A 288,358-nucleotide genomic window follows, 5' to 3' on the forward strand; every position below is an offset into this window, starting at 1 on the left:
ACCATGCAAATCTTCACCCTCAGTACCTGGCCACACTGGCTTCTCTTTTTCCTGTGACCTCTTTATATTCCTTTCCTCCACTAGGAAGGTCTTCACTCAACCCCAGAGGAGAAAAGGTTTCCCTGTTTTGTTTTCTTTGCACGAGGGCCTCTCCTTTGCACAGCCATAATTTGCATTCATTTATGTGATGCTTTAAGTCACTGTCTCCCCATCCCCCTGAGATCGTATACTTCATAATGTGGAAAGAACTCTGCTTTTTTTGCATCATTAGAACATCAGCATGGTTTAAGAACTATGCCCCACACAGAGCAGAGCTTAAAAATATTTGTTGAATACTGTAATCAAGCCATTACATTAATAATATAGTGAGAAAAAGGTTTTATATTCTGCTGGTCTCTCAAACTCAGTTTTAAAAAATTGTATCTATTCACTGATTTATTTTTGCTGAGAAGGAAAGTTACATTATATATTGCTTTCTTGAAATACAGATATCTTATGCTAGATTGCCAAATTGAATTATTAAACTTGGAAATGCTCACATACCTTTTCTTTACCAGGTTTTAATGGGGTTTCTATACTGCTCATTTTTCAAGAGAGATTATTTTGGTTTACTTCAATGAGAAAGCTCTTTTCCACCATGACAAGCCTATCCCAAGTACGACAGAATTATACCACTTTCCCAAAATTGGGACCATGACATGGGGGAAGACTCAGCAAGCATTAATTAATTTAAAATTAGAAAAGAACTTTTATCTGAGGAATGTGAGTCCTTTTAAATTATCAGGCCTAGAAAGACATTAAAATGAGACAGCAAGTCCATCTTAACCCCCACCTTTTGAGCTATGTAGTCATCTCTTGAAACAGCTTGTTATTGTCCCTAGCAGCTATAAATTAACTAATAATGCTGCACTGGAAACCATAACTCACAGCCTATAGCTTAACAACGTCTAGCCAACCACTAATCAATGTTTTTCTGTAAACCAATGAGAATTCTTTACAGAGAACTTTGTGTCAGCCTACTCCCTGTCTCCCATATTTGGCTTTAAAAATTTGCTTGTAACAAAGGCCAAAGGAAGCTTATATCCAATGTTACCTGGGTGTGAATCTTCCAGGCAGTTGTCCTCACACTTTGGCTCACATAAACTCTTTAAATTATATTTTGTGCCATAGGCTATTCCTTTTAGGTCAACACAGAGATCATGGACGTCTGCTAGAATGGTTACTAACACTAAGAACACAGGAATCCAGACTCAGTATCATGTTCAGACTTTTAAAATTAATTATTGCATAAATAATTTTCATCTGATTTCTTGATACATGCTAGATATTGGCTAGTAAGTATGTTAAGAATTCGTGAGTGTTTTGCTAAATTTTAAGATTCTTCCCCAATGCTTGCTACTTAAGCTGCAGGCAAAGCTGAATTAAATTTAGCCTTTCTAAGATGATAATGAGCATAACATTTATTTTATGAAATGAAATTTGATCAGTTCTAGTGTTTCCTGATTCCTTTTTTTTTTGACCCATAAACATTTTTACTGGTTAACCAAAGAAAATTTTAAACACAAGTTACCACCCTTGAAAAAAAATCATGTATTTATTTTGAGGACTTCAAAAATGATCAATCAAGGAATTAGATTAATCATATAAGTTTCTTTTGAGAATGGCTTGATACGTTTCTGTACATTTTAAGGAACAAGTTTTACTCAGAATTCTTTTTATTGTGGCATCTTGCTGTATTTAAAAAGAGGGCTGCCTTTAAATGGACATGATACATAACAAGCTTGTCTCTCTATAAGAAAATTAATTTGTAAAACAGTCTTAGGATTATTTCATATTTCTAAAGACATTAGCAAGACCTTTTAAAGGTGCTATTTTAACTCCTTGGGAAGTCCTTAGCTCTTATCCTACAACACTGCCTCATGACATCACTTCCTCTCCCGCAGATCTGGTGTGGATTTTTCTTCATTGTGTATTTGCCTCATTCACTGATGTGTTCTCTTCTTTACTTTCTTATTTATTGACCTATACAGCCATTTGACAACTATTCCCAACATAAAGATAAAGAATTCAAAGAAATATAGGACATTGTTATTCAACTTGGAGTATGAATATTATTTTATTCATAATAAAAGCATTTGAATGAAACAAGTCAAAAAAACATAAGAACTGTGAGAATTCAGAAAAATAAAATAGTTTATTGATTCAGTTTTATTTTCTAATTACATCATAGTGGTAGTTCTATTAAGAGGCTCTGATTTCTGATAATATACATCTTAGCCTTTGCTGTAAAATGATAGAAATGCTTACAACTCAAAGAAAAAAAGAAATAAAATAGTTGCTGTTTGTTCCTACAGTTAGACTGATATATATCATTTCAATGAAATTATTCAATAACATGCAGTAATTTCAATGGATTGCTTTTTAGAAGAAGAATCACAGTATTGAACCAAGTTTTAAGCCATACACATCTCTGAAGTCCAGGAAAACCTGTTCTCATAGGGAAGATGAAAGCCAACTCCAAATAAAGTATTGAGCTTTCAAGGGAAGCATCATTTTCTTTCCAAGCTTCCACCCAAAGTTCTCCCACGCTCCTCTTTCTCATTTTCTTTCCTAAATGCATTCTGAAAAGATAATTTAAAAGGTATTGCAGTGGGCTATCAGGAAGCATATTTACCAGTTCCTTCAATGAAATCACTGGGGAAAGGGTCCAGCTTTGAATTCTATTAAAAGAAAAAAATTGTAATATTTCCTTGAAGCCAATCATAAACTTAGTATTTGATTTTCTTCCTTCTTTTCTTTTCCATTATACACAATAAAAGTTAAATTTAACAACAACAAAAATGGAACTTATAGACTCACTTATCTTAAAAAAAAAAAGCTGCAGCTGATAGGATTTAAAATTTGATATAATGAGGTAACATTCCAAAGCTTATATGGGAGATGGGATAGACATGGTTCACATCCAATAATTTTAAATTAAGCTTTTAGTGTAGGTAGCTGTATTTGTGGACAATATGATTTGACAAAATGAAATATGTTCAAATCCACGTAAAGATAATTATTTGAAAAGTGAGTGTCTTTTTGTTCCTGGTTTATTATTTAAATTCATTTTCATATCTCCAGCTTGTTAGTAGCCTAATGAAAATAAAATTTCATAATCCAAATATACCTTGGTCACTACTGGATAATTGATCTATCAGCAGGTTGACTTCTTCCAGCACTACAAATTACAATTTTAAGCCTTTTTACCTCAATTTTCCCCACTCAGTAAAATGGTATACAAATTTTCATCAACTTTGTAATGGATAACCCACTTGATTTTTTATGGCATTAAGTATCCTGTAAAATGTACCACTAAAGTAGAAAGCATTATTATTTACTGTCTGGGTGCACATATTTAGATTCAGAATCATGTTCAAACTAGTTTGTCTGCTTTGTTTGACTGCAATTTTTTTTTTTTAAAGAAGGAAACCACAGATATTATTTGGCTGGTGATGCTTTTTTTTGAACTGATTAAATCAGCCCAAATCAGTCTAAAAATTCAAACATTAAGATACGAGGAATGTAGTACTCAGTCACAGAGTAAGGGAAACAAAACCAAGTTTATCTTCAAAAACGTGATTCTAGTCAGTGTTCACTGCTGGGCTAGAAAACAAAAGAAAACAAAATTTAAAGGTGCCGCTATGCCCCCATCTTTGGCATCCTTTAATGTCAATGTCACTTGTTCTGATTTGTGCTGGGCAAGGAAAGACACTGTCCTTTCCACTCCAGCACATTTGACAAGCACTGACACTCTGGGCATGCTGTAAAATAAAATAAATACATTAGTAAGACCATTTTCCTTTTCATTTCAGCCTAGGCATAAGAGATGGGTTACTTAAAATTCAAGTGCCAGGAAAGCCCATTGTAAAAGGGAAATATTTTCAAGTGAATTCCGTTTGATCTTTTTTTATAGGGGCTCCTACAAGCCTCTCTCCCTTCCTCCCCAGACCCTGGAAACCAATTAGTCTCAGCACAGAGGCCACAGACCAGGTTGCAATGGCTCCTTTTTATTTTTAGGGGGTATAATTTCAACCAGGATGTCTAGTCAGTTGTCACATAGTATACTTAGCACACTTCTCTCTCTCACACATATATACATTGGATTTCTCTTCGGAGAATGCACAGATCTTTCAGTCTGACTCCTAGAAAGGAATTAGATCTGGTTGCTGTCCCAATCTTTCAGCAATGACAATGGCATAACATCACAGGGCCACCTCATCTTTCACAGACAACCCTGCCAACCAAGTTTTCTAAAAGCCTTTTCTCCCTTGTTTTCTGTCTTCCAGCATTTCAGCGGCATTTCCTTTCCTTGTGTTGTTTGTATACAATTCTGAAAACCTTTTCTTCCATTTTCCAAAGTAGCAGACAAAACTGGACTAACTTTGATTTTTAAAATGCTTTTGACATGCTTATCTTTTGGGGAAAATTTTATCCAAAAGACGAAAATGGAAACAATTAGTCTTTGCCTCTCCTCACCTTCCTGTCCTGAATCTGCCTTAATTCATGGAGGTGAAAAAAATGATCAGCTGGGTTGGCCTTTTCTTTCTCAGCAACATTGCAGAGAGAAAGAGGTGAGTGTGTGAGTGTGCGTGCGTGCGTGTGTGTGTGTGTGTGTGTGTGTGTCTGGCGTGTTGAAAGGCTTGGGGGAAAAGGAGCACAGCTCTCCCCCCAGAAAGCCTCAGATCAGCATATGGGAGGGAACCTAGGGTCGCCTTCTTAGGTCTGAGCGAAGTGTCCCAGCCGTTCCCCTTACCCCCGCGGTGAGCCCTGCGTCCTGGAACGGTGCCAGGACTCCTGACAGAGCCTGGCAGGTCGGTGGGTGGGGGGGAGCTGGGTGTTCTGTTTGCAGAAGAACACCATTTGGGAGAAAGCTCCCTTCTTTTCCTGGGGCACCGTAGCCCGCCTTCCTTCCCCTATCATTTTTTACGCAGATCACACTCATCATGATGAACTTGCAGCTCAGCTTCCTGCCGCCTGCTTGACCCGGGAGCACCAGCAGGCTGCCGGGCCTCGCCCTCGGCTCCCTCCTCCTCTCGAAACCCTGGGGCTTCGGGGCACCGGCGGGGGTCCGAGTGGGCAGGGACTGCAGGAGGGGCGTGCAGGGGCGCGGGGTCCCGCCGGGGAGCGCGCACGGAGCGGCGCCTCGGCCGCCCTGCTTCCTGGAGCTGTGCTCCTTTGACCCCAGTGGCAGTCCCTGTCACTGCACCGCTCGCGCTCCCTCCGGCTCGCCGCGCCCTCGCTCCCTCTCCTCGCCCCCTCGCTCGCTCTCTCCCCAGATCGAGGCTGCTCAGGTCCTTTCTCCCCCCGCCTCCCTCTAGCGCCGCGCCCCCTGGCCCCCAGCCCCAGCCTGCGGCGGGACCTCCGGGGTCGAAGGTTCTGGCCCTCCCGCGCCCCTCGCCACCCCCGCGCGCCCCCAGCGCTCCTCCAGCCGGCTCGGGCCGCTCGGCTATGGATCGCCTGCTCGCCGGGCGCTGAAGGCATCCCCGGGACCCGGAGCGCAGCCCGGGAAAGGTAATCCGCCCCGGGAAGGGAGGCGGAGGGCGGGGGAGGGGGAGGAGGCGGCCGGGAGCCCGGTGCCGAGCACGAGAGGAAGGGAAAAAAATGCACACACAAAGCGGAGCCCGGGTGAGAGGTGCCTTGTCAGAGGCGCGTGCGAGGGGCTCGGAGGCTGCGGACCCGGTCTGCCCCGGTGCCCCTGACATCCGCACGAGCGGGCGCCTCCCGGGCAATTCGGCGCCCGGGGAGGGCTGATTTTCAACCCCTGAGCGAAAGCAAATTCTTTTTTAGGAGGTGTCTTCCCTCCCACTCCCCATCCTGCGCCTCTTCTCTTCTCCTCCACCCCCTCCAGCCATCAGTCCCCCGACCTCTGGGGGTCCCCACCTCTTCGCCCCCTCCTCCGCCGGGATTTCTTAGGAGGAGAGGAGGGGGTATCGGGGAGAAGCTGAGGCGAAAGCCGGGCGGCGGGGATGGGGGTGGGGACGAGGGCTCAGCGAGCTGTTTACTAGAAAGTCCCGGGGTGATGTGTTCGAGCCGCCCCGGCCTAGGCCCGGGTGCATTGTGTTGGCCCCATCTCCGGGCTCCCGCGGCGGCCCGAGGCCAGGTGCAGTGACGGGGGGAAGGCGCCGCGCAGCTTTGTGCTCCGGCTGCGCCCCGCGGCCGCCCCCGGGGCCGCCCGCGCGCGCCGCTCTCGCTCGGGGCTCTTTCTCACCCCGTCCCCGCGCCCCAGCCTCACCCTCCGCCGCTGCCTGGGTCTCCGCCCTCGCAGCCTGCGGAGCGACCCGGCGACCCAAGCTGGGGTCGGGGCTAGGCGACGGGGGACGAGTACCGAGGAAAAGTAACCGTTGCCGCCGGATTTCTTCTCTACAGAGGCAGGAGTTTCTTTGCTATTTACGTATAACAAGGTTATCTTTGTAAAGCCTTTGAATTCCGGGGTTTTGCGGCCTAGGAGGTGAAGGGGGCATTTTTCTAGAGGCTCAGGAGCCGGTTGGAATCCGTCAGCAAGAAAATAAATTAAGGATGCCCCAGTGAAGTTGATTTATAATAGTACATCGCCACCCCCCCTCACAGACACACACCAAATTAAGTGCAAATGCAGGTCATGAAAAATGTATAATTGATTTGAGATGCTGCAAACAAACACAAACAGGTCGAGGGGGGAAACAAGCAAAAGTTTAAGTGAAAAAAGATTTCAAAAGAGGAGGAGATCCCGTGGCCTCCACACCCCCTTCCAACGCTCGCTGGCTCCCTCCCTTCCTTTCTCCGCCGTTCCGGGGAAGGAACCTGGCAGCGCCCAGGCGTAGAGCAGGGAGGAGGCGGCGGCCCCGGGCTCGGGCTCAGCGCTGTGGGTTCGGGGATGCCAACGCGCCCGGGAGGCTGACGTCGGGGACGTGGGGCTGTGATGCCCGACCGAGGATGGCGTGGTGTCAGAGCCATTGGCCGCCGGTGGTCATCAATCAATCCAGAGCTAGGGAAGAGGGAGAGAAAAAAGATAGGCGTCCAGCGGAGCCCGGGGCCGCCAGCGCTAGCGCCAGCAGTGCCAGCAGGAGCGGCGGCCGAGGAGGTGACGGAGGTGGCAACGGGGGACTGAACGAGTAAGAGGCTGGTGTTCCAGGAAGGAAGGGGAAGTTGTAGCCGGGAAGAGCCAGCCGTGAGCCTAGAAGGGCAGGGCGAGTGTGTGTGTGTGTGTGTGTGTGTGTGTGTGTGTGTGTGTGTGTGTGTGTAGTTGATAAAGCACTCCCCCCCCCGCCCCGCGCAACTGCCCACCACCCTAGATTTAAAACAAACAAACCAATCCAAAGTAGAGAATTCCGCGCCCCCCACCGCCCACCTTATATAGACTCCACGAGTTGCCAGAGGCTCCGGATAAAAGTCTTGCCTTCCCTCTCCGAAAGAATATGTCACCTGGGTGTCCGCAGTGCTGGAGACAAGTTCAGGTGTAAGTGCGGTGGGAGGGAGGGCGCTCGGTGGACAGAAGCACGTGGAACTTTATGTCAGCCTCCCCCAAAATAACCCTGGCGGAGAAGCCCGCCGGGAAGGCGTGTGGGCATCGCTCCCAGATACAGGGATGAGTAACTGGAAGTGGGCATAAAAGAGTAGGGGCGTGAGTTAAGAACGCACTGGATCGGCGCGGCAGAGGGAGGAGAGAGCGAAATTTGGCGGATTTGGAGCAGGCAAGTTCCAAAGTCCCGCCAGGCTCGGTCTGGAGATCTTGGGGCAAGTGATTAAAATGAGCATCCTTGTTGAAACGAGAAAACCGCGGGCTCTTTTCTCATAGGCTGTGCTGGGCAGTGCAGGGGTAGAGAGGTCATGAGTTGTTGCTTTGAAAGTTTTGGTAAATTGGACTTCTGGTGTCTAGGAGGTGGAGACAGTTATTTAATTCCTCAGCTTTTAATCCCTTCATTGCCAGCCAACTTTAAAAGGTTTTCCAACTAGATTCCTGGAAAAGAATATTGCTAGTCGTGCAGCTTAAAGGACAGAAGTGATTGCTGTCTAGGAAATGCAAAATGTACTCACATGATTTTCTTTTTGAAGAGAAAAATCAAACTAGCACCAGCATGAATGTTTGGCAGTGTCAGTCCCTTTTGGATTTTTCTTTCGGCTTCTTGATATTTCGTCCTGGTTTTCTTTGTTTTGTGGAGCAAGTGTGTTGAAGTATAAAATGAAAATTTATGAAAAGAATAGTGCTGTCTTTAAATATTGTGTGTAAAAAGTTAAAGTAAGTGTGAAGAGGGTGAGATGCACCAAAATCTGATCATTTGGAAGGTTTTACTGCCTAAATATACATCTTCTTGATAGTTGTAAGCAGTGTATCCTTCTGCCTTGTTTCAAGCTCTCTCCAAATTTCTCAGGTTATAGGAAGTGGTTTTGTCCATTGTCCCTTGTGTCTCAGAGTTTACCAAAAAAAAAAAAAAAGTCTTTTCCAGGTGTTTGTGTTTAAAATTCTTAGGGTGTGTTCATTTTGAGATATGGGTGGGGATGAACATAGCATTTTAAAAAATAAGCCTTTTCTTGACTTGTCTGTAAAGGTGCTGTGAAAGTTTTGAAGCTCTCTGCCTCAGTCTGACATTTTCTTCAAAGGACTCCAGATTAAAGAAGATAGACACTGCAGGTGCACTGTTTCGATAAAACATTTGAAAGGGAACATGGCAAAGATGAATTCAAATGAGGTGCCAGCCACCCATTTAGCCTTTCAGAGTTACAGGGGCCTGTGCTTGCTGATGAAAAGATGTTCTATTTGTCTTACTGGGGCAAAGGTGCAAAGAGGCGTAGATGTTCAGTGATAGAGAAGGATGACATTAGGATCAAGCGGACCATGTAGAAGTGCAAATTGATCAGCTGCTAAGTTCTGTCTCTTCTTAGCTTCAAATAGTAGAACTTGGGTGGGTATCATGCTAACTGCTACAAGTCATTGCATAGATGTTTAAATATTAGATATGTATATTTTATTTCTAGGCCACATTTGCTTGGTTTAATTAGTGTGTTTACTCCAGAAACATTTAAAATCTTTCTAGTACTGGGTGCAGAGGTTGTTACTCAGAGGTCACAGCGGTCTAGACATAAATTTGATTTCCTTTGCTTCTTAATGTTCAGTATTTCACACAATAGACGTTGATGGAAGAATGAACATAAGAATTGTCAAGTAATTTTTACACCACTCTCTAATTTATGCAAACACTAAGTTCTCACAGTCTGAAAATGTGAATTTTTCTCCCTCTGTGCTTTGATGGCTAACATTCTTTTTAATGACAGTCATTTCTATAACAGGAAGATGTTTTCATTTGTATTTACTTTTCAGCGCGACGCAATTATGCAGTTTTGCGCTTCAGTAGTGTCTCGGTACTTTGTGTCTCAAAAGAGAATTACAGTACTTAGAACAGGACTGCAATTTGAAGCAGGTGTTGTGTTTTACTGTTATGCAAAATAACAGTAAAATATAATTGTGGGGGAAATTAAGGAAACAGCTGCAAACTTGGTATGAAAACTGCTACATTATGATTTGTAAGCAGTTCTTATAGATATCTTACATCAGAGGAGCAGGGAAAGATTTTAATTTAGTTAATCCTACTGGCCTGGTTGTCTATCATCTGGCGCTTAAAAGACTCATACCTCCCATGAAGTCAGGAAAAAGAAAGAGAACCCAAAGTGACACTTTGTTTAAAATGCCAGAGCACAGGGATTCATCTCTTGGCAGTGCACTTGACATTAGGAAGGCAGGCAAGGTGGGTGTTATTTAGCTTGCTTTGCTAATATGAAGAAGGCAATGATTTGAGTAGAACACTCTGGAATTTCTTAGCCCAGCTAGCATATGGAGGACTACACAAGCCCCGGGTTGTAAAATAATAAAATAAATGGCCTATGGCAGGCCATCTGCCTTTTGCTCCATATTTAAGGTGTTTCATGCCAATTTTAAATCTAATCTTATTATTCTAAATATTTTTATTTGAAATAGCAGATAAGATTCTCAGAGCTTAATGGTGCACATGGCAAACCTATTCTGATGTGGTGCACTTAAAGTAAGAGCATGGGTTACCTAAGGGTTACCCAAGGAGTGTACTATGGCCTCTTCTCTGCCGCACTGATCAATTGCAACAACTTGGACATGAGAATTTGCTTCCCTCAGCCTTTGCACACCTACCATAAAAATAGACATCTTCATTTCTCAACCCAGTGCAGCAAATAATATATTGACATTTATTTAAAAATCAGAACTAATGGAAATTTTAAAAAATGAAACCAACTACTGAGAATTATGTTGCACCAAGAATGAGGTGGCAGATGTAATGGCTGCCCTTCTTTACCGCTCCATCGGGGCTTGAAGAAGGGAGGTAATGAATGCATTCAAAGTGGTGGTCCAGACCTGGAGGTGTTTGGCTTTCCCCTGAGTGACTGGAGTGTTGAAAGAAATGACACTACATTTAACAAGAAGGATTTGCCTTACCATAAGGTTCTGGGCCGGCGAGGAATGCCAAACATTGCCTACCTATGTATTTTGGGAGCTGCTTGTGAAAGAAAAGAATATGTGTAATGTATGGTTATTATGTGCATGTTGTAGTAATACACATGTGTTTGTTATAAGCACAACATTTTAAATTCTTATCTGTCATTGTGTTTATATAGCTGTTTTAAACATGGAGCTTTCAAATGATTATGTGACACCAACTTTGTAAAGACCAAACATTCCAATTAGCAGGGAAGGTTTGGAAGATTCTTCACTTCGAGCACAAACCATGTATAGCCAGATGCCATAGCAACTGTGGATATGCCCCTTCCGTAATACACGCTAAGTGCCATAATTATAATTAAAGAGGAAATCTTAGTTTGAACTCCATTGAGACGATTTGCTAGCACCCAGCAATGATGTATAGAGTGTAATATCCGCTTTGAAGTGCATGAAGGGAAGAGAGGTGGGAACAGTTGTATCCACGAGCCAACAACACATATTCAGATTTTCGTTGAACTAGTTTCATGTCTAGATGTTAAATTTATGTCTCTTAGAACACTCTTTTTCTCTTTGTTCTCATTTTATATACATTTTTTTTTCTTTCAGAAATGCACAGCGGTATTGATGAGTAGATCCTTGGATTCAGAGGTTGGCTGAAACGCACCATGCCTGCTTCCATCTTTTGCTCTGTAAAGTTGTGAATTGCTCATGCCTATAGGGAGGAAGGATGGCACATGGGATTCCTTCTCAAGGCAAAGTTACCATAACGGTGGATGAGTACAGCTCAAACCCCACCCAGGCATTCACGCACTACAACATCAACCAGAGCAGATTCCAGCCTCCACATGTACATATGTAAGTATCGCTCATGAACTTAACAAAATTAGCAATCAAGAAAATAGAAAGAAAAAAAAGAAAAGCATTCACTATTAACTTCTGCTAGGGAGACTAAAAGGTAAATGATTTACAAATCAGATGGATATCTGTGGATTCAAATACAGCTCAGGAGGAATCCCATACATCTGTGTAACATTTCAAACTTTCAGAGCACTTTCAACCACAATTTGACATGAGATTTTCAGAGCCTCAGAGGGCTGGTGGTTGGTTGCCCCTATTTATAGATAAGAACAGAAAAGAACAGAGAGGTTAAAGTATTTGCAATGCCACACAGCGAATTTGCCTGAGACTCCTGACCCCTAGTTCAATTTGCTTTACATTGTATTGCTTGCCTCCATTCTGAAATATTTCTTTAAAATTTCTGTAGTTTTTTTTTTTTTTTTCCCACACCTCACCCCACTAGCCCTTTACATTCAGCTGGGAAATAGGCCTAATTGGGACTAATTGTCCAGCTACTGCTAGATCCATTGTCTTGCCTGTTGCTAGTGAAACGTGTGCTGCATGCTACAGGACTCAAACAATATGGGGAACAAAGGAATAAGGGACAGTGGAACAGTTGGTTCCAGGAATTGTACTTTTCTCTCACTCCCTAATACTATTTAAGTCATGTTGAGGTTTAAACTGTTTAAGGAACAAAGTGTGGCAGAAACCCAGAGGCAAGGATTTCACAGCACCTGGTTGCATATCAACTTTTTTCTGGTCCTGTGCTACAGGATATGCTGGGCTTTCAGCAGAAGGGAGCAAAAGGTCACCATCTCTCTTGTTTATTTAAGGCCTGGTGGTCACTCTCTATGAGACCCTTCCAATGTCTAACATGAGTCTTTCATAGTAGGACTAAACCTCTTTGAAAACTATTGTATAGTCAAGATAGAAAGGAGGTTAGGGCTCTGTTGACTGTTTTTACCACTCCTGGAAGAATTGAACTCGGGGCATGTCCAAGTCACAAGCTCTGTTTTTAGTAATTGTTTTACGTGAGAATTTAAAAAAAAATAGTAGGACACCCCAAATACACACACCCTCCCACCCCGGAATTTACAAACATAACCAAACAAAAGGGTCTTTCCATTGACTGCCTGGGTATTAGTGTAAATGCTAAGATGTTGCTTTGCAAGTATGTTCTGGAGAGTGAGTCAGTTACCTATGATGAGATTTCTGCAAAGCAGCCATTTTAAAGGAGCATACTTGAGTGACCAAAAAAAAAAAAAGGAAAAGACAATCCTTGTAAGTGGTTACTGCTAAACGATTTGAAAGAACTTTGTACGTTCTTTAAATGAGAATATATTCATGATTATGAAGGATCGCTAACACGATTTTAAGGAAAAATGTATAAAGTTTTTCTTTGTTAAAATAGCTTTTCTGAACAATAAATGTATGTTTAATTCAAATATTCTTTTTATTCTACTGTTTCTATTTACTTGTTTTTCTTGAAATATGCTACAATATTTGTGTAAGTCATACTTTAGAATAGCTTCTGTTTTGCTGGTGTTATGTTTTTGTATTAAAGAACTACAAGGAACTTTATAGATGCTGTTTCCATTCAAGCAAAACAAAGTGTGTTTTGCCCAGATTCCTTGGAAAATGACTGCTGGGGAACCTCAGCTTAGTTCTCAAGTCTGCAGACATCTGCTCACTTGTTCTTGGCCTCAAGATTCCACTGGCGAACTGTGAATGCACAGAGATATTTTAAAAATCACGTAACTTTAAAGTTGATCTGCTTTTATCTAGCCATAACAAATTTGAAGGATCAAATTATACCTCTTTTGAAAAAAATGGCTTGAAAATGGGGCAACCTAGACAGCTGTTTAGTGCTTTCACCAGACTCCTGATCTTGGAATAGAGGATTCTTCCACAGGCTAGTTCCAGTGTGCCTTTTCACTTTTATCACCAATGCGGGCCTCCCATCTGAACCCTCTGCTTCAGCCACACAGTTTGCCTCCCTGTCATCTGAACACATCTTAGCCCCTTCCATCTTGGTGCCATTGCCATCACTGTTTCTCACAGTTGTAACACATTTACGCTCTGCTCATCAAATGCCTCAAAGCCAGTTTAGGTCTCTCCACTTAAGCCTTTTCTACCTATCCCTTTCCAATCCAAAATGATCGTGCCTGACCAAGTTACTTGGCAACACTTTAATTACTGTAGACTACTAATGGTACTCCAACTGCCTAGCTCTTTTTTTTTTTTTTTTTTTTTTTTTCTGTCGCCCAGGCTGGAGTGCAGTGGCACAATCTCGGCTCACTGCAAGCTCTGCCTCCCGGGTTCACGCCATTCTCCTGCCTCAGCCTCTCCCAGTAGCTGGGACTACAGGCGCCCGCCACCACGCCCGGCTAATTTTTTTTTGTATTTTTAGTAGAGACGGGGTTTCACTGTGGTCTCGATCTCCTGACCTCGTGATCCGCCCACCTCGGCCTCCCAAAGTGCTGGGATTACAAGCGTGAGCCACCGCGCCCAGCCGTTATTCTCTTATCTTAATTTCTTACTTCTTAAAGAAAGGCCTGTCCTTCTGAGCAGGTGACAGATGCTCAGAAACACTGGTCGATTGATCCATTGATTTGATTATGCATTGAATAGAGAGAATAGATTGACGCTTGGAGATTTTCTCTGGAATTTTTCTGTCAGTTGTTGACATTTTGAATGTTTTCATGATGGTACGTGTTGTCAGGAGGCTGGCTTACCTTTTCCCTGGCTTTACTCTTTCTTGCTTGAGAACATGCCATTGTTTTGTAGGCCTGATGGCCTCACACAGTGACTGGCCTATGTTAGGTGGCCAGGGATCTTGGTTGGATTTAATCATGTCATAGTTCTGTTATGTTAAGAAACAAAAATTGACCTTAATCTAATTAGAAACTTTAATTGGCTAGAAAATATCTATAAAATATTTAGTCTAAAATATCTTCAGTTTTTCTGAAAATTTCAACATGTCATGGCAGAACTTTGCTCCTCTCCCCAAGGTAAAGATATTTTGTCTTTTCCTCTTGCGTAGTTGCTCATTTATTTTGCATGGGATTGTTAAATTATTTGCTTCCTTTTTTCACTTAACACTTGAGATTTCTGAAGACCCCTGACAGATCACCTGGGTTATAGTTAAAAACCCTATCCCTTTAGTGATGTCTTACTTTCTTTTCTACAGCCTTGTGATGGTAGTTGGGGTTTTTCACCTTAATTAGGAAGAGCTCACTTCCTATTTAATTCAATTAGTCTCAGCTCAGCTTTTGACTAACAAATTTTCTTTTCCAAGTCTCAGTTTACTCATCTGTAAACATTTGCACCAAATGATGGTTAAGGATCTTTTTAGCTCTGACTTACTAAGATTAAGATTGCAGTTAAGACAATGTTTATTTGCAAGGCGATGCTATTAAGGAAACAAAAATAAATAAGACAGTCCCCATCTTCATGAAGCTCATCGCTGATTTCAGAGCTGATGTTTCAAACAGCTTTAAGAAGCATTGGTTTAGTTCTCATCTCTGAGTTCTGACAAGATTACTACCAAGCTCTCTAAGAATGACTGGATTGAATCTCTGCTTGTTATGTAGGGAAGTTTTTTTTTTTTTTTTTTTTTTTATTAGAAAGCAATCCTGTGTGACCTTGGGAAAGAAAATTAAAGCACAGCTGGGGTTGGCAGAGCAAAATTTAACCTAGAATTTGTGTGCCTCACTTACCCAGACTCTTGAACATACTAATAGATGTGATGATTGAAACCCAGCAATTAACAGGGCTTCATTTTTCCACAACCCCTTCATCTTTCTCAAGCAGAATGATAAGAAAAATTATTTAGTATTTTTAATGATGGTGGGAGGAGGTGCTGAAGGACCCAATATAGGTCTGAAAGCACCATAAAGATTTTGTATGTGTTTCATGATCTGAGGCCTAATCAAATGTTACAAAACTTTATTAGTAGGGTATCCAGCCATTTCAGTTTTAGCATTGAAATCCCCGTGTTATTGGAAAGCCACAGGACAATAGGATACCCTACTCAGGTTAATTCTTCACGTTTTTCTTTAAGGACTGATGACTAGGGAGCTCAAATCAAGCTTTGTTTTCAGTTTTAGCCACTTTCCTTGTCTGCGCCTTCTGTTGTTAACACCCCTCAAATCTTACGCTGTGCTTGTTCTTTTACCCTGGTTCTGTGGAGGCAGGGTCGCATAGTGGTCAACATCACCTGTGGAATCAGATTATCAGGTTTAAAATTTGCTTGCAGCACTGACTAGCTGTATAACCAACTGTGGAGACACACTCTAACTTCCTTATGTTTTATTTTTCTGTCTGTAAGATCTGGACCATAAAAGTAATGCCTATCTCAAAAGGCTGTGGAGGATAGAAGGATGAAACAGTATTACATGTTAATGCTTATACATACGTAGTCTGTGCTCAATAAATGTTAGCTGTTATCATTAATAACTGTTTCATTGATTCTGGGTTTTTAATTTTAAACTGCCAATTCATTTTGAAAAGCAGTGGAGTCTATACAAATGAATAAATAAAGTCATTGCTATGTCTTGTCCTTTCTTCCTCATGGAGCTATGAGCAGCAAAGAGTCATGGAAACTTTTCTAGGTGGGATTTTGGTTTGTCAGGGTTGGCAAGTGTCCTGGTTTAGTGCCTGTCAAGATTATAAACAGCCTAGAGTGTCTCATCCACCTCCAGTTTACTCCACGGGAGTGGCAATCCCAAGGGGGGATGGAATCTTGTGAGCTGAGTGCTGACTGGTTGCTGTCTGTGGAATCACAGTGGCCTTCCTCCACATGAGCTGGACCTAGGTTCTCTGTAGCCCAGTCAATTTCTTAGACTTCCCATCTCTATCTGTGGTTAAAACAGAAACATCAAGCGCTAACTGTAATTAACCAGGATTGAGTGCAAAAGGCACAGCTTGGGCTGGGGAATGAGGACGATATACACATGGCAGCTGAGAATGTGGTCTGAAATCAGCGATCTGTATACAAATACTGATCCTGCCAGTTACTGGCGTGGCTGGGTGATGATGGAAAAATTGTTGAACCTGTCTTCTTGTCTGTAAAATAGGTTTAATGACCCTTTAATGTGGTCATGAGCATTAAATGAAATGATATATAATGACATATAGTGCCCAAAAGATACCACTTGATAAATAGATTCTATGATAATATTTATGGTATTGTCTACCAGCTGATGAGTATGAGATAAGTTGTTAACATTTTCCTTTCTAAACTACTTGGCTATATGAAACCTGACAAGTCCAACTTGTTTTATTTTGTGTTGTGTAGTATCTGTCAGTGTTGCTTGGCCATCGCTAATTAAAAAAAAAAATCTGTAGCTTTTAGGGTATCTGGGTGATTATTTCATGCCAAAGTATTACAAGATTTTGTTTGTCTGATCTGAGATTTCATTCTTATTCAGTTCAAGAATGTGGTAGGAAGTAAATGTTTGTTTTAGTTCTATATTAGATATGCTTACATACAAAAACAACGTTAAAGAAGAGTGTTACAGAAAAGGTGTCATTTGGCTAAATAACTATATAAAAGTGTGTGGATGGGCCGGGCGCGGTGGCTCAAGCCTGTAATCCCAGCACTTTGGGAGGCCGAGGCGGGCGGATCACGAGGTCAGGAGATCGAGACCATCCTGGCTAACACGGTGAAACCCCGTCTCTACTAAAAATACAAAAAAATTAGCTGGGCATGTTGGCGGGCGCCTGTAGTCCCAGCTACTCGGGAGGCTGAGGCAGGAGAATGGCGTGAACCCGGGAGGCGGAGCTTGCAGTGAGCCGAGATGCGCCACTGCACTCCAGCCTGGGGGACAGAGCAAGACTCCGTCTCAAAAAAAAAAAAAAGTGTGTGGAAGGATAAATAACATTACTGGTGATTTTTGGGGAATACATTTGGAACTGAATTTGCAGGAGGGAGTGTTGGATGAGGACCTTTTACTTTTTATTTCTTATACTTTCATATAATTTGAATTATTATAACAAGTATGTAACACTTTTATGATTAAAACTTTTTTTAAATTGATAAAAAATGTAATTTGTCTCCAAGTCCTTATGCTTTGCCTATAATATTTGCTTTAAAGTCTTGATCTGATGCAAATCTTCTATTTTCTTTTGTCCTCACTTTCTTGGGTAGCACCTTCTTCTATTTTATATTGCAATCAAGGAATAGGCCAAAGGCTGTTCATTGGTTCAGTATAACTCAACTTGCTCAAGTGTGGGAAGATGAGAACAGTGTTGCCTACTTCGTCATCTTATAACTGATTGGAAATTTTTAAAGAAGTATGGTGTCACTTAATGACAGGGATACATTCTGAGAAATGCATCTTCTAGGCGATTTTGTCTTTGTGCAAACATCATAGAGTATATTTACACAAATGTATATGGTATAACCTACCATACACCTAGGCTATATGGTATAGCCTATTGCTCCTAGTCTACAAACCTATACAGCATCCTACTGTACTGAATACTGTAGGCCATTGTAACACAGTAATAACTATTGTGTATCTAAATATATCTAACCATAGAAAAGGTATAAGAAAGGTAGAATATAAAAGATTAAAAATCATCCACCTCTATAGGGCACTTACATGAATGGGGCATATAGGACTGCAAGTTGCTCTGGGTGAGTCAGTGAGTCAGCAGTGGGTAAATGTGAAGGCCTAGGACATTACTAAACACTACTGTAGGCTTTATAAACAGTCTACACTAAATTTATAAACAATATTTTTGTTTCTTCAACAATAAAGTAAGAAACTTAGCTTACTGTAGCTTTTTTACTTTATACACTTTTTAATTTTTTAAAACTTGTTGACTCTTTTGTAAGCCAGATTAAAACACAAATACATTGTACAGCTGTACAAAAATATTTTCTTTCTTTATATTCTTATTCTATAAGCTGCTTTTGTACTAAACTTTTTTATTTTTTTTTTTTGCTTTTTAAGCTTTTTGTTAAAAATTAAGACATGGTGGAAGGGAATGAAGGATTTAAAAACTACATATTGGATACAATGTACACTACTCAGGTGATGGGTGCACTAAAATCTCAGATTTCATCACTATACAATTTATCCATGTAACCAAAAACTACGTGTATCCCAAAAGCTATTGAAATAAAAAATGTGTGTGTGTGTGTAAAACTAAGACATGAACACACATTAGCCTAGGCCTAGGCCTACATAGGATCATTCATATTACTGCCTTCCACCTGCACATCTTGTCCCACTGGAAGGTCTTCAGGAGCAGTAACAGGCATGGAGCTGTTATCTCCTGTGATGACAATGCCTTCTTCTGGAATACCTCCTGAAGGACCTGCCTGAGGCAGCCAGGGTTTTAGTTAACTTTGTTTTTGTTTTTGTTTTTTTAATAAGTAGAAGGAGTACACTCTAAAATAACAACTAAAAGTATAGTACAGCAAATAAGCAAACCAGTGATAGAGTCATTTATTTCATTGTCAAATATGATGTACTATCCATAATTGTATTTGGTATACTTTATACCACTGGCAGGGCAGGTTTGTTTACACCAGCATCACCATAAACACATGAGTAATAAGTTACACCACAATGACATTATGACAGCTGGTCATTAGGTGATAGAAAATTTTCAACTCCATTGTAATCTTATGGTGCCACTTTCATATATGTGGTCTGTCATTGACCAAAATGTCATTATGCAGCTCATGACTGTAATTTTCAAATCCATTTGGGGAAGCTAAAAGAGTATACAGTAATAGACTTCTTGGCAGTGTTTCAGGGAATCTGCATTCTAGTCCTGTCATGATCACTAATCAGCTCTGTGATATTTAGCAAGTAGGGCCTCTCTGAATTTCAGGTTCCTTACCAACCATTAGACTTGATGGTCTTAGCATCATCTCTTCCTACTTTAACAGTCTGGGATTTCTCCTATTCCTTACCTTTACAGTTGTACATGTAAAATTAAGGACACAAATCCCACATCATTAGTCATATTCTGTAGGGAAAGAATATGATAGAGACATCATTGGGATATGGTGGTGAGAGAAGAGAAATGACCCCTAACGCTCACACAGAGGAAAAGTCTTATCAGTGGATGAATGAATGAATGTCTGGGACTGTAAAATGGCGCTTACTAACAAGGTAGAAATTTATTTTATTACAGAGTTAGGCTGCATTTGCTATTTTAAAAAAATTCTAAACATACACTTCTTTCTTGGTAAGCCACTTTCTTATTTTCATTATAGATTCATCACTGTCCTGCACATTAGCATGGCCATAATTTGTAAAATGTTCTCAATCTGAAATTCATCATGGAAATGCTGAATTGCCATTTTAGTTTGCACTTTATATATAAACACTGGATATTTTTATTTTCTTCTCTCATTTATTCTTAAAAATAAGTTCTTTTTCCTATACACTCCCTGAGGGCACCCGTCTTGTGGTCTGTGACAGTTGGACTTCATTTTAGAGCTGACTTTTTTCCTATTCTGTACATTTCTTTGTTTGCACTCAAGCATTAAAGAAGCAATCTAAAATTAGATTTGTTTTTTGTCTATAGGAATTTGTTCCTAGAAACCTAGCTGTGTGTTGCATAATTGGACAGCGTTTTTTGTTTATTCGTTTTTTGGCTACTTGACTTTCTGGGAGGGTAAAGAATTTTGATGAGATAAAACAAATCTTATCTTCTACGTTATACCTGGATTTTGGGTTCGGAAAGTTACCTACATTTGTAGGGATAAAGAACGACTCATAGAGAAAGCATAGTCGTAGTCAACTCATAGACATATCCTGCAACTGGGAGCCATCAGATCACCTCTCCTTACAGACTGAATCTATCTATCTCCTGCTCTAAATACAATTTTTGTTTTCTAAATTTCTTTCATGGGGATATTTTGGTAAAAATTATGCAAGTGGCAAGACAAGCCAAACAGCCTGTAATGAAACAGGTAGTTTGTGTTTGCAACATACTCGATTTTAATTCTGAGCTTTCAAAGCTTATGAAGATGAGATTTTAAGATGTAGAAACAAAGCTAATGCTGCTAAATCTACTGCATCCTGTATAGCAAACTCTAGATAATTCTGAACTGTTTCCAAAAAGGAGAAGCTTACTGAGTCTTGGAAGATCTATTCATCAGTTTGTTTTTCTTCTTTTTCAGTATTTCCTTAGCTCTTTCCTTCCCATGTCTTTTTCCCTTTCAGACTTTCATAGCTTACTGGAAACTAGATGTTTAAGTAGCTATCCTAGCATGGTTAGACTATTATTTCAATATCAGTATGGACAAAACTGCTACACTTTTGCAGACCACCATGTTAGTCTTCTTTTTTTTTTCTTTTTTCTTTTTTAATGTAAAAAGTACACTTAGAGGCTTTGTCTGTGTGGAAACACTAACTCTGCAAAGAGGAAATTCTGTTGGATTTATTGGCTCTTGCAGTATTTGGGTATGCATATTTTTGTTCTATTTTGCTTTGAAGATTGGTTTTATTCAATTTCTGTCCCTGTAGAAGGGACAAAATATATGCAAATAAGAAAATGCATTTTTGCGGATTTTTAAATTTTCTTCTTCTTTACCACAAATCAAGAATATAAGCTTCTCTAGTTGATTTACATTTTTGTGCAAGTTTTTGTTAAGCCTCAGAGCTGTTGAAACTAGTTTAAAAAAAAAAAAAAGAAAGCTAACATCACAATGGAATATAGGGAACAGATAACTTTTTCACATTTGATAGTATTGAGCTTTAAAATCCTAAGTCAGAACTAGACCATTACCGAAGTTCCTCTGTTGGTAGTGGCTTCCTTAAAAGACTGCAGGACTCTACATCAAAACATGGACTCTACTGAAACTCACTTATTTCTTTGTACAGACTGTCTCTGAAACCTTCCAGCTCAAAGATTTGATAATTCTTGGATTGGAAAAATATCCTTTCCTGTCTTGCTGTGGGCTTTTTTGGCATTTATACTGATTGGCTAAGAAAAGTGGCTTACTTGTGGTATTTGGCTTTAGGTATTTGGGCCAAGGACCAAGTTTCAAACCTTGTACATATTTGTACACTTAGTTTAAAATATGTTTTGAACAAAGACTTTAAACTGAAATCAAGAAAAAAATTAAGTCTCTCACCAGCTAAGCAAGCTCAGCCTGTTTCCCTAATTTACTGAAAGAGTTAGCCTTCTGCTATGACACAGGCATTTTACTAGCTCTGTTTAACTCCTGAGTTTTGGAAAATTTTTCTCCAGTTTGTTTTATTTTGCTTTGCCTGGAGACTTCAAAGATAACCACTGAAGCCTATCAAACTGTATTTGATTTTTTAATCATAAAATCTTACTTACTGCTCTTAGCACCTTTTATTTAATACATTCTATGTGGAAGAATGATACGACTTTTATGTACCGGTTCTGCTTGGATAGTGCTGTGGTTTGAATATTTGTGCCCCTCCAGAATGCATATATTGAAGTCCTAACTCCCAAGGTGATAGTATTAGGAGGTGGGGCCTTTCAGAGGTGATTTTCTCATGAGGATGGAGCCCTTATAAAAGAAGCCCCAGAGTAACCCCTTGTTCTTCTTTCATGTGAGGTTACGGTGAAAAGATGCCTGCCTATGACCTGGGAATTGGGCCATCAGCAGACACTGAATCTGCCTTGATCATGGACTTTCCAGTCTCCAGAATTGTGAGAGATAAATGCATGTCGTTTATAAGCTACCCAATCAATGCTATTTTGTTATAGCATCTCGAACAGCCCAAGGCAGGTAGGCAGGGAATATACTGGGAAGATGAATTTTATAGAGGGAAGAAGAGAAATGGGCGTATTTGTGAAGGAGAGAGGGAAAAAGTAGGAGGGAATATATAGCAGATGTATTTGTGAGATCATAACTCTTCCTTGTCAGTTATGATGTCCTGACCTTGGGCTTGACTTTAGCACCAGCAGCAGGTCAGCATCCCTAGACTTCAGTCAACAGGGAGATGAGACAAAATTGCACCTTGGCTTTCTAGGGTACACATGCCGACTCAATATACCAATGAATCTAGCGTATGAAAAGATCAGGATAGCAATTTTTGATGCTTTGACCTATGTTGATCTCTGAGAACGATTTTTGGGGTAATTCAAAACTTTTAGGCTTGTATTTCAATATTTTTTAAAAAATCATTTGACAAATAGTGAACTCTGAACTGGCTTTCGAAAAATGTAAGAATATCTGAAGTTGTGATTTCCCAAGGTTCACCATCTGTTAGTATCTAGGAGACTTACCATATGTTGTGCTCAAATTCTGACTTTTACAGGTTAAGTTGTTTTCACTTTGTTCTTCACCCGTACATTTTGGGTACAGCTGGTAGCATTGAAACCTATCTTGACCCAATAAACTTAGAGAGAAGAATGGGGAGGGGTGAGTCTTTGGGAAGAACAAACAGGCTAGGAGGTGTTGACTCCTAAAGGATATTAATTCTTAATTCTTCCATAATGCAATTCAAAGAGTCTAATGCTTTCTTCATGTAAAATACATGTAAAGGCTTGGGTATCCTGTCTGATACAGTGGTGTGAGTCCTGCCCTAACCCCTCTTGCAACTGACCCTCCTGAGAATTCGGAAGGGAAATAATAATCCCGTGGGAGTGTGTTTGCTCCGCGTTGTGCCCCCTGGTGGTGGTGGACGGCTCCCCTGTTTTGCATCTCTCCATCTCGACGCCACCACGATGTTAATGGCTGTCGGCACGCTCCACTGTTTATCTTGGAAATTTGATCCCATCATCTTGGCAACCAAACTGGGACCTTTACTGCTCAGATTGTTTGTCATTTGTTGTTAATTATCTGTTACCATAAATTCTGCACTTTGAGAAAAAAGGGAATGTTTTGAAATATTTCCTCCAACATGTAAGTGGAGCTTCATTTTCTGTGGACAAAAGAGAACAAAAAACATGAGCCCTTTTGGGAGCTGGTTTTAGGGAAATCAAGTGCCCTGGTTTTTCAGACGGGCTCAGTGAGATCCCACTAATGCAGCCAGGATTTGCACTGAAAGAACCTTTGCAATTCAGCAGTGGTCTAATACAGACCACTAGTGACAGGTACCCCCCATTGGAGGGAAAAAATAATTTAACTTTAAATAAGGGGTTTTGCTTTTTATCCCAATCTCTTTATGCCATAATTGCATTTTTTTGTATGCTAGGGCCTGTTCTCTTCAGCCTCTTCCTCCTTTTTAAAGATTATTAAGACAAAGCAGTCCAGAGTGAGAAGTAGCTTCTGCCTGCCTGTCTTTATGAGGTGTTTATTTTGTCAAGTGTAGAATTAAAATGAGCTTTCTAGTCATTAGTGGATTTTAGTCCTGGTCTCACACTCTGCAGGAAGGGTCGTGCCATGTTATAAACAGATAGCACTGTTTTGCAGGGTGCTGTACCGCAGGCTGCAGGAACCATGGTTGAGCTTAATATCTTCATAAAGCAGTAAACAAAAGAACGCGAAAGAGAGAGAGAGGGAAAGAATGAAGGTGTGTATTTTAGAGGGGATCATTTGAGAATAGAGTGACTGTTGCTAAGCGAAATCTCAGCACAATTAAAGTATTTAAAAATGAAGTCATTTGAGAAGTTCCAAAAAGAAAAAAAAAGTATACCCAGAACTACTACTAGTGTCTTATCTTTATAGCAGGGATCATAATCATATATGCTTCAAAAAGTAATGGTGAGGGTTATGGAAGATAATGCTTAGTGCCCAGTAAAGCGCTTAGTGCCCGGTAAAGCACTTAGTGCAGTACTTAAATGCTCCATGTATGGTGGCTATTACTGTTAATAATATTGTGTATATTTATTGCCTCTAAAACATTAACACGAGCTTCTGCAGTTTTAATAGTGATATATAGTCCATCACCACTATAACTTTTTTCGCGCCTGTAAGTTTGGTGTGTCTGTTTTTTCCCTGTGAAGAAGTTTTTAGGGTTTTGCTGTCTCCCAAGGGAGACACAGAGAGGGAGGGATTGAGTCTCTGTTAACCTGATAGCCAGGGGCAGAGACTTAATAAACACTTAGCGCCTTGCCTGCTGCCTGAGACAGTGTAACTCTCAGTGATGTGTCTTTTACTGGAGTTGTGGAATTTGCTTGGGTGAAAATGTTCTCAGGTTTATAGGGGTTCATGATAATAGTGTCAGCCCTGAAATAAAGCACCATTTCTAAATATTCCACTTTAACTCTCCTTGTATGTCTTCTCTCTCAGTGTTTTTCAAAGGGGACAGGATAAGTGCTTGGGCACTACTTTAGAATACAGATTATAATCAGACTTTGGGATTAAGATGTGTAGTAAATGTATTAAATTAGTGACTTAGTAACTGTTTGAGTATGAGAATAAGAAACTGGAGGGAGGAGATTGGGAGCTGGAAAAAAGCACCCCCGATTGCTCTCGGGGAGGCTGGGAAAAAGGATTTAACACTTTGAATTTTTTAGGAGCCATTAAAACTCTGATGGGATCAGATTACTTGACTGCACATCTGAAACATGAAACTCTTGCCCTAAACCGTGCAATTGAGTTAAGCTCAAAATTCTGGGCCTCCCCCTAAGACTGGCCTCTGGGTAAGCCTCATTGTTGATTGCAAAATGATTTCCTTTGAGAGGAACAAGACTACAGTGAGGTTTTTATGGCCAATTTGGTCTGTGCATTGGTGCCAGCCAGACTTTTGGCAAGAGTTAGTGCCAACTTTGGTGATCTATCCACCGAATTTTTCCCAAGGTCTTCAAAACTGTCTGGATTTACTGCTGACATTGAAGGAAAGATGCATTATAAGTCCAGCTTTCTAGGCACACCTCCTGTATTTTTTGTTTTTTCAAGTAGAGAGATACTGAGAGGTGCCAGAGAGCAACAGGCTGATCCGTGGCCGTAAACTTTGAGTCACAAAAGAATGTTGACAATCTTCTTCCCTAAACACTATTTTCTCTCTCTAGCTTTGTCACTTTTTTAGGGAGCCCCTGTCCTTCTCTCTGTATTAGGTGTCCCCTTATACATACTCCCAGAACCTGTGAGTGATACTGTCCTTTGGCTGCACTTATCATAAATATATTCTCGAATTGTTCGTGAAATGTCTGTCTTCCACTAGGATATAAGCTCTATGAGGGCAGTGACCTTATCTTTTTCTTTTTATTTATTTTTTGCTGTCTGTAGTCACAACACCTATCACAATGCTAGGCATGTGCTGGAGACTCTGTAAACACCTGTTGAATGAATGAATGAATGAATGAATGAATGAAAGCTGAGTTTGCAAGGATTCGAGGAATTAACATGTGCTTCCCCAGGAAGTGAGTGCTGCCTTGTAATCCCTCATTCATTTTGAGAGCATGTATGTAGACTTGAGGGTGTACTTGGCTTTAAAAAGGGTAACTTATGTAAGTCTCCCGTGTTTTTTTCAGGATGGAGCTGGATGAAGCTCAGAGTGAGTATTTCTGATACTCGTACACTAATGGTATCATCTCTGCCTTGAGTTGACTTTTACTTTGACAGTAGTAAACTCTCATTTCTAACATAGGAAAAAATATCAAAGCTTCCACTTTCAAGTTGACCCTAGAGATTTGGGTTTTCTATATTGTTCTTTAATTTAAAAATTGAGGCATTGGAAAGTGTATTGTTTTAACTCCTTATAAAGTGCTCACTTATTGATCATATTTGGAGTCAACAATTATCGGTCAGAAGCATGAAATTAAGATATATTTCAGCCCACTTACTTGGAACGTGACAACTGCTCCTAATATGTGGAGTTTACTTGAAATGAAGACCATGAAAACGGGTGGGTCATCTGTCATCATGGGAATCATGCATTTTGAATAAGGCGAACCAGTTTTTATTCTGTACTCTGATGTTTAACGACTTTACTTTTTTTTAATAGTAAACTCTTAAAATTTTTACAGAACAACTTTTTTGACAAAAATCTGTGATTTGGGTTAGATACAGATAACACCATTATAACAGTATTGGTATGACAGTGATTGAAAACCATTCTTAAAAACATTGATTTAAAGGTAAAACAAAGGAAATTCAAAGTAAGTATGCAATGGAGTTCTAATTGTGGATGACTAAATTGTAAACACCTTGAAAAACAAATGATCAGGAAAAGATCCTGCTGTAAAGTGCCAGGCTTAAGAAAATTTTACATGGCACAGAAATTAAAAGAAGGGAGATACTAAGAAAGAGAAGTCTGTATCACAAGCACTTTTGGGGCAGGAAGTTTTTAATTTAGATGACTGACTTCAGATTTTCTCTCTAACTTTCCTTGTGGCTGTGTCTACTAAGGAAGGTGTTGTATAATTAGACTTTCTGGAGATGCCCTTTGGCTGAAGACCTAATTGAGTCTCTGGACTTGAGTGCAGGGTTGGAGCTGGAGGAGCTTTTTGCCCTGCAGGTAAAGGGGCTTTGATGGACCTACCTCTTTGATAAGTACCTGTAGGGCTGGCAGTGACATTGTTTAGGTAAAGTATGGTTTAGTAATTGAGGAGTCAGTGCTCCTTAGTACACGAAAATCTTTCTTTAAAATAGGGAAGACACCAAAATCCACATGCGCAATTTAAGTGAGCCTGTATTCTGCATTATAAATATGCACCGGATGCCAAGTAGAAAACCGGAACACTCTCTCAGGATGCTGTTAGGGCCAAGCGGAATCTCATTAGGGACAGCTTCAAAGATCAGTTCCTCGTGTCCATAAAAACAAGTGTAAATTATCTGGTGCGCGCCTGCTGTTAGCAGTTGCGGTGTTGCATTATGCATGATTCAAGACTGCACAGGGGAGACACAGGCTGCACGGAGTTCCACAATATATGTGGGGATTTCTCTACCCATTTTTTTCTTTTTGGTGCTGAGTCCTACATTTTGGAAATTTATTGGTGTGTTTCAGTTAATGGAGGATGTCATATATAACCCACTCCTACATTTTTTATGAATTGGAGTCAGTTCAGAGAGGAATGATAAGATTCTGAATTGTTTACATGAACAGCCACGCTACTCAGATTTATGTATCTTGTTTGCTCACACATGGAGTCAGACTGGGGGGCATGAATGCATTCCATGCACATAGAATTGAGTGTATTTGTTTCAAGGACTCTCTCCCTCATTTTGGTCTCTTGGTTAGATTTTTGAAAATAAGTGTGAATGCTCAGTAAATTAAGAACATGTAGTCGAGTTTAACATATAAGGCTTCAATAAATAGTTTTGGAATAAATGCCTAAGGGTCTGAAAATATATTTCTGAGCTTTATTGCCTGAGGAGACAGGGAAGCAATATAGTGTTTAAGAACATGGATTCCAGAAGCAGACTGCCAAGTTTGAATCTTGGTCTCCCTCTTACTATCTGTGCGACTTTGAGTGAGTTACTTGACTTCTCTGTGTTCTTATCCATAAATGTGACCTCTCTGTGTTCTCATCCATAAATGAGGGAAGCAAATAGTACCTTTCTTAAAGGGCCATTGCAAAGGTTAAATCAACTGCTTTAAGTATAGTACCTACCAAATTTTCTGGGGACATAGTAAGTTCTATAGAAGTGTTTCATTTTGGTGTTATCGTCATGATCAGAGGTAGAAGACCTTCCAGTGCAGCTGGGCATGACTAGGTACAGAACACCCAGAGCCTGAATTTATAAGCCTATGTGTGCTTGAATGGATAGATATACATGAAAGCTGAGGGCAGACAAAGTCAGGGAATGATTACCTTGGGGTCAATTAGAAGAAGCCACTAAAAATACAAAATGCTTAGTAGATGTGTATCTTGCCAGCCCAGGTGACTCAGGGAGATAAACATGAGATCTTAAGAAAAGGTTAAGACATAGTAGCAAGAGGGAGTTAGCTTTCCTCTAGCCAGAGTAGAAGAAAGAGCTTGTCAATTTCCTTTTCCCAGTTGTTTCTCAAGGCTTGTTCCCAGAACAAAGAAGCATGTGGGAGAAAGATCAAACCATCAGCCTTACACAGTGTCTCATGACTTAAATCCATCAATTTCCCAGCACAAGTTACCTCCATTTTGACATGTACATTCGCTGCTATAAGGGGATACCCACACATAGCAATATTGCCCTTTCTAGACTGGAAGCCCTATAAGGGCAGGATTGATGCTGGCTGATCTTGAATCCTCTGCCTTGTCCGTGATTCAGTAACAAATTCATCTTTGACAAATCAATAAACAGTCTTCAATATGTATTTCTCCTGTCATTTTGTCCTCACAGTAAATTCTCTCTGAACTCAGAATCTCCCCACCCTCTTTAGAGTCGCCGCTGCTACTAACATGCTTACCCAAGCACTAGTTAATGGCCTATCATGCTTGCTTCAGCGTCCCTCCTTACAGTTTGCTGAAATTGCCCCTACTATCTCCTGTCACTTACTCATCAATACCTTAAGAATGGTGTGTTGGGAGCTCTCATATTTTGGCACTAAGCGATTGAGGCTACCTTGGGTATTGTGTAGCGGTGAGCTGCACCAGCATTACTGCCTGAGCTCCGCCTCCTGTCAGATCAGCTGCGGCATTAGATTCTGATAGGAGCCCAAACCCTATTGTGAACTGTGCATGCGAGGGATCTAGGTTGCTTACTCCTTATGGGAATCTAATGCCTGATGATCTGAGGTGGACCAGTTTCATCCTGAAACCTACCCCTTCGTACCCCCATCTGTGGAAAAATTGTCTTTCACCACACCTGTCCCTGGTGCCAAAAGGATTGGGGACTGCTGATCTATACGATAGGGAGGGTGGGAGGAAATGAGCAAGGAGAGTGGGATGTCTGGGGGAAGCTGGGTGTCATTGAAAATGTTACAGTAAATCAATAAGTATTTATTGGAAGTAGCATGGGATGCAGGGATCCTGGTTGTTTTGCTTCTCGTTTTATCCCTAATGCATAGTACAGTGCCTGACACATAAATAATTATTGATGAACAAATTAATGAAGGAATGTTTTATTGGGTTTAGCAGTCAGGATAATATAGAACCATAAACCTCCAATCCTTGTCTGCTAGCATGTCTAGCCTGTTTACAGAGACAATCAAATGCATCTGAAATCAATAATATTTAATAAAATAATCATGTGTGCATTATTGTTAATAGAATATCAAGGTTCTTAAAGTACTTTTGTGCTGCACTCACTGTGAAGGAAACAGAAGTAGAGAATTTTACGTATAGCCTACTGGCAGCCCAGAGAGGTTGAGTGACGTGCTCAAGGTCAAGCAGAACTGCTGGTTTCTAGTACAGAATGTGACTGTTTATGACCCTTAATAAGCTGTAGATGCCTAAGGAACTTACAGTTTGGGGCAGACAATAAATGCTAACTGAGTAGGAGAAGCAAGGAAGAATTCAATAACATGTCTAAAATAAGACTTTTTGGGCATCTGCCTTAGTTCTACCAAAATGCTTTACAATGTTATTTCCTAGTTTTTCCCTGTAGGCATGCGTGAGGTTTGATTCTTCTCCCAAATGTGAAAGAAGGTAGGCTTCCTGTAGGAGGCATCCTGTGATGGAAAGCAGTTTAAAATAAACAGGAGCAGCTATTTTCTGCCCTGGAGGATCACACTTTACTTTCATTTCAGAATATGCCCTCCTGTTTCCACCACTCTTTTGTCCTTTGGTTCTTCTCAAGTCTGCCAGCATCTTCTGGCCTTATGGGCTCCAGAAACTACTGCCATTTCCAATTCAGAGCCTTTGCACACTTGGACAGCAATTGCATTTTTGCTTGGTTGTGGGAGTTGAGAAGTATGTGGCCATATGCTGTGGCTTGGATAATGGCTTACATTTCAAACAAGTTAGGTGGTTTCTGGCCCACTGCTTGCTGTGTGTGGAAATGAGCAAACCTATATGCTTCTAGGTCTTTTCCATTTGGAGACATGAAGATGAAAGGTGGGATGCTTCAACCCAGTACATTTTACAAAGCTCAGTTTGAGTGTGGTTTTCAGATCTGACTATGGTTGAGTATCAAAGATCAAGGGTAACTTCAAAGGCACCACCATTTTTGAGAAGTTCACAGAGGTTACTGTTTGTAAATGATGTCTCTGACCAAAAGGAAGTGGTGTTACTGCACAGAAAATTGCTTCTGTTCTCTGTCATTGGTGTTGGCATCACTTGGTAGGATGCTGAAGTGCATCTTCTTCATTAGGGTTGAGAAACCCTGTGGTCACAGGTTGCTCCACAAGGAGCACTTTTAGCCACAGGCAATTTTCCTTTTGGAAGATGTGGGGTGGCAGGTGTAAGGTATCACATTAAACTTCTTTATGTTGGACTGCAGCTGGGCCCAAGTTGGCTTTGACAATAACCCTCTTTGCCTAGGTTGCTACGATCTAGCTGTCAGTAAGGCTGCAGCCAGACTCCTAGGATGTTGGTACAGTGGCTGGTGGCTGGGCATTGTTTTATTTGCCAGCATTGAGTCAGTATTACCTGTTAGACCTTTAAAAACTGAGCATCACAGGACATACTAGAATTCTTCCAGCTCTGTTGCTTTTCTGGGAAGTTCAGAGATGGCATTTGGCAGTAAATTCACATTCACTGGAGACTGTTGAACTTCACATTAAGTTGAACTATTGAACTTCATAATGGGGAAATTATCTAATAAAAGCTCTAGTTTTTGGTGATGATTAAAAACAGTGGCTCTGGAATGCTCAAGACCCCAACTTAGTAGGCAGAGAAGTTCATAAAATACGCATTGTGCATAGTCCAACTGGTGAATATACTGGCTGTAGCAGTATTTATTTCACTGTAGAAATTATATATCTGTGCAGTCCATATTGAAATAAGTGTGTGTGTGTGTATGTGCACACCCACGTGAAGGTTTAAAATTAAACATAGATGAAAATGCTTGCAGAACACTTCTTTTGGCTATTTAAAAACAAATTAAAACATTGGACATGTTTGCATGTGGGTTGAACACCTCAGCTAACGGTTACTCACACAGTTGACCTTGTTTTCTATTCAGGGCACCAAGAAGCCACGTTGTTAAGCATATTGGGTCAACCCAGGGTTCACGTTAACATCATTTTTCTTTCTGTGGAGATGTAAAGGTCTTCAGCCTGATTGTTTTCTTTTTCTTCCACACCAGGTGGGGGGTAGCATGATTTTTGCATGACTATGGGCCTGCTCTATAAATAAGCAGATTCAGTCCTTTGTTTTAAATGTAATCAGCAAGATTGCATTTGCATCGCCTGTAAGTGAATCACATAAGTGAAATTACATTGCCTGCATCTCATTTGATATCATAAAATGTTATGGGATGCAGGCTGTTTTTCTCCAAGTAAAGTGTCTTGAGTTAGTATTAGGGTGCTTGCTTTCATTTTCCTTTGTGACCAAATTTGTGGCATTGTACGGAGCTAGGGCTTGTATTTTCACTTATGTTAGTTGCTAGAGAAATACTTGTTCATGTCCTCTAGAATGAGCTAAGATATTGGTTCAGTAGGGGGTAAATGGGAGTTTTAAGACTATCTCATGTCGTGTAGCAAGTGATTGCTAATCACTTTCTGTCGTTTGTGACAACTGCTGCTTACTAAGAGTAAATGCCAGTCAGTGTTGGTTGGGAATATAAAGCAATCTGAAGCTTTTCAGGCAGTTGGCCACAGAAAAAGGTTAACGTATTTAAAAAAACAAAAAAACAAAAAAACTTGTTAGTCATCTTTTTTAGTAACTACTATGAAATACATATCTTAATCGACCCTTTAAGAGGTATCCTTAAGACAGAGGACTCAGAAGTCATTGTAAGATTCCCCCACTTATTTTCTTGAAAATAAGTAGTTAAACACAATAAAAATAATTACTGACTTCAAAAGTCAGTAATTTTGGTGACAAATAAGAATGCTCTATTTCACACAACACCTCCCCTCTCCCCTGAGGTTTTCTTAATTCATGAATGCTGGTGGAAGTCAAAGCAAAGTTATGAGTTCTTAGATAACCTATAACACAGTGTGGTTATCCACAAAACATCTGTTTATTAACTACATTATTGATAAAACTCTACAAGGCAAGAGGCAGCTATAGTGCCCATTATGCCCTTTGCTTACATGTGAAGACTATTTTCAAAAAGAAAAGGCATGCCAGTCATAATGATATACCCACACAGTGTAGGTGCTTGACACAAAATGCCCTTTGGTTATTTGGAGAGGTATTAAATTTAGTATGCCTCACATGGAATAAAAATAATTTATTTTTGAAATTATATTTAAAAACTAAAATTAAAAAAATAACTTTCAAACATAGCTTATAATTTTTTCTATAAGACTTTGAAGGAGATTTGCAATTTTGTGTTCCCATATTATTTAAAAGAATGTATCTAGGAAAAACATTTCATATGGAAGGAGAAGATTGAGTACAGTTTCTTTTTAATTAGTAAGCTTTTAATTGACACATCATGCAAGTGAAAATGTATACAAATTAAGCATGTTCATGCAATAAATTTCCACAAAGCAAAATACTCACGTGATCACAATTAACTATGGTTTTAAAGATCTTTTTTTGTTTTAGTTTGCAAAATAATATTATGAAGTCATAAGAATTTAAATGATTGCAATTTACAATAAATTTTTATTAATAAAAATTGTAAAGACCTTTGTTACTATTGCTCTGTGGTTTGCAAAGAAGATAATTGTGAACACTGGGCTCCCATTGGGCTCCTATAGATTCCCCTGCAGCTGGGTGTTTTAGGGCATAGAGTTACATATGTGACTATTGTGACTTTTATTTCAACTGGACTCTAAGGAATACTTTTCATTAGTAGTCATTTAAGATTTCCTGGAAGCTCTTCTCTGTGATTTGAAAAATTCTCTGGATAATATTTCCAAATTGATGACCTTCTGGAGTTAAAACAACTTTTTCTTTGGTTTAGCTTTAAAGATATATTTATTTTCTATTCCATTCATCACCATTTTCTCATTGAAAAAATTAACCATGCTTATCCCACTTCAAATGAGCAGCTGCACTTTGAAACTAGATCCTTCTTTTGGCTGTAATTGTCCAAATGAGGAGGACCAGGTTTGCGGACTATTTGAAAAGAATTGGTTGTGACTCAAAGCATTTTTCTGCTTTCAATTTTTCTCTTCAAATTTTAGTGTATTCCCAAGCCAGGAAAAAAAAAAAAAAAAAAGCAGAAAGAAGGAAAGAGGGAGGGAGAAAAGGAAGAAGGAAGAAAAGAAGAAAGGGCTGGGCAAGGTGGCTTCTGCCTGTAATCCCAACACTTTGGGAGGCCAAGGCAGGGTTATTACTTGAGGCCAGCAGTTTGAGACTACCCTGGGCAACATAGCAAGACCCTGTCTCTATCAAAAATTTAAAAAAAAAAAAAAAGCTGAGTGTGGTGGCACGTACTTGTACTCAAGTACTTCTAGCTACTTGAGAGGCTGAGGTGGGAGGATTGCTTGAGTCTGGGAGGCCAAGGCTGCAGTGAGCTGTGATCAGTCCACTGCACTGCAGCCTGGGTGGCAGACCAAGACCTTGTCTCAAAAAAAAAAAGAAGGAAACAAAGAGAAAGAAAAAGGGGAAAAAAGTTTACAAAGTACATGTAAGTAAGGCAGTTCTTATGTGGGAATAGCTGAACTATAGCTTTTGAGGAAAGAGAAAGATACAGGATGATCCCAGAATTTCAGCTTGAGAACAACTATTGGGTTTGAAGTGTGACTATAAACTACTCAGCCAGACTTTTCTTTTCTTTTTAATAAATTTACCAGAATAAGTAAAATAATAATAATAAAATACATACAAAATATATACATGTGTGTGTATATGTGTGTGTGCGTGTTCTGTTGGTTGACCAATTCCTGCAATACCAATATCACTGAAAACAATTGTGAAACCACCTTTTTGAGGATTGTCCTTGGAACCAGGTCATGGGCACATAAAGAAAGACTTCTTCATATTTTCCAGCCACAGACATTATCTTTACTCGTATTTATTTATATCTTCCTAGGAAGACCCTTATGGTTCCAGTTCAACATGCCCAAGGAATAAAATTCATTAGTGAGTTCTCACATTTGACTTTCTCCCTCTGACCATGAGGCTCTTCAGACTTACCAGGCTAAATGTTTCTTTGATTGGATCCCTCATGGTCATTGCCATGAAGAGTTCTCATATACATATTACTATAGCAACTTTTCACTTCTCTTCAAATATGTTGGACTGACTGTCAGAAAGTTGACCCAGCAGTTGATCCAGATCATTCTATATAAATGGGAATATGGGAGACTGAAATAATTGCACATTCCATTGTTAACAGCTCCAAGATAGCTGATTAGAGATGTTTATTGATTGGTTATTTAGCAAGTAGCCTTTCCTTAAAAGAAAACAAAAGGAAACTAACAATCATAATAGATGGACATGTGCTAAATCTCATAGTAACTAGAAAGAATATTTGTAAATAAACATGAATTATAGCTCTGTTTATTATGCAATAGTGAGAGCTAATAATTTGCCTTGACATAATGGCTGCTTTCGAGCTATCATGAGTCATGAATAAATGAAAATACCTATAAATTTCCAAAAGTATATTTGAATTCTTGTATTTTGCATTATAGGAAATTATACATTTTCTCCAACAAAACGTTTTAATTGATATCTCCAGTTAAGATAGAAATATTCTAAAACTTACTTTAACCTTGTAAATGAAATAGCAAATACAGCTGTTTCAGAGTTTTGATATATATATATATAAAATATATATAATATGTATATATAATATATAATATATATAATATATAATATGTATATATAATATATAATATATATATTATATATTATATGTATATATAATATATAATATATATATATATATAATTTACTTATTTGGCACAGTCATTCTTTTATTCATTCACTCATTGAATTCCTGCTACGTGCCAGGCGCACAAACTAACTGAATCTAGCACTGTTTAACAAATTGAAATGATAATTTCATAAATGCATTATGGGGGAAAATGTTCCGATTTAATGCCCAATGTATCAGTCTTGATACAAAATTTGTGATAGCCTAGAGTGCAAAACTAACCCCCTTATGATTTTGATTTTTTTTATTCTGATGATCTTTTCCTCATCTTATTGCCCTAACTTGGTTCAACACTGCTTTTGGGGAATCCCTTCTCTCTCTTCTTACATTTTCTGGACTATAGGGTCATATGGCTTAAGTTAGAACAAGGAGACCAGTCAAAAAGAGCCAAGGCAGACAAGGCAAAATCTACAGAAATGATAATAGTAATGATAATAAATAATATGGCTACCATTTATTGAATGTTTGTTGTGTACCAAGCCAAGTGTTAATTGTTGTAATATATTATATCATAACCCTAGGAAGTGAGTGGTGTTATTCCCATTTTGCAGATAAGAAAACCAAGGCTAAAAGAGGCTGCCAAGGGTGACCTGGGTTTTACAGCTTGTCAATGATACACAACTTTGCCTGAATCTATAGGCCATGCTAATCTGTCAAGGAAGCAGTGACAGACTTGTGGATTAAAGGTTTGGATTTGACTATTTTGTTTTCTTTTCCAAACAATGTTCATGATAAAACCATGTGGAACTGAAGTCATGAAGAAGCATGAGGTAAATGCAATCCAGACCCACAAACATATTTTTGGGATAGTTCCACTAATTGAGGTCCTGTAGAGAAGCATGACCTAGGATGACATCTTCACTCAGAAACAAATATGGAGGAATTCATTATTTGGAGGTTGGGGAATGGCATGGAGAAGAGCATATTGGGTTAAGAGTCAAATGGTGTAGGCCTCCATTCCCTACTCTGTAAAATGAGACTAATACTGGTTAGAGCAGATGGTCTCCAAGGATCCTTACATTTCAAGCATTCTAAGCTTTTAGTCTGAAGTTACTTAGAATTCTTTGTATTATTAGTTCCCGGACTTTCCACTGAAAGGCTACAGGGATTGATGATAATGCAGGAGAGAGTGGCAAATGGAAACCTCACTCTCGTAAGTCATGGAATTACAGAAGGAACACTCAAGGCTATTAACTTTTTCGGCTGAACATCTAAAACTGAGTGGAAAAATTTAAGAAGGAAAAGATTTTCTCTACCTTGAGGAATCTTTGGCTTATGGAAGAAAGAGATTTCCTAAAATAACATGTCAGTATGGGAGTATTAAATATGTGGAGATTGGGCTGGAATGAAGAATTTGAGATTCCAGGGGAATGTGCAGAGAATTTGTTTTTTTCATTGGTTCATAGACATACTCACTGTATTAGTCCATTTCATACTGCTATGAAGAGATACCTGAGACTGAGTAATTTATCAAGAAAAAGAGATTTAATGGACTCACAGTTCCACATGGCTGGGAAGGCCTCACAATCATGACAGAAGGTGAAGAAGGAGCAAAGTCATGTCTTACATGGTGGCAGGAAAGAGAACATGTGCAGGGGGTCTGCCCTTTATAAAACCATCAGATCTTGTGAGACTTATTCACTATCATGAGAAGGGCACGGGAAAAACCTGCCCCCATGATTGAATTACCTCCCACTGGGTCCATCCCATGACACGTAGGGATTATGGGAGCTACGATTCAAGATGAGATTTGGGTGGGGAGACAGCCAAACCATGTCACTCTTCTAAGAACCATGTGAACAGTAGCCTGAAGTACTCTGGGTCTGAAAATTCCAAGTTTCAGCCTTGCCACTGACTCACACTTTGATATTAATATCTGGGTCTCATTTTCTTATCTGTAAGATATAAAGTAAGTTTCTAAAACTGCTTTCACAGTGCCACAAATCAGTGAATCGGGGTATCTTGATATCACTATAGCAAGAGAGTCACAGTGTTGAGGTGGTGTTTGGGGTGCCTGGACTGTCAAGTGGACTGAGTCCTGGCTGAGTGACCAGTTCAGAGGACATGGACTAAAATGGTTTCCATGAGGAGGAAGAAAAAAAGTCCAACATTAGGAAAATAATTTGTAGTTGAGTGAGAATAGTTTGTCCTGTGGGGTGAGTTAAGTAGATGATGGTAATTCTGCTTTCATATACCATGGCATCTGGGAAATGGTGGAGGAGGCAGAATAGTCTAAACCAGCAGTGCCGTGGAATCTGGGAGACTATCTGCATTTGGGGCTGGTGTGAATTGTGGGTTTGGAGAGGACAAGAAATCACAATGAGCAATGTATTTAGAGAACTGATGTCAGAGAAGCCAGCATGTGATGTCAGGCCTAAGGACAGACACACTTGGGGATCTTCTAACCCAAAGAAAATGTGGTGCAGCCTGGGCATGGTGACTCATGCCTGTAATCCCAGCAGTTTGGGAGGCCAAGGTAGGCCTTTGAGGTCAGGAGTTCAAGACCAGCCCGGCCAACACAGTGAAACCCCATCTGTACTAAAAATGCAAAAATTAGCTGGGCGTGGTGGCAGGCCCCTGTAATCCCAGCTACTTGGGAGGCTGAGGCAAGAGAATCTCTTGAACCTGAGAGGCAGAGGTTGCAGCTGAGATGGTGCCACTGCACTCCACCCTGGGTAACAGAGTGAGACTCTATCTCAGAACAAAACAAAACAACCTCTAAAATGAGGAGCAAGTGGCAAACATCTAATGGATATTTTGGAGTTTCAGAGCAAAAATTTTAAAATGGGAGACTACCCTTCAAGGAACAGGACAAGGACATACTGCAGTCCCTGGAGTTGTGGTAGGATAGCAAAGCTTAACAACAGGAAAGAGGCAGAAGCCCACTTACTAGAATTCGAGTGAAACACAAGCAGCAGCAGACAAGCAGAATGACTTGTGCCTGAGCAGTGTGAAGCCTGCATTAGGATTTTTCTGAGTGCCGCCTATAATCAGGGTGGGTTTAGGAGCCTGGCCTTGGACTGAACTGAGTGATGGGCATAAAGCTGCCATGGCTCTGTGTAGGGGATTGACATGAGGGCGGAGAACCAGTCTCTGCAGTTGCTGAGAAATTCACAAAGTACCCAAGGACTCTAAATTGGGCAGGCTGCCTCAAGGCAAACCAAGAAGTCTAGGAAGAGTGTACTTTTTGTTCTCAGTTCTTGGTTTGCTTCATGAAGTTAACAGAAAGAAGCAATAGTCCTACGTTCTTAATCTCCAGGTCCTTGACCTTATGCTTACGATTATTTACACTCATAAATTGTCAGTGCAATATGACTCCCTGACAGCTTCCTCCTCCTTGGAGTATAGGCTTTTCTTCGTGTTGACAATAATTCTGCAGTCCTTACACTCTCTGTGCCAGAGATGGTGCTTGGCATTGTAGGTACCAGGTTTAACACTCAAAGAACCCTTTGAAGTGGCTACTTATCCCTCCCGCATGTGGCTTGAATCAGAATTCAGGCCCAGCTCTTATCCTGACAAAGCCCATTGTTTTCCATTAAGCCATCCTGACTTTCAACTTGAAGCAGTTTCTTTCCTGTTTCTCAATCTTGTTTTAACAGGAACGGTGAAGATTTTCAAAATTCCAGCTACTGTGCCTAGAAGTGCAAAAATGCTCTTTTCTCTTTGTTTGACCTTTAACTGCTTAAAACAAAAATTTGTGTTTGTTGTTTATTTGTTTGAACCATAAGAAATGCAAATGCAACTTAGAAGTTGTTTTGTAAGACCACACAACCATTTTTAAATTCAAAGACTTAGCTTTGAATCTTGGATTTTAAGATGATGATCATACATGTGCATGAGGGTGTTAAAAGAGCCTTGGTAATTGTGATTTCTGATTTCAGTGTTACAGTCTATGACTATCGCAAGTTCTACATTGTTTTTTCTACCTAATCCTTGCCCTTCTGCCTTCTTTTTTAAAAAAGAAAATATAATGAACATGATCTATTATTTAAAAAGTGTGTTTTATGGTGCAGTTCCTGGCAAATGGTGTTGAGTGGTGATGGAACAGTGATTTTTGGAAATAAACTGAGTAGGGCAAAAGGAGAAGAGAAGGAATTCACATCTGCACCCTTGGTTTGCGTTGGAACACAGGCAGCAGAGGTGGGTGGGAGGTGTTTGTGCTCTTCCCTGTGCTCACCGTGGGTGGCCGGGCCTGTCGAGAACATTATTTTATTTATCTTAGAGGAGTTGCTGTAATTGTTGACCAGAACTACTGGCATTTGGGGTTCACACATCACTGGACTCAGGGTCTGTTGGCATTTGAAGAGTAGGACTCACGGTGATTCTTACCTATGGTGAAAAGTGATGTAGCTAGTTCCCAAAATGGCCTGGTTCATGACCACAGGCAGGCCCCATCCTTAGGGCTGTGTGTCTAGAAATCTTGTCTGGGCTTGGTAGCTTAAAAGCCTTTGAGGGGTGTAGCAAAGGGAAATGGTTAAGAAAATTGTGACAAAACTAACCTGTGAAATATCCCACAGCCAGTGAAAACATTTATAAAGAGTCTGCAGTAACATGGAAAATGCTGACGTTACAATGGTCTAAACGGAGAGAGAGAGAAAAAAAAAAAAAACAGAAAGAAAGAAAACCCAGAATATAACATTTTGCATGCAGAATGATTCCAATTATATTTTTAAAATGCATAGCAGAAAGATGAAATGGAAAGATACCAAAATGTTACTAGTAGCTATCTCTGGGAGGCAGAATTATGGGTTCATCTTTCTTTGCTTTTTATATACATATTCTTAATTTTACTAACGTTAATTATCCCTAACTTTAGTAAGCATATATTATATAACTAGGGTAAAAAAAGCATTTTCACAGTAAAAATAAAACTTCTTATATTTTGGGGAGACTCCTCTTTGTGGATCGGGGAAATTTGTTTGTCGCTTGCCATTCTGGCTTCCCAGATGGCTCCTGTTTGACCAGATTAACACAGGACACTGTGTTCAAGAACACCTACCTATCTGACAGGAGTACTGAGGTGCTATAGAAGATGACAGTTTTAATGGTACCGGATGAATAATAATTTTAAGAGATGGAGTTGACTTATGAAGTATAAGATGACATGATTTTTTTCCCAGTTAAGGTGTAGGATGCTTTATTATCTGTTTATGAGAGACCTGTATTTGGAACACTTCATCAAGGAGCATATTCAGGTTTCTTCAACCTAGTGAAATTAGGTCAATCCTGAGAAATTTTTCAGAGGCAGAAATAACAACAAAACAATTCCAATAGTTACTGGTCATTTATACCATGCTCAGTGCATTCTCATTACTTCTTCTTCATAACATCCTTATGAAGTATTTTTACCCCTAACGCAGACGTGAGAAAACTGAAGTATGAGGCTGAGTAACTTGCCCATATTCCAGAGGTTGTCCGTTTGTGTATTTGGGATTTAAATCCATGCTGTTTGTCTCTAGAACTTACTATGCTCATAAAGTTTGCTGGGGAGTCTAGAAAACTTCATGCAGGAATTTATATTAAACCATCTGTTTTTCTTTTAAACGAAATAAGAGATAGAAGCAAATAATACTTGGATCAGTAAAAACACCTGACGAAAGACAGCACTTTTCAGTTTGTAGTGTGTTTTCTTTTTGACAGTATCAAAGTGGACCAAACTAGAATTTCTTAAATTTATTAGATATTTTAAAAGGAATTTATTTGAAATCAGGAGAAAACTTACAATTTTTCAACTTAGCATTGAGTTTGCATAGACAAAAGCATTGGACAGAGAAGGACTATAGGTAAGCTGAGGAATTCTATTCCTCTTATAACAGAGGCCTCATGATTTATAGCATCTCTGACCTTGGGGAAATTATGTAACCTCATAAGTCCAGTATTTCTCATCTGTAAAATGGGATTAACAATACCTACCTTATAGGGTTCTCACAAGGAATTGATGAGGTAACATTCATAAACGTGGGAATAGTGTTCATTGATGGTAGTGATTATTTTTATTACTGGGGATTAGGAAGTATAGAGTGTGGATCCAGTTCTGCTGCTGACATTGGCCATGAACAAGTCACTCAACCCTTCTGGTTCTTAGACTCCAATGGGAATAATTACAGTGTCCTTTTTACTGATAAGATGAGAACGAATTGAAATTATGTATGAGTTAACTTTTTGAAAAAGTATGAAGGATTCTACCAATATACATGATAAAGATGGAAGGGAATAGCAGGCAGGTCAGTGGGGCAAAGTAGTTAACTTTCTTTGGGTTTAAGTCCTAACTGGGACTTAAACACAAGTCCAGTTTGCATAGAACAAGTTGAGTGAATTATACTCAATCACTTGTGGGAAAACACTTTAACTCAGAAACCTAGCATGGCCGCTACCAAATTTTCCTGATGTTTGGCCTCTCATCATGAAGGGGCCTGAATTGGGCCTGGCGGGAGATCTTACTGCATTTTTTCCCCAGGCTGTGCTTTCTGGTTAGTAAAGTGTCCCGGACAGGCCTGGTTGAGGTTTTACTCTTTCACTCCGGAGTGAGAGGAGAATGGAAATAGCTCGTTTCTTCAGCCATTCAAGCCGTGGAAACATCAAATGTGTGTGTGAACTTGTCCATACCCTTCAGGCCAAGTGCTTTTAAAAATTATCTGCTTCCTAAATTGCCACCAGTGCTCTGTGAAGTTTTGCTTTGGTAAACTCCCATCAAAATTCCTGACTATTCTCACATCCCCTCTGCAGGGCCATAATGGGAGTACTGACGGGCTTTGGCTCTGGAAGCAAACATTTAAGAGTCAGGGCAAACAAAGAAAAATTATATTCTAGTCCTGCTGCACTCATTGAAATGGGTTCAAGATACTCAGTGTGTTTCCTAGTATAGATGACTTGCTATAGCAGGGGTGGGAAAGACACGATGATTTCTTTGGAACCAGGGGCTGATTTGTTGTTGGGGATTATAAATCTTTTCACTGACTGTTTCTCAGGCCACCATTCACCCTAAATTCCTACAGGAATCACGTTGCCTCCACGGAACAGCGCCAGCCCCAGCGCTAATCAAATTTAATCTATCAGCGAGGACTGCTTTCCTATAATGGACATTGGGGGGCATTGCCCATTAAGATGTTGAGTCATTAGCACTGTCTTGAAAGCAAATCTGAAGGCTTGATAGGTGCTACTATCTTATTATTATTTTTAAAAAGCAATTGATATGGGAGTGGGAAGAGGGGCTGATTTGAACTTAACATGCCCCCTTGGCCACCCCTCCCCAAAAGATGATTTAAAAACAGGCAGTGAGCCAGAGAATTTTCAAGGCTAACTTTCTCACGTGGAAGAGAAAAATTATTGCAATGCCCTTTAGCTAAGTACACTCACTTCAGCCTTTATCGATGGTGGCAGTCACGTGTGCACCTCTTCATGAGGCAGAGAGCTTGAAACAATCACAGGGCAGAACCTCCAGAGACTAGAGCTGGGATGAGCTCTAATAGTAGGGCACAGGGAGTACCTGTGAGGTTTTTGTTTTTGTTTTTAGGAGAAGGCTTTTTGAGGAAGTAATCTTCCTGCCCAAAATTGAAAGTTAAATCTTTTCCATGTTATCCATCATTGCTCTAACAGAGACAGTTGATATTCCTGAGTTATAGGAGACCTGCAAGTCTCTGCAGTAGGCAACTTTGTAGAACTCATATGTATAGATAGTGGGCCTTTTACAATTAAGCATTCACTTGAGCGTATGAAGGAATAAAAAGGAGCAAACAGATGGGATTATGCAAACATGGTGCATTAAGAGTTTCTAGTAAACTTTTAGCAAATGTTGACACAGAATTGAGAATTATCTGAAGTTGATTCTCCTGTCCAAAGTACCCAAGAAAGCAATTGATTGGAAATAGAACAGGGGAAATTTTGATGTGAACCATAACAAGACTAATAAAATGTAGAAATGACATATAACCAGGTACAGAAAGAAAGCAGTTACGTCCAGGATAAGAGCAAGGATGTAATTGGCTTTGTGGGTTATTTTCATGTGTGTATAGGGATGCATATGTGTGCACACTGAATGCAAGCTAACTGTTAAAGTATGTTGTATAAAGTTCGATCTATATAAAATGTGGTTTGTACTTTGAACTCACACTTTTTTGTTGCTTATAAAGTTTAGATAAAATAGCCACTTATTCCTGAAGGATATTTGAACTGGTGAGTAGTCACAACTGTAGTCATGATGATTTGGTGTCTAGATTTTTATGTAAATTGGTACTTGTATAATGCATTCCTATTTGGCTTTAGTAATCTTTATACAACTGTGAAGTAGAGAGGTACAAGCTTTAACAAATTTAGAAAAATTCAGGTCACCTGACAAACGCAGTGTCCCCCTGGGAATTACCTTCTTTGTAAATGTGGCACTATGACTCACCTTTGTTGACCCTTTCATGACTCTCTCTCTCTCTCTTTAATTTAAATTCTGTTTCTTTTATGTCAAATGACATTACTCCACTTCTTTGCTTGGTGACCTAGCCTTTCAAGTCCCAGGTAAAATGCACCTTCTTTTGTCAAGATCTACCCCTTTTTAAATAGAACTAATTTCTTTCATCAATATTTCTCACAGAAGAATCTCAATAATGATGGCTAACACTTACTGAGCATTTGATATGCACTGAGCCCTTTACAAGCAATAGTCACTTAAGCTGGGCATGGTGGCTAACACCTGTAATCCCAGTGCTTTGGGAGACCAAGGCTGGAGAATCACTTGAGGCCAAGAATTGGGAGACCAGCCTGGGCAACATAGCAAGTCCCTGTCTGTACAAAAAATAAGAAAATAAAAATAAGCCGGGTGTAGTGGCACATGCCTGTAGTCCCAGCTACTTGGGAGACTGAGGTGGGAGAATCCCTGGAACCCAGGAGTTTAAGGCTGCAGTGAACTATGATCGCACCTCTACACTCCAGGCTGGGAGAGAGAGAGACCCCGTCACTTAAGAAAAAAAAAAAAAAGATAGTTACTTAATTTTTGTGTTGATAGTCAATCTCATGAGGCAAGTACTATTATTATCCCTAGTTTATAGATGAGGGAAATGAGGCTTTGAGAGGTTTAGTAAACTTGTCCAGAGTCTCATACCTAGGCAGTGAGAGAGCCATGGTCCAAAGCCAGGTCTTGTGGATTCTGTAAGTGACCTCACTGTTTGCTGAAGTGACCTCTTAATCACTTTATTCTTTCTCCGCTCTCCCTCCCCAGTATGTACATAGGTATATATAATTTGTGGCCACACTGATTACAGTTTGGTATGTATGCCCTCCCAAATGAAAATGTGAGGTTCAAGATGGTAAAAATGGCATCTTGGTAACCTCTGCAAAAGAATAAGTTTTTAAAAATTGACTCATATACAGATATACGAACACCTGTCAGAAAGTTTACTTCGTTGTTAATGAATGAGGGAACCAAGAAAGTTGTTGTAACAGATTTGTAGAACCATGAATTTATATGGAATAAAAAAATGCTGAAATTAATTTGCAAATGGATCAAAAGTGGAGGGGAAGTCGATTGAATCTCCACTGGACATAATTTATTTGCATCTGTAGACAAAAAGTATTTGCATTGCTTTTCGTTATCTATAAGTTACAAAGTTATACAATACAAAGAACATAGCCTTATGGTGTAGATAGGCCAGGATCCAGATTCTAACTTCCAAGCTTAATGTTTGACCTTAAGCGAAGTTTGGAGAATTCAGAAAATCACACACACATACCCATACACAAACATCACACGGAGATTTTGAGAAGATTAAAGGTAATAATTTAGAAAAAGCCCCTGGCACATAGTAAATACTGCTAAATATTAGGCGTGATTGTTAGTAGTAATAAAGCTGCTATCAGAGCTCTAACATACAGTTGTTGCTTAGTAAATGTTTGTTGAGTGACTAAATCAGGAGTGAACAAACTTTTTCCTGTTGAACGAGTTCTGGACATGCCACTCCAGTTGTAGCACAACACAGTAGATGGTAGTTCTCTTTGTTAGTGTTTGAAGTTACTTAACACTGGAATTGCAGTCAGACCTAGATTTGATTCTCTTCTCAACCACGTACTATAGCTGGGCAATCTTGGGCAAGTCAACCTATCACGTCTACAACTTGGATATACCAACCCTGTGAAAATCATAAGGAAACTATGAAATACTCTGCCAAGGTAGTAAGTATGCATTTCCAGAGAGGGAAGAAAGTAGTCTTTCATGAGTTCTTTGGTTGAGTGGGAACTATGTGATTTTTGTGGCTAAAAAAATGAACCAGCCATTTCTGCAAGGCATAAAGAGGTAGGGTAAAATACTTCTTTATTGTTACAAAACCACCTCCAGGGAAACAAATATTAAGTCTAATAATTACTGTATTGGATTAATTTTGAAAGGTGGTTAACTGTTGACATCATGTTGTCTTACAAATAAGCATTTGTCTTCAAACTCACATAAATGATGTCCCCTATGTAGTTAAAAAAAATGGTCTTTTTGTTTTAGGCTTGGATGGTTCTTAGGAAGTAAGTTTATCAGTTCAACTCAAAGTTGGGAAAAAACAATGCAGACCATTAAAAGCCAACTAAAATGGCCACACACTTTAAAGAAGGCCCATTGGCCATGCAAATATGAAGTTACCTGCACTTCTGATAAGCACAATTAACTAAACAATGAAGCCCATTAACAACTACTTGTGGGACATTAAGCTTTGGGGAACTGGGCTTTGATGAGTTGGAAAGGAAGGAAAGACAGAATTTGTTCTCAATTTGGGCTGAATTTTAATACAAAAGAAATCTTGTAGAGTCAGGTAGGGTCAGTTAATGCTGTTTGTAAACCCCACTCCCAACCCTCTCCCCTACAACATTAAAAAAACAAGTTCGTGTGTTTGATGGCTCTTAATGTTCTTTCTACTGGAGTGAGCTAGGTGAAGACATGTTTGAGGCTGGGCAGTGTTTGGAAATAATCCACATTTTGTTCATGATGTTGTAATGATTGATTTTAAAACTATGATTTTAAAATAATAGTTTTAGGCATGTCTCTATTGTTTTTTCCAAACTTTGAGTAGAATTGATAAACTTACTTTTTAAGAATCAGTTGTGGCCGGGCACGGTGGCTCATGCCTGTAATCCCAGCACTTTGGGAGGCCAAGGCAGGCAGATAACTGGAGGTCAGGAGTTCGAGACCAGCCTGGCCAACATGGCGTGGTGGTAGTCCCAGCTACTCGGGAGGCTGAGGCAAGAGAATAGCTTGAACCTGGGAGGTGGAGGTTGCAGTGAGCCGAGATCGTGCCACTGCACTCTAGCCTGGGCGACAAGAGGGAGACTCTGTCTAAAAAAAAAAAAAAAAAAAAAAATCAGTCATGCCTAAAACTATGTGTCCCGTTTTAGAACAGAATCTGCTCTTAGATCTCTGTGTGCTGTTTTGTGTAAGAAGAGATTGTAGAAGCTGGAGTAAAGCAGACATTGAGCAGTCATACTGGGGCAGAGCCACCGCCTATCCTTGTACCTTTGCCCTATTGCTTAATCTGAGTCTCAGTGTCTTTGTGTGCCAAATGGGAAAAAGGCCTATCGCTGTAAGGGTTAAATGAGAATGATCCCTGTAAAGTGCCCTGCACAGTGACTGGCTTCTAAATGAAAACTGCTGCCATTACTCATCATCGTCGTCATCACTATTACTCTATTCAGTCAAAAAATGACGTTCGTGTCCTGATCAGTGGTATAGATGGCTATAAGATAGAGCTACAGGAGACTCGGTGTAGGATGTTGTAGTTCATTTTTGACTACTTCTCCACTTCTCCCTTACAGTAGACATTTATGTGATTATCATGATGGTTTCTGTTTACGATAACCATCAATTTCCTGTTGCCTTCACATTTTCTCCTTTGTATTTTCTTCTCAAATGGATTTGGTTTTGTCACTATATGCCTAGATTCTTAGCAATAAATTACAAACCAACCTTTCCTCAAGAATCCCCCCACCTCCCATCCTGTAGGGAGCAACCCCACTTTTCCTAAAATTCAGCTTTCCCTGTGGCCCTCTGTTCCTCTTACTGGGTAGAGGGAGAAAGATGTTTTCCATGCCCTCCAGGTTCAAGCCCCATAGTCTGGCTCCCTGAGGTTCAGACCCTAATCCCATTGGCCTTTCAAATCTTCTTCTGCTCACCATCATAGTGACTCTGCTTCTGCCATGCTTGTTTACTCACAAGTCCCTGAACATGCTAAGTGCTTTCACACCACTCTTAATAGTTCTCTAGATGCCCTTCTTCCTGAGTTTCCAAGTCTTGTGCTTATTTTAATTCCAAGTGAGGTCCCAGCTTCAGGCCGCTCTCATACGTCTTTTCTCTGAGCTCCTAATAGTGCCAACCCTTTGTCTCCTGCATTTGAAATCGACATACTACCTTGTGTTCTGTGCCCACTGCAATGTTACCTGTCCTTCCTAGCCCATAGGCAGTACTGGATATTTTTTCCTTTACTCCAGAGCACCTCAAACATTCTTAATTATATCACTTTGTGCATTATTTCATAAATCACCTATTTACATATTACATGGACCATCTCAGACTGGGTGGTAGCTGTCTCTCCAGCAACTAGCACAGTCTGTGGCCCGTAAAAGGTGCTCAGTAAATGCTTGTGAAATGACTAGATGACAGAGCCGCTACCAGGCATGTTCGTAAGCATTTGTTGAATAGTAAATTAGCAGAATCTTTGAGGGAACCATCTTTATTGCTTCTTTGTCTTCCTTATACATACCAGGGTACCTAGTACACAGGTAGGTGCTTAAGACATGGTTATTGACCTACTGCCTGACCAACTGACAGACCAACATACTGTGTGGAATAATGGGCACTCAGTACAGTATCACATGCCTTTTTTTCTCAAACGCAAGGCCATTACCCAGAGTTTTAAGCTGATTAACGTGATTGCCATGTTAGAAGGGAGGGAAACGTTTAACCCTGGACAATACATCTCCAGTGGGATATTTATGACCCAGCGATATGTCATCTGAGAGGTTTCAGTGGCTGACACGGTAGTTAGCCTGATGCACATAAAAACACCTCAGATGGCACTAGGAGAAGGACCATGAATTCATATTGCATGCAGTGCTCAAAGAATTAAATTGTTACCACTTAACATTCATTGAATGTCGGCACTGTACTTTTGTAAGAGGAAAAAATAGAGGAGAGACACTCCGTGCAGTGGGCTTTGTTAGCTATAATTAGTTGGTAATAGAACAGTGTTGATACAGCAGTTCAGCAGTTAAAGAAAAGCAGTGCCTGTGGTACAAATGTGAATATATTTATACATCTGGTTCTGTTCTGCTTACTGTGTTTCAGCACCATTACTGTTCTGGGGCATGACGGCTAAACTAAGAATTTTACCAGCTCCCCTTTTAAAAAAAAAAAAAAAAAAAAAAAAGAACAACGCCATTTCTGGAATGCCTTAGTCCAATCACATATCCTGTCGTTTCTGTTTTGTTGTTATAACTGGAATTCTGGCTTCTTTGTTCTCTTTTGGAGTAGATATACCTAGAAGCTCAGTCTACAGTCGTAAATTGCAGTTTCACTTCTCTTTATGTAAAGTCTTGCTAATTCTGATTATATGTGGATGGATCTGGATGGCATTTATCTTTGCATTGTCTGGGAAAGTATAAAATAAAATAGTGCAAAGAGAAAGAACAGGTTTGAAGTGACTTCAGAACCTGAATTGTTTCTGGTCTTTCATCGGTAAATAGTGGTGTACAAACTGTGTGGCTAATCATGGAACTTTGGGGTCATTTGGTCTTGCCCCTCTTTTCACACTCGAGGGACAGAGGCTAGAAGAGGGGAAGTGACTTGCCCAGGGTCACACAGCTGATTGATGATACATGTAGTAAGAGCACAAAAGCCACTGGATTCCACAGCCAGGGCTCTTTCTAATGAGACTCATCAGTCAACTGAACTAGTCCCTCTGAAGAGACCTGTATGTGGAAGCAAAATCCATATGTACATGTGAGGTGAGATCCTTGAGAATGAGGAACCTTTATATCTTTATCAGCATTTTAAAAATCAAACTTCTGTATTGTTCACTCCCTGTAATATGCATTTTTTTTTCATTTAGGAGACTTTTTTTTTTATTTTTGGTAAACTTAGTTAGACTTATTTAGTTTAGGAGAAGTCATTACTTCACTTCTCATGTAAATTATCCATGACTGGATAGAGAGCACTGAAACTTGGATATTTTTGACAACTAATTCCAATAATTTTGGACTGTCTCTCTAGATGTTAATGGTTGCCAGAGTTAGGTGACTGATTTGCCAGTATTTTGTCATTTTTAAAATTATTTTTATTCTCCATGTGCAGGTATAGTGTAGCTTGCAAAATTAAGTGTGCGGAAAGATAAGTGAATTGAAAGTTAGAAAATATGAGTTCTACTTATGGCTCAGATTCTTCATGGTAAAATGAGTCAATTTAAACCAGATCAGTGTTTTCCAAAGCATGGACTATGTATCATTAGTATTAGTAAGCAAGACACTTTAGAGAAGACATACCTTAAACAAAAATTGAACACTTACATGTTCATTTTATTTTTATTTTTATTTTTTTAAGATGGTCTTGCTCTGTTACCCAGGCTGGAGTGCCATGGCGCAATCTCAGCTCGCTGCAGCCTTGACCTCCTGGGCTCAAGTGATCCTCTTACCTCAGCCTTCTGAGTAGCTGGAACTACAGGCATGTACCACCATGCCTGGCTATTTTTTTTTTTTTGTATTTTTGGTAGAGATGGGGTCTCGCCATGTTGCCCAGGCTGATTTCGAACTCCTGAGCTCAAGCAATCCACCCATCTCAGCCTCCCAAAGTGCTGGGATTACAGACATGAGCCACCGAACCTGGCTCATGCTTATTTTAATGTGTAGTAGAAAAGTAAAACCATCATATTTGATGACTTCAAAGATGCTGTTTTTCAGGGCAAAACTAAAAAATATTTGTGTAAAAACTATTAAGCATCTAACAAAAATTAAGGACTAGTACAAGTGAGTAAGGCAAAGGGAATGAAGATGATCCTCAAAGAAGTGGAACACAGGATCAGATCATCTCTAAGATCCTTTAAACATAAAAATTCTGTAATTCTGGTAACTTAAACCTGTTATTTATTTGTTCATTGTTGTGCTGGCAGGTTTTACCTGTCTTTATCAAACAGTATGTCCAGGTTGGATGATAGAATGTCACAAATATAAGTTTAGCATTCATGCTATCTAAATTATCTGGGTAAAAAGGAAAGCCTTGATATCACATTGGAAACTTTTTAGAGATAAAGTCAGTGGGCCGGGCACCGTGGCTCACTCCTATAATCCTAACACTTTGGGAAGCCAAGGCTGGATCACCTGAGGTCAGGAGTTTGAGACCACCCTGGCCAACATGGTGAAACCTTGTCTCTATAAAAATATCAAAATTAGCCAGGCGTGGTGGCACATGCCTGTAGTCCTAGTTACTTGAGAGGCTGAGGCAGGAGAATTGCTTGAACCCAGGAGGCAGAGGTTGCAGTGAGGTGAGATTATGCCACTGTACTTGAGTTTAGGCTGTCTAAAAAAGTAAATAAATAAATAAAAATAAAAATAAATCAGTGGAATCCATAAGCACAGCCTCAGGGTTTTAAAGTGGAATGGGGGTTGCCAAACGCATTGAAATCCCTTTAAAATACTTTGTTAAGGATACAGTTCTATTCTCTCACTGAGTTATAGGTTGATTGTATACACAAAGGTTATACTGCACACATGGTCTAAAGAAGAAATCCATGTCACAACAAACCACATGACAGCTTTTCTGAAGATCTACCAGTGAGGTTTGCAATACTGTGTTCATTTGTTATTGGAAAAACAATAATAAATATGGCCGGAAGAGGAATCAGAATGGAAGCCATAATATTATCGTATTTTTTTGTGAGTAAAAATACCCTAATATGTCAAGACTGAATAAACAAGAATGGTTTATTTGTTTGAATATGCAGTGAGATATGTAAGCATTTGATGATCAAGCTTCAAGAACAAGATTTGAGGTTTGGCACAAAACTTGGAAAGTTCACTGGAAAATGGTTTAAGATGATAGCTCAGGCCTTCTCTAGAAAAATCTGCCAATTTGTTCAGCAGTGCCACCTCCCCATGGCCTGGGCTAGCATCTGTCTTTGATGAACAGCTCATTGGTCCATGAATTCACACAGACCAGGAATTCTGACACTACAAAGGGAGGGATTCTCCCCAATGAAATTGTATGTGGGAGGAAATCACCTTCTGAGCGCATGTCTAGACATCCTATCACACAAGGAAAAAATGGAAGAAACTGTAGGTACTCAACTAGAGTGGAGATGATTTCAGGGGATTATAATAGATTGTTTTCAAATAGAAGAACTGTCCAATGGAAAAGGGACTGGGTTCTTATTTTCCTGTTACTTCAGAGTGCAGAACTAGGATTAAGAAGGAGGGACAGGCAGGAAACAAATATATTAAAGACCATGGATTCTGCTCCCAGTATATGCTGGGTGTTGTGTATGTGATTTCTTTTAATTCTCACAAAGTCCCTGAGTGAGTGGTAGATGTTATAATCTCCCTACAACAGAAAAAGAGATGGAGGTCAGGGAAGTTAAATGATACTACTACTAATAGTAGTAAAAATACTATTAGTTACTAGTAAAGAAAAAAATACTAACATTTATTGGGTATCTACTTCATGTCAGACACTTCTAAATGCTTTGAGTACCTTATCATTTTTTATTCTCATAACAATCTTAGGAGATAGGTACTATATTTATATCTGTTTTACTGATGAGGGAACCAAGGCACAAGGGTTAAGCCACTTGCTTGGTGTTGCATGTTAATAAGTTGTGGAGTGGATTTCAGAGCCAGGCAGTCTGGCTCTGCAGCCAAACATCCTTCACCCTTACGCTACTCTGCTGCTCTATTTTTGGAGCATTTGTTGTGTGTCAGATGCTGTACTTGATAGTTTGCATCCTCATAGCAACATAGAAAATTAGGCATTATTATTCCCATTTTACAGATGAGAAAAAGTGAAGCTTAAAGAAATCAAGGAAGTTGCCCAAAGCCAATGACTGAGCTAAAATTGTTACTCAGTCTTCAGGTTCCAGGCCAAAGTCTTTGGACCATGCTCAGCTTTCTCAGAGGTACAGAATCTGAAACAGAAACTTTCTAACAAGTAAAGCTATGAAAAACTAGGATGGGTTGCACAGGGGGAGGAAGGAGTTCTCCTTCTCTGGAAACCTCAGAATGAAAATTGAGGCCAGGTTGGGGTGGCTCACGCCTATAATCTCAGCACTTTGGGAGGCTGAGGTGGGAAGATTACTTGAGCCCGGGAGTTCAAGACTAGCTCAGGAAACATAACAAGACCTCATCTGTACTACTGCTAATAACAAGAAAAATAAGCTGGGTGTGGTTACCTGTGCCCATAATCCCAGCTACTCTGGAAGCTGCAGTGGGAGGATTGCTTGAGCCTGGGAGTTCGAGGCTGCAGTAGGCTATGATTGCACCACTGCACACCAGCCTGGGTGATAGAGCAAGATCCTGTCTCAAACAAACAAACAACACAGAAAAAACAACCAACAAACCAAACAAACATAAAACATTATGTCATCTAGAGGGAAGGGATAGAGGAGATTCAGACGTCATGTAAAACATTGAACCAGACGCCCCATAAAGTTTAGTCCTGCTCTGGGATTTTATGCTGCTGTGTTTTTTTCTCGTCTTCCCATGTCACCTTGTTGTCCTCCAGGTGTACTCAAACATATGTGCAAATATCACTCTAATATTTGAATCTGGCTCTGGGGTTTAGATTGCCTTGGTAAGATACTCACTTGCTAGGATATTTGACATGATGCCTTAGGGGAAATGTTAGGTCATTTGAGAACTCAGCAGCATAAACAGTAAGTGGTAAAGTTGTAAACTAAGGATGAAAATATAGTGTGAGGGCCTTCACACAACGTGAACAGATAGGATCTTCCAATAGCAGTCGGGGTCTCCCTTAGATGTACTTTTATAGTGAAAATGTTGGCTGTCTTGACTTTTCGAGGTGTTTATCAAATGCCCAATTTGGGAGGAGTAGTTTCCTGAGGGTGGTCTCAGTTTTAATTATCTCCACTGGAATTTGCCCACTCTCCTAGAGGTCTTATTTTCAACTCTGAATGCCTGTGGGTGGAAATGTCTTCTTCCTATGAGCTCCAGGTGATATTTGTCGTACCATGTCACAGAGTGGCTTTGGCATGTTGCACTGCCTTGTCTTCTGAAACCATCTCTTGCTTTGTACTTAGTCCTATGGATAACAAAGATTCTCAGTGCCTCTGGGTCAGGATATCTATATAAAGTCTGCATCTGTATATGCCTCACTTCCCCCATCCCTGCCTCGAATCAATCTTCTGTGCATTCTCCCTAATGCACAATGTCTACAGATTGTTTCTCTTTGATGGCATCATGGTGGTGGTGTAGATGTGCGAGCCTTCTTTGCTTGTCTTGCTGTCTACTTTGGACTCAAAGCTGAGAAAACACACTTACTTTTTCAGCTCAAAGCTGAGAAGAAACACTTTTCCCATTTTTACTGTCCCCTCTACTCTGCTGTTCCTTGGACTTTGATATTTAAATGTTTCTCTGAAGGAGGTGGGAGGTGGAGAAAGAGGTTGAAGTGATTCAGAAATTGCCTAGTATTCCCCATAATGTCAGAAAATTTATTGCCCAGTATGAAGTCAAGATGAGGAAACAATTATGTACCATGTGATGATTGGCTACCTTAAAGTGGGTAGATTCATAAAACAGGGACTTGTTTACAACAAGAGGTTTACATCTGTGCTACTTTCAGTCTAATTCAAAATAATGACAATGATTTCTCTCTGATAAGCTGAGATGGCCTCCCAAAGGATTTTGATGCAGTAGCTGGGTCTGTAGCTTAGCTGAGTTACAGAAAAGGAGAAATGGAACTGTGTCTATATATTAGTATTACAATGAAAGCTAGAAAACAAACACTAGAATAGGTAGATATTACACTTATTCATATATTTAGAGATGTAGTGGCTGATTTATTAAATTTTCATTCAAATGTTGGTGCATTAAGTATACATGCAAACAGTCCTATTCTAGTGAGCATTTAACTATTGGTATAGGGATATTACTTATCACTTTTAGAGAGTGACACAGTCAGCCCCAGCAGGGAACAGTCATCCATTCTCTGGGAAACTTTTCGCAGACAGGAAACGTTGCTAAGATTGTAAGCACCGAGACTGAGTGTAACCAAGTCTCAGTGATGGAAAGGAAGACATCAAACATTTTTACGTCTAAAAAAGCAACACTGGCTACAATGAGGAGGGTTTCTAGGTTACTAATGAGATCACAGTGGATTAGTGAATTTTCTATGTGGTAACAGCATATTAATTTCTAACCTTTCTAACAGGAAAAATCCATTAATTTTTTGCAGAAGTTAAACTTTCTTTTTGGGCTTCCAATTAGACCCACTGTGATAACCAGTTCACAGTTCCTTCCTTCCTACTCTCCTCCTTTCCGCCCTTCCTTCTTGCCCCTCTTACTTTCCTTCTCTGACATGGATAAGAGGAAATGAAAAGATTAGTCATTGAAGAAATGTGGGACTATCCAGGTTGCACACTGGTCTCTTCTATTTCCCTCACTGAAATTGTCAGTGTTAAAACAGATTGTTTCTTTAAAAAAATAAATAAAGGAAAAGAGAAAACAAATTAAACAAAGCCCGTAGAGGCAGTATGTTTAGGGAGTCTTGTGTGGAGCTTTCAGTGTGTTCTCTGCTGCATGTTAACTATCAAAGGTTGGGGCTGGGATATGAAATATTGTTCCTTATTTAATGTTTCACACTCTAATCTCTGCACTGCATATTTGCTTCTCTTGTGATCTTCTCTTTGCATTTATAACTGCTTCTTTTCACCTATAATCCAAAAATAAGTGTACATTCCTACAGAGAAATTAAAGGAAGCTGTCAGTGTAGAGTTAATATAGTTAAAGCATCCTTAACTCTGCGACAAACCCCTTAAATAATTAAAACTGTATGCTTGAAGAGTCAGATTTGCATTCCTTTACCAAGTTTATTTAGTACACTTTGTTACACTCAATTAAAGGAGAATGTTCTGTTTCATTTTCTTTGCTTTGGGTTGATCATTTTGCCTTTTGATTCTTATGCCCTGGTGTAATTTCACAGTGCTTAGGTCTCTAAAACTATACATAGATTAATGTGTATGTAGATATATACATCCCATTAAAAGGCTTAATATTTGTACTGAATAGAATCTTTGCCCAAGGCATTTGAGCATTCCTGGTAACCTCAGGTGTAACTGGGACTGCAGATAATTCATCGCAGTAAAAACGAGTTTGACAAAGTTCTTTTAACATCCAGTGTCTTTTTTTTGTTTTTATTTTTTAAAGCCCTGTTATTTTGGCATCACCTTCTCTCCCTACAGTTTGATTTGTGAATAGCAAAAACCAGAAGATACAGGTGTTGAATGGTTGTAGAAAGGAAATTAAATATAAGTGCTATCTCTCCACATCTCAGTTGGCAGAGCATGTGCAGACTGCTCTCTGTAAATTAGTTCATTGCTTAAGTTATGCATGTTTAAGAAGGAATAAATTAGTTATCCATTTCCTAATGAGTAGTGGGATCAATTGGAGCATGATGAGAGAGAAATAGCATAATTTTGCTTCCCCAGTTGAGATTCAATATCCCTAAACTTCACCATTAATCACTCTATCAGTTTCCTGGGTTATTTCAAATCTATATGTAAGATATTCTTTCCTTTTAATTTTCCTACCAGGTAAGTAAGTCTTTTTGAATTTGTCCAGTGGGTTTGTAGATGGGTGATGCTGTCTCCTTTACACCCAGAAGTGTCCTTAATTACAATGGGCCCTTCTGCCTTTGCATCAGTTTGTCTGGGTGCATTTACGAATAATAATAAATATGTATGTGCGATGACAATTTCAAGGGTTCTAATATGTTTAACTGTTATGGGATCTGTTATGTCTACTTTAGGGTCGACCCCATCCCATATGACACTCCAAAACCAGCGGGCCACACGCGGTTTGTCTGCATCTCAGACACACACTCCAGAACAGATGGTATCCAGATGCCTTATGGGGACATCCTTCTCCACACAGGCGATTTCACCGAGCTGGGACTGCCCTCAGAGGTTAAGAAGTTTAATGACTGGTTAGGTAAGGAATGATTGCGTTCTGGCGGCCCCAATTAACCTTTCCCGTCCGAGTGTCACTCACTGCGTCCTAATTGAATTAGAGCACTTGGAAGCCAGCTCAGCCATTTCTCGTATGATATGCGGTGGTGTCTAGCTTTAATCCAATTCTGTTAATTAAAGATGAATTTTTAGATATTTAATTTTACTGTGCATCCTTTCAGTGCCTGGCCTTGGCCGCTCTGGGGCAAAGGGATGGAAAGCTTTGAAACCGATCTCATCTCACTCATTCTGCTTTAATGAGGGCATTCATTGGCACACAGGAGACCTAGAATCATATTTTTAATTCATTGGCTCTGCAATCTTTTTTTTCCCCAGATATTATAAGCAAAGATATACAAATGACCTACTAGTAAGAGAACATTTCTAAGAAATGAAGGGGGATATAAAAGTCCTTATATGAAACAAAGTTCCTATAGCACAGTGCTGCTTGGGAGCAGATTTCCTAAGTGAGCTGGAGGGTATTCTAAGACCCCTGAAAACATGAGACATATTACTGTAAAGTAAAAACTTGGGATGTGAAATTGCCCTGTGTCCTGTAAAAAGGATAATAGCAATTTTCCGGGTGTTATGGAGGCACCCACCGGTCAGTTACTGCAAAATATTGGATCCTGGTTCCTCTTAGCGGAGGGAAAGAAGTGCAAATCTTCTGAGGTTTTGGAATCTCTAAAGACGAAAGAATTATATAGTAAAGAGCAGACATCACTCTGGGAGCATAACATCGTCAATAATATGTCAGCCAACAAAAATAACTCGGGAGATTTAGGCAAAAACTTTACAATTTTGTTTTCCATCAAACTAAAGCATGGTTTGAAAAATTTTTAAGTTTTTGATTAAATGATAAGACATATGTGTTAATGGAAAGACAATATTTTAGAATTGTAAGCAGTAAACTTAACTAATAACATGATTATTTTGGTTTTTCATGTGACTTTGCTCATCTATTCACATTTTATATGGTATTTTATATGGTTGACATCTGAGTACATATCTGCTCTTTGACTTTTGGCTGTTTTCATTTAATAGTATTTATTGGTAAGATTTAAAATGTTTTTGCATAATTTTCATATTTATTCTTTTTAATAGCAGCATGGCAATCTTATGGTTGGCTATGCCTTTCTTTAATAAGACATCTCTCTAAAAATGAGCATTTAAATTGATAATAATTTTTCCTCTGGTAGCTAGCACTGAAATGTGCATTCTTGTTTGTGTATGTCATTTTGTTTCTATTGATTTATTTCTTAGGGAAAAATACTATACTTAATTTGCTAAGTCAAAGGATATGAAATTCTTTATGGTTTTTGCTACATGTTGGCATCTTGCTTTCCAAGGGCACTGTAGCTGTGTGTTTCACTAGCAGTGAATGAATATATAGGTACCAGTTTTACCATGGTCTTGGCAGCATTGGATGTTGGAGCATTTATATTTTGTGCTGTTTTAGTAGGTACTTAATCATGTTATTTAAAATGGCAAGATATTTTAAATATTATTTAGCATAATCTTATTTTTACAGATGACACAGAGATGTAGAGAAGTTAAGTGATTTTTTCAGTTTCATAGTGGCAGAGTTGGTTCTAAATCCAGATCTTTTCACTTGTGTTTATTTTTCCTCTACAATAATCTCTTTATTTTAGCAACTTTTATCCATGAACTATTAGCAGTTAAAATTATTGTTGTGTAAATCTTGAGAGTTTTAAACTAGTCTGTGTCAGTGGAATTTCAACACAGAAATTGTCAAGCTGCGTTGACAATGTTGATATTTAAAGGAAGACAACAGCACTGTGGGAAGTGTTTACAGAAATGGAGGACAGGTTAGGGCTGGTTATAATCTTGTTTAGCCACTGACCTTGGGCAACTGAGCTAACCTCTCTTTTCCCCTTGGTTTCCCTCTGCAGGACGAAGGATTAATACTACCCGTCTTTCTGGATTGTTGTGTAGATTAATCAGTAAATGATTGCTGCTAGTAAGTTTTTGTGGGCCATTAATAACTGAATGGGGAATGTGCCGAATGAACCATCAACATATATTTAAAGGGTAAAAACAAGAAGAGGCCAGAGGAATTATTTAGTAGATTAGAAGTAAACACTGGGAGATTTTATAAGGGAAAGTACTCCATAAATGGAAATGTGCCATAACTGAGGAAATACAATGATAAGGAAATAAAATGCCAAGGCACAGCTGCATGGTCAGTGCCTTCTCTTCTCATTTCCCCTATGATCTGGTGAGACAGGAGGAAGAGGTTTCAGCATGGGGTGCAGAATGTGAGATCGATGGGAGCCCTGGGATATGGTTAAAGTTGGGATCCCATGGAGAAGGCCAAGAATAGCTCACTGTTACCCAGGCAACCTCATGGTGCTCAGAGGGTAAGAGATGGTGTGTGATAACACTCTACCACTTGGCTCAATCAGGACCCTTTCTGAAAGGGTGCTTCTAGCAGCAGCTGCCAGGTGGCCTGGCAGAGTGGAGTCAGAGGTCAGATCAATCTAGGGCTTTAGGGCTTTTTCCATAATAGGGCATCCAACTGTCAGTGGGGCATGGGTCTCACAGATTTGGTAGGCATTTAGAGTCCACTGAATCTCTGATTTCTAGCTTTCTACTCTAGTGTAGACTACCCTGATTATTGAAAACAACCTGACTGTCCCCCAAGCTCCTTTATCCTGTCTCTGAGCTAATTTGTTTCTACTATAGGCCAGGCACTCCCTCTATACCTGTAACATCCTTCTGAAGTTGCTAATGTTATCCCCATTTTACCCAAGGTCATTTAGTATGTAAGAAGCTCATAGTGGCTGAGTATCCACCCAAGTACACTCAGCTAGTAGACGTGGGGCTGTCTGACTCCAAAGTGTGAGCCCTTTTCCTTTGTCATTCTGTGATATTATGACAGGGCTTGTGGCATCTAGAAGCATGCAGATTTGAGGCTTGTACTAGAAAGTGCTGTAGTTTCTGGCAGCTTCATGTGGAAGTTGAGTAGCTGTTTGACTATGTGCTAATATTGCACATATTTGAAAGATGTGTTTAAGCCCTGCCCATCTTAAATCTCACCCTTGACTTAGCAGCTGTAAGGCCTGGGAATCCCATCATGAGTTCTTTGTTGGTTCAGAGATGATGGTCCCTGGTTAATCTGTACATATGTCACCTAGCAGGAGTAACGGTCAAAGTTATTAATACACATAATTTATCAGATAATCGAGCACAGCTTCATCTTAGGTCATAAGAAGATTGAACTCAAACCAGATATCACTACAGGATGGAAGGGGAGTATAACATGTAATGATTATGAGCAACTGGGGAGACCCAGCCAGTTTTGAATTCACTACCTTTGTTAAGTTGTGTAAACTCTCAAGCCTTGATTTGCTCATTTCTAAAATGGGCATCATAATGATAATACACCTTACGGTGGTTGTGAGGATATGCTCTGTGATAAAGCTCATACTGTTCTTAGAACAACCTCTGGCCTATACACAACTTTCAACTAATAGAGTAGAGGAAACCAACAGAGCCAGTGGCATAGAATCCCAAAAGCAGAAGTTAAAAGGAGCCGGCCCTGGGCATTTAAAGAGGGATCCAGAGTGTAAAGAGGGAGCACCAAAATGTATAAAAATGAGCCTCCCTTATAACAGTGACACTAACCAGACAGAATGTTAGGACAGGAAGAGACCTTGAAGGCCATGGAGTCCCACCTCCTAATCTGGTAGAAGTGGAAACTGAGACTGGAGAGATTTAATGAATTGTCCACGGTTTCTCAGATAATTAATAGCCAAGTTGGGATAGAATTTGGATGGGGCAGGATGGGGTGGGTGAACTAACATGTATTAACATGTATTGTCTATGGGAGGTAACGTCCAGATTCTATACCCGTGCATTACATGTGTTATTTCATACAAACCCCACAGTAACTTGTGAAGTAGGTATTATTAGCTTCCTTTTAACTTGTGAGGAAACTGAGCCTTGGTAAACTTAACAGTTCAGCAGTGACCTCAGGATTTGGACTTACATCCATCAGACTCCAGTTTCCAAGTGTATTTCCTTATCTCTATTCCCAGAGTGGGGCTTGAAATCTGTTGGAGGAACTACATCCTGGGTAAAACCATGGTTCTTTGAATAACTGCCTCCTTTTAACACAAGTACTTACACATACATATGTTCAGGGCCTAAGGTGGTTTACTTCCTGAGAAAGTTGTTTTGTGGCACAGCCTCTCTACGTAAGCTGGCCGATGGAAGAGCATTATGAGGTAGAGAAATATTCACACCATTTGGTGTAGACAGTTTTGGTGAGTTACAACAAAGCAAATACCCGTAAAGAATTCTACAGATGCAGCCAGTCACGTAAGCTCCAAAGAATAGTCTAAATTATGTTATGACATTAGCATTTCATTGACTAGTCCTGGAAATGAGTAGCTACTGATGGTAGCCTGGAAATATCGTCTATTTGGGCAAGTATTTCCCACTTATGAACAACTTGAAATGATCAAGATATTCTAAAAACTGCAGCTACCACCCCATTGACCCCTTTCCTCCCAAATCTCTACCATGGATTGGGGAATGAAACTTTGAATCCCTATATCAGACAGCTGGAGGGAGTGACAGAGCCCCTGTTTTCCATCTCTCCCCAGTCTGGCTAATCAGACGTCCCAGTCCTCCATTTGCCCAGACAACCTGTGCCTCTCTCCACCTGGCTGCTGCCCGTATTGCTGTCTTCAGGGGATCCAGTCCAGAGTCAGAGGGACAGGTGGCTTCTTATTGCCAAAGATTTGTTGCCAGAGTGTATGGAAAGAGGTACAGATGAATCCTTCTTAAAGAAATACTTTTTAAAGGGATAGTCAGCTCCTATTGTCTCATTAACATTTTAGCTGTGTTCTAGGTAAGCCATGAATAGGCTTTGGTGAGTTGAACTGGGACCCTGCCACCTAATAGTTAATAACATTTTCCTTCTTATCTTGGCAAAAATGCATACCAATCCCAGACTTGACTTAAAAATAAACTTGTGAACTAGATAAAACACCTGTCAGTTAAAATGCGATTATTTTTATTGCCTTGAACATCAGTGGCTTTTAATACCACATTCTCTAAAGGTACATTTTGCAAGGCCTCTTACCATGTGTGGCCTTCCTGCACGTTGGCCCTGTGTTCCTTCCACCTGTGCTTCTTTGAGATTACTTACTGTTCATCGATTTTGTCCCTGTTGTGCTTTCATCTTCAGAATACTTTTGGTAGCCTTCTTGAATATTGCAGTTATGCTCATGGATGCTACACAAATGGGCGTTAGAAGATCTCATCATTTGATTGCACATCTACCTTCTTATTTCTGATTTTCCCTTATGCCCATACCCAGTTTCTTCCCATTCTTCGAATGCAACATGTACCTTCACACCTCTTTCCCTTTGCAAACCCTGTTCCCACTTCCTGGAATAACCGTCTCTAGGAGAACTCATCCTTTGTGACAGGTTCTCTTTCACAGTAAGCTACTTTCCTTAACACATCAGTCACCCATCTGTGCATCCCTTCCCATGGCTATGCCATTGTTTGTTTCTCTGCCCTACCAGACAGCAGTGTGCATAATGAGTGCTCTTGGTATGCCTTGTTCTGAGTATAGGGCCTGGAACATTGTTGATGTACACAAATGTTTGTTGAATCATTGAGTGAGTGGATGAACATAAAGGTACAAGATGTTTTTTTCCTGCCTCCGCTTTTGGCCAAACTTTAAAATTATGTATGTATAGTGCCTAATCCTTCCCTCCCCTTCCTTCTTCTTTTATTCTCAAAGAACTTACAATATCCCATTGGCTGTTGTTGGTGATTCCTATATACTGTGCAGAAATAAGAAGGGTATATTGTTGCTGTTGAGTTTCCCACTTTATAATTAGAAAGATAGAGTTTTTGGGTGGTCTATTCTTTCAGTCAACAGTTTATATATAACAATCCAGTCAGTCAAAAGTTCCTTTTAACACAGCATCATTGCCATGAACTTTTAATTATGGCCTTTCAATTATGGCCTTTCTTTGGTCTGGATTGTCATTTAATAGTTCCGAGCTTCAGTTTCTCCAGCCCTAAAAGGGAGAACAAAAATGCTTCAAGGAAAATCTCAAGAAGAGGGTTATTCATATTTGTAAGAGCATTTTGTTAGACGTGGCTGTAACAGAGTGTGACTGTAACCAACATCCCAGATTGCAGACATACAAATCAATTTTTGCCCCTCTCAGAAGACTATATTTCCTTTCTAGTCATCCTGCTATAGGCCCAAAGTTTTGGAGCTGGTCTTTAGGAAAAACCTTCACCGCCTAAGCTGTTTATTTTATTCTTATAATATATGTTATACATGTGCATTCCTTTTAACTTAGAGATAAGTGAAAACAAGAAAACAAAATTACCTATGAACAGACGTAGCTACTGTTAACATTAGTGTGAATTCACGTAGAATGTCTTCAATAAATACACACACACAGACAAATATCTTTTACCAAAATATAAGTCTTACAGTTGTATTGCTTTGTAGTCTGTTTTTCATCTTAATAATATATTATGAACCACTTTTCACATCACTGAATGTGGTTAAAATACATTTTCCCAAGAAGAATACTTTCATTGTAAGATACACATAATGAAAGGGGCCGGGCGGAGACCAAACTACACCGGTCACGGTCAAGAGATCTTCATTGGAGGTATCGAGCGGAGAAGGAAGAGAAGAGAGAGAGGGCTGCTGGTGTGCTGGGTTTTATATCCCTTGGGCCTACGTGGATTGGGCTAGGGGCGGGCCCAAGGGAAGGCGGGAGATGCTTCTTTCTGATTGGCCCTCCTTTGGCGGGTTCAGACAATGCTCAGTCAAGGAGGGGAGAAGAACCCGGAACCGGCCCCATCTTAAGGTACGGCACCATTTTAAGGTACCCCATGCTACCTAACATTCCTCCCTTTTTGTTTTCTTAAATGGGGGAAAATGGGCATCGTGGTTCTTCTGGCTGCTTCCTGCTGAGTGGGGGCGCTGTGGGGAGGGGGCACAGGGAGACCTGTCAGGGTTGTGCATGGCGCTATACATGAAGACTTCGTTAGACGTGAAGTCCATGAATGTTCCTTGTCCTCCAGTGCCGTGAGCCAGTTGAGGGGCAGGGATGGGTTGGCGATGAGCCAGCTGTCTGAGCGAAGGGTGTTTTAGAATTGGTAGAATCGGCTTGCTGTAGCCATCTGGGGTACTAGGGGTAGAGTTTGGTCTGCCCAAACAGAAAAGAAGATGGTAGTTAATTTAGGGTGCAAGGGCAGGCCTACCCCCTCCCCCCCCCAATCCTGGGTATCTGTTGCCGGTCGTTGGCCATTTAAGAGGTCAGCAGGGTGTGAGACTGTCTCTGGAGTCTGCCGTGTCTTCACAAGTCGCTAGGAGCTGGTAGTTTCTGAGGAGAAGCTGGTTAAAGGTTTGGTTAGAGATGGACTCTTTGAGGGAACGGGAAAGAGTTATGGTTTGAGTTGGATATGCCCAGGCATTGCTGGGTTATATGCCTCCGGTAACTGACTGGCCCCAGACCGGGTCAGCGGGGTTGTCGATATGTATGGCTCGGGAGGAGGCGTTGTTTTTAGTGGTATAGTATAGGAAGGGGGTGTGTTTGTTGATGTGGGAGCCAGACGGCGAAGTGGAACATGTGGAAGAGAGGGTCCCAGCCGTTTTCTATCATAGTGAGAATAGGGCTGGGAAGAGGGCCCGCTGGCGGAGGAAAGTGTAAAGATGTGAGAGGCGAAAAGCCAGAGAAGAGGACTTAGGAGATGCATGAGAGCGGGGCGTAAGCAGTTTGGTTCTTCGTGTGGTCCGGGTTGGTAGCCGGTTTCAGCCGGTTGAGCGGCGACTGGAAGATGAGGTGGAGGGTGGTGGTGTGGGCGGGGGGGCGGTTCGTCGGCCGGATAAAGGTCGGGAGTGGAAGGAGAGGTTGGTAGCTTGAGAGCAGCGATAAGATGTTGCGGCTTGCAAGGGAGGCAGAGGTTGGGTTTGTCCCGTAGAAGAAAGACGCCATGAACGTAGGGGATCTCTGCCCGTTTTCCTGTTCACTGACAATAGTTGTAGAGATCCCGGAGAAGGTTGGGATCAAAGGACCCATAAGTGGGCCATCTGTTTTGGTTGTCTAGGGGGTAGGTGGGCCAGTTTTGAGTGCACAATTTAATGAGGCGTGTAGGTTTGAGATCAGCAGCCAAACCAAGGGCTGATAAGTTATTTAAAAGGCATTGTAAGGGAGAGTCGGCCGGCAGGGATGCAGAGGCTCCCATTATGAGAAGAGGGGGTTTATGGAAATATATGGCAAAGGGCTGGGCAGGGCGTCCCCTACCAGCCGATGACCATGCTGTGAGTCAGACCCTTCCAGTCGGTCGTCACCGAAACGAAAGGACTGAGGGCCTCTAGGAGGCCGAGGGCCGTGGGCCACCTGCTACCAGGATTTTCAGAGCGAGAAAGGGGAAGGGGCCCAGGCCTGGCGAGTGAGGAGGAAAAGGAGGGAACCCTGCTCCCTGGAGGCCGAGTCTAAAATAGGATTCATGGCAGCCATGTGGGCGGCCGAGGCGGGAGCCGGTCAACTGGTGTCGGACACCGGAAGGGGAGACTTACCGAGATGAGGCCGGTGTTGGGCGTAGAGCTCGGCGAACAGGAAAATGAGCGAAGACCGGCCGGGGTCTGGACTGAGCCCGAAAGGGATCGGGGTCCCAACGAGGAGGGTGAGGAGTCCCGATCCGAGTCACGGCACCAATGAAAGGGGCCGGGCGGAGACCAAACTACACCGGTCGCGGTCAAGAGATCTTTATTGGAGGTATCGAGCGGAGTAGGAAGAGGAGAGAGAGGGCTGCTGGTGTGCTGGGTTTTATATCCCTTGGGCCTAAGTGGATTGGGCTAGGGGCGGGCCCAAGGGAAGGCGAGAGATGCTTCTTTCTGACTGGCCCTCCTTTGGCTGGTTCAGACAGTGCCGGGTCAAGGAGGGGAGAAGAACCCGGAACCGGCCCCATCTTAAGGTACGGCGCCATTTTAAGGTACCCCATGTTACCTAACACATAACATTATAAAAATCCAAATATTTGATGTGTGTAAAGTATAAAATATACATTCCTCCATAATTGTATTTCCAAAGTAATTACTTACTATTTGGTGTATAGCATTTCAAAATTTTTTCTACTTTGTTTCTATTTTTAATATCCTCAATAGCAGGAAATCTTCACCCATTAAGGGTCTTTGTTAAGGACTATTTTTTAAAATTGATAAAACTATGCGTGTAATCTTGTAACTTAAAAAAATGAACACATCATGCTCTGTGTCAGCATAGCATTCTGTTGCACTGATGCACTCTAATTTATTTAGCTAGATCTCTGTTGCTAGATACATAAGGTATTTCCATTCTTTTATTATTCTACTTGCACTGAAGTGATGAACATCCTTCTTGCTCTCTCTTTGCAAACATCCTTAATTATATTCATAGGATATATTCCTAGAAGTAGAATTGTTTCTTCAGATGATGTGTATTTTTAAAAATTTATGTATTGTCAAATTTCTTTTCATAAAGATTGCAATTTCTCCATGATACTCTCAGTAGTATTTGAGAGTCCCTGTCACATATTTTTGAGTAGCCTCAGTGGCAGCAAATCTTCACCCTTTTAAGGGTTTTACAAGATGATGATAGCTGGATGCAGTGGCACACACTGTAGTTTGAGCTACTTTGAGGTTGAAGCCTAAGGATCACTTGAGCCCAGGAGTTCGAGACCAACCTGGGCAGCATAGTGAGACCCTGTCTCAATTATAAATAAATAAATAAAAGACTATAGACGATTTTCTAATTATGAAAGCTCACATGTTCATTGTAAAAACATGTGAACAATGAGGCCAGGCATGGTGGCTCACGCTTGTAATCCCAGCACTTTGGGAGCCAAAGAGGGTGGATCACTTGAGGTCAGGAGTTTGAGACCAGCCTGGGCAACATGGCAAAACCCCGTCTCTACTAAAAAAAACACAAAAATTAGCCAGGTGTGGTGGTGTGTGCCTATAGTCCCAGCTACTCAAAAGGCTGAAGCAGGAGAATCACTTGAACCCAGGAGGCAGAGGTTGCAGTGAGCCAAGATTGTGCCACTGCACTCTAGCCTGGGCCACTGCACTCTAGCCTGGGCGACAGAGGGAGACTCCATCTCAAAAAAATACAAAATAAAAAAAAATAAAATAGAAAATGGACATTGATACCTGGCAACTTTTCTCTAGTAAAGTACCTGGCACTTCCCAAAGAATCACTTCAGAAAGGATTTGAGCAGAGCAGCCTCACTGGAATGTTTATAGTCACGCGAGTTTATGATTACCTAACAGTCATATCTAATAAAGAGGTAAAGGTAGGAGCCTTTTTTTTTTTTTTTTTTTTTTTTTTTGAGATTTAGTCTTGCTCTGTATCCCAGGGTGGAGTGCAGTGGCACGATCTCGGCTCACTGCAACCTCCGCCAGGTAGGAGGCTTTAGAAAGGGCAGATAAGATAACTCTTCCTATGATTTACAAAGGAGAATATACCAGAGAGTTCCCTAGAGTCAAGATCTCTGATTCTTACTGTTGAGAGTTTAATACTCAAGTAGTTTCTTAATCTTTAGCTTGTTCACAAAAACAGTATCTAATATGCTATACTTTTAAGTTTTTGATTCATAATTTGGTTTTCCTAGCAACCATCCTAGAGTTGTGATTTATTGAAAGCTTCTCTTTTTAGTTCAAGAAATCCACTTAGGGTCCTTTTTTCTATTTTTTTTCTTTCCTCTTTCTCATCATCATTGTTGTCCTTGTCGCGGTGTGTAATTCTAGGATTTTAGTAGGTGTCTATGAGTTGCCTGTGTGTTCTATCAGGTAGCTATAACACAGCTTGTTTTGTCTGTAATAGTATAGGATAAGAGTATTTGCTTAATACAAGTAACAGTTGATTCATGCTTATTATCTGTGTGTCTTTCTTTACATTGAATAATTTTTTTCCTATATGAATTACTTCATGGTCTAATTTGTATAAAAGTGCATCTTTCCAATAAAGACAAAATTAAAGTGAAGTTCAATTTTGATAACAGAATTAAGTAAAGTACTTGGGGGAAAATAATGAACCCAAACACAGCATAGTTGAATATGCTCAAATAAGTAAGATTGGATTTTGTTCCATTAGAAAGGATCATTAGTGACCTGAGGACAAGATGACTACGTCTTTTGTGATCCATGTGAACCCAATCCGCTGTGTTATAGGCAGCCGTTTTCTTAAATTACATTAATTATTATGCCTTTAATTTATATGACATCTTTCCTCCAAAGGACTCAAAGTGCCTTTTGAGTATATTAGATCATTAATGCTTATATTGTTTCAGGGGAGTTGATATGGGCAGATAGTGTTATCTTTGTCTTACCGATGGATGGGTGGAGATCCGGAAAGGTGGAAGGACAGGCTGGGTCACCTTGGAGCCACCACGAGAGCTGAAGTCACTGACTGGACTCTGTGTTCCAGCCTTCAATTCTTAAGCTTCCTACTTTCTCCTTTCCTGAAATCTTCCCATCTCCTAAAGAGAACAAAACATAGGCAAGACATACATAATTATTACTTCATCAGCTTAGCAGAAAAGCCAGGAAAACACTTTCCTGAAAAGGGTGACTTTTTAGGAATTTTACTGTATGAAAATTGTATCACTGTTAAACAAAATAAAAAAGCAGCTCTTTGAAAACAAAAAAGTCCTCAACTTTTCCAAGCTATCTGGTCCAAGAGGAAACACTGAAGCCCCCTAAATCCTAGAGCAGGACTCTTGTGTCCTAGCACATGAAGGGACTTCATCCTCAGAAGATTATTTGTGTATATTCTAAGTATCTCCTGAGGGCCAGGTTATTGCTTTATGGGAGGCACTGAGAATGCGGAAGCGAAGTCACCGTGTTTAGCATCCAGCCTCTGATTATCATTATTTTTTCCCCATTTTGTAATGAGGCAGCTCGAACTCAGAGAGTTCAAAGATCTTGCCCAATTTTGCACAGATTTGTCAGTGGGAGGCCTAGGACTGGGGGCTTTGTCTTTCCTTCAGATATGATGACATTTCTCATCATAGGCTAAGTCTGCCTATCAAAACCTAGGAGATTATTCTAATTATTTGAGGTTTTATTGTTAGAATGGAGTGCTGGTTTTATCTTAATCACTCCCTCTCTTTCCAAACACTTGCATCTAACTGGAGACCAGATATTTTGACATAGATGGTAGAAGGTACACAGACACCTCAAAACCAATAATACCTCAAACTGAAATGTATCTCCTCCAAATATCGCTTGTTCTTTTAAATTCCCCTTTTGACTCATAGTACCGTTAATCCAGGTACCTGAACCTCCTGACTATGACTACATTTTATTCGTTTCACTTCCTGAGTGTCTTTCTGACCTCTATGGTGCCTAAAAAGACTGCCAAGCCCCAACCTGCCATTCATCTCTCCTGGAATCCCCCAATAATAATAACTAACACTCGTTGATCACCCACTATTGCCTGACCCTGTACCTGCATTAACTCATTTAATCCTCACAACACTCTGAGACTGATTGATGCTGTTATCACCATTTTTACTGATGAAGACTTGGTATCTCTTTGTTATGGGCCCTCCCAACATACTGATATTTTTGTGGAATGCATTTTAGGAACCGTGAACAGATGGAATAGAGTCTACTGTGGCATTCAGAGCTCTTCATGAACTGGTTCAACCTATCTGTCCACCTTAATTTCCCACCACACTTCTGTCTGGCCTCTCCCTCACTCTTTGGACTTGTGTGTTACTGTTTTCTCCCCTGTTCTCGGTCTCTTTTTTTTTTTTTTTCCTTTTTTGAGACAGAGTCTCACTCTTGTTGCCCAGGCTGGAGTGCAATGGCGCGATCTCGGCTCACTGCAACCTCCGCCTCCCAGACTCAAGCGATTCTCCTGCCTCAGCCTCCCACTGAGTAGCTGGGATTACAGGCACTGGTCATCATGCCGAGCTAATTTTTGTATTTTTAGTAGAGACAGGTTTCACCATGTTGGCCAGGCTGGTCATGAACTCCTGACCTCAGGTGATCCACCTGCCTCAGCCTCCCAAAGTGCTGGGATTACAGGCATGAGCCACCGCGCCCAGCCCCTTATTCTCTCTTCTTGACCACAGCAACTTTCTGGTCCAAGTTTGTTCCCACCTCGAACGTTTGTACTTAACCATCTTCTCAGTCTGTCAGTTTCTGCTCAAATGCCACCTCTTTGGTGAGGTCTTCTTATTTTACCACTTTCTGCATATCCTTCTTTATTGTTAGTTTTCCTCTGCTGAATGCTAGCTCTGCCAGGGTCTGGACTCGTTTTGTTTACCATTGCATCCTCTACCTACAACAGTGCCTGACACAGGAGGTGCTCAAAAAATGTATATTAAGTGAATGAATAAGTGAAAGCATGCATCGTAGAATGGGACTCGTGTCTCTCTTGCTCCTTATTGTTGATGAGATCGCAAACACAGTGCCCTGTGTGTAGTAAACACTGAACTCATTTTTGCTGAATAATGAATATTTGCTCATGTTGGTGCCACTGCCTGCTTGCCGATCTTGTTCCATTTCTTCTGTGAACTTCTGTTCATTCTTTAAGGCCCCATTCAGAGATTGTAATCTCAGTTGTGAAAGTGGCCCTGGCTTTCCCTGCACAGTATGTTCAGACCATTAGCACACAGTACTTTTAGAGCTTTTGGTTTCTTCTTTTGATTATGAGCCACTTGAGAGGATGTACTCAGTGGAATCTGTAGCAAATAGCAACCCTCCAGTAAGTGTTTGGTTTTCCTCACTTTGCAGTTGTACTTCTAAAGGCTGGGCGCGGTGGCTCACGCCTGTAATCCCAGCACTTTGGGAGGCCAAGGCGGGCGGATCACCTGAGGTCAGGCATTCAAGACCAGCGTCAACATGGAGAAACCCATCTCTACTAAAAATACAAAATTAGCCGGGTGTGGTGGTGCATGCCTGTAATCCCAACTACTTGGGAGACTGAGGCAGGAGAATTGCTTGAACCTGGGAGGTGGAGGTTGCGGTGAGCCGAGATCATGCCACTGCACTCCAGCCCTGGGCAACAAGAGCGAAACTCCATCTCAAAAAAAAAAAAAAAAAAAAAAAAAAAGATGTATTGCTTCCCTGGGCTTCAGCCTCCTCTTTTCTACAACAAGGGGAAGTTGTCACAGAGTCCTGAGGATGAAATTGAAGGCGCCTCATTGGAAGATGTCAAATGTCATGTAAATGTTAGACATGATCATTTTGTTTTTAATACCCTGTCCTATCCCTCATTGCCCTAGGTAGGAGGCCTCCCAATGCATTTCCAGTCCCTGCAACAGGTTTCTGGATAAGGATAGTCATCCTTATACCAACGTGGCATTTGGTTTGGCTTTGAACTTCCCAGTACTCCATAGATCACTTTCATCTTAATTCCCCACCTTCCCCCAGCCTGCCTGTATATTGTTTCCAGGAATCTTGATTCCATCTGTCCCCTGGGTTTTTGAATGCCATTTTCCTGGCCCTTCAAGCTGTATGGAGAGTCAGTTCTGCTTCCAGTCTATCACTGGACTCACTAATTCTTGACGTTCGACACCCGCCCCCACCTTTGACTGATAAATTTTCATTATTGGTTTTGCATGAAAGTCTTCAGGGTTCTACTCTGCCTGACCCCTGTGGTCACTTAGTGATTACATGCGCCAGCTGAGGTAATTTATTCACTTTGTTTTGGTGTGAACATGTCCCATGGGGCTTGTAACTGCTGTAATCACTTGACCCTAGTGACTGTTAAATGCTTTAAACACAGTTATTTTAAATTTATAATTGTTTTCATTAAAAATCCCTTATAGTAACTTAACTGACCTTGCTGTCAATGTGGCGTTATGTGCAGGGGGAGGAAATGAAAATATTATGATGCAAATAATATAGTACTCATCAGAGATAGGTGGCAAATCATTAGCTCACTCCACACATTCTCACTTGGAGTCCTGCAAGGAAGATGAAAGGGAAGACGACATAATTACAGCACTGTCCACGTAATTCAATGCAGCCATTCCCACACACAGGGCAGGCCACTAGCCTAGAGAGGTGAAAGTGGAGCGGAGTCCAAGGTTAAGTCCCAGAAGGGCCTCCCATCAGGCCCGTTAAATGTGTAGACAGCACTTCTCACACTGGTGGGCGGCCTCCATTGATTAATTATTTTTTAATTAATATTTCTTCAAGTTTCAGGAAAGTTGCAAGAATAATACAATGAACACTCATACACCCTTCACACAGATTTCTCCAATTGTTAATGTTTTGCTACATTGGCTTTATTATTCTCTTTCTAGGTGTGCGTGTGTTTGGGGTGGGGTGTGTGTGCGTGTGTGTCTGTGTGTGTGTGTGTGTGTATGTTTTCCTGAAGCATTTGAGTTTAAGTCACAGACATCATGCCCCTTTACCCTAAATATTTCAGTGTATCTTTCCTAAGAACATGGATATTCATTTACATGAGCTCACTACAGTTATCAAAATCAAGAAATATAAATTAATACAACTCTGTTATGTAATCTATAGACCTTTTTCAAATTTTTCCAGTTGTCTTAATCATGCCATTTTTGACTTTTTTTTTTTCTAGTCCAGGCTTCTATACAGAATCATGCATTGCAGTCAGTTTTAAAAAATCAAACCAAATGAAAACACTGTTTCTTACTTTGTTGCCTTAAGGAATAAGGATTTCTTAATGGAAACTTGGTCCTATGAAATTAGGATTTGGACCTACATTTCTAATAATCATGATAATTGCTGTGTATTAAGTGACAAGACACCACACTAGGTGTATATTTTGCAAACACATTTATCTCATTCAGTCCTCCCAGCAAACATACAAGAAAGTTATTCTTGATCTGCAGCTCCAGATGCTGCAACTCAGAGAGGTCACCATGCTGTGGGTCACAGAGCTCCAAGGGCAGTATCTATGTCCCACATCCTGCATTCTTCTGCGGCATACAAGAAGGGTGGGACTCCAGGATCCTGGAGACTAGTAGCCATGTGAAAACAACTGATGTTATATTTGTTTCATTTCTAGTTTCTACATTTTACTGGCAAAGGTCAGAAGATATATTTACATTAGAAAGTTACCTAATGTATATTTTGGCTTCAAAAGATACTGCCTGGTGTCCTAATTAATTTTAACAATTAATGAAATTTGTAACAAATGTCAAATAAACTAGGTTTGTTTAATGGAATGCTGCTAGACTGCTGACCAGAAAGTGCTAAATAATGAAATCCAAAAAGCCTTGATAACCTGGCTTGTGGTACTGGACACTCGGATGCTAAGATACTCTGTGTGTTTCTGGCCTGGCTGTTAGTCCTTGTGGAAACTTGAAGGCATGTTCCAGAGTTGTGAATTGAATGGCCCTTACAAAGGCGTTTGATTAGCAAGCTTTCATAATTTAGCCTAAATGGGGCTGGTGGGGATGATTCAGTTCCAGACTTATGGTTACATCCTTACATTTGGTTTTGATTTTGTTTATTCATGTTTTTTTTTTCTTTCCTTTCTATTTTATTCCTAAATCCAGGATTTCTATGAATACTAGATTCACAAAATGAAGAATATACAATGAAAATACTAAAATATCGGTTAAGCTTCCTATACCTCCCTCCAAATTCATAAATTACAGCTAACTATTCTAGCATTCCTCCTAGTAGCCCCAGTACTATTATTACTATTACTAGCACTACCACCACCATCGGGTAGTTGTGCATTTTCATTTAAAATTTTTCAGTATTTTTCCAATATGTTATTTCTGGCTGGGGCTGCTGCTTATCTGTAAGGTGCTTTTCTACAAAGTGTAAAGAGGTGTCCCTTGGGCCTGGTGGGTACATACTCAGTGAATGGCAGATAGCTCCCACTTACCCCCTTGGCTGCTACTCTTCTTGTACAGTGAACAACCTTTGCAACCAAAATTAAAAGTCATTTCTTCCAACATAATTATTTTCTGGAACATCATAAAAATCTCCCCTATTTTTTAACATAAGAAGTGACATTTTGACTAAGGAAATTTATAATTATTTTAAAAAATGATGTATGTTTTATAGGTTATTTATTATAAATGCTAAAATCAAATGCTCTAAATACTCCTCTCATTTCCAAATACTTACTGTACATGAAAATGACATATAAGACAATATCAAAAAGTCATAGGTGACAAATAAAAATAAATGCTAGCACAAAACATTAACCAAACATAGGTAATAAAAAGTGAAAAAAAAGGCAAACAAAAAAGTCTTCTGTTTTGATTTGTCCCCCAAATGAACATTCTTTTTGGTTGCCTTATTTTAGCATTTATGTAGGGAAAAAATGACTTTTAATTTTGGTTACATTGCCTGAATTTCCCAGCTTTTTTCACATCTGGGATTTGTGTTAATGCCATATTTATAGTACACCCTAAATGAATAATTAAGCAGCTAACTATAACATGCATTATTGATCTATCATAGATGTTATTGCAGCAAGTTTTATGTACATTATGAAATTGAAGTAAACTTTTTTTACATTTTTAACTTTTTTTTAGCTGTTCAAATTTTAAGAGCAGGAGAGAAGCAGCATTCTTTTTTTTCTAATTTCGGGGTAAATGTGTACAATTAAACTGTGTTGTCTCCCTCCTCGCTGCTGTTTTTATGAATCTCACTTATCCTTCTTTGTTTGGAAATTAGGAGGTAAAGCTCCTTTTGGTTTTGAAGAGACTGTACTTGCCTGTGAGGGCAGACATCTAACTATAAAATATACAACCTCTGAGCTTTGATTTGTTGTAAAATGTTGAGAACAATGTTAGGAAGTTCTTCGCTTGCTGACTCTAAATTAATCATATTCCCTAGTCATTTGAGAGTCAGTGCCCACCAAGTCCTGTATAGTTCTTCTCTTTATTACCTCAATTTGGAATTGTTAATCAACCAAGAGCATATAATAATGTTAGTGGTGGTGATGGTGATGGTAGTGGTAGTAATAGTGATAACAGTACTGGGGTTACTAGTAGGAATACCAGAATAGTTAGCTGTAATTTAGGAATTTAGGAAACCTAACTGATATTTTAGTATTTTCATGGTATATTCTTCATTTTGTGAATCCATTATTCATAGAAATCCTGGATTTAGGAAGCAATGTAACCACAGAGCCTGAAAATGTTTGTGTATATATATATACACATGTATATATCTCCTTAAAATCATTTTTATGATTTTATACTCATATATATGTGTATTCTAGCATTCCTACTAGTAGCTCCAGTACTATTATTACTATTACTACCACTACCACCACCACCATCAGTACTATTATATGTGTATATTTTATAGGCGATTACAAATGCTGAAATCACACCCACACATATATATGTGTATATATATGAATGTGTCTATATATATATGCACATACATATTCATGTATACACACCCACACACACACACTTTTTTGTGTGTGTATGTATATATTTTGTTTGTTTGTTTGCTTCTGAGACAGTATCTTGCTCTGTTGCCCAGGCTGGAGTGCAGTGGTATGATCATCACTTACTGTAACCTCTGCCTCTTGGGCTCAAGCAATTCTCCCAAGTAGCTGGGACCATAATTTTACACCACCATGCCCAGCTAATATTTTAATTTTTTGTAGAGATGGGGATCTCCTTATGTTCCTTAGGCTGGTCTCGAACTCCTGGCCTCAAATGGTCCTCCCGCCCCGGCCTTTCAAAGTGCTAGAATTAAAGGTGTGAGCCACTGTGCCTGGCCCTGAATGTGATCTTATATATGAATTCCAAAATGAATCTTTAAGCATACACATTTAATACTATGAAAGTGAGTAAACTGGCCGGGCGCGGTGGCTCACGCTTGTAATCCCAGCACTTTGGGAGGCCAAGGCGGGCGGATCACGAGGTCAGGAGATCGAGACCACGGTGAAACCCCGTCTCTACTAAAAATACAAAAAATTAGCCGGGCGTGGTGGCGGGCGCCTGTAGTCCCAGCTACTCGGAGAGGCTGAGGCAGGAGAATGGTGTGAACCCGGGAGGCGGAGCTTGCAGTGAGCCGAGATTGCGCCACTGCACTCCAGCGTGGGCGACAGAGCGAGACTCCGTCTCAAAAAAAAAAAAAGAAAGTGAGTAAACTAATCATTCGCCTATAAAAATAGATAGAACCAAAAAATGCAAAACCAAAATGTATGTCTTGTCTTTTGTAACGCATCTGGAGATTTTTGTCCTTTGAAAAGGCCACGCAAGAGTTAAGGGTGGTGGGAAGGCGGGGAAGACTTCTGTCTTCACAGTCCTGTGCATATGCAGCTCCTAGTCCAGTTAAAGACTTCTTATCCAACCTGACAAGGAAGGAAAAGTGTTCAGTTCATCAAAAAAGTTAGCTAACGTAGGAACCCATACAAATGATAATCCTATAGCTAAATAGTTTTATTTTAATGTGAAGCATAGGATGTGCATGCTTTGGTCAGTGTTCTGAGGTTAAAAATTTTGTGCTTGTGATTATTAGGGAAATATGCCCAGTGTTCATAAAAGTGTTTGTGTATGCCCTGGCACGGAATATAGATATACACCAACTAACAATAGCTATAAAAATGAAATCTTGCACAGAGCTGTGCCCTGCCTTCCCAGTCAGCAGGAACAATGCTTTTGGGGTTGAAGGGAAGCTTTCCCACTGGGGAGTTGTATGGGGAGTATGGGGGGGAGGGTAGCAGCTTAAGAAGTGGGGAGGGAGAAGTGCTGCAAATTTTAGTATAATGCATAATGTTGAAAGAAATTCTATCCCATCATAAAGATTAGCAGGCTGTGTAATTCAATTTAAAATTGTTTGGCGTGTCCTGACTATTATAAAGCCTTTCCTTTTTTTGTTGTTGTTTTATTGCCATTCCATTATTTGATGTCATATACCAATACAGAATGGAGCATACAGCCAACCCATATAGAGTCTCTTTCCACATTTGCATCCATTGGAGAAATTGTTGGGGAATTGGGGAATGTAAGAGTTTATCTTAAAATGAGTTAAGAAAATGCTTGCTCAATTGAATGCCTCCTTGTTTTCTTTCTTTCTTCTTTCTTTTTTTAACGCAAAATGAATTTCTTCTGGGCAAGCAACCATTAAGAGTGAAATTCTTTTAAAAGCATTTGCTGGACACAGGGCTTGGTTCTCAAAATTCCAGCGTTAGCACTTATCTACAGTATCATGGGCATTACAGTGCCATTGAAAATCAAGATGCAGTAGCTTATGTTAATGCAAGACTGACAGACCCACATCTGATGGCAATTACCCATACTGGGGGGTTAATAAATGTTCTTAGAATTACTGTTTTTATTTTCTTTATTGCAAGACAAATGGGCAGCTTCCTAAGCAGTGCCTCCTGCTTCTTGCTACCAGCCTTGGTGACTTGCTAATTAACTGTTTTGGTTCCAGTGCTTCATGGGCTCTTCTGAGTTTAACATTCATGTTAGGGAAATGCTACATCCTTTAGCCAAAGTAGTAGAAAATATTAAATTAAATTCAGCAAACATTATCTGAGTACCCTTTAAGAACAAGAAATGAAGACCTGTAGAAATAATAATAATGAGACTTGGATGCATCAGAAGAGTGTCTGGAAAATGAATGCACACTGTTTTTTCCTTCTAGAAGGGAGCGAGCTTAATTTTTATTCCTGTTCTGAAGGGGTTTCAGCACAGGTGTGGCAGGGAGAGTTCATCACATTTGCCAGCTCTGATCAATCTAAAGTGGCTCCCTGAAGCACTTTGTTAAGAAGGATCCTCATGCTGTATCTAAACTCAGTGGGAAAGATGTTATGATTTATCAGCAGTGTCTCTCATGCTATAGGGTAGGGGTGTGGTTACTCATACCATGCATTTGCTGTGCCTGCTATAGTGTCGTTCATCTTTGTTCATATTCATTCTCTATGACTGTGGTAGGCAGAAAATTGCTGTGGTGGAAATGTATGCCTACTTTATTTTAACTCTTTAGAGTCAATCCAGACTTTGGAATATCTCCAATACAAAGTTCCTGAAATGATTGTGATCTTGGCTTGATGGGATTTTAAAGTTTTCTTCACATTAAAGGCTATTCTATGTCTGTTCCAAGAGGTTCTTAGCTGTCTGTGAGGCAAATTGGGGGTAGTGCATTAGTAAGGTTGTCAAGAAGACAAGAAAACACATACAACTTTTGGGGTCCTTTAGGATTTAGGAAGCAAATTAACTTTGGTTTATGATGCTAAATCTATAGTAAGAATTAAGGTTGTACAACCACTCTGATGGTGGTTAACTTTTGAAGCTTTTTTGCATACCTACTTGGAAAGGAATTCAGGGATCAGGAGAGACAATTCAGTTTATCCTGTTATATCCCCCAAATCGTGGGCAGTTCAGTTTTCTCTAGCCCCTAGTTTCTATCTCCTAAGCCTGACTGCCCATCAGAATCTCTCAGGCAGATGGTTAAACATTCAGATTCCTGGAATCTAGTTCAGACTTATTAAATCAAATTCCCTACTGATGAGTCCTCATAATTGGAGCTTTAATGGGCTCTTCCCTGGTTCTCTCACAGCCAGTGCACTACCACCTTCTTCCTTATGGATAAAATGGATTGCCAGGATTAGGGATATATTCTGCATACTCCTATTATCCTAAACCAAGCCATTCTTTTCCATTCTCTTTTCATGATGACCTCTGTAGATTTCATTTAGCTCATCTGTAAAAGAGGATGATAGATCTTGCCTCATAAGGTTACTGTAAAGATGAAGTAGGTTAACGTATAAAGGTTTTTTGTTTGTTTGTTTTGAGACAGAGTCTCACTCTTTTGCCCAGGCTGGAGTGCAATGGTGCAATCTTAGCTCACTGCAACCCCTGCCTCCCAAATTCAAAGGATTCTCCTGCCTCAGCCCCCTGAGTAGCTGGAGTTACAGGTGTGTGCCACCATGCCTAACTAATTTTTGTATTTTTAGTAGAGATGAGTTTCACCATATTGGCCAGGCTGGTCTTGAACTCCTAACCTCAGGTGACCTGCCTGCCACGGCCTCCTAAAGTGTTGGGATACAGGCATGAGTCACTGCGCCAGACCTAAAGTTTTTTAGGATGGTGCCTGACAGAGGTAAATATTGAATGTGTTGGTTCCGAATCTCATAATTGTCATCATCATTTGATTTCATTTACAGGGACACTGAGTATCCTTGCCAGAGGCAGCAAATCAAATTATAACCTCTTACCAGGCTGTTGTAAGAAGCGGAAGGTATACAAAAAGCTTTGCTTAGTTGAAACACTATTTTTTGAATTTATGAACATGTAAACATAGAACAGTTAGGAGACTTTTGACTGTAAGAAACAAAATGCTGTAAGCAACAAGGAATTTAGTCTTTCATTAAAAAAAAAAAAAAATGTCCAGGCACAAAGCAGTTTTCAGCATCTGGTAATTCAGGGGCTCAGTGATGATACCAGGAACTTGAGTTCTTTCAGTATTCTTCTCACATGGTGGCCTTGTCCCAAAGGTTTGAGAGTGACTGCTGTCGAAGTTCCAGGTATAGCATGAAGTAATGACAGTGTTCACTGGAAAAACAAAGTCATTCCTTCCAGTATGTCTCTTTGTATAGGTGATGACCATTTCCTTGAAGCCCATCCACAGACTTTTCTTCATGTTTTGCTGGCCAGGATTGGGTGACTGCATCTCCTTAAACCAGTCATTGGCAAGGGAAATAGACGTACTAACTAATCAAGATACGCTCGCTTGGGTCTATGAATAAGTTTACCTTTCTAGAGCACAGGCTTCCCAGGCAAAGATGAACACATGAATAAAACTGGGGGCTGTGCTATTGAGGAAAGGTGGGGTGAGGATTTGAATGTGCCATCAATAGCATCTGCTTAATGAGTCTCGTAATGAAGAATCTTTGCATGGCATCTTGAGGAAAGTAGCCTATGGTCTTCCTAGAATGGAGTCCCTTGGGCATGGCAGGGGACAGCACTGTAGTGAGGCTTGGCCAGTGACTGAGATAGGCTTGGGTAACATTTTAAAATATCATGCCTGTCATCTTGTTTCCTGTTTTCATCCTGAAATCTTTACTTTTCTTGTTTCCTTTTTTTGTATTCCTTGTTCTCTTTTCTTTCATTCTTCTGTTTCCTCTTTTGTCCATGTTATACCAGGATCCCTGTATAGGAGAGATTTCTAGCCACCTGTGTCCATTTCCCATAGAAATGATCTCAGAAGAGAAGATTACAGGTTCCTGTTATGTGGTCAGATTCCAAAGTTCTGAAAGACTTAACCTATCATCACCTGTTGTGTTTCATGGCTGTTTGGAGCAGTTTAACCTTCTGTCTTATCCATCTAGAGTTGAATATTTTACTTCCTGAAGATCACGTATTTGGCATATTGAGATTCTGAAGATATCATAGGAACTAAACTTTTAACAATTCAAGCTAATTATCTGTCACCATCAATTGGCCATGAAGAGGTGGAAAGACACTTGGTTGATATCTGAGCCCACTGGTAGAGTGTAGCAAGAATCCCTGGCTAGACCTCTTGAAAGAGAGATGTGCACAGAAGACAAGGCCTGACCAAAAAAGAGAAAGAAAAACAGTCATCTGTATTGTTTTAATGGTTTTGAGCTAATTTCCCTTTATAGAGGAACTAGGCTTAACCATGGGTGGACTGAGGACTCCTGTCTCTGGACTAGAATTAAAGTAGGGCAGGAGGCCCCCATTATCCCTCCTTGCTAGGGTAATGCTGATCACTGAGATCTTGTCTCTCATTAGAGATGCAAAGAAAAAATGGAAGAATATGTTTTTTTTAAAGTCATGGCCCACTCAGACCCAGAGAACAGAATCTTTCAGGATAAAGCCTGGAAACTGATTTACTTTTTTTTTTTTCTTTTGAGACAGAGTCTCCCTCTGTTGTCCCAAACTAGAGTGCAGTAGAGTGCAGTGGCGTAATCTTGGGTCAGCACAACTCTGCCTCCTCGATTCAAGCCATTCTTCCACCTCAGCCTCCCGAGTAGCTGTGATCACAGGCGTACACCACCACATTTGGCTAATTTTTGTATTTTTAGTAGAGACAAGTTTTCACCATATTGACCAGGCTGGTCTTGAACTCCTGAGCTTGTGTGATCAGCGTGCCTCCACCTTCCAAAGTGCTGGGATTATAGGCGTGAGCCGCTGCACCCGGCCATGATTTACTTTTTAACTTGTATGTAATTTGGAAGATAAAATGGGTTTGGGAACTACTGGCCTAAAGTGACTATCTCAGGCTTTATAATCGTTAAAGGGTTTGTACAATCCAGGTTCTAGGGCAGTGATTTTTCCAAGGGCCCTGAGGGGCTGGAAATATGGTGCTGTGGGATAAAACTTTATCCCTCCCTCCTTCCCTCCACAACAACAGCAGACCTAATTTCAGTTTTTTTGTTTGTTTGTTTTGTAAATTCAAACTTCTTCATAAACTTTTCTTTGAACAAAGTTTTTCCTTGACCCTACTTGCCCCAGCATGCAAAGAGAAATGATCTGTTTCTGGGCCAAGTCACAGGGTGCCATGGCTTCCTAATGTCATTATCCGGGCCATCCTGGCAGAGCCGAGAGAAAAATCCCATCAAAGCCACTGAATGTCTGAGGTCACATGAACAAGATATGGAAAGTCAGTGGTGGCCAAGTAGAATGTCCATGGAAGGGGACACTGGAACCAAGGCGCATGGCCCTAGTCATGAGGACATCTTCCCCCTCAGAACTTCTGGAAGCCCAATGACAATGGAGTCCTCATAGGACACTGTTACTACTGCCTATTTGGTGTCTCCTCAGTGAAGTCGTTGTGTTGTGGCGCATCTCAACTCCCCAGAGTCCAATTCCCTATAATAATGAGAATTTTTAAGGAGACAAAAATAGAGCCTAAGAAAATAAACAAATATGCTAGCTTTGTTGAACTATTCCAAACCACACCCAGACAATAACCACAAGGGCAACAACAGTAATTGACATTCAGAGTATACACACATTTAGCCCAATCTTGCTAATGGATTGCATTTTAATCTCCTCAAAGTTGCTTCAGCATTAGACCATTAGTAGCTTGCCTTCCGAAGGTAGAAAATTGAATAGTTTAGAAAAAATTTTCATCACAAGGGTAGATTTTAAAAAAATATTGTCTACTTAATTGTCGGCTAATCAACTATAGATGATTGCACTGAGTGTTCTAATGCAAATTGAGATTTACAAGGAACTATGTGCTTGCTATACTGTTCTAAACATCTCTGGGGTGTGTGTGTGTGTGTGCACGTGCACGTGTGGTGTGCATGCATGCATGTATTTCCTGCCTTCTTACATTGTGCTGTACATAGTCAAGGAAGTTTATTTCTTAGCTATCTTTACTGCTCATTGAAAAAGGGCTAGGCAGACAGAAAATATTGACTGATCCCCCTCAAAGACACCTTCCTGGATTGCCGTATCTTGGTAATTTTCTCTGTTACTCTCTTTCATAGGACCTGCTAATTCTCTTCCTTGCAGTTATAATCTGAGTTATGTTAGTAGGTTATTTACTTCTTTATTATCTGTTGCTCCCATCTGAATATAAGTTCCATAAGGCCAGAGACCCTGTTCTGTTTGCTGCATTATTATGTTCCCAGCCAGCCCCATCATACTGCCAGTCACATCCTAGGACCCCAGGGAATACTTCTTGGAGGCTGTAGAAAGACTGTGATCATTCCATGGCATTCTGGGGCCCTATTTCCTTATCAAATCTCATCCTGACTTTTGAGAGAGTCAGAAGCTTAGTGGGATTTAATGGAATCTAATGGGGTTTCTTTTATCCAGTGCTACTGGATTAGAAAATTAGGTTGAGACCTGACTTTGCAAGACCCTTGAAATGAGCCAAAACGTAAAGAAAAGTGAGAGAAGAGAGAGTTAAACCACAAAGTGGGTGAATCTGAGAATGTGGGGTTGAAAATGAAATGCCACATGACGGAGTTAAAAAGTAAAAACAGTTTAACCTGAAGAGCTGAAATCTCGCCACACTTTCCTAGTAAGGGATCAACTTTACAAGCTTTGGATGGGTTTGAATAGAAGAGGTTGGAGTTCTCAGTTTTAGAGAATTAAGTTAAACCCTGCAAAAATACCTTCTTTTAAAACCAGTGTATCTAATCTGCAGTTTCTGGTCAGAACACTCCAAAGTAATTCAATTTTAAATATAAATAAAAGTAGCCATTTTCAGAGAAAGTCAGCCTTCATTTTCACCATTTAAGAGTCAATGATCTGAGCCTTAGCTTCCACTCTGAGGAAAATAATCTTAGTGAAAAACGAAAGCTGGCATTTTAGAGACATGTAGAAATAAAATACTAAGCTAGAGATGAGCCTACATATTATAAAAAGATACCAATCTAGAAAATCTTTTGCTCCCAACCTTGAGAAACCACCTTGGTGGTATTGATATGAAAAAGAGGTGCTGTACTGGCTGAGGATAAGCAAATGTAGCCCCTTAGTTATTGATGAAAATAAAAGTAAAAGCTGTGATGTTAGTATCATGGAAGAACTTTGCCATTGAGTTTCATTAAAGGCACCTCAGTGATAGTGTCAGAGACAGAAGAAAAGCTTGGAAGAACAGTAGCTAGACCCAGAAAGATAATTTCTATCATCTTAAATTACTCCCTGATTTAAGCTCATATTTAAGATGGCTAAATAGATGCCTTCCATGAATCAAATGAAAAAAAAAAAATGGCCTTAAACCATGACAGTACAGGTTAAAAACAAAAGAGTATCCTAACAATGAAATGTGATTAGTCCTCTGTGTCTATGAAATAAGAAGAAATGAGTGACTGTATGTCTTGGGTGTTACTGCATGATACTTGCTGGTCGTGGCAGATGAATGTTAGTACCCAGGATTCATGATTGTAGGCACAGTCTTTAGAAAAGCTTCTTAGCTTCTCTGAACCTAAATATTCTGATCTGCAAAGTGTATCATTTAAATCTCTGACCCGGTGATTATGTGATATGGTGGAGAAGGAGAGGATTGGTCTGCAAAATCAGAAGTTCTGAATTGCAACTAACTCATTGGGTGACCCTGGAGGAGTCATTTTAGCCTTGCTAGGTTTTAGTTTCCCATTCCATGGAAGGAATGATTCAAATCTCTGAGGACTCTGCTAGGTTGGAATTTCGGTAAGTCTGGAATTAAAGGATAAAAGGTCAGGAGCACCCTGCTGTCCCTTGATTTTCTGTTGGAAGCAAAAGGATAGAACTGGCCTTGCACATAAATTAGCGTGGATTCTTTCATCTGACCCAGTGACTTGGGGGCCTGAGAAGATGCACACACGTGTCCTGTTTGGGCCTAGGCAGTAGGCTCATTTATAAAGAGTGGCCTCTGCAAAGCCAGCTGTCAAAACAGCAGTGATTTTCCTGAGAGGCCTAGGGGTGAAAACTTTCAGATGAAGGGATACAATGAAGAAATACAGGCACCTTCCTCAGATAATGAATGACTATTCCATTAACTCCATCTATTGATTACTCCTCTGAGCTACCGGGAACAAAGGCTGGAAAAATCTTTAAGTGCATAGTGTCAACCATGCAGCAATTATTCCCTTCTCTTTTGAAATTGTAACATTATTTGTGTGATGTATATAGTTCATTTATTCATTTATTCAACCATTTATTTGTTCACTCATTTATTTGTTCACTCATTCAACAAAATTGAGCCCTTACTACAGGTGGGCCAATTTCTTTGCCCTCTTTTGCCTTTCCCAGTAAAAAAAGCCCCTGTATAATAGGTTTTAAAAATCAGATTTAGTTTATTAATAGCAAATTAACAGTATACTTTGTGATGTAAATAATTGGTGTCATCCTTGAATAAAATAAAAATAGTATTTATAACACTTAAAGGCCATTTTGCATCCAAAATTGAAGTCTTTGCTAATCATATCCACATGATTCTCAGGCAATATAGAATTATTTCTTCATTCATTCATCTATTTGATAAATAATGATTGAGGCCTTCTGGGAATACAAAGATGAATAGAATACAGTTCGAACCCTCCTGAGGTCCATAGTCAAGTGGGAGAAAGAGAACTCATTAGACAAATCCTCATTCTGTGAACTGCAAGCACTTGGCCAGCTCAGAGCTCCAGATATGAGTGGGGAAGTGGCTGGCAAGGCACAGAGAGTTCTACACAGCATACCACGGAGCGTTTGGCCCTTTGTCTGTGGGCAATAATAGAGAATCTGGGAGGATGTTAAGTTGGGTGAGTGTTTAAGTGTGTGGAGGGAGTGTATATGATCAGATTTGTATTTTGATGAGATCACCCAGCTTTAGTGTAGGAAGGATTAAGCCAAGGCAGCCTTCTAGGAAGCAGATTACTTTGCTAGGGCTGTCAACCATGGAACCACAGACTACGTGGTTTAAACAACAGACATTTATTTTCTCACAGTTGTGGAGGCTACTGGCAGGTTTGGTCTCACCTTGGGCCTCTCTTACGGAGCCTGTAGATGTCTGTGTTCTTCCTGTGTCCTCACGCGGCCTTTCAGCCATGCATGCGCATCCTGGTGTCTGTGTGGCCAAGTGTCTTCTAATAAGGACACCAGTCATATTGTATTAGGGCTCACCCTGATGGCCTCATTTTAACTTAATCACCTCTTTAAAGGACCTATCTCCAAACATGGTCAATTTCTGAGATACTGGGGATGAAAGCTTCAAAATATGCATTTTGGGGGAACACAATCAACCCATAACAGAAGCAAACCAAAAAGTAGGGGAAATCTGCTCTTTGACAGAGTGTATGCATATGTATGAGGAGGGAGAGAAATTTACATGTTTTTTAATGAACAATTTAAGGCGAACGTAGTATGCATTTACCTGACTTCACATGTCTAGGAACAAAGACCCTCACAGAACAAACACTTTTTTTTTTTTTTTTTTTCATTTTACTGTCATGCCAAACACCTTTTTATTTGTTTATTTTTGCTGTCTTGCTTTGGAACAATGTTCAGCAGACAGAGTATGCTCTCCAACTGTGTTCTGATTACCTGAATTCCTTAAATACTTAATTCAAATTATTTAAGGAAGAACTTTATGGAATACCTTATGCCTTAATTATACTAATTAGGAGAAAACATAGATTTAGGAAGACAGTGTAAATTTATCTCTTGATAAATTTTAAGATGCTGGGGCCTAGATCTCTAGAAATTGGAAAACCCATGAGTAAGGAATGAAAATGTAGAAAGTAAAATAGACCTCCAACTCTGCTTCTTGGAACCTTGGGCACCAAGGGCCATGATGGAATTTCCAGAAATCCTTTCTTCCTGAGGAATTATACTACATACTTTTTACTGCTTCATACCAGAGGGAGGCTTGTGGGATAAAGCCACAAAAGCATTGCCAAAGAAATATTGGAGACTATTGGAACTGGTGTTCCAGTGGAACCAGAACATTATCCAAAGGAGACTTCATGACTTCACACCCCCCAGGAAGTCTTAGTGGCTCTGATTCAGGGGAGCTCTTATAGTAGTAAATGTTGCCCATTGAGGGGTGGAGAAAGCAAAATGGAAGAGGAAATGAATATGGTCTCCATTCCCTCTATCTTGTCACTGTCACTTTTGATCAAAATAACCTTCTCTGAGGGGTTTCTTTGTAAATATTATACTTGAAATGCTTCATTCAAATTTTGAGTTATAAAATGGGAAGAATCAATTTTATTGGATCCTAAATTTTGCTCTATGCAGCCTCCTGTCCAGAGTGAATATTACGAAAATTGACATAGGATGTGTGTGCAAGGTAATATCCCCTTTCGTAGGCACTTCCCTAAATTTCAGGATATTCTGTAGAGTGGATTAGATTATACAGTGAGTGGGGATTCAGAAAGGAGAATAGATCTGTGTATTGATGCCTTCAGAAATATTATTTGATGGCAATAAAATATTCCCCGAAATTCCCTTCAGAGGGAAGAAAATGGAGTTTGTTTGCAGTAATTGCATTTTCTTGCATTTGCTCTTACACTTTCCAATATAAGCCAATTGGAACCCGTGATTTGGTTTTGCTTATTGGCAAAAGTACCATGTAAATTGATCTGTGATGCATTTAAAGAAGATGCTTTGAAAGTTTGGAAATTGAGATGGCTTTTTCTTATTAGATTTTGAGAGTATTAGGGTTCATTTCTATATTTTAGTCTAATGTAATATTAGCGAAATATGTTCTTTTTCAATTTAGTTTTAATCAAGTTCTGGAAGACCATTTTCATTTAGCCCCAGTGGCGCTGTTAACACAGAGATTTTATTTCCACTGTCAACCCTCCATTCTGGCTTCTGCAGCCCTGCCCCGCAGAATTCCTGCATGCCGAAATCCTGCATCATCTGCCCAAATGTTATTTCAGCATGCAAAAGTGATAGTAGTTATTACAAAAAGATTTTTAAAATTCTTATTTGCAGGCTTAAGGAGGGGAGGAATTTAAAAAGCCTCTAAAATGGTTATTTCTTTTAAAAGATATGGCCTTTATGCCTTATGTTGTTTTTATTTAATTTGATCATCACCATACTTAATGGTTTAAAATGCAAACACACAGGATTTGCATTTGTTCCTCTAATTATTCAGTAGAATAATTGCCACTTATTTTATAATTATTGCTGGAAGGAACACCTTTTTCTCAGTTGCTTTTTAAAGGCTTTGTGGGGAAAAAATAAACATATCATTCTTCATCTCATCAGAGACTTTGTCAGCCAACACTACTAGTTTATTAAAGATACTTATTAAATACTCTTTTAAAGAGGTAGAATGTAGGAGATGGGCTCCTTATTCTGATCTAAGTTACATTGCAAAACAGAAGACAGGATAAAAATTACAGTAATAGGCCAGGCACGATGGCTCACGCCTGTAATCCCAGCACTTTGGGAGGCTGAGGCGGGCTGATGGGATCAGCTGAGGTCAGGAGTTTGAGACCAGCCTGGCCAACATTGCGAAACCCTGTCTCTACTAAAAACATAAAAAATTAGCCGGGGGTGGTGGTGGGCACGTGCAGTCCCAGCTACTTGGGAGGCTGAGACATGAGAATCGCTTGAACCTTGGAGGTGGAGGTTGCAGTGAACTGAAATTGCGCCACTGCATTCTCGCCTGGGTGACAGAGTGAGACTCCATTTCAAAAATTAATAATAATAATAATAACAATAATAATTATCATCCTTTATGTGGCAGGTATTGTATTTGGTCCTTTCCTACTCTCACTTATTCCCCATACCCACTTCATAAGGTAGATTGTACAATTATTCTTTTTTTTTTCCTGATGAGTAATGTGAAGCTTAAATAATGCGTTTGGAGTCTGAGTTTAACAAGTAATAAGTGACAGAAGCAGGAAATTGATCCCAAATCTGTCCGACTCCAAAGTCCACACTCTTTCCTTTATGCCACATATTCCTGTAAGTTCAGGTTATATAAACATGCACACAACTGATCCAGATGAAACCTGACAACGTCTTTACCAATTTTTCTTGTGACTGTCTGGTGGAACCTTGATTTGGATGCAGTTTTCTAATGCTTGAGGAAGTAGACTGAAGGGTCTTTAGAAGCTAGTCTGATTGTTCAGATCGAATTTGTTGTATAAATCTTTCTTTATAAGCCAAGACCCTCATTTGTAAAGGAAAGTTTGAGTAAAATAAACAGTGGGAGAGTCTACCTTATGATTCTTTTGTCCAGCCAGATGGCAATACTGGAATATAATTGGAGTTGCATTTAGGTGGACGGTTACCACTAGGGATTCCCATTTAGAACATGCCATGTTGATTTGGGTGGCAACTTAGAGATACTCGGTTGGGAAGCAAAGAGGATAATGTCATTCATTTGTACTACCTTGTGGTTGTCTTAAAAATATATATAAGTGTGAATGAGTATGTGTGAGCATGTACTTGTGTGTGTTTAGGTCACAAAAAGTTGTGTTGGAATAAGGCCATGGTTGAGGCAAGAATGCTTACAAATAAGGAGTTGCTGAGCAGCAATAAAATCTCTGGGCTGTTTTCATGGTCTAAAACTTGTGGATATTAATGGCCTGCTTCCCAATCATTTGCACTTCTCAGTTGTTACCTGCCATCAGTGCAATGCAGTAGTGACTACTGTAAGGGAAGGGGAGTGGACTTTTGTCTTCTTTGTGTGGACTAAGGTTTATCACATCTCCTGGTGCCTTGGGATTCTCTTTATGGAGGAGGCTGAAGCGGAGGAGGGAGCATTTCCCCTGTGGTGTCTTACACTGGTGCTCATTCCTGCAGTGGACCACTGGGCTTTCACTCCTCATCCCCTGCCTTCTCCTGGGTTTCTGGCTCAGCCCTGACATTATTGTAATATAGTTTTCTGTGTTTAATATTTCTTAGACCTGGTTTCCCATTGCAAGCATGGAAGAAACCCTAATGCATGAGTTTCAGAGGAGAAGGTAGCAGTCTGAACCTGCTGTGTGGCTCCATCAGCAAGTGTGAGTATTAACGTTAGAGCTGTCAGGACTTGTGAAAATTAATGGAGCCTGACGGGGGACAGACTGAGGTCAGAGACAGAGCTTGCCCTGACTGAATGTTTCTCGTGGTTTTGTAGCTGAGGCAAGTGAGTGCAAACTGTGGAGCCAAGGGGGATTTCTGGAGTATGCAGTGGGTACCAACTAAGTGCCAAGCATTCTTCTAGGTGCCAGGGTTACAGCAGCAAAAAGTTGGCTCTGCCTCCTCATAGCTTATAGAACCCCCTCCCCACCTCCAGGCTGGACTCAGGCCTTCTCTGCTATCAGCCCCCAGTAATCGCCAAGGAAAGAATTTAGATGAAACGTCTCCTTAGCCCATCCTGAGCCTCATAGTTCTTCCATGCTCCTAGCAGTTGGTATTTTTTCCTTTCATCCTACTGCAGAATTGTCTGCTTGGCCTGTTTTCAAGCCCAGGTTGTTCTTATTCATTCCTCAGTGAAATAGAGAGGCTTCAAAAGTTTTAACATTTTCCCTGTTCCTGCTGGAGTTACAATATTAAACATATAATAATAATTTTAAACAGGAAAAAATTCCTCCTTCTGTGTGCCTTGGGTAAAACAAAGTAACTTTATATCACTGGCATTAGGGAACAGGGTTTTAAAACAGGCACCTGGCACTGCCCCATTGCAGGCAGGTTTCAGAAATGTGATCAAATTGTTATATATCTCTTATTTAGAAACAATCCTGTGATAACAGGTCTGACTGTATGTTTGTTTGATTCTTTTAAATCCCAACAAGTTAGCTTTTTTTTCTAGCACATTGCCAAGGGAAAGTGAGCCTGAAGGCTGCACCTTGTGAATTTGATTTTCCCGGGCACCTGGGAGCCATAGCAAGTTCTTCTTCTGTCCTGTCATCTCTGTTGTTTTTCTTCCTGCTATAGAATGAGCTTTACTGACTGTGAGTGTTATGCCGCAGACATTTTTGGTTTCCTTATATATTTTAAAAATCTATAATTTGGGAGAATAGAGGGGAGAGGGCATAGGGATTGGCAGTCTTAAAATATGTCAGCTTTATGGAGCTAGGTTCTCTTTTATACAGGAAAATGACAAGCCATGTTTGCTTTTGGAGGCTCTCATTCACAAAGAACTACTGCTGAATGCTGGGGTTTTTCTCTTGGTTTTAGCAGGAGTAAATAGGAGATAGTGATCAATTAGCCTTGCCGACCAGATCTCTGATTTAAAAAAAAAGAGTGTGGAGAAAGGATATTTGGTGTTAACCACGACCTGATGAACCATTGTGATCGCCCCTGTTTTCCATATTCCCTGTTCATGAGGAATGGAGAGTATGAGGCAAGAGTTGTCTTCTAACAGTTGGCAGGCTGTATTAGTCTGTTCTCATGCTTTTATTAAAGATATACCTGAGACTGGGTAATTTATAAAGGAGAGAGGTTTAATTGACTCATAGTTCAGCAAGGCTGGGTAGGCCTTAGGAAACTTATAATCATGGTGGAAGGGGAAGCCTACACGTCTTTCTTCACATGGCAGCAGCAGGCAGAAGTGCTGAGCAAAAGGAGGTAAAGCCCCTTATAAAACCGTCAGATCTTGTGAGAACTTACTATCATGAGAACAGCATAAGGATAACCACCCCGATGATTCAATTACCTCCCACCAGATCCTTCCCACAACACGTAGGGATAATGGGAACTACAATTCAAGATGAGATTTGGATGGGGACACAGCCAAACCATATCACAGGCAGATTCCTGGGAAAAGTGAATGTTCTGGAATTGACCTTGGATTTTGGTTTGACCTAAACTTGAGTTTTCTAGAGGAATTCATTCTATAATGATTTATAGCAGAAAACCTGATTGCAGTTGTTTGATACTTATTTTTGAGGAACATTAACTCGTATTGAGGGAGAGGGGCAAGCTAGAGAGGAAATCATGTTTGGCCAGAGCAGTGCTTATGTATGTTTATTTTAAAATGCTGATGCACATGTGCCCCCAGTCCCCTCATTGTTCTCTATTATCTTCCACCTAGTTCAGCCCAATTCACATTGTTTCTTTACCGCCCTAGTCCATGTAGGTGTTTGAATTTATTACCTTAGACCTCCATTCTCCTACCAAAATCTCATCCTAATTCTCATAATGATAGCCAACAAGTTTTTAGATTCTGGGACCTCACATAAAGTTGGCCTTCTCTTCATTGGGTAGGCTCCCACATTTTCCTGGGAGCCTGTAGGTAAGAAATTATACCAGCAGCTGCAGTAGCATTCAGGGAATGTTTTAATTGAGCCAGGATGTGTTTTAATTGTCATAGCGTGAGGCTGACACTGCCTCATTTCCCATACAGGAGAAGTCTGTGATATAGCCAGAGAAGCATCTAGAATGGAGAGTTCTGTTTCATGGGTACAAACAAAAAGCACCATAAATGCTTAATATTAGATAAAAGGTTACTAGAGATGGAGAATGGCATGAGGAGCATTCATGTACGAGTAGGCTTTAAGTCAAACTTTATCAAGTTGTCACATATGTGGGGTCATCTGAAAACTACTGGTCTGGGAGCCAAAGAGCTAGATTCTGGCCACACTTACGGCCTGTGATTGTGCTTAGTAAGTGGCAGCACCTCTCTGGCACTCAGTTTCTTCATCCATAAAATGGAATTGCATGAATCAGTGGTTTCCTCTTAATTTTTTTAAGCCAGGGTTATCTTTCTTCGAATGATGAAATCTTTCCCCAGATGGTAAAATCAAGGAAAACATAGCTGCTCTGGTGAACCTCAGAGAAGGTCGTTCCCCTCTGCCCTTCTCCATCCCTGGGGAGGCTTCACGGAGCACAACTTCAAACCACTAGATTGTCTTGGAGGACCCTTAGGGGTTCATATGCTGTGATTCATCGGAGCCATTATAAGTGGCATGTTAAATGTCCAGAGTTTTATAAGGGAGTTATGCTGACTTTTGACATAAGTTGCTATGTGTTTGTTTTAACTGTTATAGAGTTCATCAGACATGTGCATAGCTGGAGATCTTAAACTTTTCATCTATTCCTTGCTACATACTCATAGAAGAATACCCCCACCTGATTCTACGAAGAAATTGTGGATATTCCGCATGAGTAGTCACTCTTGAGAGAAACAATCTGGATGCTATTACAGGTTATAGCAATCATTCATGAATGAGAGGCCACTCTTGGCACATTTTTTGGTATTTGATAAATGCTGGGAGACAGAGATATCTGGACAAGAGAAGGAGGCAAAAAGTTGTGTGTTAAGGGAATACATTGTGCGAGGTTAGGTTTATCTCAACAGAGGTGCTGTGTTTGCAGTGTGTGCAGGTTGGAGGCCTCATAGGCCCACTGATCTTCACTTTTAGATCCAAATGCTTATTGGCCCTAATAATACTTTTGTTAGTTTGAAAGACATGTTGGAACATGCCAGTTTCTGCCATGAGAAAAATCAAAATGTTCTTTTTCATCTTCAGATGCTTTGCTTTAAGAGTACTGACATTGTGCCTGGCATCAGGGAGTGGTCCAATTTGTGGATAAACCAATGATTTATTGATGGCGATTGGGAAAGATGGTCATGACAATAACATAACAACATAGCTAATGTCTGTTGAATGAATATAAAGTGTCAGAAACTGTGCAGGTTGTTTATATGCAGGATCTTGTTTAATCCTCACCATACTTTAGAAGCAGTATTTTATTTTTACCCTATTTATATTTGAGAAAACTATAGTTTAAAAAGAGGTGATTAGTCGGCTAGACTGGATGTTGGGGAGAAGGAACAGGACACTTCATGTGGGCTTAAAGTTGGAAGAAAATGTGACATTGGCTTAAACCTTGCCATAGCCCAAGATGACAACCTAAGTTCCTGAAATTCTATGGAAGTTCCCAGAAAATCTTGTGGAAGTTCTTTCGTTCCTTCACTTACTCAACAAATCTGAGTTGTGTGTCTGCCATTTTGAAGATATGGGACTAGGTACCTTGGGTCAATAAGGAACAACAAGCCATGATCCATGTCTTCAAGTCTGTGGGGAGACAAGTCACATGCAAAAGCAAAACTCAAAAATGGAGTAATAATAGTGAACGTGCACTGATGGTTTACTCTGCACCATGCATGTGCTTTAGAGGCTATATTTCATTTTTTCTTTGCCAAAACTCATGAGGTAGGTGTTATTATCCCCATTTTGCTAGTGCACTTTAGGGAACATAAGGAATCTCCAAGGTCATACAGCTAACATGTGGCAGAGACTACAGAGTCCCCATTCTTATCCCCATGCTGCGTCCACAGTTTGAATTGTAATAGTTTTAAGATCGAATCATTAGGAATAGAAATGTGAGAAGCACAGTAAGAAACTATTAAATACTGCCCATAGAAGTAAAGATGAATAAGGAGAGTGTCATGGAATAAGCATGCAGACGAGATAGGATGCAAAGAAAGCTGAAGAAGAAGAAGAGAGAGGAGAGGAAATATCAGAGAGGGAGGAGGAGAACTTGGAGAGTGCCACAGCAGTAATCAAGGGAATGGATCACACCACTGTAGTGTGATCAACAGAGGTCAGAATTCAGAAAAAGTCATGGCTTTGGCCATTAGGAGGTTATTAGTCACATTCCAGGGACGCTTTTGGAAGGAGAGTAGAAGCAGAAGCCAGATTGCATTGAATAACTTTTGAGTAACCATTTGGCTGTACATTGTTAAATCTAATAATATAGTGGCCCATCAGGCAAAACAAATGTGGTAAGTGGGCTGTATGAGAAGAAATCAGAGAGGGGAGATCTGCTGGCGACTGGAGGTCAGTTGTGCCTTAATTTTCCACAAGACGCTGGAAGTGCAGAAACTTTTGGGTGATATTTCCTGAGTTCTAGATGTTAGTTCAATACAAAAACAAAACAAAACAAAAAACAAACAAACAAATAATAACCTCAGTTGAGGGCTAAGCATAACACATCTGAGGGCTGAATTGGTCCCACCAGCAGCAAGCTTATGGAATCCTCTTTTAAGAAGTTTAGAAGTGAAATGAGGAAGCATCTCAAAGAAGCAAAAAAGTCAAGGAATGTTTAAGATCATGTTTGAGGCACATATGTGTGTGTGTATGTACCCAGGGTTGTTTGTTTTTGTTTTCTTGGAGTGGGTAAATATAAACTCACCGAGGAGGAGGAGTCAATGTATAGAGAGAGGCCCAAAATATCAAAAAGTGGAGATGCCTGGAAAAGGAAGGTGCTTGTGGGAGTAGGAGGAATCAGATTAAGAGGTCAGTTTGCAAATTGAACATCCTTACTATGAGAATCCAAAATCCAAAGTGTTCCAAAATCTGAAACATTTTGAGCACTGACATGACACTTAGTGAAAATGTTCACTGGAGCATTTCAGATTTTGGATTTTTGGATTTGGGATGTTCAATCAGTATAACACAAATATTCCAAAATCTGAAAAAAATACAAAATCCTAAACGCTTCTGGTCTCAAGCATTTCAGATAAAGGATGCTCAACCTCCGTTAGAAAGATGAGAAGATGCAAACAGATGGTGTGATGGGAAAGTGAAAAGGCAGAAGTGAAGAGAACCTCCCTCCTTCTGTACACATGTGGTTAGAGGATATTTTGCATGTCTGGAGAGGGGCTCAGTTGGATCCTGGGAGCTAGAGAGGAACCTGGACAAATTTTGTGATGGCTGCTTTGGGGAGGTAGTGGCTAAAGTGTGGGGACACTTAGAACTGTCAAGTAGCAGCGAGGACCCAGTTGACTTTCAGTTCATGAGCATCTACTTATGTGACACCACTAAGTGCAGAAGATACAGAATAGACAAAACTCAAATAACTGCCTCTTTTATGGTCTCACTTATATTCTGTAGCTCTAACCTGAACTGATGTGCAAGCTTTCCACATCTCATTAATTCACTTGCTACCATTGTCACTTTATCGTACCTGTAAGTTACCTCTACTATTTGCTCAGTAATTTTCTTGAAATTACCTCTTATTTTACATATAAAGATAGAAAAAAGGAAGCTATATATCATTACTTATACTTTTATATTGTATTTGTCTAAACAATGCATTCTTAAAAGTAGTTTTAAAATACAAAACTATTTGACATTTTGTCAAAGGTTCCTTTCCATTTCACCTAAAATAATCTTGTCTACCATTAGTAGAACATAGACCATGCCTTGGGAATGATGAAACTGGTTGGTTGGTAGGGTTCTTTTTTTTTGAGACAAGTTTTGCTCTTGTCACCCAGGCTGGAGTGCAATGGCACAATCTCGGCTCACAGCAACCTCCACCTCCGGGGTTCAAGCAATTCTCCTGCTACCACGGCCGGCTAATTTTTGTATTTTTAGTAGAGATAGGGTTTCACCACGTTGGCCAGGCTGGTCTCAAACTCCTGACCTCAGGTGATCTGCCTGTCTTGACCTCCCAAAGTGCTGGGATTACAGGTGTGAGCCACCATGCCCAGCTGGTAGAGTTCTTTGGGTCATTCAGAGCAAGGATTTTTTTTCCCTTGTTAAAGTATATATATGGCCTTGGTTTTTTTTTATACAAGGAGGTCAGTTTAGCTGGCATGATCTGAATAAAATGGAAAAAGGCAGGCACCTCTTTGCCTGACAATTTTAAAGTGTTGCTATTTGAATACCAAGAAGTTTGAAGCTTGACTGCAGAGCCTTCCAAATTAATCTAGTCTGGCAAAAAAAAAAAAAAAAAATGCCATCAAGTAACAGGAGATTTGTCAGCTGCCCTGTTTACACTTTTCATATAAAACATAAAGGTTGGCAGATTATAGATGAAAGGTCAGTTCAGCAAAATAGAAAATATGTCAGACAATCTCATAACATCAGTAACAGAGGATGGAAGTTGGAAGCTACTATTGGATTCTCAGAAAGAGATGAGTTTGTTGGTGATGTGTAAATATCATCCCCTTTTCTGTGGCTCTTCATTTTGGTGGCTACCTTTTTATGCTGAGTCTCCAAAATTTGATTTAAAAGACACCAAAGATGCTTGTCTTTCGGAGAAAGATTTACTTTGCAGCAGTTTTACTTAAAAAAAAAAAGAAAAGAAAGAAAAAACCCAGTCTGAAGGGGGAAAATATACTTCCTTTGCCATAGTGGCTAGTCTCAGCCATGCTATCCCTGAACCCGAGCCCTAAAACGAGGATAAGTTGAGAAATCCAGGCTTCCTGCAAGAGCGGCAGCACATAATGAAAGGGTTTACAGTGAGTCCATCATCGTGAATGATTAAAGGGGAATTGGGCAACTACAGTGTGATTTGTACAGGTAAAATCTTCTGCTCTAAGAATCACACAGTAAGGACCAGCCTTGGAAGAGATTGCTGCCTGGGAAAACGTTTTAGCCTGTTCCGGCTTTGGGAGCACAGGTGAATTGGGGCGGGGAGCAGTATTAGGCTCATAGGGTCACAGAGCCATGATATTAGAGTTGTAGGTCCTCTCACAAATTTCCAGCATGTGCAGTACTGGGAATTTGTGGCCCTATTAATATATCTTTCATCTGCACTTGAAGTTCCGGAATTGTGCAAAATACCACCATTCTATCCAAACAACTTGCTATGCACATCATACTCTTAATTACCAAATTCGCATAAGCATGCATTTGAGGGAGGCTTCCTATTCTTTTTTGAACTCTTCAGCATAGCCTTGCAAATAACTGAGGCCAAAGACGTGACATACAGCACTGTGGGCTAGTAGTCAAAGATATCCATTGCTGCTTGGCCTCAGCGTTTGGTTTCTTCTCTCTGCAGTGTTATTCTCTATCAGACTGCTTTCATCTCTCTCTTAGGCGTCCGCATTATTGCCCGTGCTATATATGCAATTTTATTATTGGCAGAAATCTAACAATTAATAGCTAAAGAAAAGGCAGTAATATTACAAAACATGGTTTGGCAGTCTTAAAAACTGCTTCAATATTAGCAAATACATTTGTGATGTGCTGCTGAGACTGTGTGGACTTCACAATGTAATCTTTACAGTTTGAATTGCTGAAATCCAAGTGGACTGACGACGGAACTTGCTCCCCTCACCTCCCCCACAAAAATCTCTTCCCCACTAAGCTTCCTTAATGAAATCATTGAGACTCTGGCTTGCTGGTAAGGACCAGTTCTTACAACAAGTGTATTCAATTTCCTGCTAGTGGTAACTTTAATTCTTCCTGGAATAGCAGGAAACATTAATTTTGCATCAGACCCACAGGTCTCAGAAAGCTGGAATTATAGGTGCCATTGTCCCACTCTTTTTTTCCTCCAAAATAAAATAAAATAAAATAAAATAAAATAAAATAAAATAAAAAGCAGCAGATGAACAGTGAGGCTTGAGGTATGGGTAGTGACAGAGTAAAGAAAAGAACATTAATTTCAGGTGGGGACAGCTGCCCGGCACTATCTCCCTTTGGATTTTGGTTCTTATAGCATCATGGTGAGTTATTAATATGTATGACCCGTGCTTTATTCAAACATTATAAATCTATGCAGAAGTCTGGTGTTTGGGTTTTCCTTTATAGCTTTCATTCTTCTTCCCAGAATTATCTCATTTTGATCGGGAAACTTTTGCATAAAAAGCACACACCGAGAACTCACATTTCCATACCATAAATATTAAAAGAGGGTTAAGCTTTACAGTTTCTTCTCCCATCGCAATGGGGGGAAAGTTAGCCTTCTAATCAGGGGGCCCTTACTAATGTTCTTTTTATTCACAACCCAAAAAGTAAACTTAAAATTAGAGTTGAAATATGAAATTGTACTATCTGGTTCCTTTCATGTATGTCAACTATGGAATGTTTGACTATGCCATGTCTTTTGTATGAAGGATATACTAAAAATCTAGTAGTTATCTAAGTTGTTAAGAATAGTTGGTTAGATTATGTTTTGAGGACCAAACTAGGTACAGACCTTCTCTTAAGGATCGTGATTAAAGAGATTTTTACTGGATAAATATAAAGTGTGGATTCATTACCCTGTGGATTCATCACAATGAATACATAGCATACAGAAGAGGGAAATGGAACTAGAAAACTTAATGTCTTTTTAGCAATGTTTTAGCTACTTAGCAGCTTCCTATCTCCCGTTATTGTCATTTTTGTTAGCATAAAGGAGTAGTCATAAATTCTAGTTCACATGGAAATGTAAAGGAATTTGTGAGCTATTTCATTTAGGTGAGCTGTCTGCTAATCACACAGTCTCGGCTGTTGTACTTTGTGATGGGAAATGAACGTACTAATTGGTGCTCTTTTTTCTTATTTCAGGAAACCTGCCATATGAATATAAAATAGTGATTGCTGGGAATCATGAACTGACATTTGATAAGGAATTCATGGCAGACCTTGTTAAACAGGACTACTACCGTTTCCCCTCTGTGTCCAAATTGAAACCAGAGGACTTTGACAATGTTCAGTCCCTCCTGACAAACAGCATTTACTTACAAGATTCGGAGGTAACAGTGAAGGGATTCAGGATATATGGTGCACCTTGGTAAGTGATGATTCAAACAGTTTTCCACATTGCTTTTTAGCTTAGTACCAAGAAAACATAGCTCAGATTTAGATGCTTTAAATGAAAATGATTAGGATGAAAGGAAACCTTATTGCTGTATTTCCAACAAAATGCATACTGTACTGCTGCAAAATGCAACACTTGTTGTTTTCCTTGTGATAGAGATCCCTTTAGGCAAGATCAATAGGAGTTAAAGCTTTCCTAGATATACACAGTCATCCCTCCCTCAGTATCCATGGGGGATTGGTCCAGGACCTCCCACGGATAAAATTCCATCATGCTCAAGTCTTTTATATAAAATGGTGTAGTATTTGCATATAACCTATGCATATCCTTGTGAATACTTTAAATCATCTCTAGATTACTTATAATACATAATACAATGCAAATATGATGTAAATCATTGTTATACTTTATGGTTTAAGGATTATTGACAAAAAATATCTAGCATAGGTGCAATCCTTTTTCCAATATTTTCTTTTCTTTTCTTTCTTTCCTTTTTTTTTGTTGTTGTTTTTGAGATGGAGTATCTCTCTGTCGCCTAGGCTGGAATGCAGTGGTGTGATCTCAGCTCACTGCAACCTCCACCTCCTAGGTTCAAGTGATTCTCCTGCCTCAGCCTCCAAAGTACCTGGGATTACAGGCACACGCCACTGCACCCAGCTAATTTTTATATTTTTAGTAGAGACGGGGTTTCACCATGTTGGCCAGGCTGGTCTTGAATTCCTGACCTCAGGTGATTGGCCTGCCTCGGCCTCCTGAAGTGCTGGGATTACAGGTGTGAGCCACCGCTCCTGGCCCTTTTTCTAATATTTTCTATCCTTTGTTGGTTAAATCCCTGGATGCGGAACCTCTGATTATGGAGGGCTGGCTGTATATGTTTATGTATATGGGGCTGGGTATATGTCTGTGTGACACAGAAGGATTTGAGAGGAGGTCACCATGTTACCCTTCACATAGATTCAGCTACTCTGAACATTCCATCAGCCTTAGGTAACTCATTTCCTTCTCATTTTGTACTGGAAGCAGTCATAAAATATCTTGCTTAGATTAGGGTTTCTCAAATCTCTCTACACATCAGAATTACCATCTCTGTAGAAATACAGATTTTGAAGCCCTACCTCCGGAGACTCTGATTGTCCTTCCTGAGATGAAGCCCAGCAGTTTCTATTTTTTAAAGTTCCCTGGGCAAGACTGATGCACAGGTGGTTTGAAAGTTACTGGTTGAGAGCTGGCACTAGAATTCTCAGAACAAAGCTCTGGAAAACTTGAAACAGCTACATGTATCCTTGGAGGCCAGACAAGAAGCATGTCAATCTTGACTGTATCAGTTGACAGTTGTCAGGTTTTAAAGGAGTTACTTCACAGTGTCTGAGCCTCAGTTTTCACATCTCTAAGATGGTGAAGATGATACCTATTTTAGAGGGTTATGATGAGGATAAAATAGGTAAAGTTTGTAGTGGACTTCAGAGAATATCGGATAGCTTGCTTAGGGTATGAATTATAATTTTTCTGGCCTTGGGCTCTCCCACCAAGTATTTGTGTGAACTTAGGCAAGTCGTTTAGGCCCTAGAACCAGTTTTTTTTTTTTTTTTAATCTTTAAAATGAGAACGTTAGACTAAATGATTGTCAGTATCAGCAGGTTCTAGGACTTTTTTTTGTTTTTTTTTTTGAGGGTGTATGTAGAGCAAAACTGACCTGTGTGTGTGTATCTAGAGCAGAAGAACTCACCTTTACTCGCTCAATACAGAAAAGTACCCCAGTCCTTCACTAGGAGTTGTGGATAGGACTGGAAAAAGACAAGCAGACTGAATTCAGATTGGCCACTTTACTCGACAGTTTGGCTTGTCCTCTGTAAGTTAAAAGGTTGAGATATTTTCTATAATTTTTTTCTAGCTTTACGAGTTGGTATCCAGAAGGACTGGTGAGTGGGTACAGGAAGTACATCTCTGTTTAAAATCAACCCCGACAATGATTTTGAACTCTTAATTAAGTACTTCCTATATGCCAGGCATTGTCCTACGTTTTTTGTATATGTGTTACCTCATTTAATCCTCAAAATACCTTTAGGAGATGGGCACTATTATGATTCTCATTTGGCAGATAAGAAAATCCAGGTGCAGAAAAGTTAAGTAAATGCTCAAGAATCACCACAGATAATAAGAGGTCTGATTTGAACCTGGCGAGTCTGATTCCAGGGTATACAGCATGACCGAGGGGTGGCAGGGGTGGGGATGTGGTAATTGGTGGTTATAATCCTCAGATCCAGTTTATACCTAGCTTTAGCAAGGTATGTCAATTTATTTTTTTAATGTGTGAGAACGTGATAAAGGGCAAGAGAATAAACAGCAGAAATCAGTCCTGTCAAACTAATCTGGGGTCATGTAGGATGTTGATATTAGCATTTCTGGGTAAAGGGCAGGAGACAGAGCATTTCCAGCTTCACAGCCCAGTTCTTAATGTCAGTACAGTAGTTTAAGGAATGACCTCTGACTGGCAGAGATGCTCTACATGCAAATTAAGATCATTGTTTCAAAATAATTTAAGATTACTTTTGAAAAAATCCTTAAAAGGCACAGGACATTTAAGGCTATTCCTGAGCAAGCAGATGTTCAGAGATCCCTAGATTGATAGTTGCTGAAATGATGACAGCAACAAACTTCCTCCATTATCTGAGCTGATTCAAATCTGTTTAGGACAGGGTTCAGCTAAACTAGACTGTAGCTGTGATGAATGAGGGAATGATTTTGGTCCTCAGGCAGATCTTGCAGCATCTCAAGAAATTGAACAAACAGACTAATTCAGATATGTGATGTGACAGGGCATGATCTGTTTTTGGTGGTGCTGCAAACTGCAGACAAAGTTTATATCTGAACTGGATTGATGTCATTTAAAATGTTTTAATTTTAATACTGGCAAGGGCAGCAAAGTCAAGAAAATAAGCACTAATCAGTCTTCTGAAATGTTCTCCTAAAGTTGTCGTTAGATTTAATGTCTGTTGAGATTTCCACAAAGCTTCAACCATTTCCTATTGGGCATCTCTTTACAATGAGGGAGATCTTTAAATGATTTTTGCCCCATCCATTGGAATTGTTGATACTTTGTATTTTGACCAAGAATACAGAGGTTGACAAAAAGGATATTTCAGTTTCATCATCTGTTTTTGGGAGGCATCAGTAGTTTGGATCTCACTGTGAAGATATTTCGTCAAAATTGACATTCCCAGAACTACTGATAATCTGAACATTGATTTAGAAATGTCTGCATTAGCATTTCTGTGCTAGGGAGGAGAGTATTTGCCATCTCTACCACTTACTCAGTGGGACCTTGGGTGAGTTTCTGAACATCTGCCTGCCTCTGTTTCATCTCTAAAATGGGAGAAAACATTATGGTTTCATGGTTGTTATGAAGATAGAATTAATGCATCCACAGTACATAGAAGACTTTTTAGCATGGAGTAAGCATTTGGTAAATGTTAGCTATTACTACTAATAGTGATGCGTTAGTGTTTCCAAACTACTTTATACCTCTGTCAGCCTTCATAAGGAAACTATGGGACTAGGAGTGAGATTGGGTAAGTTTTAGCCCTAGTTCACCTTCTGCTCATTGGGTGACACTAGGCAAGTCACTTAACTTCTTCATTTAGTTGTAAAACGTGAGGAATGAGGTCTGCCCTAGTTTCTCTCATATGCCACCCACTTAAATGGTCATCAAAGTTAGAATTTTCAAAAACAATACATATTTGTGAGCATGCTTGAATTACTTTGATGTCTTGTACAATTTTTAACCTCTTTTATTATTAAGAATTTGCCTCGAAGCAACGTTTGGGAGAACTTATACCATAGGTACCACGTTTCTCCCTTTGGAAATTAGATTTTTTCCATCTCTGAGATTTACACATAGGTGAGTCCCTGCTTAGTAACCCAACAGATATTTCAGCCCAAAATAATGTAAATTGATTGTTTGATTTCCCTGTTTTTACAGTGATATTTTTGGAGGAAGTATTAAGTTCTGCATTGCTGATACCGCTAGTGGTTTTAAAAATAGAAATCAAAATAAGAACCCTGATATTAAGGATTCACAGGTTTCTCAAAAGTAACTGCCATCAGACTAGGAAAATAGCTATAATTCATGTATTTAGAAAATATGGATTGTGGCTTGGTCTAGCTACAGAAAAAGAATATTAGTCTGTATTCGCTACATGTTCATAACTTGCAACACAGCTGAAAGCTACCTCAAGACTGGGGAGAATTAAAGTAGTGTTTTCTAATTTACAATTTAACAGGAATTGGTATGTAGAAAATAACTTACAACACACCAGAGCATTCATATATATTTGCAACCATAATGTTCTGTAGTACTTACTAGATCCCCAAGGAAGAGGCTTTGAATGTGGTTTGATAGGTCTGGGAAAATTCAGTGGCCTAAACTGAAGATGTTATAAGTGGGATGCCAGGTCTGGAAGGAAAGGGGCTCCCTCAGATGGGAGGGCAAGAGTTGATGAATTCTCTGGGGGCACCCTTACCTCAAGAGGCCTTAAGGCAGGTTTTATGGCATCTGTATACATTCCTTTACCATCTCATTCTTCCAAGAATCTGGAAGAAAGGCATCAGGGATCTTTTTAACAGTTCAGCCACAGATTTGCTTCACTTCTCCTATTGTTGTTTTTTTCTCATTCTTTTTTGGGAGTGCAGAAGAAGAAGGTTTTGTGTTGTCAGGCAGGTGGGTCAGCCTCATACTTATTTCATACCATGGGAGAGCTTGTGGATTGCTTGCATACCTAAAATTGATTCTCTGCCACCAGTGGTGCCCAATTTTGTCTTTGTGACTCACTCTCAGCTCTGTAACATCTTTCTCAAAGGCTGAGTATGGTTAGAAAGGGAACAAAATTCTAATTTGTCAAATACTAGCCCCTGTGGTAACTAATGGCATGTCTGGCTGGGTAGAGGGAAGGTAGAATTTTGAAATCATCTTTGTATTTTTGATTACTGAATCTGTAGCCAGCTTTTTAACACAAGCAGTTTGGGGTAAACTCGCTCGTGGGACTAGGCTCTTCTTTTGCTGTTTTGATACTAAGATACTGTGCAGAAGAAAAAAAATCCACATACTAATTGATCAGCGGCCAAGCTGCAGAAAGTGAAAGGTCTATATTGCGCTGACTGGAGCAGAGCAGTTGTATTGTTCAGCGAAAGCCTGCACCTCGTTCTTCTCTTGAACAGAAATACAGAGCTGGTCTCCCATGGCTTTTAATGAATATGAGTGGGGCTTTCCAATGTCCAGGAATTTGATCTCTAGGCTGACCAAGGGGTCAGGAACAAAGAGCACATTTTTTCACGTTAGAGTGGACCCAGGTGTAATTTGTCAGATTTAGTAACTGTGGAGGAAGTGCCTTAACTTCTCCAGCAGGAAAATTAGATCAGGCCTAGGCAGTGCAATTCTAAAATGGCTGAAATAGGAAGAGAAAGTCCGTTGAGTCGCATTTTCAAAGGAAGTGTGAGCAGGATTTGTTTTCCCTTCCTCTCTTCCCCTCATTTCCTATCATAACCATGTTGAATTCATTCATTCATTTGGATATAATTTTCTCAGCATTTTTCAAAGTGGGAGTTGAGTGTTGATTTCACTCTCTGCAGCATTTCTAATTGTGTTTGCACACAAATAGCTACAAGGTTGCTCACATTTCCCTTGTTCTGATCAGTGCAATAGTACTTTATGTTTACTCTGTCAGAAACGCGTCAGATGTTTTTATTTCCAATTATAAGTTTTGTAATGCATCATGTATTTTGCTGACAGTCTTCAAGTTCTTGAAATAGCGAACAAATTAACAGCAGATATTGAATGAGAGGATTAGAAAACCAACTGGCAACTCATATGATAGAATTCAGATACAGGGATGGGTGGAATGGGCTCATTTATTTTATTTTCTCAGTCATACTTTGTAATGAACTTGGGCAAAAAAAAAAAAAAGGAGAAGAAGAAGAAGAAGACAAAAGAAAAGAAAGAAACAGCTCCCTGTTCAGCAGAAAAATCCTTTGGCACTAAAGAATGAGACTATGCAAACAATATTGGTTCTGTACCACGTTTTCAGGGATTTCAGCTTTTATTCAGGAGGGTTCAGAAAGGTATTGGCACAGAAAAAGGTCGTGTGTGTGTGTGTGTGTGTGTGTGTGTGTGTGTGTGTTAAACAAATATGCACTCTGCTCTTACATGATTCTGTTTAAAGGCCCAGGGTAACATTTCATTTTTCTTGGCACAGGGCCCACAGACTCTCCCATTATGAAACCTATGGCTGTTCTGCCCTAGTCTAGAGTTACAGGGCTCTGTTTACATTTTTGCGTGTTTCAGAATGCAGCTGACTGCTCTTAAAGCCCGGATCAGATTCACTTCTGGTTTAACAACTGCCCTGTTTATTTGAAAAAGGAGAAAGCAAAACCGATCCCTTTGCTTCCTACCTCCCCATTGATGACCAAATCAGTAAATACCATTTCCAAAGCCAGTTTATGCAGAGCTGGTCATGTGGGATCTCACTCGCCCCTTTCTGCCAGCTCTGTCCAACTCAGCCTTCAAAGCCTGCCGGGTGCCTTTATCTGATGTGTTGGTGGTGGTTGTATGGAAGAATGCGGAGGTGCTAAAGAAGTATTTGTCTGCATTCAATTATGCTTCATAGCAACCGTTGGCATAATTTACATTTTTGCCTGCACATTCTGAGAGAGCAATTCGGCAAACAACAATAATAAATTTACATTTGGATGGTGTATTTCACTCAGAGAACTTTCATATGTATTATCTCATTTGGGGCTCTCAACAATTCTTTAACCAGGGTATGTATTACTAATAATAATTAACAATAGCCAGCATTTACAGTGTTTATGTGTCAACTGCTGTTCATTATTGCCTCCTTTTGACAGAGACCAACATAGAGAGTTTTTGACAGAGAAAGTGACTTGCCCAAAGCTACAGACTTAATTTGAGGGCAAAATAGGACTAGAATCCAAGCTTCCTTTGCGGAGTTTGCTAGACTAAACCAGGATATCCTAGGTGTCTGTCTACTCCGTGGCCTGAGCAACTCAGGAAGTAGCTGCTTTTCATCTTAGAAGACCTGGCCGTTTTCATCTAGTTGCAAAAAGGGTGTACAGAAATCCAGGCCAGCACCCTTCAGGGGCTGTCAGGATTAAGTGGTGAGGTGTGCTTCTAGGGGAAAATAGGATCAGGGGCTCTCAGGATTAAATGGTGAGGTGTGCTTCTAGGGGAAAATAGGATCATTGAGGGAAGAGAAAAAACAAGTGACTCAGACACTAGGGTTTAAAAAAAAAATGGCCAGGTGCAGTGGCTTGTGCCTGTAATCCCAACACTTCAGGAGGTTGAGGTTGGAGGATCACTTGAGCTCAGGAGTTTGAGACCAGACTGGGCAACATAGTGAGGCCCCATCTCTACAAAATTAAAAAATTAGCCAGGCGTGGTATGTGCTTGTAGTTCCAGCTACTTGGGAGGTTGAGGCAGGAGGATTGCTGAGTCTGGGAGGTCGATGTTGCAATGAGCCGTGAGCACACCCCTGCACTCAGCCTGGGTGACAGAGTGAGACCCTGTCTCTCACACACACAGATTTATGTCTTAATGTGTTATAAGGCATGAGTCAGTTCCTGCTGTTCCTGCATCACAGAGGGAACTTCCTCCACCACACATATCAGGAGGCAAGTATAGGTTGCATGTGGCTTTTTCCCTCTGAAGAACTATGCAGTGGAGAGAGACAGCAGCCCTGGGCATATGCACCAAGAGGGAAGTGCTGGCAGTGTACTTCGGCTGCAGTCAGACCTGCCATGGGCCCACACTGTGCTCCACAGAAGACCTGGACCTCCACTTCGGGACATGGCTGGCTGGCTGCTGGGTGTTCTTTCATTTTCTCCTATTACGCTAATAGGCTCCTTTTAATCCAGAGTTGCTGCCGGTGGATAGAAAGAGTATAAAGTGATTACAAGCTCCATCAGAGCAGGGACTTTGTCCTCTATGCATACCCTAGGCAAGCTTAGTGCCTGGCACATAGTAGATGCTTGGTCCCTGTCTTCTGAATGAATGAATGAGTCAATCAGGGTGGTAGTGGTAGAGATATGTCTCTGGCTGGTGAACTGAGGATTTACACAGATTAGACACCCAATAACAAAAGGAAAGAAAGTATTTCCAATACAAGATCAAGCACAGTCATCGACATACAAAACGGAAGACTAGAGATGATAGAGCAAAATGGAACCAAGCAAAGCCCTAAATGATGTCCATGGGCTTTAATAACATGTGTAACAAGGTACATATACCTAGATTCTTCCTGAACACTCAGAAATCTAGCATCTCTCCAGGTGAGCATGGTTCAATAAAAGTGAGAAATGGGAGTAGGACAAACCTCATATTAAACCTCACAGTACGGCAGTGAGAGTTTTCAAAGAAAGTCTCCACCAGCAATTTTAGGTTCTTTGGTATCATTTCTTCAGCTCTGAAACCTTATTCCCATACTGTGAGCAGCTCTAGAAGTTACTCTTAGATACAGAGACCGTCGCTTCAAGGCTGCAGTCAAAGTAGTTGGTGTCAAGTTTGAGATTGGTCGGAAGCTAGACCAGGTGGGCCATCAGAACGTCCTATGGACATTAAAACCAATTGTCAAATATACAGTATTCCCTTTTCTCAGTGGCTGAATTCTCAGTGATTGCGTTCTTAGCGTCATATAGATTCTGTACCATTTATTTTCAGGCTACTTGGAAAGCACTGATTACTTATTTTGTACTCTGAACTGTAAGTGAAGAATGAACTTCTCCAGGTCTTGCCAGACAGTGAGCCCACTAGAGTCCCACTGACAGTCTTAACCTGTATTTATTTGGTTCCAGCCTTAGCTGCTTCTGTCTTCCTGTGATGCATTTCTCCTCTGTGGCTCAGATGTGTTCACAAATTAGTCTAGGTAACCACACTGGATCGTTTCATCCTTCTCCTAATCTCTGATGAAGGTGAGATGGGTTTTGGAGCACACATATATTTGGAGAGATGAGGTTGCTCCTTCCACTGGGTGCTCCTCTTTTGCCAGCACCACATCTGCAGAGCCGCAGGACATCCTTCCGCCCCTTCTGATGAGCCTGCATGCTGCCAAAGTTGTTTCACAATAGAGCCTTAATAATCAAAGCCATGTTGTGTTATGTGCTTCATACAGGAGAAGCCCCCTGCCTTCTAGGCTGCTTTGTGAGAGCAATGTCAAGGCATGATGTCACCCACCCTCTCAAGGGTTCATCGATAAGCCCATGGGAGGCTTGGTCGGGCTTGTAGACCCACCATGTGCCTAGGGACATCCCCTCTGATGGTGAATGCTTTGTTGAAACTGTTCTCCAAAAAAATTATTGCTAATTCTCTCTTCCCTTAAACAAACAGTTCCTTAGGCTACAAAACTTCTGGCAGGGCCTCCCCAGCAGGAAGGCATGTGCTCCCCACATTGGGCATAGCTCAAACATCTACAACTCTGTTCTACTCACAGAAGGAGGGAGGCAGTGGTACAGAGCTCCGCAGGGTTTGGCCTTAGAAACAGGCTGTTCCCAATAAGCTTGGCTCTCACTTTGATTATTTAGAACTTATTTACCTTGTTACACATGTTATGTGTAACATGTGTAACATTTACACATGTTATGTGTAACATGTGTAACATTTACACATGTTATTTACCTTGTTACACATGTTATGCAATCTCTCTGAACCACAATTTCATCTGTCAAATGCGTATATAAGTAATAATAATAACTACTATTTATTGAGCATCATTCACATACAAGTTCCAGATGTAAAATTGTTTTAAAGCCTCAAAGTAACCCTATAAAGGAGATAATATTACCTTCATTTGGGAGATGAGAAAATTAAAGGTTAGAGAAGTTAAATAATTCACTCAAGGACACTTATTTTGCAAAGAACTGTAAATCAGTCCCAAATCTGTTTGCTTCCGAAGCTTTTATGTTCTTCACTACTTCTGTGTATTTTTCATGGGATTAAAATAAGATCATGTATGTTAAGTTCCTGGCACTCAGTAAATGCTCAATTAATATTTTTTTCCCCAAAAGGTAACACTTGTTAGTTTTGTAATGGCTATTATTTTTTGGTTTTGTTTTGTTTGCTTTGTTTCTGTGGTGGTATTACCATGGTAGAAGAGAAGAAGCAAAAAGAGTAGAAACGAAATAAATAGGAAACTTAGTCTAGGAAAATGCTTACCCCTGTTTGTGTGTTGGTGGGGAAGGGGGATAAAGGAAGAGAGAAAATGTTTAAAGTGAATATTGTACAGTTTCTTTGCATGGCAGGTTGCTTATGATCTGGATACATAGAAACCGTTTAGGAAAGGAACCCCATATTCCGCTGCATTTGGTCAAAAGGCATGGAAGAGTGGATAGATGTCTGTTAAATGAAGACATATGGGCATTTTGAAGGTCACTTATATGGAGTATCATTTTCAGTGTATGAGTAATGTTGGCAGTGTGTTTCCACCCAGGAAGAATAAAAGTAATCTTGGATGGTGACTATAAATTAAATGTGGACTGTTCCATGAGGGCTGCTCCAACACCAAGTGAAAGTCAAACTTTGAAGTCTCTGAGTTAGCAGAATGTATATGCATTCTGCAAAGAGCTGCAAAGGTGAGCTACAAATCTGCATTAATTCAGGAGAGGAGATGGGAAGACTGTTTTGCTTAAATATAAAAGATCAGCTTGGTTAAAGTGTAAATACAGTTACTATAACTAATAATGTCCAAGTATAAAATTTGTAGCAAGAAAAGAAATAAACAGGCAGTGAGAAGTACCTGGTATAGAAGGGCATACTAGAGGAAGTGGTTAAGACCTAGCTTAAGTAATAGTCTTCCCAGGATAAAATTTCTCAAGACAGCATCTGAAGGTGCCAGTGATATTTAATGATTAATTTAGATATTTTCAGGCCCAATGTCTTGGTGTGGTGGGTTTACAGGATGGATCACATTAAATAAAAAAGGGTGCTAAAATTTCATATGAATCAACAGTAAATCAACATTGAAGACTAAGCGAAACCAATGCTGTATTTGTAAAGAAAAGAAAAGGAAGAGCAGAGTCAACATATTGATTTTTCATTCTTTCCTAAACTTGATTATGCACTTCTTTTATACATTATGTACAAAATGATTGCATGTAGAACTACATGCCTCTGATGGCTGCCTGGTTTAATAAACTGTGATTATTGTTTTTCTCTCTACATTTGAAGCTATCATATGTACTGAATTTCTGGGTTATATCAATCTCAAAGCGAAACCTAATAGGATATACTGACTTTCCTTGCCACACAAGGCTTCATGAGCCATGGGAAGTAGCTTTGGAGCACCATGGTTCTAGAAAGGGGATTGTCGAAGACAGACACTCAGGAAAAAAAAATGTTTTATTGTCTTAATGATTTAAAAGTTCAACTCTTAAATCACTAGCCATAATTGAGGCCTCTTATTGAATCAATCATCAGTAGAAAAATCTTTCTTGCTTTGATCTTCGAAGAACAAAATAAAAGATGCTAGACTAAAACCTAATAAGAAATTATTGATGGCAAAACTAACTAGTTGGAATAGGCTGTTGGCAGAAGTCTCCCTCCCACTTTTCTTCTTTTCCTTTGGTGTTATGATTTAAGGGGAAAAATTATGGAAGACAAGTTTGTTTTAAAAACTCATAGGGTTCATTTGTGGGTTTTGCATTTGTATATATATTTTTTTAAATAATAATTAGGAAGTACTTGAGAATGAAGATTTTAGGCTATGCTGATGCTACTGCTTCTATTGCTAAACATTACTTAATGCTTCCTGTTTTTCAGAAGAAATAACCAAGACTAGTTCCTTTTCTTATCCACATTCAGCCATTTCCCTTAAAAAGATAAGTTCTGAAAAAAGTACTTACCTGTTGGGCAGCAGAATAAGTAGAAAAATGGAAAACCCAAATGTGTGTGTACAATGCTGGGTCTGACCTTTATGCTTTTAAATAATTCTTACTGGAGGCGAATTCTGTGTGGTTGCCAGCTTGCATAGCTGCTTCAGAGGCAGGCCCATGAAAGATGAGTGAATTTTCAGGATATTGAGTGCCTTGCTACATTCACACTGTATGTGCCATTCAAGGTTACTATTGAAGGGAAAGTCAGAAGGTCTTGGTTTTTAAGGAGGGTATTGGTATTTAAGGTTATTTGCTGTAGGAATTACCTTCTATAGAGTTTGAACTCTGTTTTGAAAAGTCTGGGAGAAATAGAAACAGTTCATAGGAAATTTTGAAGTTTGGCTAGCCTGTAAACCACAGGCTTAATAGTGCTCTCAAGTCAGTTCTGAGACTTTGTAACTCTTGATATATAATTATGAATGCATTTTTGCTTTGTTGATTGTTGCAATAAACAGAATCAGTGGATTATTGGCTAAGCAGAATACAAATATGCCAGAGAAAATTCATTCTCTTTGTCTCACTCTGAAAATATTGCATCAAATAATCTGAACGAGACCAAAAAAGCTTTTTGTCTGAGTTTCTGCAAGTAAGAGTAGAACAAAACAGTGAAAGGGAAATAGTTAAATGTAGAAAATCATCAAAAATAGAAATCATGCAAAAAATAGACATCTCGATTCTTAAAAATTATGTTTCCCAAGCTGTGCAAACTTTCCTCAGTTAACCACATGCTCACATGGATGAAGATTTCACAATTCCAGTAAAAGCATTCTTACATTCACCTTGAATGGTTTCGTCCCCTGAAGAATCAGCATCAGTCATCAGAGTGCAATGGTATGTTTTTCATCTTATATTTAGCAGTAAGCATTTTAAAAGCCATATCCTCACCAAAAATGTACAGATGGATCATTGCATTATAAAAACATGTACTAATATAGTCAGAAAACAAAAACTGAAAGATAATACACCACAAGTATAACAGCGATTTTCTCTTATGAATGTTCTTTTTTTCTTTCTCTCATTCTACTTTTCCTGGGATTTTGTACATTCTTACAGTGGGTAAGTTTTATTTTTATAGTCAGGAAGAAAGGTCACATTCTGTAGCTGTAAAATGTGTGTCTATGAGTAATTGGAAATTAACCCTGTCCTTCAAACTTGATGCCGTCATCACGTATATGATCCGGGTGTGTGTGTGGGTTGGCACATATGTACATATTTCACAGATTATCCCATTCAAAGATGGGAAGGTGGAAGTGTCTGTCCTCAACAATTACTGTGGTTTGCCTGGCTGAAATGCAAGGAAACCCCCCAAAACACCAGAGCCCTGCATTTATTCAGCTGAAAAAAATGTGTTTTCTTTTTTAAATCAGAGTCTCCTAAGATAGAAGAACTTAGATGGCTCATCCAGTGCTGGGTTGAATGATAAAACCCAGACCTTTTTGGTGCTGCGTTTTGATTCATCCCTGAATGTGACACCCTAGCACTTGGGTTCCTGGGTCTGGCTTTACAGGATGTGACTTCAGTCAAGGAAAGCCTGGTGCCTACCTTTGCTTATTTGTATTCTAGTGCTGTAAGCTCCCCTCCTCTCATGTGTCTTTGTTCTATTAATCTGCAAAACAGGGCTCGACTTGTGATTAGTCCTTGGAGCTTGTTTCTATTAATCAGTCTGCAAAACAGGTCGACTTGGATGCTTTTGTTCAAGAGCTTAATGCGTTCTCCTTGTCAGGCTGTAGTTCAGGCTGCTCGGTTTGCTTTAAACGGGACCAGGTGGTGAAATTTGGTTTTTATACGCTGATTGCACTGTCAAGAAAGAAAATACTGTTTGAAAAGACAACAGGAAAATGCTAATGTGGAATTGTAGAGCGATGTTTTAGGAGGAGGAAAAGTTTATAGAAAATATAACTTGTGTAACCTGGCTGTGGTGTATAATAAACTGCACGGTGCAGTTGACTGGAACACAAAATAAGGCATTATTCATATTATAGTCTAGAAGCATGGTGTCAAGGAAAGGTCGCCTATTAATAAAATTTTATGTGGATTTGAAACGTAATTCTTTTGATTCTTAAAGTGGGAATATCATTCTTTTAGCTACAGTATTAGCTACTGTAAGAAGACCCAATATAATTTTGGGCATTTCCTCACTTTTTCCTTTCCACCCTCCCTTGTGCCAAACGACCTTGCCACAGATTAAAATTATTCTACCTGTTATGTAGGGAAAACTCTGTATCTCAATTTTCTTATCTTCATTATCAAGGGACAAAAACTGACCTACCTGTGGAGATAGAGTGTGGGCTAACCGAGTGATGGTTATAAATTGCTTCGTAAAATGCTCATTATCACCATTTAAAAAATTCTCCTAAATCTAATGTGCAAAGGATAGCCTCACTGGAATGGAATTTTAATGCATAACTTTTTTCTAGCGATAGCAACACTCCAGGAAGAACGCAGTTTTTCATTGGAAGTTGTCTTTTACATCTCTAAAAATTTCAAGTAAATTTAGCATTCATTACTTGTGAAATAGCTGCCCCCTCCAAAAAATCTGTTGAAGTATATGCAAGGAGCAAACTCTCAAAACTCCAAATTAAATTTGTCATCAGTGATAAATTTAGTCCTGTGAGATAGTTTAATAAGTGCTTCACCTTGATTTATTGGCTTTGTTAGTTAACAAGAGTGTATTATGTCTTGCACAGAACTTAGCAGAGCAATTTCTGACTAGACCTTCCTTGATTAAAATAAAAAACTGAAAGTCTCATTTTAGTCACAGCGATGGTAATTATTTTAACATGAAATTGGAAGGTAAGCACACTGCAGTCCTGTCATTAATATTTAAAAAAAAGAAAGAAAAGAAAATGTCAGAATGTGAAGGGAAAGGCATTTAAAAGGTTCTAGTTCTTTATGTTTGTATATACTTTATTTCTTTTGTGTGTATGCAGAGCATCTAGGCTGTTTCACTGGTTGGGGCTGAAGATGCAGCCCTTGCATATATAATCACTAACCAGTGTCAGGATTCAGCTGCTAATTTGAAAGGCTTTGTGGCTCTTTCACCCCAAACACTAGAAGCTTCATTAGGCGCTGTTTTGTCCAGCCTGACCTTTGCTGATCTCTAGATCACAGCTAAATACCAACATTACACCAACGCCCTCCCAGTTGAAACAGTCCAGACATGATTCCTTTGGTGCATATCTTATCAGAATCTGCTACTGACATAAACTTGGGTGTCCCTGTAGCTTGCCACACAATTAGGATTACCTTCCCCCAAAGAGGCCCTATTTACTTACAGTTGTGTTCAGTTGATTGGAGATTTGAATTTGAGAGCAATTAGCAAATTTCTCAGTCTCTCTCTCTCTTTTTTTTATTTTCTAAAAAAGGCACTTTTATAAGGCATAGCTTTTAAAATATGTTTTTATGGCTGTTTCAGTGTAAGCAACAGACAGCCACTAATAAGGTACTTCTCTCTTTGACTTGGGAAAAATACATAAAATTTATTATTAATAATAACAGATTTTAAAAATGGGAAGAAAATAAAATAGTATTTTTTTCTTTAGAGGTATGTCTTTGGGAGTACACTATCCTCAAAATCAAACCTTGTAGCAAGCAGGTGGAAGAGACTTTTCTGCTTACACTATTTTAAATATCCTGAGCAATGAAACAACAGGCATGATTCATTTGTCAAGCTTTTGGTTGTTGGGGAGGGAGGCCTTACTTTTCAGCGTTATTGTCTGTAGATTCTCCTACTCTTCTTAATTGCTAGAGAAATTATTCTGCTTTTGTTTAAAATTTTACTCCATATTTGATATGAAGCAGTAGCTAAGTGCAGACATCTTTTGACATTATATGTAATTATCAACCAGAAAAATGCATCTTTATAAACTTATTTTTCAACAGATCCAGTCATCTACGTCAGGTCTCCGGTGATCTTATTTTGAAATGGTTTGAATTCTCTTTCCTTTTTAGAGTCATAAAATTAGAGATGGGAAAGAGCTCTCTGATTGCATCACTTTTTCCACCCTTTTGGCCAGTGTGATCTCCCTCCCTCCAGCATATTCCCTGGTGTTCCATTCAGCCTAGTTTAGGATAATAAGACCAGGGAGGCTTCTTGTCCAGGCCCTCTGGGAAAATGTCCCACGGCCCTTGACATGTGGATAAGCTTTTAGGCATGCAAGCTGAAGTTTTCTCCTGCTTTGAGACTACTTCAATATTCTTGAGTTCAATCTCTTTTCTTGTTGTTCCTTTCTTCTAAAGCATCAAGAACTTTTTTCTCTGTCAAACAGCCTGCTCATATTGTGAACAACAACAAAAAACCTACAACACTACACACAGGCATGGTTTTCCTCCTTCTTCTTCCGTTCAAAACGACAATGTTATTTAAGGTGTTTTGTTGTTATTAACCACGTGTCTAAGACATGCCTAAATTTGAATGGTCCATAAATTTTACCTATAAATGAATCTCATAAATCCTTAGCCATTTCATAGACCCTGTGACTACAGCGTCTCAGAATCTTGTTGGTTTAGAGCCTTTTCAGGAATCCAGGAACAAGATGGGGATTCTGACAACATTTGTTTTTAGATGGATAGAAGTAAATTAATCAAAATCCTTTGTTTATGATGCATTGCCATCATTGGTCTATGCCTAGCCTTTGTTATCATCATGTTATTTTTCCATTTATGAGTAATGTAGTGAACATCCATTAACCCACAGAGAGCCTGAGAACTAGAACATTGACAATAATTTGTGTTTATCTATGTGCTTTCTCGTTTCTTATCTCCTGCCTTCTTTCTCCGGGTATACATTAATCTGAATTTTGTTTTTTTTTCATTCTTTTGCTTATTTAGATGCTTTTTATAATACATCTAAACAATATATAGTTATTGGTTTTGAACTTAATACAAAAGTTACTGTGGGTTTCTCTTTCAGTTATGGAGGAATAAGCTCCTAACAAACTAAGTCTCCTGCAAATAACTATAAATAACAAATAAAATAGCTACCCAAGGGCTTTGGAGAGTGCACAGAAGCAAATAGGTTTTTGGAGGGGGGTTGAAACTTAGAGGAAACAACTCCATTAAAGTTTTTCATTTCTGTTGGTTTACCTGGAGGGTAGCCACAGCTGAGTATAATGGTGTCATGATATGGCTAAAATTCTGATAGACAGCCCATACTCTTTTTGGCAGGAGAAACCATTTGAAAATGCCCAGAGTAACCAGAGCCACCAGAGAGTGAGGGGGAATCCTAGGGGAAAAAAAGAGAGAGCCAAATAAGAGAAACACCAAATTCTTTGTGTAAATTCTACAAAGTCTCTGGACCCTGAGTCGTGCATGTAGGGGCAGATTGAAAGTGTCTGAACTGAGATCTGAGCTACTGCCCACCATAGATATCAACATTTAAACATTCAAAGAAGAAGTAATGAAATCTTACAGAAAATCTTTCCAAAATTTGAAGACGAAATGCTTCCCAACACGTTTTATAGCCAGCATGACATTAATACCAAAACCTAACAAAAATGTATTACCAAAAAAATTACAGAATAACATGCCTCATGAGCAGAAACTAAAATACTTTACAGAAGGTTAGCAAATCAAATTCAACAACATATAGAAAGGTTAATAGATTATGATCAATGTGGATTTATACCAGGAATACAAGATAGGTGTAAAGTGAAAAAAAATCTATCTAATTCACCCTATTAACAGGATAAAAGAGGAAAACCATGTGACCATTTTAATAGATGCAGAAAAAGCATTCAAAAAGACTTAATATTATTCATAATAAAAGCTTTCAGCAAGCAGGAGTAGAAAGTTTCGTCAATTTGATAAAAGACTACAGTCCTACACTTAACATCACAACTGATGGCAAATATTGAATGCTTTCACACTAAGATCAGAAACAAGATAAGGATTCTTGGATTGACACTGCTATTTACCATTGTTATGAAGGTCCTCCACAGTGTAATAAACACAAAAAAAGAAATAAGAGGAGTGAAGATTGGAGACAAAGAAGTAAAATTGTCCATTTTTGCAGATGACAGGGTGGTCAATGTAGAAAATTCTAAGGAATTTACAAAACAACTGCTAGAAGTAGTAAGTGAATAAAAATGAGGTTATGGGATACAGGATTAATACACAAAAACCAATTGTATGTTTTCATAATTGCAGCATAAAATTTAAAATGAATTTTTTAAAATGTAAATTACAGTAGTACCAAAACCTTAAAATATTTAGGAGCAAATATAACAAAAGATATGTAGAATCTCTTCACTGAAAAACCAAACAACATTGCTGAAAAAATTAAAGAAGACCTAAACAAATGAAGATATATTATGTTTGCGAACTGCTCATTTCTCCCTAAATTGATCTGTAGATTCAGCTCAATCTACTGATTGGGTAAAAATTTCAGCAGGCTTTTGGGTTTGGGAAATAAACAAGCTGATTGTAATATTTTTTGAAAATAAAAAAGATTTCAAATAGTCAAAGTGAGTATAAAAAAATAAAAGTTGATGGACTGTACTATCTGATTTCAGGATTACTATGAAGCTTTTATTATTCAAAACAAAGTAATATGAAAGGTGGACACATAGATCAATGTCAAAGAAAAGTAAATCCAGAAGCAGACACATATATATACAGCCAAATGAATCTGGCACAGGTTCAAGGCAATTTAATGAGGAAACAGTAGTCTTCGATAAATGGTACCTGGACAGATAAATATCAGTATGGAAAACCGTGACCTTTACCTCATACAACATACAAAAATAATTATGAAACAGATCTTACACTTAAATTTTTTTAAAAAACCAAACCTATAAAACTTCTAGAAGAAAACTTAATCTTTGCAACCTTGCAATGGGCAAAATTTCTTAGATTGGGACACAAAAAACATAAACAGCATAAACCACTGAAGAAAATAATGACAAAATTTTAAAATTTTCAGTCTTTGAAAGACATCATTACAAAAATCAAAATGTGGTCCATAGTCTTGGGGAACATAGTCTAGGGGAACATATTTTCAACCTGTAAATCTGGATATTACATAAATCTCTATCCAGAATACATAAAGGAGTCTTACAACCCACTAATAAAAAGACAAACACCCCAATAAAGAATGCTCAGAAGTTTGAATTGACTCTTCATAAAGGGATATATCCAAATGGCCAATAAGTATATGAAAAGATGTTAAAAAATCATTAGTCATGGCTGAAATGCAAATTAAAACCATAGCAAGATACCACTGCACACACAATAGAATGGCTAAAATTTAAAAAGCTAACAATATCAAGAATGACAAATATATGGATCCACAGATAGAGGCAGATATGAATGTAAAATGGAACACCCTCTTTGGAAAACTTTTTGGCAGTTTCTTAAAAAGTCAACGCACATCTACTGTACAACCTAGCCATTCTGCTCTTAGATATTTACTCAAGACAAATAAAAATATATGTCCACATAAAGACTTGTACACAAATATTCTTAATAGCTTTATTCACAATAACCAACACCAGGAAACAACCTGTACATTGGAATACTACTCAGCAAATAAAAGGAATGAACTATACTAAAACATGGGATAACATGAATGAATTTGAAGATCATTATATTGAATGAAAGTCGCCAGACACAAAAGAGTACATTTACTGTGATTCCATTTGTATACAATTTTAGAGAACACAAACTAATTTAAAGTGACAGATCAATGGTTGCTTGGACTGGGGACAGAGGGAAAGACACAGACTGCAAAGGGTATGAGGAATATACTGGGGGTGATAAAAACGATTGGTATCTTAATTATGGCCTTGTGTGTTCATTATAGTATGTATATATCTGCTACATTTTATAAAGTTGTACAATTTGAATAGATACAGCTTATCGTACATAAATTTTATCCCAATAAAATTGTTTTGAGAAGGATATTCATCTGGATGTCATCTTCTGGGGCTTATTTCATTAAACATTTATTTGATATGATTTAACAAATATTTGAAGAATGAAAGAAGGAAGGAAGATAGATGAATTTATATCAGTCACTTCTGTAATGGGAGAGAAAAAAGATGAAAATAAATCCAAGTCTTCTTAAACAAAACAACCCAATTCTAGATTTCATATCTATCCATCTTAGATATCAAAGAATAACCTTTCTAGAACCATGCTCACCACAACTTACATTCAAGGCTATTATTGCTTCCAGTAATAAGGGAGAACTTCAGTTTGTATCAGCAACATTCTCTAATCTGTCAAGTTATGCAGTTTTTTGTTTTGTTGTGCTTGAAATCTTGGAGCAGCAAAGCAAGAGGGGCATATTAGTTAAAACACTTTTGGCTGCAAGTAATAAGACATCAACTCAAAATGACTAAAACATTGGAAATTACTGGCTTACGTAACTTAGAAGTCCTCAGGGATAACCAACACCAAGAATGGCTTGATTCAGATACCAGTGTTATTACTGGAATTCATTTCTTATTTCTTATTATTGGCTGGGTCTTTAAGTGTTGGCTTCATCTGTAGACAGACTCCTCTTGTGGTGGCTGCTGGCTGTTTGAGCTTTACATTCAGTCAAGAGACTCTCATTGTTTTAGCTTGATTTGCGTGTTTTTCTTTGGACCAATCAGTGTGGGAAGGAGGATGGAATGCGCTGATTGGCAAGGTATAGTCACGTGCTCCTTCCCAAGCCAGGCAGGGTGTGAGTGGACCCCATCTGTACCACACAAATTAACAGTGGAATAGAAGTGAGTTTTCAAAGGAAAATTGGTGTGCTATTACCAGAATAAGGTGGTTTAAATGTTCCACAGGCAAAAATCACAGTTACCCTCTCTCTCAAAGATAAACACAGGAAGTGAGTGATGTCACTAAGAGGAACCTCACTAGTGGAAAAAATTTTAAGTTCCTGGTCCTATTTGTCTTCCAACCTCTTTTTCCAAGGACGATGGCCATCTGTTCATGGCACGGGAAGCTAGAACACTCTCAACACTGGTGGTGGTGATGATGAATTGACAATTCTCGAATGGTAAATGCCTTCTTAAACTTCCATTAAGCCCAGCAATCTGATGGTGTGGCTGTATTGGTTAGCTATAGCTACGTGAAAAAATCACCACAAAATGCAGCTGCTTAAATAACAAACATTTATTATCTTACAGCTTCTATGGGTCAGGAACCAAGGCGCAGCTTAGCTGGGTCCTCTAGCTCAGTCTTTCTCACAAGACAGTAATGAAGATGTTGTCCAGAATAGTGGTCTCATTTCAAGGCGTGACTTGGGTGGAATCCACTTCCAACATTACTCAGGTGGTTGTTGATAGGAATCAGTTGCTCACAGGTTGTCGGACTGAAGGCCTCAGTTTCTCACGGTTTTCTGGGTTTTCTGTTTACTATTGGCCAGTGCCCTTCCTCTATGCCTTGCCATATGGACCTCTCCACAGGGCAGCTCACAACATCACAACATGGTAACTGTCTTGAATCAGAAGGAGCAGAAAGAGGCAGGAAGATGGAAAGCAGGGTCTTTTGGTAATCTAATCTCAGAAGTAATACTCCATCACTTTGGCTGAACTTTTTTTTTTATCAGAAGCAAGTCACTAGGTCCAGCCCATATCCATACCCAAGGGAGCAACAATTACATATGGGCATGAATACCAGACAGGGAGATCGCTGGGAACATCTTAGAGGCTACCCATCATCTTAGAGGCTGCCCGTCATAGTGGCAGTGGCAACAGAGGAAATACTTTGCTAATAATCTCTTGCCATTGAAGTTTTCTGTTGAGAGCCTTAAATCATGGACTGGATACATGAGGCGGACAGAGCCATTTCCAGAAGCTAGGTAGGACCTTTGGCAAGATGGAGTTTATGTTCATGGTTACTAATGCAAACCAGATAAAAAGACAAAACTGAAACTATTAGAGAGTTTGATTGTGAGGTACAGAAATGATTACAGAAACAAGCTGAGAAAATAAATGCGTGTTGAGAGATGAAATAGAGATACATGCCAAGACTTGTATTTAAAGTGTTCACCACAGAGAGAATCAGCCAAAAAATGTCCAAAACCAAGGGAATGGTTTACAAATTGCAGTGTGTCCATATGATAGAATACCATGTAGCTGCTAAAGATATTTTTTTGGAACAATGGCTTTTAAACTTTTTTTAACCACAACTCACAGTAAGAAATCTGTTTTACACCAAAAATAAGTATATATAACTATTTGAACTGAAATAAAAATTTCATAGAGGATGTTTATCCATTGTACATAATATGCACTTTGGTATTTTTAATTCTATTCTACAACATCAACATTTTTTATAGTGGTAAAATGTGTATATTGTAGAATTTACCATTTTAACCATTTTAAGTGGCATTAAGTACACGTACATTGTTGTGCAATTGTCACCACTATCTCCAGAACTTTTCCAACTTCTCCAACTAAAACTCAGTTCTCTAGCTCCCATTTCCTTCTTACCCAGCCCCGAGTAACCACCGTTCTATTTTGTGTCTCAGTGAATACGACTACACTAGTTAACTCATGTAAGTGGAATTACACATTTGTCCTTTTGTGACCAGCTTATTTCACTTAGCATGATGCCTTCAAAGTTCATCCATGTTGTAGCATGTGTTAGAATTTCCTTTCTTTGTAAGGCTGAATAGTATTCCATTGTATGTATACACCACATGTTGTTTATCCATTTATTTGTTGATGGACACTTGGGTTGTGAAGGTACTTGGAGAAAAAGTGTAAAGCCTGTCTGTGAGCATCAGGTTGAAAATCTCTGTTGAGTCACAGTATCCTAAACTGCAACTAAGGTCCTCTTCTCCCTTGATTTTCATGCTTTGTTATTATTATTATTATTATTATTCGAGACAAGCCCTTGTTCTGTTGCCTAGGCTGGAGCGCTATGGCACCACCACGGCTCACTGCAGTCTCAACCTTCCGGGTTCAAGCAATCCTCCCATCTCAGACCCCCAAGTAGTTGAGACCACAGGCATGCAGCACAACCTCTGGCTAGTTTTTTAGTTTTTTTCAGAGATGGGATCTTATGTTGCCCAGGCCGGTCTCAAATTGCTAGACTCACACTATCCTCCCGCCTTGGCCCCCCAAAGTGCTGGGATTGCAGGCAGGAGCCACTGCGCCTAGCCTTACGCTTAATTTGAGAGACATATTCTGTAGACATACCCAAATGTTGTGCACAAATGGCGTGCACTGTAGCTGGGATTGACAAGAATCACGCTTTGACTTTAGCCTTGAAAAATGTTTTTTTTGTCATTTGGTTGCATGTGGTTTATAGAGATTATTCTGAGTCTGGGCATTAAATTGATTAGTTGTCCTTCAAAAATCCATGGGTTATGGTTCCAAGAGAAAAAGATAGCAAATTAGGACACATGCGCACCCCTGCATCAGTGGTAGAAACTTATTCCTGTGTCTTCTCAAGTTTCATTTGTTCATTAACTTAGCTACCATTTATAGAATGCCTACTCACTGTAATGTCAGGCACAGTCCTAGGTACTGGGAATATGGGAATGAACAAATTAAAATACTGACCCTAGGAAACCTTATAAGCCTCTTAGTAAAAGAGAGAGAGAAGTAGATCATTTAACAGATTATCACAAGTGCTACAGCAATTTTGTAAGACGACTTGGGAGACAGACATGATGAGCACCCAATTCAGCTTGGGTAAGGACAAGCTTCAGGAAGACTGAGAAGAATCTGGAAGAGGATATTTAAGGCAGAAAGGGCAGCATGCCCAATGAGTAGAAGCAAGTAAGAATGCAGGACATGTGTGGTAAGATGAGAAGGTCATAAAGGCCTCATGTGCCAGGTGAGAGAGTTTGGATGGTATCCTGTGGTTTTGGTGAACCATGGAAAGGTTTTAAGCAGGACAATTATTTGGCTATATTTATCTTTTGGAAAGAACTCTAGCAGCAGTGTGGACTAAGATGAAGGGAATGGGAAGGAAGTGAGACCAGGAATGTTATAATTGTCCAGGAACAAGATGTTGAGGATCTTACTTTGAAGAATCATCACATGAGACGAACAGGAAAGAAAGACCCACGACAAGCGGAGAAGATAGAATTGAAAGATTTAGAACTAATGGGCTGAGGGCAAGGGAGAAGTTAAGATTAGATTTCTGGCTTGCTGGCTAATATTAAATGATTCTCTAGTAATCTGATAATGAACCACTAATTGAGTCTTTTTCCAAGGAGCCCTATTGTGAGAAACGTTTGATGATATTCTCAGGATATAGCTGGGCCCCCTTTCTAGGTGGCACATCCTGCAAGCTTCTTTCTTCCATTATCTGTGGAGGCATATTTATGGAGAGAATCTTAGAGGTAAAAATTGGTCTATGCAGGATGGCTAGAGGCAGAAGAGGTGGGAAAGAAGCAAGGAAAGAAGCGGCCACTGAAACTAGAACATGGTACTAAGGATTAGGTTAAAGAATGTAGCAACGTGAGTCCGGAAGTAGAAATAAGCCACCAGGCCCTTAGCTGGGAAGAGTGGGAGATTTGGGGGATGTAGATAAAAGTAGCTCAGGGCACAGATGATTTAGATAAGACTGTAAGTGATAGGAAGGCAGTCGACTTTTAGAAAAAGTTTTGTTGAGATACAATTCATGTATCATACAAATCACCCGTTTAAAGTGTATAGTTTAGTGGTTCTTGGTATGTTCAGAGTTAGGCAGTCATTACCATGGTCAATTTTAGGATGTTTTCATCACATAAAAAAGAAACTTCATAACTATGAGTAGATAATTTCTCTAATTCTACTAATGGCCATTTCTCTGCCCTCTACCCCCTGTCTCCAGACGATTACTCATCTACTTTTCGTCTCTATATATTTGACTATTCTGGACACATTTTAAAAAAATCCCTCCCATCTAACTATAATTTATATACACTTCAATCAACTTTTAAGTGGTGCTTGCTGCTTATTATGGGGGCTTGTTTGCTTGACCGACCATACTGGGCCAGTAGGGTAAGGGACAAGTGAAGGGAGGTTTTCCAAACCTCTTATATTAGAATCATGAGCTGACTATCCAGCTGTCCACTTCATGATGGACCATCCTATGTATACCTTAAAAATGAAAATGAATAATAAATTTTCATTAAGGAACATGCTAAAATCAAAGTGGATAAAATGATTAAAATGGACAGATAAAAAATTCAGTCACCAAGCACTTGTACAACCACTCACAAGTTGAAGTTGCAGCAAATAATAAATTAGATATTGCTGGTCAAATGACATGATTCTAGCTGGGCTGAAGCTACTCTCCATGGAGTCTCTGGGTACCTTCCATGACACAGTGATAATGAGCCATAAGTCCTTTCCTTGAAGAATTCTTAAGAATCAGACCATGCTCCTTTAGGGAAATTTACTTGTTTTATATTATCAGATTAATAGGTGTAGAGAGGGAAATCATTTGCCCGCTAATCAATGGAGGATATGGAAGGAGTGATCATGATAATGATAATGGTGGTGAAGATGATAATGATAATGATAATAACACATTGCATTTGAGGGCTTACTCCTGTGGGAGGCACTCTCTGAAGGGCTTTACACACCTCTCTGTTTAGTTCTTAACCTGCTCCTTGAGTACCTTTAACTACAGAAAAGGAGGCTAGGTTCAAAATATATTAACATTATAGTAATGTACTTAATAGGAGAATATACTTAATTGGAGAAGTAGGACTGAACTTGGCTCTTTCTACTGTGCTGCTGCCACATCTCCGATTCTGAGATTTTTCATCTATAAAAAGGAGTAACAATATGCATGCATCCTTATTAGGTTGTTTGCTGCTATGGGAACTAGATGAGTTAATACATGTAAACTTTCTAGAACCATGTCTGTCATCTAGTAAGTGCTCAATGAATATTAGCCATTATTTTGTATTATTGTTGTCATTACTATTCAATACTACTTTTGATATTAGAAAAAAGATAGGCCATATTTTAAGAAAAAAGTAGATAGCAAGAAAACAGAAATGCACACACATAAAGTCAGTGAAAACTACACTTATTTTCCACTTCCATCAAAGGCTATTAAATGTAGGGCCTGCTATTGTATGTTTATTCAGACATCAATCTTAATCAGCTCCTTTGCTACTTTGGCGGTAAGGGCATTGTAATTCTATTTTTATCGGTTCCTTCCTGTGCACCAGACATTCAAAATAGCATGAGTAAGGATCAAAAATATCTTAATGGATTTGGTTCCCAGAGATATCAGTGACCAGGGGAAGAGTTTTACAGAAATTTCTTCCGAACTGATAAGGAAGGTAAGTGGGGAAGGTGTAGGGAGGGCTGGCTATGCAGCTTGCTGTTAAGTCTGCATGGTGTGAAAGGCAGAGATCCAGTGGTGGAGTGAATTACAAGGGTCCCTGGAAGAATCTGGAGGATCAGAGCATAAATGCCTCCTATTTTCAGGTTTATGCTTGGGACCAGTATTGTGTAATTGTTGAAGATAATACTGCCCCTTCATGAGGTAGCCATGGTTTTGGTGAACAGACTTCCTGGTGTGATTGTGTTGCACACACACACAGACACAATATGGGAGTTCCTATATGATTAATATTTTTATTTGTATATCTTGCCTGGGCATCTTTTCTTTCTTTTCTCTCTCCTTTCTTCTTTCTGCTTCTCTCCTAATTATTTTACCTCTTCTCCTCCTTTTACCCTCTTTTTCCCTTCGGCCTCTCTTTCACTCTCCCTTAGTGCCATTTTATATTCAGACTAATCATCATCAAAAAGTTATCAAAGTTTGTAAACTGAGATTGACGGGAAGAGAAAATGAGATTAGAATATCCAGAACAACTATAGTTCTTACAGCAATGCATGCAGTGGTAGGCTATGCCACATGGTGAAGTGTGGCACAATCTTAGGCGGTGCACAGGTGCACATTTGTTATTTGGTAATTATGTATTTATTGCATGCATATCGAAAAGAGAGAGAAAGAGAGAGAGAGAGAGAGTGTGTGTGTGTGTGTGTGTGTGTGTGTGTGTAGTATGCCATATTTGTGATTTCATGGATATTCTTGTTTAGGATAAGGATAAATTTATTTAAGTAATAAAAGTGATACCATATGTAGAGAAATACTTAGTAAATATTAGTACAGGTGGTACACAGATGTAGCTAATGAATCATGACTCTAGTACATGAGGACTGAAGCTTGGGATGCACTGTTGTAATACATGGCCTCTTTTACTTGCATTGGGGGCCTCTGGGGAGAGCTGTAGAATGTGGTTGTTGGTCCATTCCAAGTGATCTCCAAGGAGCCTCCATGTTGCTTTGCCTTGGTTCTGCCATAGCATCAGTAAGCCCATCTCGGAACTAAGGATTCTGAATAAAACCAACCCCCTCCTACCCCCAACAGTTCCACAGCTGCATCTCTTGATGAAAGCCCAAGGTGTGAGCAATAACTCTGCACCAGCAACTCGAGTTTTTAAACATTGAAACATGTGTAGCAGGTGTGAATGTTATTCTACTATGATATGCAGATGCAAGAAATTTCACATCAATATATTTGTTTGTTTTTAGAGTAGAAGTAAATCTAAATCTGAGTCTTGTCTCTTGGAGTGGGAAAGAATTAGATCACACTTGTGATGGAGGTTCACTCGACCTTGGCTCCCAGCCCAGGGCCTGTGGGAGATCCAGGCCATTTGGTGGGAGCCCTCTGGACTGTGGTCTACACTGGCCACTGCTGATGAGTCCTCTGTTAGTATCACGTGGGCCCTTGAAATCAGGCAATGCCTCTGTTTTCACTGACTTGGGCTTGGAGATCACTTCCCAAGCTGGGAGTGATGGCATGATTTGGGACATCACACAGCTGCTCCAGCTGAGGGCTTGTCACTCCCCCACTAAGCCTGCCCCCTTGCCAGGAAGTCCAGCTGAGTCCTCACTACTCCAGACAATCCCTCCCTTTTCATTCTAGAGGAGTCCCCCTCCTGCTTAATCTTGACTGTGTCTGGAAGCCCTTCACCCTCACCCCTGTCTCCAAAGGCACTCACCTGGCTCTCCTCCCATATGTGTTGATCTAGCCTTGTGCCCTCAGTGACAGCAAAAGCCAGAAAGTGTGGGGGTGGGGTGTTTTTGCGACTTCTGTTTAAACCATCACATACAAACACCCCTGAGGCAAAGGGGCACGAGGTCTTCTTAGAATAAGGGAGAGAAAATCAAACACAGATTAATATCTCTATCAACAGTTCTGTCATGTGAAGGAAAAATTTGAAATTTTTGTATATGCATAAAGGGTATGTTATAATATGACACATACATACACACACGTATTCAATTCAGAGGCTCAGAAGTGTGTTCAAATAGGCATATGTATTAAGCATGGTTTCCTGTTGTTACCAGAGTTGGCATGGATTATAGAATCTAAATGTTATGCTTGTATAGGCCTTAACAATTAACTCTTCCAAATGCATTTTATCCAAAAATGCAGTAGGTATTTGGGGCCACAAAGCACTGTTTCAGTTGAATTTGCAAAAGCATTCAAACTGGGAGAAAATAATAGAATCAGCCCAGTTTCCGGTGTAACCTTTGGTTCATCTGCATCACTGCCCCTTCAGTATTGATGTTTTAAAACTCAATGGCTACCCTGATCCTTTGCTCTTTGCATTCAGCCCCATTCCTCATTGCCCTGCTCCCCTCTGCGTCAAAGGGCAGATTGACCTCTGCCATCTAGGTTCCAGCCATCCCTGAAGAGCCCTTTCCTCAATGGATCCAGCTGGACAGCCCACCATTGGACCGGATGTTGGGATGCTCCTGGCCTCCAGCTGAGCAGCACCTCTTCCTTTCATCACTCCAGCCCCATGGCAGGGTGCAGCATCTTTCAGTTGCTAAATCCACATTCCTCTTCTAACACTTTTGAAAGTAATGCTCCAAGTTAATATTAATTCCTAGATTGGATTACCTGACTCTATCATACCTTGCTCTCTTAGCTGAATCCTGATTCAAAGGGGGAAGATAAGTCTATTAAGTTTCAGAGACTAAAATTTATAGGTCAGAAGCTTAGATTCTGTGTCGAAATCCGCAAGAACAAATAATAATACCTTTTATTTTTGTCATTCAATAGTTATAGATCTATTCTTCTTTTGCAGGCTTAAGAGCACCTCCTTTTGCAGGCTTAAGAGCAAAGAGTGTGCACTCATGGAGTTACAGTCTAGCAAGGAACAGGCCAACTGAAAAGAAAAGTAAAAGAATATCAGGCATTGAGAAGTGCTGTGCACAGGAGTAAAATAGGATGGTATTTTAATACTTGGGGAAGGCCTTGTAATTACTATAAGCTTGGGTGTAGCTTTCAAAGACACTGAAGCCCTATATAGTCATCCCTCAGTATATGTAGGGGATTGGTTGCAGGATCCCCACATATACTCAAATCAAATATACTCAAATCAGCACATATATACAAAAAGTCTGCCCTCCGTATACATGAGTTTCACATCCTGCAAATGTATTCTCAGTCTGTGTGTGATTGAAAAAAATCCGTGTATAAGTGAACCCACACAGTTCAAACCTGTGTTGTTCAAGGGTCAACTGTACTGTTTTTGCTGCTGCTTCAGATTCTACTTACCAAAGGTCACAAATTAGGGCTACATTTGGAATCTAAATATGTTGTTTTCCACGTGCAGTATTTTATTTAAACAAAGAAGAAAAGGCTGGGCTGGGCATGGTGGCTCACACCTGTAGTCCCAGCACTTTGGGAGGCCCAGGTGAGCGGATTGTTTGAGACCAGGAGTTCAAGACCAGACTATGCAACATGGTGAAAGCCCATCTGTACCAAAAATAAAAACAAAATTTAGCCAGGCATGATGCCACAGGCCTGTAATCCCAGCTCTTCAGGAGGCTGAGTTGGGAGGGTTGCTTGAGCCAGGGAGGCAGATGTTGCAGTGAGCTGAGATCATGCTAGAGCATCCCAGCCTGGGAGACAGGGTGAGACCCTATCTCCAAGAAAAAACACACACAAAAACCAAACAAGTTTAAAGGTCTTCTTGTGGAACATTTACTTTCCAATGTGTGGTAGTTCCTGTCACTATTTCCAATTGTTTTGTATTACAGCCTCACCAGCTTACCATATCTACATGAACTCTGAATGCAGTTCCAATGTGAATTTGAGATCATTTTAATTTGCTTAGCATCACTTCTGTTTGAGAACTTACCATATACCAGATACTGCTGAACATTTCATCTTCACAACATACTTTGTGAAGAAAGTATACTAACTCTAATTTTCAGACCACATTGCTAAGACCTAGAGATTACATGCCTAAAACTATATAGCTAGTGAGTAGTAGAAATAGGACTGTTTGCTTACTACTAAAGCCTATCTCTTAACTGAGTTGAATTGAACAAGCCTGTGATAGATACCGTGGTGTCTTATTTGTGTTAGCAATGCCTCCTCAACCTGATAAGTTCCTTGGTAAGGAGTTAGTTTACTCGTCTAAATCCCTGCATTATCACAATAGAAACTAAACACAAATTATGAAATTATAATTTTATAAAATTATAAGCCATAAAAGTGAATTGACTAGAGATAAAACAAGTCATAGCTTTGAATATTCCCAGGTTTGTCTCTGAAGTTGATCAGAGATTCTTCTGATAAGCAAAATAACTTAGCAGGTTTCTGCCCAGTGGCACAAAGCAGACACATGAAATGCCAACTCTTTATCCAGATGATTGGAAAACAGCCAGTTTGAAGAAGTGAAAAGCCTGAGTTTCAAAGTGGCTTATTAAAATCAAGTACAACAAGAAACTAAAGGTAAACTTTTTGACATTACCATGGCAAAGTGAGAAAGAAAGGATGATGTGTGTAAGTAGGTTGTGTTTTCAATGTAGTGTTATCAATTCCTCTTTCTTGGGAAGGATGATCCCTCATTCTGAAATTATGTCCATCCTACTTTTTAGGCTTAAATTTTTTAAAATTGAAATGTAGATGATAGTCAAGTGGGGTGTGTGTGTGTGTATGTGTTAGTATCCTTTCATGGTAGAATAAAAATTAACAACTTATTAGTACCTAAACATTCCTTGACATTTTACTAGTCCATGAGATCCAAGTCTGATAACCTTTGCCTCTGATAAAAGATCAACTTAAACAAACTGATGTATTTATCATATCACTTACTTGTTAGGATAATATTTACGTTGTTATTAAGGTATCATAGATATATGTCGATATAACTAATCAAATTTATATCAAACACTTGCTATATACAGTTTTTAGTCAAATAGTTTAAATGTCTCTTTGAATTTTGTTTTTTAGGTATTGCGTGGGTAAATTTCAACCTAGCTCTTCCTTGACCTATATTTTCTAAAATTCACCATTGTAGGGTTCAAATTATGTGTTACTTCATTTAAGTGTATGTGTGTGTATATATATATATATATATATACACACACACACATATATGTGTATATATATATAAAGTAACAGTTTAGACATAATCCCATATCAGTTAGGATTTTTATGTTCCATGCAATTTTATGTTAAGAAAACTCAACCCAAACAATCTTGTGCAAATGGAATCTATTGTCTCCATATTTTAAAACTTCAAAGGTAGATATGGCTTTAGAGATTTCAATGTGGCCTTAACATGTAACCCGGACACTGTTTCTTCCTTTACACTTCTGAGCTCCATTTCTCATAGGTTGGCTCCATCCTCAGGCATGCTGTTTCCTCAGGCTTTCAAAATGACTGCCAGCCACTTTGCAGAACTAAGCTGGGAGGAAAGAGCAAAATCCAGAGACTGAGCCTGCTGGCTGATTTGGCTCCTATGCTCATGCCTGCACCAACCTCCAGGGCTCTAAAGGGGTAGAATGCACGAATGGCCTTAGCCTGGATCACAAGTGCCACCTTGCTCGGCCTGAAGTGCAGCCACTTCACTGTGGATCCCTAAATGGAAGTTGGGGCTGTTGGGGAGAGGAAATGGAGGAATGAGTATAGGAAACCAACTAACAAATATCCACTACGAACGTTTATTGGGGGTAGGAAAGAAACAGCTTGTCTTTGAAGATCATTTTCTTTACACAATTACAATCATTTGGTGTTTATTTTCTTCAGTTGTTATCAGGATTACATTGCAATTGATATTTCAAAATTGCCCTGAGTGGATGGCCGAGAAAACTTTCGTAGTGACATAAATCTGTACAAAGACAAGGTGGTAGAGATTTCTAACCTCTTGTACCCCTGTTGTAAGTTTACCATTTGAATAAAAATGGACAGATTCAATTCCAAAGTCATTGAACTATTGCTGACTCTTGTTTCCGTTTATGAAAACCACAGGTTCTTTAGGAAAGTCAACTTTTCTCCCTCCAATAGTTAATGCTGTTTTCCCCAACTGTTCCCCTTCCGTATGACCCTTTTCTTTCCAGATTTAAAATCTCTTCATATGTGCTTTTTAAAACATCTTGTTAAACTTTCCATTCATCAAATAAATACCAGATGATAGGGACTGTGCCCTTTTCCATACTTTTTGCCATGTGGGTAATAAATACGTCTATTTACTTCATTTTCCATCAATTAAAAATACTACAGTGGCTTTTTATTTAACCGGTTATATGGAAGTTAGAGGGGATGGGAATGGAACATTATTAGACTTCTTGTTTGTGAGCACTTGGACATTAGTAAACTTCTCTTGGAGATCCAGTCCAGGAAAATAGATTGCTGGCCAGAAATAGAAATAGCATTTTTTTCCCCTAAATAAAGGAAGTCATTGTTTAAAATAACACTTAAAAATTTAAACGAGACTAATTGTCCCTTTCCTTTTTAAGAGTATTTTTGAACATACTTTTAAAAGACTCTTGGTATCTTCACATTATTTTACAATTATGCAGTGGTTTTTTAATGCAGAGCGTATATTGAAGTCTATTATTCCTTCCCGCCCAAGTTGAGTGTATAAGTTGTGGGTGATTTTTGCTCTCTTTCCAGCTGTGTCATAGAATCACACAAACGAGTTCATACTGGGGCTTAGTGCTTGTAGATTTTCCATTTTGTTTGCTTTTTGCTGTTTTCAGTGTATTGTTAGGTTAAAGGAATGCTTCTGTCTTTGATTACTCCCTGGTAATGGGGACATCTTTACCCTGGAAAGCAGGAGGTAATGAAGAACAGGTGTTCAATGTGAACTTTCAGTTTTGTTTTCTCAGAAATGTGCCCAAAAGTAGGGCAAAGCTTTCCAAGTTTTTTAGTGCAGATTATTGTATTGATAGCTGCAGTATTTCCCCTGATCTCCCTCCAGCACCCATATCCCAGGCCACTGAGTTTGACAGCACTTGAAGGAGCCATGAAAACTTGCTGACTGACAATTAATATGTTGATCAAATGAATTTATGCAAGACAGTGAGTGCCCAGCATCTCTGCCTCAATGTTTACACAGGATAATCTCCTGGAACGTAGCAAAGTTTTCATTTGTGTTAAGAAATAGATGTTGCTTCCCTTCAGAATCTGAAATAAGATTAGACAAAAAATTCTAGAGATAAAATTGTCAGGATGAGTTTTGCTTAAATATGTGAGGGCCAGAGGAACATTTACTCTTCATAAATAAGATTTAGCCCCCATAGTCAACTTCCAGGGAACATCTCTATTTTTTCAAGGTCTTTTTTTATCATATGCCTGCCTCAGGGTGCTGAACTTTAGACTGTAAGGTCAGGCAAGTCTCCATCTTTTTATCCTGCAACAGGCCTGACAGTCTTTGGGACTCCTTTTCCTAATGCAGACATTGCAGTTTGAGTCACAGCAGCTAGAGTGCTTTCCACTCCAGCAAGGGTAGACTTGCTGGCTCTCAACTTCGCTGTGGCACAAATGCAGTACTCACCGAGGTCAGTTCTGTAGCATCTGTGGTGCAGCATCACCATTTTCCTAATAGATTCTTTTCATTTTTTTATTGGTAAAATATACATAACATGCAATTTATCATTTTTAATTAATTTTTAAGTGTACAGTTCAGTGGCATTAAGTACATTCACATTGTTGTGCAACCATCACCACCATCCATCTCCAGAGCTTTCTTCATTATTTCAAACTGAAACTCAGTATCCATTAAACGATAACTACCATTCCTCCTTCACCCGAGCCCCTAGCAACCACCATTCTACCTTCCGTCTATACGAACTTGACTACTTCAGGTGCCTCATATAAATGGAAATCATTCAATCTTTACCCTTTTGTGTCTGGCTTATTTCACTTAGCCTAATGCCCTCAAGATTCATCCATATGTCAGAATTTCCTTCCTTTTTAAAGCTGAGTAGCATCCTCCTGTGTTTATATACCACATTTTGTTTATTCATTCATCTGTCAATGGACACATGGGTTGCTTCCACCTATTGACTATTGTGAATAATGCTGCCATGATTGTAGTTGTACAAATACCTGTTCAGATTCTTGCTTTCACTTCCTTTGGGTATATACTTAGAAGTGAAATTGCTGGGTTACATGGTAATTCTGTGCTTAGTATTTTTAGGGATTGTCCTACCACTGTACACACTGACTGCCCTATTTTACATTCCCACCAGCAATCTCTAAGCTACTTTTTAGCAGACATAATTCCCACCACACCCTACTCTCAACACTATAAAACCAGTATTCATCTGATTTTCTTAATTTAAAATAAAAAATTTTAAAAATATTTATTTGTTTATTCAATGTCTTTATTTTTTAGAAGCAAGCTCTTGCTCTGTTGCCCAGGCTGGAGTGCAGTGGCACTATCATAGTTCACTGCAGCCTGGAACTCCTGTGATCAAGCAGTCCTCCCTCCTCAGCCTCCAGAGTAGCTGGGACTACAGGTGCACCACCATGCCTGGCTAACTTTTTAAAAAAATTTTGTAGAGACAGGAATCTCACTCTGTTGCCCAGGCTGGTTTTGAAACTCCTCAAGTGATCCTTCCACCTCAGCCTTCCAAAGTACTGGGATTACAGGCATGAGCTACCACGCCCAGCCTGATTCTTGTCAGTAAAGGTTTTTCTCCATTTTTGGGGTGAGGGGGAAAGTTGGACACTGCACTTATATTGTTGCCAAGGGAAGCAGAAATGTATCAAAAGAAGACAAGAAAAGCAAAAACTGTGGCATAATGCAGAAGAAAAGCCAGCATTTACAAAGGATGCAGGGTCCTCTGGATTTAAACAGAAAATGCTATAAGCAGGGTGTGAAACTCCCATCTGTCCATTGCTGCTTCCTTTTAGGGTGTACCTGATCTTGTGTGTGCCAAGTACAAAATGCCCCGTGTGCCTTTGTAACGGCCAAGTTCCCAGTGCTTTCTCATTCCCACAGTGGCCATGTGGTCTACAAAGTGAAGCAGACGTCAGGCTGACTCTCAAATAAAGCCTCCTTGCTGCTGTTTGCCTCCAGAGAGTTCAAGCAATTTCCTTTCATTTTTGGAAAAAAAGAGTGTCAGTTTGGCTTTCTGAAAACAGTTGCCACCTTTGGGCAAAGCTAATTAACTACAATACACATGTTCAGTTCAGGATTTCCAAAGAGAAAGAAATGTTTGGTACTGGTGTATGTTACCCAACCTGACCACACATATGGCAGGTTTGGGCCAAGAGGAGGGAGCAGGAGGACACCAGTTCTGATTTCAGGTAATACTGTTAACTCGTTCAACTTCTTGGAATAATATGATACCAGAGAGAGCTTCTATGTGAAGCTTTGTGGATTTGAAAACTGCTATACTGAATATTTTATGATCTTGTCAAGGCCTCCCCTTATCATGTGACCTCAAGGCGCTACCATGGCTTTCATCTTGTGAAGTCTTGAACATTTGCAGTTGCAGAAAAATCTCAAGAGACTCAGTATTTCAAAAGCCATAGTTTAGGTTTTATTTTCTAGGCTGGGATGTTTGTGGGTTTTCTTATTATAAAATTAGAGTTGTCATAGTGATGTTGTATATTTCAAACCAGATATTCCATGGTCGCAGAAAAGTCTCACTTTAGGAAATGGGTTTCTTTATGAATGTGCTAACATTGTGCACAGAAAGTAGCACAATACAGATAAACAGGCATCTTTGGTAGGTGGGGTGTTTGGGTAAATTTAAATTTCTGAGGATTGAACAAAAGCTCCTTTACCTTAAGAACTGTGCAAAACTGTCCTAAAAAAATTTAAGTCAGTCTAGTCTCTAGATGTCCGTAGTTAACATAATTTTATTGTTCTCACTCATCCAGCTTTAGAACACATGGTTCCTGAATACAAGTCTCAGCTTTGACCTCAGTGCTTGTTAACCCAGTGCCTCAGCCCTTCTTAGACATGAATCAGAACCTTTGGTGGTAGAGCAGGAAATTGGCACTTCAGCACCCAGGGTGATTTTTATGCCTGCTAAAGTGTGAGAACTACTGACTTTGAAGCTGTAGGTGTTTGGGTTGGTGGCGTATTTATCCCTAGAATTGCTCCATGTAATTTGATTGTGAGGACATCTTTCTGTTTCTTTCCTCCAACATGGAAGGCAAACTAAATTAAAATCCAGTTAATTCAGGTTCTGAGTTGATTGGAACATGGATAATTGTGATCTTTTTGCTGATTTCTAAAATATTTTCCCTTAATTATCTGTTGGATTTCAAGTGCATTCTGCTCTGTGTTATAGAAGGAGGGTTGGTGTGAAACTTAGGGGGACTCCAATTATATACATAGTTCACTTACTGGTTCCATAATTTAGGATGTCATCTTTTCCCATTGACTTTCACTTTCTTCGTACTTAAATGGCCATGTTGTACTATCTGATCTCAGTGTTTCTTTCCATCTCTAGCATCTTATGATTTCCTTCTTTATTTTCTAACTTTTTCTCTTCCACTCTCAAAACATTTTCTCCATGCATAGAACTAGAAAGGCCCTTTGAGATCATTTCATCTTAATCTCTCATTAGGCACAAGAGAAAATAAGCTGTGGAACAAATTGGAGATGCTGCTTTGAAAGAGCCCACATGAGAGCCTGGGGTGTCAGCTCTCACAGTAGAGCTCCTTGCACTGTGGCATGAATTGTCTATCATATGTGGGGCTCCGTTTCTTACATTCCAGCCCTGCGCGATAAGTATTTGGTATAGCAGCAGCAGAGGTTGCTCTCAAAATTTGGACATTAGGAATTTAATGTGTTAGGATTGTCATCAAATTGTATCTGGGGACAGAGATTCTGGGGAGACTCACGTATGAGTTTGGCTGGCCACAAGTAAACCCCAGATGACTCTTGTTACAAACTCCATACACAAACAGCATATATTGTGAACTTTTTGCAGTGTACTTGAAAGGGCATGACCTTTGCACTCCGAACTACATTCAAATCCTGGTCTGGGAATTTATTAACTGTGGAACCCTAGGCAGGTTACCTTACCTCTCTGAGCCTTATCAACATAAAGGTTGTGAAATAACCAGTTTGTGGATTAAATGCGATCTTACATGTAAAGATTCCTGGAATTTAGTGGGTACCAAGTACATACCAGCTCATGGATCTTTCTTGTTGGTATTATTAGAGTTTGAAACTTTGCAAACTTGGGACACATATCAACAATTTGAAAATACAAAGCGGGTAATTTTAAGCTTCTCGTGGTATCAGCTTTCAGCAATTTAAAAAGAAAGAACTTTTTTTTTTTTTTTTTTTGGAAAATTAGGAAGTCAAAATGCCAGACTCATATATAAATGCGAAGCTCTTTTTGAGCTTTTATAGTATGGGCTTATGGCATCAGTAAGGATCCAGCCCCTTCATTATTGGAACCTGTCACAGACCAGGGCAGGAAACCTCTCCCTTATTTTGTCTCCACTTTTTCTTTTTCTCAGAGTTCCTTTAGAACATGTCCAGGGAACACTGCTGGATGTGCATTCTCAAAGCATGTTGCTGTACTCCATAAATGCTGATGAGTTTTTTCTCCAGACCAACAGAAGTCATATAAGTGAAATACCTTCCATTAAAGGACAGAGAAGAAAATTTATCAAAGAAAGAGTGAGAAGAAGATTGACCCCCACCAGGAATGGAATTTTCTCTCTATAGCTTACTCCTCTTGATGAAGTATTAATTTTTAACAGGAATACAGATCACTTTTTTCCAGGTGTGAATTAGTTCCTATTGTGAAGTATTTGTCATTCCAAAATCATTTTTGTTCTTATTGCTAGCTGTATGATTGCATGAATAATTAGTGCCCATGGAGTGCTTTAAGAGCCTAACCTTCCTGGAAAGACAGTGCTAGTGTAAAGAGTTTTATATTTGAAACCATTACGGCACTGTTTAAGGCATTGGAAAGGTCCAGAATATTCTGTGCCCATGAGAAAAAATTGGGCTAAAAAACAGAAAGTGAGTGCTATGCTACTTCTTTTTATTCCTCTTTCTATTTGATTCTTAGGATTACAGAATCTCAGGATTGCAATATTGCTTAAAGTTTATCTAACCATCAAGTACATGGATTCCTCTACAACAGTCCTGTACTACACACACACAGACACACACACGCGCACACACACATTTAGGATTGGGGAGAAACAGAGAGAGAGAAAGAAAATGAGAATGAATGAATTTATCAACTCTGCTTTACCACCCAAGTGATGTATGGAATGTGACCCCAGCATCTGTTACCCCATATATGGCCAAGATTGATTTTTGTTGGTTGGGTGCCAGTCCCTCTTCCGCTCATTGCCATGTGTTTATTCCCCTCAACTGAATCATTCATCAGGTAAGGATATGTGTCCTACTCAAACCCCTTTTCTTGAACCCACATCCATCTAATGTCTTTGTTCACATGTCAGACAGCTCCTCAAATAGTCAAAGGGAACTTGGCATTTTCCTTAATCGTCTCTTCTCCAGTTGAATTTTCCCAGATTCTTAACTCATTCCTTATTTTTGAGAATGACCATCAAAACTAAAGGAATGGCTGTAGGTTCCTTCCATTATTTATATAGTGCAGCTTTTCCATAGAGAAGCAATATTTATAAAGGACAAATAAAGACCTGTCTGCAGAGACAGTGAAATTCTTAGAAAATATGCTCTACTTGAAAGGTAAGACACAGAGGTTTTGAATGCAAGCTGTGATGAAACATTACCCAGGGCAGTGTCCTGTCTGTGTTAGAGTGGAGAAACAGAGTCATGGAGACTCTTAGTAAAAGCGTCACTATGTCAGCCTTGCAGAGCAGAATGGCTGTCAGGTTAATGAGTGCTGCATGTGCCCAGTGGCAGTTCTGAGCATGGTAGTACTGCCCAGGTGAGGGCTCTTTACCTTTGTGAGTGGGGAGCTCCCATACCTCATCATGTTAAGCCAAGCTGATCTGGAAAGGGACGCCTTCCAGGGGAGAATAGGGATGCTTAATTGATTTACACTGTTGATGAAGCACACAGGCATGAATTCTGGTTGCCTACCATCCCATATGGGGAGGAAGGCGTAAGTTGTAGAAGCCATCTTTTGGCATTAAAAAACAAAGGGCGCTGGAGTAACATAAGGATATATCCTTAGCTTTTTCTTTTTAATGTATGAATGGAAAACATGTCTTATGCTTCAAATGTATATTTTAATAATAAAAATAGAACTATTGCCAAAATTCACTCCAGAAGGCAGCCTTTTTTCTTAAAGCACAAAGAGAAAGAGAGGAGAGATCGAGTGTCTTCTCTTTTCCGTGATAATTGCTTGTAGTCCCTGCTAACTGGCCTTTTGACAGGGTCACTGGCAGAGCTTGTGGGCCCCCTTGGCGATGTTGGTTGGTGGGACAGAGCATGGGCCAGTGCCCCAGCAGGAATGGGGCAGAAAACACTAGGCTGGTTCCCAGGCCTGTTTGCTCTGAGCACCAGCCAAGCCAGGTTTGGTTTTTGCTCATCTGTCATTGCAGCAATATGTAGTGACATTTCAAACTGCTAGCATGGAAACAAGGTAAAAACTTCTTGGGACAACTGGGAAATTTCATTTAGACAGAATGTCAGACCTTAGCCTCCAGTGTAAATACTAGAGGCTTTGCTCTGTCCAGTTATGCAGTAGCATTTGGTGTGGAATTAAATCAGAGGCTAGTGAAAATCCAGGCAGGATCTAAATGTGTTGAGTACATTTAAGTTTCTCCTCTAATTGAGGAAACCTTATGCTTCTCCACCCTTTGGCACTGACAAATACCTAGAAGAGGCCCTAACAGTCTTGAATAGGAATGTGATCGCTAGATTCTCTATCACAGAGAAAAAAATGAAGAGCTTATAGGCTCTCTGATTTTTTTTAAGTGCTTTGGTCTTCAGAATCTGGCCCGGCACTGGTTGTTTTGATTTGCCCAGCAACCTAACCCATATTCTTGAATAAGCAAGCAGGATTTCAGCTCTAGAAGGGTGAGCTGCATATATTCACACACCATTCTATTCATTTTTCAGATACAGGATTTTTTAAAAAGGAGAGAGAACAGGGTCATTTTCATTCTATTGCGAATGCTTTTTATGTTTCAGGGATCAAATTATCAAATTTCAGGCAACTTTTTTTTTAAACTAGGTCATGACTTTCAAAGGCCATCTTTATTATCCTCAGCAGAAACATTAAACTTGTAAAAAAAAATTTATAATTTTTTTCCTCTGGTGATTTTTTTTTTCTTTTATTTCCACCCCCACACATACAAAAAACGCCAGGGAAAATGTTTGCCTTCACTTCCTGCTATTCAGCACTGTGTATTGTTAAACTGATGTAGTGTTTATACACATCGTGGTTATGGCTGTAGCCCGGCTATTGTTGAAGGATGTTAGACAGCCATTTATCACAGTACGCCAGTAAACCCATTGTAAAAATGTCCTACTAGTTAAATGAGGCTTAGATTTAATGAGGCTGTAAGAACAGAACGGGATTTTGACATACTGTAAATAAGGTTCCTATAGAAATGTCATCAGGATTAAGGTGCAGATTCCTTTTGTTTTCAAGCAACAATAGTCTCCTTGCCAAGGTAAAAAAGAAGCCCCCTCCCTTTTAAACGAATCTTTTGAGGAAGTTGTTGTTTGCTCAGAGAAATGCATGAAACAAAGGTGTGTGGCCAGGAGATGACAAGATCAGGAATGACTTCTTTGGGAAAGAAATGACACTCCCCAGAACTCCTTAGTATATCACAGCCACACCTGGAGCCCTCAAAGCCTCCTTGTTCATGCCTGCTGCTGCCTGTGAATGCCATTCAAATGTGGTCTCAGTTCCCTCCTCAAGGAGGGCAAAGCCAGCCTCAGAGAGACCTAGTCTGAGATTCCTGGCCAGCCTTTGAAGTGAGTAATCAAGTTAGACATAGCAGGAGGGCATTTGCCTTTTCAAGCCAAGTGGGGAAGCACAGAGCAGAAGAGCCAGTCTTCTTTGCTTGATCTTATCAGTGTTCAATGAGATCTACCATTTTGAAATCACAGAACAAACTGTAGAAAATGACCAGAAATTATGGTGCATTGAATTTTCCCCATGGGAAGGAAAAATCAGTTATTTCCCCAATGTCTAAGGAAATGAATTCAGAGAGAATGTCTCCATACGCAGCCAGAAGTAGGTACGTAGGGCTTGGCGTTACCATTGGGATTGCAGTACACTATTTACAAAAATAGGCAGTCTTGAAATTGCCCTATTGGAGAGAAATCTGATTGTCCCAGAAATAAAATAAAGTGGTCTCCATCTTCATTTTGCTAGGGCTCCTGCAAAGCCTCAATTGAAAGAGATCAGCATTGAAAAAGACTAAATTGAAGGATATCTTGAGAGCCAATAGATGCTCTAGAGGCAGCCCATCCACATCTGCAGATTCCTTAGTATCTTTCTGAATCTGGAATGCTTTAGAGATGTGGAGTCTTCTTCGACTGAGTCTTCAGTTTGACATAACAGTGTATCACTTTAGGCTTGAACCCCGAACTCATAAGGTCTTAGAGAATCTGTTGCTTCTATTTTGGTGGTCACCAGAGGCTTAATTTTAGCTGCTGAGAGATTAGTCTTTTATATTTATTTAATGTTCTCAGTGGGGGAAAAAAGTTCAAGGGTTGTGTTTGCCTTCAGTGCTCACTGCACATAACTCATTTTGCATCCTTGCAGCGAATGCCTGCTAACTTCATCAGGAAGTCACATTTGGACAAGGTGCAGTATGTGCTGGGCATCCTTAGCTAGAAGAGCCGTTTCTGCAATGTCTCTATCTTCAGCTGCCCCCACAAGGCTCTTTTTTTTTTTTTTCCCAGATCCCTCTTTTGCTGTAAGTTTCCACCATCGTTTTTGCAGAGCCACATAGAATAATGTTGGCAGAGAAACTTAGTGATGCTGTCTTAGCTCTTTTATCCTAATAGTGGTTTCTGTATCCTCACACTGCTAGACAAAATGTCCTTCTCGAGACAACCAAAGGCAGCTTTCTCAAGAAAAGGATACAGATCTGGATGCACAACAGTGAATCAGGCATAATCCTTCCACTCCGGAGCTCATGAACCAGTACAGTCATTCTCAAGTTTTAGCTTGTGCAGTACATACCTTACCCCCAGAGGTGTGACTTAGTAAGTTTGAGTTGGACCCCAAAATCTTCATTTCTAACAAACACTGCAGTGATTTTGATGCAAAAAACCTCAAGAGAAATACTGATGTAGTGAGGCAGAGGGAACACAGAAACATCATGAATTACAAAACTGCAGGAACCGCCTGAAGGAAAGTCAGAGTGCTGTGGGAATGGAGAAGGTATGGGTGCCACAGGATGGGCCTGGGCAGGGCCCACAGACACAATCATGTTTAAGCCAGATCTTGAAGGATGACTCAACTGTGGACCCTTGGCAGTGCTAGAGGGAAGGCATTCTGAACAGGAAATAAGATCAAGGTGACTGAGGTGAAAGGGGAAAGGGCACATAGGGGTCAGTGCAGCCAGAGCGCTGAGTGCAGGGAGGATTCTGTTTGGAGCTCAAGAATTTGGAGTGTAGTCTTAGGCAGTGAGAAGACCTTGAAGATTTTTAAGTAGGGAAGAGAAATAATCTGCTTTCTGCTTTCTTTCCATAGTGACCAGAAGTGAAGTTGAGGTGGCTTTGGGCAGCATTAAGTGAACAAAAAGGGCAAAATGAGAAGAGGCAGAAAATGGGAATCGTTTTACGGCTCCCTCCTACTTCCCACATTCCTTTGAGGCCGAATTAATTGGTGTGATTCCATTCTCAATTTAAGAAATCAAGGTTAAATGACTTACCCACAATTGCATTGAGCTGGAACTAGGGCATAGGTCTGCTGTCTCCAAATCTCCAGCTGACTTCCCACCGCAGCCTGTCAGTCAGTGAAATTAATCTGCAGTCATTCGCAGACACCTGAAAATGTCCCCTCCCACTCCTCAAATTGCATAATAATGAGTCCTACAGCATACAACAATTGTATTCTTTCAAAAGTTTCTCTAATGTTGTTGAAATACACGAGGAAATAGTAAAAGTTAAGTGGACATTTGTAATACAGGCTTTTAACATTAAAATAACGTCTCCCATGGAGTGAGAGTGAGGGTGGTAGTGGTGGGGTTCCTGAGATTCCAAATAGATTGTACTTCTGGCCCTAAAGATTTCTTATTAGCAAAATCTTTGAATCAGCCAGGTTTGAAGGATAAATAAGAGGACACTGGGCATTTGGAATCTCCATTATCCATCATAACAAATATTGCCTCTGGCGAAGACCACATCCCTCAGTCTGAGCTCTCACTTCAAACCGCATGGGGGCCAGGTTAGCAGTGGGAATTGCATTTCTAAGGCCTGACAGCCAAGGTCCTTAGACAAGAGGGGCCTAAGCTTTGTCACGTCTAATCCCCGAATGTAACAAAAGCAGCTAAAAGGTGAAGAAGGGAAGCCCAAAAGGAGAAAAAAATAAGAGGGTGAGATGCAGCTTCACATTGAGTTTCAAAGCTGGAAGACAACTTATAGATCATGCAGTCAAAGTCTCCATCCCCATCTTTACAGAGAAAGAAGTCTAGTCCCAGAGAGGGGAACTGATTTGCCCAGACCCCTACAGCTAGTTAGGGGTGACGCCAGCATGAAGAAGCCACACGGCTCTTGTCACCACACCAAGCTGTTGCTCTCATGTCTCATGATACAATTGTGCTCACAGATTATTTGCCATGGATCCACTGGGATATTTTATGAATCCTTTAAATGCAAAAATTAAATAATACTGGGAAGCCAGAGAGCCTACGAGATCAGGTTCAGTATTTTTACTGTTTACCGGCTGTGTGGCCCTGAGCCAGACCTCCTCTGAGCTTATTACTTCTCCTGAAAAAGGGGGCTAATAATCTATCTGTACCTGATACAGAGTTTCTCTGAGGGTAAAATGTGTCATTTAATGTGGAAATGCTGTCCAAACTGGAAAACTCCACTAAAACATATGCTGTTAAACTCTTAAATATAAAACTTGGGTACTGAACAGGCCCCTAGGAAGTTCACATATGCAGCTATTATTTTTCTGTGAATTTGTTTATTGGGTGTTTAGAAGCACCTAGGAGTGGCCGTATTGCTTATCCTATGAGTGCAGGTTTTGGAACCAGAGTCAGCTATTGTCAAAAATCCCAGTTCCCCCATTTGCTCAATTCTGGTTATCAGTGGTTTACTTCACTTCTCCAAGTTGAGATCTTCATCTGTAAAATGAGACTATATCTAATTTATAGGAGAGTTTTGAGAATCAATGAGATAATGTATACAAATTACTCTGTGTCGCACCTGAAATAAAAGAATAACTTACACACAATGTCTATTTTTACTCATTTTGCTTTAGTTGTTGTCTTTATTATTCTGATCTAGACAAGGAGTGGGACTCTTGGAATCCCATGAGGGCAGGGTTTAGACTCTTTGATTAACCAATGCATCTTTAGGTCTGAAAAGGCCTGGCAGTAGCAGATGCTCAATTAATATTTTGGAAAAAAGTAATGAGGTCATATTGTAGGGGAATAAAGGAGGGGGAAAAAAAGACCCTTTCCTCTACCCTCTTATGTTTTGTGGCTGGGGCCTGTGAATTCAAAAGACACTAGAAAGGTTAGTAAGAGAAAAAGCATACAGATTTAATTGATATTTTTAATTTTACATGCACAGGGGCTCCACAGAAAATTGAAAACTAAAAAAAGTGGTTTTGGGGGGCTTATACCATTGAACAAATCGCAGTAAATTGTGGAGATATGACTAGACAGAGGAAAAGGGGTTTGGGCATCTAGGGCAGATGAATTGTGAGAACATGACTTGGAAATTTTGGGGGAAACTAATGGAAGAGAAAGGTAATTTTAGTAAGGTTTGTTTAAGCAGACTTATCTTGGTGCTGGCTCCTCACTTCTCATGATAGGGTATCTCTCTTTATCTTGGTTCAGGAGGAGGGGAAATTTATACCACCATCACAAATGGAAGTTTATGCCCTGTTTTTAGACAGAAAAAGGGAGAGCAGAGAACTTTTCCTGTATCTGCTGATTTTTTCTTTTTTTTTTTTTGGAAACAATGTTTTCCTCTGTCTCAGGCTGGAGTGCAGTGGCATGATCATAGCTCACTGCAGCCTCTACTTCCCGGGCTCAGGTAGTCCTCTCACTTCAGCCTTCCAGGTAGCTGGGACTCAGATGCACACCACCACACCCTAATTTTTGTGTAGAGACAGGGTTTTGCCATGTTGTCTCAGCTGGTCTCTGGTCTTCAACTCCTGGGCTCAAGCAATCTGTCCGCCTCAGCCTCCCAAAGGGCTGGGATTCCAGGTGTGAGCCACTGCACCTGTCCTATCTGTTGATTTTCCATTGCTTTCAGCTCAAAATACTCTTTATGACAAAGCGACATAGTTGGGGGTGGCATATCCTGGACTCCTTCAATAGATAAACACAGCAGAACTTTAAGATTTATGATATCCTGATTAATGTAATTTTTAGTTATACATAGGGGCATTCATTCGTTCATTCATTCCCTTAACATTTACTGAGCAACTACCATGTTCCAGGCACTGTGTTTGACAGTGGATATAGATTAAGGAATAAAATAGACACTATCCGTGCTGTGGTAAACTTAAAATCTAGAAGAGACTAAAAAACAGACAAGTAAACAGATGACTAAAACAAAATAATCCAGAGTTATGAATTATGGTAAGTACTATGAAGGAAACATAGAGCACGTGGTTAAAAATAGTGGGGAGTGGCCGGGGGTGGTGGCTCACGCCTGTAATCCCAGCACTTTGGGAGGCCAAGGCAGGTGGATCACCTGAGGTCGGGAGTTTGAGACCAACCTGACCAACATGGAGAAACCCCGTCTCTACTAAAAATACAAAATTAGCCGGGCGTGTTGATGCATGCCCTGTATTCCCAGCTACTCAGGAAGCTGAGGCAGGAGAATCACTTGAACCCGGGAGGCGGAGGTTGCAGTGAGCCAAGATCACACCATTGCATTCTAGCCTGGGCGACAGAGTGAGACTGTCTCAAAAAATAAAATAAAATAAAATAGTGGGGAGTGCTTCTCTGAGATATCAAGAAAGGCCTTCTAAACATAAAAATGTTAATTCTTTGCCTTTCATCCTTGTTGAATAAAGTTATCCTAAAAAGCCCATTTCCTTGTAGGTCAAAATAGACTCATAGCAGTAACTTCCTGAATGGCAGTTGTAAGGATAGATATGACGAAACTGTAACACTTTAGTGTGTAGCAGGATAATCTGTGGAATCCGTGTAACAATCAGAAGCCTGGGCTTCAGCCCATAGATAGAGAGTGAGGCTCCTAGGTGGGGTCCTGGCAAGGGTGTGTTTGTGGAACTCCTCAGGTGCGCCTGCTGCAGGCTCAAGTGTGAGCGCCCAGCTCAATCCAGGGAGCTGTTGATTTCTTGGCTGGTTGACTTTGCTGAACATCATGGTTCCCTCCCCACAACGGGGATGTTGCTGTTGAAAGCATGACATGCACAGGCTTCGATGTGAGTGACATCAAGATGTCCTTTAGTCTTCCATTGGAAACCCTTTCCCCTCTTAGGAAAATGATGCCCTTGTGATTTGACTCATTCTCCCCCAAGAAATGATGCTCATTCATGTCTGAAAAAATACCCCCTGTATAGTAAATGGTGACAACAGACAGGGATTTCCCTCATCTTAAGCCAGGGCTTCCCCTTATCTTAAGCCAGGGCTTCTCTCGAAAACATCTCAGAGTGGGCTTCAGTTTTGTAAACTCCCTGAAACTGTAGGTAAATTGTGTGTCCTTAGTGTAAATATGAATTTTATCTTTCGAGGGTCTATAGCTTTCTTCACATTCTTAAGGGGATTTGCTTCTTAAGATCATGAATGTAGTACTGGATGGTAGGGTGGCGTCTCGTGGATCCTTGTATCTCCAGCACCTAGGGCAGGGACTTACGAAACCTCTCAGGAAATACCGGTTGATTGAAGTAAAGATTCATTCTGAAGCAGACCCCTCTAGCTATCAGCAAAGGACAAAATCCACACTCAGCCTTTCTTACTTGCCCCTGTTTAACTGTGCAAACCTTTGTTTGCTGTGCCACTCTCTTTTGTATGCCCATTTGCACCCGGCTTCCTATTTATCAGCTATCAATATCCAGCGAGTGCTGGCTCTTGTCAGTCTAATTTCTGGTTGCTGCCGCTTGTTGACACCCCACACTTTATCACCCACACACTGCTTGGCTCCTATTACAACTGGTCTCAGCATTGCTAATAAACAGCAACACCAAAGCCATATTTTCTGGTCCCTGTCAGGCCACTGCTTTCCTGGGTGAAATAAAAGTCCTATTAACATGCTCCTCCTCATTGCCTCTGACAGATTGATTAATTAGGCCTCCTCTTTAGATGACCTCCACACTGACACGACAAGGAGGTGAATATAAAATGAATAGTTTGCCCATATAATGGGCTACTGTGGGTTTGGGATTTTTATCAAATCAGACTGTTGGAAGTTACGAACTTGTATGAAATTCCATGGCGTGCAGCAGCAGCAGCCTAGGATGGCTTTTGGTCCAGTGGAATCTGTCACATACAGATAGGACTTGAATGCCAGGCACTGCGGGGCAGGGGAGGACCCACCTGACAAACAGCCGCCCGTCTACCTGAATGATCTCTTGTTTATGCAGCCCAGTTCATAGAGTGCAAATCTAATGTTCTTTTAACGTTATCAAATAAAATGACCTTTTGTTTTCCACAGCTTTTCTTTCCCTCCATCCCTCCTTCCCTGCTAGAAAACACAGTACGTTAACTTTGTGGTTGCTTTGCCTCTCAGAACACTAATGCAAAACCATTACAAAAGAGCACTTGAGTTAAATGTCCACATTTCCATTATAAGTTGTTGTTTTCAGAGAAATCGGTAACTTAGACATAAAAAGTCATTTTAGACTGGGACTTAGCGTCGGGGGGGCTCCGACAGTCTTGGCAAACAAATTAGGCTGCTTGCTTTCCATTAAGAGAGTGTAGAATCCGAGGGGTGCTCGTTGGCTACCTTTGCTGTTATGCACTTCTTTAGTGAGGGAATGGCTTGGGAAGCCATTAACCAGATTGAGATATACAAGGAGCTCTCTAATTGCTTTACTGAGCAGGCTCTGTAGATATTTCAAATCCTGCCTGCAAAGAAGAATGAAACAGGCTTGCAGAGCATGGAGGCTGCAGCAGGCAAACACTCATGGACAAAGATGCCCAGAGATGGAAGGCTGTCTGTTTCTTCTGCTTACTTGTATTGTTTTTTTCCCTTTGCTGTGAGCTAATTTATTATTTTAAAGCATGTCTACTAACATCTAGCACTTTTAGAAACGTCATTCTATTACAGTGTCTTCCTCCAAAGAAAAATAATTTCAGTGATGCCAAGATCAAGCCAGTGAATTCTTAGCAGAACTTGGTACTTGCTAGGTGCTCAATTTAAGTGGTAGGCAGGCTGAGCTGAATGATGAGTCTTTTCAGGAGAAATTCTCAATGGGTGAAACACTAGAAAGAGAGAGTAGGAGAGGGGACTTGCCAGTCTCCTCTAACTGCACACAGAATTCCCAGGGCCTGGAAAGAACTCACGGCCTTGACTTCGCCTGCAAAGCTATTCATTTTATATTGGTCTAAATTTGGGCTGGGTTTGCAGCTATCTGCAACCAGGTGAGTGAAATACTGGGTGGTCTATAGAGAAATGATGGTGTTAGAAACAGCACCCTCAAGAAGGTACACATGTACACATGCCACTGTCGCCGCTTTAGAGATGATAATAGTGACACTAGGGAAGAGACTAGTTGCTTAAAGACTGTATGAACTTGAACGGATATTTGTATAGCCATGTTCATAGCAGCATTATTCCCAATAGCCAAAAGGCGGAAGCACCTCATGTGTCCACTGACAGGTGAATGAATAAACAAAACATAGATACCTAAGATGGAATATTCATCAGCCTTAAAACAGAAGGAAATCCTAACACATAACACATACTACTGCATGGATGAGCCTTGAAGACATTATGCTAAGTGAAGTAAGCCAGACACGAAAGGACGTATATTGTATTATTCCACTTGTATGAGGTACTTAGAGTGGTCAAATTCATGAAGATGGAAAGTAGAATGGCAGTTACCAGGGGCTGGGGGGTGAAGGGGGTTATCATTTAATGGGTAGAGTTTCAGTTTGGGAAGATGAACAAATTTTGAAGATGGATGGTAGTGATAGTTGCACAATAATGTGAGTATACTTAATGCCACTGAACTACATTAAAAATGGTTAAAATGATAAATTATTTGTTATGCATATTTCACCATAATAAAAAAAAGGTTACACTAATTAGTGACAACTGGACTGGAACGCAAATCCCTTGAATACCAGTCTAACAACAGAATGGAAAAATGTTTGGTCTGGGAGCCCGCAGGCATGGAATTTAGTTCCTCTGTATTAGTCAAAGTTCTTCAACAAATCGTGTTAGCCCTTTGAGCCTTGTTTTCCATTTATAAGAGAGGGTTGAACAACATTCCAGCTCTGCCAGTCTTACATACCCAGAGCCCTTCCTCAGCCAGGGAGTCTCCTAGTGGACATTGTCCTGAAGCCAGCCTGGATTTTGCTCTCTCTCTTTTTTTTTTTTCTTTGTCACAGGCCATTCAGGCAATGACTGCATACCTAGACTAGGTGTTGTCAGGGGAAAAGAGTGAAAGAGAAGATGGAAGCTTTAAAGGGACTGTTCATCTCTCCCAAACTTAATTTCACAATTCCCAAAGAGGAAAAGAAATTAATGTAGTTGCTGTTAAGAAATTGCCATATGTCCTGTTCTTTTATCCCAATGTGGATGATCATTGACTCCCAGAAATCCCTGAGAAATAAATCGGAGAATATGCTGAAATTTATTTAATTAAGGTAGTCCAGGGGCTGGTTCCATATTAAACATGGTGATGGGAATTTAAGATAATAATGCTACCATCAGTGCATCTAAAATTGTTTAATGTTTTACTGCAAATATTTTTTAGCTAGAAGAAACTAAACAAGTGGGGAACATTCTCAGAAACCAACACAGCCCAAAATGTGCAGATAAAGAACCAAAAAATAACGTAGAAGGGAGCAAGATTATAATAAACGTATTTTTAATGAGTTAATTTATTTCCTCTTTTTAAGTCTTAACTTGTAACATTATTTGAAATCACAGTAAATGTACATTTTATTTCTTGTTTCAGCCTTGAGGTGAGTTTATTTGGAATGTTTGTTTTAAATAGATTTAGCCATCATGGAATTAGGTCATCTTGGAAAAATGTGTTCTTTCTAAAAAAAAAAAAAAAAATAGAATGACGTTCTGTGTGTTTGAGAGTAATTTAGAAACCACTGTTAATTTCCAGTCCTGTTATGGACTCCTTCTTCAGGAAGGCAAGTGCGTTTGATGTGTTTGAAGCATTTTGTGAGACAAGCAAAACAATTTGGAGCAATTGAAAGTGACAACCCTGCCCCGAGCACATGGCTTCATTTTCATTACGTTATAACGCAGGTGGAATGCAGATCATGCTGGGTCAGTTCTCTCTCTCAGTATCATTTATTCTACCTTTCTGTGCCTTAAGAGCAAACTTTTCACTTAACACAAGGATGCTATCCATTTGGCTTCTTTTTTGCTTTTCCAGTGAATAGCCATTTGCTTACCGACTTGTTTTTGAACTTGCTATAATAAGCTTTAGTCAATTTTCTTTTAAAATAATTTTTTTCGGCTGTAACTCTTGTGAGATAGCAATAACACAAAAAAGACATTTATTTTGCTTTGAAACTAGTGCTTTTTCCAGAAGGTCTTGTGTCCCTTAACAATTTGCGTTCATCCATTTATCAAATGTGGATTGAGGGCAATGTACTGTTCCAAGCCTCGGATTACTAGGGAGAAGCATAAGGTGGGTTCATCCCTGCTTAAGATGAGTTTGTTGTTTCGTTATGCAGTCTTTCTTATGGTGAGAACTGTCAGTAATTCATACTATCTTCAAGTAGACAGAAAAATCCATCACACCAGTTGCTGGTCATCCTCTTAGAATAGAAGATGATGGGGGAGAAGATGAGTATTTATTATCTCCACCTGCCTACAAAGTGTGTCTTACTCCCTGAGTTCATTCTACAGAGCCATGATTTGAACCCAGGTCCTTATTACTGCAATCTGGATACTTTCCAATTACCATGACACCTTTTGGATTATTTAGTCTATCTCTTGTCTGCTTTCACTCCCCACCCTCCCACCCTCAATCCCTGCCCTGTCCTCTCTCTTTCCCTCCCTCCACTCCTACGATGAGAAAGTGATATATAAGGAAGACAATGAGACAAAAGCCTGACCCTGAAGTCAGACAGACCAGAGCTTGACTCCCATCTGTGCTGGGTGACCTTGGATAAGTTATCTAACTTTACTAAGCCCCAGGTGCCTCCACTGAAAACAGAAGATACTGATACTTAAGTAATAATAATAAGCTCTGGCACTTAAAGAATTCTGTCCAATGCATGACATGGAGCAAGCAGTAAGCCTCATTTAGTGTTAACTGCTATTATGTTTACGATCTTCCCATCATAAATGCTTTATTTATTTATTATTATTTTAAAGTAGCATTTCCCACTAGGTTCCCAGCAGAGTGGATGGAGAAGCAGGTGTGGAGAAGGATTGGTTTCAGGAGTCTGTGTGTTTATGAGCAGAGAAAGTATAAATTTATATTGTGTCTGAAGAATTTCTTATGTGACTTGATTCAAAAAAGATAAGGATGAAAGCTTAATGACAATATTTTTTTTTTCCTTGAGACAGGATTTTGCTCTGTCGACCAGGCTGGTGTGCAGTGGTGTGATCATAGCTCGCTGCTGCCTCAAACTCCTGGCTCAAGCAGGAGTAGCTGGAGCTACAGGCTCAAGCCACCATACCCAGTTAATTTTTTAAAACAATTTTTGTAGAGATGGGATCTGTTTATGTTCCCCAGCCTGACCTCCAACTCCCGAGCTCAAGCTATCCTCCTGCTTCAGCCTCCCAAAGTATTGGGATTATAGGTGTGAGTCACTGTGCCTGGCTTAATGGTGATAACTTCTTTTTGAAAAGAACCCCAACTGATACCTAGTTGAAATGTTACCTATAATGTGATATTTTCTGGGACTCTCCCAGGTGGAGTTGGTCACTCTAGCCTCTGTGTCACTGTAGCCACTGTTCGATAGATATACACAATGAATGCTCAGTAACATTTGTTATGTGGCTGAATGAGTGAAATAATAAGTGAATGACAACACATCACTTTATTTTAAAATATTTTCACATTTGGTTCCCTGACCAGACCTTGATATGGTTGGATCTGGAAAAGAGCCTTGTCTCTCCCCTTTTCCCTGCTGTCCTGACATACTTTTTCACACATAGTGGGCAATCAGCAAAGCTTCCCCTATTGCTTTTTGTAGACTCTCTCCTATCAGAGACATGTCTCCAAACTTTCACAGATTTTATTTGACTAAATACTCACATGTAGATCTAATTAGTTGGGCTCTATTTCTCTGTTCTCTAAAAGACTCCCTGAGTATTTCAGTCTGGAGACCACTCTTCTATCTTTTTCTCCTTCTGGAGTTTCAGAATTTTCCTCTTAAACTGCCATCTTTGGGAGATCTTCTCTGTTCTTCTTCACATTCTTCCCCCCTTCTTTCCAACAATTTTTGCATTTTATCTTAAATGATGTGTCTTGAAAAGATACAAAATGCTCCCTTCTGGCCATCTCTGAGCCAGTTTTACTATGAGCCAGAGATCAACAAACTGAACTTTTTACTTTACATCTTCTGCATGCCAGGCACTGAATTAGGCTGTAAGGATACAATGGTAAACAAGACAGGGTTCTGCCCCATGGAACTTACAATCCTGTGAAGAAGCAGTTTCATGGGTTGTGAATAAGAGTTTCAGAGGGATAAATCAGGAATAAGAAGCAGCCTAACCTAGCCTGGGGAATGGGCTGTGACAACTGTGATGAGGCCTCAGCACTTGTTCCCACTGGGCATCAGGAATGGGGAAACCTATGCAAAAAGAAAGGGGCAAGAGAATGAAGGCTATGGTGCTGGAAAAGCTGAGTCCAAAGCTTTAGAAATGTTTCTTACTTTCAGAGTTGGGATTGAATTAAAGGACACAGTGGGAGAGAAATATGAGCCTAAACCACAGAATCACAGATCTGTTGCCAGGCTCCTGGAATAGGGGGGCATCTTTTGGAGCCATAATTAAGTCATTACCACAAGATTATTGTCAATTGTTAGTATTTCATACATTACAGATGTTTGGTTTCATGGAAGGGGATTGTGGCAGACATTGTTTAAAAATATGACCTCTCACTTGTTCCATTTCTGATTTTCCACATAGAACAGATGATCTTGATTGCCTCATGGTCAACCCAGAATTATGACAGTCTGGGAAGATTAGGAGGAGAATAAACTGCTACTTAAACCTTTTCTCAGCAGCATTGGAAAGCATGTGTTTCCAGCAATAACTCCTGGGAACTATTTGGTCAGTACATGCTTCAGCTGTAATTAAAAGGGCATTTCCTTGGTTTTAATTTCTTTTAATTAATTAAAAAATATGCCATCTGTGTAGGGGGAGTTATAGTCCCTTCCTAGATGTGGAAAAATATGATTTCTGAGACCAAAAAGCAGTATTTCCAAAAGACTGTTCTGAAGACCACTAGTTCTGCCCGGTAACCCAGGGAATGGGTTGATTTGGGATTTGCTGCTCACTCTGTCCCCTTGGAGAGTCACGAGTTTGTTAATGTACTAAAGGCTCTGAGAAGTCCTGCAGTAACAACACCTCCTTAACTCAGCTTTTCACATATATGTTTGAGCAAAGCACCCGTTTTTAAGCCAAGACATATTTCCATTCCACAGAACACACTTTGGGAAACATGGTAGTAATGGTATTTCTTAGCATCCTCTGCATGCAACTGCAGCAAACTGCAGTGGAAAAACACTGGGCTTGGAGTCAGATGGTCAGAGCCTATTCTTGGCCTGGCACTACTAGTTTTGCTACCTTGAGTAAAGAGGTTAACCTCCTTGAGCTTCTCTTTTCTCTGTAAAATGACTATTACCTGCCCTACAGCTGCCCTAATAACCATCATTCATTCAGTGCTCCAGAGTCCAGAACAGGGGTCAGCAAATGTTTTCTGTAAAGGACTAGAAGGTATAATAAATATCTTAGACTTTACGGCCCATATGGTCTCTGTCATGGCTACTCACCTCTGCCATTGCGGTGTAGAAGCAGTTGTAGATGATATGTAAATGAATAGGTATAGCTATGTCCCAGCAAAACTTTTTTTTTTTTTTTTTTGGAGACAGAGTCTTGCGCTGTCGCCCAGGCTGGAGTGCAGTGGCGCGATCTCGGCTCACTGCAACCTCTGCCTCCCGGGTTCAAGCCATTCTCTTGCCTCAGCCTCCTGAATAGCCTTGATTACAGGCATCTGCCACCACGCCCGGCTAATTTTTGTATTTTTAGTAGAGATGGGGTTTCAACATGTTGGCCAGGCTGATCTTGAACTCCTGACCTCAGGTAATCCCCCCGCCTCAGCCTCCCAAAGTGCTGGGATTACAGGTGTGAGCCACCATGCCCAGCCCCAGTAAAACTTTATTTATAAAAACAACAAGAGAGATTTGGCCCACGGGCCATAGCTTGCTAATTCCTGATCTAACGTATGTCAAGGTCTTTACCTATATTGCTGCTAATTCATTCTGTTGGATTGACAGAACACCTAGATTTATACCAGAGAAAACTGAGACACAGAGATGTTAAGTAACTTGCTTAAGGCAATATAGTTAATAAGTAGGTGTAAGAATTGTGCTCTTAGCTACCATACTGAACTGCCTTCTCTTATGACATCAAAAAACAGGTCACAAATTACAAAGGTAAATAAATGTAGATAGGATGTAGTATTATCTGAGGAAGTTCTCTTTTACTTGGGCTATAGGAGGCAATTCATGAGAAGAAGCATGTATTATGTACTATGCTTACTATGCCCTTTTGTCTCCACTCCCACTTCTGTACTATGCTTTGCCTTCTCCTCATTCAGCAATGACTGGGGTTTCTAGGGCACCATAATTCAAAGAAATTGCCTTTTTCTGGAAATTACCAAAATCCACTAGCAGCCTATTGAACATAATAGTGACACTGTAAATGTGCCCGAACCTTCAGACATTAAGGTGCCAGGATGCTGTAGACTTGAGTGTGTAATAGGAAACATCTGAGCCTACAGTTTAGCAAATGTAGACTATTTCTTAATAAAAAATAACCCTGTGTACATCCACTTAGGTTTTACTTCCTAAGTGGAGTAAAACTAGCCCTAGAGTCAAGTTTGAAATTATTTTCATAATTTTGGGTAATTAAGACACTTCCCAGATCTCATTAGCAAATGCCTAAAATAGAATAATTGCCATATAATTAGTGATTAGCAAACCTTTAGAGGTTTGAAGGTTTTGTTCTTTTCTGAATTTGGAAGTACAAGGGCCTAATCTGAGTTTATCAGAACCTAGGAAACTTCATAACTAGACTCCATTCCTTTCCCAATTCATTTGTTTTAGTCCTACCTGCCTTCTTCCACCAAATTCCACACCCTTCTATGAGTTTCTTGTAAGCATTTTGTCTTGTTCTACTTAGATATTTCTCCTTGGCTGGAGTCTTGTACTTTAATAACTATTTAGCATGTTCCTTCTCTGAGTCTAACACTGAGCCAAATGCTAAGGGGAAGATGGTATCCCTGCCTGCTAGGAGCTTATAGCCTAGTTAAGATATGAAAGAAGAGATAGGGTGGCAGATCATTCACTTAAGTCTGCTGTGCTCTGAGATTTAGAGTTAGGGCATCCTACTCTTCTCTAGCACTTTAATTGCTTTTTAGGGCTGCCTTTGTTATCTTCATTGATCTCAAAATAATTCTCGCAGATAGTGCAGATAGGATCGAGAATAGTAATGTCTTTTACTTAAAGAAGCTGAAGCTCAGAAGAGTTGGGTAATTTGTCTAAGGTTATACAGTTACTTACGGGTTTAAAAAATAATAACAGGTCTTCTGCCCCCTGGCCCCGCCTGTTTTTTACTGGGATGCATCAGCACATGGCACATAGTTTCCCAAGTGTCTCACCCCATTATCTTGTCAAGGGAAAGAGTGTAAATGTTGAAGTTGGACAACTTTGCATCCAAAACCTAGCTCAGCCACTTTGGTTTGACCGTTAGGTCAGTAATTTAACTTAAACTTTCTTATTCCTATTCTTCATAGGTAATTTGAGACTTCAATAAGTCAATTGCAGGACTCTTGCAGGGATTAACTAGAGGACAAATGTGAAAGTACCTAATAGGATAAATGAAATAATAAATGGAAGCTGTTATAAATGAGTATATCACTCCATGCTTACTCACCACACTTCTTCTCAAGTCTGTCTCCTTTACTGGATCATGAACTCCTTGAGAATAAGAGTCATTTCTTGGTCATCTCTGACACATAGTAGGGCTCAATATACTTTGTTCATTTAACAAACACCTAGCGCTTATTGTGTGTCAGGCACCATTCTAAGTGGTTTGCATATTTTAACTGAGCTTTATTATAATCCCTTGAAATGGAAGAACTACTATTATACCCATTATGCAGATTAGGAAACTGAGGCCCAGGAAGATATGCCAGAGTTCACCCAACTATTAAGTGGTGGAATTAGGACTCAAACCCAATTGTCTGGCTCCAGAGTCTATGCTGTTACTCATCCTGGGCTGCTATCAGTTGGACTGGGTTAGGTTGTTCAGGCGCCATCAGCTTTGCTTCCCCCAAGATTCCTGCTCTTTGGCCCTGGAGGCACATTTTGTTAACAAGTCGGGATTCTTCAGTGAGGTCAGATTTCTTCTATCTGCCTCCCTTTTACTGCTCTTGATTTTCCAAGGATAATAAGTCAAGATGATAGCTGAACCATAGGACTAAATTTCAAAGCATAGAGTCTAGAGGTGTTTTCAATAAAGAGGGAAGGTTGTGCAAAAGTCAACTGGGTAGAGCAAGGCTGGCAACTAGATTTGGGCTAGTATTCAGGTAAGTGTGAATCCAGAAGAGCCCCAGCTCAGAGTCATGCCTAGGTGACAAGCCAGGTTTTTATTCTCCTAAAAGGCAAGGACTTACTTAGAAACAGAGAGTAGCCCCCTCCAAGTCTTCTTTGCCATTCTAGGGTTGAAATTTGATGGGGAAAATAGAAGCTTTCAGGTCTCACTTAAGAGTTAATGACAACACAAGAAAATCTGTCTCCCAGTCCCTTTTTTAGCTTCTATTTCAGATAATGTACTTTTACATATTTGCAAAGGTGTGTAAGCTGTTTAATAGAATCATAGAAAAACCTAAATGAACAGGGAATGGGATGTATTAAACATAAGGGAGCAAAAAGAAAATTCATTCTGAGTTGTAGGTAGGTAACTTAGTGTTTAGGTCCCAGTTTTTTATTGCATCCTAATGCTTGAGCCCAGCGATGCTGAGGTAGGCCTGGTGATGACAATATTCATTAAAGTTAATTTCCTGATAGAGGCCACTTAAATCTGATTGTTGTTTTAATTTGTTTCACTGCTAATTTCCTTCGCTTAAATAGAGGAAGCTCTCTGCCCCTCCCACAGCCAGCCTAGGCAGTTTCAGAGAGCTGACAGCCATCACGGCATTCACCAACCGGAGAATGGCCATCATGTCACACTCTTTAGGCAGGAGATGATGTCTTTATTTATCTCTAGAACGTAGAAGTTGCCTGATTTGGAAAATATAGGTGCTCACTTTCAAAGTCTAAAAGTATATTGCTTTATTGAATATGAAATGTCCTCCATTACTCAACTAGACCTAAATCCATCTAGGACTTAATGGGAAAAATGTGAGTCCCAGCTGTGTCCAGGATTTTTGAATTATACATACTCATTTTGTTGTTTGAAGAACAAATATAAATACAGCACAGGCTAAAATATCAAAGCAGAGAGAAAACTCCCACAGTAATAATAATAGCAAACAAAATGTTTATTAAATTCCAGGGTGTTCAAAGTCTTTTTCGTCATGGATCTTGTGCGGTAGATGCTTTTGTTATCTGCATTTTTACAAATGAGGAAGCTGATACCTAGAGAGGTGAATGAGGCTAACAACAAGGATTTGGATTCAGGAGGGTTGCCTTAGACTCTGGCTCTTAACCCCGACAACAGTGCTTCTTAAACTCTGGTCCCAAGACTGCAGCATCTGCATCTCTTGGGACCTTGTTAGAAATGCAAGTTCTTCGGCTCCATCCTAGAGCCACAGAACCTTGGAGTGACTTCAAATGACTGATGCTCTCTAAAGTTTGAGAAACATTGCATTACAGGATGCTACTTTTCCAGACTTGGTTCTTACATTTCATAAATATTTATCAAGTACCCAGTAAGTCGCAAGGACTATTGGAGATACAGCAAAAGCAAAAACGCCTCCCTTCGGGGGGTTTACAGTTTAGAGAGTTTATAGATAATTCAAATACTAAGCTCTCTTATCTCGGGTTGGCAGATTACATTCTCAGTTAGTAAAAAAAAAAAAAAAAAAAAAAAAAGAAGCTAAACTTTAACACTAATAGCCAGAGGAAGGAACGCCGTATAAAGGAGTTTAGAAGCTTACTTCAGGTGACACAACTGAGGTTGCAAACCCAGGTCTCTTGGTTCCTGATCTTAGCTTCTCTCCTGTGCTATGCTGAGCATGTTTTCCTCATCTCCTTTGCCCTGTATCTTGTTAGGGGGAAAAAAACATGAGGTTTATAGACGGCTGATCTGAGACCAAATCCCAGCTCTGCCACTTACTGATTTCACTGCATACAGATTGACATGAGGTTGGGGTTTGGGCGCAGAGGTGACAGTGGTTGGTAGAGGCAGAACTGGAAATTCCAGTCCACAGTTCCTGCCAGCTCACAAAACTGGGAGAGATTCCAGTCTAGGGAAGGGATGTGAATGATGGGTGGTCAGGCTTTGTTGGTCCAGTGTCTGTCACTGCTCTTGGACTCACAAAACTTCCTGCTCTTCAACTTTGTGAGATTTTGAAATGCAGTTTTGTCTCCTTCTCACTGCAGTATGCTTAGCCAGAGTCCTCAGAAGGAGCATAGATTTTGTGTGTATATTAGATATGCTTCCAAATGTAGCCACTGTGATCGAGTGTCACTGCCACTGGTTCAGAGTTTTCTGTTTTAGGGAGAGCCAGCAAAAACCCGACTTCTGGAAATTTCCATTTGTTGAGAAAGGCAGACAGCGCCACTTTTGATAGTGTGCTTGTTAAAAGGCTTTAAGAAGAAGGTATTTGACTGGCTAGCAGACATTTCACATAAGAGATGGTGTGTCACCAGATAAAGGGTAGAGGGGACTGGGGAGAGTGGGATACCATGCAGTAATAACCCACTTTCCAGAGAACAGAATTCTGGTCCCTTGCCTTCTAAAACACTGGCAAAAGAAGGAAGTAAGAAATGTGTTCTTTGTAGAACTAGTAACTCAGAAAGCATACAACAAGGGCCTGTTAGGAACGCACTCGCAAACTATGCTAATTCTGGTTTAAGTCATGATTCTGACACATTGTCCTGGCCCCAGAGAAACCTGAGTAGCCAATTTGAAGAAGAAGAAATGTTGAAACTGGGAGTTCTGAAGGCAACCAAATCTGAGTTTGGATCTCAACTTTGCCAGTCAGATGCATGACCCTAATCGAGTGATTAACCACTGTGGACCTTTTCTCATTCGATCGTCTGTAAAGCTGAAAAAATAAAAATTAGCAGTTTATATCTTCCAGAGTTCTTGTGAAGCTAATGTATTGAAAGCACCCAGCAGATAACTGTATAATTGTTTCAGTGATGGTGAATAGCAACCAAACAGAAAGGTATCACTTACTGAGAGCTTCTTATGTGCCAGGTTGATCTAAGCATTTCACAGGTATCAATTTATTTAAATACCACTATTATTATTGGAGATAGACTGTGTTATTTCCGTATACTCTGGCCACTAGGAAGAGCTTTTAAATGTTTTTATGCAGAACTGGAAATGCACAAGCTTGTATTAATATGAAAATTGTGATTTAAATTTGAAAATTCTCAATATCTTAAATGAAAATTATTGCTCCGGGATGATAAACCAGGATGATCTGTGGATCCAGGTGTTACTTTCTGGGGGTAAACACACCGTGGTTTGAGAATTACAGTCCTGCACTCCTCTTTTTATCTCACCTCTGCTGTTCAGGGGCTATGGTGGATGAGCTGGTGATGGTAAGAGGGACAAGTGAGGAAGGGATATGCCCCATGACCTTGTCTCTTCCCCCTTCCCCTGCCAATTCTGGATCCCTGCCCACCTCCTCTTCAGCTCGTCAATAGTGCCATGCCAATGTAGTAGGCAGCATAATGACCCCCGCCCTAAAGATGTCCACATCCTAACCCCAGAAATATGTGACTGTTACCTTACATGGAATAGAGGATTTTGCAGATGTGATTAAATTAAGGGCCATGAGATGGGAAGATTATCTTGGATTAGCGGAGAGGGCTCAGTGTAATCACATGGGTCCCCACAACTGGGAGGCTGGAGGTTCAGAGTGAGAGGAGTTGTGGCCACAGAAGCAGAAGTCAGAGTAATTTAGGGCCAGGAGTCAAGGAATGTGGGAAGCCTCTAGAAGCTGTAAAAGGCAAGAAATTAGATTCTCCCTCAGAGCCTCCAAAAGAAATCGGCCCTGCCAATACCTTGGTTTTAGTACAGTGAGACTAATTTTGGACTCCTGACTTTGAGAACTATAAGATAATAAATGTGGGTTGTTTTGTTACAGCAGCCATAGGAAACCAATATACTAGGATAGAGTAAGCCTAGATTTCCTCTGAAATGTGAATGAATTTTCTATCTCTCTCTTTTGCAAAAGAGAGAAACTTTTGTCCCTTTGAAAATTTCCCACTATAGCTTCAGAATAATCATGGACTTGAGACATGACAGCGAGGGACCAACCTAAGAAAAGAAAGCAGTGACAGGGGTGGACCTGCCCTTTGGATAATGTTTCCTAAAGTGACATTCAAGGAGACTGGATTCCAGGGTTTATTCTGGCATGGCAGTTAAGCACATCTCCCTGTGACTTTGGAAATCTTTAACCTCTTTTTGCCTCAGTTTCCCCATCTGTAAAATAAGGTTAATCATAGCATTCACCTCAAAGAGATGCTGTGTGTATTGAGTTCATGTACATGAAATGTTTCATATAGTACATGCTACATGGCAAGCTTTATGCAAATGTTAGCTCTTATGAATAGCCATTATTTTTAAAAAGTGAAACAGAATTTATAGGGGGTCCAATATGTTGAGAACAGGATCCATTACATCAGACAGGCTTCTTTTCTGCAGGGTATCTCAGAATCTTTACTACGGTAATATTCACTTTATACCTTAAAATTGAAAGGAAAATGCAGAACATTTCTCAAACTTATTTAACCATAGAACCCTTTCTGATCTGTAACAATCTCAGCAAATCAGATTTATCGGTCATAGTATGAGAAACACTGCCCTTGAAAGTTACACCAGGAAACCTTAGTTCACCTCTCTCCAACTCATAGTCCCCGTACCCAGCTTCTAGAGCCATCACCGAACTGGAGATTGGGGACCCCCATCAGAACAGTGCAAGGAGAAACATGTCCCTAGTATCACAAGCTGAAGATTAGAGGCTTTTTTCCATGTTCACATTGTTCTAACATTGTATGTTATCATATCATTTAGCTTGGCTCCCGGGAACTTGCCCGGGAACCTAGCATTGTTTCCATACCATGACACTTTCGTTCCAACCAGGCAACCTAGAAATAGTTTAGAATGTAATTCACAAGTTGGGGACCTGTACTTTAGCTTCGAAGTAATGCTGTTGATTTGTGAGCAGATAACCTAGAAATATATACATCAAAATGTTTATTTTACTCTTCAAAGTAAGCAATTTTCAAAAAAGAATTGTGTATTTTATAGGGTGGAAGTATAGCGTCACTAAGTTGTATTCATTCTAGGGCGTATGTTTAAAAAAAAAAAAACACTGGTGTCATTACTTTGCACAGGCATGCCTTGTATAAATATAGGAAATCTAACTTCTGGGGAATTTCATTTCAAGAAATCAGACCTGGCTCACATAAAGATACCTTTCAAAAACGAAATATAGCAAATTTAGTCAAGCTCAGGCTGTTTTGTTTTGAAAGCTATAAAGAAGTAAACTATAACCCGCTTTATTTTTAGCAGACACCTCTAGAAAACCTTGCACAACGTTCTATTTATAACACAGAGTCTGTTTTCATGCAAAGTTAGTAATAAGAGAAAAGAGCAAGACTGAGTATCGGAAAAATGAAATGTTTCTGTTTTCAAGATTCCTTGAATTCATCAGCATCTCTTTAAGACACAACAAAGCAGTTGACCTGGTTTTAGTTTTGACTATGAGAGGTTACCTGGAGATTGATAAATTGGATTTTTTTTTTTTTTTTTTTTTTTTTTTTGGAGACAGAATCTTGCTCTATCCCCCATGCTGGAGTGCAGTGGTGCGATCTCGGCTCCTTGAAACCTCTGCCTCCTGGGTTCAAGCAATTCTCATGCCTCAGCCTCCCAAGTAGCCGGGATTACAAGTGCCTGCCACCACACAGTTTTTGTAGTTTTAGTAGAGATGGGGTTTCGCCATACTGGCCGGGCTGATCTTAAACTCCTGACCTCACGTGATTCACCCACCTTGGCCTCCCAAAATGCTGGAATTACAGGTGTGAGCCACAGCACCCGGCTGAAAAAAAGTGGAATTTGAAATGAAAGTGCAGTCTGTCATATGAGTTATGCCACTGAGTAAGCGACAGAGGACCTAAATAATTATCAGGTTATTTCAATATCGTATTATATAGAACATTTATAATTTCATCATCCTTTAAGGCATTAACAACAACAACAAAAAAGAATAAACCGTGGCTGAGTAAATTCAATGGCTATAGAAGATTCTAGAAACTGAAAGTAATGACCCAATACAACTAGAATGTAGTGTAGGAAACAGGCAGTTTCCACCATCTGCTTTATCAGTCTAATCAATTATGTATCATGCTGTTTCCTAATCTTTACAATAACAATAAAACCAACATTTATTTAGGGGTTATTATGTGCCATGCACTCTGCTAGGAGCTTTATGTGGATTATTTCATTTAATGTTCCCAACAATGTATCATTGCCATAGATAATATAATTATCTCCATCTTACAGATTGGGAAACAGATTCAGAGAGATGCAGCAGCTTACCCAAGTTCACACCTCTGGAGGTGTTAAAGCTGGTTCAGACACAGGTCTGACTTCAGAGCTGCACTGTTAAGTGCTACCTGGCTCCACGAGGAGCCAACAATGAACCAACAGAGAATACACACACGCTGTGTGCCAGAGGCTCAATGTAGAGACAGAGGCTGATCTCTAGTCTGCCTTTTTATCGTAATAATCCAAGAAAGCTTAGGAATCCCCTCCCCCCGCAAGAAAAACCCACATCATCCATGACAGAAAGAATAGCTTTCCTGTTTTTCTTCACGTTTTTTGCAGCCATTTCTTAGCTTCGGAAAACTTAGGTGTGCTCATCTCACCTTGCATATATATATTGCATATATTTTATACACAATTGTCTGTTTACCTGGCTGCCTCCTCATCCTCTTTCATCTCTAATTCTGATTTTTCCTGAATACAGAACCTGGCGGGAAGTCATAGTTCTGCACATGTATGATGGGTGAATGGAAGAGCATGCCCAGATGCAGACTGAACGTAGACACGGTGTGCAGTGTGTGCTGTGGGCTGGTTTTTCTCAAGCAACATGATGTCTTAAGGATTTTCTGTGTTGCCACCTAGTCTTCAGAATTAACATTTGTATAATATGTATTTTACTGGATATTCCAATCATGGCAAATTTTTTAACCATTCTTTTTTCTGCAGAATTTAGAAATAATTGTTCCCAATATTTTGTTGTTATAAATTACACTGTGTGAACAACTCTGGGCATAGCATTTTTCCTTACTTTTGGATTATTTCAACTGAATCATAGTATAAGCATTATACATGGCCTGTGACAGCATTTTCCGATATGAATATAACGTGAACTACATATGTAATTTTACATTTTCTGATAGCCACATTAAAAAGTAAAAACATAAAATAAAATTTGGTTTAATGATATATTTTATTTAACACCATTATAAAAAATCAATCATTTAAATATGTATTCAGTATAAAAGCTATTAAAGTATTTTCACATTCTTTTTTTTAATATGAAGCATCCAAAATATGATGTGTGTTTCACACTCACAGCACATCTCCGTTTTCAGACTAGCTACATCTCAGGTGTTCAGTAAATACGGCTATCATATTGGGCAGCACAGGCCTGTGATATGTCTAATCCAGTATTTTTAAATGACCTTTGCTTTTTAAAAGCCCAACCTTAATCTGCCTTGCCCTTTCCTAACCTCCTCCAGTCACACATAGTATCTGGCTCATTCCCATGGGCACTTATTTTAAGCTGTCTTGACTTTTTCATTGTTACGAATATCTGCTTGACCTCCATTTTGTGTCAGGCACTGTGCTAGATCTTGGGGGACACCAAGATAAATCGGACATGGTTTACAACCCATTGGGAGAAGATAGACATACCCATAACACAACGTGGATTCAAATGCTTGTTGGAATGAGGTAGGAAATAATTTTGAAAAAAAAAAGACACACACAAGCAAGTAATAATGCAGAGCATGACAAATTCCAGAAATGAGGATTAAACAAAGGGCTGAGGGGATTGGGGAAAGCTTCTTGGGGAAAATCTAATTATGAGTTGAGCCTTGAGGGCTCAGTTAAATTTTAATGGGCAGAGATAGGGGAGAACAGTTTTGCCTGTGACAATCTTGTTATCCCAACCAGATGGCAGGTTGGTGAAGAGTGGGGCATTGCCTCGCATTGCATTTAGATCTCCCCAGAGCGCTCTGCCAGAGTTTTGCAGTAGAAGGTGCTCAATAATGTTTGTTGAGCCCAATTAATAATATATGGTTGGCTGGCACACAGTGAGGGAGACACCGGGTCTGTATGCTTGCTTTAACCTCTGAATTGAAGGGCAGACTAAGCTTTTTACTCATTCCTCTGATTGTGTGTACTGCCAGTTTGCAGTCACAGTTTTCTCACTTTACTAAATCGGTCTGGACTGAAACTAGTCGTTTAGAGCCAAAATGGTAGATAAATGGGGGCTAACACTTTAACTTACATCTGACCTCCTTGTCACTTATTCCAATTCCCCCGAGCTTTCAAACAGCACAAACAGGCCACAGGGACAAGAAATGACATGGGAATTAGAAGACACTTATCAGAAGGTGCTTTCCTTTTATTTGCAACTCACACATAACAGGCCTTTGTTTGACAATCTTGCTAGAGCCTTAGGAATTTTTGTCTTCATTCCACAGGTAAGGCGACAGGAATTCAGAGAGGGTACTTATTCAAGGTGATATAGCAAGTAAATTGGAAAAGTCATGACTAGAACTTCTCCTTTCTATCTCCCAAGTGAACGTCTTCTTTTTATTCACAGTTGGCCCACCCATATCAAATGCCATCTTCCATTGCTTTGTGACAGATCTACTCAATTCTTTGGTATCCACATCCTACATCTGCAAAGTAGAGAAAAGGTAAATTTGGAGGTGATATGAAGTATGGAGAAGATAAGTTAGGGAACAAAAACCAAAAGGTTGGTGATATTAATATCTATAATGATATTAACATTCATAATGATGATAAGAGTCACCATTTAATTTTTAATCTATATAGGCAGGCAGTCTGCTAAATGTATTACATATATTATCACATTTAATCTGCACAACACACGTGTATGGTTGCTATTTTTATCTCCATTTTATAGATGAGAAAACTGAGATCAAACAGATGAACTTGTCCAAGGTCATATTGCTAAGTAGAAAGCAGCTGGAATTTGAATCTAGACCTAACTTCTAACCCTCTTAACTTAATCATTGCACTACAAAGTTCTGGTTCATGCCAACTTAGCTTAGATGACCTTAGACAAGTCGCTACAACTTCTATTTATTTTTTGTTTTTAGAGACAGCCAAGGCTGGAGTGCAGTGGTGTGATCAGAGCTCACTGCATCTTCAAACTCCTGGGCTCAAGAGTTTGAAGCCTCTCAAGTAGCTGGGACTACAATCATGAGCCACCATGCCTGGCCCCCCAAATCCTATTCATGTAGACTGTTTTTCCCAAAATTAATACTTTGCTCACCTCTTGGTAAACTGATAAATGTGAGAATTATTTGTAAGCAGCAAAGTGGTATACAGATATATAATGCTGTGTGCATTTAAACTGAAATTTCTCAGTCAGATGAGAGGTATATACCAGCCACAGAGTGATGTCTGGCACTAAGCAGGTGCTCAATAATGTGGCTTATATTCATTCCATGAATGAATTTAAGACTTCCATTGCTGAAGATGCTTTTTTATTGCTACATATGGAAATGGGCGGTAGAGAGAAAGAAGGCAGGCCATATGTCAGCATCCTGAGCAAAAGTTCCCAAACCCACTAATTTCCCTACCCCCTTAATATTCTAGGGCATTAATGGGATGTAGCTAGGGAAGAAACCGCCTTAGAAAAAGTAGAGTCAAAGTAGATGTTGAATTCTCCAAATTCTTCCATCCATGCTCCACTTGCATTTAGCCATCTGGAGAGTTTTACATTGAGTAATTTTTTTTTCCAAATGATATATAGTCATTATAGAAAAAGTTAAAAAAGAAAAAAGAAATAGAAAGGGAAAAAAATTCACATCACCCATAATCATTCCCCTCTCCCTTCACCCCCATAGATAACCTAACCATTACGCATGTCTGTCTGTTTCTTTTTCTTCAAAGCGTGTTTTACATGCTTAAATTCATACTGATACACAGAAGGTAATACTTTACTTTTCCACTGACCGTCAAGGAATACATATTTTCTCATGAACTTACAAACTCTTCATGAACATTCATTCCTAATTCAGCTGACAAATACACATCTTCTGTGTGCCAGGTGATGGGGACACAGTAGTGAGCCAGACTCATTGAGTTTCCAATTGACCTTATGTTTAATGGCTGTATGGTATTTTATTGTTCACTTATCAATTGTCCCCTTTGGGTCTATTTTTTAGGTAGCAGGCTTTCTTACTAGGAAAATGCTCCTCAACTGTATCCCCTTGATAATACCCTAGAATATTAAATAGCATACGAAAGAAACCAGTATTAGCAACATAAATGTGTAACAACACACACACATATACACATTCTAAATGAAACCAAACATAATAAAATTGTGAATTCTCCTGTATTTGGGGGCAGAGATTTCATCAGTTCCTACTTGTTTATTAACATCAATTCTTGAGAGTTCACTATGTAACAAGACAAAATCCAGCTATTCTCAAACCTACCTTTCCTCTTTTTCTTATTTTGTTGGGAAATCTAAGTTAGAAAAACAATCTACCTGCCTGGTTGCCGTGACATGTCTAAAGGGTGGAATGGGGAAGAGGAGGCACAGGTATTCTCTGTGAGTTTCCCGAGTACTTGGCAGTATTCCCACCTCCTCCCCTGTCCTGTTCGTCCTGTGCTCTGGAGCCAGCCAGGCATGTGACACACGCCACCCTTGCAGGCTCAGTCTCTAGTAGGATGTGGGTTTTTGTGTGTTGTGGTCCTGGTTTCAGCTGCAGAGCCTTATTATGGAGCGTATAGGAGGAAATGGAAGGACCTCCCTCCCGCTCACACCAGTCCTGTCACAGATGCCCCAGGTCACCTCCTGGCCTCAGAGCCTGCCTGCATTTGGAACTGCTGGATTAATTTTCACATCATTCTGATGTTCCCCAAGCTCCTCTGAAATTAGGTTATTTAAAAAAGAAGGCCAAAGTTTAAAGACTTCTGTCCAGGGCACTGCTACCTATGAACTGGCTGGCTATGGATTTGTTCTGGAAACTGTATTCAATTTCATTTTCTCAGCATCTACCATGCCAGAACCTGGCTCATTATAGGCATCCAGGTGATGTCTGTTGAATGAGTGTATACCCTGGGAGGTACCTTACTGAGCCCATCCTCACTGGGCTTTCAATCCAGTAACTGTGCACTTCACAAAGAAAGGGACTGGGACTTATTATCTGGGTCTCCCTATGGTCAAGCTTAGTGCCTGGCACATACTGGGCATTCAGAAACCTTCTTAGATGAAAAAAATGAATTCTGCATACCCACACAATGGCATATCATTCAGCCATAAAAAGGAATGAATTTCTAACACATGCTACAGTATGGAAGAACCTTGACAACATTATGCAGGGTGAAATAAGCCAGATGCAAAAGGACTATTACCGTCTGATTCCACTTATGTGAAGTACCTAGAATCGTTAAATTCAGAGACAAAGTATAATAGTGGTTACTAGGGGCTGGGGGAGAAGGAATGGAGGAGTTAGTGTTAAATGTGTACAGACCTTCTATTTAGGATGATGAAAAGAATTTGGAGATGGATAGTGGTGGTGAAAGTAATCGAAAGTAATGGCAAAAACCGCAATTACTTTTGCACCAACCTAATACTTACTGCTACTGAATTATAGCTTAAAAGTGGTTAAAATGGTAAATTTTGTGTTGTGTATATTTTACCGCAATAAAAAGACTGCCACGAAAAAAGGAAAAGAGAAGACAAATATCCCTTTTCTTTGTGTCTACTTGTCTCCATCTGTTAAGCCTCCCTTTTTCTTTCAAACCTGGATAATGGGAGCTGTGAGATTCCTCTTTGAAGAATTCTCACTGCCGAGGATTGGACATTAGTGCAGGTCCCACTGGGGGCTGCTAAGTTCACCGCCTTTCCTCTCGTCAGGGCCCCAGGGCTGAGCAGGACCAGCCCTTGTTTTAACTGAGGGCACCCTGGTACCTTGTCCTTTGATTTCTGCAGCAGCAAAACAAACAGCCACTTATGTAAGCACCAAGTCATGTCCAAAATCTGCCTCACCTGTCCACCAAGACAGAAGTCCGGCCATGATCTTTCCTCTGCCCCGTCAGGCTCTCTTTGCATGATGGATGGGTGTCGCATTTCTTACAGCGGTGTAGAAGGAAACAGATTGAAAATATTCCCCTTCCTGCTATGAACTTGTTTACAAGATTAAAGGCAGGTATGCTTGAGAGGGCTGGGCGGACACTATAAGATTATTTTTAATAATTCAGAACACACCAAGTTCGAAAACTGGTCATGATGTCTTTTGTTTCTTGGTTTTTACAGTAAACTCTGCTTACACCACCTCCTTTCCAGCAGGGGAAAAGAAAATCGGTAACAGAGGCTTCATGCTGACACTTGTTCTTTATTAGTTACAAAAAAGGGACACAGCGGGTGTGTTTGTAAAGATGTCCACGTGTGCTGCCTGGGTTTAAGAAGTCCCCATGAGTAGCTCATGGGGCTCAGGTGACCACCTCAGGCACAATTTGTTCCTTTCCTGTCCACGACACACAGACCACATTATTCACCCAGGCCTGCCCTTTATCAAAACAATATCTCTTTTCATCCCAAGGATCTCATAACGAAAGACCAAACTACAAAGTCGTAGTGAAGAGATGGGACCAGACAGCTGGTGAGAGAGAAGCCAGCACTGCCCTTTGGAGGCAGCTGGGCCGGTGGTTTGGGCTAGCCAGGCTTCCCAAGCAGCTGCACAGGGGTGGAAATCTTGCCCTGATATTAAGTTTTCCTTCCCTCTCCTAGCTATGTCAATTGGTGTGTGTGTGTCTCTTTGCTGCACAAGGTGTGAAGTTGCTCTGTGGGACATCTTTTGAACTGTGCAGAAGAGGAACTTCCAGGCTCCCCAGAGGAGGGACTTGGGAGTTGGGGGTGGGGTGGTGCATTGCCTTCCTAAACAAATGCAGAGCTAAGAAGGGAAAACGAGGCAGGGAGGGGAGGGAGCAGGGGCCAGGTGTCTGCCTTTCATCTGGATATTCAGGATGACACATCTGGTGCCAGGGAAACTGCTATTTCTAACTGACGGGGAAGCTTTGCAGTCAAGGGAGGGCTGAGCTGTCAGGTGAGCTAGAGATCAAGAATTATCATGACAGCCTCATGGCATGTGAAAGGCGCTGTGAAGTGCAGTATGATTTTAACCAGCGGTGGTTAAATTAGCTTCTCTTGGACCTGGCATGATGTGCAGTCGGAGAGGGACTGATGGCGGCTGGGAGTGCCAGGCATGAAGAAGGTTGCAATTCAGAAGGGCTACCATTTAGAAAAGAAAGTGTATGTGAAAATTGGCTCCTGGTTTCTGAGTTTTGCTTAATAGAGGTGCCAGGCAGCAGTGATGGCATTAATTAGTAGCTTGTCAATTCCTTCGGTGAACCTCTCTGCGCCCCCTATTATAAATATTCCAAGGACCCAAAGTAACCCCTTGTCTGAACTTCCCCAATTTAAGATCTTGTCAAAATCTAACCACCTGTACTAGCTGGCTAAGCAGCCTTGACTAACTGTTTTGCCCTGTGCTCTTGCATTCCACAGGATTGTCTATGCAAGACTGAGCCAGTGAGGGAGCGAGCAAGTGAGCGAGTGAGCGAATGGCTTTCTGAAAAACTTCCACTCAAAAGTGAACTGAGGAAGTGCCTTTTAATAAGTAATCAGCCAGAGGAAATCAGGCTCTGTCTAGCCATCTAGTAATGCTTGCCTATTCATTGGGGACTTTCAAAAGTCTGGGGCAGGAGGGTCTGTGATTTGATGGACCATGGCTTGGGAAATTCTAGGAAGAAAAAAATAATGTGAGCAATTCTCTGTGTGTATGTATATATGTACACACACATGCATGTATGTGTTAATATATATCATATGTAAATTAAAAGCTGTACATTAACCCTCTGTGCCAAAAATTTTACAAAAGTTCACTCACTTTATCCATATAGGCAAACATTCTGTTTTTATTTGTAAAAACTGAAGTCCAGAGAAGCCAATAATTGGCCAGTCAGGAACTTGAACGTGGGTCTGTTTGATTCCATAATCCATGCTCTTAACCGTTGCCTTCAAAATAAGAATGGCTAACTTTTAAAGAGCCTGCAGGTGCTTGTTACGCTAAGTGGCACAGCCAACCTGCCAGCTCCTAAAATCTGGGTGCTATGTGATCTTTGCACTTTCCCCTTCACAGCTTCTGTGCCAAATCCGAGCAGAGCTGCCCCAAGGCTTCCAAGCTGTAATCCCTGCAGAACGTGCCCAGGAGACCATAGTAATAAGAACTCAAGTCTTTTTGATGCAACCAGCTCAGGACCTGTCTGTGCATTGAAAATTTGTGGACGTTGATTTGTAACACCAGGGCTGTGACCCTGAGTAGCCCACCTGAGGATAACAGGCACCAACTTCCTGTTTCCAAATCCTGCTTTCCTAGGACGCACCCAGCCCCCACTGAAGTTTGTGGGGGAGTAAATAGCTATTCACCTGTCCAAGCCTCCCTGGATTTATGGCTTGGCAGCTCCCTTCTGCCTGCACCACTGTACTGTGTACTGCAAACACAGATGACCTTTGCAGCGATTTCGTCCCAACTTGCTTCCATAAAGAAAACCTGTTTTGTATTGACATTGTTTGGAGTGAGTTCTGCCTATGTTAACTCCCTTAGCCCCTGCCCCTGGAATTTCAGCCCGGGGAGGCCAAGTGCTTACAATTTCAAGAGCAAGGGGGAGGGTGCTTTGAAAGCATCCCCAGCTTCCATCCATCTGAGTCTTTGGTCCAGTGGCTTCAGGCGGATGGAGTTGCTCCCCTTCCTTCTAGTTTTCTAATCTCTCCCTAGAAGGGGAGAGGTTGCAGGCTCAAACTGGCCCACTGGCAATAGGGTGCTTTGTGGGACATTTTCTTACAAGTTGGTTCCCATGTGGTATTCGTTAGTCACAGCTAATTATTAAGTCCTTTGGCTGAAGCAATAGACATTGTTCCCTTGGATTCCCCCCTCCTCCTTTCCCCTCTCACCCCCCATTGCTACACAACAAAACCCATTGTGGGGCTCTGAAGGTTGGCTGTGCATGTATTTTCCAGTGAACCCCTGATGGGCTCACTGCTGGGGTTTCATGTTTCAGGTTGAAACTCAACTGGATAAAGCATTATTCATTGGCACTGACACATTCAGTGTTCTGCTCTGTATAGATATTTCTCTCACACTAGACTTGGTCCCTCACAAGCAGTTTAGGTAATTCACGGAGAGCAATTCACTGCAGTTACTCAGAACATGGATAATCTGCACAGAACTATAAAATATTAGGATTTTTAGATCATGGAAAGATCAAGTGCCAGATTTGGCCAGCTGTGTTCAGAGGTGCAGGTTGGAAAGGAGGAGTGAGATGAGTGAGTAAGCAGGCTCCAAGTTCCTTCTTCCCAGTCCCCACCTTTGCATTTGCCTGCTTTGTGCATTGCATTTCTGCATAAGATTTCTACAACCTAAAAGCAATCTTGAAATCCAGTAATTGAGTCCACTCACTCATTCATTGCTCAGGTGAGGAAACTGAACCAGTGAGGACCTTTTGCTAACCTAAGGTTCAGGTGAGCCAGTGAATTAATTTCAGCATGAGAATTAGCACACGCATCTCCCCACTTCTGTATGCCCCATTTGTTATGCCACGCTGAGGTAATTCTGGAATCCATCAGTGGACTGCTTTTCCCATTGCCTGCCAATGTCTTGTGGAAAGACCTTACCTAGAGGATTTAGAAGACTGGAAAGCCCCCGGAACAGCCATATCATACTATGTTTTTATAAAGGCCACCTCGGTTGCACAATTCCATGGCACCTCTTGGAGCTGTACAGTACACAGACTAAGATTCTGTATGGAACAGCCTTACTTTTACTTTACATATATGAGAGCAAAAACTGAAATTGGGCTAGTAGGTTTTGGTCAGCATTGTGCAAGGGAAGAACCCAGGCTTTGGAGCCAGCAGATCTGGGTTCAGATCTTGGCTCTACTACTTACTGGTCCTGGGAACATGGACAAGTTACTTGATATCCCTGATATTCAGGTTTTTAACTAAAAATAGAGCTGACAATACCTGCCTTAAAAATTGCTGCGAAGAACTAAATCCAATAACTTATGTAAAAGCTCTGCATAAAAGCACATCAAGGCCATGATAAATGGTTTTTTTTTTTTCCTGGAATATAACTGTTCTTCTTCTCATACACATACGGATCTAAGTTGAAATAAAAGACAGACATTGTTAAACTTCATCCTTAACTTGGAAACTTCTGGATTTTGTCACAGCTTAACATTAACCAAATGAAATTTGGGGTCCCTATAAATATAGACCATAGGTTTGTCTTATCCTTTACAGAGCACTTATAAAACTGAGGATTTCCTGGGGGAATATGGCTGTGGGGTTTTAAGAGAAAATTCTGCAAGGGAAAACAGGAAAGACTGAAAAATTTAAGCCCTGTTCCTTTGCCTCTGGAAGCCCCTGGGTGTCCTGTGGGTTCAGAGGTTGACTATCCTCGCTGAAAGCAAAATCAGATTCCCTCGTTGTAACAACTACCTGAGTGTGCTTGAGACTTGTTAAAACCCTTCTTTATCAGACGTCCAGATGAGAACCATAGGCCCAGAAGCTTGTTTTCAAAATCTAGCAAAACAGATGCTTTTGCTTGTTTTTCTCTGTCTCTCTTTGTCCAAAATGCTCACTGAGTTTTCATTGGGTTTCTAAGTTGCCTTTTTGTTTTGTTTTTCCTTTTAAAATAAACCTTAGAAGAGGGTCACTGTAAAATGAAGGGGAAGGATGGGCATCCCAAATGAGAAAAGCTGTATTTTAGAGTCTAATAAAAATGTTTAAGAACCTGAAGGTGAGGAATCTTAAAGGACAAGAGTGAGAAAGACCGATTCATTGAACTCTAAAAGGGTCTACCTGGCATTATCCCCAGGCCTCCAATGCCAGGTGCCTCCCAAGCAAATTGAGGTAGGAAAGAGAGCACTACCTTCTCCTCTCTAAAAGCACTGCATCTAGCTGAGCAAGGCAGTGTGGCTGTGTTGACTGACCATGTGCCATATGTCAGCTGAGGCCCAGGGCCACTCCCAGTCCCTGCATTTTATAGGCAGCTAAGACATTGTAGGTACTGTATCAATTTTCTATTTCTGCTCTATCAAGTCACAGCAACTTTAGTAGCTTCTAACAACACATATTTATCTTACAAGTACGTTGGTCAGAAGTCTGACATGGGTCTCACTGGACTAAAATCCAGGTGTCAGCAGGGCTGCATTTTTTTTTTTGAAGGCTCTATAGGAAGATCTGGGTTTTTCATAACTTTTCCAGCTTCTACAGGTTGCCCACATTTGTTGCCTCCTAGTCTCCTTCTTCTGTGTTCAAAGCCATCAATAGCAGGTTGAGTCCTTCTCACATTGCATCACTCTGATCTTCTTTTCCATCTCCCTCTTCCACTTTTAGGGACCCTTGGGGTTACACTGGGCCGACCTAGATAATCCAAGATAATCTTACTGTTTTCAGGTCATCTGAATTGCATCAGTGACCTTAATTTCCCCTTGCCATGTACAGTAACATTCACAGGTTCCAGGTATTAGGATGTAGACATCTTGGAGTGGAGGAGACATTATTGCTTACCCCAGGTACCTACAATAATTGTATATATTAGGACTCTTTAAGTTTCAAGAAACAGGATCTAACTAAAGTTAATAAAAAGAACAAGATTTTATTGGCTCTTAGAAGGAAAAGTTCAGTTGGCTTCAGGTACAGCTGGATCCACATGTTGAACATCATTAGAACCCTCTCTTTTTTGTCTTGGGTTTCTTTGTGGTGGTTTCTCAAGCAAGGGCTATCTATAGGACAGATAAAATAGTTCCCTGGCAATTCCACGCTCATATAAGTCTTAAGATTCAGGATCCCAGAGAAAAAAACCATGACCTTTTCTCAGATAGCACCAGCCAAAGCCTGAGGGTGACTCTTATTGACACAACTTGGGTCATGTGTACATCCCTAAGACTCATTCTAGAGCAGGGATGGAATCAGTCTTACCAGAAGCACATGTACTGAATGGGAAAGGGAGTGGTTCTCCAAACGAAACTCAGATGTTGTCACCAAAAGACGGAGGAAAGATCTGAACAGACAAAAGCAATAGGTGTCCACTCCACTATGTTATTACTGGATTTCAGAATCATGAAATTGATATATTATTCCAGTTCAGAGCTCATTAGGCTTCAAGCAACAAGATACCCAAACTTGAAAGAGTACAGAAGAGTCTCACCCAGAGCAAGGAGTAAATTAATTCAGATAGTATATAAGAAGAGGAATTGCATGGTGGTAAACATTGTTTTTGGAACCAGACTGACTGCCTGGGTTTATATCCGAGTTATTGATTGTGTTTACCTAACCTCTCTGTGCCTCAGTTTCCTTACTGTAAAGTAGAGATGATAATAGTGCCCACCTCATGAGTCTGCTGAGAGGCTTAAATGAGTTAATACAAATAAAGTGCTTAGAATGGTACCTTGACACAGAAAAGGCATTAAATAAAACAATATAATTATTCTTCTCACATTCTTATTTCTATTATAAGCAAGCACCCCGGGCATGGCTTAAGGACTTGGAAAGTGGTTAGGAAGCAAGTCCGATACTTTCCTGGTTTCTCCTTTTCTGGCTAGGGCTACACAGTCTCTTCTCTCTGGAACTTTCTCCACCATATCAGTGTGAACTGAGGTTTGCACATATACCACAGATTTTTGCATGGCTTTCAATGACCATTCTTCTCCCTCTGGTCTTGACTATACATGTCCACCACCAAATGAAAGTTGTGTCAATGTTTCTAAGTTCAGATTCTTGAAAGAATCTGAATAGTCTGGCCAGTGACTGGCTTTAAATAAGTGTGCACTCCATTTGATTAGCTGTGATTGACAAGGTTAGGGTCACTTTATACACAGGTTTACCTCTTTCATTTGGCATGGAAGAGGCAGGTTAAACTGAAAGGGTAAATTGGGCTTGGCCAGAAAATTGACCAACTTGTTTGTTACATGTATGCCTTAGCAAATTAGAATTTACCCACAGAACAAAATAGAACAGTTTTAAAGAATACTGATAAGATCTAGATGTTTGGGAATAGGATAACACTGGGAACTACTTAGTTCTAATGTGATTTAGCCTGTAGTATTTGCAGAGAGAAATTGATCAGTCTCCCATTACCTGTATTTTAAATGGTAGAGACATTTTCAGCACCAATCAGAAATGCTCAATGGATGGACAAAGACTCATTCCCTTCTACATGGAACATCAATCTCAAACCAATTTCCTGGGATGGAAAAAGGCTCATGTTCATTGTCAGGAAAGTGGATTCCAGAGTGACCAGGGATGTCCCCAAATCTTCCCTTTGGTGGCAGAAGAAAAGTTCTACATTTACTTTCTGTTTACTGTGTTCCTTCTCACTTTTCAGACCCCCCATATTTTTTCAGAAATCTCACTCCAGGGTATTCAAATCTTAATGGACAGAGGTGTCTGTGTCAGAGCCCTCATCATTTTCTCCAAGGACTTTAGTGAGAATCTTTCTGGAAAAGTAGAAAGATTTTCTCCTCCCTCCTCACTCCTCCCTCCACAGTGATTGCGAGGGAGAAGGAGTACTGCAGAATTTCTTAGCTGTGAGGCACTACAGGAAGGGTGGAAATGCTTTGGATCGGGGCTGGGTATCTTAGGAAGCACTGAGATTTGGGGGAAGACAAAGCATTGTCAAGATTTTGATAGAGGCCTGCTGGGAAAGTCTCCACTGTAAAGGCTCCTGTGCCCCTTTCTAGTGGAACAATTCGTAGGCTCCACGCTTGCTTTCAAATGGATTGGTTTTGAAGCAGTCAACAAAAAAGCATCCTGCTGCCAGGGCCAACCATCAAAAAGAGAAAAGAGAGCAATGCAAACCGTGGGGGAATGTGCGAGAGAGAAATATTGCAGAGCGGAGCCGTGGCTCTGCTGGCCTGATACCATGTGCATTATCTCCCCCAAAGGACCCCGTGGTTTAATGGATGGGGCTTTAACCTACCCAGAGGTCAGTCTCTGCTGGACAAGTGGAACCTCATCCCTGAGGGCATTGACATACTCATGACACATGGACCTCCTCTAGGTAAGTGAAGCAAAGGTTGTCCTTTGTCATCCAGATGCCTTTTTTTCCAGGCATAATGAATAATGCTTCAGGGACATAATCATTTTCCTCCGAAAAAAAAAAAAGTGAATACGGAAAGAAAAGTCAATGTCTTTAAAGAAACTCAGTATGATAATTAAACTCAGCAGTTCTGCTGGGCTTACAGGTGTTCTTGAAATTAAATTTTTTGATTTAGTCAAGTCAGGGAAAAATCAAATGAGTATGGTGCGCCACAGTCTTTTGAGCTTGATAATTTATTTTAAGAACTGTATTCACTTTGGAGTAAGGGGGTGGGGTGGAGAAAGGAAGGAAGATATGGACCTCCCAATCACAGGGCTTTTGAACGGCAATGAAATAATGGAAATTTTTATTCAAAGGAGCTCATTTTCCCTTCCCATATAATGCTGGAACTGGAAGACCTTTAAAGTTTAACATTTGAGCTGATAATTTTAGAAAAGAATCATTTTTTTTAAGCTGAGGTGTTTCAGTAAGAACTTACACTGAAAGTTACTTAAGGATACTTATCCTACAGGCACATGGAGGCTGCATCCAGATTTATATTGTCTGTGTGCTTCAAAGCCTACCCACTGGTGAGCCACATTATGGGCCAGAGAATGATCATTTGACTTATCTTCTTCTAATTTTTCATGAACTTGTTATCTGTTGGTTTGGCTACAGAACATTCTTCAACAAGGACTACCGCCCTGATCCCACATCTACTCAGTACTCATTATGCCAGGACCCTTTCTAAACAACTAAGGTGTGCTCAAGAAATTCAGATGTTCCACTTTTAACAGAAGACTGTTCGATTTTTTCTTTCTTTTTAAAATTGTGGCTAAACACACACACACACATACACACATATAACATGAAATCTACCCTTTTAACACATTTTTCCATGTACAGTGCTAAAAGAGTTTCTTAATCATCTTGGTTTGGAGAGAGGGGAAAAACACTTTATACAAATATAAATAATTTCCACAAATTTTCCTGTGGTTGGGGGTTTTTATCCATGTTACTCTCCTCCTCTGCCATCCCTAAAAATAAAAAGAAAAAAAAGTAACATTCATTTCCTAATGCAAGTTTAATTTTTGTAGATATTTTCTCCTCCAAGGCACTTGGTGCTGCTCTCCTTCTCTTACAAGGGAAGTGGCCCATGTTTCACAAAGAAACAGTGGAAGTGAGCACCATGGCGGAGGCCATAGTGGCACATTTTAGTGATGGGGGAAGCAAGAAAAGAAGAGCCAGCTCTGTTGCAGACATGGGAATTATATAGATTTGCACAGGATCAGCAGTTCCTGACTTTTTTTAACACTTCAGAATCACCATTCCCATGCTTTTTCATCATCTCCAGACCACCTCAACCCATGTTGTAAAATATTACACTTGTCAACAACCTTTATCAAGTCATAATTAATTAAGTTCCCTATTTTACAACCATTAGAGTAGCTACATCATTAAATTGCTAGCTAAATATTGTGAGCAGCATGAGTTACCCAGTGAGAGCATCCTACAGAGTTGTCATTTCAGCTACCTTCATCCTTTTGCCTGAGCAGCCTAATTGGGTGCAGGCATGATTTCTCTTTGGATATTTATTTCAAGGGACTTGGACATCTTCAGCAGAGAAACATTTACATGACTCGAGTATTATTTGGAATATAACTTTGAACAGAACAAACTTATCAAGTCATTGATTTTGGTATAAAAGCAAATGGCAATAAGAGTAAGTCTGAATTGTAGACTCCAAGGATTTCAGACATCCCAGGAACTCTTAATAGGGAAGCTAGCATCCCTCTCTTTATGGTAAAGGTGGAGTAAATGACAGAGTGGCTGTGAGTAGAGCAGAGTGACAGCTACATCGATGAGTTCCCAAATAAAAGGTCAGGCAAAGTCTTCATAAGGTATTGTTAAACCTTGGTTAATACAACTATTGGGATTCTTGTGAAAACGCGACATTAGAGAGGGGAGTGGAGAGACTGGTCTTGAATTTCTTCCTGCTGGTGAGGGGTGCCACAGTGCCGTGAGATTTCACTGTTATGGTATAAGCAAGATGCTTTCTCAGATGTTTGCATATGAAATGGAATATTTTCCCCCTTCAGGAAAAACACATGCATGAGATAATATGCCAATCAATGTAGCTTAAGGATTCTGTCCCACCATTAAAAAAGTTTTGAAAACGCTGGATATATATTTGCTAGGGACCCCACTTTCATCTATTCTCAGACTCTCTGGTCACTCCTTAAACCCCAGCGAATGTGTCTTTACAGAGACACTAAACATTCATGTCTGCAGTTTGGCCCGACAAAGCAGAAAGCTGTTCCTTACTGCCCAGTTATTTCTAAATAATAGAAGTAACCTAATGGCACTGTGGAATGGGTTTCCAGAGATTACGATTTAGCCTTTCATCCTACCTGCCTTCTTTATGCCCTATCCTGCTGAGGCGTATGGATTCCATTCCAGGCCATAATCATCCAGATAGCTGACTTTTGCTATAATTGATGTCAATTTTTATGGATTTTCTGCATTAAGTGTAGAACTAAGTGGCTTTTACTTTAAAAGTAGTCAATTAGCCCCAGCTTGCTGGATGCCACCGTGAGGTCACATTTTTGCCTGTCGCTGGAGAGGACAGGACCACAGGAGCTACCTAGCTTTCCAAAGCTTTGGTCATCCGGAACCACAAGGGGTAAGACTTAGTGTATCTAAAGAGAGCCGGGTATCTTGTGACCAGTTTACAGGCAGCCCCTCCCAGTCCTTCTTCTTTGAATCATCTTAGAAGTAAACTGCTATAAGAAAGATATAATAAAAAAGAGAAAGTAACTGAATTGAGGGAGAAAGAGATATTATGGGACTGCCGGGAATAAATGTCATTGAGCTCATGAAGAAGATTTGAAACCCATGGCTGAATAAATCAAATCTCTTACAGAAAAAAGAAAAAGTTAATTAACAGGAAGAAAAAAAAATGGAAACCAAAAAAAAATTTCAAGAACCTAAAGAAGACAAAGTGACGAGTGAAAAGTTTCTTAAAAGCCATTGTGAGCTTTAATGGAGAGGCTAGGATTACAGATAATGTAATAAACCTTCTGTGAGTTATGGCTTCCTGAAAGTCTAAATGAAACCTTACCTGAAGAAAGAAAATTAAGTGTATTGATTGCATTTTGCCCTTAGGTTTTCGAGACTGGGTTCCAAAGGAGCTTCAAAGAGTGGGCTGTGTGGAGCTGTTAAACACGGTTCAGAGGCGAGTCCGGCCCAAGCTCCATGTGTTTGGTGGAATCCATGAAGGTAAGAACAGCAGAAAAGAAAAGAATTCAAAACATTTTGTGTCCCGGTCCACGATCTCAGTCTACAACTAGGAATAAGTGGAGTAGTTGTTTTCAAACTTTTTAGCAGCGGGACCCTTTTATAAGATGAAGTCTTATGAGAAACATCTGCATATAAAGCTGATAAATAATTTATATGGACCTTCTCTCTTGTAAACAGAGTGGAAAGTAGGAAGCACGTCTGGTCTACTTTACCGCAAACCCAGCACTCCCCCTGGCAGCTTCTGGAATCTCAGGGCTTTAATGAGGAATGTTTGATAACCACTGCTTTAGAGCAACCCCAAGGTACACAAGGAGTCATTTTCTCCTTAAGAGAGTTAGAAGAAATGGTCTGGATATTAGAAGCTATTTTAAGCCTCTATAGTCCCCTCCTACCTGTAAATATTGTGTTTCATATGGAATTAACACAAAGACCCAGGAAGACAAGGCATTCTCTGAAAAATAGCTTGGGACATGCAATGAAAGATACGTAACGGAAGTGGCAGGAACCTGCACATTTGCAGGTAGACTTTTCCTTACTAACCTCAGAAAACTATTTCAGACTTCTCAGAAATCATCGGAGCTATTAGCTCAGGCTGAGGTTAAGCAGAATAATTAAATCTCTCTTAAATAGGTACTAGTCCAGTTGCCATTTTTCTGCCTTTCAAGGTAAGCTGAGTCAAGTTCACAGAACTGAAAGCCTCACAGGAATCTTCAAGGGATCTGGGTTTTCTCCGAACTGCTTTTTTCAAATCATGGGTAACTGGGCTTTGAGACAGACACAAAGCCCTCTTTCAGCAAGCCTAAGGATTTCTGTCCCTAGCAGACTTTCCCAGTTACACACGCTTGTGTGCAATGGCCGTGTTTATGTGGCCAGCCGCTATATTCTCTCTAGCTCCTGCTTATGGCAGCTCTCTGGAGTTATTTATGAATATGCAGTCAAGTTGAGGTGTTTAAGGCTGTGTGCCTGAGGAAGCAAAAAACAAAGTTAGCTTTTTCAAAGCCCACAAATCCAATGGCTTCCTAGTTAGGCGGGTAATAAAGAGCATATTGAAAATCACCCTACTGAGGCCAGAGAAAATTCAGCTTGCTCCAAGGGCAGGCACCAGCTGAATGGGTGGAAAGCAGGGTGCAGCTCCCGGAGAGTGGATATCAGCCTGCCCTGGCTTCGAGCTGTGCTCCCTGAAAAGGAGGGTACTGCCCTAAGGTATGATGGAGGGAACATCAGTGATGGGGGAGTGCCTGGAGGGGACACTAGGGAGGTGGGACCTCATATCTAAACTAAGCAACATTTCTGGGGGACTGTTATTCTGAAAACAGGTCTGAATTCATACAGCATGCCTGTGAGTTTGCATTTTATCTTTAAAAAAAATCATTAATTACCTTTAAACTAGCCAGACAATTGGGGAATTCCATTGAAGCCCCAAAATAATAAACTTGCCTAAAAGGGAGGAGATCATATTCAAATAAACTTGTCTCACTTTTATTCACTTAAGACAGCTGAAGAGGGCAGGAAGAGGGCAAATACCAACCTCTTGATGGAGAGAGATAACAAGACTTTATGACCCCAGAACTAAACAGCACAGATTTTAAATGCCTCTTTTCTTTTCTTAAGAGATTTTTCCATTGACCCTCATTAAGTTCTCCACAGGCTTTACTTGGAGAAATTTTAGCAAATGTAGAAAAAAGCCTTTTCAGTTACTTCTATATATCTTGGTAATTTTATTTTTTTCACAGCTATGTTTTTATACACCATAAGAGCCTGACACCAACATAGAATCTTAGTTGAAGGGGCTATAAGGCAAATATAAGGTATTCAGGGAAATGTGCAAACTTGCAAACATGCTAAACATTTTATCATATTAAAAATTATCAAAGGAACATATATACCAAAGACCTAGGGAAACAGCTTTCTCCCAATAAATCACAAAAGGCTTATATTGCATAGGGGAAATGTTTTTGCTTGATCTCGTATCCAGGTAAGCTTAGGAAACAGTGACCTACGGTGATGTTTCTACATATCACTTCGACATGTGATTAGTTGACACTTTTGAATGCAATGGAACTTAGTATTAAAGCCACACAATTCAAAAATCATGTATGGTTAACTTTCATAAAGGCAGTTAAGAGATTATTTCATAAATAAGTAAATTGAGTGTCTACATTTCTTAACTCTCAATGCAGTATCCTTTCCCCCCTCACCTGCCCCATATCCCACTTGGAATTTAGTTGTGTTTGCCCCTGAGGAGTAATCCTTATATTACTCATTTCATTCCCTAGAACTCAATAGTTAACACAAGGCTTTGAAATGAAAATCCTATTTTAAAAGGAGGAAAAAAGTTTTTCTTTATTCTCCCTAGTAAAGAAACCACAGCCCTTCTTCAACAAGTTTAGCATTTAAATAAAGAAAAAAAAAATTGCTCTTAGTTGAAGGAGAAGATTCTCCCGTTTAAAGAAAATAGAGTAAAATTGGGCAGTAGCTTCTGAAAGTCATTATATCTGAGGAGGCTCAACTGAATTTCATCTCACTGCCCAATGACAAAAATTTTTTGTTTTCCTTGCCTGACAGCCCTACATTCCATCACTCTCATTTGTATATATTACAGTAAATGTGACACTCTCTCCCCACAGGTTATGGCATCATGACCGATGGTTACACAACGTACATCAATGCCTCGACGTGTACAGTCAGCTTTCAACCGACCAACCCTCCAATTATATTTGACCTTCCAAACCCACAGGGTTCCTGAAGCTCTGAATGCCCCATTGGAATGTGAGGGAAGGTCTATAAACTGCCATTTTTCTAATTATAAACTTACATTCTCTTACTTATTTACAAACCCTGTGAGTTCTTTTTGTAAATTGTTGGAACACAAATGATGCTAGAGGTTGTGCTTCTTATTTTATTTTATTTTAAATGGGGCATCCATTTGAAATCAGAGGAACATTGTGAATTTGTAAAATGACTTCTGTTTTCTCGAAGGCCATGCCATTGTAAATTGTTAGTGTTCACCAAAGGACAGCCAAGCTTTCTTTTAAAAAATGATAAAAGTCTTATTTTAATATGCTTTAAGCTGAAAGAAAAAAAAATAAGAAACAGGCAGTGTTTTAAAAACCAACACAGATTTGCACAACTGTTTAAGAGTATTGTTTGAAATATTTTAATTTTCAATGTTTTGTTGTTGTTGTTTTCTTGGTAATGCTTCTGCTTTGCAGATGTGGTCCCAATTTATAGCAATCTTCTCAGCAGAAGTAGGCATGGAAAAGACTTCTTTTCATACTCTCACTATAAAGAAAGCTGCATTGAGAAGAAAATGGCTGTCATTTAAAGGATGGTTTAGCTAGTGAGATTCCTATTGTGGTTATACAAGGTCTCATTGTTTGTTTGTTTCTTTTAAATTATTTTAGCTTTAAAAATACAGAAATGGAATCTGTCAAGAGCAGGTATTTCATACGGTTAAAAAAATGAACATGCAGACTCCTTTTCAATATGGGTTTATATATATAAGTATTTTTTGTGTATTATGACTACGTTAGGAGTTTAATATTGTCAAGGACAGTACAACTGCAAAGGGATGCTGTATAGCAGCACATCAGAAGTCGGAAGGAACTGACACATATTCTCAGAGCTCAAGGTCTTAAAGAGCTTGAGTTAAATCTAGGTACAGTTACAGGCGTGTATAGACTTAAATGGATGCAATGGAAGCTAACTAAAATAAGGCTTAGTTGTCCTTTCTATTTAAATACCCCGAATTGTCTTCTTACTTCCTCTCCCCTCTCCCATTTTGCACTGTGTGTCGATGCAATCTTCGCTAGCACAACATATTGTCGCTAATAGTCATTTCTGTTTTCCCATTGTAAATGCTGTTGAGCTTTATTCTATTTTATGTTACCTTGTTAATGAAATTTAGGAAAGCAGTTGTTTCTTTAAATTTATTGTGATATTCTATATCTAGCGGCCTTTATATGCAAATAAAATTGCAAGATTTTTAAATTCGTGCTGTTTAGAGGGTTCGCTGGTGGAGGATGGTAGTTTCGTCCCGGGGAAGGAGGGATTTATTCGTATGCAACATCAGTAATGCCTTTCAGAAGAATTAGAATAAGTGATTTTTTTCCCCTAATTTTCAATAAATTTTTATTACCCACCATTCACAGGCTGGCAGATAGATCGATAAGGCACTCAGTGTACTCTTTCCTTCCATCATGCTGTCATCTGTCTTGCCTTAGGTTTCATCTTTGGCTGTTGTAATTTCTACAGGAACAGAGAGACTGCAGTTAAGGCTGTGGATGTATTTTGGGCAAGTTTGTGATAGTGAGTTTGGGGAAACAGTTGATGACAGAGTAATCACTGCACATTCTCATTTTCCCCAAGAGCAGTCACCATCTCCTCCTCACTGGATTTTTAGTGATGCCCATCCACAAAATGCTGTGGCAACCAAGAGGGGATAGGCAGAAGGGTGGTCAAAACCAGAGAAAATAAAAAAGACATCACCCAGAAGAACCACTGAAACAAAACAGCATAATCTTGGATCTGCAATGCACCCCCAAATCTTATGTGTCAGGGCTCATTGGATTGTATTCTGGATATATGTTCCTTCCTTCCTGCCCATTGTGGATCCTTTGGTGCAATTTCTGAAAGGCGTTCTTGATTTCAGTACCAGCAGAATTGAGAGAATGTTCTAAGCCAGAATTCCTGCTCAGATTCACATGTAACCATCTTGGTCTGTTGTAGTTGTTAATAGTTATTAAGTATCTTGGATGTCACCACAGGCTGTGTTGGACATTTGGGTCCAAGCTTGCAGAGCAGATGCTTGAGCTTCCCATGGGCTTCCCAGAGGGAGCTCATGACCATTGCAGCTAACGTGGACCGAAAGAGGTACTATGACAAGTGGACGACCCTTTTTTGACCTTCTACATCAGTAGAAGAGGGTGTTCACTTCAAGCCCCATCCTAGGGGGTTGGAGTGAGAGGTACACTACTGAATGGAAATTTCACCTGGTTAGTATACCAGAAGCCAGAGACTCAGGCCTCTGGCTTCTGGAAAAACAAGCCTCCTAGAGATAGGTGGGTAATCATGATCACAAGTATGTATGCACAGCCCTTGAGAGTACGTCTGGACACAAACTAATTGAGCTAAGCACTTACTAAAATTGCTTTCCATTTTGTGGAGGCAGGAAGCTACCCAGTGTACTAAATCTAGATGGCAGACTCGTTTGTGGATAGAGCTTTCTTCAGCCAGTCCACCATTTCATATGCACGAACTGCCTCTGAGGGATTTGTAAACACTGTCCAGATGCCCAGAGCTTTCTACACTGGGCCTTACAACAACAAAATATTCAAAACAGCTCTTACAAATTGGGCACTTCCTATCCTTCCATCATCACCAGGCACTCTGTTGAACAGGTTGTGTATTTTGTTTCTAATCTTCACAGAATCCTAGGTAAGGTCATATAAGCCTTGCTTTACAGATAGGAAAGTAAGATGTACCAAAATTAAATAACTTTCCCTAGGAAAAATGGAAGGCTCAAAAGCAGATCTGTCCATAGCCCATGCCCTTTTAATCATTCTTTGCCTGGACTGGATAAGTTGATGCCCTCTGAGAGCTGATACAAGACTGGTGGCCGGGCACGGTGGCTCACACCTGTAATCCCAGCACTTTGGGAGGCCGAGGCCGGCGGATCACAAGGTCAAGAGATTGAGACCATCCTGGCCAACATAGTGAAACCCCGTCTCTACTAAAAATACAAAAATTAGCTGGGCATGGTGGCACGTGCCTGTAATCCCAGCTACTCGTGAGGCTGAGGTAGGAGAATCACTTGAACCCAGGAGGCAGAGGTTGCAGTGAGCGCCGAGGGAGTGCCATTGCACTCCAGCCTGGGCGACGAGCAAAACTCTGTCAAAAAAAAAAAAAAAAAAGAGAGACTGGCACAAGCCTGGGGATATATCCTATCCCTCAAGTAGCAGCTCGCTGAAACACCCTGCAATGTGGCTCTATGACAGCTGTACATGGCACCTCATCCTCTCCACTGAGGCCCAGCACAGCACAGTGGATAAGAACACAGACCCTTGGGACAGCGTGCCTGCCCACATACCGGCCCCACCTCAGACTAGTGCTGATTTCCTTGCCTGGGTACTCACTTTCTCTGTAAAACAGGGGTGATGAGGAGGAGGAAGTTGTTCTAAGTGCCATATGAGTTCATTGTTGGAGATCACTGTCTGACATCTAGTAAGTGGTGCACATGTGTTTGTTAAATAAGGTCACCCATGCTTTGTCTTTAGATTCCCCAGGCAGGATTCTGTACCCTTTTTAAAAAATTAATTAATTAATTAATTAATTTATTTATTTTATTTATTTATTTATTTGACAGAGTCTCACTCTGTCACCCAGTCTGGAGTGGCAGTGGTGCAATCCCAGCTCACTGCAACCTCCGCCTCCCAGGCTCAAGCAATTCTCCTGCCTCAGCCTCCTGAGTAGCTGCGACTACAGGCCCGTGCCACCGTGCCCAGCTAATTTTGTATTTTTTGTAGAGACAGGATTTCCCCATGTTGCCCAGGACAGTCTCCAGCTCCTGAGCTCAGGTGACCCGCCTGCCTCCAACTCCCAAAGTTCTGGGATTACTGGCCTGAGCCACCGTCCCTGGCTTTCAGGCAGGATTCTGTCTGTTGACTCTCCAACCTCAAAAGCAGCAGCGGTATTGTTTCTGAGAAAGTTTGTTTGCATTGCTTAGGAACCATAACAAGCCTCTCTTCATAAGGATAGGAAGAAGCCCAAGGGCATTAGTGGGAGGCGGATAAGGGAGCCTAACTTCCCAGTTTGGCTATCATTCTTTGCAAAATCACTTCTAATCTCTGAAGAGAAGGGGGTTTCTCCTCTTTCAAGTTGCTTAGAAGGGCACCCACAGATCTGCTTATTTCTCACAGCATCTCTCTGCCCTTGCAATCTTTCCTCTCCACCTCACCATCCACTTTTAGTGCAATTAGTGAATTCTTTTCTATCTGTTTTTCACACAATCCCCTTTTGTCTTATGTTGGGAGGTTGCTGAAATCCCTTTAGAAACAGGTCACTGTTATTCTGACAGGTGGCCAGCCTTAAGCCTGCCTTCATCTCCATCATTTAAGTAAATAAATACCGTGACCTAGGTCTTAAGTAGGGAGAAACGGAAGCTGGGAGGATTTGGGATTTGTCAATTGTAGATAAAACACTCGCTGTGTCTCAGAATAATGCCCCATTCCCCACGCTCATCCAGCAAGGATGTGCAGCTTTGGCAGAGTCACCATCCAGATATTATTTTGCTTCCTAGTCTCTTTTCATGCCCTATTCCCACCTTCCTGAAAGTTTTAAGACGCTTTTTGTGTAATTATTAAACAAAAGTGAATTAAGAACTACTTTGTTTTAAGGATTTGGCCATGAGCTGAGGCATTTGGAAACACTGCTAGGTATGGGGTAGGAACAATTGCTTGTGGGGAAGGTTCCAGGATGGGATGGTCTTAATGTGTGGTTTCACGGAAGGCTCCAGGACCACTTCTGGATATCAGGTTCTTAGCACAAAATGTTTTTGTTGTTGTTGTTGTTTGCTTTTGTGTTTGTTTGTTTGTTTTGTTTTCTCCTATCTTGCGTTCAATAGCAGGATGTGTCGGCCTTCTAGCATGGCTTTTCCAGAAGTTTAGAGCTACTTTTCCCTCCCTTTTCTAAGTGTCCCCTCTACCTTCCTCCTCTTACTTTGCTTTTCCATTGGAGAGAAAAACGCTGATTCAGAAAACTCCCTGAGAAGCTCCAGTCTTCCCTGGTGCCCCAATATAAAGTCAGCCTCTGGAGATCAGGAGAGGTTCAGAGAGGATCAGTGGTATCACCATGGTCACAGAGCAATTCAAAGATAATGCCCCACTTTGGCATTTGGACATTCCATTTTGAGCATGAACTGATTTTTCAGCCTGACATTCAGAAATAATCAAAGATGGAGAGATCAGTTTTGGCCTGACATAGTGTGATTTTGTAGCACAGGACAAGCTGCCAATCTGTGAAGAGAAAACAAGATTATTTGAAAGAAACCTCAGAATCTGAGGAAAGTTTCCCATGAACGTTCCCATGAGGATTCATTTTCCTTTTCTTCAACCCATCCACCTGCAACAATTCCGATAGGCTTCCAATTCCTCCTTCTACAAGAGAGATGGGTGCTCAGTTTCTACCTTTTCTACCTCAGAACATGATGGCTCTTTGTCATGCGTTTTGACATACATGTGTATGTCAGGTCTGGAAGCTGTTGGGTGTTGGTAAGAGCCTCCAACTTTGGAATCAGACATGCTGAGTAGCCTTGGATGTGCTCTTTTATTTCTCTCAGCCTCAGATTCCACACTTGTAAAAAAGGAATCATTCCCATCTCGCAGTGGATTTGTCAGAATTGATACGTTGATATCGACAGGACCCTGGGTGGAGGATTTTTATTCTGTCAATTGTAATTTCCTAAAGAAAAAAAAAAAAAGAAAAAAAGGCAGGGGCAGAGGGCAAAAATAAAAATGTATATTATTTTCTGATGGCCACAGCCCTTCATGAGAGAAAGCTAATTCCTTGAACTGGACTGTGTAAGAAACCATACAGAAAATGAGTTCTTTAACTTTCTCTCTATCTGAACTATCTGACAAAACATTTGTGGTGGGTTTTTGCGACTCCTCCTCATTTCCTTCCTGAATTAGGGATGCCTTACAAGACAAAAATCTTGAGGTGAAAAAGCTCTTTCATATCCTACAGCATCTATATCTGGGTAATGGTGAGAGAGAGAAATGCATTTCCATTAGGTAGCACAGCCACAGTGGAACTAAAAGCATGGGTAGACTAAACACACGAATACAGAGAGCCTCCTCCCATCAATCAGCTTTGATTTTTATGAAGCCATAGTTACTATGAGGTGCATCTGAACACTCCCAGAGCCTGCTTGCCATGGAGAAAGGGCCTGTGATTTCATAGCCCATTTCTGTCCCAACCTTAGTTGATGACTTTGGGAATAGGTTGAGCTTTTCAGTTGGAGATCCTGAAATTACAAATGACTTGAACCCAAATGCTCCCTGTTTGCACGGGCTCACCAACATGCCTTTGCACAAATGGGCTATCATGTTTAGGTAGCAACTACATAATCCTGAAAGGGACTCCTCTTTTCTGGAAGCCTTTTCTGGATCCCCCGACCTACATTGACCCAGAACACCCCCCTTTGGTGCTGCCATAGCCTCCCACACATACGTCCAGCTGTGCCACATTCTGACTGTTGCTTTTCTGCATATGAGCTCCCCAAGGTCAGAGACCATGCCTTCTATCCGCATTCCCAGCATCTAGGTCTGAAGAAACACCTTCTTAATGAATTAATCACTATTTGGCAAATAACAGCCTGGTATGCGAGAAAAATAGGCAAAATCAATCACAGATGAAATCAACAAATATTTACTGAACACCATAAGCCAGGTGCTGTGCTAGTAAGCTTCATTTGTAAGACCCAGTATTTACCATGAAAGAGTCTTTATAACTAGGTGAAGAAAACAAGATATTGACACATGAAGGTAAATGGTAATAAACGATGTAAATAATAGTTAAGACAACAACAAAAGAAAGTTAGGGTCTGGAATACACAGGTTTCTCCAGTTACACGAGTGGCCATAGATACGGGGACGTGCGAAGTGGGGCATAAAACTCAGACAAGCACGGGCAGCTAGCCTAGGAAAGGGAGTCTGCATGCTAATGGCAGTGTCAATCCCAAGTAGCTTCATTCCTGAAGGAGAAAAACCCACATGGCCAGTGGCAATTCCAAGTGTGTCACGTAGCTGGTTTGTTTTTTAATTTACTCTATGAAATGGTTTTCTCTAATGGCATGCCATTGACGAAATGCACCATAATGTCTCCATCCATCACCTCCAAATGCTTTTGCATGCATCAGTTGTTGACTTGTTTTCTCCCATTCAGCACATAAATGAGAGGAATGATTTATCCAAGGCCACCATTACTCTTATGTGGAATCCAAAATAGCTCTCTGGAGAAATACTGCCCTGAGCACTTATTTCTCTGTGCATCTCTCAACTTATATTGAAGGGTGACTTTGGTCTGGGCTATAATGGTATCCTCCTGACCAGTGTTTCCTGGGAAGCTAGGCCAGGTCTCCATGGTGGTATATAACTCCTGGATGCAAGACCTTGTATTCTTCTGGGTATGGCTACTAGGGTTGGATGATGGGAAATGAAAACTAGGGCTTTGGCCTTTGGCTATGAGTGGGCATTTGAACAAGCAATGAGATTCCCTCATGAGCTCTCTGGAACTCATAACAGGAAGAGAAAGTGTATTACATATCTGAGTGCATTTTCTTTTCCTTTTTTAATTCATCTCACTTCCTTGAACTCCATCTCCGCATGCTGAAGACATATAGCCCCTTCTTCCTCTGAGTTTTGCATAGTAGTAGATCAGAAATGGAAAATAAATAGGAACATCAAGGTAATTCTTACCAGCTGAAAATTCCTTGAGAGAAGCCAATGTATGGCATCTTTAAGTAGGATCTACTACTGTCTCAAATAACAGAAGGAGCCACTCCACATAGCTTTTGTCTCATTAGACGATGGTGATAATGAAGATAAAAGGTTTGAAGCATCAAATAGCATAGAGATCCTGGGACATTAAACACAGTATTCCTCTCTGTAGTATTAATAAATTGTGATGAGGTTTGAAATACTATATTTACCTTCTTAGTTCTTGTTTCAAACAGCTGAAACATGTAACTTGGAAGGTTTCACCTGAGAAATTTTGTTGAAATCAATTCTGTAGGAACAAGAAAAATAACAATACTCATCACACATTGTTTCTGCATTAAAGTATTTTCGGTGAATGTATGTGTGTATCTACCTCAATGATGCTATGTCTAATATATTAATTCTTTCCTGTGACTGGCTATATTTCTGAGTACCAGCGAAATTGAAATAAGGTGTACAAAGGATAACAACTTCCTACATTGTTTTCTTTTCTTTTTTTTTTTTTTTTTTTGAGACGGAGTCTCGCTCTGTCGCCCAGGCTGGAGTGCAGTGGCGCGATCTCGGCTCATGGCAAGCTCCGCCTCCCGGGTTCACGCCATTCTCCTGCCTCAGCCTCCCGAGTAGCTGGGACTACAGCTGCCCACCACCATGCCCGGCTAATTTTTTTTGTATTTTTAGTAGAGACGGGGTTTCACCGTGTTAGCCAGGATGGTCTCGATCTCCTGACCTTGTGATCTGCCTGCCTCGGCCTCCCGAAGTGCTGGGATTACAGGCATGAGCCACTGCACTCGGCCTACATTGTTTTCTAATGGGCTGAATAACCAAAATTAAAAATACAGAGCTAATCGTAAGCTGCAGTGGAAGCAATATGTTGGTTTCACATCTTATGAATGGAATCTGTGTTCTGAGATTCAGAAACTGTGGTAAGTTGGCATTGTACCTCTCACATTTTTATTTATTAGGTCATTTTCCCAAAGAAGTGAGATATCCATGAGTACAGCATCCAGGAATAACAATAAAATGTGTTTGGGTTCAGAGATTATGCAAAGAAGTTTACTCAATAAAAAGCTAAGATGGGGGTGGGAGAATAGGAATAGGAAGGAGAAAATGGTCCTGACCCAAAACTGAATGAACCTTTAGATTTCCCAGGTCAATATTATGTATGACTTCTGTACATCTTTTTATCACTATCTTTCTCAAAATTATAAATTAATAGAATTGTCTCTCTGATCTCAGGACAGGTGAGTAGCCTGGTTGTTTTATTAATATGAGGTCTGCTGGCTTTTATGGGGGACCAGGAGAGCTGGACTCCTCATCACAATCTGTCTGTGATGGGCTTTTCCAACACAAAGGCACATAAGACTTTTGTGAGGATGTTACTCTCAAAGAAGACTTTTCTCAAGAAATAAATCACGTATCTCCAGCAAAGTGACAATATGCAGGTTATTCTGGCTATACTTGTGGATTCAGCAGTATCCAATTTATTGATATGAATATTTATATCCATGCCAGTAGCTCTGCGGTTGTTCGTAGTATTTGCAGTGAATAGCTTGGCTGGGATGCTGAGGACATCACCCACTGTTTTTAAAGCTCAGCATTCTCAAAGCTATTTAAAGAACCCGTTCATCACCACCACTTTGGACCAATGTTAAAAGCAATTCAGTAGAGACATTCTCCTTTCATAACCCCCAAATAATTATTGCTGACTTAGAGGCAATTCTGAAAGGAGGGATACGTTAGCCCTTCTAAAAATCTTATGTAGGCCACGTGCGGTGGCTCACGTCTGTAATCCCAGCACTTTGGGAGGCCGAGGCAGGCAGATCACGAGGTCAGGAGATCGAGACCATCCTGGCTAACACGGTGAAACCCCGTCTCTACTAAAAAAAAAAAATACAAAAAATTAGCTGGGCATGGTGGTGGGTGCCTGTAGTCCCAGCTACTTGGGAGGCTGAGGCAGGAGAATGGTGTGAACCTGAGAGATGGAGCTTGCAGTGAGCCGAGATCGTGCCACTGCACTCCAGCCTGGGTGCTGGGTGACAGAGCGAGACTCGGTCTCAAAAAAAAAAATCTTATGTAGTTCCCTTTCATCAGAAAATTTTGAAAAATTATAGTTGACCTTCTTTCAGTTGAATCTATGGATATAGTTCCTTTAGTTTGTAAGACAATGCTTCTGCTACCCATAGAAAGGTAAAAATATTCAGTTTTAGCCCTATTCTAGGGATGAGGCTTAGAAGTGCGATGGCACACCCAGTACATATCTTTTCATGTGCTTTTAGTGTCCAGCGACTTGCACTTAAAGGAAGTTAGATTGAGGTCAGCACTGGACATCTGTATCTTCACAGCCATGCAACAGGTAAATGATATCATAAGGCCCTCCTGTGCTGGGCACTTTACTTAGCATAAGATTCAGTCCAGAGTTAGGCCAAAGAGAGAACCCAACCAAAGCCTTAACTACTAGCCTTAACCACAGCACCAGGGCAAATGAACCTGTTTCTTTCCAAGTGATGGGAATGAAAATCAGTGGTGCTGTTCTGTTTTCTCCACCTGCTGTCCTAAAACGCACAGTCACAATCTTCTCTACTGATTTTTCAAAAACGAAGCTATTTTTATAACACTTTTTGGGGGACATGATATGTATAAACAGGAAAAAGGTATCAGTAAATTCATTTAAGGATGTTTAGCCAGGCACAGTGGTTCACACCTGTAATCCCAGCACTGTGGGAAACTGAGGCAGGAAGATCACTTGAGCTCAGGAATTCTAGACCAGCCTGGGCAACCTGGCAAGACCTTGTCTCTACTAAAAATCCAAAAGATTAGCTGAGGGTCGTGGCATGCACCTGTGGTCCCAGCTACTCAGGAGGCTGAGGCAAGAAGATTGCTTGAGCCTGGCAGGTTGAGGCTGCAGTGAGCTATGATTGTGCCACTGCACTCCTGCCTGGGTGACAGAGCAAGATGCTATATCTAAAAAAATAAATAAAATAAAAATTAAAAATAAAAAAATAATAAAAAATGTTTGATGATATGTGAAAGGGGCCGGGCAGAGACCAAACTACACCGGTCACAGTCAAGAGATCTTTTTTTTTTTTTTTTGAGACGGAGTCTTGCTCTGTCACCCAGCTGGAGTGCAGTGGCGCGATCTCGGCTCACTGCAAGCTCCGCCTCCCGGGTTCACGCCATTCTCCTGCCTCAGCCTTTCCGAGTAGCTGAGACTACAGGCGCCGCCACCACGCCCGGCTAATTATTTTTTTGTATTTTTACTAGAGAGGGGGGGTTTCATCGTGGTCTCGATCTCCTGACCTCGTGATCCGCCCGCCTCGGCCTCCCAAAGTGCTGGGATTACAAGCGTGAGCCGCTGCGCCTGTCAAGCTTTCTTTATTGGAGGTATCGAGCGGAGTAGGAAGAGAAGAGAGAGAGGGCTGCTGGTGTGCTGGGTTTTATATCCCTTGGGCCTACGTGGATTGGGCAAGGGGCGGGCCCAAGGGAAGGCGGGAGATGCTTCCTTCTGATTGGCCCTCCTTTGGCGGGTTCAGACAGTGCCCGGTCAAGGAGGGGAGAAGAACCCGGAGCCGGCCCCATCTTAAGGTACGGCGCCATTTTAAGTTACCCCATGTTACCTAACGTTCCTCCCTTTTTGTTTTCTTAAATGGGGGAAAATAGGCGTTGTGGTTCTTCTGGCTGCTTCCTGCTGAGTAGGGGCGCTGTGGGGAAGGGGCACAGGGAGACCTGTCAGGGTTGTGCATTGGCGCTATACATGAAGACTTCATTAGACGTGAAGTCCATGAATGTTCCTTGTCCTCCAGTGCCGTGAGCCAGTTGAGGGGCAGGGATGGGTTGGCGATGAGCCAGCTGTCTGAGCGAAGGGTGTTTTAGAATTGGTAGAATCGGCTTGCTGTAGCCATCTGGGGTACTAGGGGTAGAGTTTGGTCTGCCCGAAGAGAAAAGAAGATGGCAGTTAATTTAGGGTGCAAGGGCAGGCCTACCGCCTCTCCCCTGCCCAATCCTGGGTATCTGTTGCCGGTCGTTGGCCATTTAAGAGGTCAGCAGGGTGTGAGACTGTCTCTGGAGTCTGCCGTGTCTTCACAAGTCGCTAGGAGCTGGTAGTTTCTGAGGAGAAGCTGGTTAAAGGTTTGGTTAGAGATGGACTCTTTGAGGGAACGGGAAATAGTTATGGTTTGAGTTGGATATGCCCAGGCATTGCTGGGATATATGCCTCCGGTAACTGACTGGCCCCAGACCGGGTCAGCGGGGTTGTCGATATGTATGGCTCGGGAGGAGGCGTTGTTTTTAGTGGTATAATATAGGAAGTGGGTGTGTTTGTTGATGTGGGAGCCAGACGGCGAAGTGGAACAGGTGGAAGAGAGGGTCCCAGCCGTTTTCTATCATAGTGAGAATAGGGCTGGGAAGAGGGCCCGCCAGCAGAGGAAAGTGTAAAGATGTGAGAGGCGAAAAGCCAGAGAAGAGGACTTAGGAGATGCAGGAGAGCGGGGCGTAAGCAGTTTGGTTCTTTGTGTGGTCCGGGTTGGTAGCCAGTTTCAACCGGTTGAGCGGCGACTGGAAGATGAGGTGGAGGGTGGTGGTGTGGGGGGGGGGGGGCGGTTCGTCGGCCGGATAAAGGTCAGGAGCAGAAGGAGAGGTTGGTAGCTTGAGAGCAGCGATAAGGTGTTGCGGCTTGCAAGGGAGGCAGAGGTTGGGTTTGTCCCGTAGAAGAAAGATGCCATGAACGTAGGGGAGCTCTGCCCGTTTTCCTGTTCGCTGACAATAGTTGTAGAGATCCCGGAGAAGGTTGGGATCAAAGGACCCATAAGTGGGCCATCTGTTTTGGTTGTCTAGGGGGTAGGTGGGCCAGTTTTGAGTGCACAATTTAATGAGGCATGTAGGTTTGAGATCAGCAGCCAAACCAAGGGCTGATAAGTTATTTAAAAGGCATTGTAAGGGAGAGTCGGCCGGCAGGGATGCAGAGGCTCCCATTATGAGAAGAGGGGGTTTATGGAAATATATGGCAAAGGGCTGGGCAGGGCGTCCCCTACCAGCCGATGACCATGCTGTGAGTCAGACCCTTCGAGTCGGTCGTCACCGAAACGAAAGGACTGAGGGCCTCTAGGAGGCCGAGGGCCGTGGGCCACCTGGTACCAGGATTTTCAGAGCGAGAAAGGGGAAGGGGCCCAGGCCTGGCGAGTGAGGAGGAAAAGGAGGGAACCCTGCTCCCTGGAGGCCAAGTCTAAAATAGGATTTACGGCAGCCGTGTGGGCAGCCAAGGCGGGAGCCGGTCGACTGGTGTCGGACACCGGAAGGGGAGACTTACTGAGATGAGGCCGGTGTTGGGCATAGAGGTCGGCAAACAGGAAAATGAGCGAAGACCAGCCGGGGTCTGGACTGAGCCCGAAAGGGATCGGGATCCCACCGAGGGGGGTGGGGAGTCCGGATCCGAGTCACGGCACCAATGAAAGGGGCCGGGCGGAGACCAAACTACACCGGTCGCGGTCAAGAGATCTTTATTGGAGGTATCGAGCAGAGAAGGAAGAGGAGAGAGAGGGCTGCTGGTGTGCTGGGTTTTATATCCCTTGGGCCTATGTGGATTGGGCTAGGGGCAGGCCCAAGGGAAGGCGGGAGATGCTTCTTTCTGATTGGCCCTCCTTTGAACCGGGTTCAGACAGTGCCCGGTCAAGGAGGGGAGAAGAACCCAGAACCGGCCCCATCTTGAGGTACGGCGCCATTTTAAGGTACCCCATGTTACCTAACAATATGTATTGGAAAAAGAAATGAATGGTAAGTAATTGATCTTCAATGATGTAGTTTGGAGTAGATGTCTATAAGCCAGAGAAATCTGGCTAATGTTAAATTTTGGGAATTAAAGTTTCAGTCCTTTTAAACTTTTCACTCTTTGGATGATGTCTCATGACAGGTTAATGAGTACATGCTCTAGTCTTCAAAGATTTAGGAAACGTCTGGCTAATATTAACACTGTCATCAGCAAAGTAATATTGGAATGGACACCCAAATAATAAAGAATGGCTAGGGCCTTGATCATCTAAAGCTTTGGACACTTCCCAGACTTTCCTACAGTTTTAGGGTATTTTCCTTTTCATTCCATTAAGGCACTTAAAATACTCTCCATAGGGCCTGGTGCAGTGGTTCACATTTGTAATCTCAAAGTTTTGGGAGGCAGGAGTGGGAGGATTGCTTGAGGGCAGGAGTTCAAGACCAGCCTGGGCAACATAGCAAAACCCCCATCTCTAAAAATATATATATTTTGTTATTAGCTGGGTGTGGTGGCAGGCACCTGTAGTCCTAGCTACTTAGGAGGCTGATGCAGGAGCTTGAGGTTACAGTGAATTGTGATTGTGCCACTCTACTCTAGCCTGGATGACAGAGCAAGATCCTATCTCTAAGAAATTAAAAAGTAATATGCTGTATAACCCTGATCTCTTGACTGCCATAAAATCTTTCTTGCATCTAAAAAAAGTTAAACATAAATAAATAAACTCTCCACAAATACTTATCTCTAATTACAGTGAAAGATATTACTACAAGCTTAATACTTTAAATGTTTCTCTAATACAGTGTTGAGGCTTCGGTCTGTCTTTGTTGTCAGACTGGTATTTTTTAAAAAAAGTATATATGGATACAAACATGTTAAAAAGTTTAAATATGTACATCCTTGTAATATATATATTTTCTCCCAATATGTTTTATCTATTCTGTTTAAACAAAATCTTAAAGGTTAGAGTTTATGACCATAATTTGGTATCCACAGTTTATAAACTTTAGCTGGTAATTCAACCTAGTTCTATGAATTTATTTACTGAGACTCTACATGAATGAGGTCTTTGCTACAAACGAAACCTTTCTAATCTTCACCCATTGTCCATTTACACGAGTAAATATGTTAATCTGTTCATAAAAGGATAAAATAATTCTGAAGATAAATGCAAAATGACTTTTACAAAGACACAAAACAGTACATTACGTTCTACTCTGTGTGATGCCTGCCAACATTCCAGAGGACAGAGAATTGATAAAATACCAATTTAAAGGATTAGAAGAAATGATTTCTCAAATCAAGAATTCCATTTCTCTGTGATGGGAGTCTTAATTCTGGAGGAAAGAAGAAACATATATTTTTTTCTTACCTTTGTAATTTGGCAATTCTTAAGCTAATAAATTAGAGTAAGTGGTTTGTCTGAGACATGGAGAAAATTGGATGCAGCATGAAAAATTAACAACACTGTTAATGAGAAAATGGTTGGCTTATAAGTCCTGTGCTTGAATTTAGTATGCAGGATGATTAGGTCTTCACAATGTTGTTTATTAAAAAAAAAAGTATTGGATCTTTTTTAAATATTTCCATATCCTGCCAAGGTCAAAGAGGACAATATCTGTTTTGTCACATTATGTTTTCATGTAATGGTGGTTGGTTTAATGAAATTGTTGTAGAAGAGCTGGCTGCCAGGGTATATCAGACTTGTGTGTGTCACTTTTGGAGCATCTTTCACAAACAATCAGCTCTTTATAAGACATATGATCGTCCTCACATTCATCATGTATGTCCCATGCCTCTCAAATAAAAAACCATTTATAACCATTATCATCAACCAAAATTAACCTGGGCCCAACTGAAGAGAAGGAAGTCAAGTCTTTAGTTTTTGGTTGGCAAGTTAACTCTTTCAAGTCTGATACATACCATTTCATGCTCCTTACTGGATGGACTTTGGCATATTTGCACTTCCAAAGAGTTTTTTTTCTGATATTAAGGAAAGTTTAAAAGCTTTCTCTTGGCTGGGTGATGTTTGATTGCAAGGAACTAAAACTTACTCCAATTTGATCAATAAAAGAGAGTTTTGTTGTAGGATACAGACATCATAAATTTCAAGAAACAAGAAGCCCAGAGAGGGAAAGAACCAAGAATCTTCAGGCACCTTAGTAGCCTCATGTAATCTCAGTAGTTGTTCACGGACCTTCCATCTGATTCTTAGTAAAAAATCATCTGACCATCTGATCAGCTTAGTAAAAAAATCATCTGATCATCTTTCTTCTAGTGAATGAATGGTACCCCCAGGTCATGTGTTCACCCCTGATCTAATAAACAGTAGCCCCAGTCATGTAAGATCTAAAGCTACCCCTTTATGGGAATGAGTGGGGTAGGTAGAGTTTGGGTCAGAGTAGTGTGTTAATGAGGACAAGTTTTGAGGGTGAATCTCATAAACATTATTCATTATTCATTATTCTTATCCATAGTCCCAAACAATTTCAGCCCTATCACTTAGTAACTCATTAGCATGACTGTGGAGATTGGCTGAAAGAATATGAGTGAATTGAGGCAACTCTAACTCTGCTATGGAAGAAAAAAAAAGCTGTGATAATTCATAGCCCTTGAGGTACTGATAGGAATCATTAGTACCATGTTTATCTGCAAGGATAACGTCTTAATACCAAATCTCCATCCCAGTTTCTTTTGTTTCCTACAAATTGGAGAAATGAATTGGTCAAAGTCAAGGAAGGAGTTGGTCAAGCTAAGCTAAGAGATCTTGCAAGATGTTTGGTCTACATTAAAGACCCATAATAGACTGATTTTTAATTACATGGTTAAGTCAGTTCACAGGGTACATGGTTGAAAAAATGAACCTGAGATGATGATAATGGTGGTAAACAGCTTTCATTTTTAATATCATATTTTTAACGTGGGATTTGTTAAAACAGCAGGAGAAGACTCTACTGCCCACTAGCTAGTGAGGTGTTTATTGATCAAATTACTTAATTTCTTTGAGCCTCTGTTTCTTCATCATTAAAATGGGAGTGATAAGTGTACTGATCTTACAGGATTGTTGAAAGAAGTCAGTGAGAAAACGAATGTAAATTGCTTAGCATGGTACCTGACACATGAGCTACACTATCAAGCATTTATATAGACCTTTTATGAATGTCAGTGGTTGTTTTATGACTTATCTTCCTTGAATCTCAGAACAATCCCATGAACTTAGAGCAGTCAGTGAAACAGTTAAGACAATGTTATAGTTTGTATCGCCAAAATTAGGTAATTGACTCCTAATGATTATGAAGTCAACGAATATCAACCAAATGTAACAGCAAAATAAATACATTATTGAATATGTAAGAACTACAGTATTCTTACCACCTGTGTACTTCATATGAAAGTTACTAGAGGAGATGCTCCAGAAAACTTATAACAAGATCCAAAGTGAAGAACAAACTAGCATACAAGAAATAGTGGCTGATAAGTATGACTCAGAAAATGGAAAAGAAGGTAGAAAAGGAAGAGGATCCATTTGAGAAACTTAGAAATTTCTCTTTTAAGAGTTTAACTTCTATACTTCTCTTAATTACATTAGTTTATTTTATAGTAAATAATATTTTCTGAATCACAACCCACAATATTGTTGGTTTTTAATACTACAATTTACGTAAAAATCACTAAAACTGAATTACACTTACAGAACAGAATATAAGCCTTGAAAATGTGACAATAACAATATACCTAACAAAAATTAGGAGTGACATATAGGAATAAAGAAGAGAGATAGAAGATTGAGCATATTAGCGATCTTGTCTTTCTTTGCAGGGAATCACTAGTTACTACCTAATTTGATATATCCAGAAATTGAAGCATAAACATACCGTGTAAATTTTAATTGCTGCTAAAGTAGTTGCCCCAGGATTGGGACAAGAAATGGAAGAATTTTACTTTCTCTTTCTATTTTTCTACACTTTTTGAATTCTAGTTTGCATGTGTATGCATTACTATTTTAATTTTTAAAAATAAACTGAAAAAAGAGCATTCAAACTCATGGTTCAAATGGAGATAATTCTATTCAGGCACCTAAATTGAAATTATAGGAAAAAGGGAGTGGAAGCTGATCAGATGTAGGAAGGTGTGATTATGAGCTTGCAAGTAAACCTGGGTTTTCCTTCATTAAATTTGGTTTCCTTCTCTTTCTCCTTGTTTCGTTGAGCTGAAATATGGGATTAGAAGGCACATATTCCAGACCAGTTCTGCAACACAAACTACCAACAACTTTCAAGACTTAAATGTATAACAACCATAAAATGTATAGTTATGTCTAAGCATAAGAAATAAGCAGTCTAGAGGGTAAGAAATTTAAGAAAAACTGCAGGTATATACAGGCAACTGCTAAAGGCTGGAGTGGGAATATTTTTAGCAGTGGGTATTTGCTGCCATTGAATGCTTAAATCAGTGCAGTTGGGGCATTCAAAAGGCTTCTGAGGGGTCAAATTGCTCCAGATATTTTGCAAGGTTATATTGTCCATGAATGAATGATTTTGCTTTATGTCCCTGCACAGGGGATTCAGAGGACAGTGTTCCTTTCTTAGTCCCCAACGATTCTCATCTGTTGTGAATAGCAAAAGCCCAAGGTAGGAGGATGGATCAGAGATCTGAAATCCAGAGCCTTGCTGGAATGCGTTGTCCTTAAAAGCAAGCATCTCAGTATGATAAATACGATCTCCTCAAGCCCGTTAGGGAATGGAAATTTAAGAACCGGTTAGGTCAAAGATCAGGAAATTTATGACGATTATCTGCGGTTACAGTGTAGAGTGTTTGAGGATGGTTTAAGCCAAAGAGTCCAGTGCCTGTAAATCTTGAGAGTGATATTAATACCTCTGTGAATGTGTGTGTACAACGTTTCTGAAAAGATTGATTGCAAAGGCCAGTTCCCAGGAAAGACAAGCAGGTAATTGGCATTTAATTAATGAGAATAAGTTATATTAAATTAAAGACTTATAATCCTTGATTATTTATCTTCCTGTAGCCAGTGTGACAATCTACTCTTAGATTATTAACTCACCACTGTTTTTTTAAGAGGCCAAACTAAGCCGTCTGTTCAGACTGTATAAATAGGAATATGTTTGCATCTCAACCATGGGAACAAAATATCCTTTGGGAACTCATGAGAGGCTTCTTTCTAATATAAATGATTTTTGAAAAATTGAGTCCATGCAGAGCATCCAAGGTATGCTTAGGTCTACTCCATACCCCCAGAATCCAGAAGAGTTGACATGAACCATTGTGTAGTAGGAAGGTTGTGAACTTGAGGGTCAGCCTGACCTGACCTAGGATTGAGTCCTAACTCTAGCTTATATTAACTAAGTAGGCTTGGGTATGTTATTAAAATTCTCTGGGGTTCAGTTTTCTTATCTTCAAAAATGAGAAAATAGTACTGACCTGGAATACATTATTTTAAAAACTAAATGATACTGTAAATCCCCATGGTCCATTAGCTATCATCACATAGACAGTACTCAATAAAAGCTCATTTTTCTCTTCACATTCTCCTTCTCGTTTTGTAGCACAGGATGATAGTGGTTAGAAAATGATTCAGAAACAAAGTTGGAGGCTTCATGCTACTTGAACAATTATGATAAATACACATTAATCAAGATACTGTGGTACTGGTGAAGGGATAGACACATACTACAGTGGAGTAGAATAGAAATTCCAGAAATAAAGCCACACAAGTATGACGAATTGATTTTTGAAAAAGGTGCAAAGACAATTCAAAGAAGAAAGTCAGTCTTTTAAAGAAATAGCATTGAACAATTTAACTTCACATGCAGAAAAAAGTAAGTTGTCTCAAAGGGGATTATCTAAATGTAAAGCATAAATCTAGAAAACAGGAGAAAATATTTATAACTTGGAATGAGGTAGAGTTCTTACATATGACACCAATAATACAATACCTGATAGAAAAAAATTTGTAAGTTGACCTCCATTGAAATTTAAAACTTGCTCTGTCAAATATGCTATTTAAAAAATAAAAATACAAATTACAGAGTGGGAGAAAATATTTTCACATCACATATTAAACAAAAACAAAGATCTTGTAGCTGGAATATATAAAGAAGCCTTAAAATTCAACCAAATTAAAAATGGGTAAAAAGTTGAATAAACACATTACCAAAGAGGACTTATGGATGGCAAATAAGCATAAGAAAAGATTTTCGACCTTATTAGCTACTAAGAAAATGCAAATTAAAACCACAATGAGATAACATTACATCCCTGTTAAAATGGCCATTTAAAAAAAAGCCTGATAATGTCAAGTGCTGACAAGGATGCAGAGCAACTGGAATCCCCATGCATTACTTATAGAAATGAAAAATGGTACAGCCTCCTGGAACACAGCTTAGCAGTTTCTCATGAATTTAAAGATACATTTACAGGTGATCTAGCAATCTCACTTCTGAATATTTACCCTGGAAAGATGATGACTCATGTTCACTCAAAAACCTGCATACAAATGCTTATTGTATCTCTACTTATAATCACCAAAAACTGAAACAATCCAAATATCCTTCAGCAGGTGAAGGGATAAACAAATAGTTACACATCCATAAAGTGGAATACTACTCGGTAATAAAAAGGAACAAACTATTGGTACACACAACAGCCTGGATGAATCGCAAAGACATTATACTGAGTGAAAGAAGACAGTCTCAAAAGATATGTTCCACTTGTATGATATTCTCAAGAAAACAAACTATACTGATCAGTGGTTGCCAGGGGCTAGGATGGGGGCAAAGCATGACTACAAAGGAGCAGCACAGGGGAGTTTTTGGGGCTGACAAAATTGTTTTGTATGTTGATTGTGGTAGTGGCTACACAAATCTACACTGTGTTAAAACTCAGAACTGCACACCAAAAGCAAGTCAAATTAACTGTACATTAACTTTAAAAACAGGATAAAATTAAACACATTTTAAAAAATGATCTCACCAATAAGCCATTCTAACTTATGATAAACAAGGCATAACACCCCAGAACTCTGGGACTCCTTAAATATAATTTATTTGTTTATTATTTATTGGACAAATGTTTATTGAGCACTACCTATGCATTCACATTGTTTTAGGCACAGAGGATGAAGTTCTAAACATAACAAAAACTCCTGGGAGGTCACATTATAATAAATAATAACTATATACTATGTCAGATGGTATACATACTCCGGTAAGCAAGATAGGAAATTGCAGGAGGTTGTGCCAAACCATCCCTGGACAGAGCTGATTTGGTTTGAGATGAAGGGAAGAGACTTTTCCATGGAAAATCTCTCACCCAAGGCCAAGATGGAACTCTGGTCTGAAAATCCTATGAGTTGGAGGCATGCTTTAGGCCTGGATGATAAAGCCAAAGTCACCTAAAGACCACAGAGACTGTGTCCAGGATGTAGTGAGAGCAGAGATAGGGTTGTCTGTTAGGAAGGACACAGAGGGTGGGACACTGGCTGTGGGCTTCCAGTGATGTCAGGAGTACCCAGCAGGTGTGGTGAAGAGGCAAGACTCTGACCCACATGACTCATAGTTAATTTGAGAAAGAGAAACAAGTGTCGATGAGAGGTGATCTCCAGATTGGGCACAAATTGAAGGTTCCCAAATACAAGGAGTGAATGTTCAGGGAAGTAGTGGCTGGGAAGAACCCTAGGATGGAAAAAGGCCAGCAAGAGGAACAGAGGGAAGACTGGAACCAAGCTGACAAAATGCCAGGACCCAAGCATAGAAGGCAAGATACCGGATAAAGTGTTTGGAAAGAAGATAGCGGACACACTTTGCCTTAAACCCTGAGCACAATTTAAAATAGGCACTTCCTCCTCAGATATTGCTGCTTCCTTCCTCCTAGTTCAGTGACTGCTTGTTGAGTCTATCTTGGAGGTGAGCAAACCTTAGGTGGGGAGCATGAATACTCCCTCCCATCTGTCTATCCATTACTGTCTCACGCTCCTGAGCTCCAGCTCAGGGAAATCTAAGGGAACCTGTCCCCTTTAAGAACCAGTGGCTTGCAGGGACTGGCTTCCTGCCAGGGTAGAAAAGTAGAGCAGGAGACATTTAAAGCCCTGTTTGAAAACTGTCATTTTTCCAACAACCTCAGATGGGGTGATTAATCAAGAAGCAATTCCGGAGAGAAGCCATCTTCTTTACCTGCTTAAATCTCCCAGGTTAAGTTGTATTTTAAGCCCTGGCTTATTTTTAGACAAGTTTGTTGCTGTTGCCTAACCCTATGTTAAAGTAATTATTGTCTGCGAAGGTCACACAGAGTTCAGTGGAACTGAAAAACTCACAGCCTTTGGTATTAATGGGGTGAGCAGCCTGTTCAGGGCCTTTTCCTTAAAGAGACAGACCGGTGAGAACGGTCAATAAGGACAAAAACGCATTTGACATTTCAAGAGAGAGAAGGCTTATTCTTTTTGTGGCTTCTGGCAAAGACCCCAAAATCAAACAAAGAAACCATTAGAGGGGAGTCAATCGCTATCTTCTACATGCCAGTGCTCAAAAAATGTTGTTAAATTTGTTATATGAACTCAAGTGGGAAGTTAGAAATTCAAAGTGGAAGGAAGCGAAATAGTATAGTTTGAACACCTACCATAAACCAGGTGCTTTACATAATTACCTTAATTCTCACATCTACTTCTTTGAAGTAGTTATATGTACTGCTATTATATGTACCATTGCAGATGAGGAAACTGAGGCTTAGAGAGGTAATTTGCTCTGGATTACACACTTACTAACTGGCAGAGCCAGGATTAGCATCCAGGTTGGTGTGACTAGAAAATGCAGGCCCTTTTCATGTGACTTCCTGAATCACATTAATTTAAAGCCTAATGTTGGGGCTTTAGATGTGAAGGTAACTGGGGAGGTTGAATTTTTCAATTTTTTTTATCGATATTTGATTCTATAAATATATATTATGAAATTCATTTCAAACAACACTTTTCAGTTTGGCTTCTATGTTGATTGGAAAATAATGAGAACTAATAGTTGACTTAATAAATGCCAGACATTGAAGCAAAATGACATGATCTTATTGAATCCACACATATACACATATGATTAAACATTTAGAAACATACACAATCATTCCATTTTACAGAGAAGAAAATTGAGGCTTAGAGAATTCTTGTTCATATATCACAGACAATATGTGGTAGAGCCAGGATCGAAACCCAGGCATTTTTATGTGAGAGCCCACTGTTCTACCAACTGTTTCATTCAGAGACCATGGCTTCTTCTGCCTGCCCCACCAACTGATAAAGTTAGGTACCTGGCCCAGATTTCCTCAATGACGAACCTGAGGGCTGGTCTACAATCACGTCCAAAGTACAGAGTGTATGAGCAGTGCAAGACAAAGGCTGAAATGACCACACCAAAGAGCAGTTAGCCTTTGTCTTTTAGGCCATTCAGCAAAAAAGCTTCTGAGATTCCCTCTAGAGGGAAGCCACTTTATAAACGGAGTTGGGGCCCAAAGCCACTGGACCTGCAGTTCAGAATCAATTCCCTAGCTTCTTTGAAGCCCCTAGACAGTTCCATCTCTTCACTTCTGGAATCTGCAATCCATCTGTGGCCTGGTTGTGGTACGTTGTTTAATGGCTGCAAATTTCTTCTATTCCAGGATCCAGGCCCCTGTGCACTATAATTTTGCCACTTCTCCTGTCGGGGATTAGAGTCTATTTCTCCACATGTTTGAATCTGGGCTGGTGGTGTGACTTGCTTTGATCAGTTCACTTCCACCTTCTTTGAATGCTGCCCTGAGACCACGATACAAAGAAACTGATCTCATTGACTAGAAGATAAGAGGCCCCATGGAAGAGAAGGGAGGTGCCTTAGCCAACAGGTAGCACCACTGCCAAACATGTGAGAGGGGCAGCCATCTCAACCTTTGGGCCCAGCTGACCTTGCAGCTGAATGCAGCTGCCAGGCAAAACTGGCACAGCAACCTTGGAGCCAAACCAAAGAATCCTAAAAGATATAACAATAAGTTGTTGTTTTAAGCCACTAGGTTTTGGGGTACTTTGTTACACAGCAAAGGCTAACTGAAACAGTCTTTCTTTGAAGTTCAGAGCAGCATAAGGGTGCACTCTTGGTTGACATACTTCAGCGCCTGCCACAGGGCAATCAATGGCAGTGATATATTCTCCAGACTCCGGCCTCCATTACCATAAACTCCTCCAAGGACCAAAGGATGGTTTCAGGGATTTTTAATACTTTGGCCAACATAAGTGGACACCCAGACTATTAGGCTGTCAACATTTGAAGCCTAGAAAAAGTATTGTAACTTTTCCTTAAAGAGACAGACCAGTGAGAACAGTCAATAAGGACAAAAACGCATTTGACATTTCAAGAGAAAGGAGGCTTACTATTTTTGTGGCTTCTGGCAAAGACCCCAAAATCAGACAAAGAAACTGTTAGAGGGGAGTCAATCACTGTCTGCTACATGCCAGTGCTCAAAAAATGTTGAATTTGTTATTTGAACTCAAGTGGGAAGTTAGAAATTCATATTTCTGGCATATTTTAAAAGAAAGCTGAGAATCAAAATTAGTAAATATCTAACTGAGTGTCTGCGAGATGTAATAAATGCCAGTTAGATGCCTGCATTTCAACACTTATATACTAAGTGTATTTAATGTGGACCGTTATTCTTGAATAGATTATATAAGAGGCTTTTTTCCTAAAAGGCAGGTGATCTGGGGCCCATGAAGACATTGAGTAGCTGTGGGTATTTTGTGTGTTGATGGGCTTGGGAACTCTGTGTATTTGGCCATTAACTTGTACTCTGATGCCCCAAATTATTGCTGTGTTATGTTATCTGGTCTTTAGGGAGAACATTAGCTGTGAGGTTCCAAAAACTCTCTACCTGAGTCAGTTTCTGAAAAGGCTAACACCTGCCTCAGCCTCTCAGAGACTCCTTGATCCAGAGTCAAGGCAACCAAATTGGGCAGAGTGACTATAGAAAAGTAACAATATATTTTCTAGAGAAGCAGAAGACTGTAGGCTGGGCGCGGTGGCTCACGCTTGTAATCCCAGCACTTTGGGAGGCTGAGGCGGGCGGATCACGAGGTCAGGAGATGGAGACCATGGTGAAACCCCGTCTCTACTAAAAATACAAAAAAAATTAGCCGGGCGTGGTGGCGGGCGCCTGTAGTCCCAGCTACTCGGAGAGGCTGAGGCAGGAGAATGGCGTGAACCCGCGAGGCGGAGCTTGCAGTGAGCCAAGATCGCGCCACTGCACTCCAGCCTGGGTGACAGAGCGAGACTCCGTCTCAAAAAAAAAAAAGAAGATTGTAGTGGCACAGTGTATGATAGGATATGTAAATGAAGCCATTCAGGATTATTAAAATTTTCATTGGTTAATTGAGAATTATTTTAAACCTAAATCCCACCTGAGGAAAAGAGGCAGGGAGTCCCCGAATTTCTGCCCATCAGAATAGTAACCACCAGCACACATTTTATGAAAATATAGAAGCAAAAGCTGGCATAGCAGCTTAGCAGGGGGACCACAAAGAATTCCTATTTCACATTAACACTCAGTAAATAGACAATCCCCAGGGCATCATTTTCAAATATAAGGGTTGGACACTTTTGCCTGAGTGGAGCTCTTAGTTTGGTTCTGCGGGTGACCACACACACTATGTTCCACCTCATATCGTATCTCTTGTAGTTGGGAATATACCCAACCTAAGTCAAGGCTCCCGAATTCAGTCTAAGCTGTCAAAAGGCTCTGTTGGAGGAAGAGGTCAGCCTTCATCCCTAGAGGCCACTAAACTCATCAATCACTTTTGCAAGGCAACTGCTTGGTGGAGGGGCCTTGTTAAAAGCCAAGATTGCTCTGAACTTAATCTAACACAGTTGGTCCTCTAGAGAGGTGCTGAGGGGTTGTTTATGAGAATGGGAAGGTAATCAAGACACCATCAGAGAGAAAACTGAATAATTTAGGTCGTGTTCATCTCTCTCTCTCTCCCTCTCTCTTTCTCTCTCTCCCCTTTAGTAAACCCTGTGAGCATCTCCAAGGCACTGAGGACAAAAATATGTTCTCTGCCTTCAAAAACTTCCTAGACTAGAGGAAACTGGCATAGACACAATTAATTGATGATCTGATGAATTAGCATTGTGTGAGCTACAATCCTGGCATGAATCAAGAACTAGAGAGGCACACAGGAAGGAAGGAAGATGACTCTCCTTGGTGAAGACAAAGAAGGCATGAGGAGGAGGGGACAGGGAAGCTCACCTGGTGGACAACAGGCAAGGCAGCGGAGGAGGGCTCTGCTGGAAGAGGAAACAGACTGGGGAGGTGGGGCCAGTGCATAAAGGGCCACTGCAAGAAGGGGTTGTAGGAGAAAAGGAAAGACAGATCAGTCACTGATGACCCCCTCCACCCCAGGTCTGCAGACAGAGCTGATTCCTTCTCTAAGCCTCGGCATCCCCTACCGACAAACAGTCCCTCCTGCTCCTTCTCTCCCAAGTCCTCTAAACAGCTTCATGCCCAAACCACAGAGAGAACATTCTCAGGCCTAAGGCAGGCCTTCCCGGCACAGAATGTTTGGAGCCCTCTGTGAGAGAGCGGCTGGCCCCCTTAACTGTCCCCCTTCCCTCCGGGAGCCAAGGCGGGCACTGTGCACCTGCCCCTGAATTGTGTGCAGCAGTTGCCGGCCTGGAGCTGAGTGACACAGCAGGTGCCTTCAGCCTGAAGACAATTCCATATTTCAATGGAGCGTCGCCACCAAAGCTTATTATCTAGGGCAATAAAGTTTAGGATTAGGGGGATTCAGGATGATTGTGTGATTCTCCACAAAGCTTATCTTCTAATAGACCAGCTGCTTTATTAGGCTGCCCCCACCCGCACCAGGCCCTTCCCAAAGCATCCCAAGTCCCAGGCAGCCGAGGGGGGCCTTGAAGGCGGCAGTGGTAGACAGCTGGGGGTATCATATCACCCTCAGTCTCCATCTGCGAGTATTAAATTATGAGCGGCTTCCAGCTGGGCACACCCCAGCTCCCACCTTCCTCCCACAAAGCCAGCATCATCGTCAGGCATCTGCCAAGGACACGATGTGGCCGCCTCTCCCCTGCTGATCCCCACCCTTGAACTCTAAAAGGGCCAGGTCTGGGTATTTACTTGCTATTAGGGCTGTCACTGTCACAGTGTGGAATGCAGTGGAGTGGAGGCCTGGAGAGAGGGCGGGACCATGGAAATTTCTGTTGCAAATGGGGTTTTCCTGGGACTGTTCACTATAAACAAAAAAAGAAGATGGAATCATGCACCACAGAACCTCAAAGAAGCTGGCATGCTTACCAAGCTCCCACATATTTCTCCCAAAATGAAATTCATTAACCATTGAGTGTTCTGGGGACCACCCCCACATGCTCCCCGATCCCATTGCTCAGTTCCTTTTCTGATGGGAGCAGAGCATGGGATGGTGTCTCTCCAACCCAGTGTGGTCAGCAGCACTGAGGCCACTCTCGTTTCCTATCCCTCCCTAACAGTCTCCTTTATCCTCAGCCCCTGACAGACTATCTGTTCAGAGTAGGAATTTATCAATAAGTATTGATAAGCATGCCGAAAGGAATATGGGGGACTGGGAATATGTCTGAAACATAATGAATGTTTCAAAGAAATGAAACGCTCTGAAAATGGAATTTTCAAAGATTCTGACAAGCACACAGCATCTGCTTGTGGATTTCATGAAAACTTAGTCATAGAATTATTCGGAGTTCACATTTCAGCCATGGGGATGTTGTGCGCCTGTTGACAGCAGAGGTCCCTGTACAAGTTTGTTTTTTACTGTGTCTGTGTGTCATTCACTAAAGAGAGAGTGTGACTTAGATGCTCAGAGTAATTAGTTGTAGTATTGAGATAATAGTGGCTTTGAAATCCAGCTATGCTTATATACGTGCATGCTGTGCAGTTAGATGCTCCTGGGTTCAGATCTGCTTCCATCACTACCAACTATGTGGCCTTGTTTTCTGATCTGCAAGCCATGGATTGTATTGCTTACTTTGCAGGACTGTGGTAAAGGTTAGGCATATATGAGGCAAGTGCAATACCCAACATTTGGCAGATGCTTAATAAGTGTTGGCTATTATTATTACTACTACTACTACTACTATTGGTTTTGCTATTGCTATTATGTGTGACCTATATAATAATCCTATTAATATGAGTGATGGCAAGAATCATGGACTATGCATCTAGCATAATCAGGAGGGTTTGACTGTTGTGAATGAATTCAAGGGCAGGACAAGCAGTGACAAGAGTTACTGAAGTTCATCTGATCTGAGTTCTGTTCATTCATTTATTTGGGATCCAAATTCTGAACCCCAACTCTGTGCTAGACACTGTTCTAGGTGCTGGGAAAACAGCAATGTGTTAGTCTGTTTTTGCTGCCATAAAGGAATCCTTGAGACTGGGTATTTTATAAAGAAAAGAGGTTTATTTAAATCACAGTTCTGCAAGCCTAACACCTGGTGGAAGCTGCCAAGGCTTACAGCTTATACCCTCTGAAGCAACATCCTAATCTATACCTTGAGCCAAGACTGGAATTGGAGCTGCCAGGATGCAGGAAGCAGTGTCCCAAGGAAGTGCAGAGCAGTGGGGTCCTGAATGTGGCCCCCCAAACCATTCTTTTCTCCTAGGCCTCTGGGCCTGTGATGGGAGTGGTGGCCTTGAAAATCTCTGAAATGCTTTCAAGGCCTTTTTCCCATTGTCTTGGTTATTAGCACTTGGCTCCCCTTCAGCCATGCTAATCTGTCTAGCAAGTGGTTGCTCGACAGCCCACTCATATTTCTCTCCTGAAAATGTTCTTTCCTTCTCCACCACACAACCAGTTTGTGAATTTTCCAAACTTTTATGCTCTGCTTCCCTTTTATTTATAAATTTCCCAGCCTCAGATATTCCTTTATAGTAATGCAAATGGACTAACAGAAGCAACGAATAAGAAGGGGTCCTGGACCCTCTACAACTCATCTTCTATTGATAAAGAAAGAAAGAAGAAAAAATGAAAATAAGTTAGAAAACTCAAATTTTGATAAACTCTATGAAGAAAATAATCAAGAAATGGGATAGAAGTTAGCTGGCATGGCAGGGTGGAGTGGGTGAGTGACATTAACGAGGGTGACTACAGAGAAACTTTCTGATAAAAAACCCTGTAAGTAAAGGTCTAAGTGATGTGGATGAGGCAGCCACATGAAGACCTCGGAGAAAAGTGTTCAGGCAGAGAATATAGCAGGTACAGAGCTTTTTGTGTAAGAAGGTAGCAAAAAGGCCAGTATGGCCAGAGAATAGAGGAAGTAAGGAGAAAGATAGGGGATGAGGCAGGTGCTAACTCATCAACATCCTTGCAGGCCTTGATGAGAGTTAGGATTTCATTATAATTGCAATAAGAAGACAGTGGAAGGTTTTTTGGGGGGTAGGGGTGGCGAATGACATGATTGGATTGATATGTTGGAAAAGCCCATCTGGCGACGGTGTTCAGTAACAGTGCACTTGCATGAAGATCCCTCACAGCAGCAGACAACACAAATGCCCCCTCCCACCTATCATGAAAATTTGGAAAGCCAAGCCAATAGGAAACTGAAGCTACAAAGACCCAGCCCCTAGAAAGCAATATAAACAAGACCAGAAAAATCATGTGTTGAGGACAAGTTCACATTGAAGTAAAACCATATTGACATTGATTGCATTCCCTACCTGCTTAGGGGTTTTGCTTCACCTAAACTAGCACCTTGGGAATCTGTAAAAGCTTACAATTTGAGAAAAGCAAGAGATGACACCTGATTATCCTTTGAATTGACTTCCATGTCTGTGGCTGTTTTCCCTAAGTTCCTGTCCCTTACACACACATTACAAAATTTTGTCTCAATTCTTTGCTTTTAAAGGATTTGACTTTAACAAATTCACATTGGGCACTTGCTTAGTAGGAAAGGAAATAAGTGACTCTCATCCCCTATGCTATAAAACTTTTAGGAGTATTATACACAGGCACATACAGGGCACACTGGTATGGCTTGTCATTTTGTGATAAACTCTTGTCAGTTTGTGGTCTGGTGGAAAGCATATGGAATTAGCAATCAAGAAAGGTGAGATTTAGCTCTGGCTCTGCTTCTAACTAGCAATGCAAACTTGGACAAGAGATTTATTCTTTCAAGTCTCAGTTTCATCTTGTCATATGGACATAGAGTGACACTTCCTTTAAAAAGAACTTGGGTATCCTGGCCAGGCGCGGTAACTCATGCCTCCCAGCACTTTGGGAGGCCGAGGCGGGTGGATCACAAGGTCAGGAGATCGAGACCATCCTGGCCAACATGATGAAACCCTGTCTCTACTAAAAATACAAAAATTAGTTGAGCGTGGTAGTCCCAGCTACTCGGGAGACTGAGGCAGGAGAATTGCTTGAATCCTGGAGGCAGAGGTTGCAGTGAGCTGAAGTCGTGCCACTGAACTTCAGCCTGGCAACAGAGCGAGACTCTGTCTAAAAAAAAAAAAAAAAAAGAAAAAGAAAAGTAAAAAGAACTTGGGTATCCTAAACATGGTTGAGAATCAAATGCAATTAAAAAAAATCCTCCTCAAAGACCAAACTAGATATTCAATACACATTTTAAAATTTCCTAGCGGTACTAATAGGAACGGTCCTCTCTCCATACCTGTTTTGTCATACTTCACACATGTTGCTAACAAACTTGGTTATTGATTCCTGAACTCACTACGTAACATTACAGAGTAGAAGCAGATTCAAAGTGAGAAAGATTCTTGTGCACTAACATCAAGGAAATGAGATTACATGTCTCTGTGTATTGGGAGTGTCTTTGTTTTTTGTAATCAGCATATCTAGCATGTAATAGGCACTCAATGTAGACGTTTGCTGAAATAAAATTGATGCTATCAATTGTCACTTTTTTTTAAGGCAGAAAACTCAAGGATTCAAATAGAATTAAATGAATGTCTAGGTCAGTTAGGGCAAGGGCAAAGAAACTGAAATGTCTTTTTCCCAAAATCATGGTAGTAAAATACACAACCAAGTATTAATCTTGTACCCCAAAGAAATAGATTATGGACAATATGCTCTATTTTAAAAGGCAAGGAAGCCTTTTATATGTCTCAGCAATAAACTCATTTAGATTTTTAAAATGTGAACTGTCAATTATCCAGAAAATAGAGCTGTCTAGAATAAATTATTGTTTATTTATACAGAAATATTTATTGATCGCATACCCTACACTGGGAAAAACAGGTATGGCATAAACAGACAAAATCCCTTGTCCTCATAAAATCCACATTCAATTGGTATAGTTAGAAACTAAGCAAGTAAACATGGAAACACATAAGAAATTTACCTCAGAATGTTGGTGACTGAGGGTGTCATTTAATAAAACCTCATAAGTCCATCTGAGGAATAATTAGAAAATTAAATGTAAATGTGTTTCAAAGTTAAATGCACTCTAAAGATGTAAAGGTTTATTAAGTAATAAAATTTATAAAGAAAACTGTCAGTTACTCATGTTCTTCTGATTTACTATGTATCATTTGTGCAAAAGTAATTGCGGTTTTTGCCATTACACTGATTTGAAAAATAAAGTAAGTGAAAAAATCAAATTGCAGGAGTATGTAGTGTAGCATACATATATAAAGTATGATTTCACTCTTGATTATGTGTTGAACATCTCTTCAAGGGCTCTTGCTTAAAAAAACACATATAATGTTTTATTTTATTTTATAAGGGACTTGTATTGCTATTGTAATTTAAGTGTTTCTAATGCAAAAAAATAGTCAATGGAATGTTCATGGGCCTCCATAAATAGGCGTGTGTGTGTTCAAAAGAATCAGAACGTGTGTAAGATGGCAGCCACTAAACATGAAAAGTCTGCTGTATCCAGCTTGGGTAATGAGGTAGAGAGAAAAATTCATCAAGATGAACTTGGAGATAATTCCTTTAGCACAGAAGGCAGAAACGTTAATTGATGGATGTGATGCCCATGCAGGACAACACATTTAGCTCCCGAACATGACAGCTTCAGTTGGCCAAAGTAAAAATGAAATGAAATGAAATGAAAGCCTCCTGAATTGAGATATTGGGGAAGAAGAGAGAGATGACTTTATTGGATACCAAACATCTATTTTTCATTCATACAAGAAGCTAAATCTAACTGGGAAATATCATAGTCATGATCCTTGGGACAAAAATCAGGACAAGATCTCCCTTTTCTCTTTCTTCCTTTGTATCTTTTAAAAACTGTTGTTATTAAATAATTCAGGCCAGGCACAGTGGCTCATGCCTGTAATCTCAGTGCTTTGGGAGGTTGAGGCAGGAGGATTGCTTGAGGCCAGGAGTTCAAGACCAGCCTGGGCAACATAGTGAGAGCTCCTCTGTACAAAAAAAAAAAAAAAAAATTTGATAGCCAGGAGTGGCAGTAAGTGCCTTTAGTCCAAGCTACTTGGGAGGCTGAGGCAAGAGCATCGCTTGAGAATGAGAGTTCAGGGTTATCCTGAGTTATTATTGTGCCACTGCACTCCAGCCTTGGTGACAGAATACGACCTTGTATCTGAAAAAAATTAATGAATTTAAATAAATAAATAACTTCACTCAAGGTGAAGTATAAAAAGAAACAAGAAAGTTATCTTTTCATGAGAAGCTATTTCCCTTGGAAAAAGCTACAAAAATCTATGCTTGTGTTTTCTTAGGTGGATGACTTGAGAAACATGGTCATGATTTTAAAGATCATAGTCAAGGTGAATAAATCTTACACTGAACTCACCCTGAGCCTCACATTACTACAGAAGAAAACAAATCTTCCTGATCCTGACAAATCCAAATTGAAGACTGCCTGCCTAGACAAATCCCAGCTTATCAATCAGGCGGCTGGGAGGAAGCTAATCCAAGCACTGGACCCCTGCGCCCCAGCCTGCCTGGCATTCACTGCTCTCTCTTTTGCTCTATACTTCTCTCCTCTGAGTACACAGGTTATTCAAATGGTGTGCCCATTTTAGACCAGCAGACAACCCAAACAACCGGAAAAAAAAAAAAAACAAACAGGCAGAGGCGAGAAGAATGCTTACAGTGTTTATGAACCAAATTCAAGATGTTTTCCTCCCAACAATTTGCATTTGCTTGGAGCAAAAGAAACTGACCCTAAAGGATAAAGGGAGGTAGAAGTTAAACACAGCTGGGTTTAAGCTCTGACTCGGCTCTGTGCTAGCTGTGCAACATTGGGGAAGTTACTTCATCTCCTCTGGCCTCAGCTTTCTCTTCTGCGTATTGGAGATAATCATACCTACCTGGGCATTATGTGAAGATTAAGTGAGAAAATGCAAGTCAAGGATTTGGCACAGCTTGTCACATAGTGAGCACTCAATATTTGAAAGTACTATTACTGAGAGAAAAGCAGTTCAATTCTGAGTTGAGATTCTGAAGGAAATTTGTATAATTGACCAAAGAACATCCTGGAATATGAGATTGTTCCAGAATGGCATGGGTAGGAATGTAAAAATGGGTAGGAATGTAAAAATGGGTAGTTTTGTCCCTATTGCTAAATTATAGTTACACAGATGTACTGAAAGCTTTAGGTGAATTATATAATTTCTCTGGGTTTGGATATCACTGTCTTTAAACAGATAATATTTATACCTAATCCTAATGAACTCAGAGATCATGTAGCTTCGCCTTAGAGTAATGTCACATATCATAAGCACTGATTTCAACAGCCCAAAAGTTGTTGAAAAGATATTCTGGTTTTTGCTGGAATCCTGCAGACTTTATAGAGGATTTAATACTTGGTTTACAGCAATATTAAATCAACCTTTGCACTTTCCCATCCACTTAATTTACTCCCTGCAGCTGCTCCAAAGACTCTCCCTTCAAATACTATGAAAAACTAAACCCATCCTCCACCACTATCTCCATGTCATTCTTCCACTCTTCACCCCTCTCTTCTATCAGCATCTTATTAATTATCTCAATGTTTGGCCTCTCTCCCAGCAAGAAAGAATCCTTCTCCTTTGAAAGGGAGGAATACAAGGAAAGTTGAGGTGGCTATTACAGATGTCTCTTTGTTGGGCTAGAAGTCTATGAACATTAAAAATGTTTATGCTCTCATAGCTGCCTCATAAGGTTGTTATGATTAAATGAGATAATATATATAGAATTTAAGCAAAGTGCTTGAAAGTAGCAAGTGCCCAATAAATTGTATTTTTTATTACTATTACCTTTGGGCTGATGATGGTCCATGCTCAGCAAATAGTATAAATTAGTAGAAGAAACAAGCAACAAAGTTAGAATGCAGAGACCAGAGTTCAACCCTGTTCATAGATATTGATCTTATGATCCTTATACTTGACATCTTATCTGTCTATACTATTGTACCTACTTGCTCCTTCTTGTCTTAGCTGACTTCCTTAGAAATGACCCTTTGTTTTCCTGGGGAATCAATCAGGGTTTTAACTGCCCTGGTCCTCCCTGTTGGTACTATCTAATTGTGACCCTTATCCTGGTATTCACAATATTTTACATTATATCAGCATATGTTAATAAAGATCTTTAGCCATGATTACTCATTCATGATAGGCTCTGGATTATCCTGATGTAGGAATAAGGAATATTTCCTACCAAATCATTTGGCTAGCCTCCTGATAATTTAAACTTGTGTTTTCCATGTTTGGCTGAGTAAGTAGTACAGAAAGTTCCAGGTTATTGCAATCTTAACTAGTATCCTCAAACAATGAGGTGTTGATTCTGGTCTGCTTGCAGACAAACTTCAGAATAAACAAGTAGAATGTTTATTTATCTGCCATGCTTTCCTCTGAGCATTTTCTGGTAATATTCTTGGGAACTGGTCTCATAGTAACTGATACACTTGATTGGAGAGACTCCCACCCCTTGCCTACACACATACTTTTAAAAATCAAGCTTCAATTTTGGTAAAGGTTTATTGATATTGTCCAGCTCTGACAGCCCCAGTTCTACTACAAGACCTGTTCAGAGGTGAAATGGACTTAGTAATGCCTTCAACTTTCATTACTCAGCCAGATTGTGGAGTCTATCAATTATCCCAGCATTGACAGTCAGGTGAATTAATTGGTACATTTGACAAGGACAGCTATTACCCTATGTTGTTCTGACAGCTGGTTTTGATATCAGGTATTTGTCAACCTCCCCTTCACGGGAGCAATGGGAGGGATGGTTGAGTGAATCAAGAGAGGACATTCAGAATTTTCTCCCCACCATCAGCAGCTGCAGCTAGCCCTCCTCCTAAATAGAATTGCCGACATTCTTAACCTGAGCATCCTAGCACGTGACAGACTTTCACAGTACAACAATCTATACCAAATGGGGCCGAAAAAATAATAATAAAAAAAAACAGAAAAGTTGGTAAAGTTATTAACACCAAACTGGGAATATTTTAGTAATGATTTTAGTGAGCTTCAGAGACTAGCTATAATCACCGTACTCCACTTTCTTGGATTCATTCATCTGACATGAGTGGGTTTTTCATTTCCATCAGTAGATAAGGTGGCTTCAAGATGGTCATACATGTAGCAAGTTGTAGTCAACTTTATCTGAGAAGATGTTCAAAACATAAAGGTGCAAACAATAAATATCTCTTAGAGTCCTTTTCAGCTTTATGATTCTTATGATTCAAAAACCATTTGTATTTTCTACAACCACTTTTTGGAATTATTATAGCCAAGTGACTTGGGCTAGTGAAAGAAAACAAGACAGAAGAAGAAGCAGGATAACATAATGACTTTCTGTGTGATTTTGTAGAAGTTACAATCTTTCTATGGAATTCTACAACATGCCTGTAAGATGAGGAATCTATCCATTCCACAGCTTTCAAATACAATTTTCCAAGATAAGGGAGGTAATAAGACTGGGATAGAAATTTGAACTCTTTGGAAGACAAGCACAGTTAACCCAAGTCATTACTCTCACATTCCTCCTGGGTTTTTGCTGGGTGCAAAAGAAGAACCAAAGTGCTGATTTCATTGGGACGCTGTAAGGCCAGGTGTTAATCGTGCTATGCTACAGTCATTTGCTATAACTAGTCTCGGACATTAATGCTGACCATGTGAGTTAACAACTCAGTAGGTCTGGGATTGTCCAGGGTTGAGCAAGAAGTGCTGAGCAGTAAATGTAATCCACAATCCATAAAATTAAGCCTGGTGGAGAAATGCAGTTCAAGGACATTTAAAACAGTTAAGCAAGAGGAAAAGCAAAACTCATGTTCAGTTACATTTTCTGGGTGGCATGTTGGGCTCATGGTGTGGAAGTGACCCTTTGAAAAGGTTAATGTCAAAGCAACTGCCTCCACCGTTAGTGAATCGCTGAGCCTTTCCCTCAGGACGTGATTAGGTCTTTGAGAAGCTTGTAGAGCTGTTTCTGGAAGCTGTCTGCTGTGGATTCCCTCTCAACTGCTGAACATGCCATGCTATTAATCTCACTTCTGAGCCCTCAGTTCTTCTTCGTAAAAAGATTGTTGTTTCTTGTTTTCTGCTCTCATTATTCCCATCTCTCTCAGACCCCTCCCCAAGATTCTACTGTGAGAACAAAGTTGGAGACATAAGGTGGAGCATGAGAGTACCACAGACAGGTAGAAGCAGAGACTCTGCAGCATGATATCTCTGAAAGCTCATTAACACCCAGTCTTCCAAGCTTGAGCCTGGGAGACAATGGCCATGTGTAATGACTGTGCAGCCTCTACTTAAGTAGCTCCACTGTCAGGGAACTCATTGCTCCTTATAGCTTCCCTCTGCATCTTCGGAAGCCTCTGAATATAAAAATATATTTTTAAAGTGACCTGAAATCTGTCCTTCTGTAACTCCCATCATTATAGTTCTAGCCTTCTGGCACTGTATAAAACAAATGTAACCATCTTTGCCTAACAGCACTTTGAAAATAACTAACCCAGGCCTCATGAACAGGGATGAATTCAAGTTTTATGAGACCCAACATTTATACAATTTGAGAGGCTCTCTTTAAGAAAACTAATATAAAAATAATTACAAAGTTAGGTGCAAAAGTAATTTTATTTTGAATAGAAAAATATAATAAAGTATAGATTTTAAAAAGCTAACAATAATCCAGACATCACAAAAGTCAGAAAAATAACATAATTTTATTAATTGCCCAATCTCTTTATTATTTTTATTTCCTACATTTTTTGAATCAACTGTTATTTAACAATCATTTTGTAGTATTATTTTCTAAAGCAAAAATAAAAAGATAATTCAGTCTTGTCTTTATCATCAGAATTTGTTTTCTTACTTTTGGTAGGTTAGAAAAGTTATTTTAGCTACACCAGTTGTGATGAGTAATATCAATAAATTTTTAGGATTGTTGTCAAATTTGGGCAAGCCTCTACATGTTTCTTTTATAGGTGAGCTCTAAGATTTGGAAGAATTTTCCATAGACCAACTTCTGGCTCTAAACATTTCATACCTTACATCTCTACACTAGTCATAAACATCCAATGCCAGGCACTATATGACACTGGTAGTGCACACAGCTTCTGGTCTTGTATCTTCATGACACAGTTGACGATGGGTGAGCCAGCCCAGTCAAGGAAAGAAATATTCCTGGAAGACATTTTTACCCCAGGACAGCTAAACCTACTTAACTGTGTACCAAAGTGAATGCAAACCACAAAGATATATCCTACTACACTCAAACTAAATGTATCTTCATCTCAAGTTCTCCCTAGCTGGAGCTGAAAATACCCATGGCTGCTCCATTGCCCTCTGAAACAAAAGGGCTTGTGAAGGAGGGGGATTCCAAGTGGGGTCTCCCAAGAGACAATAGCCTTAACCAGTTGTAGTGACAATATCTTACTTTTGAAATGCCATTAAAACTGGTGACCATGTGAACTTATTGTTGGCCCTCTCCCTAGGTCTCAGGAGGGACCTGTGTAAATAAGAGGCCCTTAATCTTAAGCTTCATTGTCTTCACAGAAATCCGCCTCTGCCTGTGAGTCCTTGAAACAAAAAAACAACCCACTTGGACAAAGAGACTACAGTTCCCCTTACAATAAGTTCTAGGGACTGGTGAGGAGTGAGAAAACCAGTAGCTTTGCATAGGATCAGGAAGTGAGCCAGTCATGTGCCCTGTAATAGCTACAACATTTGGACATGGCACAAAACCCGATATGCATTTACTGGCAAATTGACTGATCCGCACTTTTGGGGCTGTTGTATTTTCTTCCAGTAAAAGTCCTTGCATCCTCAAGGCTTTAACTATGGAATGGAAAAACTGGTGTTAAATTGTGTCTTATAAAGCCAAAATCAACCATGGTTTCAGGAATCAATATTACTTAGGAGGGAAAAATGTGTGTGCTAGTCACATAACATTTCCATTGAGCACATAATCATTTAGCTTCCTGTTTCATGTCTATGGCATGAGAAGGGAAAGGCTATCTAGAAACTAGATACATTTAGATGAATGGATGATGTTACCTCTCTCCTTTTGCACTTAATGTATCTTGGCTCATATTGTTTATACATTTATTTATTTTAAAAAGAATGTATTCTACCATCCCAACTCAGCTTCAGATTTCTCAGGGATAGGATTATGTCATATTCTTAAAAAATTATTTTTCTATCCTCAGCATTAATATATCCTGTATATAGCAGGCATCATACAACATTATTAATGAGAACTTTTTAATATATTTAAAGTACTCTATAGAGTTTAACAATGGAAACAAAAATTGATTTGTATCTTTTTCCTGTTCTCATACTGTTCCTCTTTTTTCCCTTTCTCCTCTTTCTTCCCTTTCTCCTCTTTCTTCCTCTATCCTTATGCCTTAATTCATCCCTCTGTCTTTTGTCCTCTTGTTTTCACCAAGTTCAGGGCTTTGGAAACAGAAAGAGTTTGACTCTGGCTTTGCCACTTACTGGCTGTGTGGCTTTGAGCAAGAGAGTTAACCATTTGAGCTAGAGTTCCTGCACCTACAAGATGGGGCTAATAAGAGATCTTCTCAAAACTGTTGTGTTCAGTTGATAAAAGAATACAGTGAGTCTCAACTCTTTTGGAACAGATGCTGTAATAATTTTATTGCAAATATTTTGCAAATACCTCCTTTGCTATCTTGACAGAAAATTCATAAATTATGTAACCTACATACACACATAATAAAAAATCCATATAATGCCCACGTGTGACATAAAGATATAAAAGAAATTTATAATGAAATAAATTTTAAATGCTGAGGCACAACTACACTAGATGATATAACTAAATGATGTGATTTTGCACCTACATTTTTCACCATATATGTGACAGGTACAAATGCAGACCAGCACGGGTATGTAGTATTAACACTCAAGTATCACAGAGCACAAAATAAAGTGCAGTCTTCCTTCAGCTTACATCATAGTTGCATTCCTAGACAGTTATGTGTATGTAAAAACTGTGAATGTAAAAACTATGCAAAAAATACTTCATAAGTAAAATGAAGGCAGGTTCTAGGCCCAGATAGACGCAAACAAGTTTTTACCTCCATAGTTGTTCCAGTGGGCCCTTTGAAATTCAGGTAGGATGCAGGATAATTCTTCCTCATGCAGAGCTGTTCCAGGCATTGCAGGTTATAGAGCACAATGCATTTTTGGTTCCCACTTGTATAGTTTTTTCCAACACCAGCTGGGTGTCCAACAATTCAATTCAATTTTGACACTATCTGGAATTAGTGCAGATGCCACAGGTTAAGGACTTAGTCCCACAAAACTGTCCCACTTCAGATGCCAGCTGCAAATGGGGTGCCCGAGCTACCCAGACGTCTGTCCAACCAACTACAAATGTAGGGGTTGCCACCCTTCAAAATTCACTAGAACAACTTGTAGAAGTCAGGAAAGTACTATACTTCCTATTACAAGTTTATTATAAAGGATACATTCAAAAACAGCCAAATGGAAGAGATGTGTAGGGCAAGGTTTGGGGTGGGAGAGAGGGAGGGGCAGAGCTTTCACGCTCTCTCTGGCCTGGCACACCTCCCTCCTGGCACATTGATGTGTCCACCAACGAGAAAGCTCTCCAAACCCTGTTGTTCAGACTTTCTTGGAGGTTTTATAACGTAGGCATGATTGATTAAATCACTGACTATTGGTGATTGAACTCAAATTTCTTAGCTTCTCTCTCTTTCCCAGAGGTTAGAGAGGGCTGGTGCAGCAGGTTGGGAGTAAGCTGAAAGTTCCAGCCCTCTAATCATGGTTTTGTCTTTGTGGTGACCAGCTCCCATCCTGAAGCTATCTAGCTCTGGCCCTTCACCCCAAGAAATATCTCATTAGCATACAAAGGATAATTATCACTCAGGAGACTAAGAGTTTTAGAAGCTATGTGCCAGAAACAGGGGACAAAAAAGAAAATACTTATCTTTATTATATAATACACCACCCCATAAATGGCAGCAGTACTCTTCAATTTTTATCACAACAAAAAAGTGGTTCCACAAATTTTCAAAATGCCATTTGGCGGTGGCATCCCCTTGACTGAGAGCCACTAAAATAATAAATCTCTGGGGTTCAGGCCTGTAATCTCAACACTTTGGGAGGCTGAGGCAGGAGGATCACTTGAGGCCAGGAGTTTGGGACCACCCTGGGGAAATGGAGAGATCCCCATCTCTACAAAAAATGTAAAAATTAGCCGGGCTTGGTAGTGCATGTACCTGTAGTCCCAGCTCCTCGGGAAGCTGAGGTGGGAGGATCACTGGAGCCCAGGAGTTCAAGATTACCCTGAACTATGATCATGCCACTGCACCCCAGCCTGTGTGACAGAGGAAGACTATGTCAATAATAATAATAATACAGTCTCTAAGTAGCTCGTGTAGTGCATAGATTATAGGATTGCAATCCAAATTATCTGCTTTTCCTTTTTCCCTTCCTGTCTTTTCCCTCCCCATCCGTTGCATATGCCCTGAAGCTCTGAGGAATTGCAAAAGGTAGAAAAACAACTATTTCCAAATCACTCCATTGGGGATAAAGCAATGAGAAAAACAAACATCAGTTAACTATATAAAAAAATATCTATTCCTATCCATGGACCCTTAGATATTCTTTCTGTCCTGCAAGACATCTGTACTCTATCAAGGTACACACCCACCTGATGAACTTATTGGTAGATGGGAACTTCATCATGTTCAAATAATTTAGAAGAAGTAGCTGCCAAAGATTAAGGAAATAGTCTTGGTTGTGTTTGCTTTGAATAGTATTGACATCAAAGGTGACATCAGACTTCCCTATGGGCTTCTGTTTAGTTTCACAGGGAAACTGAAAAGGAATTGCCTGTTAAGGGAAGAACACATTTGGCAACAGGAATTCTAGTGAGTACCTTTGCAGTACTGACAATAACCAGTGCCAGCTGATTCATGGTTCGAAGGAGTATGTGTCCTTTGGGGAATGACCACAAAACTTTCAACTTGAGGTTGGGGGCAAGAAGGGGCTTTGGAGAGATAAGGTGATAATAAATTGAGTTAATTAGAGTTCTTTCTGGAACTCATTTTGGTGCTCTTATCTGCCAGCTCAGTGTGCATTATGGATGTTAACTCCTTTATCCTCATAACTTTTCTCTGAATTCATTATAGAACAGAGACATGATAGTATTTCAAAAGACAAAGTATTTCAGGGAGCAAAAAGAACAATTGTGGTGAATGGGTGAAAATCTCTCAGATTCATTGTTCTTATGGAAGTGGTGGTGCCTTGATGAGATAATGTTGAGAAAAAAAAATCAGACACCTATTGAGGTTTTCATTAAATTATCACTTGGCATTTGATGTATCATGAATATAATAATAATAATAACATGTCTCCTTAGTGCCATGTATTGAAACAAGCATTTCAAATCCTCATAGCGGTGCAGGGTAGGTTCTATCATCTCATTTTACAGATGAGAAAAACCAGGCTCCGGGAGGTTAAATACTTTGCCAGAGGTCCCACAGCTCAACAGAAGACCCTGAAACTAGGTGGGAATGGAATCCACCTGACTTCAGAGCCCTGGGGTTTTCGACTTCCGTACTCTCTCTGGTTTAAAATCTCCTAGAGTAAGCTCTTCCTCTCTTTTGTGCTGCAATAATGCCTAAGACTTTCAGGGATGGAACAGGCACATGCTTAAAAATATACATAAAATTTATAGGCAAAAGAAAAGTTTAATCAATTTGATCACATAAAAATAAGGAAAAAGTTTGCAGGACAAAAAACACCATATTGAAAAGACCAAAAGATAACCAAAACCAGGGGTGAAATATTTGCAACATATAACACAGACAAAAACTGATCTACTTACTACATAAAGAACTCTTGAAAATTGAGGGTTAAAGGACCAAAAGCATGCTAAGAAAATGAAAAAAAAAAAAAGACATGAACAGACAGTTCACACAAAAATGTAGAAAATGGCCCTTAGATATACAAAAAAAGTTCAGATCACCAATCATTATTAGATAAATGCAAATTAAACCAATACTTAACTTACATAACTTTTCTCACCTATTATATTGGTGAAAATTAACAAGCAGACAACATATTCTGTTGGCAAGACTGTAGAGAAACAAGCGTTCTCCTGCACTGCTGATGAGGATGCAAACTGGCACAACCATTCTTGATGATAATTTGGCAATGCTTGGCAAAACTACATACACACTTACTTTTGACCCAGGAATTCCAGTTCTAGGAACCTACACTGAAAATATATGTTCAGTACTATGTAAATACATAAATCAAAGGTTATTCATTTCAGCATTGGTTGTAATTGCAAAATATTAGGAAGAAAAACGCTCAGATAGGAGAGTGGTTGTGGTTGAATAAGCTATGGCTCATTCACTCAGTGGAGTACCATGTAACTGTAAAAAACAGTTGGAGTAATTTTTATATATCCTGTTACATTAAAAAAACAAAGCATAAAGTGTATTTACAGCATGCTAACCTTCATGTAAGAAAGACAGAGATATCAGAAAATATATTGGGATCTGCTAAGTTGTGAAAAAGAAATACAGGAAGGATAAACTAGACACTATTGGCAATAGTTACTGAAACGTGCTGGATGGGAACAGGGTGGAAAGAATGGGGCACTGGGTATGGAGTAGCAAAGATGATGGAAAATGACTCTTCTCTGAGTATATCATTTTTAGTGTCTAGCTCTGACTCTTAGTATATTTAGCATATCCTCAGAACAAATTTAAAAAGTTAAAATCAACCAAGATGTGAGGAGATTCTCAATGAAATACAAACAATAAACATGATCCCAATATATGACAAATTAATAATATAACTACACCAAAGGAGAGGAGAAGAAAAGAACTAACCTAAGTAACTTTGTCAAACAATATTTTGACTGTGTATTATTAGGCTAAAAATGAAACAAATTCTACGAAAATATTGTATTCAAGTTGGCAAATTAAGTTTTTTGTTTTTGTTTTTTTCCACACAGGTAAAGGCTAGCAATCCTGAAATGCTCCATGTGTGCTACAGGATTGAACAAATAAGCAAATATATTGTGGATAATGAATACCAGGTCCCTCACTATCAGAGAAATGGTTACAAGTAAGACAATGGAGAAGGCTAGAATGAACATTGTAGTTTAACTGAAATTAGAGGAATCAGCATAAAATCATGGTTTTAGATAGATCAGGTAGACAGATTAGATAGCTAGATAGCTGGCTAGATAGATAGATAGATAGACAGATAGATAGAATAATGGTTAATTTTATGTGCCGGCTTGACAGGGCCACAGGGTGCCCAGATATTTGATTAAAAATTATTTAGCATACATTTGTAAGTGTTTCTGGATGACATAAACATTTGAATTGGTGCACTAAGTAACACAGATTGCACTCCCCAATGTAGGTGGGCCTCATTGAATCTTTTGGAGGCTTGAATAGACCAAATGGTAGCAGAAGGGAGAATTATCTCTCTTTGCCTGACTGGGACATCAGTCTTCCCCTGCACTTGGACTTATATCATCGGTTCTCCTGGCTCTTAGGCTTTGGGACTCAGATTAGAACTACACCACTGGCTTTCCTACAGACAACAGGATGTAGAACTTCTTAGTCTCCATAATTGTGTGAGCCGATTCCATATAATAAATCTCTCTATATGAGTATAGATATAGAGAGGTTTATTATATTATATCTATATATGTTATAAGGAATTGGCTCACAAAATTATCTATATCTATATAGATATAGATACCTATATATAATATATATCATATACATAGATATATGTAGATATATAGATTTATTATATAATAGATTGTATATATTATCTATATCTATATATTATTTATATCTATATATAGATACATAATTCCTACTGATTCTATATATATAGCTATATCTTTGTTGCTGATTCTATATATATAGAGATACATATTTCCTATTGATTGTTTCTCTGAAAAACACTGACAGATAGATAGATAAAAGATGGATTTATAGATATATATAATAGATAGTATAAAATATCTATAAAATAGATATAAAATAAAGAGATAAAATATATTTTAAAAAACATAAAAACAAAGATATTTCCGTGTGAATGTGTGTGAGTACACATCATCTATTTTCTAGCCCTGTGCACTGAGAAGGCCTAGAACAATGATACCCTAGTAGCAAAGAGCACACTTGGTGCCTAGATATTGGCTTTTCCAGTAAAAGGAACCAGAACTCCCTGGATAAATATTTGATTACAGGGCTGAGAAAGGGAAAGTACAAGATGACTTGTAATATCTTGTGTGCCAGAAAGGAAAGAAGGGCTCAAAAAAAGGATGGGGACATGTTACAAGGAAGCAAGAATGAATCTGAAGGGGTTCTGATGGCCAAATCTGGGATGGTTTAAGGAAAAAAATCAAAACTCATGAATAAAATAAACAACCATTAGTTCACACCTACATAAAATATTTGAATAAATAAATATTCCTTACAGTAGGTGTCCAATAGATCAATGTGGAAAGAATGATGAAAATAGAAAACCACCATTAAGAAAATAGAACAGTGATAACTTTGGCAGAAAATAATTATTAATGGATACCAAAATTAGTAGGTTACAAAAAGTGTGATGAGAAACAGGAATAGCTTCAAAATATCTTCCCATGGGACACTTATTAAGTGATCAAAGTTAATAAGACCAGTAATAAAATATATTGACATCATGTAGTCCCGATATGATGCACCTAGAAGAACACACCATGATTTCTGTGACATTTTCCCCAAAATGTCAAAAATGCTTGAATCTAACCTGAGAACACATCAGACAAATTCAAATTGAGGAACATTCTACAAATAACTAGCTAGAACTCTTTAAAATTGTCTAGGCCATTAAAGAAAAGGAAAAACAGAAACTGCCACAGATTGTAGGAGACTAAGGAGACACCACTAAGTACAATATGGGACACTGGACTGCATCCTGAACCAGAAAAAAAGACATTAGTGGGAGAATTGGTGAAATTCAAATGAATATCCCATCAATGCTGTATTAGTCCATTCTCACATTGCTATAAGGAAATACCTGAGGCTGGGCAATTTATAAAGGAAAGAGGTTTAATTAACTCACAGTTCAGCATGGCTGGGGAGACCTCAGGAAACTTACAATCATGGTGGAAGGCAAAGGGGAAGAAAGGGATCTTCTTCACAAGGCAGCAGGAAGCAGAAGTACAAGCAAGGGAAATGCCAGACAATTATAAAACCATCAGATTTAATGAGAACTCACTTACTACCATGAGAACAGCATGGGGGAAACTGCCCCCACAATCCAATCACTTCCCACTGGCTCCCTCCCACAACATGTGTGGATTATGGGAACTACAATTTAATATGAGATTTGGGTGGGGACACAGTCAAACCATAGAAAATGCTAATTATTTGCTTTCAATAATTGTACTGTGGTTTTGCAAGATGTTAAAACAAGGGGAAGTGAGGAAAAGGCATATGAAAACTACTATTTTGTGTACCTTTTCTGCAACTCTAAAATTATTTTAAGATAAAAAGTTTAAAATACATCGTATTTTTCCTTATAAAAGTAATGCTTATTAATTGTAGCAAATTGGGAAAATTTAGAAGCACAATTTTTTAAAAACAAACCAGTAATTCCATCACCACAAGATCAAATCTGTTCTTATTTTGGCATAATCACACACATACATTCATTTGTTTCCAAAATTATGCTAATGAAATATTCATTCTTATGTAACCTGCTTTTTTCTCCACTTAATATCACCAGCACTTATCCCATAGAATCAAAATTCTTTAGTATTGTTTTAAACAGCAGCAAAGCATTTCATATACAGATATGTAAATTTATTTATTTATCTTAATTGTGAAATGATCCTTTATTGAAATATTTTTCTTTGTGCTTCTTAACTAGCTTGGTATTCCACCGCACCACTGTTGACATCATCTATGACGTCATAAGGGTGGCGGCCATCAATATCACAGCCCACAGACTCGACAGTCCCCAGGATCTCTTTAACGGTTCCAGAGAGTTATCTGGCTAAAGATCATTGCCGCATCTGTCCAGCAATGTGGACAATCTCATCAAAAGTGATATTTCCATTGTGTTTAATGCTTTTCTGTTTTTTTCTATATCTTGGTGGTTCCTTGAGGACTTTTATAATCATGGCCGTGGCAGAAGGTACCACCTCATTCTGGGTCTGTCTGTACTGAATGGTCAGTTTCACTGTAATCCTCAGACCCTTCCAGTCACTGATTGCCTTGGCAATGTCATTACCAAGTTTTTTTGAACACAGACCCAGGGTGGCCAATCTTCGGTGTCAGCCCAGACATGGCACCACCTTTATCCCTGGTGCACGTCAGGTATACGACTTTAATCTTGCTGGGGTCGAACTTTGGTGAGATGGTGGAGGCCGCTGGTGTCAGATGAACCTGGATTCAGGACGACCGAAGAAAGTTGCACCTTGGCCTCCTTCGAGACAAAAGCTGAAAGCAGATATGTAAATTTATTTAACTCAGTATTTCCTGAAGTATATTTTGCAGAGCCTCTTTTCTATAGTATATTAAGAAGCATTATGTAATAAAGGGATTCAGTGACCAAAGGAATTTGAGAAGCACTGAGTTAAATGAGGTCAAATAATTGATTTCTTTTTTTGCAAGAATTCTGAGAAGATTCTTGCTAATATGCCTTGTGATTTCTCAAAATATATAGTATGTATGTCCTAAATTTATTTGATCACACAAACCTCTGTGTGTGTGTGTGTGTGTGTGCGCGCGCGCACGCGGGGCATCTTATGAAATTTGTTTCTGCAGAACACATTTTGGGAGATTCCAATCTCTTTTTGATAATTTGCAATATTTCACTATCATATATAATACTGTTGTGACTATCTTCTCATATAAATCTTGCAGTATAAAACTTACAAGTATCTCTGTTTCCTTATGATCAAATCTCAAAAATGTAACTGTTGAGTCAATGACTACACAGTTTGTAGAGTTTCTTGACACCCACTAGCCAAATCGTACTCCTGAAGGAATGACTAATTTATATTCTCACCAGCAGTATAAGAAAAGAGAGAGAAACTAGGGGGAGAGACGATAGATTTCAGATGTCGAAAGAGAGGACTGTGAATATAGATTTTGTCAGAGGTAGTGCAGAAGTGGCTGAGTTCATTTTTCTGAACTTTTTAACTAAAAGGGTATTTTGATATCAATCCAGGCCACACTCTTTCTTGGAATTTTTTAACAACAGTGTTCAGTCCTAGTACAGTGTTGATTAGTTATGTAGTAGTGGCTGGAATTAGCTCAGTCTTTGCCAATTTACAGCTACTGAAAATATTTCACTCGCTCATCTCCAATTTTTTTTCTAATGTTTTAGAAACATTGGTTCCATCAGATCAAAGACTTCCTACACTTAGTTAAAATCAAGACTGCTATCAATTCACTTGTTGTTTGGGGGCCAGTGGGACACATGGAAAGTGGTATGGGGTGGGGGGCAATGTTAGCCTTCTTGACATGGGCATACAAAGCTAGGAGTCCATCTGTCCTAACCACAGGCCCCACCAGAGGCAGGTGAGGACCCAGAACTTATTAGAGTCTCACAGATCTCAATGTTCAGCCCAGAGGAGACAGTGATGCTTGGTTTTTCTTTAGAGGTGAGAGATTTTTAGCTCACCACTGGCTTCATCAACCTCTGGAGAAATCAGGAATCCTGAGCTAGATATTTAACAAAAGTTTGTAAAAGCTGAAAACCGTGTAATGATAGTGTGTCTCTGGACCATAACAGCATATGGAACCAGACACCAGACTAGTTTTCAAGACAAAATGACCTTTGTTAAATTACATGAAAATAATAGGGAGGCAGAGTGTTGCAAGGATACCACCCTGCAAATGCAGAGGCCAGGGCTTTCATTTGGTCTGTCTGCTAAACTAATTTAATAACAAGCTGTGTGACCTTGGGTAAACTACCTAATCTCTCTGGACTTCCTGCTGTCCCCATCTCTAATTAGGTCTTAAATGACTTCAATTTGCATATCAAGTATTTGACAAAAAGTCAAAATTATTGCAGAGAAAAAAACAATTTATAGTCACCATCACTGCTCATAGCATATCAATCATTTGGGTAGCAGCATGGATAATTTAAGTTTCTCCCTGAGACAGCATATCAGATGTCAAATGACCTGCTTGATGACCTTTCAACCCACCAAGTTCTTTCTAGCCTCAGGGTATTTGCACTTGCTACTGGATTTGCCCACAAATATTTCCCTTTGACTTGCAGCTATTTCTCACTTCTCCATTTCAGTTAAAATCTCAGCTACAATCTCTCCAAAGAGGCCTTACCTGGCCAGTCAGACTCTAGCCCCTCCTCACTCCATTTTAATTGCTTCAAAACACTTGAAATGATCAAACTTAGGGATTTGATCATATGCCTGTTGCCTGTTTCCCTCCACAGAATGTAAGATCCACAAAAGACAGATCTTGTGGTCTTGTTCGGTCTGTGCCTAGAACATTGCCCAGCACTGCAAATACCCCAAGGCAGGAAGTAACTCAGTGGGCTGAAAATCAGAAAGGAGGCCATGTGACTGAAGCTTGTAGAGTGAGGAGAAAAGTGGTGAGAGGTAATATCAGGGAGGTAGGCAGGGGCTAGATCACATAGGTGTTATTGGCTATGGTGACTAAGTGAGAGTAATGCTGTTATTGGTAAACCTTTGAATCTTCTCAGATGTGTACACTTCTAAAAGAAAATCATTTGCAAACAGCTATATTTGACCTGTTACTAGTAAGCAGTTACTTGAGACATACATCACAGCTGATCACCGCATCCCAGTGTGTCACAAATTTATAGTTTTACAAGATAACATCAAAAACAGGGGCTCCAGGGAGGGGCTTCAGAGAGTTTGTGAGTCCTTGAAGCAAAAGGAAAAATTTTGCTGTGAAGTGCAAGCATTCATGTGTGCTACTGGAGAGAGGTTCCATGAGCTCCAGCCTATTCTCAATAGGGCTCTATCACCTCCCAATTTAAGAATCATTGATCCCTGCTCTCAGCTTTCTCTGAACACCTTGATTCTTCCAGCATCTTGTTCTAGGCTGGTAAATATGTTTGCTGTCTGTTTAAATCACAACTTAAATCTGTGAACTATACTTTCTTCAGTAAGCAGGCAGAGAAGTAAACATGGGGAACATTTACTTTTAAAAAAAGATCAATTAGCAAATGACAACCCATGATAAATCAGTGCCCATGTGTTAAGTAACCAGAGTGCAGGTGGCAAGGGCTGATTTTCCTCCCAGTGACAGTCGCTGAAATATCCACATAAGATGATCTTTAAATATTTGACTGTTGCCTTAAAATAGCTGCCTTGGTTTTTTAAAAAGAACATAATTTTAAAACCCTTAGCTTATTTTTAATTTATAGTCCTTGAAAAAAAAAAATAAGTGGCTGGCCCAATCATTTATATGCCTGGGCAAAAGCAATACATCTATATAAAAGTACAGTGATATATTTCTGTTGCTACTTTAATGTGCTGCTCCTCGCCCTGTATGTTCTGATTCATTGGAGAGTAGCAATCATGTCGACAGGCGCTGTTCTTCAGTTCCCATCAGCGACAACTAAAGGCCAATTCAAGGTTATGGTGGGGTCATGAATCTAACACAGTCGCTGATAGAACAATTTCCCTTCCACACAGCATTGTCAGTGGGACACACTGGGAATAGACAGGGAGGCTGGCTGTGTGCATCTCTATCTTCTTGCTTTTCCAGTTGTTTCAGAGCCGGTGTCTGTGGTGTGTGCCAATCCAGCACCATTAGGGAATAGAGGGCCAGTCCGTGGAAAATTGATAAGGGAGAAAATTTCTAACGCCTCAAGAATTTGGGAGGGGGGTGAGAAATAAGCCTGTCCCTCTGTGCAAACAAGTCATCCAACAATCTATTACAAGAGGGTCAAGAGCAGAGAAACAGAAGGAGAGGCAGAAATAAAGCCTGCCGGTTGGAAACAAGAGAGGTCTCAGAGTTTTACAAAAGAAAATGTTTACATTCCAGAGACTCGGAGGGTTAATTAAATAACCGAGTTCTCTGTTCTTTCATTGCCCAAATAGTGTCTGAATGAGTGAAGATGCTGTCTCTGCAGCTGCTTTTTGTGTTCCTTCCTCATTCTAGGCTGCAGTCCACGGCTGACCAGAAAGCCAACCTTATCTCTATTAGTCCAGAGGGTGAAGGCAGGTTTAATTTAAAACCAAGTCCAAAGATAGGGCATCTTGGATGAGGCTTTCATAGTTAGTGTCATAACTTGTGTGGGCTAAGCCTCAAGTTTTGTTGAGATAAAAGCGTCTGGAAAGTGGGTGAAGGATGAGTACCAAGGAGTCAGCTAGTTGTGGGGGCAGGTTCCCGCAAGTGAATGGTTCCAGGTCACAGTGTGCAAAGAGCAAGGAGTCTTTCAAGCATTAACGACATTTCACGGTGGTTTTAAACATGGACTTTGAGTTCAGAGAGGACACAAAGGGGTTAAGAATTCACTCAAAGACATGGTGGTGGGTGTGCAGCTGTGACTCGATCCAAGGCCTGTTGGAGTCCAGAGCCCTAAGAGTCTAGGACTCTTAGCCTGAGACTTGTGGCTTCCTGTTTTGGAAGCCCATGTGAAGGAGGTTGACCATGGCACCCACCTTTCACGTGTCCCTCTGGGTCCCAAATCCCAACTGCATTGATGGCAGTCCTGGTTGTACGTGTGAGAATTCTTTGCCCTAATAGAATCAAACCTTTTTCAAATATTAGGAAAACACTTAAGATGAGTGAGTAACATGTTTTTGATAGCTATAAACTGGCAAAGATGGAGCTAGTTCCAGCTGCTACTACATAACTAAGCATTTCTCGCTTCCTATAACAAAGACAGTTACTTAGGAGGAATAATAAACATGAAATAAACAGTTCATTAATCCATATAAGAGGCAAATCCACCACCACAGTTGCTGTATTTACTATTCTTTTTTTCACAGACAAGGGTTTTGCTCTGTTGCCCAGGCTGCAGTGCAATGGTGTGATCATAGCGCACTGTAACCTCGGACTGCACCAGGTCCAGTCTTTTTCTTTGAGCTTTCTTTTTTTAAGAGAAAAAATCCCAATCTCTTAAATGATATTTTCCCCTGTATAAAATGAATACATTGTTGCTATATTTTTTACATTATTATTATATTATTGTTTTGGAAGTATTGTACTGAAAAATAAAAGAAAGAAATTAACGTAGTTCTGCTTCACTTATTTTAAATGCATAATTTTTGTCAGTTGTTTAATGGTCATACTACTTACATACTTTTGAAAACAATTTTTAAAATTTAACATTTATATGTAAGCATTTTCTCATGTTATTATGAACTCTTAATAAATATCATTTTAATGGCTGCTTAATGTTCCAGCAAGTGGATATTCCAGAATTTACTTAATGATCCCTTTATTACCAGACATTAACTGGTTTCTAATTTTTTAGTATTACAAATAATGTCATGATAAATATTTGGGGACATTTTCCACATTTCAGATTATTTCCTTAGGCTAGATTTACAGAAGTAGAATTGCAGAGTCAAAAGGTAACAAACCTGCACATTGAGCACATGTACCCTAAAACTTAAAGTATAATAATAATAAAAAAAGGTATGAAAACATTCGACACTCTCAAGAAATATTGTCATATTGCTTTATAAAAGGGCTGATGCAGTTTGCACTGCCACTGGCAGCTAATCGAGCAAAACTGCAATGTGACTAAAAACAGTTTATGGAGTTAAACCAGGGTTTCTCAACCTCAGCACAATTGACCTTTTGTGTAGGATAATTCTTTGTTATGGGAGGCTGTCGTATGTATTGTAGGAATGTTTAGCAGTATCCCCGCTATCTATCCACTAGAATTCAGTAGCAACCCTCAGTTATGACAACAAAAAATGTCTCCAGACATTGCCACATGCATCCTAGGGGGCAAAATCATCCCTGGTTAAGACCTCATGTGTTAGACAAACTTTAACTTTCATTTGAGCTCTACCATATACTAGCAAGCCAATGTGGGCAGGTTACTTGATCTCTCTGGCTCATCATTTACTCATTGTAAACTGGGGATGGTTACACTCAACTCAGGAGCTGGAAGTGCCCTGTGAAAGGACCTGGCTTTTGTGTGAATGAAGGAGAGGTGGGTTTAGTGAATCACTGATATTCATTCATTTATTTATGCACTCATTCAGTTAGTATTTATTGGGCCATTACTACATACCAGGAGTTGTTCCAGGCACAAAAGATATAGCAGTGTATAAAATACTGTCCTCATGGAGCTTATATTCGAGTGGAGAGATAGGCAATAAATGAGATTGGAAAAGTGAACTATATGATATGTTAGGAAAGAGGATAGAAATTGTTTGGCAGGTGGGAGAGGTTAAAATTTTAGATAGGATAGATCTGGAAGTCTCTATCGAAGAGGGACAATTAAAACTTGACTGTGCCATGTAGGCACTGAAGTAAGGGCAGTCCAGATGGAGGGAAGAGCAAGTGCAAAGGCCCTGAAACAGAAATGTGCCCAGAATGTTCAAGGACTCACAGGTAAGCCAGTGTGCCTGCAGGAGGCTGGAGAAGGAATGAAGACATTGGTGAGTGGTTGGCTGGTGGCCTGGTGATGAGGGATTATAGAGACTTTGTTTTTACTCTAAGTGAGATGGGAAGCCATTAGATATCATTGTTTGGTACACTTTAAAGTAATCTTTGACAAGAAATTGTGGAAGGTGAAATAGGAAATATAAGAGTGTCTGTCTAGGGGGTATAGAGTTGAGAGTGGAAAAATGGAAAAAACCTGCTTTTCCATGTCAACAGGGCTTACCCAGCCAACTTCCAAATTATTTCCATCTTATTTTGAAATAATTCCATCTTATTTCCACTGAAAGGTCTAACTTGGCTGGAGGCAAGGCTTCAGGGTCAATAAGGAGAGCTGATTGCAGGACTATGCATCACCATCTGATTACCTGGGTGTGCTTCATGCTCTCGTGTGTGTGTGACATTGTCATGGATGCAATGTTCTCCTCAGAACATGGAATTCAGCCTGCTGTCCTCTCTCGGTACCAATAATGCAGCTTTTAAAGCATCCCTGAAAGGTATGTCCATTTCTTTTTCTCCTTAAATATGATTGGGAAGTGATTAATTAGAGTGAGAAACAGACAATAACTCAAAAGAACAAAGTAGTGTGGGCAGGGACCATAGTTTGGTCTTATGGCTAAAGAGTGATTGGACAAGTTATTGAAACAAATTTCTCTATGTCTTAGGGAATTTGAATGTTGACTTTCTTGGTGAGACTATATCAGTGGTATGCATTTCATAATCATCTTTTATTCCAGTATTATGACTCAGATTTAAGGTGTATCTTTTATTCATGTCAACAAGTATAAACACATGCTTGAATGATTTTCTGCTTCAGTCCAAGGTGATATTAATCAGAATTCATTTCAGATAAAAATCTCAACATGCACTTGAACTCGAAGGTGAGAGTGCATTTCATTCTGTTCTCATTTTATGGAGCAACTCTTCTGCCAGCTCTGGATTGGCAACTTGACTCTTTTGCAAAAGTTGGTTCTCAGGAGCTCCTACAGAGTGGAAAAAATCCTTGACCCCAGTCTTAAAGATAAGAGGGATTAGCTCCTTGATGCTTCATAAGGTTTGTGACATTTTAGGTGATTCTGTGAATTTCAAAATTTTAAACCTTGTTTATATTTTGTGAAAGTAAAATTTAAAATTGTTTAATCCAATTCTGCTCCTTCTATTCATTTCAGAGTTATTGTGCAAGGATTTGCTAAAGGACCAAAGACAACTTCCAATCTCTTCGAAGGCAATTTTCCTGCATCAATGTCACACAGGTAGATTGCCTGGGACTGCATTTATTCATTTCCCACTTTTTTTTAAATCATACTTCACCCTGGATTAATTGCTTGGCAATGTCAGTCCATTTCTTTGTGGGATCCCCAAATGGGAATTCAATCACTGCCTCTGATCAAGTGGGGAACCTTCATCTGCTTGGGATGACAAAGATCTGCAGTCTCCTCACCGAGCTACCTGTTCATCAGTTAGTCCCTTTGGCAGAATCATCCATGCCATTGGAACACTTGGGGAAGACTGTCTGATTACTTAAATTTTTCTTTGTCACCTAGTGAGCCTGCCTTGTCCAACTCTGTAACTTTGAATGTGAGGAGAAACTGGCTGTTTGTGTAAACATAAATGTCTCTTCACAACTGAACACTTTCCACCCTTGTCTTAGGATGGTGTGCATTTCCACTGTTTGCCTGTTACTGTCACCCCACAGCTGCTCTGGGAAGCAGTGCAGGAGATTCCCTCCCTGAGTTCTCCGACCACAGTGGATGACTCCAGTGGCTTCAAGAAACATCCATGACAGTACTGGGGATCATTTGTTGGTTTCACAGTGTAGGGCCTGGTTTGTGATTCTCTCTAATGGCAGACCAGGCCTCTGGACCAGAAATGGGGCCATGGAAAGTAGCATGAAAGGATCTCAGCAACAGGAATAAACAGATGTGGTTCTAGCAGCGCTTGTTTCATTAGATATTTCAACCTGCTTAAGTGGAGAAATAGTAGACTTGAACCAATTGAAAAAAACCAGAACGATCCACACCTATTTGCTGAGTCCTGAAAAGAATGCAATTCCTAATCTATCCATCTATCGAAACCATGACCCAAACCAATATCACCACCAAACCTACCCCCCCCACCAAACACACACTCTGGGAAGGGAGAGAGGGTGCAGAATAAGGATCAAAGGAATAAAGAAGAATATCATATAATTCTGCACAGTAAACCTAAACTAAAGTAAAATTATATCAATCCTCCTTTTCCCATCAAAGACTGAGCATTCTGGTAAATGAAATAATTTAAGGTACAGTAATTCGCTTTCACGGAAACATAATTTTCCAACTTAAGAGTAACTTACATGTACAGTGGGAATCAAAGTATCCTTTTAGTCTTTAATAAACCAAGCATTATAATGAAGATAGTGTCTAAACAGCTTTCTCCTTTTAGTGGTCCGCACCAAAGAAGATAAATAGATGGGCTTAGCTACAGAAAGGCAGCCTCCACGGACAGGAGGTGAATGCATCCTTCTTCTGCATGTGGTGCTGAGAATCAGGAGGGCTTGCAAACTTCACGGGACAGGTGTATCCTTCTTTTGCTTTTCACATTTACGGATCTGGAACATTCCAGCTCCTTGGCAGCAAGGAAGATTACCAGATGTAAAAGAATGCAAAGGGTATCTCTGGAGGGGAAAAGTCTTTCAGGCTCTTGGGATTCTTTGGCCCCTTGTTAGAAATTGTGTGTACCCTACTCTCCTGGCCTGAGGAAGGACCAATGCTTGGCGAAGGCTGAAGTTTAGATGTATGGCCACAGTGGCTTTGCAGCTGGTTTTCTGAACCATTCCAATTCAGAGGCAGATCAAGATTAAGCTCAAAGAGAAGAATTTTAGGCATGGGATAAAACTTAATTTTCCTGATGAGAGAAATGAGAGCTAAAGTGAGAAAGTGCTAATGAAAGATTCCAGGCAAAGAAGGCAGGGCCAGCTGCCAGTTTACAGACTGAGCTTGGCAGACAGACAGTGGAGCTCTGACAGGGAGTTTCTCTGTGCATTTTAGAAGAAGGCAGAATAGATCTAAATGCAGCCAACCTATTGATTTATTCTCTTTGTACTGGACATGGCTTTTTATTAAAGAAAGCAGATATTCAATAGTGTTAACTAGTAATGGGAATTGACTTTTCACTAATTGCACAGACCTTGGCATTAATACACTTTAATGGAACCTGGGCTCTGTGTCCCTCAGATCAATCCCGAAGTTTTTCTCTTACTCTTTCTGGTCAAAGGATATGAATGGCATTGTAACTGAGGAGAGCTTTTTTAATCTTTTTTTTTTTTAATTCACGGAATAAATAGGCTGAGGAACTTTCTTTTATTCCAAGAGACCAGAGAAAAGGGTAGTTTTGTGACCTCTAAAATACATAGAAACTTTGTGGGTCTGAACTGACTTTGGAGCTTGGTGTTGGCAATTTAAAATTCGGTTGTGAAGGCTGGAAAAGAGTTTAGTTTCCCATGCACCTGGCTGGGTCCTGCCCTTGCTGGATTTTCTGAGGTAGAAGAATCATCACTTATTTATCATTCATTTGTTAGATTTATTGAAAGTAAATAGGATCCCTGACAGCTGCTGGGCTCATATATGGACCTGGAGCCAAGGATATGAGAATATGGGTTGCCCTGGCAAACTTCTACAGCAGAATCTGACCTCACCAAAGGGAAAGTAGCATGGCATACTGGATCCTGCCATGAACAAGGACATTCCTGAAGGCCCCAGGATGGCAAATATCCCATCTCCAGTTCTCCAAGATTTATTGCCAGATTTTTTCTCCAGCCACAGAAGATTAGGAGGACCCTCTAAGACAATGATGCTTCAAATCCAAAGCATGAGACTTTGAGGTTCTCAGGGAGGATGTTTGTCTCATTAATCTTTAAATATGACAATGCCTGGAGTCAGGGCCAGACAAACCCGGTTTAATTTATAGTTTTACCTCTTTCTAGCTTGGTGGTAATAAGTCAGTCTCTGTGAGCCTCTATGTCCTTATTTGCAAAAAAAAAAAAAAAAAAAAAGAAAGAAAATAGAAACACATGATTCAAAGGGTTGTTGAGGGATTCAAATAAAATACTGTATGTAAAGCTTTTAGCTCATTGAGGGCTCATTCAGTAAATGGTAGTTATGATTATCATCATCTTTGAATCCTTTGCACTTAGACATTGGGCATTTGGTAAATGTAAGTTGAGTGAATGGGTTCATTCTTTGATTCAACTAATTTTGTGCCTGTTACATGCCAAGCACTATTCTGCAGTGCACAGACACAACTCCTGACTTCATGGAGTGTACAGTTTGGTGGGGATACAGGAACAGAGAAGTAAATGAATGGATAAACGTTCTGAAATTTAATTTTGGATAGTAATAAGTTCCATGAAAGATATTAAGCAAGATAAGGGGATCGAAAGTGATTGTGTGTGTGTGTGACAGAGAAAGAAAGAAAGAAAGAAAGAAAGAAAGAAAGAAAGAAAGAAGAGAGAAAAAAGAAAGAAAGAAAGGAAAGAAAGGAAAGAAAGAAAGGAAAGAAAGAAAGAAGAAAGAGTATAGCAAGTGAAAGTCTATGGGGGAGACAAATGAATAAATATAAACAGGGATTTCTTTGGGTACTTATAATGCATTTGCCCTACTTGTTTTAATCCCTTTGACCAAGTGTTCACTCAACAACATCTCTCTGTACTTGATGAACTCTTGTGTTGTAGTTTCTCATTACATAGTGAGGTGAGATAACTCCTATTAGGTGAGTGTCTTTATTTGTTTTCATCCTTGACCTTGTGTCCTTTTTCCTAAAGTGTCCCCAACCTCCATCCCAGGACTTCATCTCAAAAATAAACATAAAAGGCAGGAAAATGCCTCCCTTTTCATATCTGACTTCTGCATTTCCAGGCTTACCTTCCAGAAGTGAACAGCCATGGATTCGAGATGTGTCAAAATTGGAAGGAGCTTTGCTTTCTATTTGGCCCTGAAAAAGTGTTCCACAACTGGACTGCCATATTGAATTATTTTCAGCAGTAGAAATTCTTCGATGGCCCATTTCAGACCAGCCTCTAATTTGAAAGTAATAACATTTGGGCAAGGCTTAGATGCACTAAGTTGCTGCCGAGGGCTTGGTGGGCTTTGAGGTAATTGGTTTTACTCAGTTGCTGATGCTTCACTTGGACAAATGAGAAATCAAACTACAGCTCAGTTTGCAGAAAAGCCCGTGTCAGCAGTTTAGTCTGACTACTATTTCAGAGCTTGTTATGTTATTGGCAATAAAATGCAACTAATATACTGTTAATTAATATTGCATCCTACAGCTAATTTATCACATTATTAATCAGAGTGATAAAGCCAAGGAAAATGCAGCTCACCTTTAGTGTCCTTTCATCTCTTTTAAACACTTGTATTTACACACAAATAGGTGTTTTGGTCAACAATGTCAAGTGTTTGGGTGGTCCTGGATGAGTGTATTTTATTTTCAAACAGTAACTTGCCCCTCAGGAATATTTTATTTAGCAAGACAGGACTTAAAGTGAAAGGGTAACCATTTCTGATCATAACCTTGGCTTTGTGCTTCTAGTAATTATCCTTTAATTGCATTACCCTATTTGAAATAGAGTTGTAATTGGAAAAAAACAATTTGACATTCCCTGATGCTTACTCTGACATGCACTATTTGCTTTTTATTCAAATGTAAATTTTCACCATAATACTATCAAAGAAAGAAAAAAAATTAGGCAAAATTGAAATGTCAGTTGCAATTTCTGACATGCAGGCAGTGTCATTCACTGGTGTTGTCTGGAAGGCAAGACTTTCACTTCAGATGGAAAAAAAAAATCAAACTATGAAATTAGCATGCTCTGAGGAGAGGGAGAGATGGATGGCAGAATCACAGATCTATTCCTTTGGGATATGTGTCCACTTTGCACAATGGCTTCGAAATATCAAACAAGCATCCAGCTATGATTTTTGGATGAATAATCCTTTATGCTTAATATAAAAAACATTTTTCCTTAAAAACTGAAAAATCATAAACTTACCTCTATTTTACCCTAGGCATCTTGAAGGTGTAATTTTCATTTGGAGCATGTGTTAGTCTCTAAAACAGCTCTAATGATTTCTGTCTCCTAATATCACACTCTTGTAAACTTTTCTCTTTTGGTTGTGGGCTAGACCTTTTGACTTGCTTCTAATAAATAGAACACAGCAAAAGTAATGGCATGTCACTCCCAAGATTAGGTTACACAAAGTACTGTGGCTTCTGCTTTGGGCTTCCCTGTTTTGCTTTCTCATATGTTCACCCTGAGGGAGACCAGCCGCCATGTTGTGAGCTGCTCTGTGGAGAGGCCTTGTGGTAACTGAGGGAGGTCTCTGGCCAGTAGCCACTTAAGAATTGAGGCCTTTGGCCAATTAACCCATGAGGAGCTGAATCTTGCCAACAGTTTGGAAGTGAATCATCTTTCAGTTGAACCTTCAGATGAGCCCACAGCCCCAGCTGACACCTAACTATTACCTCATGAGAGACCTTCAGCCAGAGGCACCCAGCTAAGTGGCAGCTGGATTCCTGACCCACAGAAATTGTGAGGTAATAAATGCTTGTTGTTTCAAGCTGCTCAGTTTTGGGGTAATTTATTATATGGCAATGAATAATTAATATAGGGTAGAAGAGAACAAATATTAAACTAATAAATAATTCTAGATATGTTTGGCTTGTCACATAGGTAGGAAAAAACATAAACAATGGTGGGGGATGACAACTGCTGTGTCTTTGCCTCAGTATGTTTCTTCAGATAAGTCATATGACCTTTCTGTGTCTCAATTTTCTTATCTTGATCACAGGTATAATTTACTCACAAAATGTCTGTGAGTTGGAAATGAAATAATAAATGCAAAGCACTCAGAAAATTTCTAAGTACTGTACATACATGAAATGATTGGTATTAAAGCTGAGAAATAACTGTTTCAGTCCAGGACTCAGTGTAGGACTCACGGTGTAGTGGAATGAGCACTGTGCCTCAGTAGACCTGAAATCCAACCCAGCACCTTTCATTAACCAGCTGGGTGACCTTGAGAAAGCCAATTAAGTTCTATCAGTATCAATTTTCTGATCTGATAAACCTTTAGACACTGAAAGGAAGGAAAACAGGACAAGTAAGTTTTGATTGATGAAAGCAGCCTAGGAGCGTGGGTATAGTAATTGGGACCCTTTGGTCAAAAGTGACAGAAATCCAAGTTGAAATAGATTATCTCTAGGATCTACTTTAGGGTTAAAAATATTGATTTTTTAAAAGCATTTCTTTTGCTTTCACTAGGTTTCCAACAGAATGTGACTGTAATTTTCTTTTACTTCAGAGTCTACTTTTAAGGACATTTGTGTGCTGGAGTGAGTGAAAAAATATGTTTTTTGAGAGCATGGTTAGTCAAGTGAATCCATCATATAGGCAAGCACTGAGCAAAGGGGTAGGGCAATGATGTCTAGATGCTAGGCGTGGTAAAGTTGACCACCAGCGCCTGTTTCTGGTCTTCTGATTCTTCCATCCCACATTCTTCCTATAACTAAATCAGCCTAGAAGATGTGTGTTTATTTCAGGAAGAATTTCACACACTTCTAGAGTCTGAATTTTGCAGCTATGGCCTTAATGATGTTATGGGGCCAGGGCAGGCCCTTGTACAATCCTGAAAATAAGCATCTCCTTGAATCATTTGCCCTTGGCGCTTCCCTTGCCTCATCCTTGTTCTGGCCATGTGTTATTTCCTTGGTCCCACTGAACATAAGCCACGGGAGTACCCCCTTCCTTGTAGGCAGAGTAGATAGCTGCTTCACCAGAGTTCTGAGGATCCTCTGAAGGTCCACTTGATCACATCGTCTTCCTCACTGGCCTTCACCAGTATCCAAAAGTCTAAGCCTGGAGTTACTTCCTAAAGCAAGAAGGTGTTGGTAAAAGTACATAGGATTTGGAAGCAAGAGAAAGGGTTTGAAATTCAGGCTCTGGCAAAAAATAATGGGGAACTTGGGCAAGTCACTTAATTTATCTGGACCTAACTTTTCTATTCCATAAAATGAGGAAGATATTATCTGCCCTCCTTTCCTCTGCATCTTTATGTGGATCAACTGAAATACTGATTGAAAAATCATTTTGGAATATGGAAAAGCAATATATAAGTGCTTACTGTGATTATTAAGGGTTAATACATTATTATCTATGTTATAAGCAGTAAAATTATCTGTTCACCCCTTGGAACACTGAAAAGAAAGGAGACAGGTTGAGTAAACTTTGATTGATGAGCAAGGGGTGAGAGCATAAGTATATGAATCAGGTCCCTTTGTTCAAAATGAATAGAAATCCAACTTGATAGTTTAGGCAAAAGAAGAAGGAAATTTCTAAAAGGGCATCACACTTAACCTAGAGTAGAACAAGGTGGGAGATGGTCCTCAGGGAAAATTGGAAAAGGAACTCAAATCGAACCATAACTTCACTTTTCTCATGGCAGAGCTTCCTTTTCTGTTATGTAGACTGTCTTCTTCCCTGTGCTGGGAACCTGGCTTATGTGTGCTCCTACCATTCAAATCCCGTTGTTTCTACCAACCAGGAGGGGCTGATTCTCTCTATTGTTTCAGTTTTGAACATTCCACGGAAGGATGCTGATTGGTTTGGCTGAAGTCAGATACCCACTTCTGGACCAACTGAAACCAAGGAGGCAGAATCTTCATGGGGACACATAGCAACTGCCTTTCCCAGAGAAGTAGGAACGCCTTGGAGCAGATGCCAAATTTGCCCTCTGCAATAAGGCCCTGACTAGGTCACTGGCTGCCACATACAGTTGTTTAGGCTGTGCAGTGTGTTGCATGCAGCAGCCCCATCTGGCTGGGGAGAAAGCTAAAATGCAAGGTGCCTGCACAAAAGCAGTTCATTTCTAAAAAGAAATATACTCCAAAATGTGGCAGCAAAAGAAGTTTTGCAAAATGTTAGTCCAAATGAGAGAAGATGGAAGAAGTTTCCATTGGGGGAAAAGCTAAGCCTGTGCCAGACAAGCCTTTGTCAGCCCTTTGCTCAGAGCCCATGAATGCCAGGCAGTGGACTGGGATGGGTGACAGCTCCATTCTCAGAGGCATGCCCTCCCTACATTTTATATTGATGAGATGAAATGGGAAATTAAACTCTGACACCAATATGAATAGGGGAAAACAAGGAAAAGCTACAAAGTGACAGTTCTTTCTTCAGACTTCAGAGAAACGATTGCCCTGCCTAATGTTGGTGACATGTTCCAAATTGTTTGGGTTGTTAATGTGGAGGAACTCCAGTCATCTTTGTCCCCTTCTGCCAGGAAGAGTAGGTGGCATTGAACCCACTCGTCCCTCCTGCTGATGCTGCCGGGCTGATTTTCCTCCAGCCCACATGTGCTAATCCTGACTTTGTCCTGCTAGAAAGCCAAATGTCCTCTCTCCACTGCCTGCCAACTCCTTAAACAGGCACCCACAGCCCTTCATGCTATGGCCCCAATCTGCCTTTCCAGGTTCCTCTCCTTCTTTCTCTCTAAGTCCATAAATATAGACTTTCATTGTCCCCAGATATGCCAAACCAAGTCTCACCCTTGAGCCTGTGCTTGGGCTATTTTTTTTTTTTTTTCTGCCTGGAATGGGCTGCTTTTTGAAAACTTCCCTATTCATCCTTTACAAAGCATTTCCTGGTTCCCCCCAAGTAAATGCGACTTCTTTTTTTGATCCCCAGAACTCATGGCTTGTACTCCTTTATAGCACTCACCACATTCTGTCTTAAGTCATGGTTGCACTTGTTATATTTCATTCTCCCAGATGAAAGATCCTTGAAAGGAGATTTTTTTTAAATGGTGATGATAAACACATATATACTCTGACAGCCCTGCTACATATTTTAAGTTATTTAATCCTCATGAGAACCTTTTTCCAAATGAAAAACAGAAGCACAGAGAGGTTTAGTAACTTGCCAAAGGTCACACAGCTAACCTAAGATTGAATCCTGGGTAGTGTGCCTCCCTGAGCCCATGCTATTGACCACGGTTATACCTCTTTTTGTGGAGGCAGAGGAGTATTTACTGGGAAGCCAATGAACGTCTTTTCAAGGCAGCAATTTATAATTTTGTATACTTGTTGTAAAAGAAGCATTCAAACTTATATTAACTTCAGATCCTAAAAGAACCCAGGATGGATGTACTTGCTTGTGTTTGAATCCTCTGCAACCTCATTTGGTAATAACGATTGCCATGATGATGATGACAATCATTCCAACCCTTGTATAGAGCATTTGCAAGGCACCTCAACTATCTCCCTGGATGCTCAGAACAACCCGAAAGTTAGGCACGATCCTTGTCACTTTTACAGATGAGGTACTAACCTCAAAGAGACAGTGATTTTGCCTAAAGTCACCTAGCTAGTAAGTGATGGAGCCGGGACTGAAACTCAGAGCCTCTGATACCATATGTCATGCTTCCTCCACTCAAACATTTGCTGCCTGTGGGTTCTGAGAGCCCTTTACAGTGCTTAGTAGATGGTGCTCCTCCCTGCCCCAGCCCCATGCAGACCCATTTGCAGAGCACTCCATCATATCCAACAATTATCTAAATTGAAGTTGTCCATCCTGCCTTTTAAGTTCTTTTCCAGCTAATGAACCTTTTCAACCAACACAGGGCGCTTGATTTTAATCACACGGAGAAACGTAAGCTCAATCTGTTCACCTTCAAATAGATAGTGCCTAAAAGGTATAGAAATTGCATTTAACTTCTCAAGCCCTAATCTTAAGAATTTCTTAGGGGAAACTTCTTCAACTGCCTGTTTTCAAGAGACTTTCAAAACCCTCAAGCAATTGCTAAAGTGATACTAGAAATGCATTTGCCTTTATCTAGAGACTTGGTGAGTACTAGCCTGTAATTTATCACTCTGTATAACAGAAAGCCTGGAGAATCATATTATAAAGAAGTCTTCAGCTTTCATAGCTGATATGTAAATATATTCCTAAGGCAGAAAAGGACTGGATTATTAGTGATGCCTAAACACTGACCCTGGGGAAAGCACTCCACATCCAGTTATTTTTAAGGACATATTATCTTTGTGTCATGCAGGAAAGTGCCTGTACCAGCAAGGCCTTGTCTTCCTTCCCAGACTCACATAATCAGTGGCAAAGAGGTTACTGGATATAGTGATTGAGAACTCAAGCTTTGGAGTTAGGCCAGCCTAGGCGTGACCTGCATATTCCTGCATAAATATGGGTACGTGCATATATGCATAAACCTGGGTGTGGCTTATTTATATTACTTAACTTCATTCATTGATTCAACAAATACTTACTGAGCACCTGCTACATGTCAGCCAGTTTCGTAGGTACTGAAGACAAAGGAGTAAACAAAACAAAACTACCCCAGGGTGCTTCCATTTGTCTGCAAAATATAGCAGTAATTGGTCGCACCTCGCCCATAAGGCTGTTTAAGGATTACAACTGAGCCTGGTACCTGGCACATACTTATTAGTATAAAAACAAAATAATGTTTTACCCCATTCTAGATTTAAAATACTTCATGGCTCATTTGTTTATATTTTGAGCCATTTCAAACGCTGTTTTTCAGAAAATTGTTGTGGGGTTTCCTTTGATGGGGCCTGGCAGGTACGATAAGTAGTAGCTGGCTCTTTCGGCTGTGTGAGCAGGAGCTGTGGTAGGAGGCAGGGCAGCAGGCCGCATGAGTGCATTGGGTAAACTGAGTCATGGCCAGACTGTTCAGGTGGCCTTGGCATAGATCATCACAGAAGCTCTTCATTTTCAGTTTTATTCTGAAGGGATTGTGCAGAGATTACTATCCCTCTAGAGTTTCTATCTGTCAGGAATACTATTAAAGAGTTTCAAATGAAGCATTTAACAGAAATTCCTGATGCTGTGGCTCCAATTCATTTTCTTTCCTCTTGCCCTCCGGGTCTCAGTGGTGAAAGGTTGAGTTGGACAACCCAACCCACTTCTGCCCAGGTCTTCTGGATACTTGGCTATTCCTTGGGCTTTTCTGTGACGCATCAGAACCCAAGGCTGTGTGTTGGCCCATCCTTCCTTGGCACACAGATACAGAGACCCTCTGTCTCTGATAGGCAAGTGGACTATCCTTTCCTCCCACTTCTAGAGTATCATGCTTTCCTGCTTTACTTCCTTTGTCTTTTCATCCTTTGGAATTCATTCCCCAGTAGCACCTGCCTTAGCACTTATCATTGTCACCTGGTGGGGCCTGAGCTATGGATACTGCACTTCCTTAGACCCCAAGGTGAGGCTCTCTTTCTGTGGCACACTTCCAACCCACTGAATAGGAAACAAAAAACAGCAAAACATTTCCTTTTACATTTCTTTGCCCCCACATTTTGAGATTGGAGGTGAAATAAGAAGCAAAGTCAAATCTTATGAAATTGCCAATGTCAATTATTTCTGACCTAAAGGAAGAAAGCAAAGGAGGAAGGAAGCAAGGAAGAAAAAAACGGGGAAGGAATGGGGGAAAAATCCTGTGGTAGCAAGGGCTAGAGTTAGGTAACGAGTCATATATTCTGCTCTTTAATGATAATTAGTTTATTGAATGCTTCCTCCGCATGAAGCACTGGCTAAACAAAGTTTTACATATACCGCCTCGCTTAATCATCACATCAACTGCGTGAAGCTCCTCTCGACCCCTAAATGATTCCCATTTTAAGGATGCAGTAACTGAGGGTAAGAGTTAAGATACTCATCCAAGGTCCTGCAACATTTAACCACAAAAGTCATGGCTTATCTGCTATATGAGAAGAAAGAGATATAAATCATTAGCACCAACAACTTCCACTACCTTTTAATAATGTTATATATATTTTCATGATTTTAAGAGTAATCATGTTCAGTATAGGAAATTTGAAAATTACAGAACATTTGATGGAGAAAATGAAAAATCATATGAAGTCAAATATAACTTGTATTATTATTTTTGAGTCTCTCTCACTTTGGGTGTTTTCCTGCTTTTAACAAATTTGGAATTGTTCTTTTTTATTTTATACTCTGCCTTAAAAATAATTAGCATTGTTATGAATGTTGCTCCATTACTTTAAAAATTCCCCAAAAACTTGTTTGGTTATATTATATTGATACATAATATAATATATAAAACATATATAATGATATCCCATTAGTTATTCAATTGTTTTTCTCATGTTAAAAAATTAAGCAGTTACCAAATTCTGCTGTTACAAATGTGATGAACATCATTGTACAAAATCGCTACTTTTGACACCAATGACAGGTGTATTTGTCATTTGAAGGTGATTTCTTTTCCACAAGTGTCATCACTTACATTTTCTGGTTGTTCGGTCACAATGACCTCCATGGTGTGACCAAGTTGATGGAACTGATACACTGCATTTGTTGGGAGCTGACCCAGCCAGACCTGGGGTGTGAGTGTCCAGACCAAAGCCAACTCCAGCCAGGTGAGAGGACTTGCAGCTATTTCCTCCCCTTGGTGCTGTCCTGGGCTCAGCCTGGTGAGGATTTCCCACAGGAGGCAGGGATGAGCAGACTAGAGACAGCTGTGTTGTTCTGAGAGCTCACTGGTGGCTGCCACACAGGGCAGCATCTGCTTTAGCACCTAAGGTTGTCACCTGTTGGGGCCTGAGCTATGGATACTGCACTTCCTGAGACCCCAAGGTATGGCCCTCCTTCTGTGGCACACTTCCAACCCACTGAACAAGAAATAAAACACAGCAAAACACTTTATTTCTTCTTCCCTTCTTTCATTCCCAAACCTTATTCTTACTTGGTTAAACTCACTTTCCTTAATCAGAAAGAAAGGAGGTGGCTCACGCCTGTAATCCCAGCACTTTGGGAGGCTGAGGCCTGCAGATCACCTGAGGTCAGGAGTTTGAGTCCAGCCTGGCCAACGTGGTGAAACTCCATCTCTACTAAAGTAATCCCAGCTGCTTGAGAGGCTGAGGCAGGAGAATCGCTTGAACCTGGGAGGTGGAGGCTGCAGTGAGCCGAGATCACACCATTGTACTCCAGCCTGTGCAACAAGAGCGAAATTCTGTTTTAAAAAAAAAAAAAGGGTGGGGGGCGCATACCTTCTTTTATTGTGGCAAGGAGAAGGGGAGAAAGCAGAAACACACAAATTAGACTGCACTGCCAGTTTCACCTCCTGCTTTGTGCTTTTTTTTCCTTAAGGTATGACTTTTTCTCCATATTTTAAAATATTTTACTCAACAAAATTTATTGAATATGTATTATGTACAAAGCACTGTGTTTAATGCAATAGGAATGGAAATGACTGAGGCTCTACTGAAAGAAAAATTTTACATAACTTTGCTTAGATTGGCTGCTTATTCAAAAATTTAGAATATTGAATATATTAATTTTCCTAGCTACTAGAAATGTCAAGCCCTTTACTAATAAATTCTAAGTTTTTTAAAGTCTCTAGCCGTTTTTATTTTAGTTTTCCCCTCTGTGCCAAAGAGTTTTCTGTTTAACATTGTTAAATTTAGCAAATAAAAACATAGGACACACAATTAATACTGGATTTCAGGTGAACAAATACTTTTAAATATATTTCATGGAATATCCATAGGTGTGTTCCAAGTATTACTAAAACATTATTTGTTCCTTACCTACAATTCAAATTTAACTGGATGTCCTGTATTTTATCTGGGAACTCTATTTCTATTGAATAAGAATGAATAAGAAATTGCCATTTATTGAGTCTTTGCCTTGGGCTCTTTTTTTTTTTTTTTGAGTCAGAGTCTTGCTCTGTCACCCAGGCTGGAGTGCAGTGGCACGATCTCTGCTCACTGCAACCTCTGCCTCCTGGGTTCAAGTGATTCTTGTGTCTAAGCCTCCCGAGTAGCTGAGATTACAGGCACCCACCACCACGCCTGGCTAATTGTTGTATTTTTAGTAGAGACGTGGTTTTGCCATGTTGGCCAGGCTGGTCTCAAATTCCTTCAGATGATCCACCCTCCTTGGCTTCCCAAAGTGCTGGGATTACAGGCGTGAGCCACCACTCCTGGCCTGCACTGGGCTCTTAACCTGACACATTTAATGTTTATACATCTCTATAATGTAGGTATTGCTATCCACATTTTATATGCAAGGGAATGGAGGCCTCTAGAAAACAAATAACTTGTCTGAAGTCCCAAAGCCAGCAAGTAGTGGAGACAGCATTCAGACTCAGGTTCACCTGACACCTGGGTCCATGTTCTTTCCTCTGGATTATAAGTACTTATAATTGAAGTATGGACTAGTTTTGGAATATTCCACTTTAACTGTATTTTAGTAGAATATTTGATTTCCAATTGAAAGAACAATCTATATAAGAATTAGGTGGGTAAGAAGGAGGAAATTTTGCTCTTCTTCCCATAATATTTAGAAGAAACATTTTACCCCAAAAGCACTTGAACAAATGGCACTCCTCCAACTCTACCTTAAGATACTCATTTTCTAAATGTATAGTTTTTGTTCAAAGTGGTTGAGCACTTCACTGGAAGTTTGTAGTAAAATATCGCCCTCTTCTGGACAGATGGGTATCATTCAATGGAGATGGATACAAAAGACTTTTTTTTTTTTTTTTTTTAATTTTTTCCTTCCAACTTTTATTTTAGGTTCACAGGATACATGTGCAGGTTTGTTATACGGGTAAATTGTATGTTGTTGGGGTTTGGTGTACAAATTTTTTGTCACCCAGGTAGTTAGCCTATAATAGTAACCGATAGGTAGTTTTTTGATCCTCAGCCTCCTCCCACCTTCCAACCTCAAGTAGGTTCTGGTGTCTGTTGTTCCCCTCTTTGTGTCCACGTGTCCTCAATGTTTAGCTCCCACTTATAAGTGAGAACATGTGGTATTTGCTTTTCTGTTCCTGTGTTAATTCACTTAGGATAATGGCCACCAGCTGTATCTATGTTGCTGCAAAGGGCATGATTTTGTTGTTTTTATGGCTGCATAGTATTCCATCGTGTATATGTCCCAGTACACTTCTTTTGGTTGTTTTTATGGCTGCATAGTATTCCTTCATGTATATGTCACAATACACTTCTTTATCCAGTACACTGTTGATGGGCATCTAGATTTATTCCATGTCTTTGCTAATGTGAATAGCACTGCAATGAACATACACATGCATGTGTCATGTCTTTATGGTAGAACAATGACACAAAGGCTTTTTAAGAGTTAGAACAAAAGTACAATTCGATTATGTTTCCAATCACACAATAAATAGCTGTTGTTGTCACTAAGTGTACACCTTCTTCTTCACTGTGACTTTTCAGAATGAAAACAGAAAGACATGTTAGAATTGGCTGAGCAACATATTCCATCCATGTTTATGGAGCTGGTTGAGTGGTGGGGATGGAAGTGGGCAAAATCTTTACTTCCAGGACACACCTTAAGTAACCAAACAGCAATAATACCTAAGTCATCAGAATCACATAGCTTCAGTGAATCCTGAACAGAAAGAATTTCACATGTATAAGATGAATGGTCAAAGAAGAATAGAAAAATATCCACCAGCATTGGAACTTTGGCATCAGACAATCTATTTTGATTCCCTTCTCTTCACTGATAAACTATGTGACCTTAGGCAAGTTATCTAAATTCTTTAGCTCTCAGTTTCCTCATCTGTGAAATGGTAAAAATGGCCACTTATTAGGACAGGTGGAATAAAGAAATGTGGTAATATCTGCTAGGGTCTCAATGTTTTTGTTCTCCCAAAATTCATATATTGAAATCCTCACCCCAACAGTGATGGTATTAGGAGGTGGGGCCTTTGGGAGATGATTAGCTTATGGTGACAGCGCATTCATGAATGGGATTAGTGCCTTTATAAAAGAGGCTCCCGAAAGATCTCCTGACCCTCCCACTATGAGAGGTTTATAGCAAAGAGACATTGTTTATGAACCAGGAAGTGCCCTCACCAGACACTGAATCTGGTGGCACCTCGATCTTGGACTTCCCAGCCTCCAGAGCTGTGGGGAACAAATTTCTGTGGATTGTATGCTATCCAGTCTATGACATTTCATTATAGCAGCCTAAAAGGACTAACATATAAAGTATAAAAACAGTTTCATTTTCTAAAGTGTCCTACTTTATTTTCACCCAAATTTTGGCTAATAGCCAAGGTTTAGCAAACCAAATTATTTCTCCAAATTTATCCAATTTTAGAACTGTGTATTTTTTCAAGAAAGTCAATGATATCACCATAAAGATGTTTTGTAGCAGGAACCTCAGAAATAGGTGAACCTATGAACGTCAAACCAAATATACTCTATATTTTGTTTTATGTAATTTCAAAACTGAAAAAAAGTTTAAAAATACGTCAATATACTAAAATATAAAAAAAGATGAAAGCATTTAAATATCCCTGTATCACAAATGATTAAGAATATCCAGCTTTATAAAATATACTGTCAAGTATCAGAAAGTCATTATGCATTTGATTTTTTTTTGGCATCATTATTTCTGGAAATGACATATAGAAAATGTTGAGGTGTGTACCGAGTTCCCTTTTGTTTGGCAGGAACCAGTTTCACATTCCTTTCTTCCACACCACAGAACTGAGAGTCCTGTAAGGGTAAAAGGGAAGAAGAACAGGAGCTGTTGATGCTTAAACTTCATTTTGCTAGCAGTGTTATAAACCACAAATTTAAGTCAATGATATGCCTTTAGCTGCCTGACAAGTTATTTAATTCAGATACAGCTATTAAAAATTTCTATTCATTTGACCTAGGATTGAGTTCTAGCTATGAAACATAGGATGACAGAGAAAATTATTCAGGTATTCTCTGTTTAGCTTATAAACAACAGAAATTTAATTCTTACAGTTCTGGAGGGTGAGAAGTCCAAGTTCCAATTTTCAAACACGCTAAGCACTTTAAAAGCAAGTGACACCAATACAAATACCCTAAATTGGTAACTTAATTACAAGTGCCTTATTGTTATTACAGAATGTCAGACCCTCATGGTAAATTACCATAGGCCATGCTACGTTTGCCTAAAGGAGGTTAAGGTCCGTGAGAATGGTATGAGAAGATTTTGCAGGGCAGGATTGAAGATGTGGGGTAAGTCACAGCTGTTTGCTCTCCTTAAAAGATATAAAAGTTCCCGGCCGGGTGCGGTGGCTCACGCCTGTAATCCCAGCACTTTGGGAGGCCGAGGTGGGCGGATCACAAAGTCAGGAGATCGAGATCATTCTGGTTAACACGGTGAAACCCTGTCTCTACTAAAAATACAAAAATTAGCTGGGCGTGGTGGTGGGCACCTGTAGTCCCAGCTACTCAGGAGGCTGAGGCAGGAGAATGGTGTGAACCCGGGAGGCAGAGCTTGCAGTGAGCCGAGATTGCACCACTGCACTCCAGCCTGGACAAAAGAGCAAGACTCTGTCTCAAAAAAAAAAAAAAAGAAGATAAAAGTTCCCAAGGGCATGAGTTTCAAACAGGCCATTCTACCCTTGATCTTTTAATCTCAAATGAATAGAGCTAACTTTCCATCTAGTCATTACCTTGTATTCACTTAATGGTCAATCATGTGCAAAAAGAGAAAATTACTGACTCACATAACTGAAAAGTCCCAGGTTTGACTTCAGACATAACTGGATCAAGATATCCAAATTCTATCTATCTTGGTCTCTGGCTTCCACTTTCATCTATGTTGTTTTCATTCTAAGGCAGATTCTCATTTAGTGCCAAGATTAGCCAGCAGTAGGCCTGGTCTTAAACCTGTAAACTTAGCAACCCTCATTGAAAAAAAGCATCGCTTCTTCTCTAGTCTCAGTAAGACTGAAGTTGATTGGCTTTGATTGACCTGGCTAGTCATACGTCCACCCTTCTAACATTCATTAAGGCTAGTGAGATGCTACGTTCTCAAAGGCCAGGACTTGTGATAAATGCACCCTACAACCACAAAGTAAGGCCAACTGTATCTGAACCACATGGGCTGAGTACAAGGGTGGTTTCTCAAAGGCCAACTGCAGAGTGCTAATTCCAGAAGGGGAAGTGATACTGGGCATGCAAAACACTACCAAACTTTAACTGATGTGGAAACAAAAATAAAAACAAAAACCCAAAGCAGATTCAAGAATTTTCCAAGCAGTGACCAAATGGATTTGATAATATGAACAACAGAAAGGAGTAAAAAATGACTGACTATATATTTTATTGAATCATCTAAGGCCAGATACAGCAAACAATCTAATAGTTTATAATTTCTTTAATTTTTAGAGCCAGGACCTGAGAACCAAGTTGAAATAGAAATAAATTAGGTTACTGTATTAGAGTTTTCCAGAGAAAGGGAACCAACTGGATGTGTCTGCCTGCCTGCCTGTCAATTGATATACTGATCTATCCATCCATCCATCCATCCATCCATCCATCCATCCATCCATCCATCCATCCATCCATCATCAATCAAGAGGTGTAAGGAGCCTCTCAACATAGGTTGTCGGTATGTCACAGTGTGAGGCTTGCTTTGCCAAGAATTTATAGTTGAGCACTGACCCTAAAATCTATGTGTAGTTCTTTAAAAGACACAAGGAAAAAAATAAGCATGTTTTTTCAATTATAGCTTTTGGGGATGAGTTGAAAACTTTTACTGAAAAAATTAGAAAATGTTTCCTTTTCAACATTTTCTATAGGAAAGTCTATCGTCCAGTTTAGAGAGGTCATGAGCTATTTTGGAATAATAAATTTATTTTCATACACCAAACTGTAGGGCCCGTATTTTATGCAGAAATTTTCTTTGCATAGTCTCATTCACTAAGTCATAAATGGCTAGATGCTTGCTAGCATTTTTAAAAAACCTCAATATACCACAATTCACTAAGCAATTCCGAATACCTCTCTTAATGCCAAAATTCAATTTGTATTTTATCCAGAATCTTGTAGTCTCCATTTACATGGTACCAGTACTGCTACTATTGGTTATTTTATCTTATGTGACAAAATAACCAATTTAGTTTTCAATATAACTATTACACTACCTTCAAGCCCAAATAATAAATTTGAGGTGCCAGAATATAACAAACAACAATTTAATTTGCATTTTACAAATTCTTCAGCATAACTGCTTGTTAACAAAGGGAAACTTAGCCAATTTGTTAAGTTTAGCAATGTTTGCAAACATTAGTTTTAATAAGTCTATTTCAAAACATATCTTAGGTTTCAAAACCTAAGATAGGATAGGTAGATTATGGTAACTTTTTTTTTAAGATGGAGTCTCGCTCTGTGTCCAGGATGGAGTGCGGTGGCATGATCTTGGCTCACCACAACCTCCGCTTCCCAGGTTCAAGCTATTCTCGTGCCTCAGCCTCCTGAGTAGCTGGGACTACAGGTGTGCGCCACCATGCCCAGCTAATTTTTGCATTTTTAGTAGAGATGGGGTTTCACTATGTTGGCCAGGCTGGTCTTGAACTCCTGACCTCATGACCTGCCCACCTCAGCCTCCCAAAGTGCTGGGATTACAGGTGTCAGCCACCATGCTTGGCCAGCAACTCTTTAAAAAATAAAATGTCTGTTTGCTTGTAATGACATGAAATGCAGTTTCTAATCATTGGATGTTTAACCAAGAAATCATTCCCTTGTAGTTTCAAGGAGGAAAAAACACGTTTTAGTTGTGGCATTTCACAGAACTGTAATACTTCCAAATTTAAATACCTTTTGTATTTGAAGGTGTTTTATTGCTATCCCAAATAATAATCTGCTTTATCTAGTAAATTTCCTGTATTTTTCTAAAAGTTAAATTATCTTAATAAGATTAGTAAATCCTCACAACTATACCATTAAAAATACACATTGAGACATATACTTTGTGGAAGTCTATTACCTTTCGAACTAAGTATTCAGTTGTGTTTCATGATTTTAAAAAAATAGATAAGAGCATTACTTCCCAAGTACCTCTTTATAAAAATAAGTGAAAAGAGACTCAGAATTGCCTGTGTGTATTTCTGTATCCTCACTCACATTCTTGAAAATTAACACCCAATATGGTTGACTGCTGCTGGGCAAGACCCAAGAATGATAGAGAAACCATTTGATTTTGAAAAACATCCACTTCAGCAGGTTATTATGTAATTACATGTTCACAGCTAAATTTATAATTAAGAGATTAAAGGAAAGTAGTAATAGCTAAGAGCAGATTTTTTCATGAAGATACCAGATGTCAGCAAAACTAAGGCAGTGTCCTGAATTTTGCATAAGAATGTTAAGCTATAAGCAGGGCAACCATCATGGAGGTAGAAAACCTCTACCAAAATCCAGTCCAGATAAAACTTCAGTTTTCTACATTGTGACTCAATGTGTAATCACCTTTTGGAGGTGGAAGGGGTATATGAGGCCAGTGGGATCTGATTTTTCAGGGCAGTCATAGCTCTTCTCAAGGACTGAGCTGTTCTGGTTTTGTTTTTCTTGAAAACAGCCACCCACAACACTATTTAACAAACCAACCGACACTTTAGCCATACTCAACTGAAAAAGTAAAATGGTTTACAGAATATTTCATACTACTCAGGCACTCCAATACATGTTCAGGAATTCTGAACATAAATATTTGTGAGTACATGAATGCAGATATTTTTCTGAGAAGTTAGTTCACAGCTTTCATCACCTTCTCACAGGGGTCTTTAACTTCCAAAAAGTTAAGACTATGATAGAACTAAAATTTTCTTTTTATTAATAATCACTATGTATAAATATGGATATTTCAAAATTCACTTGCTAAAAATTACTTGCTTGAAATCACACCAGGAAAGCAGTTTTAGAGTAGACTGTCAGATTGTAGAACAGCCTGTTATATAGAACTAAACATAATATTTTAAAAAGAGAAGAATCCTATATATGATGTTACAAGGTAAATAGCTATTTCCATATTTAAAAAAAGAAAAAAGATCATGAGATGACATTTTATTCAAATATATACATGCATTTCTACCTTAATATTTGTGACCAACATTGTGTGAGACCAACATTTGTGACCTAACTTCTCTACTAGGATCTACACACAACAGAAATTGTTTATAAAACTTTGCTTTTTAGATTAATAGAATTCTAAAGTAATTTATAGTCACTTGGAATATTTACGCACAATATAGAGGCTCTAGATGATTTCATTATATTCCATATTTCTGTAATTTTATATTACAAAATAGTAAGTGGGCTCATTATTTAATTTTTCCAAAACATAGCTTTATTACAGCATACTGTAAATCAGATACATCTTTCTCTGTAAACATTTTGTATGCTCATTGAAAGTTTGCTTCCCTAAATGGGCATGATGAACAAATATTAGCAAAATTGTTCAAGAATATTTTCCTTTGAAAAACGTATTAGTCTCTGAAAAATTACAGGTCTGTTCTAAAAAATGCTGCAATATGGCAATTTTAAAGTCATTTATTCCATCAAAAATATTCCTATTTCAAGTAAAAAACCTGATTTTAATTTGTCCCTATGAAAAGCCTAAAGCACTGTCATACTTAGAAAAACTAAAAGATGGTAGAAACAATGAAGATCTAATGATCCTAATGTTCAGATAAAACTGAAGTGTTTATGTCCTCAATAACGAAGTATTTCCTTAATTTAGAGAAAAGTAATCTAGCGTCTGACTTAAGTGAATAAAGCTGAAATATTCTTTTGCCAGTGCTCAGGTAAATCATACAGATCAAGGAACTGACAAGCTAACTGTATGTACTTCTGGTAACAGGTGAGTGAACAGTTAAAATTATTAAAAATATGTAATTCCAAGGCTGAATATGCCATTCCCTCAAAGTAAAACTAGTCATTTTAAAAGCAAAAAAATTAAAAAACAAACCAACCCTCTAATGGTCAATTCAAACTGGCTGCATAAATTGAGTTTTAATGGCTACAAAATCTTTCAACTTGCTAAGAGCACATTTGATTTAACTGAAGGACTGTATTTAGGGTGCAAAAAACCCCCCAACACCTAGATTAGTGGCAATGTCTCATGTGACAAAAAGCTTTTAGACAAAATGACAGCTAACTTTAAAAAAGTGCAAAGACCTAGGAGGGCAGATCATGAGATCAGGAGATCAAGACCATCCTGGCTAATATGGTGAAACCCCACCTCTACTAAAAATACGAAAAATAAGCTGGGTGTGGTGGCATGTGCCTGTAGTCCCCGCTACTCAGGAGGCTGAAGCAGGAGAATCACTTGAACCCAGGAGGTGGAGGTTGCAGTGAGCCGAGATTGAGCCACTGCACTCCAGCCTGGGCAACAGAGTAAGACTCTGTCTTAAAAAATAAAAATAAATAAAAGCAAAGAGATGATACCATTCCCCCATCCTCCAAACAGCATCCAAGCAAATTCCAACATCAAGATGCAATCAATTTCCAAAAAATTTATTTATACTCTGTATGAACCAGTGTTTCTCTTTTCCATCATCACTCCCTAAGGAGTCTTTTTATAATCCTAATCAACCACCCCCAAAATTTTAATACCACAGATATAGTATCTGTTTAAGCACTGTGTGTATATTCATGCTTTATACATCAAGTTTTTGTCCCTCAGAACAATTCTGACAAGGACTGCATGGCGCAAACAATGAAAAGTTTATAGTATTAAAACATTTTTTTATTTGAATAAGTGGGGAGAAGAGAAATATATTTCAGCACGTAGATACATAAATTATTTCCAAAACAGTTTAATACTCAACTAGTCGGTTCTATCAAAATCAGTTTTCCCTGAAGCAAGCATTGTTCCCAGCTACAAGCGATCCTCATTTCACATGGTACTGTGGGGCCATAAAAATGGTCCTGCAATCTTCATAATCAATGGGGAAAATGATGATTGTTCCATGACCTTTAAGGTTCTGCTCAAATATTAAAAACTCTTAAGATCAGTTATAAATGTAGGAAAAAAATGCAAAAATGTTTAAAAATATTTAGTACACTGTAATTTAAAACATTAGAAATAGAACTAAAGTGTTTTATTTCATTGTAAAAACGAAGTAGTTTGAATAGGGCTTACCGAGTAAGCATCTTTCATGTTCATGGCAAACTGCCATACTCCTTGTAAGTTTGGGTCAGCTTCCACCCTTTTATTGCTTGTGCTTTCAATGTTGTGAAATATTTCTATATTCACATTAAATGTCCTTTAAAGTTTTTTTTTTTTAACCATCACTTCCTCTGGGACGTATTTGTCTTTATTGCAACCACTTTTCTTATTTGTGTTGATGTTTGCCTTCACTAAGCTCCTATGAATACACAGCAGCAAGAATAACATTCCCATGGTCAGTGACTTCTTCTAAAAATTCATTTATGTTTGATTAAAATTTCACTTCCAGTGTTATCATTTTTCATTGCTTTGCTGCACTTTCATCTTTGCTAACCAGTTCTTTCAAGTGTTCACTTCTATAAAATGTCAAGTAGATGACAAAGGGACAGCATAACTACATGCTCTGCTGTAAGTGAACTGAATAACAGATGCACAGGGACAAACCACTGGAAGAATTTGAAAGAAGTAACATAACTGGTCACTAATCATGAAGCATATCTGTTATTTACATAGTGATCTGTAGACTGAAGAGCTAGCAGAGAGGTTTGTACTTCATGTAATTACTCAGAGTTACACTGTGCTAACTAAAATTTTAACCTAGATTTTAACAACAGTTTCCTTACCAGTTTTCTTTCCTTCCTAGTAAGGAAACTGGTATTTAAACTAAATCTAGGTCACTGAAATTTGTGCCCATGGGAAACATGCAAATAGAGGACTGCCTACACCCTACTTGTTTATATTGATCCAGACAGGCTTAACGCTGACTACTGAAAAATAGCCTAACTGAATTTATATCAAATAGTGAATCTTAAAGCACCCAAGATGAAAAATTAGGGCACACTGAGATAGTTTTAAAATCTTTGTCATATGATAATCAAGCTTAAAATGTATCTTAGAGTAACAGATTTTTAGAAATAAAGACCTTTAAAGGCTCCATAGTTTGGTACCACAGATTATCCAGCATGTTTATTATGAATTATTTCTCCTCCTTCAATTTCAATTTGCTCATACAGCCACTTGCGGTCACAGCGGCATTCAGCTCCACACTTGGTAGAACCACAGGCAGGACAAGCATAGAAACATCCTAAGCAATCTTCATCGAGGCAGTCACAGAGGTCCATCCCACTAAAAATCAGGAGACCCTGGCTATCATAGACCTTACTCTTTGCTGGTATCACTTGTCTGTAAAATAAAACACAATGAATCATACCTCATAAAGATGTTATTTTTGATTTAATTGAAAATACAGTAAAAAAAAAGAGATAAAATATTTTGAGATGAGGTCATGCCAAAATGATCTATAATTTATCAGGCTCAAGGCTTATTCTATCGTCAGCAGTAAATGAACTCCATGTGAGAAGAGGAGACCTAACTCTAGAGTGTTGAGACAAATCTAAAAATTCTGAATATGCTTCTTGAAGTCCATAATTTTCCCTTTACTTTAAACAAACAAAAAAGAATGACAGGTTAATAGTGGTTCACTTTATTAGCTACCAATCTCTTCACTGTTTTATCAACACAGTTTTATTTTTATTATAGTATACCGCCTCTATAGATTTTTATACTACAATTAATGTTTCTTGTTCTTTAATGGACTCTGGTAAATTTGGCCTAAAAACATTTAAACGACTCAATGGTAAATTTTAACAGATGGAATAGATGGCATATATAGAAATGTTGACTGAACTTAAAAAAAATTCTGAATGATTTTACTAACATTTGTTTTAGAGTCATATTCTAAACAATTTAGTTTTCCCATTCATTCTGTTGACTATACAGAACTGCATTTCTATTTCAGACATGTAAAAAATAAAAACCTTGTATTCTCATAAAATGTAATTACCTTTTAGCAGCTACCCATAGAACAGAGATATATGAATTACAGGCACACCTCGGAGGTATTGTGGGTTTGGTTTCAGACCACCACCAATAAAGTGAGTCACACACACACACACAAATTTTTTTTTTTTTTTTGCTTTTCCAGTGCATATAAAAGTTAAGCTTACACTATAGCCTATTAAGTGTGCAACAGCCTTATGTCTAAGAAAAAAATGTATGTACCTTAATTTAAAAATACTCTATTGCTAAAAAATGCTAACAATCATCTGAAACTTCAATGAGTTGTAGTTTTTTTGCTGGTGGAGGATCTTGCCCCAGTGAGGACAGCTGACTGATCAGGGTGGTTGTTGCTGAAGGCTAGGGTAGCTGTGGCAATTTCTTAAAGACTACAGTGAAGTTTGCTGCATCAGTGGACTCTTCTTACAAAAGATTTCTCTGTAGCATGTGATGGTGTTTGATAGCATTTTACCTACAGTAGAATGTTCAAAATTGGAGTCATCCTCTCACATTCTGCCTCTGCTTTATCTACTAAGTTTATATAATCTAAGTCCTTTGTCATTTCAGTAATGTTAACAGCATCCTCACCAGCAGATTCCACCTCAATAAATCACATTCTTTGCTCATCTCTAAGAAGAATCTCCTCATCCATTCAAGTTTTATCACAAGATTGCAATAACTCAGTCACATCTCCAGGCTCTGCTTCTAATTCTAGTTCTCTTGCTATTTCCACCACGTCTGCAATTACTTCCTCCACTGAAGTCTTGAACCCGTCGAAGTCATCCATGAGGACTCGAATCTTCTTCCAAACTCTTGTAATGGTGAATCCTTTCCAGGTGTTCAATTTACTTTGCCCAAATCCATCAGAGGAATCACTCACTATCTATGGCAGCTCTGGCCTCACAAAACGTATTTCTTAAATAACAGACTTGAAAGTCAAAGTACTCCTTGATCCATGGGCTACAGAATGAATGTTGTGTTAGGAGGCATGAAACATTTATCTCCTGGGACATCTCTGTCAGAGCTCTTGAGTGATCAGGTATATTGTCAATGAGTAGCAATATTTTGAAAGGAATCCTTTTATCTAGGCAGGAGGTCTCTCAAGTGGGCTTAAAATATTCAATGAACAATGCTGTAAATAGATATGCTGCCATCCAGGCTTTGTCCCATTTATGCAGGACAGGTAGAGTACATTTAGCATCATTAGGACCCTAGGATTTCGAAGAGGTAAATAACTGGCTTTGACTTAAAAGTCACCAATTGCATTAGTCTCTACCAAGAGAGATGGCCTGTCCTTTGAAAAGTTGAAGCCAGGTATAGATTTCCCCTCTCTAGCTATGAAAGATGGCATCTTCTTCCATTAGAAGGATGTTTGTTGGCCGGGTGTGGTGGCTCACACCTGTAATCCCAGCACTCTGGGAGGTCAAGGTGGGCAGATAACGAGGTCAGGAGATTGAGACCATCCTGGCTAACACGGTGAAACCTGTCTCTACTAAAAATACAAAAAATTAGCTGGCTGTGGTGGCATGTGCCTGTAGCCCCAGCTACATGAGAGGCTGAGGCAGAAGAATCGCTTGAACCCAGCAGGTAGAGGTTGCAGTGAGCTGAGATTGTGCCACTGCACTCCAGGCTGGGCGGCAGAGCAAGACTCCGTCTCCAAAAAAAAAAAAAAAAAGGCTGTCTACATTGAACATCTGTTGGGTAGTACTGTAGCCACCTTCATTAGTAACTTGCTGCTTCACCTTGCACTTTTATGTTATGGAGATGGCTTCTTTCCTTACCCTCAAAAACCAACCTCTGTTAGCTTCAAACTTTTCTTCTGAAGCTTCCTCACTTCTCTCAGCCTTCAGAGAATTGAAGAGGTTAGAATCTTGCTTTGGATTAGGCTTTTGCTTAAGGGAATGTGTTGTAGCTGGTTTGATCTTCTATCCAGACCATTTAAAGTTTCTCCATATTAGCAATAAGGCTGTTTTGCTTTCTTACCATTTGTGTTCAGTGGAATGGTACTTTTAATGTCCTTCCTGAACTTTTTCTTTGCATTCACAACTTGGCTGTTTAGCACAAGAGGCCCAGCTTTTGGCCTGTCTCAGCTTTTGACGTGCCTTCCTCCCAAGCTTAATCATTTCTAGCTTTTTTTGTAAAATGAGAGACTTGACTCTTCCTTTCACTTGAACACTTAGAGACCATTGCAGGGTTATTAGTTGGACCAACTTCAATATATTTGTTTCTCAGGGAACAGGGACACCCGAGGAGAGGGAGAGAGTCTAGAGAACAGCCAGTAGGTGGAGCAGTAAGAACACTCACTTATCAACTAAGTTCACCACCTTGCATTGGTGTGGTTCCTAGTGACTCAAAACAATTATAATAGTAACATCAAAGATCATCATAACAGATATAGTAATGAAAAAGCTGGAAATTTTGCAATAATTACCAAAATGCGACAGAGATGAGGGATTACACGCTGTTAGAAAAATGACACCAATAGACTTGCTTACCACAGAGTTGCCAAATTTTCAATTTGTAAAAATAGCACCTTGTAAAGAATAAAGTGAAGCACCAATAAAATGAGGTATGTCCATATATATATAACAACGCTTTTCAAATAAGTGAATTACTTTAATTGTAATTATTTTAACGCTCATGCCAAAATTATTTCTTCAGTTCATTGCTACCTTCTTAGAAACAAATTTTTGGAGTTGAAAGGGATACCTTAATTTTATATGAATAAAAACAAAGGCCTTCATAGGTTTTTACTAATTCCACATTATCCAATTTAAAATATGAACCCAGAAAATTCAAAATTTAAGAGAAAAATAGGGGAACAATGCAGATGTGAAGCAGCAAGTTAACATGTCTTCAGTAACACTTAGCCTACCTGTCTGAACCAGCGGTTGCATTTTTTGTAAGCCTTCTTTTTTCTCTTTTACCAGTTTCCGGAGCAAATTCTGTTTGCCTTCCTGGATTTGTAAATTGTAATGACCTCAAAGCTTTAGCAGTTCTTCCCTGAAGAAAGGTAAACAAATTATCAACTCAAATCTTGACATCAGACAATAGATTAACATTTCACTTAATGTTAAACCAGATGATTCCCTAACGTAGCAGACAGTCTGGAACACGCAAAAAAACAAAACAAGGTTTTAGAGCCTAAGTGCAAGAAAACTTACATGGCCCTAGACCATATTCAAAGCGTATCGGTTAATGTATTAGTAACATTTCCATTATTTGATTTTAGTCTCTGGTATATTAGGAGCAGAGGAGGAAGGCACTGTGAAAACTGCAATGGCTGCTGCCAACACAGGTAAGAAGGCACAAAAACTGCTGTATAATCCAGTGGCACATAACTGATTTCCTAACAATCCTGGGTCCTTATTATTGTATTTTATATATTTTTAAGAGCAGAGAATATGATTTCAAGTTCTAGAATAGTATTATAATCTTTTTGAAAAGTTTTGGTGAAACAAAATTTCAGTGTTTAACGGTTTATGTTTGTTATTTGGGGAGGAAAGAGCTGCAGCTGATACATTCTACAAGAACATTGGATAGATCAGGTGAGGACATCTACAATGACACTATCAGCAAGTATCTAGTATGAACTGCAGATAAACTTGGCCCTCAAGATGTTCCCCTGAGAAGAGAACAACAGGAAAATAGAGTAATTTCAAATTTCAACTATCTTTTAACTTGGTTTAATAAAAAGGAGAAAACTGAGAAAAATATTCCAGCAGTAAGAATTATGAAATAATTACAAGTAAAAATTCTGAGATGTGCTTCTTTGATATACTTGTCCTACACAAAAGATAGCTTTATGAAATCTTAAGTTGTTCTGATATGGTTAAATATGCATGTAAGCATGTCAATAAGGAATAGAGGTAAAATATTTAATACTTTACAATGTAAAAATGTATTATTATTATTATTTTTTACCACGAGGAGTCCTAAAATTAGCCTTGACCATATCAAGTAGGAATTCAGAACTAGAAGCAAAGAAAATTCACAAGCATTAAAAAAACTCAAGAATGAGATAGTGTCAAAGGAGAAAAAAAGAGTGAAATAAAAAATAACTGTAAGTCACCTCTCTAATTTTCCTTTCAAAGCAGTGATTTCCAAGTCCTTCATATAAAGGCAAATTCGTCCTGCTGCAAAGACCCTTGCTGGTTGCCATGTCCCATGTAGTTACTTTGGTATCAGAAAAGAAACTAAATCCTGGCTTGGCCAGAATATTCTAAAACCCATTCCTAAAGTCTTCATACTAAAAGTTGTAGCTTGGAGTCTTAGGCATATTTTATTATTACTTTTGCAAGCCTACTTTCTTAATCCCCCAATCTTCACCTTCAGTATATGTGAATAATATTTAGAAACATCATCCACTTTCACCCCCTCCTTTTATTTCATTGTATGCTAACAAATATAGTAATAATGTAAATATGATTTTCTTATAGTTAAGCAAAATCCTACATGGTAGAATTCACAAAGTAGGAAAAAATGACTATTATACATACATCTGACTCAGGTTTCCTTTTCTGGCGGTCTTCAGTATCAACATCCACACTTCCATTGATTATCTGTGTGCATTTTGGACAAAGCTTCCAACCAGGTACAAGCTGTCTTCCAAATTTAGCACTCAGAAAAGTGGCATCATCTAAGTCAATTACATGCAAATTTTTTTTGGCTAATTTTTTGTGTATGTTAAATGGGTCACAACATGACTTCTGTAAATCCTCAAATCTGTCAATGTAAATTTTTACATGATGAAAGCAAATTGTATTGTTCCCAGAAAGTGTCATTCCAGTTCTAAGTTGAAGTAAAAGCATATCATTTGATGACAATTCTTGCAAAGTCTTAAAACCTGTGTGACGAGTATAGTAGGTTTTATGGCACTCATTTGTAGTACGAAGCTGGACTCCAACTGAACATGGATCCATCATTCTTGATTCTAGCAAATTTTCCCTGTTTTATTTTGTCTGGAGGTTTAGGTCATGGGCTGATCACCCTAGAGAAAATATTAAAGAGATTCAAATTTGTGCTGCAAGTTTATCTAGGAAACTGAAAAAACATTTGATAAAATTCAACACCTGTCTAAAAGAAAATAAGGAATAAAAAAGGTATTTACCAAAGTCTTATAATAGATATTTAATAATCAAACAGAAGTGTTCCCTGTAAAGTCAGAACTTCACGAAAACACCTGCAATTACAGATTATATTTAAGACCACATAAGAATTAAAAAGGAGGAAATAAGAAATATTATCCAAAGATATGTGAGAAATACAAGAGGTTTAACAAACTATTAGAACTAATAAGAGAATTCACCAGGGATGCTAGAAACCAAAAAACACTGTATCTTACAAAATATGTGAATCTTACAAAAGACATACAACAAGACCTTCATGGAGAAAATTATCAAACTGAAAGACAAAAACGGTACCCTAAATAAATGCAGGTATATATCATGGAGTGCCTCATTGTAAAAAATATGTCAATTATCCAGGAATACATCTGTAAATTCAGTTCTATTACAATCAAAGTTCCATCAGATATTCTACTGCCACCCCCTTGGAATTTAGCAAGCTGGTCTATATGAAAGAGCAAAGGTCTAAGAAAGCCAAGGTAATCTTGAAGGAAAATACAGTAAAATATTGATTTACTATAAACCTATTCTAATTAAAACTATGATATTGGTATAGTACAAACAAACAGATCCATGAGTAGATGAGGTCTCGGTATATGACATGTGGTACTATTAATAGATGGGTATCACACACTAATGAAGAAGGGACTTTAACCATATGGAAAAATAATTAGATCTCTTCTGCACAAACAAAAATCAATTAACAGGGGGATTAAAGATTCAAACATGAAAAGAAAAACTAAACATGTTTATGAGAAAATAAGGTTTTCTGACATGGAAGTACAGAAGAATTTTTCAAACAAGCAAGCAGGTACCAAAAAAATAAAAAAAAGATGGATACATTTGATTATATGTAAAATTTACACGTCTGTATAACTAAAGGAGAAAAAAATGACACTTGAAAGGTGTTGTTAGGATTATTATCGTAAATATTCAAGTAACTCCTCGCTTCTAAAAATCAATTAGAAAATGACAGAGTCCACTGGAAAACTAAACAAATATAGTTAGGCAATTTACTGAGAAAGAGAACAAAAGCCAATACATGCATACAAACTGTTTCCCTCATAGTTCCTAGGAAAATGCACATTAAATATCATTTCTTAAACATTTGCTTGAAATCAATTTAAAAATCTCATATCTGGTTAAGATGTGTCCAACTCTCACATGCTCCTTATAATAACTTTGGTAGGAATGTAAATTGCTGCAACTGCTTTAGAACGTCTTCAGCAATTTCTTGTAAAACTGAGGAAGCATATACCTTGGGACTCAGCTCTTTTCAGTTCTGGGTGTCAGCTGGAGAAAAATATCTCCAATACGAGCACAAGTTATATATGAAAACTTTCAGCATTCACTGCCTTTGGCAGTGAAAGATGACAACCTAATTGTAAAGGATGTGAAATTGTTACTCATACAAGGGACTCCCACATAACAGTTAAAATGAATAAACTACATGAATTACATGAATCAACATGAATAAATCTCAAAGACAATCTTAAGTGAAAAAAGTTGTAAAGGTTATATAGTATCATCATTAAAGGTAAAATTTTAAAAAATAAGATAGTATGTAAGATTTACAGATGAAACATGAATATATACTAAAATATACATGAGAGTAACATGTATCACATTTGTGGATACTTCTGAGGGGAAAAAACATTATTTTCCTCAAAAAGATTTACAGAAAATAAGGTTTGGTGACATGTACGTAAGTGCTTCACTACTGTCCATACTTTCTATTTGAAATTTTTCATAAATAAAAATTTTCAAAGCAAATTAAAAAAAAAGTTGAATTCTCAAGAAAAGATGCAACCAATGCAACTCATTAGGAAAAAAACTGCTGTTGAGAAAAAAGGTGAACCACTGAAATCTGAGTGGTAGTGAGGTACCATGAAGTCTAGGATTTGGCAATTTTACAAGTGTTTTTAAGCTTTGCAAAATTAAAAAAAAAACTGGAGAGAAATCTTAAACACATTTTGATGTGGTTTCTGCAGAGAAAAACAATAGTCAGCAAAATCACATAAAAAGAAAAGACCCTGGCCTCAGGTAACAAAAAAAGGCGAATAAATGTCTATGTTTTAGGTCAAAATACTATATTTAGAAAGTTAAAAAATAAAATACACTTTAAAGTGTTAAAAAATGTTACTGAACATTTTAACTGAAAAAAGTTTTAAAGCTGGTAAAAACAGAGTATATTTATATTCATTTATTGTGTTTTAGTCAGTTTTTAAAGTGAACTAATACAGGTCCTAATCAAATCAGATAAAATGGCTTCTATCACAGTAATAATTAGAAAAATTTTTTCTAGCCAGGCATTGTGGTTCATGCCTGTAATCCCAGCACTTTGGGAGGCCAATGTGGGTTGATCACTTGAGGCCAGGGGTTCTAGACTAGACTGGCTAACATAGTGAAACCCCGTGTCTACTAAAAATGCAAAAATATTAGTCAGGTGTGGTAGTACAGCTATATGGGAGGCTGAGGCACGAGAATCGCTTGAACCCAGGAGGCGGAAGTTGCGGTAAGCGGAGATCGTGTCACTGGACTCCAGCCTGGGCGACAAAGCGAGACTCTCATCTCAAAAAAAAAAAATAATAATAATAATAATTTTTTTTTTCTTCAAACAGATAAGATTAAGATAAATTAAGGAGGAGAAAAAGGAAATCAGAGGTAAAGTTACAAGGCAACAAACTATGTCGCAATGTATCTTAGCAAATAAGGGACACAATCTGGCTTTGACCTTTCTTATTTTTTATATATATTTTTTGAGACGGAGCCTTGCTCTGTTACCCAGGCTGGAGTGCAGTGGCGGGATCTCAGCTCACTGCAAGCTCCACCTCCTGGGTTCACGCCACTCTCCTGCCTCAGCCTCCAGAGTAGCTGGGACTACAGGCGCCTGCCACCATGCCCGGCTAATTTTTTTTTTTTTTTTTTGTATTTTTAGTAGAAATGGGGTTTCACCATGTTAGCCAGGATGGTCTCGATCTCCTGACCTCGTGATCTGCCCGCCTTGGCCTCCCAGAGTGCTGGGATTACAGGCATGAGCCACCGTGCCTGGCACAACCTTTCTTAATACAAGGGAAACTAGGACAACTATCCCTCATCACTGTACAGAAAATAATGCTTAATATTTTGTTAATGCCACAGATTCTTTTTATTTGGAGGTAACCATCACCAGTTTTTAGCCACAGATCTATAATGGAAATTTTTTGCCATAAAGTTATTTCCTAATATTCAAAACTTGGGCTACCATGGTCATATTTGATAGGAAAAGCATCTTGGATTTAGGAAACTAATTACTTTAGAAACCTTATCTGTCCATAGTAATAATACATTTTTACCCTTTAGGGTAATTTCATTTACTCTATTAATTTTAATTTTAGATAAAAAATTTTTTTCCTTAGTTATTGGGGAGTCTCTGTTCCATTAGTTTCCTTTATTCATGGCTAAATTACTACAAAATTCAACAGAGTTCATCATGATTAAAGGAAACTAATGGAATAGACTCTGTAACTTGTGCCAGTGAAGTTGAATACCTATTTCTGAAATTCCTAGCCTCAAGTGATCCTCTCACCTCAGCCTTCTGAGTAGGTGGGTCCTGTAATTTGTTTACAGGAAGTTCAGTTTTTCTTAGTAACAGGCAGGACATTGAGTTGGCACCAAAGAAAGATCTCTACTTACTGGATGCAGAAAATGGGGTCACCAGATTTGGCAAATAAAAAACGCAAGATGCCCTGTTAGATTTGAACTTCAGACAATGAATTACTTCTTTACAGGATCAGTTCATTTTAAAATTAAAATATCCTATCTGATAAAAGACATTGTCAACTGTGATAAAAACTAAATTTTACACAGATTAAAACTCAGCGGCAAACTAATCCCACTCACTTGAGTAAAAGTGCACACACCTGAGTCAAGGTAGTTTTAAAGTCTTCCACAGGTTAGCTTTCTGATCTACGATTAGGCAGTTTGTTCACATACTGTCAAAGAGTCCAAGTCCAGCTAGCTCAAGGAACACCAAATTTCAGACACTGATCATAAGTGGTCACTGTTTGAATTCTAAAAATTACACCCTCTGGTTGTTCCTCCTCTGTTATATTCCTCAATGTTCTCATTTCCAGCTCTTTCTGACTTCCTCCTATAAGCTAAAGTTCTGCATTTGGGCCTGTTTCCTAGCAACTGTTTTTGCTCATTTTGGTCTATGTTCTGGCAATGTGGCCTACAGTTTATATTTTATTTTCTGCAAATGACAGTCCAGCAAGTTCATATTGTTCCTTTCACCTACAGTACAGTGCTATGTTCTTCCATAACGATGATTTATCTGGCCCCTTCCTTAATATAGTTGGAAACGCATTACTCTTTACTTTCCCTGAATCAGCACTGGCATCACCTGAGACCTCAGTAGAAATACAGAATCTCAGTATCAGCTCCAGACCCAATGAGTCAGGATGTGCATTTCAGAAAGATACCCAAGTGATTTGTAAGCACATTACAGTTTGCTATGTACTGCTTCAGATAATTCAATTAAAAAATTTAAATATAAAATGTACTTCTATATTTTATAGAAGATAGCAAAAAAGAGTAAGAAAAACACAGATACGTATTTGCCTTAAAGGAAGTCTAACTCTAGGGAAGATTATTGGGGGAGAGGAGATTTAAATTGGATACACTAAGGACAGAGAAAAACATCTGCTTCAATAGAAAACTGCACTGTTGAGAGCACAGCGTTTCAGGTTTTCACATTCTGATTACATGGGAAGTCTGATTCCTTCAGCATCTTGGAGCTATTTCACAACTGTCAACTGTAGATAACCAACAGCAATACAAAATAATTGTCTGTATTCTTGTAAATTCTATCTGGTGAAGGTTCAATGGACTTCTGTCTCACTGCGAAAGCAGCCAATTTTGTCTTCACTTGCACATTTATTTCAATATTCCTGCTCTATAAACATGTCTACTTTTAATTGTCATTTAAACTGGTTATAGCACCTTACCAGTTCCTATTTCAATAATCTTTTAATGCAAGAAAAGATTAATGTGCTCCAAACACTTTAGTCAATATAAAACCTAGTACTCTTCATGGAAGAAAAAAATCCAGCTTCTTATAGGATAACAAGCAAACCAATAACAAAAACCCCAGTCTTAGAAAGATTCACCATGGTATAAATAAAATCCAGGTTTTCAATACTTTTCAATGTCAAATAATAAAAACACTTTTTGGCAAGCTGAATTTTGCTTGAGCCCTGTGCTGGTTTTTTACTAGCTAAAATTTAAAAAATCTTCCCACCCTTGAGTTAGGTAAGACTCAAGGATCCCCCCCCTTGTTTACCTATGACCAGGCGAAAGAAAGACCCTCCAAATTCTCATTTTTTGCTTCAATTATGAATTTATGAATAATTTGCTGATCTGCTTGGCCCTACAGATCAAGTGGAACAAAATATTTGTTAATCAAACTTTAGTTTCTCTCCTTCCCCCAGGTTCCTGAGCTTTGGCCAACTCTCAGCCAGAGCCAGGGAATAATATTCTCAGACCTACTATTAGATCAAGCCATCCTTATATCCTACTTCCTCACACCAAAACTTTCTAGCACAGTTCACTCCTTGGAGATTCTTGCAGATCTTTTGGTTCTACCCATTGCAAAAGTCCCTTTTCTCCTTTTGCAATAACCCTTTTGAATAAAGTCTCTCCTAAGTCCAGATTTCTTATTTGACATTGTCTTTTAAAAATTCTGCATAGGAGAAAATTAAGACTTTCTGCTGCCTTAGGATTGACATCACTTTAGTGCCTAAATACACCATGTTTTGTGATTCTAAGATTAACATTTAATATTGTTGTAGCACTACCTAAGAATCAAAAGAGAATGAAATAAATGTAGAATACTTTCATTAGACCTCTCCTACTACCTCAGGCAGTAAACAAAAGTATTTGCTCCTCATACAATTTGAACGCTGCCAGCTCAGGGAATTATCCAGCTTTACTTTAAAACATCAGTAGTTTTAAAGAGTTCTTATGCATTATCTCTTGCTACCCATTACTAAACGGTAAGGAAGGTAGATTAGGTTGAGGAAGCTGAGAAAACTCACACGTGGCCATGACGCTTGCAAGGGCTAGGACATTATCACAGGGGTTTCGGGGTGTTAATGCAGAACACCCCCACCACCACTAACAAAACAGCAAAACAGCCACAGCCACTAACAAAACAACAGCAGAGGGAAATTGAGGATTAATTGGGGAACTCACTTTTTCTTCCTAAATTTGTAGGGGAGATGCAGAAATACCCGTTCCAATAGGTTAATTTCCCTTAACATAGTTTTTCAGTTTGTTACCAGTCTCCTTGTTAGTGGGAAAACTAACAGTTAGAGGAAATTTAACAAAACAAAAAATTTACTTCGTTTTTAGGTCAACTGATGTCTCTTTTATGAAAAACATAAAAAAAAGTTTTCATGAAATGTTTTATGAAAAAAATTAAAGGCTTTTTTTGGCATAGAGTCTTACAACTTACACAGCGTCTTCCCAGATTATCTCTTATTTAATAAAAATATAATTTAATCTACCCCTACTCCCCAAATCAGTAGCTTTAGTTATGGGCATATACGCCTACAAAAGTCACGCATCTTGCAACTGTGAACTTTTTATGCCTGTCATCTTCAAATACTGATTACCTATAACACGACAATTAGCATTAATCAAAGGGCCCAAAGGCAAAGAGGAGAGTCTCAATCCTCAGGAAGATCTAGGCACAATAAGAAAGGTAAAGGCAATTTAAAACAAAAATATAGTCCATAACACCATTGAAACGATTTGGTTCAAGTGTGGTAGTCAGGACATGCCAGGTACAGTGCTTAGGGCAAACATCACTTCAGGAACCTTCATAGCCACCCTGAGGAAAGTACTATCATTCTCATTTACAGATGAAGAAACTCAAGCCTAGAGCTGTTGTTATCATGCCTAACAGAGTGCCCCCAAACCCTGCAATGATTCCCACCCCAACCCTGTAAAAAGGCCACATCCATTTCTTCCTTAGTTCACGGCTATTTACAAATGACTAAAACCACCAGATCCGTCCAATGGGCACCTACTAAGTTCATGGTACCGGGATGGAAAAATAAACATTAGCCTTTGGCTTCAAACGGCCAGGGTTGAGAGGATTCTGATTTGAAAAATTAAAAACAAAAATAGCAGACATACAGGCTGTCTACGGAGTTGAAGGCCACAATAACCCTAAGTAGTTCACGTCAAAATCGTAGCTTTGAAGGTCCTGGGCCTACAGGACAGGCGACGACCCTCGGAGAGGTCAGAGGCGGCAGAACCTGTGCTGGGCTTTAGCTCAAGGCGTTGCGTCGCAGATGAATTACGCGGGGGTAGGGGTGAGAGGCCCCGGCCAGCAGCTGGAAATCCCCATCACGTGTGCGGGCCTCCTCTTCCACCTCTCCGTGGGTTCCCCCGTGACGCCGCCGGGCTCCCTCGCCACCCAGGGGCCCGTCTCCACTCTCCCACTCCTCCCCAGGGCTTCCCCCGCTCCCCTTCCACCTTAGCTTGAGCGCTCCTCCGCCTGGCTTCGGGCAAGATGCGCGTCCACACAAGCCACACTCGACCGACAGCTTCCCAGCCAGTCCCCGCGCTACCAGTGAGAGGACGGCAAGCGCGGGCTAGAGGAGCCCAACGCCACCACAAAGAGACGTCCGGGAGAAGCCTAGAGCGGACACGAGTCTGGCGGCCTCCGGGGACGGAAGGGGCGGGGCGGCGTGGCGTGGCGTGAAGTGGCAAATGATTCAAGGCGAGGCAAGAGTTGCTTCAGATGCTGTCTTTTGCAGTCCTCCGAGAGGTTAGGGATTTGGGAGGTCCCTGGGGGCCATCTCTTACAAGACACAGTTTCCACTAAATTAGATCGTATTTGTACATCTCTACACCTGTGCGTGATAGTAAACTTTTGCACCCAAATACCCCGATCCCTGAAGGAGAGTGTGTGAGTTAAAAGGATCTGAAGAACGGACCCTTTGTTTAAGGTCTCACATTCTATTTCTTTAATTCAAGCGAAATATATTCGAAAATGCATCTTTTATTGTAAGCTATAAAAATAGCTATTACTTCGAGTAAAATGTAGGCTCCAGGAAGATGCTTGTAAATTTTCTCAGAACAGAAATGGTATTTTTATTGTATCCTTATTGTCTGTCATAATATAGGCGCTCATTAATTTTTAAAGTGGGTTTTATTATCTAGAATCCAGGAGAACTGAAAGTCTCTTAAAGATTCTTGGCCTTTTAATTATCTTAAGGTCGGGATAGCAGGGAAACAAAAACTTGTTTTAAACCCCCAGTGAAAAATGAGGAACAGGCAAATAAGACAAGCTCCACCAAGGCCCAAGCTTGCTAATAATTCTCTGCATCTACTGTAAGCTGTTTTCTGCAGTGAGTCTGTGGTCCTCCCACCACTTTCATACTGCTCCCCGACTGGACAGGCGATTGATGCCTAGAACTAGAGAATGATAGAAAGGAAAAAACAATGAATAGTTTCTTCAACTGTGTCTGCAGGAGGTTGCATTCTGTAATTCTTTTACTGTTTACTTTGTGGTTGGCACTTTGTTAAGTAATGATCAGACAAAAAGAATAAAATTTATTTCTGCTTCCAAGAAGCTCACAGACTAGTGAGAGAGGAATAAACAGTTAATCACAGTGTGGTGTGAAAAGTGTCATAACAGAAACACATGGATATAAACAGGATAAAATGATAGGGGCTAAAGCAGGAGCGTTCTGGGAGGAGATTAATGCCTGCATGGAACTTAATTTGATGCAATGGTAGCTTCCTAGTAAACTAGGCAAGCTATCCTAAAGGTAATGAAACAGAGAAGGCTCACAGATCAAATTAAGATTATTAAATAACATAGCCTATTCAATTTAAGTATCCAGTGAAAAGGTGAAAGAGTTGTGGTAAGTGGACACACTTAGGATAAGGTGCAAGCAAGTGGAAGGACACCATCACCTGAATCATGGGTTAAGTAATGTTCATATATCCTATCTGCCACAACAGCCTTCTCCGCTGGTGGTATACTTACGAGGACCAGAGGTGAGGTGTCAGCAAGGCGGCCCACAGGTGGAAAGTGCTTTGGGCCAATGGTACACACCTGCTTTATTGGATAGAAGCAGAGAAGTATGCCTGGTCACAGCCAGAGCTTACTAGGTAAGTTGTTGAACAGATACAGGTTTTATTTGCATTTCCTGGGCAGAGCACGTATGAGACTATTCTAAGTGTAACCAATGGGTGGCTGATTTAGAGGTGACATAGTTAATAGCCCAGAGATGTCATGATTGCTCATTGCTTAGTTTTTCCATCCCTTTTTGGCTATCAGTGACTATTCCATCGTATTTCTATTTAACTTTGGCATGTCTTATAGTTTACTAACTTACTATATATATTTTACATAATCCTGCCTGTGTTTCACAAAGTACATGCTTACTCATATTCTATATTTAAAATATGCTAGGAGTTTTGCATTTATCTCATACGCTACTAGCTTACTTACTGTCTATAGTTAACACTTCTTATGACTTTCATCCGTCCCTAAGGAAACTGCAAAGCCTTTCAGTATGGGTAGAGTGGAAAGCTGGAAAGGCGTGTAGGTAACAAAAAATGCCCTTTTTATGCCATATAAGAGATACTGAATTTTAACCCGTGAAAACTGTAAAACTATCAGGAGTTTAGAGAATAGACGAGAGATGTAGTCCTGGGCTAGTGGGCCAGGTGGAAACTCTTGCCCTAACGCAGATGATTAAGAAGAGGGCCTCCATCAACCGAGGCAGTGGCTCTATGGGATGAAATGTGATTCGCTCCCACTCACCTCCTCCCACTGGATTTGGTAATGTCTAGAAACATTGTGGTTGTACCAGCAAGGGGTGCTACTAGCATCTAGAGGGGTAAAGGACAGGGTAACTGCTAAACACTTAACAACGCACAGGACAACTTCCCTCCTCCAACAACAAACAACTAACTGGCTCAATATTTCAGTAGAGCCAAGACTGAGAAACCCTAAATGAAGGACATTTAAAAGGCATAGAGATGATAGAGGTTAAGTAAGCAGAATTGGTCAGATTTTTTAACTGATTAGATATAGAGGTTAGGAAGAAGTAAAGAATTATTTCAGGTTTCTAGCTTGGATAACTGGGAGGTCAAAAGGAGGAATGTGCTAGGGAGAACAGAGATAAGAATTTAAATACTGAATACGCTAAGTTTTCTCAAACTTATCAAATGTACCTCCAAGTGAAGATATACAGCTGGCAGTTGGAAGAAGAGGGCAGGATAAGAGAGGGATCTCAGCTGGAAGATAAGAGTTTTGGGAGATGTTAGTCTGTGAGTGGTAGTTCTATCCTTGGAGGTGGGTGGGATAGGAAAGATGATACCTATGGCATGTGTAGGGTAAAATGAGAAAGAATAGGGCTAAAGATTGTTCTAAATTTCTGAGCTCTCGTTCTATTTTACTGAATCAGAATCTCGGTCCTCCAAGCCAGTCTACCAGATCATAATATCTGCAGATAAGATCCAAGAATCTGCATTTTTGGCAAGCAACCTAGGTGATTTTGCAGCACACTACGACTTTAGAACAACAGATTTAGGTCTCAGAAAAGTCTGAGAAGGAGCAGACAGCAAAGTAGCAAGAAAACTAGGGAAGAACAGAGACCCACAAACCAAGAAAGGAAAGTTTAAAGCAAGGCTCTGTCGGTGCAAGAGGTTGTTGTAGAGCAGTACTGGCCATTAGAAATACAATGTGAGTCACATAAGCAATTGTAAATTTTCTAGTAGTGCTATAAAAAGGTAAACAGAAGCAGATGAAATTAATTTTAGAGATAGAGCTTGTTTAACCCATAATTAAGACATTATCATTTTAACATGTAATTAACATAAAAACTAACGAGATATGTCACGTTCTTTTATTCATATTATGTCTTGGAAACCTGGTGTGTGTTTTACACCTCCAGTGCCTCTCAATTTGGTCTATCTACACTTCAAATATTCAGTAGCCGCATGTGCCTAGTGGCTACCAGAGTGGATAGCACAGGTGTAGAAAGTCAAGTAAGGAAATAACTCTTACCTTCCAGCTCGGACTGAAATGAACTAGTAGGAAAATAAAAAGAACTAAATATATGCCTTGGCTGTACTAATAAGATAGTTATAGATGGTGTGATAAGACATGTTTCAGTGATGTGGTGATGGTAGAAGTCAGAACATACCCAATTAAAGAGTGGGAAGTTAGAGATGCTAACAGCTACCTGAGAGAACATCTGCAACAAGCTTTACTGTCAAGTATAAAGAGACACCCCTTTTTTGTGTCGTTGAATATGAATTTTAAGATTAAAGAACACAATTCAATTTTTTTTTTTTTTTTTTTTTTTTTTTTGAGACGGAGTCTCTCTCTGTCGCCCAGGCTGGAGTGCAGTGGCGCAATCTCGGCTCACTGCAAGCTCCGCCTCCCGGGTTCACGCCATTCTCCTGCCTCAGCCTCTCCGAGTAGCTGGGACTACAGGCGCCCGCCACCACGCCCGGCTAATTTTTTGTATTTTTTAGTAGAGACGGGGTTTCACCGTGGTCTCGATCTCCTGACCTCGTGATCCGCCCGCCTCGGCCTCCCAAAGTGCTGGGATTACAAGCGTGAGCCACCGCGCCCGGCCCACAATTCAATTTTAATTTAGGTTTTAGCAATTACATTTGGATTTCTGCTTCTGCAAAATTACCCTATCACTAGAAACACCTGGAAAATTGAGCATAATATGTGAAATGAATTGGGCACGGTAGCTCACAAGTGTAGTCCCAGCTACTGGAGAAGCTGAGATGGGAGTATCACTTGAAAAAAAATATGGTTTATATATTATATATATACATGTGTTTATGTATATATATAATATAAAATGTATAATATGTATATATCATTATATATAATATTTATATACTGAATATATTATATATAATATATAAATAAATATATAACATGTATAAAATATATATTCATATGATAAAATATATAATTATATTTTATATAAATAGATAAAATATATATTATAAATATATAATATGTATAAGATATATAATGTATACACATATATACATTCATATAAATCATAAATATATATACTTATACATATTTAGGAAAGGTTTGTATATATACATATACACATATATGTATGTATATATGAAATCATTGTTTTCAGACATTGGCCAACAGGCAGTGCAGGATCGTGATCCCTGAGAGAAGGGAAACAAATGAATTAAGTTCCATAATGACCCCAGCTTACTATCTGGAGGCAGTGTCCAGAGCCTAGAACAGGGAGGGGAACCCAAACAAGAACCGATGATTTCACTAAACGGAGGCGACAGAGATGGAGGCGACAGAGATGGGAATTTGGGGAGGCTGATGGGCAGAGTATCTGAGAGGAGGACGTGGCACACAAGAGAGTCTTGGACATCTGCAAGAGTGTTCCTTTGTATTGCGTACTTCCCTTTGGCTCTGAGTACTTATCTGTGCAATGGAAGGGTGAAACTCCATGAGGCTAGGGAAAAGACACCAAAAAGCAGTGGGCCAAACAGTTTCTAGTACTTACACAGGGCTGGGAATAGTTTATCTTCCCATAAGCCAGAGCAGATTGACAGACCTTGTAAGCAGCACTTATTTGTTTCTACCAATCAAAGTAACAGTAGGAGCTGGGCCAGATCGGTCTTTCTCTCTCTCTCTCTCTCTTCCTGTCTCCATGTGGGCTCTTTGCTTAGGCTAGTTTGGTCTTCCTCACAGCATGGCAGCCAGAAGGTATTTGGATTTATTACATGGTGCCTCAGAGCTCCCAGGGTTTGTGCTCCAGGAAGCAAGGAGAAAGCCTCTTTGCCTTTCATGACTTAGCCCCTGGAAACATATAGCGTCACTTCCATTGAATTCTCTTGGTTATGTGGGAGTCATTGAGCTTGCCCTAGATTCACAGGAAAGGAACATAATCTTTACCTCTTGATGGGAGGAGTGTCAAAAAACATATATTTTTTAAATGCTACAATACTTATCCTAATGCATACAATAGCATGGTCTGGTGTCAAATCTAATAACTACCATGATTGTAAAGTAGTAATGAATATGAATATATCGTGAGATATCTGTAACAACTATAATATGATACAAAAAAATATGTGATTTCTATTGATGACAAAGTTATAGACGCTGTAAACAAAGTTATTAGTACTGCAGCAGTACTAAGAGGCACTGCTAATACTATTATTTGTTGCCTACCCTTTGTAAATAAATGAAATGCTAAATTTCAATTAGAGTTTAGGAAAAATAAAGAGAAAGCTTGCTAGGGACATAGAACAGAATTTAGGACCTAGATGAAGTTAGAGACCATGAATATGCAGAGACATAAATTAATGATGTGAAAATTTCAATTTTTCTTTTAGTGTATAGTTGTCCTTGTGTGGGACCAGTGAAGGCAGACAACAGAATTAATTTAAGCAAGAGCAGTTGATGGTTAGATGTGTAAGAAGGACAAGAGACAAGAGAGTTTAGGGTTTTTTCATGGGAGTCATTAGATGGTGAGAATCATGAGATAAGACATAATGTCAGTTTAATTTACTATAGTATTCCAAGAGCCTAGCACTATTAGTTGAGTAAGTGGAATGGTTGAAATGATAAATCTCTTCAAATAAACAAATGAACGAAAGAGGGAAAGCTGGTTGAGAATGAAGAGAAATGGAGCTTTCAAAATCAAAATTGAAGGCAAGGAGGTGAAATCTGTGATCAAATTGAAACAATGAACAGTTGTGGTCGGAGAGTGGAACTGAAGTTTAGGATATCAGCTAGTGAGGTAGTTTCCTGTGAGAAATTCACAGCTTCTCATTAAACGCACTTGGGAATCTGCAAAGCAACCAAGAATTAGGAAAAAAGAGAAACATTTGCATGCAAGAATCCCAAGTTTGGGATGAGATAGCATGTACTCTGAAAGGGAATGAAGGGGAATGAATTCTTAGTAATTGTTTTCATTTCCTTTGTGTAAGCTTTCATAATGAATTTTGACATACCACAAAGAAGTACACAAGTTCTAAGTCTATAGCTTGATACATTTTTATATTTGTATAACCACTACCCAGGTCAAGAAATTATGAGCTCCCCAGAAGTCTCGTGTATGCTGTCTCCTAGTTGTGAGCACCTTTTACTAAAGGTAACCACCATTCTAACTTCTTTGACCATAGATTGGTTTTGGTTGTTTCTGGACTTTCAGCTTTGGAATTGTACCATATATATTCTTTTGTGTCTGGCTTCTTGTGGTCAATATTATGTCCTTGAAATTCACTGATGTTGTATGACATCGTAAGCAATTATTTGTCATTGCTGAGTGGTATTTCTATTACATGAAATGGACAACATTTTCTTTTATCTATTTCACTGTTGATGGACATTGGGTTCATTCAGTTTGAAGCTTCTACAAATAATGCTGCAACAAACATTTGAACATTCTGTCTTTTGGTCCACATACATTTACACTTTCATTTGGATATGTAGTAGGGAGTGGAATTGTTGGATTATAGGCAATTTGTATGTTCAGTTTGAGTAGATACTGCTGAAGAGTTTTTCAAAGTAGTTGCATCAATTTACTTTCCTTCCAGCACCAATTTACACTCATAAACATGCTCACCACCACTTGGAGTTCTCAGTTGTTATTGTTGGCTTTCATTTTAGTTATTCTGGAGGGTGCACAACTAATTGTTTTCTAAAGCTTCAGTATTCTCCTTGGGGCATGAGACAAAACTCTAAGTGGGCTCTGGAATCAGACTGCCTGGTTCAAATCCTGGCTCAGCCACTAGTAGGATAATGTGTAGAAATTACATTAATTCTCTAAGCTTCAAATTCTTATCTGTGAAATAGAGAAAGTAGCATCTGCCTTATAGGGTTTTCGTGGGGAATAAATGAATATGTGTTTGTGTATGTGTGTGTGTTTGTGTATAACTTTTTATGTATATAGTTTAGCATAGTGCCTGGCACATAGTGAGTTCTCAATAACTGGTAGCTATAATTATTCTTGCTACTATTTATGGACCTCCAGTTATGTCTGAAAACACTGGAATGATAAGCTCACATGTATTATCTCATTCATGACATGGTATATTTCAATCTGGAAAGATGGGTATTAAACTTAAAAGAAGTGGAGTCATTATTTGAACTAGTATCCCCTAACCTCACACCCACCTTGTCCTTGCTTTCCTTATAACAATATTTAAGAGTCAGTTGATTTAAAGAAATGTGATATAGGGGATTTAACTAATGACTGGACAGAAGGACAGATTGAAATTGCGTTTTTCAGCAGTTCTTCTGATTTGTCACATTTGAAGTAAAGATTTCAGACTGTTGTGGGGGTGGTGTAGGGGAAGGAAATACAGATTTGTTCACAGCTGCTACTCAAAATACTAGCCATATAACTAGGAAAGAATTTGGCTCAAATGAAAATCCCAGGGCTCTTTATTGCCATCACAATCATTATTGTATCAATTAGGATTCATCTGGGTGTCCACAGTGTGTTTGGCACAACATCAACGAAGGAAGCTGATGATTACAGGAACCATTTTGGTTACATCTTCGAATGACCCAAATGGTGTGAATTAAATGCAGAAATTAATTATTAAAAATTAGTAATTCAACAGCACTGGGAACAAAAAAAATTAGAACTGGAAAAGGATTTAACAATTCTGTTGCATAGCTTCCTCATTTAGAGGCTGATGAGACTTAGTTCCGTAAATGGTAATGTTATACGACTAACATATAAATGACAATTTGTAAAGGTTGTACAACCAGTAAGTGATAGGGACAGTCAAGACTCACACCCAGGTTGTCTTTCTAAAAATGCAGTGTTTTTCCTACTCAATCAGGCTGCATCTCAATCTTTAAGAATCATATTCTTAGAAAACTAGAAAACATAATATTATATATTTATAATATTAATATCAATTACTTCTTTTGAATTGCTCTTTTGGAAAATTGGTCAAACCATTAGATTCTACTTGTTCTATCTTTTCTGTATTAGTCGTTGTCTGTGATAAGAAGAGAAGGTAATAATGGCTTTGGTTGGGATGCTCTAGCTTTGGTGGAGCTTATTTAAATGAACATTATGAGCATTCTAAATATTTTTGGAAAAAATTACAAAAACATTATAGATATTTTTGAGATTCCTTGAAAAAATTTCATATGGGCCTTTGGACAGATCTTTGAAGAGCAATACTGCCTAAAAGCCAGCAGAGGGAGAACAGAGCATTGTTTTGCTAATTTTCACCAAGTTTCTCCTCATTCTCTTTTACATTTTTTTTTCCACATATTTAATACATTTCTTGACCATGAGATAATATTATCCTGTCCTGCATTTTTGGAAAGGGCAGAGGATGCTGCTGTCATTGAATTAGAGTTTTGTTTAACTCACTGGTCAATAGGCTATCAAATGAGCTGGGTTAGACAGTTCTTAAGCATAGTTGGAGTTTATTTATGTGGCTTTCACGTTTTTCTTTATAATATTGTGTCAATTAGGTGATTTTAAATATTATATATAATCAAGTCAATTAATATAGATTCTCTCACCTCCAATAATTACTGCTAAGAGAAAGTTACGATGTAATAACAAGGATTGGGATTATCTCATTAATGACTTGATGTTGCTATGTAAGAGGGCAAATGTATATTGACTCAAAAGAAAGTTGAAAATGATGACTTTTTATAATGAGAGTTTTAGAAATAAAATTCAAGTGCCAGTTAGTTGAAGTAATCACCTACTCATTCTTCCAAAAATCTTCAATACATTTCCACGTTCACTATTGCTTTGTTTTCTGTATCTTCAAAGTTTGAGGTACAAAACTGAATATACTACATACTTGTCCTTAAAGAATTCGTAAGAGACAGACACAGAAACAGATGATCAAAAATGTTAACAGTAGTGTTAGACATGTTCATGAGGCAGTAAGTGTGCATAGAACACAGGCACCCAAACCAATAAAGGGAATCTGGAGTGCTTCCTGGAGGAGGGTCATCTGAGCTGAGATTCCTTATTTATGCTTAATTTATATTCATTTATGCAAATGAAATTTTTTCAAGGAATCTCAAAAATACCTATAATGTTTTTGTAATTTTTTCCAAAAATTTTCTGGGTGATTCCCTCCCCCATCCACATGATTATGGTGAGAGCAGCTATTCTGTACATCATCACACTGCATCCCTGGGCCACAAATGTTTGGGCCATGAGTGGGCAATCAATGTCCCTCCCTAGGATTTTTCCACATGGGACTCACTGAAGCTTGAGAACTGTGAATTGCTATGTTTTCTGCCATTTGATAGAGGAAAACCAATAATAACAACAATGTGAGTTACATTGACATGCACAAGGAGAAGCAGAGACAAACTGTGAAGAGAATGCATCTCCCAGAGGATGCATTCTGTTGTTACCTACAATAGATATACAACCACTTCCTTGCTCTCTGTTTCAGGAAACATCCCAGTATCCTTACAGTAAATTTCTCTTTTTTCCTCCAGTTAGTTTGAACTGGCTTGCTTTCTTCTGCAGCCATGAGAATCCTAGCTGGTATGAAGAGTTACCAAGGCAGAGGAAGGGTGAAGGACATTTCATGGACTGCATGAGCAAAGCCACAGAGACATAAAAAAGCATGGCATGTACAGAGAAATATAAATAGTTTAGTTTTTTTTGAAACAAAATGAGAGAGAAAGAGTGCTAAGAGCTTTGGTGAGAGATATGTCATTTTAAAGAGTTTGACTCTACCCTGAAGGCAGTGAAGAGCCTTACACTGGTTTAGACAGTGAGTGACATGGTCAGATATGTGGTTTAGATAGATCACTCTGGCAGGAGTTTCTTCAATAGTTCTGTCTTATCTCTGGGCTTATCCTATGTTCCCTCACCCAGAAACCTGGGGGAAGAAGACAGGACATAGAAAATGTATTCTTTTCACCAGCCAGAGCAAAGCCCAGAGTCATGACTTTTTATTCTTTGCATTTTAATTGCTATTTAACAGTCTGTCTTCTCTTGCATTCTGAAAGTCCCACTGGAGCACAGGCCATGTCTAGTTTGTTACCATTGAATTCCCAATACCTATCTTAGTACCCAGAACACATGGCGATTCGATAAAAAGTTAAGTGAATAAATGACTGAATGAGTAAATAAATAGTGATAAGGTGGAGCAGATAAATTCAAAATATATTTTGCAATAGTCAGGACTTGATGAGTTTTATAAAATATCCTCCTTTACTGAACACCTATGTGCTCTGCAGGGGACGGAGTGCTTTGCATGCATTATCTTATTTAAATTTCACAACAATCACCTGCGTAATATGTACCACAGCTCTTCCTGTTTTTCATATGGGGGAAAAAGAAGATTAAAGAGACCAAATGCTAGTTTGAACCATATGAAATTGCCACCTAATAACTTGCCCAATATAGGTAATGAGTCAGTAAGTACCCTGCAAACTGAATGTGTGTTTCCTCACCAAATTTATATGTTGAAACCTAATCCCCAATATGATGGTATTAGGAAATGGGACCTTTGGGAGGTAATTAGGTCACAGATATAGAGTCCTGATGAATGGAACTAATGCCCTTATAAGGGGCTGAAAAGGTCAGAGTTCTTCCTTCCACCATGTGAGAATACACACCAAATCTGCCAGCTACTTGATCTTAAACTTTCTAGTCTCAAGAACTGTGAGATATAAATATCTTTTGTTTATAAGACATCAGTTTATGGTACTTTATTATAGTAGCCTAAATCGACTAAGACAGAGTGGTACTGAAGCAGTTGAATATCCAGATGCAAAAAAGTAAACAATGATTTTTAAGTCATACCATATACAAAAATTAATACAAAATAGATCACATATCCAAATATATCTAAACTATAAAAAAAGGTCTAGAAGCAAGTGTATGAGATATTCATTGTAGTTTGGGATTAGACAAAATTTTTTTTAGATGCAACCAAAAAAACAGGAACGATAAAAAAATGATAAATTGGATTTCATGAAAATGAAAAACTCTCACTCTTCAAAAGACACCAGTGGAAATGAAAAGAAAAGCAACACACTCTGATAAAATACTTGTAGACATCTGATAAAGAACTTGTTTCTAGAATATATCAAGAACTCTTATAACTCAATAATGGTAAGACAAATGACACAATTTAAAACAAAATTGGCTAAAGATGTGAAGATATACTTTGTCGAAGAAAATATATCAGTGGCAATGGTATGTGAAAAGATGTTCAATATCATTAATCATTTATAAAATGCAAATTAAAGCCACAATGAGATAGCACTACACATCTACTATATGGCTAAAATTTTAAAAAATGATTGATAAAATAAAGTGCTTAAGGGGAGGTATGGAGCAAATGACATTCTCATACATTTCAGGTGGAAATGCAAAAGGGTACAGCCACTTTGGAAATGCCATTTGACAATACTTACAAGTCATGTGCCATGTAACAATGTTTTGGTCAATGACACTGTGTATATACAGCAGTGGTCCAAAAAGATTATTCCTGTATTTTTGCTGTACCTTTTCTATGTTTAGATATGTTTAGATGCACAAATACCTACCATTGTGTTATAATTGCCTATAGTATTCAGTATAGTAACATGCTGTACAGATTTATAGCTTAGAAGCAATAGGCTACAGCATATAGCTTAGGTGTGTAGTAGGCTATATACATTTAGGTTTGTGTAAGTACAGTCTATGATGTTCACACAATGATGAAATTACCTAACAATGCATTTCTCAGAATGTATCCCCATCATTAAGTGATGGATGACTATAGTTTTGTTTTTAATTATATCCATGAAACCTAGCACATTGCTTAGTAAGTGCTTAATCAATATTTGTTGAATTAATAGACATATTTTATAATGTGTGTATGTGTGTGTGTGGATATCAAAACAATCCTTAAAGCTGCTGAAACTTATTTTCTCTGTTGTGTATAGATTAACTTGCAGTTTTCTCAATTAAAGAAAAGTCTCTAGCAGTGTTTGATCTTGTCTCTGTTCTCTGCATGACTTTTGTGAGTCTAAAGGTATAAAGAAAATCCCATTCACCAAAATGTTCATGGCATTGGAGAACACAGACATGCTTTTGTCAAGTGAGTTCTACTTTTCATTAGGAGAATTAAGCTTCCTATGCATGCTAAGGAAGAAGACATGTAGGAGCACGAGATTTTGGAAAAGTCAGAGCCTACAGGGTCTGGCTGAGAAGAAGAAAGAAAGAAGGTTGGAGCAACAAGATGGCAGATGGCAATGCACACCACAATGAGATTCTCTTACCTCTGCGACTGCACAGAACCTTAGAATATCTGTAAAGAATATAAATGTGATTGGACATTTTGTGTGAGATAGTGAAGCTTCTAGATATGAGGGGCCATAGGAGCAGGGTAACCTGAATAAATTCAGAAGTGGAGGCAGAAAAAGGAGAAATCATGGTCTAAAAATCATGGGGTAATTTTGGGAGCTTGATGGGCTGAGTCTAAGCAGAGCTACTCATCGCCTTTAACCACATAGAAGTTATCAATAAAAAAAGTAACAAAAGACTGACTTGTCATAAGATAGATGTCAGTGGGTGCAAGAAAAGGAAAATTGAAGCCAGAGTAATAAACTTACCAGCTGATGCTGTGGAGGCTGGGGGAGCTGGTGACTGGATCTAGCCACTAGGAACTAGAGGCTGTACCTTTGAAGGTCTCCTGGAGACAGGAGATAAAGCTTTGACTTGTGTGAGGCAGAAAGTTGGAACTGAGACCCCAGCATAAAGGCAGAATCATAGAATTGCTGTCTGTCGGTGAAGGAGGAATTAGAAAAAACTAAACACTAAAACTTAAAAAAAAAAAATTCCCTGAGAAATCAAAGCTCCAGGGTTTTTCCATATTCAAATGTGAAGTCTCAGTTGACATTCTTCCTAGGGTTTTATAATAAGCAATAATCCTTCACACCAGTGAAGTTCTGGGGTGTCCGGCAGAAGCAAAACTCTGTATAGCTACACTTCCAACAGTCCAGGGCGAAAAAGAACTACCAATAAGAGCTCAGGATTAACATTTATAAATCATAGAAGAAAATAATTCACCATGACAGAGAGTAATTAGACATAGTGAAGAGGATTGTTAGAACTTCAAGGACTTGAGAAGCTAGAACAATATGAAATGTATTATAGAATAACTATGCTTAACATAATTAAAGTGATAAAAGGAGTAAAAACCACAAGGAAAGAGTAAGATATTATTATATAAGAATATGTGAACTTGAAAAATAGGAAAGAACTCCAAAAATGATTTTTTTAATTTTTGAAATGAAAAATTCAACGAAAGAGTTAAACAATAGGTAGATCATAGCTAAAATGAGAATTACTGAACTAGAAGACAGAGATGGAAAAGCTAACCAAAATACAGCAAAGATAAAGAAATGGAAAATAGGGGGAAAATGGATGAGAAATAGAGGCAGACTGAATGGGTTGAACATGCGTCTAATATAATAAGAGTTGTAGAGAATGAGAAATGAGATTGGAGAAGAGGCAATATCTAAAGAAATTCCCATAATCAAATGTGTCATGGTTATAAGCAGCATATAGTTAAGCTTTGTTTATTTTTTTTCAGTCTGACAATCTTTGTTTTTCTATTGGAGTATATATTCTTTTCTTGTAATTAACATTACATGCTTATTACTGATATATTTGGGTAGATGCTGACCATTATACTACAATATCTGGTTTTTTTTTGGTCTCATTTGTTGTATGTTGCCTTTTTCTTCCTTTGATGAATTAATCAAATCTTTCTATTAATTATCTTTTACCTTTATCATCATGAGAATTATGGAGTCCATTAGTGGCTACTGCTGTGCTGTCCAATACAGTGGCCATTAGGTACATGTGGCTCTTTAAATGTAAATCAATTAAAATAAAAAAGAAAATTCAGTTCTTCATGTCAAGTACTCAATAGCCACATGTGTGCAGTCACTCATATATTAGATTGGACATACATAGAACATTTCTATCATTGCAGAAAGTTCTATTAGATAACATTGATTTTGATAATCTGTGGGTCTATTTATATCATCTGGGCTTAATTTTTGTCTTGTTTCTTGGTCTGCCTTTGTAGGGAATAAAAGATTTCTCATCCGTCACAAGTTCATGGCTGAGTCACTTATAATAAAAGACAGATTAATGTGAGAAAAGCTTACAAATTTATTTAATGTAAGTTTTCTATGACACAGGAGCCTTCAGAAATGACGACCCAAAGAAATAGGGAGAACTGTATTTTTATGCTTAGGTTTGCTGAAGAATGAACAGTCACACAGAAGTGTGGACAAAAGGGGGTGTGTTCTAAAGGTTACAAGTTGGGGGCAGAGGGCAGACTTAGGAAGGGTTGTTCAGATTCTTCTTGGCATTTCTGTATCTTTGAGGATAAGAGCCTTCCTTTCTTCCAGGTATAGGGAGGGGGTCTATGGAATTAAGGTCTTATGATCTGCTTCAGGGGAAGATCAGCTAGGTTTTTATGGCCTGCTTCAGGGGAGAAGGGGCAAGGGGAGGGTGAGAGTGACCTTATTGCTTTTGCCGTTTTCTCAAATCCAAGGTGCGATATTTTGGTGTACTGTGTCCTGAACCCCATCTCCTTGGCATCTTTTTATTAAATGATGAATATTTTATATTAAAAAATTACATGTGTTCAGATGATTTTGTCTGTCCCCAGAAAGGATTCACCTTGTTCTCTGTCAGGAAACTACAGTGAGGAAACTACACTTTAATTTAATCAACCACTGAATTAACCTAAGTTGTCTGCGTTACAGTTGTTATGAACTCAAATATACATCTTGTTTAACCTCATTCTTGGGAGCATAGCCTCAGACAGTCTTAACTGAGAGGCTGGGGTATTTATCTTTTTATTAAGCCCCCTTCTTTTTACCTCATTCATATGCTGTAAATTGTCTTTGTCACTGTCAGACTATTGGAAATGACTTTTCCTTTAAGTGGCATTCTGCTTAGATTCTTAGCCAGTTGCTTTGTGTATCTTAAAAATGTAACTGTGGCCGGGCGCGGTGGCTCTCGCCTGTAATCCCAGCACTTTGGGAGGCCGAGGCAGGTGGATCACGAGGTCAGGAGATTGAGACCATCCTGGCTAACATGGTGAAACCCGGTCTCTACTAAAAAAAAAAAAAAAAAATTAGCCAGGTGTGGTGGCGGGCGCCTGTAGTCCCAGCTACTTGGGAGGCTGAGGCAGGAGAATGGCGTGAACCCGGTAGGCGGAGCTTGAAGTGAGCCGAGATCGTGCCACTGCACTCCAGCCTGGGCAACAGAGCAAGACTCTGTCTCAAAAAAAAAAAAAAAATGTAACTGTGTGTCAGGCTTGTTTCTCCCTCTGTCTTTGCTGCCTTGGCAGCTCTGGACTCCACTTTTTGTCTTTTCTGCCCTGCGAAATTACCAGAAACTCTTTCAGCTACTCTGCTTCTCAGCAACTATGCTCTTCCTTAGATACA

General features: G+C 39.7%; 2 protein-coding genes and 1 long non-coding RNA gene across 7 annotated transcripts; 2 read left to right on the forward strand and 1 right to left on the reverse strand.

Annotated features, from left to right (window-relative positions):
- The first annotated feature begins 5,235 nt into the window (after positions 1-5,235).
- On the forward strand, positions 5,236-206,928 carry MPPED2 (metallophosphoesterase domain containing 2). Of its 3 annotated transcripts, none has more exons than XM_032166360.2 (7): positions 5,236-5,553; positions 11,090-11,338; positions 56,005-56,186; positions 97,804-98,029; positions 175,143-175,258; positions 178,442-178,555; positions 181,204-182,566. In XM_032166360.2, exons 2-7 carry the CDS (start codon positions 11,211-11,213, stop codon positions 181,320-181,322), a joined length of 885 nt encoding a protein of 294 aa, XP_032022251.1. In that variant the 5' UTR covers positions 5,236-5,553; positions 11,090-11,210; the 3' UTR covers positions 181,323-182,566. The 3 variants fall into 3 exon arrangements, with proteins under 3 accessions (XP_032022251.1, XP_032022252.1, XP_032022253.1); XM_032166361.2 differs by lacking the exon at positions 5,236-5,553 and adding an exon at positions 6,836-7,133; XM_032166362.3 differs by lacking the exons at positions 5,236-5,553; positions 181,204-182,566 and adding an exon at positions 206,861-206,928 and having other exon boundaries at positions 11,208-11,338.
- A 20,322-nt stretch (positions 206,929-227,250) lies between these two features.
- On the forward strand, positions 227,251-239,137 carry LOC131384579 (uncharacterized). The gene is made up of 6 exons (XR_009215573.1): positions 227,251-227,373; positions 234,189-234,395; positions 234,817-234,952; positions 235,068-235,151; positions 236,323-236,456; positions 238,700-239,137. It is a non-coding gene; the product is annotated as an uncharacterized LOC131384579 (long non-coding RNA).
- An 18,857-nt stretch (positions 239,138-257,994) lies between these two features.
- ARL14EP (ADP ribosylation factor like GTPase 14 effector protein) lies at positions 257,995-272,517 on the reverse strand. 3 transcript variants are annotated; one of them, XM_032166363.2, is made up of 4 exons: positions 272,383-272,517; positions 264,232-264,722; positions 262,608-262,735; positions 257,995-259,078 (listed from the first exon to the last, which is right to left on the reverse strand). In XM_032166363.2, exons 2-4 carry the CDS (start codon positions 264,655-264,657, stop codon positions 258,850-258,852), a joined length of 783 nt encoding a protein of 260 aa, XP_032022254.1. In that variant the 5' UTR covers positions 264,658-264,722; positions 272,383-272,517; the 3' UTR covers positions 257,995-258,849. The 3 variants fall into 3 exon arrangements, with proteins under 3 accessions (XP_032022254.1, XP_058302694.1, XP_058302695.1); XM_058446711.1 differs by lacking the exon at positions 272,383-272,517 and adding an exon at positions 272,041-272,306; XM_058446712.1 differs by lacking the exon at positions 272,383-272,517 and adding an exon at positions 268,761-270,082.
- Positions 272,518-288,358: the final 15,841 nt, after the last annotated feature.

This window comes from Hylobates moloch, unplaced genomic scaffold (assembly GCF_009828535.3).
Source record: "Hylobates moloch isolate HMO894 unplaced genomic scaffold, HMol_V3 SCAFFOLD_11, whole genome shotgun sequence".
In the NCBI taxonomy this organism is placed as follows: domain Eukaryota; kingdom Metazoa; phylum Chordata; class Mammalia; order Primates; family Hylobatidae; genus Hylobates; species Hylobates moloch.

Bases quoted from the DNA above. Each gene is read 5' to 3' on its own strand.
- MPPED2 (XM_032166360.2), top strand. From the start codon at position 11,211: ATGGCACATGGGATTCCTTCTCAAGGCAAAGTTACCATAACGGTGGAT. The intron at 56,187-97,803 runs GTAAGGAATGAT...TTCTTATTTCAG, and splicing joins GAAGTTTAATGACTGGTTAG to GAAACCTGCCATATGAATAT. The intron at 175,259-178,441 runs GTAAGTGAAGCA...TTTTGCCCTTAG, and splicing joins GACACATGGACCTCCTCTAG to GTTTTCGAGACTGGGTTCCA.
- ARL14EP (XM_032166363.2), bottom strand. From the start codon at position 264,657: ATGATGGATCCATGTTCAGTTGGAGTCCAGCTTCGTACTACAAATGAG. The intron at 262,736-264,231 runs GTATGTATAATA...ACCTTTCTTCAG, and splicing joins AAAGGAAACCTGAGTCAGAT to GGAAGAACTGCTAAAGCTTT. The intron at 259,079-262,607 runs GTAGGCTAAGTG...TTTATTTTACAG, and splicing joins GCAACCGCTGGTTCAGACAG to ACAAGTGATACCAGCAAAGA.